We start from the raw sequence: 288,358 nt of genomic DNA, 5'->3' as shown, positions 1-288,358 counted from the left end.
GCAGCAAAACTGTATAATTAAAAATTTCAGTTAATTTTATTTCTAATATCATTAATTGCTTTGTTAAAACATCTAAATTTTTATAACTGGGTATAATGATTAATTTTATCAACTGTCATTCAGCCAGTTATTTAATAATTTTTACACCTTTGTTAAACAAAACATTATTTATTTACTAGAGAGCAAATTAAACAATTGAAGTTTTACTAAATTTAATAATATATTTCAGTTTTTAAATTGGGTAGATTAAAACCTAAAATAGAAATCTAGAAAAAGTTTTTTTATTTTTCCTACAGATGTTTACATGCAAACCTCTTAATTATGCATCCATTTTTCATGTTGGTTTCAAGAGATTAATGTAGAAATACATTAAATTACCAACTTTTATTTTTAATTGAATCAATTCAAACAAAGGGATAGATAATTTGTTCTTTCCTTTCATATTTCCATATTTTCCTGTAACTGTTTTATTAAAATGTGGATTACTAATATGTGTTTGTTTTGATAATTATCTGGGTTTTTCTTTTGATTTTTTTTTTTTTACATTTTTTAAGATGAACTTTTATTGATCACAAATAAATTATTATTGTTAGGTATTTATTATGCCTTTCAATGTAAATAAAGCAATTTATCTTATTGTACCACTGAACTTAGAATATGACTGACTACCAATTTGACATCAGTGCTGTATGTCATAATCTTTTATATAGTATAGCTGAAGACTACTGTATCTTAAAATATACATTTTAGTACAGCAGATGTGCACAAGAAACCTGATAAATGCTACAAATAATTATATAGTAGTGGACAGTTTAATTTTTATTTAGTTTCATTTGGTTTTTGTTTCAGTATTTCCTGTAATCCTAAAAACTATAATATTCAGTATGATTTTGTTAATTTTTAATGTAATTTAATGAACCTCAAGGTTATATAAGATTATTTTCACTCACTATTTATTTTATACATATTTTCCTTATATTTAATACTGTTAAACCAAAACCTGTTAATTGTACACTATTTTTATTGGAGAATTAAACATAGTAAGAATATCTTCAAATACTGGAAAAATAAAATAACTACTATTATATTACAAATTCAGTTTGACCTTAAATATGAATATTTTATTAAAAAAAAAAACACACATTTGCTACTCTAAATTCTGGTTAACAATCTCTAATAGTGGGTATGTGTTACTAAAAATACTGGACATCATGTTTTAAGCAATTATTTCTTTTTAAATATTCCCTCACTTTAAAATAAAAAACTGATCTGAAAACATATGAATTCTCAGTTGGTTAATTTAATTTAAATAAGAAAATTTTGATACATAATAGTAATTAATCATTTGATGACTAATTACTATTTACATTTTAAGACTATAAATTCCAGATGTATCACTAAGTTTTTAATTTTTATTTTAATTTCACAGCAGTTATAAATATACTACATAGTGAAGGAAAAGCATGGTAATTGTGACAAAGTGAATTACTTCTTCCTTTGGTTGTTTTTAGACTCAAAGTTCATGAAATTTCAAAAGATTATATAAAAAAAATGGCGGTAAATCTTGTGCTTTGTTGTAGTTAAACACTATGTGATTCAGTTACATTCGGGTTAATAAGTTGGCATGGCTGAACCAAAACTTTAAATTTGGCATGGTGATAAGCTAATGGTGGAAAATAATTATTTGTATGTTAGCACAACATGCAATACCATGTGTGTTATTTTTTTTTATAATTTAAGCAATTAAGGTGATTTATCAAAATATAAAATAAATTTTTTTAGAAATAAATAACAAAAGATCTCTCTTACTATTAAGTATCATTTACTCAATAATTTTGTTTTAGTTCATCCCCAGACTGACCTTCAACTGTATTAAAAATTATAAATATTGGATTAGGTGTTAAACTCTATATAAAATTGAGTAACCAATGTTTATTATGGAAGCTGCTTTTTAAGTTGACAATTCTGAACAAAAGGCTCTATTGATCATGTTATTTATAAAAATTTCTGTATTAATTTTAATTTTAGAATTGTAAGGAAAAAACTTGATGTTACACTGAATTTGCTCATAATACCAATTTTCTTGAATAAAATACACACATATATTTTATTTCCTGAAGTAAAGAAAACAAAACAGAGACATTTTTTTTTATTTCTTATGTTTTAATTTTTAGAAAAACTTTGGTTAAGTGGTGGAAAATGTTAATACTATTACAGATTATGGTATGTTATATAATACATTACTTTTAGTTCTACTTTGATGTAACTCAACTTTTTTTTTTAATGCATGATATATTTATTGGGTATTTACTTTTAGTTATAGCATTTAAGTATTATTGTAACAAAATATTTATAAAGTAATTATTACAAGTATACCAGTTTTAATTCATATTATATAAAATTACAAAAAACTGTTGAATTATTCTTTGGTTTAAACCCTTGAATTTAAGTTTTTTCTTTATTATTTCATTTGTTTATTGTTTTTATTATTATTATTACTATTATTGTTATTTTGTTAATTGTTCATTATTTTGTTTAATTATTTTATGAATTAGGTTAATTGTTTAATTTTATATTGTAGTTTTTTTACAACATCTTTTAATTTAAATATTGTAATTTAAAATATGTGTGATATTTAATAAAATATGTGGTTGCTATGTACATTCTGTTTTAGTAATTGATCACTGTTTTTATTCCTGGGTTAATGTAAATTATAATTTTTCTTGTAAACTAATTGTTAATGATTAAAAAACTATTATTAGTTATTGCATGTTGAAAATCCTCTAAGTTTTCACGATGATACATTCATTTTGGAAAATGAAACCATTACATGTGTATAGTGTTTGATTTGTTGTATTCATGTTTATGGATTTTATGTGAATAAAATTAAAAATACAATAGAAAGCTATACTAAACAGTTATTGAAATAGATTAGAAAACAAGATATCCAAAAACTGTATACAAAGTTTAAAATCTAAAACTAAATGAACATTTTGATTTCTAAGCAATCATAGTCAGCAGACACTGAGGAAAAAGTATCCATTGTAAATCAACAATACTTACAAAACACTTAAAAATAAAAACTGTTTAGGATAAAAGCAAAAAATGTAACTCTTGTTTTAGCTGATCCCAATAGAAACTTTGTTTTCTAATTTTAAATAATTTGAATTTTTTTCCTCTTCTATAGAGTAAATTCACTTATTCTAAAACTCACTTTACAGTTTAAAAATTGAGTAATTTTTCTCAAACTAATTATATTGTTAAATTTTCTTTTCAGATTTTGAAAATTGAAGCTTGGGATTTATGTAATGCAGAGATTTACAATCGAACATATTAAAATTATCAAATTGTTCTATGAAAGTCAGTGGTCCAATGTTCTCGCATATGCTCTTCTCTCTTAATTTTGTCTAAGAATTACTTCTTTGAGGCCAATGGTGTTGGCCTTCGGTTTAATGTTTCTAAGCCCAAAGATTTTCCACAAACTGAAAAGACTCTGATCAGATGGCAGCCAACCCAATAATCAATATGTTATGAAAAGCATTGTTCAAGAATGAGAATTATTGACTTAGCATTTACAATTGCTCTTAAGAACTTAGGATCAGTCACCTCAATGGTCATATAACCTACCAATAATACTCAAAATTTCTTTTTTATCTTGAATAATTCAGATATGTACAGTTTTGAAGAACATTTTTTTTGTTCACTTGCAATGAGAACTTGTATATAACAAAGATTGTCTGTTCAGAAATTAAAATACATCAAAAGATTTAGAGAAAGGCATTTCACTGTAAGTTAAACAATTAAAAAATGACATAAAATAGCAAATGACAAGTACTAGCAAATTATAAGACGTCAAGTAATAATAGAATGGATTGATTAGTGATAAAGGAAAATGATCATGAATTTTGAAGCTTGTGGATCACTGCCTTAAATGCCTCATTATTGACAAAAAGGTTTTGTAATAAAATTGTTTCCAATTTTCTTCAGTTCTTGTCCTATCTACGATTTTGTTTATTTTTTTATAATCTCAGTAAATAGAAATGTTAACAAAAATTTGCCACAAAATATTATTTCGGGCATCAAATTAGACTTAAAGTTCATAAAATATATACAGAATGATTCTCGAAACATTATTATAACCGGTAGACATATTCTACTGGTGAAAATAAAGTTCATATAAACAGCTTCATTAGAGAGTGTCGGCTGGCAAATGATTTCTGCGCATTCTGTACAATTAAGTAAGATTTTATTTCTTGGGATCTATATTATGGGGTAAAGTCAATGGATTTCTATGAAAGCTGAACTGAAAATTTAAAAAAAATGGTCCCATAGTTGTATTTTTTGTAGTTTTCGAGAAATCTGGGATAAAAGATTGGGATCGGAAAATCTACTATTTTATGTTTGGCCTAATAGTTTTGTTAAATGGGTAATAAACACAAATTTTAAACAAAACTTTTAGAGAATTTGATTTGGAGTAAAGTGATACGAATAAAATCCACAGAAACTAAACACAAATGTAAGAATTTCGAAGTTTATTTAAAACAAAATGTGGTAGATTTTAACTGGGTGTTAAGGAAACAAAATTTTCAATATTGCAAAACAAAAGAATTATAGAATTTTATATTTTTATTGATTTTTGTTTTAAAAAAAAAAATAAATGAAAAATCAAAACAACTCATAAAAACAATATTAGACATCTAATGTCAATGATTCCTCAGAAATCTTTCGCTAACGAAGCGTTTTCGAACCTACATTTACATGAACTTTTTTCTTTATTTTCACCAGTAGACATGACCTTGAAGTTTGTTACGTTCTTCGTGAATTATTCATTGTATAAACATGGTTCGTGTGCAGGTCATTCATATTTCCTGGTTATGTTCTGTATGTGAAATAAAGAAAGTTTATATATAAACATGGGTCCGAATACTTCTTTTACGAGTTATAGTTTGCAAAAAATTTCGCCCTGATTTCTGGTCAGACTAAAATAAAACAATATTGAAATTTTTAAAATAATTTAAGAAATAGTTTGATTAAATCACATGCTTTTTAACCTAAAAAACTGTTTAAAATCTGTCCTAAAATTGAGTCTCCAGTATGAAAATTATGGTAAAACAAACAAAAAAACCGATGTAATGCAGTATCCGGAAGGTGATATAACATATTGAGCCTGATACTATTGCCGGGGAAAATGTTACGGGAATTATTCAAGGCATACAAAGAAAAGGCGTTATTCAAGGCTCATCAAAAGAAAAGGGAATGTTTAATTCTCCTTATTGGAGACTCACTTCGCGAGTCTCCAATAACAAACGGCACACTATCTATTTCCAGCTTAAATCTCATAAACCCAGGAAAGTATGACAATATGAGTGAATCTGACATAAACGAATTTCCAAACATGTTCGCCTTATCAACTGACATGTTGACGAGGATATCGTGGTTTTTCAGTCCAATCGGTAACGGAGATTGTCCTGACCCGCACATGGACCAAACGTTTTTCCATACAACTGATGGTGGAGTTATCCGAGAAATGGTATTCACATAATTAAGCCACGATTTTTTTAGCACACCGAAACACTCGACGGCGAGATAGGTCTCACATTAAGGAAAGCGCAGAACAATTCTGTTGTAGGCCTTCGATTGAAATTACGAAAGCTCTGCGACGATCCCTTATTGCCCTCCTGCACTCGTCGTCCTACCAAAGAACAACAGGCCTCATTGGCTTTCCAGATGTTAGAAGGATAAATTCACGTGCACTATCGAGTATCGGGTCTGTAAATATGGCAAGTTGGTGGATCGCGCTATCACTCCTGTCATATAGGACAAAAAAAATCTTTGTATCCAATCCGCTTTCCCTACAACACACCTGCGTGGCAGATTCTGAGGCAAATTACTATTATCAACTGAGATAAAAGCTGGCCTGTAATCGCTTTCATTGAGGTTTTTGGACACGCACCAAGTAAGGCGTGGAAGTAGGAATTCTGAACAAAAGGGCACGAAGATGTATGTATCTGATGAAATTGACGTAAACGTGTACGACCCATCGTTCAACTAGCAAAGATCAAAGTTGAAATCGATTAAGTTTAATCAATTATTAAGCAGGGTAAAGGAATTTGTGAAAACAGATTGGACAGATCATCCTCACTGAAATTGGAATTAGGGGGTACATACAAGATGCAGATATTAAATTTTAATGGTGCCAATACCATCACTGCTACTGCAGGGACATATTAGCCGCGTGGCTAATATGTCTTGCCTCAGGGAAGCAGTCACATCCCCATGTCCTCTACCATCAGTTTGATGGTCGCATCTTTCGCAGATATAACAGTGAAAAGACACTTCATCCTGTGGACGGAGGTGAGTTTCCTTCAGACACAATACCAATGGACTTTCTTCCTTTAGTAGGATTTTGATATCCTCATGGCGAGAACAGAGGCCGCAAACATTCCACTGAATAATATTTTCACCCATGAATATTACTTTTTCCTCTTATATATAAAGCTCTGCGTATAGATTATTTATTAAAATATTATCCGGTTTTTCTTTTGGGTGCTTATAATTTTTAGGAAGACCTTTACTTCTTCGGACACTTCATCCGCGACCATATCTTCGAAGAGACCTCTAGATGATGGTGGGGACTTGGAAGCCTAGGAGGCTGAAGATAACGTAGCAGGCAAAGATGTTTTAATAGATCCCTTAATTTTTGGTGCAGTGGAAATTTTATTTGGTGGTGTATCGACTGAAGTGCTTTTCGGTAAACCACTGTCTGTATTTCCACCAAAAATACTCTTCTTCTTGCCTGAAATCTTAGCTCTGAAATAGAGGCTGTGAGTTAAGTAACCTGAACAGATAACATTTGAACAGGTTGTTTTAACTCATTACAGAAAGTGGATTCAGGGATTGTCAAAATGGATATTTCTGTTTAAATCTGAAAACAGAAATTTCCTTTACTTTGTACAAGGAAGTAAAAATTACTAAAAAAATTTACGTATTTTTTATTTTTATTCATTAACAATTTAAATTAAATAAACATTATATTTTAATAATTTTTATTTCTAAGACCCCTGTGAACTTCAAAGTTAATGCTCTCCCAGTGATGTATTTTATAAAGTGGATAAAATTTAAATACCTAAGGGAAGATGTAATAAAAATTCTGTAATACAACCAATTGTTTGCAGTATCTGTAAGAGTATTATTATTTTTAAGTATATTCAAACAACACAAATTTTATTATTTTGAATGAAAAAGTTCTCATCATTTATGCTTGCACACAAAGATGGTGTTCACTACTGTAATCAATAGGTAATGTAAGTGCAAGAAAATAAATTCAGAGAATAATATTATATATGGTTCATATTCTTATTATAGGATAAACTGCCCATTAATTGGGCATATACATTGACAATATGGTTATATACCTACTCTATTAACTTAAAAAAAAAATAATTTAATTTTGTATTTATGTATTTCATTTTTATAAATATAATGTGAAAGTAAGTTGGATTTGCATATTAATAAATTCTTTTTTTTTTAATAAATATGTAAATTTTAGTACATTTTATTAGTAATGTCTAATTAATTTTATTTAAATTTTTATTTTGGCAAATTACCAGACATTATTATCAGTTTAAAAACATAAGCAAAAGAATGCTAAAATTTACTGTCCATGAAAACCGTTAAATTTTAACAAAAAGATTTAAATGTAGTGTTTTCTTTCATTTTTATTATAGAAGTGAAAAATCATATAAATTATTATTACTTAAACAATTCAGATTTAAATTGTTATAACTCATGATCAGGTTAACACAACGATTCTCAAAATTTCACGTCTGGATCTTGGTTAAAAATTATAAATGGATAACTCTAACTATTCAACATTATAAAACAATTAGGTTCTATCTAGTAAATAATCCATTTTAATAAAGGGTTAAAATTTGAATTCTCATAAAAGAAATTTAACAGTATTAACTTCAGTAAATAAAACTAATTAAATATGAGCAAGAGATGATTGATGAAAACGTTTTCAAACGTGAACAATAAACAAGACAGTAAATTAAAAAAAAAAATTACTTATGTGAAATAAAGCAGAGTTGAATTTATAAGCTATTTTCAGATAAACTGAATAAATATAAGATACTGGCAGTATTTTTTTTAATTTAGTTTTTTTATTTTTCTATTTTTACATGGGTTAAGAATCAGAATGATTATTGTTGCCCAAACCTTGCAATAATTAATGGTGGTGCACTAATAGTATGCGATATGTTTATTTTTGTAAAAATACTGAAAAAGAGACATAAAAATTATATAGAAAAAATATACAGATAATCCATAAGACAAAAGAACAAGCAGTAGATGGATGAATCATTAACGATACTTAGTCATTTCCTCAGTAAACACACTGTGTTTACTGAAAAAAAATTGTAGGTCAGTTAATTTGGTATTAGGTGGGGAAAAAATTCATCACAGACATACAGTTGCACTTCGGTGGTCATCTTATCTTCAAAAAATATTGGTCAAATAATTCATACACTGATGTAGATGATGTGTAATGGTCCATTCTAAATTCATAGAAAATTTTGGCCAGAATACTTTTCCGTAAATCTTGGTTATTTTAATTGGCACAATATTAATACACAGCCCTACTTTAGAAATATATTGTTCTATTGATTATCACATCTCCTACCTCTAGAACTTATTTAGTAGCTACATATGAAACTCAATACAATAAAACAAACAGTATGCTTAGTAACTATGGAGTAGGTTCAATGATTTTATAAATGAGAAAGAATAGTGTGAAAAGCTGTTAGGAGAGTTGCTTATCTGTCTTTATAGTATCATTAAAATACAAGTAATAAAGGGGCAATTTGATAAGGAAATATTTCAAGAAGTTATTTATATACACATATAGCACACTGTACTTAATGTTCACCAAAGCTGGTAATATAAACATGGATGATGCTTTTTTCCATCTGGTTTTTTAATCTTTTTTTTTCTTTGTAAGAAAATGCAAATAAAATGTTTAATAAATTATTAAAATAAGACCGAAAGGGTCTGATTTAAATTATTAACTTAAAAATTAAAACAAACACTATATATATCTTAATATCTAAGATGTAAACAATAGATACTATGAACACCGTTTTTAAAATTTTATTTTAGTTACATTATGTTAAATATGTTTTTTTTAAATTAAGAATATCTCTACAGAGTTGAACACTGACGCTAAAAACTTGTTACTAAGGAAGAACCTGCTCATAGTTATTTTTGCCTATATACAAAAGGTTCGGATTAACTTCCAACAATTTTTCCTTAGCTCCAGATTTTAATGAAATGGCCAGATATAAATTTCACAACTGTACATTTGCATTAATCATACAGAAATGGAAGAATTGTTAACAAAAGGAACAGCTTTCTTCAGTTTCCTATTTCAAAACCAACTTTTTGGTCTCAGTTTTTTCTGCATTGCCAAAAATGGATAAGACTTGAACAATTTTCACGTGTTTTTTGTTCAGTAAGCTATTCTGGAGAAATGTGATCATTGTTTACAAGTCAAGAAATCCCAAATTTTCAGTGCTTGTCTAATTTTAAATAACTGTATAACTGTCCATTTGACTGTTGTGTACTGATGAACGGAATTTATTTGAAGCTGTTTTGCTCAGACAGTATATAAAATATTATTGTTGATAAATTGTTACGAATAACTTGGGCAATTGATAAGTAGAATTAAATTAGATGATAGTTGGCTACAGTAATTACTGGTATGGAGAGGCAAGTACTACTTATCAGAAAGAAGATTTAAAGTAAGAAAAGTTTTCTTACTTTTAATTCTACATTATACTGATTCATTTATGAATTACAATAAGTTTAATTAATTTAACATATAGTTTTAGGCTTTGGAAAATTAAAATGTTTATTGTTTATTAAAATTAGAATGCTTGTTTATTTTAAAAATAAACAAAACCACAATGAAGTTTGCAGTGGCAAATGTATCATCCAAATTGCTTTGAGTTTTCCATATTATCAATTTCTTTATTATGTACTCTATCTAATGTACTAATTTCCCAGTGCATTCATTTTTTTTGTAGTAAGGCTTTTGATGTTAACTTTAGCAAATTTATTTTAAATATATTTCTTTAAAATTGATAATTTCAAAATTTACATTGCTAATGTCAAAACATTTGTTTCATCGAGGCATACAAACTGACCATTGGCGTTAATTTTTTTAACAAATCCAGGTATTATATTAGTTTAAATCTTATATCGTGCTTCTCAATAAAAAGTTTCCTTTTGTTTACAATTTTCTTTTCCTTTTAAAACCCATTATTTTAATAATTTTCTTAAATCATCTAGCCCTGTGACAGGTTTTCACAATTTGATACTTTCTGGGTGACTTTGTACTTTCTTTATATCAAAATTGATGTCAAATTTTTTTACCTTACTCTCTGAACTTGGGATCGGAATAATTTACATGCAGCTGCTATTTTTCTTCACACTTTTTATTTTATTAATCAATAATATGCTGATTGTCTTTCCTTCATTTTTTTCAAATTTGTCTGCACAATTCTTTTGTTGTTTCACTTGATAGTAAAGTTTATATAGTTATATTTGACTGTGTGTTGGTTTATTATTTCTTAAAAATAGATTTTTTTAGATTTGCTGCATTTGTTTTTTTAAAATACTGGATAATAAATTTGCACTATAAATTTTATTTATTTATAATTTTTCAAGAAATTAAAATTACTGGTTTAAGTGTAATAGTTTAGTACAATTATAATGGTAATAATAATAATAATAATAATAGTAATAGTATTTTAATTGAAATTACACTTGATAATATTCACAGTAACAGTTTCTTGCAAAGAATTGTAAAAAATAAAGTGGATTCTGTTTTGTAAAAAAGGTAAGAAGAAATGTTTTTTGAATGGTTGATATACAGCATAACAGTTATCAAGCAGCAAGTATCTAATTCTGTGTGACATGTAGCACCATAAACCAAGGTTAGCTGAGGGATTAGTAGAATAATAGAAGTTGGTTCTTTCCAGACTTGCTCATCAAAAAAAAATTCAACAATGCAAACGTGTATGTGGGATTGTCATTACTTCATGATAAGAAGGCTGTATATTTAAATCATTCAGATGCTAGGGAATTTATAGATAATATAAATATTGAAAAAATCCTTATGTATGTCACATAAATCAATGAAGTTAACCTTTTTACAACTTAAGATGCCATTTACATGACTTAATTACAATTTTGTCATTAATTTGATTTATATTTTGTTAAGAGTTGAATACCTTGATATGTAAAGGAGCTATCAGATGAAACATTTTGTTTGCTGTTTTTGATTAGTGTGAACCACAAAACTGTGCAATTTAGGAAAATGGGTAAAAACATAATATGATTAGGAAAACAGAATTTTCACAAATTCTGTAGAGCTCATGTGGGCAGGATCACAATCTTGTCTGCAATATTTTGAATATTTCTCTTCAAACACTGATAATGTACATGTTTACAGTTGTAAACTCTGTCATTATAAATGTGAATTTTATTGTACAACTTTCAATGTTAAAGTTATTGTAGTTTCTTGTGTGGTGAAGTTTCTTATCTTACAGAGGTATTTCTTTAAGAGATTTACTAATTCCAGCAAATTTTTGTAGAATGTTCATTCTTTAATAACTTTCAGTCATCAGGTTTAATTCTTTAAGTAATCTAACTCTGAAAATTGATTTCTCTGTGTTAGTTATTTCTGGATCACCTGGACTAATCCATGCAATTAATTCGTTTTTTTATTTTTTTAATATCCTTTCTCTGAAAAACAATGCAAAAATTGACTAACAGTAACAGTATTTCATCCATGATGTAATTCACAAATTAAAAAACAAAACAATATAATAAAACTAAGTGTCTGGACAACTGTATAGTCAAAATATTGTTCAGAACAGGCCTGAAGATTCCAATAAATTAATGTGTATAACTAATTTTCTGATCTGTTCTTAATATCTTAAATTTTGTGAAGGTGTTTTTTTTTTTTTTATGTATACTTAATCTTTCAATTAATTTGAAACTCTAAAACACAAATTTATTTTTCTGAGCCTTAAAACATTTCATTCATATCCCTCTCTATCAAAACTGTCATCTATTTATATAATTTTGGAAACAATGCTACACTATGGTAGTAGTGCAGCAATGTTTCCAAAATTTGTGGATTGTGCAATGTTATTTCAAGGACATTAACCTTTGTTAAAATTTTATTTCATACAAATTAATCTTTTAGGTTTTTGTAAATCTTATTAAGTAAATTGAGGATAATCAAACATCTAAGACTGACTTAAATTTAGATTGCAATAAATATTTATTAATCTTTGTATTAATAAATTGTTTAAAGGTATGTATGTGTAATTTCAGGCAATTATTTTTAGTATAGTAAATCACAACCTAAACTACAAATATAAATTTAATATATAAACAGAAAGTTTAGTATTTTAGAAAAGAAAGTTTAGAACAAGCTGAGTTGTATGTGAAAGCTTAAACAATTTGTATCTGATAAATCAGGTACAGGCTTAATAATTCAGTGTGTAATTTTTCTTTGCTAAAAATGTCATTTCTCATACTTCAACTACAGTTGAGTGATATCCTGTAAAAATAAATAATTTCTTCAAACATAAACTATGCAGTTAACTGTGAAAATATTAAATATTTAAGTGTTAAAATTATAGTTCATAAACACTAAAAACATTGAATATTTCACATGTTTTCCACTAACAAAATGCAAAGCAGTTTAATCAACATTAGGACAATGTTTATGTACACTGTAAAACAAGTTAAGTAGTAATGACTGCATAAATCTAATATATGCTTGGTATACAATGCTGATTTAGTCTTATTTAGAGCACCTTAGCCTCATTACTAATCCACAGTTTTGGTATTTCATAAATTACATTCATTATTGCATCTTAAAGAGTGATATGACATTTTTAATAGGTACATTTTTAAGCACTTTCACCACATTTTCAGTAATTTGATATTCAATAGTGGACCAGATGGTTTTTGTGTTGTAAAAGTTCAAATCTCAGCCAGGCTTACCATTTTACACATAATGCAAAAGTACAAATAAATGAATAGTATATTTTTGTTGAACAACTTATAATTATGTTTAAATTATAATTTAAGGCAGAAAATATTATTTTAAAAAAAAGTTAATGAAAGATTTATTGAAAAAGTCGTGCAAGTTGCATTAATTGCAAAGCCATCATAAGTAACTGGTGTACGAGTTGCGTTCATTTTTCAATTATTTATTTCAGTAACAGCAGTAAACTACTTTACCAACGCACTCTGAGAGAAATAAATGTAAGTTAATTTTTTTTTCGAAAAAGAACTTAAATTATAAATTAAAAATCATACATGTGTAATATTCTTTTTTCCAAACAGATAGATTAAAATGAAAGCTTCGCATCTATAAAGAGGAAGATTACATAAATTTGGTTTTTGTTTTGCATTTACGTTCTTATTTGGTTTTCACATTTTTTCAAACCAGAAATGAACAGATGATTTTTGTATAAAATTTTATCGAACAGAAGTAAATGTAAGATTAACATATTATTTATTAACACCTAGGATAGTTGTATGAAATTATTTCTTGTGTGTTATAGATGTACAATAATATTGAAGTGTTGACTATTATCTATCTAGCTTCACGTTATTCTTCACTAATCACTCTTATGTGTACTACTCAAAAAGCTTTATATCAACTTAAAAAATAAATAAAAATTACCTTGAAGTAAGTAAAGCAAAATTTATGTTTACGTAATGATATATTTTATTATACCAAAGTTTCGTTTTAAAAATCTGCTAATATAATATTAAATTTAAAACCTATTTTTTTCAAATATATTCTTTAAATTCATAAGCTATTTTTATACCTTTGTACTTATTTTTTTTACCTTAAAAATTACAACCTTTTAATTAATTCACCGAATTAATGTTGATGAAAAAACCAAAAACTTATCTTTCTCTTAAGTAATGACGTCACGTTCTCATATGATTGGTCAATATACGGTCTGTCTCTCTTTTCTAGAAGGTTCCATCACAGGTCGGCTATTAGAATCTTTGAGACAACTTATTTTAGTTTAGTATTCGCTGTTCCGTGGAAACGTTAAAACTTGAAAATAATACCTGTCTGAAGCAGAGCGTGTATTTTTAAGGTAAGTTTTAAATATTATTATTTAGTTATTAGTTTTTATTTTATGTTGCATCTACTTGTTTCATGCTGATTATTTCATGTAAATTGACTTTCTTTACCTGTCGTTTTATAACTGTAATTTCCGTATTGGTTACTCAGCACATTGTATTTTTATGGTAGTTAGGTCTGCTAAAAGTTTGATTGTGAACAGTAGTTTGAATTATAAATATTATATACAGTAAACCAATTTTTTACGACTAGATACTTATAACTAAAGTCTTACTGATTGATATTGGCTTTATTATTTGTAGTTATACAGTGCTATAGAATTTCAAATATATTTGTTACAGTGATGTGCCTGTTCTATTATTAGTATATTATATGTTGACTGCAGGTAATGAAAATATTGCGTATTTACTAAATTCGATTTTGTTGCATTCTGCGATCGAATGCTGAGTTTTGACTTTTTTTACGTACAGACCTGTAAAGTATATTTGAATTTAACAATTACAATGGTAATATGCATTGTTTCTGTTATTGCTGTTCTATAATGTTTTAGTTAAGAATTGAAAGTTTCCAAAATGTGTTTTATTTCAATTATATTAAATCAAAACACAAATAAATACTAAAATTACTTAGTATTTTAACTACTTTTGATAGAAAAAAAATTATTGGAAGCTTGGGTAAAACAAGACGAAAAAGTTTTGTTCGTAAAGTGTAACTGGTGTAAAAATGCCAAGCCTGGTTAGTCTGGGCATTAGCCTGTTATTTCTCGATTAATTTTATAATTAATTGTGTAAACTCATTAGTTGGTGTATATATCTATTTTATAAATGATGTGTGCAACATATTTATTACCAATTTTAAGGGTGCAAAATTATTGATTTTTCAAGTTTTTATCTGTTCTATTGGTAGGTTGTTTTCAATCCAAGAAATAGTAACATTTTTGTGTCTCACTTTTGATTTGTATTTATTTATTACATTTTATTTGTGTTTGGTTTATAATTACTTGATTAAACTACACAAATTAGTTATTATTGACACTGAGGTAATTATTTTATTGAAGAGCATGCAAAGGAAGCTCCTATCTTAACTATATCGATTTGTGACATAATTAACATTTTCCAATTTTAGTATTTTACAATAGTAATATATATATGTGTGTGTTATTTTATTCAGCCAAAGTACAGAATAAATATATATATTTATATATGAAATAGACATAATGATGTATTGCAAAACATTTTGATATACTGGTATGAATGCTAATCAAAATACTAGAAACAAGATGCCTTTTTTGCTTTGGAATTAAAAATCTGTATTTGATTAATTCTGTTGTTTTTTATAAGATGTTAGGAATGTTGCTTTTTTATATATATTGCTTTTTTATGACCGTTTAAGTGGTAATATGACTGAATCAAAAATTATAATTTGTTTAAATTAGATTTTTCATAAATTTCTAAACAACTTTTTAAAGTTAGATTTATATTAAAAACTGGACAAAGCATGTACGTTCAAATTGTTATTTTCTATACATTATTTAGTTATTTTCTAACTCATTTATATTCTAAGATAATTAGTTCCTTCCTTCTGCTATGAGCTATTTTTAACTCTTATACAGTTTCTTCACTCTTTTAAGTCTGACATCACTTCAGACACTGGATATTAAGGCAGAAATGCAAAAAAAATTTAAGAAGGAAAACTCTATCCCTCATAAATCAATTTGTTATAACTACACTCTAAAATCGTGCAATGAATATTGGTATTTTTCTTTTTAAAATATATGTACACAATTACATTTGTGAACAAAAGTCATGCTTACAAGGATAGACTTCAGAAATTTTTATTTGCCAAATATAGATTTAGCTATATTGTATTATTCACTGTAAATACATTGAATCAAGCAGATTGATGATATAAAAAAAGCGCATTGTAAACCTTAATGAGGCCTGGACAATGGCCATGGATTGCCACACATGGAAGAGTCTTGTTAATGAAATCAGACAAGCAAAATCATCGGCAACCACAGCAGCATACAGACTTAGGGGTTGATCAAATACAAACATCAGCTAGGGAAAAAAAGAAAGAAATACATTAAAGGATTTTTAGCGGATTTCCAAAGAATTGATCTAGTAATATTGAAGATTTTCAAGGCATAAAATTTTATTCTAGACCTATATATGTAAAAAGAAACCCCAATTTAAGTGAGTGATATTTTCATACTCCTTGTACCATAAAATGTAAAGAAAATTCATTTTCACCTCTTAATTATTAATAAGCCATATAGGCCTCCTCCAAGCTGATTTGGAAATTGTGTCGTCTACTTAAATGTTGCTAAGTTAACGATTTCATTTAGATTCTCTGAAACATCTGTAAACACCAAGATGCCATCACTATTATAAAGTGCTCACAATAAAGAGTGGTTACTGTAATTTTTATTTCAAGAAAATTAATCGTTTTGTGTTATATTAATTAAATGTTTAAAAAAATAACTTTATTCTTTCTTACTAATTTTGTCAATCTCAAATGTTATACTTCAAATATTTCAGAAAAACATTACTAATAATTAGCAGTTCAAGATGTAGCTGCAATAATTTAATATTCAAAATTGTTTTTATTTATTTCATTATGCTTATTGATTTGTTTTACTTATTAGGAAATCTGTGAGTATGAAGAATCAAATGTTCATTTTAGCTTTAGTTGTCCTTGAATCCACCCACTTTTATGATGAGCTATTACATTTTTATTGTACAATTATGTCTTCATTGTGTGGGCACTGGAATTCAGCCATAAACATCTTAAAACCCATTTAAATTTTATAAGTGAATTTGTTTGAAAGTATAAATTGATTCTTTATTCTATCTGTCAGATGGTTAAGATTTATTTTGCATCTTATTGATTTTTGTTTTTGTCCTTTTTGGGAGGATATGGTTGATTAAATAGAATTTATCCAATCTTAAATGTTGAATATGAGGAGGATAATATCTAATTTTCTTTAAACGAATATTCTTGAAGATGTTTTACTTAATATCAAAGTACTTAATAAAGTAATTCAGTTCATTGCCAAGATTTTGTGCTTGTTATTTAATATGAACATTTTTAGTTATACTTTACAGATGTTTTAAATATACCAAATTTTTGATCTCCATTTTTTAATTTTCATTACAATCTTTGAAATGGTATTGACAATAAAAGGGCAACATTATCCAAACAGATTTATTCCACCCTCTTGTTTCTGTAAATATTTTCAAAATCTGTTTTCTAAACCATTGTAATTTTGTTAGGTAGCAATTGTACTTAACCTAAACTTTCAGTGGGGTTTGACATGGTTAGGTACTTGGCAGGTAGACCACCGGATTGGTCTAGTGGTGAACGCGTCTTCCCAAATCAGCTGATTTGGAAGTCGAGAGTTCCAGCGTTCAAGTCCTAGTAAAGCCAGGTATTTTTACACGGATTTGAATACTAGATCGTGGATACCGGTGTTCTTTGGTGGTTGGGTTTCAATTAACCACACATCTCAGGTATGGTCGAACTGAGAATGTACAAGACTACACTTCATTCACACTCATACATATCATCCTCATTCATCCTCTGAAGTATTATCTAAACGGTAGTTACTGGAGGCTAAACAGGAAAAAGAAAAAGAAAAAAGGTACTTGGTAGGTAACCCACCGGGTTGGTCTAGTGGTGAACGCGTCTTCCCAAATCAGCTGATTTGGAAGTCGAGAGTTCCAGTGTTAAAGTCCTAGTAAAGCCAGCTATTTTTACACGGACTTGAATACTAGATCGTGGATACCGGTGTTCTTTGGTGGTTGGGTTTCAATTAACCACACATCTCAGGTATGGTCGAACTGAGAATGTACAAGACTACACTTCATTCACACTCATACATATCATCCTCATTCATCCTCTGAAGTATTATCTAAACGGTAGTTACTGGAGGCTAAACAGGAAAAAGAAAAAGAAAAAAGGTACTTGGTAGGTAACCCACCGGGTTGGTCTAGTGGTGAACGCGTCTTCCCAAATCAGCTGATTTGGAAGTCGAGAGTTCCAGTGTTAAAGTCCTAGTAAAGCCAGCTATTTTTACACGGACTTGAATACTAGATCGTGGATACCGGTGTTCTTTGGTGGTTGGGTTTCAATTAACCACACATCTCGGGTATGGTCAAACTGAGAATGTACAAGACTACACTTCATTCACACTCATACATATCATCCTCTGAAGTATTATCTAAACGGTAGTTACCAGAGGCTAAACAGAAAAAAAGAAAGGTACTTGGCCGGTAACCCATGGATTGGTGTAGCAGTGAATGCGTCTTCCCAAATCAGCTGATTTAGAAGTCGAGAGTTCCAGCATTCAAGTCCTAGTTAAGTCTGTTATTTTCACACAGATTTGAATACTAGATCGTGGATATTTGTGTTCTTTGGTGGTTGGGTTTCAATTAACCACACATCTCAGGAATGATTGAACTGAGACTGTACAAGACTTATACTTCATTTACATTCATACATATCATCCTCATTCATCCTCTGAAGTAATACCTGAACAGTAATTCCCGGAGGCTAAACAGGAAAAAAAAATAAAGGTACCTGGCAGCTATTGTGGTGATGTTCATCAATCCAATTTAGTCCTGTGAAGTCTTTAATTGTTGATTCATAATTTAAGGTTAATTGTGGATGTTCATATAATTTGTGAACAAATTTTCAGTGGTAAAATTATGAGAAAACCTGCTTTTGTTTGGTCAATTTAAAGCATTCATTGTCAAAAGGGAATGGAAAAATTGACATTTTATTATTGACATAATGTTTCAAGTAAATGTAGTTCTAAATTTAACAGAATTGTTTCTGGAGAGTGTAATTAGTGTGATTACATTAAAAGCTTGGTTCTGTAAAACAACTTAATTTGCAAAGGTGTTTTTTTTTTTTTAATAAAACTGCTCCTGATTTTATTGATGATTTATTAAAAAATAATTCATAAACTAATTTGGTGAAGAAGGAACATCTTTCGGAATACGTGATACCTTAATGCTATACATACATCATGTTTTCGCTACTCGTAATTAAAACCAGTGACAAATACTATAATTAATCTAAAGCCTAATAGTTTGATATTTGTCAGGTGTTAAAAAGTATTTAAATGCTTCCCATACTTTGTTCATAATAGATAATTATCACTTTCTAACCTCAAGGTTTGAGCCATCTAATGTAAGCGGCTAGGAAGATGAAAATTAAAATGAGAAAATGGTATAAAAATTGTATCTAAAAAGAAATGTACTTATTATCTTTGTAAAAAAAAAAAATTGGACTGCAGTTGCAGGTGGCCATGAGGGCATGGTCCTCTAGTTTCTTTTATTTAATTTTACGGCTTGCCACTAAGTGAATTTGTATACTATTATGCTAAGGGTAACAATTATAGTATTTTTTTCCTAATATCTTTTCATCTCATGAAATATGCATAATAAATTTTATATCAGGTTTTTTCTTTGTAATCTTTGTTACTAAACAAAATTAAATTTTATAATCTACGAGTATTTTTCAGCTATTTTACTTTGATATCTGCTAAGTAAGTAAACATGGTCAAAGAAACTACATATTATGATATATTGGGTGTTAAACCAAATTGTACAACAGAGGAGTTGAAGAAGGCTTACAGAAAATTGGCATTAAAGTATCACCCAGACAAAAATCCAAATGAAGGAGAAAGAGTAAGTACATAGTTTGATTTATTTAGCTAATTACTGTCTTTTTTTTTTGTTTAGAAAATAAAATTTATAATCAAAAGTTAAATTTCAAGGATATGTCTGTGTCCGTCTGCCTATTAAATGAAGTTTACTTTATCAAAATATATTTATATTGTTATATTAATCAATCTAGCTTAAGACAAATGTAAATGTTGCTCCTTTTAAGTACTAGATTAAACTGCTGTTATTTTCCTGGTTATAGCAATATATGCTTCTGTAGCAGCTGTCATTAAAAAGAAAAAAAATGGGTCTTTTTTTCAAGTTTTGTGCCTCGAGATTTTTAAAATTTTAACAAAAAATATAGATGTAAATAAATTGTAAATCTCAAAAAAAAAAGAATTATTTCAATGCTCCCAAATTAAAAAAAAATGATTTTAGACAGAAACATGTTTGTCCATATGTACTTATTATGTATGTTGGCCTGTATTTGATCTTTATAACCATGGACTTTGTTGACTGATATTCTGAATGTATTAAATTTTTTCAAAAAATGATTTTAGTCAGAAACATGTTTGTCCATATGTACTTATTATGTATGTTGACCTGTATTTGATCTTATAACCATGGACTTTGTTGACTGATATTCTGAATGTATTACATTTTTTCAAAAATTGGAAAAAGGGTTGCATGGTTCCCACAGGCAGAAAATATCACAAACAAATTTTTAGAAAAAATCGCGAAAAATTGCAAACTTTTTCAGAGATTTGCATTTTTGTTACCGAATTAAATCTAATAATGTTTGCTATTAATAAAGTATTTTTAAGTAATGCCAACAGCCATTAACGTCCTGTTCTTACTTATATTTCCTAATTTTTTTTTTTTAAAGGAGTAGTTCAAATTGCAGTTAATTTTTTTGGTGGTGAATTTTAACAAAAAATTACAATTGAAAATTTAAATATAAATTCCTGAAAAACAGGAAATTTCTAGGAATTTCTCTCAAACAATCATTAATTTTATTTTATTGTTTGTTAGGTGTAATTAATTGCTTTTAAATGGCATCTAAAAAGACTCAGTTTAGTGACCAGTGGTTAGATATAAACTTACTCCCAGAATTCAGTTAGTTGAAAAGAGGTAGAGAGGTATATATCATGTTTTTTGTGATGTGTATAGAAAACATTTTGGACTGAGCAATATGGGCTGAAAGAAAGTTACTTTGCACACTAAAGGAATGCAACATGACGAAATAAAATTAAAGAATTCTCAGCCTTCACTGAAAACATTTTTATCTTCCAGTGATACTTCAACGCAGCAGACTAAAACTCTGATCAACAGTTGTGAAAACAGTGTTTGTGATAAATCTGTGTGTTCTTTGCTTGGTTCTTCTGGTCAATGTAATAGCATTTCAGCAGCAAATGACACTTGACTTCATTTACGCAAAATGACAACGCTGTTATTTGTTGTTATGAAGACTGTGTTTCTAAAGCAGAGATTGTGTGGGCTCTCAGTGTTTTACAAAATAAATTATCCTTGAGTTCATGTAAAGATATAATTGGTGCAACTTTTTAAATTGTTTCCTGATAGTTGTATAGTGTCAATATTGTAAAATCAGCTGTATCCTTGTGATGCCTTGTTTTTGATGAAGCATTAAATAAAATTGTACAGAGCAGGTCAGTGGACACATTTGACTTTTTGATGCATATGCAAAGTAAAGTACAAACAAGGTATTATAACTGTATATTTTTGGGAAAGTCCACTATCCAACATCTTCACGATGGTTTTGTAGAAGCTATTTCCTCTTTAGATAAAAACAAACTATTACAAATATCTATGGATGGACCAAATATGAATTTAGGCTTTTTAAAAATGTTTAGTGATCAGCTGATAGAGGAGTGCCGTGAAAGAAAGAAGAAAAGTGTTTCCTGAATATTTGTATTAATGGTTAACATGTTGTAAATGGAGCCGAGAAAACAAGGGATTGAATTTGCCAAATGAAATATTCATACCTTTTTAAGAGATCATTACTTGTTAATTAACGATAGCCCAGCACGGTGTGTTGGGCTATTTACCTCAGCACAGGAAATAATAAATTTCAAGACTTGATTGTTAGTGTGAAATGCTTAGAGTAAGCCTTGCTGATTTTGGATGATGTAAAGAAGTTCATTGATATCAAAGAAACGTCAGTCTAAGTCATAGCCCATTGTAAAGTCAAATTTCTAAAAAAAAAAAAATGAAATTTGTTTGTATTTTGCAGATTATACAGCAGTAGCATAACATTAATGAGAGTCAGGAAATTTTTACTAAATTGGTCAGTAAAAGTCAGAAAAAAGGAATCCTAAAATTCAATGGGAACCCTGGATGGGTGTTTTTGGCCAAAATAAATTTCAAATTTGGGGCACTCAGCAAAAAAAATTTCTTAGAGAAGTTCTTTTTATCAGATAGCCTATTACCAAAAAAATGTTATTCTATATTCAGCCCCTTCCTAAAAAATTACTTATGTATATATATCTTTTTTTTACCTATATCTTGCTTTGGAAAAGAATGGAAGTTTTTGCATCTATATTTTCTACATCAATAGGCCTTCAAAATACCATAACAATTTTTTGCCCGTCTCACTCCAGTGGTCTATGGTAACAAAAGATATTTTAATATAAGAAAAAATTGTTATATTTATTTTTAATTTAAAGTATCTCACAAGATACCCATATTTATTTTAAATGTAAGTCCATCTCACAACATACCTATTGCTTATAAAATTTGTAAAATAAATATTTTTACATAAAAATGTGAAAAAATCATAATCTTGGTTATTTTCAATAAAAAGGGATTTTTTTATCATAAGGTCTAGCTTTAAATGATTGAATTGATAAAAATTGATTCCATAGCTTGACCAATGTAGTCAGAAAAGTTGTGAAAATTCATTCCCAGCTTTTTTCATTGTGGATTTCTCATAAGAAGTTAATTTAAACCTTACTGATAATAAAAAAAAAATTAAAAAAAAAAGGATTTACAATCAATATTATTGTTATGAGTCGCTTTATATACATGTTTATAAAATATTATACTTCTTTTCCAGTTCAAACTAATTTCACAAGCTTATGAAGTTCTTTCAAATCCTGATAAAAGGGCAATTTATGATAGAGGTGGTGAACAAGCCCTGAAAGAAGGAACAGGTGGTGCAGGATTTGCTTCTAATCCAATGGATATTTTTGATATGTTCTTTGGGCCAATTATGGGAGAAGGAAGAGGTAGACCAAGGGAAAGGAGAGGTAAAGATGTTCTTCATCAGTTGTATGTTTCCTTAGAGGATCTATACAAGGGTGCTGTTAGAAAACTGGCTCTTGAGAAGAATGTTATCTGTGAAAAATGTGAAGGTATATTTATTAAATCTCTTTTGAATTTTGTTTTTAGTTGGAGCAATATTAAAATATGATGTTAATACATTCATTTTGTTGTAGTTTTAAATCTTTATTTATGCTAATATGAATTATGAAATTAGTTTCAAAGTATGTAATTCTATAAAATTATGGATTTACCTCCAATTTTTATGAAATTTGGAATATGCCACAGTTAGGATGTAAGTTATTCATTACAATTGAAATTATTTGTATGAAACATCTTTCGCCCTAGTTATGATCACAAGTTATACAGTACACTACCAAAAATTTCATAGTTCAACATTTTACAAGTGGTAATACACATTTTTAGATAATAATTTCAGCAAAATTGGGTTAAGAATGAAATTAGATTCACTTAAGATTGTTAGGTTAAATTTAATATGCGAGCTTTAGTAAATGTGCAGTATACATTATGTATGTAGTAAATAAATATTTAATCAAGTTATCAGGTATAGACACACTTCTTTAAGAGTATTTTAAAACTACTCGATTCTGATTTGTATGATATATCCAGGACCCTCTTTTTTAATTCCGATACAAACTTAAAGCCTGAAAGACTAAATGTTTCAAAAACATTGGGGTACTGCATTGATCACAGTTAGAAACGCTCAGAAATATTGTGACATAAAAAAACTGGTAGTAGTGAAACATAGTTCAAACAAGCTGAACAAAATCTGAACTAGAAATGCTAAAATTTAATACTAGTATGTAAATAAAAAAAAAGTTAATCTAATAAAACAAACTGTTTGATGATTCAGAAGTTCACCTTAAAAATAAAATTAAGCATGCCAAATTAAGACATAAACAATATTATTTATTCTGTAGATGAAAAATTAAACAAAATTTTGTAAACTCAACTGCTAAAGAGTAATTATTCAACACATTTTAGTTTATAGTTACTGTAATTATTATATTGTTTTTTTAGAATAGTATGTACATAATTTTATTTTCATTACCTGTAAAGTAATCTTACCTTTGGTGGTAAAAGGGTATACTTACAAAGACTTTAAATTGAATTGGAATACAATCTTTTATTTTCTAATTTTGTTCGTTAAATAGAATAAATGAATAAGGAAAGTTTGTAGTTGATGCTTTTAAAATATTTTCATTTCATTTATTAAAGTGATTTGTGATGTTTTAGCTCATAAAATGAGTTATTATGCGAGTCAAATCTTTTCTTATGATCACTTTCTTTAAATTACTGATAACAATTTACTTAATTACGAAGATCTTGATAACATTGACCAAATGGATAATTTTAATGGATTTTGTGCAACAGCAGGTTGTGTAATTTTTCACCAAATGGCTAGTGATTTAAAATGTGATTTTTATCTTTTAGATATAAGCTAATTGCAATTTCTGTTCAAATAGGACGTGGAGGCAGAAAGGGTGCTGTCGATACATGCACAACATGCCGTGGAACTGGAATGCAAATTCAGATTAACCAGTTGGGTCCATCAATGATACAACAGGTTCAGTGTAGGTGTAGCGACTGTGAAGGTCAAGGAGAACGTATTAACGCCAAAGATAGATGCAAGCAATGCAATGGGAAAAAGGTATACATCTTTATATATAACAGTTAGTTTGGATCTGAACCATTAAAGCATTTGTATATATATTACTTTTTTCTTCATCAAAAAATGTATATGAGGATTATCAAAAAATATGTGGAATTTTTTAATTTCCTGGACTTTATAAGACCAATTGTTATAATGTTTTTCTTTTCTTTTTTTTGTTATACACTTTTCCTTAACGTATACTTACATTAGTAGCCATATTGGATGCTTAGTTTATTGTTGGCTGTTTAAAAGGTTACACATTGTTATAGTTGTTGATTTTTAATCTGTAGAAAAATGGAACAAACAATTGGCATTAAATTTTGCTTGAAAAGTGGATAAAGTGCACCAGAATGTTGGAAATATTGATTGTAGCTTTTGGCAGTTCTTCTATGAATAAAACACGTGTTTACATATGGTACAACAAACATTTGGAGGGCTGTAAAAACATTGAAGATAAAAGTGCCCTGGACATCCCAGCACCTCGAACAACCTAAAACAGAATTGAGAAAGTGAAGAAAATAGTTATGGACAGCCATTTCACAACAGTGTACTCAATGTTGATCATACATTGTTCTTCCAGACAATTGCAGTAAATTAGATTTTAATTATTCCAAAATACTGTTAGCATCACGTCACACCAGCTGCTGTATAGATTGTAAATTTTTCATGCCAGATGAACTCTACTTCCATTCCATTTAGATTCGCACTCAAAACAATGAATCCCAAGATTCATCACACATTATTAGGCGATCTAAAAAAACATCACTTAAGTTATGCATTCTGCCAAATACTATTTTTTAAAGTTCAATACAAATATGAATTCAGGTTCTATGTGATTTGAATCAACTGTCTTTGAACCCACCTTGAACACATTTGTGGCAATTCATCTTATGGATAATTGAATGGACACTGCCAATACTCGCATTACAAATTTCAGTAATTCAGAAATTTTATGTCTATCCTTGCGGTTAAGATCATTAATCTGAGTAAGTTATTTACGGGTCATTTTACATTGCACACCTATCTATTTGGCTCTTTTCAGCTCTGCTGAGGAGAGCCAAATAGATGGGCATGGGTTAGCTTTGTGTATCCAATCCTCAGCCAAGTTAGGATGACTGTCTTTTCTGTGTCTCGAAGACGTTCTCCTGGATGCCATGTAAGAGTCATGTTCTCATGGATATCGTGGGAGGACTCAGCAGTCAGAAATTATTTCATTGAGTTTGTAGTTTGATATGGACTGTCTTCATGAAATTGCTCTTTCATGTTAATTCTAATTGGATTGCAATTTGTTGCGGCTCTGTTGGCAGCCTCATCCCGTGTGCTCATTCCCGAGGATGCTGCAATGTACTGGGACCTACATGAATACCAAGACAAAGCTGTCTGTATATGTGTATAACTGTTGTGCTTCTTAGGCATCTTTTTAAATTGGTCCTAGCAGAATGGTAATGTGGGTCCTGTTTACGTATCCTCCAGATGGTAAATATTCAATCTCCAGAGATGCACACACCTGCGTTCAGATGTGAAGGGTTTAATCAACCAGAAGAAATACATTAAAAGGCTTGTGGTTGGTTCCTCGGTGATAATGGGATGAAGAATTTAATTTAGTGGTTTTGCTTACTTGAGATCCCTTACTGAATACTGTGTGCGCAGTGAAAAGTCTAGCGGTGGTGTTCCAATATTTGTTACCCATTTGTTATTCATGTTTCAGTTTCTTATCCCGTGTAAGTAGCTAATGACCATTCGTTGATGCGATAAACAAACAATGGGGAAAAAAATCATTAATGTAATTTTCTAAAGCATCGGGTCAACATTTCCACCAGTCTCCACATCCATGAGAGAATTTTGGTCAGTTTTACAACCTCTAAAAATAAAGATCTTATTACTGTATGTTCTTCCAAGGTACATGTTTTTTATAGAGCAGATATTTTAAATTAGTTTATTTTAATAATAATAATAGATTTTTTTTTTTGAATAGGTGACATTTTTCTCTGTTGTAGGTGCCAACTGAACATCAGACAGTTCAGTTTATTCTATTGAATAGTTTTTTCACTGTTGCCATTTGTCTTTAGGTATTGAATAACTCTTAATTTATTACAAATACTCAATAAAAAAATTCTCTATATCCTAAGGATAGGATTTATAGAATTTACATTAATAGGATTTAGTGCATTCACATAATTGGAGAGTCAAGATAATAGTACCATGATTCATTTTGCTATTATTATAAATCAATTGTCATATTACTTCTGATGACTTGTCTGTAGCAAAAAGAAATTTTTAATTTATTGGATTATTTTATTATTGCATTTACTCATTTAATACAGTTTGCATTTTTTTAAATATTTCATTACTACTTAGAAATAATGTTTTTATAATTGCAGAAAAAAAATGCTTTTTAATAGAATAAAAAAAAAGAAGATAATTTGTCCTTGTTAGTAACTAACAAGATATTGTAGCCTAAGACACCTTCATAATATTGGTATACAATAATGTTTAAATATATTACTTTTATAAACATATGTATAATTGTTGTTTATAACATATAAACATATATAACATATATATGTTTTAAACATATATGTATAATGAGGGCTATAATTTTCTCTAGTTATAGTTACTACTGACAGTAAATTTTTACTGTTACTATTGACAGTAAATTTTTTTAAAAATATTATATTAATATTCCATTTAATTATAAATCTGATTTTTAATAAGTTGTGTTCATAATTTTCAAATGGTTTTTTTAATGTTTCCTCTTCTATAGCCCAAGAAATGTTTGTGACTTTTATTTTTTAATACTGTCAATTTAAATTAATGCAGTTTCATTTTAAACCATAGGTTGTTCGAGACAGGAAAATTCTTGAAGTTCACGTCGATCCTGGTATGGTAGATGGTCAGAAGATAGTTTTTAATGGGGAAGGTGATCAGGAACCTGGTTCAAAACCTGGTGATGTAATTATTGTTCTTGATGAAAAGGATCATCCTAGGTTTAAGTAAGTTAATGTTTTTATTTCTTGTCAGATAATCCCATCTGATAAATTAATTTTCCCCCCTCCTATGCAGAATTCATTGATTAATCTGCAATTGCAGTAGGCTGTTAACATAAGTGAAGCATACTTTTATGAAATAAACTTTAAATCTGAGTAATGCAAAAACAAAATTATTAATGCTGTTAGCTTTTATTATTTTGATGGTAATCACACTCCTAGCTTAAGTATTTACACTCAAGTTACAGTGTTGAGAGATGTGACAAAGTTGATTTAGTTCTTATGTATTTGACTAACAGTGAATTAAATGAATCTGTTTATAAGAAAAGACAAATTTTAGGTACAATTAGTTTTGGTAGGAGAAATAGCTGTCACAGTTTGTAGTGTTTTTAAACAGTTGAACTTGTACCACAAACTTTTAATTGATTGTGTTAAAAATAAATTGTTCTTTGAATAAAAAAAGAGAATTTAGTATTTTAGTTCAAAATTGTTTTCTGATATTAGTGAAGAGATAAAAATTCCGGGACTTTCCATAATATCAGAAAAATATATTTTAATAAAATAATGTAAACTGTTACAGAAAGAAGAACAGGATTCTTGTTTCTTTCAGTCTATTGCAAGCATAAAGTTTGTTGCCCTTAATAACTCAGAACTATTATCCTTGTTGATTCTTTAATCCTTCTCTTTAGTCTCATTGTAATAGCAGAGTTTTTAAAATGAGATAAAATGAGTCTAAAAAGTATTGAGCCTTTGGAGGCCAAAATTGAGAATATATTTATTGTTACTGGAAAATAACACTATCAGATCACATGTGCACAGTTGAATGCTGTAGAACGTCTGGTTTCTGGTCAAAAATTAACATGTGTTTTTCACAGGCCTCTAAAACTAACTTAACACCATTCAAAAAGTTTTGCTGAGACTGAAACAATGATATTCTGACAGTGTCAAGTTTAGGCTATATGGTGGATGCATTAAAATTTCAGTCAAATTCTTTCTGACTGGTTTTAATTTTTTTTTATACATATTCAAGGTTTTGTATACTCGTCCTTATAGATACATCATTTTGTTAGATGTATATGGTCTGGCGTCAACATCATATACAACATCTTTCTGCTGACCAGTTCAGGCGGTTCTTTTAAATTGCTAAGTGCAGTAACCGTAATCGCTAATTGTCAACAGGGTACAAGTTTTAAGTCTTATTGTTCTGCCTGGCAGGAGCAGCTGGTGATGCACAATGCCCTTTCAATCCCACTAAACACACAGTATAACTTACTCGGGTGTCAAGATTTTCCAGGAAGAAATCTAGGTGTAAGTGCAGGAAGTGTACTTTTAATGACATATTATAACCCAAATTTTTGAGTAACATTTTTGAATGCTTGCTAAGCTGCTTTCTCCAGTGGATCCAATAGTTTCTCAAACTTTTCATCATGCATACAGATCATACTTGTGGACCCACAAATATTCCTTCTTTAATTTTTTCTTCATTCATTTTAGGAAAACGTCTGTTTTAAGTACATGAAACCAGGAGTATTGCCCATAGCCTTGACAAAATTCTTCATTAATCCTAGTTGGATATGTAACTGAGATAGGTACACATTTTTAGGATTACACAATGGATTGTTTCACATTTTTCTATTCAGGAATGAGTGATTCATGTTTAGGCCGATCTTTTCTAATGTTCAGTCCCTGCTATATCCCATTCACAAAAAAAAGTACTTTTTGTAACTAAGCTCCAGATTAAGAGTAAGTGTGATTACCTTCAAATTATCACAATTATTCCATTCATATTCTGCACATTGAAGCTTTTCCAATATAAATTTAAAGTTTTCATATGTTTCTTTTATACTACCGAAGTGAGCCGCGGGGGAAATTTATTGCCATTATCCAGAAGCAATTAAACTAACTTTAGAGGAATCAATGAACAAGCGCAATTCTGTTGGGTTAAGTTCATTACAAAGAGTCTCCATAAGAGAAGAAATGTCTTATTACAAAACACTAAGCAATTTTCTTCAGAAAAATAGTCTTTAAATTCAGAATGATGATTACGATAAGTACATATCTTTGTATTCTTTTGAAGAAGATTCCATCCTTTTAGCTGGGAAAATTAATTTTTTCCAGCCATTTTAGGCTGTTTTTTGGATAACTTTAAATTTCGTATGAGATCATTAAAGATTTTCTTATGTCAGTAAATGAGGCTCAGATGAACTGCTTTGTTCAAAAGTTGTGTCACCAGAATCTGCTTCTTTTTCTTCCTTACTTTCATCAGACTCTGAGCTCTCTTCGTCTAATGTCACATTTTCTGGAGGCTTTGGTATGGGCAATTCTTTGCAATGTGGAACTGGTCTCATTGTAGATTGTCAGTTAGGGTACACCACTGTATGTTTTGATTTTGACATAATCTCTTTAATGTTTGTTAAGCAGAAATAACAGTTGGATGGGTGAACTTTGGGTTCCTTCCAAATCATAGGGATGGCATGTGGCGTGTGTCATTTTTGTATGCAGTGAGAACCGTAGGACACTATAAACAACAGATATGTGGAGCCCAGGCCCTTGTTTGGTCTTGACCTTACACCCAAATAAAGTTTATAACACTTTTTACTTCTGGAGTAAGGTTTCACCTTTGCCACTTGAGCTTCACTTCACCACATACACAACAAAAATTGTTAGGATGATTTAAACAAACTCTACACATTTTGTAACTAACGACTAATTAAAAGAAAGTTGTAAATATGTAATACTCAATAATTCAGACACACAAAGCACTCACAATGACATGTTTACTGGTTCACTACTACCTCACAACTCGGCATCGTTCTGTTGAATGTGTGCTATACTAGATCACGTTTGTACACGTCTACACATGTCAACCTGCGCATCAGTAGCAATATTACTCTTTTGAGTTAGCTCATTTGGTTACTTCATATTTACAATGCACTAGGAGATTTTACTTGACAATGGACAAAAAATATTTGAAAAAATTAAAATAAAAAACTGTGGGTGATAGATAAATTCTTAATACATATTTGAAAACTGTATAAAAAACTGCATTAAGTATACCTATTGGTACTTGTGAGACAAAAATGATGTTGATGAGTGATAAGTGTGTAAATATTTATATAAACAAGGGATTTATAAAACTACACAATGACTTCTTTAGTGGTCACAGTGTACTTACTGTGCAATATACAAAGAAGCTGTTGCTGTTGTATGTTAGGTTTTGCTTTATGCATTTGTACCAATTGCATTTCATTAAAATTCCCAATATCCACATAATTCAAAAAAGTTAGTTTTGTTTTATTTAACTTTACATATTAAGTGGTAAAATTTCATCTTTTTAAAGAGCATTTAGTGTTTTCTCTGTGTATACGTATGTATCATTTCTAAATGACATGTAGAGATCTATCTTTTTATATATTCCTTTATGTAGTTCAACCTTCTCATTATCTATGTTTACTGCTTTTTAATTTTCAGAGTGAAGTGCAATTGTGCACAATACAACATAGAGTTTATTGTTATGATAATCTTCATTATAGATTTATAAATTTTACATAAGAATCATGTAGTTTAATATTCATTGGTTTTGGTTTTTTTTTACATAACTCATTAATTAGTAGTTAGTATATTTTATATTAATTCCTAATTTATATATATTGTTATGACATTATGATTAACTATAGTTTGTTGAGTAGAAAGGTCAAACTAAAAAATAATTCCAGTTGTTATATACGTTGTTAATTTTTTCCCTATATAATACAATAATGGCTAAATACACCTTATCTGTTAATTAAACGCATCACATTGTCATCTAGATTGTATAATAATTAGTATTCTGGTTACTAATAATTATTAATCACTTTGTTACACAGTATTTTTACTTTTACAGACGATCAGGACATGATTTAATTTTAAGAATGAACATTGAATTGGTTGAAGCATTGTGTGGTTTCCAGAAAGTAATTCATACATTAGATGAAAGGGATCTCCTTGTCACAATATTTCCTGGTACGTATTAATTTCTATTTATTTAAAAATATGATGTTCTACGATCTGTACTTTGATATGACACCCCAATTATGATTCAATCAAGTTATTGACCTTTGTCAAAAACGTTATCGTATTCTTTAGAGAAACAGAATTTTCTGTTGAAATACATAACAAAGGGCACACTGTTATATCTTAATATTTTAATTCTTTGTATGGTTTGATAATTATGTTTTTCAAGTTAATTTGAACTTGGGAAACGAAAAATTTCTTCAGGAAACACCTCAGGATAGTAAGATCAATATAATTTTAATTTTTAACCAACAAGTGGTTCTTATTAACTATGTTTGCCTTTCCCATTCACTAAGATGATTGTACCTTGGTTTTGTCATCAAAGCTATAAACCCATATATCATCTATCATTATTATGTTTCACAGAAAGTTGTTCTACACTGGCCTCTTGAGCAGTTTTTGATTTACATTAATACAGTTCTTTTTCTGATCATTATCAGCAAGCACAGTACTCATGTTTTGCAAAATAGCTTATGTTATGTTTTTTCTCTTAAATGTCATGTGATGTGGTTCTGGTTTCCATCTACGTTCTTAGCAAGACAATTAAATATCTACTTGATGATGAATTTCTATGAACCTGCTGTTGTATGTATTACCTATTAATATGGAAAATTGTCTGAGTCTGGGATCTACATCACCATTTTTTTTTTTTGCACTTCTCATTGTAGCTTGGTGACTGAAGAATTACAATCTGTAACATTTTTATAGAGTTTAACAAAAATATATACATAATTATTAAACATGTTATTAAAATTTTTGATTTTCACAAAATGATTATGATTCTAAAACTTTTCTTTTTTAAAGCTTCATATAGTGTTGTACATGGTAGTCACTATGGACATCTTATGAATCGTAGCATCACTTGTGTTCTGTGGGACTGCCAACTAACTGTACACTACATCCTTGTGGACTGTGTGTTGTGCAGCATTTATCAGAAATTTAAATTAGGGGCTAACATCTGAAATATTTTAGAGAACAATATGACGATGTTATCGAATGTTTTACTATTCCTTTTCCCATCACAATTACCCGTGGTTGATTAGCGCTCTGCGAAAATATGTTGGTATCTGATTGCCTCCCTTCATAGTCTTATGCAACCCTCTTGTGAAAAAAATTGCAGTATATTAAAGAGATTTAATAGATTCTGACAAAAAAAAACCATTATGATTGGATATTTTTTATGCCTGTAACAAAAAAAAATTGTAACAGTAAAAAAATTACGATAATTTAATTGTATAATTTTTTTGCACATTTCTACCGCGTTTTCTATTAGCAAAATTTTTTTTTTGCTTTGTGTTTATGAAACATAGTTTGCTGATTTTAAAAATAATACTTTCAAGCAAATCGGTTGAAAATTGGGCAAAATATGATGAATAACCCGTGTCATAAATCACAGATCAGTAACATATGTTAGTATAAGTGAAAGTAGATTCAGAAAACTACGTTTTATAAAATTCTCCACCACTCAAAAGGCTATTCAGATTGACAAAAAACCATTTTTACTGTATACTGTTCATTATGAATTGAGATGTGTTACATGTTTACCGATATCATTTGTCTGATCACTAATTCTTTTTTTTTTTTTTGTGGCGTATATCATAATTTATTATGTGTTTCAATACATCGATATGTTGCTAGTAAAATAAGCTATTTTTGTAAAAAATAAATAAATCCATAATCCTCATAGCAATTGTAATACACAAGTCACATACACACACAAGCACATTTCTGAGAAAAAAATGGTCATATTCTTTCTAGTCTAAAATTGAACATTTTACATCGTATAAATGTCGTTCAAATTGTGTAATAAAACTGATTCCTTTGTGAATATAAAAAAAATAACCGACTTAGATGCCATGTAAAATGATTTTGTAACAGCATTTTAAAACTGATGCCGTATGTAACCAGTTCCAAGGCTACATGATCTGAAAAGGTTAATGCTATGAATCTGTATTCAAATACTTTATTATTGCTATAATGTGTTTTGTCTGTTTATGCCATCTGGCATATGCTTATTATCTCTTTACAGATGATAATTTTATTGTTTTATATTGTGTTTAATGTACGACGTAGGCACTTACATCAGTGTTGTGTACTGCATGAAGGAATATTTTTCATTACAACATTGCGCATTTTAATTGTTGATGTTATTTGTTTTATATTATTGTAATTTAATTTTTAAGTTTGTTGGTTAGTTTAAATTCTTTGCTATACTAATACTGTGTCCATGCGCTGTTAATGACACTTCATTTGCACCCAGAGAAAAAGTATTTGATAGCAATGTTCTTGTGTATATTAAGATTTTTTTTTTATTGTTGTATGAAAAAAAACAATTTTTAAAAATGTTGCAATTCTTCTTCTTTACTTAATATAGTTGTTGATTAGAACATAGCTCTGTTTATTTGTTTTTAATTATTGACTTATTACTGATTTCAGGTGTAGTAATAAAACATGGAGAAATTAAATGCATTATGGGTGAGGGAATGCCTCAATATAAGAATCCATTTGAAAAAGGTCGTCTTATTATTCAGTTCCTTGTTAATTTCCCCACTTCATTACCTCCAGATGTTATACCACGTCTTGAGGAATGCCTTCCACCAAGGTTTGTTGTATTTTATCTTCAAAAATGACTTATTTTCTTGTAATCCATTATTTCATTATTATGATGAACTGATTTACCATACAGAGGAAATAAACAATTAAATGCTGTTAATTGAAGATTTGAAACGGTTAATTATTTAATTAATAATCTAGAACTGATGTCTTAGCCATTATAGGTGATTGATATATGTTAGCAATTGTGCTATATCAGCAGTCAGTCAAATTATTTTAAATTCCCATTTTTTGTTGTATAAAACAAAATTTTCATTTTCTCTGCCAAACATTAATTTCTTTTTGAAATTAAATTTTCATTCTTTTATTTACAAACTACATGGGACCATATGTGGTCTGCATGAAAATATGGCCTAACGTTATTGTCAAAATCACAATAAGTGTGAAGCACTACAAAAGAATATTTTATTTCAAATCTTTATCGTAATTACAATCTTCACTTAAATCCCAATTACTTTTGAGAGAAACAGCCATACAATATTATCAGTATGATACTAAGATTTGCTGAACAGAGGATGGATGACAGCAATGTGCTGTTGCAGCTACAACCGACTTATGTTACTCTGTAAACTCACTACTCATTGAGCTGAGCTGGTGATTTTATTATGTATAATCTAATTTACTAAAGAATAAATGAAAACTAAATTTTCAGATTTGAAATTAAATAAAATTTGAACCAAAATTACACTACCAATGGTGTTGTCTTAAGTATTGATAATGAAGTTCTCATTAAGTATTAAAACTAACTATAAACTATATATAACTCTTAAAAGATAATAAAGTCACAAAGAATTGTTCTGCTGGGTCATGTGGAAAGAATAACAAGAGATAATGCATGGAAGAATAGACAGGACTAGAAGAAGCAGGCCAACAACACACTGGCTCTAAGGATGTAACAAAGAATCTGACAACAATGGGGAGATGAAAAAATGAAGAGGGCGGCAAGAGACAGGGAAGATTGGAGGTGGATCATGGAGGAGCCCAAAGCCCACACCAGGCTGTTGCACCAGGATAAGATATGTTACTCGTAAACGATAAGAAAGCGTTAGTATACATATTAATTTTACCTGAGTGAGAAGTAATGTATGGCTAATACAGGGTCATTCACGGGAACCTGATGTTTTTAAAATAATCATAAAAAATTGAATATTTAGTTTAAAAAAGTTTTATTGGTACTGAAACACTTGTTGAATCAAAGCATTTGTTACTTACTCATGAACGAAAAATTATGTCCGGCAAGTGATGTCTATTTTAGGCAATACATTGTTGTAGCCTTTCACGGTAACTGGCCTCAATTCTTTGCAGCATGTCCACATCAATCTGGGTGACATGATGACGAATTGCGATCTTTAGGTCCTCCAATGTACACGGTTTATTACTGTACACACGCAATTTCAGAAACCCCCACAGAAAAAAATCACAACTACTCAAGTCGTGGGACCGAGGGGGCCAAGGAATGTCGCCGAATCTGGAAACAATCAGTCCCGGAAACAAGTTACAGAGAACAGCTATCTTTTCCCTCACTGTGTGCGCTGTAGCTCCATCCTGCTGGAATAACACATTTTTGAAAATCGATTCGTAACTCAGGAGTTACGAAACCGGGGAATCGATTTCGAATTTTTTTGCAATTTTTTATTTTTGAGTTTGATTTTTCAACAAAAATTTTTTCGTTATAATAAGATATTTATATTATATCATTCAATTGATTAATTATTATGTTACAAAAAAGAAAAAAGATAGTTATATTATAATATATATATTATATATAGTAATATAATTTATTTAAATATAACTATTTCTCCCTTAATATTTAATCTTATAAAATATAATATTTTAATTCATAAGTGTTATATAAATTAAAAAATTTATTATATAATCTATACTCTTTTATATTTAAATAAAAATAACCTCTAACATTATCCTAATGTTAGGGGTTATTTTTATTTAAATATAAAAGAGTATAGCTTTATCTTATGTTTTTGTGGCTTTAAATTATTAGCTTTTAAGTTTATTTTCATCTATTTTGAATCATTTCTTTTTTTTTGTATAAAATTAGGATAATGTTAGGGGGTAGCTTTATCTTATGTTTTTGTGGCTTTAAATTATTAGCTTTTAAGTTTATTTTCATCTATTTTGAATCATTTCTTTTTTTTTTGTATAAAATTCGGATAATGTTAGGGGTAGCTTTATCTTATGTTTTTGTGGCTTTAAATTATTAGCTTTTAAGTTTATTTTCATCTATTTTGAACCATTTCTTTTTTTTGTATAAAATTAGGATAATGTAGCTTTATCTTATGTTTTTGTGGCTTTAAATTATTAGCTTTTAAGTTTATTTTCATCTATTTTGAACCATTTCTTTTTTTTTGTATAAAATTAGGATAATGTTAGGGGTAGCTTTATCTTATGTTTTTGTGGCTTTAAATTATTAGCTTTTAAGCTTATTTTCATCTATTTTGAATCATTTCTTTTTTTTTATAAAAAAAAAGTTTTTGTTTTTCATCCCTGGATGAAAAACGTATTCAACATCGCAATGTAATGATCAGCTGTTGCAGTTATGGCAGCGTCATTTTCTTCAAAAAAATATGTTCCAATAACACCGACCTTTCCTATTGCACACCAGACAGTCACCTTTGGGCTATGAAGTGGTCTCTCGTGAAGCTGATGTGGGTTTCTTTCTGCCCAATACCGGCAATTCTGTTTGTTGACGAAGCCATTCAGATGAAAATGGGCTTCATCACTCATTAACAATAACAAATTTTCATTCTCTTCAAAAATGGTAAGCATTTGTCGACAAAATTGTAATCGCTGCATGAAATCTTGCTCGTTTAATTGCTGCACGACGGCTATCTTGTAAGGATGGAAATGCAGGTCTGTATGCAGAATTCGTCTTACCGTACTTGTGCTCATTTGAAGCGCTGCTGAATGCCTCTGAAGAGAGCGGCGTGGGCTTCTTACAATGGCTTCCCTTACTCGTTCGATGTTCTCCGGAGTGCTAGCAGTTCGTCGGGGACCCGGTGGTTTTTTCTTCAATATTGAACCACTAGTTCGAAGGTTGTTTACCCATCGCAACATTGTGTTACGAGAAGGGACACTTACATTACGATGGATATTAAACTGACGGCGGAAATCTCGCTGAACAGCAGTTACGAATTCGTCATTTCGAACAAAACTGTCATACGTGTGCAGGCGTTGGTCTAGCGTCAACGGCTCCATCTCAATGACTAAAATGTAAATGCTATGAACAAAGGAAACGTCAGACATCAGCCACGTGCCCCTCTCACCACGAACGCCCGGAGTATAACCCTTCAAAAACATCCGGTTCCCGTGAATGACCCTGTAGTACATTGGAGAGGATAGTATTCTACAACAGTATATCATAGATATCAAGATACCACCAGTCTGTCTAGCAATTCATTCTCACCCTGCACATCTTCTGAACTTTCTAAACTTTGAAAAATATTGTTTATATTGTTCTAAATAATTTTTTTTAATTTAAATATCCTGATGCTGAATCTGTCAGATGAATAGTTGTACTATATTTTAACAGTTAAGTTCATTGACAATGTACCATTAACATGAAAAATTGATAGTGTTTATTTTGCCAGATATTATGTTATGCTCATTAATGTTGTGAAGTTTTGTATGGGCATGCTTTACTTATATAAATGTGGAAGAGTGTAGAAAGTAAGCTAAAAGAAATAACCTAACATAATTAAAATTACTTTTAATTTCACCAGTAGCTAAAATTTAGTGCTTGTCCCCTAAGCTCACATGGAAGTACAGTTTTATAGGAATAATTGCATTTATTCCTATTAAACTTTATTGCATTATAATATCTGTTATAAATCAAAACTTCTGTTGCTGTTTAAAACCTAAAACCATTAATGATTAATAACGTGTGTTTATTTTTAGGTCAGGACAAATGGTTCCAGATAATGCAGAAGAATGCGAATTGGAAGATATGGACCCAGAACAAGAAGCTCGACGGCAGGAATATAGAAATGTGTACGATGAAGATGAACCCGGCTCACATGGACCAAATCGTGTACAATGTGCTACTCACTAACCTGATAATAATTAAATTTAACTATTAAATATTCTATTACTATTGTTATTATACATCCCATTTAAAAAAAATGAAGATATGTCTCAACATAATTGTAACCATTTATTACTGCAGTGAGTTACATTCTGTGTTGCACTCTCTATGCATATATATATATATATATATATATATATATATGCTTATTGTTAATTAAAATAAATTTGTAGCCGTAAGGTCTTCGATATTTGCCATAACCCAGTTCATTTTTTTTCTTCATATATATATATATATATATATATATATATATATGAATTTTTTTTAATTAAGATTTTGTTGAAATTCCATTTATTAGTGTTTTTAAATTCTTATATGTTGTCAGGTTATCTTATTATCGTACTTAAATTATAATCCCTCAACATAACGATGCATTTAATGCAGAAGTAATATTTATTGAAATAAAAATTATGTTCTTTTCTTATTTGTAACGTATAAGAATTTAAAAAAATATTGTTGTATAAGTTGTATTTTTAATATTCTATTTAATTTAATTTAAATTATTGTAAATTAAATTTTGGAATTAAAATACATCTTTATTATATATACATTAATGTGTTTTTATTTTTTGTTTGTTGGTTGGAAAATACTCTAAGTTTTTAAAATGCTTAGTTTTTGTTTTAATTAATTATTTTAGTTGTAAATAAATTAATCTGTGTAATCTGATTGTAATATTGGAAAATATGCTTTACAAACCTGAAAAATTTCAATACACCCAACTAGACAAAAATAAAGTCTAGATTTTTATAGTTATTAATTTTTCATTACCTTTATTTTTAAAGTTGTATCGTTTTAGATATAAAAATTAAATCATACTTGAAAGAAAGTATGTTCTGATTGGTATAGGAAGAAATTCTTTTTACCCAAGAATGATGGATTTATGCAGCATATTTATACTTTTATTAATAATAAAATTTTTGTTATAAATTCACTTGTATTTTGAGTAGAAATCATTTGAGTAAATGTACCTGCACAATACATACACGCGCATGCAACATTGAGTACTAGATGTTGTAAAAAAATATACGTAAATCAATTTTAGCAGGAAAATTTTTTTTGATCTATTTATTATTTTAGTTCTTTTAATATATTTTTTATAGAAAAAAAATCCATAAAAATAAATTATACTAGAGTAAATGAACCAGTATTTTAATAATAGTTGCAAACTATGTCATTTGTTAATATACAAGCTCTTCTTATTCTCTAAGAATTATAAGTTAAATTTTAAAAAAGCTCCAAATTTGTAATATTGTTTATTATGTAGTTGCGACTAAGATAATGGGGATCATTTTCATGTATATTTTGCATACATTTTTTTTTAGAGTGTAAAGACTCTAATATTTATGTTTACATAAAAATGCACTCTATATTGAAAAGGGGATTATTAATAATAAACAAGCTCAGATAAATAAGCTAAATCTAAACTTAAAATAAAAGTCACTTTAAGAAAAAAGGTTTAATCCTTATAATTTTCAGTAGCCAATATCAATGAAATTTTTGAGAATGTGTACATTTTCTACTTGCCTCTAACACACAAAATGAGAAAAGGTAAATGTTTTACCCTAACAATAAATTTTAATGTTAAATTATTTGTTTACAAAAGGTTTTTCTAATAAACAATGTTACTCTATAAAGATATGTAAAATTTAGGTTGTCAAATTTTTCTAGTTTTTTTTTTTTTTTTTTTTTTATTAAGCCTTTGTTAGGGTTCATTATTTATATTTTACTTTTGTATTCAACTGGAAAGATAACGATAAATAGTTTTTCAGAATGTTTTGTTAATTAATTTTTTTATTATTTATAAGTATTCGTGAGTAGCAGATATAGTAGATTGGTGCATTTAATTCATTATTAGCACTCCTTATGTCACACTATTTAACTAATGATTGTATTAGATTCCACCACTTTGTTGTTAATTGGAACTAGATTGCATCACACATTCCTTCCTTGGTAGAACAATATTTTACAATAATTAAAAAGAAATTTTGTTTTTCAGAGAGGTTAACTTTGTCTGATTGTTACTAAGTCTGTAATTTTCTAATTAAGTATTTTAATTGCACTTTGTGTGAACAGAAATTTATTAATAAATATTTGACAGTAATTTGAAAGCTTCTTGTACAGTGCATTATGGCAATAACATCAAGTGAAGCGCCTATATATATATATTTATAATAAAATAAATAAGTTTTGCTTATGGATGGCCATGTAAGTATATGACCTATAAGGTCATAATCCATTTTTTCTAGCAACACAGGTTATATTTGGTTAAATAGATCTTATATAAATTCTTGAATCAAAACAAGGCAGTTGCTTTATCATTGACAGAAAGTCAGTATTGCTATTTTGTAGTCATATAGCCCAGTGATAAATTGTGAGGTTTTATAAACATATTTTAGCAATATCTCTGTTGCTGTGTATTCATTAATTAGAAATCAATCTGTTTATGTTAAATTACTTAAATAGAAAAAAGATTGATTAGTTTAATGCCCTATCAACTTGCATTTTCATTCACCAGTTTTCATGTTATTAGTAGAATGCATTAAATATATAGAGGCTAGAGTAGTATTAATTTTCATTACTATGTTATATTAAATAATATGTTCAGATTGTGGCTGTCTGTACTGAAGGAATTATTGTACTATTATTAATTACTATAAGTAATGAACATTTAGATTAAACTTTTTACTGTGACCTCCCTGAAGTTATCTCTAATCTTGAGTACAAGTTCCTGGTTTGTTACAGTATTAATAAATTAAAAGATTTCAGAGGTTAAAGAAAATTAAATCTTTTTCAGTAAAGGAAAAATTTGTAAAAGTATTACGTCATGATTAAAATTAAAAAAAACTCAAGAGTTCTATATTAAAAGATAAAAATCTACCTTCCCAACAACACTGAAATCATATTTGGTTAAATTTTATTGGATAAATTGCTTGATTCAAAATATGGCAATTGCTTTATCATTGGATCAAAGAAAAGTAAGTATTGATCTAAAGTAAAGTTGGTATTGTTATTTTGTGATCGTATTGTTATATTGCCAATGTGGCAATGATTGCCACAAAATTCAGTATTGAGAAAGCTAATGCTTTTTAAGATCCACATTTTTACCCTACTTACTGCCAAAGGTAATAAAGGTTCTGTTTTAATACATTTTACAACAATATTTATTTTCAGAACTGAAGTAAATTGCTTGTTTTTTGCAGTAAAATTTAAAGTTTAATAAATATTCTTTTTATTGTTACAGGCTAAACTTATACTAGGGTTTAGCACCCTAGCTGATATAAGTTTTATCACTTATGCTAGGGTTTGGCATAAAAAGAAGAAAAGGCTTCAAAAAGATTCTACTTCCCCTAATCAAACTATTAACTTATTAAAAAAAAAAAACATGCCGTTTTACTCAGAATTTAAAATGTTAATTTATAAATCAAGCCTCATAATCAAACAAGGTTCAGATAGCTCAGAATATGTATACAAAAATGGGAGACTGAGCTCCATCACTACCCTACCTACTACTATTAACAACATTAACAAATGTTGTTAATAATTTTTATAATTGTGTTTGTTTAATGTTGAAGAGTAACATTATTCACTTTATAACAAAGAGATAATAATCAGAGATGTAACACAAAGGAAAAATATGTAATTCAATATTTTAGATTCTGATCTTAAAAAAGATAACAGGAAATTATACTAAGCTATATACTTGTCCCAAAATTCTACAGTTAGTTAATTATAATGATTGAGATATTTTAATAAAAAATTTGGTACTGTTAATATTTTTAAAATATGATCTCATTACGTGCTTCAAATGATGTAGGTTAGTCTAAACTGCTGATAAAATTTGTTTCTTTAAAAAAATGTACATTTTATAAATTTGTTATTATTAATATTTTATAATATATTATGAAACGAGTTAACTTTTATGATTTTCTTATTTAAAATTTCAGTGAAGTATTTTGAAAATATTTTTTTTATGAATTTTCTAATAAAGTGCATAATATAGTATTCAGTACAAAGAGGAAGAAAAAAAAAAAAAAAAAATTTAAACAGTGGTATATTAAAGATTTCTCACTAATGTAATGAGAAATAGAAACCTATGTAAAAGTAGCACTTGAAGTTTTAATGCAATCTAATAAATATCTTCATAGACTTAATCATGATAAAATCAATTTGGTTATCAGACACTAATTTATTTTAACACTGATAATCAACAATTTTTTTAAACAGACATTCAATTATTAGTGAGAAAATTAAGAAATTTTCTGAGATGAACAGATTTGTACATAAGATGTCAAGTGTTGAAGAAGATAGATAATATTATAACTTTGAACGGAATTGCATTATCATTATGATTTATTTATACTTTATTTTTATGAAAACTAATTTTTAATAAAATTAGTGTAACACAGAATAATGTACACCGCAGTGATCATTATTCCTTATTTACCATAATTATACATAATGGTTAAAATAAATAGATCTTATAACTTATATCAGCTAGGCTGTGCTTAAAAAATGTATATTTTGATTAAAGCTTATTAGATTTATTGATAAGTAATTTATTATCAATGTTAAGTAATTAGAACTGTTGAAATCGAAATTTTTCCTTTTTATTTTCAGGGTAAATTGATTTAAGTGATATAAATAAGTATAATTATTTCCTTTAATATAATGTATTTCCTCTGTTTAAATAAATGTTGTGCTCTACTCTTTTATAATAATAAATTTATTTTCTTTTATGGAAGTTGTTGACATTCCGTAACTGTAATAATTGTTGTAATATGTAACTCGGCTATTTCAGTATTTAACTGGTTAAGTTCTAGAAGAAATAAATAAAAAAAAAAAAAAACATTTAAGCAATTTGTTGTTTTAAACTGTATACCTTTAATACCAATCCATACATTGCCAAAAAAATGTAAAAACTTATTCCTGAACTCTGTGTTTCAAGTAAATTCTATTAATTATTCTTTTTTTTTTGCTTGTTAAAAAATACTTATTAATGCTTATGAAAAGTTTATATCTGTTGAGTACATTCAATTACACATTTACTCAATACTTTTTACAGCATAATTCATAATGATGAATAGTACAGCTTAATTCATAATGCTGTAATGGAAACTTAAATTAATACAACTAGTAACTACTAACCTGTTAAGAACAAATTAATATTAAATTGCCAGTATTTTATTGCTGTTTTCTTCTTTCAGTTTGGTGTTAGTTTACTGTTATAAACAGAAATATTCTGATTATTAAAAAATAGTATCTGTGATGTTTGACTAGTATCCCTGATCTAAACTTGATTGATTGTTTTGCAGTATTTGGAGGATTTAAATGAGTAGTATCTGGAAAATCGAGTGTGACAAAAGTACATTACTAAGAATAAAATTATATTTCCAATTATTACTCACCCATTTTAAATACTGGGTGAGCAACTTAAAATTAAACCAACCACAACAGACTAAATAATTGTTACATGTTACATTTTATTTATAAAACCAATTAAATTCTGTATTTACATTAACAAAAGTTTACATACTTTTCCAAAAGATGTTCAAGTGAGTACCAAACAAAGTGATGTACTTTTGTGCTATTGAGAGTTACCTGATGCAAAATGTTGATTTCTTGTCAAATGTTTGCCTTCACTTCATTAATAGTATAGGTATTTGATTCATCTATCCTTCAAATAGCATCAAAGTAAAAAATCACAACTGGACAAATCAGGGAACATGGAAGCTATTGCCCTCTGCTGACATTTTGTTCTGCAAAAGATGCATGAATGCATGCTAATGAATTTTTTAATTATGCTATTACACTATCTTGTTAGAAGAAATAGTACTCTTTGTATTTGTTAACTAACTGTAGAATTCTTCGAAAACTGTATGGCACACTTCTGTATTGATAAATCGCACAAAAACCTTACACCAATTTTCTCTTTGTGAAGTGGAATAACAACCGTGTACTGTGGATGCCTAGCATCAGATCTACCTGTACATTGACAACATTTTTGAGAATTCAGTCACAATAATTAAGATATTTTGGTTTGTTTGTTCTGCTAAATTGTAACATGATGTAATTTCAAACTTATGTCGTGAAGATTCTTGTGCATGATCTGTATTTTATGCAATTTAGTTGTAAAAATTGTGTTTGGTTTTTTAGGACCATTAGAAATGTTGATTCACCATATAAGCTTAAAGCTTATGATTGAGAATGTGAAATGGAATTTGTAGCAAATGAAAAATATCATGTCCGACTGGGATTGGGACCTCTAGATGAAAGGCCAAGACTGGAATTTTAACAGAAGGTTGCCTATTTTGTTTTACATTTGAAACAGACCCTTTATATACCATTTTTTTTTTTTTTTTTTTTTTTTTTTTTTTTTTTTTTTTTTAAGTGAATTGTGTAAGAATGAAACCATGCCGTGCTGAAGCATAAACTGTTTACAATTATGTGACATCACTTGTACCAGATGTTCAAGTAACATATTTACTATAATTGCAATTATTATTTGATCTTTAATCACACATCTGAATAAGATTATTCTTAGAAAAATAAACCTGTTTGTATTTTTATCCACAAATTATCAAATTAAACCTGTTTTTAGTTTGTTAATGTTTTTGTATTGCTCATTTCTTGTTATTATTAAAAATTACAGGTTAGAAATATGCCTCAGATGAAAATATGTTACCAGTTTTTTAAAAATTGCTAATGTTGATTGTAAACATTTTTACGTATCATTCAGAAGTCAAGCCTTCTCATAAATTAACATGAATGCCTCAAACTTGCTTGATTGTATGTGGGAAGTCTCTTTACATTGTAATAAATCCAGCTTAATCGGGCTCCTGCCAATTCTCATCTCTGATACCACTCACTGCTTCTGGAAAAGGTGGGAAAAATAAGCCGTAGTGGGAATTGTCCAGTGTGTTCATTCATGGTGTGATGACCTTAGTCGTAGTTGAATGTGGAACGATGGCAGATATGAATGCGTTCAGTGTCAAAGAGCATTTGTTAATATGCGTCCACAAACATCCACACTGGTAAAACATTATGAATGACTTTTTTATGTATTTTGGAAAATCGTCACAATCATGATAAATGTTACTGACATTGGAGAAGAAAGCTTTTTCAGTGGGATGTGTTCTTGATGTACCATCCAGTGTTGAGATCTGAGATGCGTGCTGCTGTGGAGGCATCAATTCAACAATCACTGATGCAATCAACATGCAAATGCTCTGCAGATTTAGGCATTTCAAGATCAACAATGTAAAAGGATTTGAAAGTTAGATGTTCTTGTCCAGCCACAGTCAATAAGTTGAGTGGCAATGATGTCTTTATGCATGTCAGTTAACACTTTGAAGAGCAAATGATAAAATGAACATCATGGTTTTCAGACGAGTGGGAGATTTATCAAAGCTCTCGTAACCGAAATATTTTTCCTGAGTAAAAGACAATCCTCAATTTTTAGAGAAAATCTTACCCTAACACCATCTGCCTCATTTATGATTTCAACTGCGGTAACAGCTAAACATCTTCTTGGTCCTTATTTTTTTTCAATGTTGCAGTTAGTCAACACACTTGTCTGAGAATGATCAATGAGTGGTTGCTTCCACTCATTGATTCAAAATTAATGGCATAAGGCATTCACTGTTATCAATACTTTTCAGCAAAACAGTACTCCAGCGCATTTTACTTGAATGACTGCAGACGCCCCAATGAAATTTTTCCAGATCACAGTCAGAAGAGTTAGCAGCTTCATTACTTGCCTTGGCCAGTAAGAAGCCCTAACCTCACCGCACATGACAATGCACTCTGGGGTTTTGTAAAAGAAGAAATCCAAAAACACAGATATGTTAATTATAAACAGGTACAAGACACTTTACGGTCAGCATTTGAAATGATCATGCTGTTGCAGATGAACAACCTGACATGGAGGCACGTACAGCTTTGCTTTGTGAGTTCCAATCACACAGACGTTTTAGATCCATAAAAGGTAGCTGCTTTATAATATAACTAGTGTAAAAGGACTTCCTCCTCCACTCTGTAGTATTTAGATTTTAGTGGTGATTAATAATAATTCTTATTTCATAATATAAATTTAGTTATAGTTTTCTAGTGTGTAGTTTATTAGAACAGGTAGATCTAATTACAGTATTGACATGTTGTGATAGACTAAAAGTGATTTACTCTAAGTTTGAACAAGAATGCTTTTGTGTGATCAAACACGTAAGCTTAATTATTCCCTTATTTCCCTGACCAGTAGATCCTGCTTTAAGTTTTCAATGATAATGTAATAGAACAGCAGAAGAGTTACTTGCAGCATTTGATATTGAGGAAGAGGAAGCAGCATGTGGTGTTAATGCAGTAATTATGCCACCTGATGTCAGTGAATATACCAACAAAGAAAATATTGATTATAACCAAATTGTTATTAATGATGGGGGTCATCTCATTACTTCTGATATCACTGGTTTCTTTGAAGTCCATCTTTACATTAGTATTGAACCAGCTAAATGTAAAATGACAAAAATAAAAGTAAAGGAACCAAAAACAAGTCCAAATTGGGAAAATTCTCTACCAACTACATAAAAAATTACTGATGATAGTTGGACGATCATAACTAAATGTAAGTGGATTGTATAGGTGTGGTAATTAATCACTGGATGCGTGAATGAACTAATATTTAATTTACAATAACAAGACTATTAATATACATTAAAACATTAATGATAACAAATAATCATATGTAACTATTTATGACCCGCAAGAGGGAATAACCAAGCCAACACAAAACTAATTAAAAGTATGCATTAGAACATGATATGACCCGTTAAAGGGAGAGGCGACGTCCATCCGATGCTTACACACGATCACCTCTATTGCAGAGTGTTTCAACTCGCCAACCGCTTGCATAGAGAGCGCTGAACATCAACCATACCGCCCGCCAAAATATATCGTATTTTCTTTGATGAGAACGACTTCACCATTTCACAGATTTGGGTTGGATGATGACCAATTTCCTCGCTGCTGCAAAGATGTCTAGTATTTGGTAGACCATTTTCGCCACAGTTGTCTAGGGAGTTGCTGGACCAGCTGCCATCTACTTAGTCTATTCACATGCATATCACTCGGGTCAGGATTTGGGAGGATGGTGAGAGGTTCTCCAACCAGGAAATGGCCAGGAGTAAGGTAGGAATGATCTGTAGGATCATCTGATAATTTGGACAATGGCCTAGAATTTAAACAAGCTTCTACTTGCGTAAGTAGTGTCATCATTTCTTCAAACGTTAGACAATTATTACCAGCAATGCGACGGAGATGGTATTTCATTGCCTTGACTGCACTTTCCCACATGCCGCCAAAATGGGGTACGCTAAGAGGGTTAAAATACCATTGACAACAATCCACTGATAGATTCTCCGAAATGGTTGTATTATTATTTTTAGCATGGTATAGTTTTCACGAAGCTCGTTAGAGGCATCGACGAAATTTGAGCCGTTGTCACTATAGATATTTGCACAGATTCCTCGGCGTGACATGAATCGACGAAGAGCTGATAGGAAAGCATCAGAAGTTAAGTCACTTACGAGTTCTAAGTGAACGGCGTGTGTAACAAGGCAAACAAATACTGAAACGTAACATTTAATGCGACGTGTGCCAGATTTTATGAATAATGGGCCAGGAAAGTCCACACCCGTGTTAAGGAAAGGTCGTGCAGGAACAACTCGCTTGCTAGGTAGACTTCCCATGAGCTGGTTATGTGGTTTTGCTGATAACCGAAAACAACGTGTACATTTATGTAGAATGTTTCTTATAATCCTTCTCGCCGAAGGTATCCAATAGTTGGATCGAAGTGAGCTGATCAATAACTGTGGACCAGCATGCATAAGTCGTTTATGCTCTTGCTCAATTAGTAGTCGCGGTGGTAAAATGATTTGATGTGTTTGAAATGGATGTTTGGAATTTTGTAGCCTTCCAGTAAAATTAAATACGATTCTTGGAACATTCCTCCTGACATGGAACTTGCGGACCCAGGATTTAATGTACCACAGCGTATCGACTTGCTGCTTGGGGCACAAGTTTTTATGAAAATATTTTTAATGGAACAACGAATACGTCTGGGTTTATATCCTGTTCTACAAAAAACACAACTCGGCTGGATTGTCAGTGGTGAATTTCGTAATCAAGATGAGAAGGCAACTTCATTCCCACAGCATGGTTTTTTCACTCGACAGTGCAACTCAATCAATGATCAGCTCCAAATGTTTTGGGAACTTGAGGAAATCAATACTCCAGCTTGGTCAACTGAAGAAAGGGAATGTGAAGAACATTTCATTGCTAATACGTCAAGAGACAACCAAGGGCATTTTGTGGTCAAATTACCCCTAAAGCAGGAACTTTCAACTCTCGGGGAATCCAGATCAACAGCTTTTCATCGCCTCCAAAGACTTGAACGTCGTCTCTCTTCAGACAAGCAACTACATGATGAATATCATCATTTTCTCGACGAATACCATAAACTAGGGCACATGCAACCCGTTCCATCAACTGGTCAACCCACATATTTTCTGCCACATCATGCAGTCTTTAAACAAGACAGTACTACTACTAAAACTAGAGTATTTGATGCATCGTGTAAAACATCTAATAACATCTCGTTAAATGATATTTTAAGAGTCGGTCCCGTTGTTCAACAGGATCTTTGTACAATCGTATTACGTTTCCGCACTCGTGAGATAGCATTTATCGCAGACATAAATAAAATGTATCGACAGGTTAGAATACATCCTAACAATTATGATTGCCAACTGATATTGTGGCACGATTCCCCGGCGGATCCAATACAAGAGTACCAACTCAACACAGTTACTTATGGCACATCGTCAGCCCCATATCTTGCAACCAGATATCTACAGAAACTGGCGGATGATGAATAATGTAACTATTCCAAGGGTGCAATAAGTATTTTAAAACATGACTTTTATGTTGATGACTGCATCTCAGGATCAAGTGATTTAGATTCGGCTGTCAAATTAGTCTCTGAACTACAATCTCTCCTCGCCAGTGGTGGCTTTCAGCTTCGTAAATGGGCTTCCAATAGTACTCAACTTCTGGAAACAATTCCTCGTGAAGTCAATGGCAATGCTACAATAAAAGCGTTGGGCCTTCGATGGCAACCTGCACAGGATCACCTCCAAATTGTTAGTGGAATTACTTCATCACATCAACAATTTCGGCCAACTAGTTTTACAAAAAGAATTGTCCTTGCTACCGTTTCGTCCATATTTGATCCACTTGGTCTATTGGCTCCTACAGTAACCGTGGTAACCTTTGGAAGTAGATTGCAGTTGATCTTCATAGAAAAATTTGATTTTAAAGAACGGATTTGTACATTAACATTATATTTGGACTCATATGCCAAGTTATTGAATGATTCTATTGGGACAGTATTCTTGAATCGTCTAAGTTGCAATTTCTGTACTATATCTTCAGTTTTGAAGTTTACCTGTGACCCATTATCCAATATAGCGCGACAAGTAACGTAATTGCCATTTTCATCTTGCACATTAATCAAGGCAGTTGCAAGCAACACTTGTGTTTGATTACCAGGACTAGCATAACAACTTTTTATTGAGTGATCCGATTGATTAGGTGATTTATTTTCAGGGGTTTGTTTACTAGAGCCAGAAGCCTGATCTACCTTTGAGTTGTCAACCCTTTCCCAATGAAGCGATGTATGATGACCCTTGTTACATTTGAAACATAAGGTAACGACGGACAATCTTTAGACATATGACCTGTATTGAGACAATTCAAACATAAACGGAACCTTTTGACTCGATTCAGTCTCTCTGACGGGGTGAGTGAGGTATAATTATAGCATTTGTATAATTTATGAGTACCCTTATATAAATTACAAAGGGATGAACTAGTAGCTACCATTGAATTTGTCTTATGTGATTTGTTATAAGAGTTTTTTTTAACTGAATTGGTTTACTGTAGAAGGAGTTCCCTGATATGTTTCATTATGAAGTACCTGCTCTGGCATTTATGTTCTAAAAAGGTTATGAGAGAATTTAACGTAGCGATCTGCTCTATTTTAAGGGATGATTCGAATTTAGTACGCGTTGAAATATCAACCTTGCTTAATATTAATTGAACCAATAGTAATTCGTCTAAGTTTACCTCTAAATTAAGCGCCTTAATAGCATCACAATTCGTTAGAACTTCATTAATTAATTTACGCAATTGATTAGGATTACTCTTGTTAGCTGAAGGTAAAATCAATAGCGATTTAACGTGACTTGTGACTATAATTCTTTTGTTAATGTATCTCTCACAAATGACGCGATAGGAATTTAAAAAAATTTGCATCAGTAATAGGAATGTTTTTTATTAACCCATGCGCTTCCCCACTAAGTGCAGACAACAAATAGTGAAATTTTTGATTGTCAGATAATCCCTCATTTTTTACTACTAATGATTCGAAGATGTCTCGAAAATGATACCAGTCCTTAAAGTCACCTTGGAATGATGGAATATTTATTGTAGGTAATTTGATCGGTTTGATTTTTCCATCTGAGCTGGATTTGGAACTACCGGAATTAGAAAGAGAAACCTTTTGTTGATCAATCCAATCTAAAAGTTTCACAGATAATTGATCGACCTTGTTTTCAAAATCTTCACGGTAATCGAGCTCGCTTTCAATAGACTCTGAAAGTAATTCAATTTTATTTTGAATTTCACCAAATTCTTGGGAGATTGTAAGCAACCTAGTTTGTTTGAGAGAAAGTAACTCTACCTTTTGTGCACCAGCCTCTAACGGATCTACAGTTGTAGTAAGTTTGGTTAGTCTTGACTTTGAAATGCCCCTTTGACGGACGAGGGTTTTTAGTTCAAAGTTATCACTATCATCCTCACCGGCCATTGTAAGAATAGGTAACGATATCGATCTAATACATGATATGACAAATAACGAACAAGGTAACACCTAATAATGGATATGTAATTACAAAATAGGAAGTATGAATAATATACAGGACAAAATAACGACATAGGACGACGTAAGTATAAAGAGGTAATTATGGAAAACAATGTATAAATGACATGTGAATGATATGGAACAAAGAATAACAAAGGAAAACTCTAGGCAAGTAAATAACGACACAGAGCGATAGCAGCTAATAGACTAAATATCAAATTAAATTACTTATTTACTACTTATCTTGCTTCGTAGACGAATGATGTCATGCTCGCCGAATAGGCCGCCCGCCGTTATCGATAATACTGTATTGAATTGTAACAAGACGAAGGTACGTAATATGCGAACGCACACGTATATTGAACGAAACTAAAGAAAATATTATTTCACCAAAAAACCGCACTTAGAAACGTCTCGCGCACATTGTATATTTTAAAAACACAACGAATATTCACGCATCCGGTACGCGAAAAGGACCAAAAATATGGACGATCATAACATAAATGCTTAAGTGGACTGTGTAGGTGTGGTAATTAATCACTGGATGCGTGAATGAACTAATATTTAATTTACAATAACAAGACTATTAATATACATTAAAACATTATGATAACAAATAATGATATATAACTATTTATGACCCGCAAGAGGGAATAACCAAGCCAACACAAAACTAATTATAAGTATGCATTAGAACATGATATGACCCGTTAAAGGGAGAGGCGACGTCCATCCGATGCTTACACACGACCACCTATTGCCGAGTATTTCAACTCGCCAGCCGCTTGCATAGAGCGCGCTGAACATCAACCAATAGTAAAATAAATAAACTTGTGGAAGACATAAAAAACCAATACGGTGGTCTAACAGTTCTTGAAACATTCAATTTAAATTATGATCAATTTTATTTCCTGTGGCTAAAATATAAAATTTGATTATAACAGTGGCTGTTTTATATAGTCTTCTTTTGTGTCTGATCCACAATTTGTTAATACTGCAACAACTGAATTCCCCGGTATGAGGCTGAATGTACGAGAGTTGTTGCAGAACTCGAGAGAGCGGATTCCTTCTTTGATCTGCGAGTCAACTGGAAGACTCGCAGAGAATGGACTATTGTGGCTGGCTTCCTCCGTTTCCTCGCCCTGAGCAGGACAGCTGAAGGGGTATAGTAAGTTGCACACGGGGTGGCTTGGGACTGCCTGGGCAGTTGATTGGCAGAGGTAGGCGTGTTGCCATTCAGCCATGGTTAGATAGAAATTGTGGTGATTGTTATTGAATGTTAGCTGTCGGCGGAATGGCGAGGGTATGGGTTACCATGCAGTTATGAGGTGTAGCGCTATTTTGATGAGGGTAGTTTTTAAATGAGCAAACATCACTGTTGTCAGGATGGCGACTGCACTGCTAAGGGCATGGATTTCCATGCAACCGTGAGGTGTAGCGGCATCTTGATGATGGTAGTAAATCAAGTAAATGTCATCCAGGACTCTGATGGATCTGAGTGGGAGTAGGAGGTCTGTCCACCACTCCCTTGTAAACCAGACTGGAGTCTGTAAATTAACCAAGTCAGGGGTATGAACTGAAAGTTTGAGTTCACTAAGGGAACTAGAACTAAATTTTTGTTTTTTCGAACAACATTTTTGATGGTATGTTGTTTTTAAATTTACCTCGAATCTATGAGACATTTACAAGGAAGCGGCTCAGTAAAAGTAGAACTAGGCGCCGGGTTTGTGCTTCCACAATCTCAGTTAGGTAGTTAAGAGGGCAACAATGTAGGACATTCAAGATGTCCGGACGAGGCCTACTGCGAAGGTAAAAGCTGAGTTTAAAAATCACTGGTGTAGTCTACTGAGGCATTTACATCGGTGGCATCCCAAATAAGGTCTGGCTTATTACTGTGAGACGTAATAATTTAGAGGGCAAAAGAAAACTCCCGTTAAAGCCCATCAGGACTAGGAATGAGGGGGGTGATGTAGCGACCCAAAAGCGTCACAAGGCAGGTGGGTGTCTTTCCCTACGAGGTTGGGATGTAACAACAGAATTACCACCACCAAACTAGAAAGATACATTCATTTTTATCAAAAGCATATTCATAACTTCCTTTTAGACCTTTAAGAAATTTTTTCACTTACATCAGCAGAATATTATGTAGTCTGTTTTATCTTACTGTTTCAAGCATCTCAGAAATTCATTTTTGTCAGTTTTCTTACTAAACTGTAAGTACTAAAAAAATTACACTGATAAACATAATTTTTGTTTCCTAACATGTAATACATGATTTTAATATGTTTTTGATGATGAAAATGAATATGAACTCAGAATCTTTCCATCACCTACCATTTCTGAAAAATGTTTAAATTTTATTTTAAGGATTTTTTCATTTTTCAATGTATAGTTAGCATTTTAAGTTCCTGTATTGCATTTTGTTGCTCATTTTTATTGTTTTACTTTGTTAACATAATTTGTAAGTTATAAATAAACAATACTAGACAAAGAATTAAATCATATAGTCACATATTATGACGTCATATCTAATACTGAAGAGCGAGTCTTCATGGCCAAGATTAATCATGTTTGTGTAGGTCAAAACATGTAGCTGAAAACACAGCTGTGTTGTTTGCATTAAGCACTGGATTTAGGAATGAATTAATCTTGTTCAGTCTTATTGCTGTCTTAAGTTTGTTAACAGTACAGTGTCATAATGCCTCGAAATTGTATAAATGATGTAGTTGCCTTTTTTTATGTATGTGGTGAGTTTACTGTAAAATCAAATAGAAGTAACATTACACCTTTAATTAAAAAAGCATATCATTTGTACTTTCAGAGTAAAATTGATGACCAGGATAAGACGTGGGATCCTCATATAGTATGCACTAATTGTTCTGTATTTCTAAGAAGATTGGTGAAAGGTACACGGAAGGCTTTGACATTTGGTGTACCTATGGTTTAGCATGAACCAAAGGATCGTGTAACCGATTTTTACTTTTGTTTAACAAGTGTGTCTGGAATACCTAAAAAGTCTATACATACTGTAAAATATCCTTCACTGCAGTCTGCAATCAGGCCTGTACCTCACAGTGAAACTATTCCAATTCCTGGGCCACCTGTGAATGTATGTTTTCAAAGCAGCAATGAAGAATTAGGCAGTACTGAAGAAGACAATAATGATTTTGATTTTGAATCGTCTTCCAATAAGCCACATCTTATATCACAAGGTGAATTAAATGACTTTGTTAGGAATTTAAATTAAAAAAAAAAAATCAAGTTGAACTGTTACGATCAAGACTGCAAGATTGGAATTTACTTCAAAATAATTTGGGCTTTCGAAGCCGACATAAAGAACTTTCTCAGTACTTTATTGATGAAAATAATTTGGTTTATTGCACAAATATTGAAGAGCTTATGTTACTCTTAGGACAAGTTCATATAGGACATGTTACACTTAGATTCGTCCAAGTATAGTTTAAAAGTGGTTATACTACACAACAGTAACTAATATTCTTCGATACCAATCGCTTATGGTTTTAATTTGAAAGAGACATATAATGTGATGAAAGATGTTCTTGAAAAAATTAATTATAAAAAACATAGCTGAAACATATGTGGTGATTTGAAAGTTATAGGTATTTTGTTAGGCATGCAGAAAGGCTATACTATGTACATGTGTTTTCTTTGTGACTGGGACAGCCGAGCTAGGTATAAACATTATTTTATTAAAGAGTGGAAGAATTGAGATAACTTAACTCCAAATAGGAAAAATATTATTCATGAGCCCTTACTTGAACCCAAAAAAATATTTTTACCCCCTCTCCATATCAAGCTAGGACTAATGAAAAGTTCTGTAAAAGCAATGAAGAAGGATAGTCCCAGATTTTTGTACATCAGGCAGAAATTTCTGAATGTAAGTGGAAGAGAATATTTATTGGTCCTCAAATAAGAGAGTTGGTCAAAGATGATATATTTAACTCAGTGTTAAATAATGTAGAAAGTGCCAGCTTGGGCTTCATTTTAAAATATTTGCAAACATTTTCTCGGCAAACAAAAATCCAACAATTATCACGGTATTGTTAATCAACAATATCATGGTTCTTACTTCATACAGAGCTATGAGGTGTAAAATGTCTTTGAAAATACATTTCCTCTACTCACATCTGGATTTTTTCCCGGACAACCTCAGAGAGTGACAAACATGGTGAACATTTCCACCAAGACATTTTGGTGATGGAAAGCCACTATAAAGGGAAATGGAATACTAACATACTAGCTGATTATTGTTGGACATTAATTCAGAATGTACCTGAGACTATTTATAAAAGAAACGCATCAGCAAAATCATTCTACACAGGTATGGCCATGCAAAATTATAGATACTGTATTTTCCCTTAATTTTTTTTTGAAGTGTAATTTATTTAAGATTAAGTGTGATAGAAAAATTGTTTTTACAGATCTGTAATGTACGAAAAGCAATTCAAGAAATAGTATCACACTTAGAGAACATTAAATTTTTTTTTTGTCTATCAGTGTTATTAAAGAAACAACATGATTTTCTGAATCTTTAATTGCTTTTAACAAATTATGGATGACTGTTTCTCCTAGTTCATAGCCATTGTTTATTTCACCATTTTTTCTACCGTATGGCAAAACTGTAGACATTACTATAACAAAAGCAGTGCACCAGATTTTGAAACCAAATCTCACTGGTTTTCCTCTCATGAATATTTTTACTGAATGACATCCAAAATAAGGGACCATTTTCTGGTCAATTAAAATTTTATGAGAAAATTCCCAAAATTGGCTGAATTAACATTCAGTTCATTATAATATGGGTGGAATTTTTTGAAAATTTGTCTGATTTATTTAGTTTTATGAAATCCAAATTAGTTTTGTTGTTACTCTGATCAGCAAAAATTGAAGAAACTGACAAGAGTGACAGAAATTTACTCTTAGGACACTGCAGTAAAACTAGTCGACCAGATGACATACAAAAAGAGAAAATTGACCATATAGCTTAATAAACTGAAATAAAAGTAATGCAAGACAAAGGTTTAAATTGTACCATACTCAAACATTTATATTTGCAAAAAATGTGAAGTGTTTTTACATGTGGACTGTTTCAAAAAATGTAAAAAGTTAGCTGAAAAGTTAAATTATAAATGTGACAGAAGGTATACAGTTACTACAGTTTTTTATAAACACTAGTAATTATAATAATAAATAAATGGTAATAATTGTTGTAAATATTGTTAATATGTTATTTGATGTAATTATCAGTCATATGTTTTCTGTTTGTATAATTCCAATTGCAGCTCGCAAGAGACAACCAATATTGCATGAATGCACCTGCGCATAACTCAAAACTATTAGTATGAGTTTCCCTTTTATATCTTATTTTTTAAATAGTAAAGATGAAATGAAAAAAATTGCAAAAAAATTTGGAAATCGTTCTTCTGGGAGGAAATGGGTTAATGATCATGTTTGTAAAGTGTAATGGCATCAACCAATCAGAATAAATATTTTACATAATTTTCCATTTATTACATCGTATTGTTTATAAAAATATTGATTTAGACTGATAAAGTAAACAATTGAAAAATTTCTTAAAAGCCAACAAAGGCATAAACTGATTGCATTAAGACTATACAGAACCATTGATTAATTTTAAATCATAATCAGTGTGAATTTTGGCAACAAAAAAATTCTTTAATACAAATAAACAAAAATAATAGTTTGAAATACAGTTTTGATTTAATTTATAATATTCTAGTTGCGAATAAATGATAAATTTATATTTGACAAGTTTATATTTTGTTTTTTAGTTTATTTTTTAATAAAATAGATTATTGATATGATTAATTATTTATAATTGTGCCTAATAAATTTTGTTGTATGATACATTTTCTCCTTTGTCTCATTATCTGATCTTCCCACAGGAAGATCCTTTCTCCTTTTTGTAAAAGAAGAAAGTAATATTTTATTAATCCTCTTCCCAAGAATTAAATTTAATTGGATTCATTTGTTTTTAATTCTACCTTATATTTTTATAACTGCTATTAAAAAAAAAATTTTAAAGGAATTGAAACTATTTAAAAAAAACCTAGTTATAAAATTTTATCATTTTATTTATGCTGTAATCAATAATGATAGTAATTTCTTTTTTTATGAACTGTTCCAAATTTGTTTTCTATAAATATGAAGGTTTATTATTTATATAAAAATATTTTTAATACTATTAAGCAGCTTTCATTAGAAGCTTTACTGTTTGTTTATTTTTACAGAAAATAAATACATATAAATATTTTCATACTATTGATGTGATTAGAGGTATGGTGCCCTTTTTTTGTATGTAGATTTTGTTGTTATTGTTAATGAACCTGGACAATAAAAGGTAGTAAATACTCTAATAAGATATTCTTGAATGTTTACTTACTGTTTGAGGGAATAAAATAGTTTGGTAATTACTTGACTGTTGAAGAATTTACTAAAATTTCTAGTAATCATTATACATGTAAAGCTTTAACAAATATTCACAGTAAAACTTTTATGAACGTTGGTGAGGTAGCACCAAATGCAAAGGAGTAACATTCCTATTAGATTAACATTTATTACAGTTTAAACTTAGCGACTTTGAGTTTTATTTTTGACCAGTTTTTAAGTAAAAAGAATGAAACAAGAGGTAGGAAACTTGAAACGGTTCAAAAAGCTGAATGTAAATATATTTCTTCAGTATACTGATCTAAAGATATCAGAAGAGTTTGAAATTACTTCATATCACACTATGTAAGACTTTTGATACCATTTTAAACAAGATTTTTCAGTTTACAAGTAATCATATAAGGTATCCAGCAGCAATATTTAAAAACAACAAATTCAAGGTAAAGAAATACTTCAGATTGCATATATAAAGAATATAACAATTTAATGAAAGATTTTCTTTACTTTTTTTGACAAATGAGAATGGAATTTTAACATGACTATTAACATTATCTAGCAATGGATAGGAGTAAGATTTTAATGTACTTCATGCAAGATAGTTATAAAAAAAGCACTCAGTCAGTTACAAATATTTCCTCATTACAGCAGAATATTTAAATTTTCATTTTCTTCTTCAACCACTTGATTCAGAGAAACGGTATAGAATATGTGTATTTTGAACAAATTTTAATACAGGACAAAAAAACATATTTTGAACAAATTTTAATATAGGACAAAAAACACAGATTAACTGTGGGGAAAAATATTAAATTATTAATTTCTTTAATTATTTTCAGGTCTGATTATTATAAATATTAAAAATCTAATACAAAAGAAATGCAATATTTAATATAAATAAATTATAGTGACTATAAAATAATTAATAATAAAAAAGGATAAATAAATACTGAACTATTTTACTAATTATACTCATTTAGGCCTATGATTTTAGGTCTTATTGACTGTAATTTTTGTACTCTTACTTTCATTTTGAACAAAGTATTGGAAAAAGGAATGTTTTTTTGTTTATTAAATTGAAGATATTATTCAGCTGTTTTTTCTGTTTAATATCTCAAAAATGCTTTTCTTTCTCTAACTGCAGATTAACCACATTTAATAAAATTTATTGCAAACTGCTGTACTTCAAAACACAAATTTTCAGTTTTGTTGGAATAGTGTTGTTCCTGTTTTCATTTTAAATATACCAAAGTAGTAAAAATATAAATTTTATTTATTGGTTCTGTTTCTAAACCAATAACGATTAAACTATCTAATGTGGGAAAAACAGGGTTTTCTTTATAATTAAAACTGAAGAATCATTTTATTAATTTTATAATTTTCTTAGGCTATTTCCAATAATATTTTCATCATTATTCTTGTTTGCTGCTGTTTCATATATTGAGAAGTTTCTTTATTTCAGTTTTTTTAACTTTATTTTGAGAAGTTTTCTATTTATTCTTCTCTGCCTAATCTGAAATTAACATTTTCTTTTAAAGAATTCCATGCTCTTTCCTTATGTGCTATCAATTTTGGTATCTTTGGGTAATGATGGAAATTAAAACCCAAGATAATAGATAAACGTTTCAGGAAAATATCTATTCACGTAAACAGCAAAACATACAGCCATTTTACTCATGTAAAATCTCCAAACACTAACACCCTTATCAGATGATCATTACAATGAACTACTCTATAGATTAAAATAAATAGCTCATGTTCTTTCCCGTGCTGTACTAACATTCATAAATTTAAATTTGTTAATATTTTCAGAAAAGGAAATTACTACATTGTCACTTACAAAATAGATAAAATTATGTAGCAAGCTAACGAAGTGCTCACTGATAATTAAACATTACAACCCACCTACGAAAGATAATTTAAGATGCGCTGGATGGATTAAACATACATTCACACACAAATAGATTAGTTGGCAACGCCAAGTAGCAATTAAGAAATTTGGTGAACTAACCTTGTAAATATTATTTCTTATCCTTGTTGATATGAATCTGACGACTCTAGTGTAGTATCTTGTTATGATAGACAACTGAATTTCTTTGTAGGGGATGTCTTTCAATAGATTTCTATAGCTTTTAATTTATTTATTATGAAATATTTATTATTATTTTCAGCAATACATAAATACTTGATTTATAAAATAAATCAAGTATAATTTATAATTAGGTATTGTTTATTGGTTCTACTTCTAAACCAATAATGATTAAACTGTCTAATGTGGAAAACCAGAGTTTTCTTCATAATTAAAAATGTGAAGAATATCATTCTATTAATTTTTTAATTTTCTTAGGCAATTTCCAATTATGTTCTCATCAGTGTTGGCATTATATCTCTAGAGTTATGCTGCAAGAACCATAACATCACTGACACACTGTTGGACAAAATAAATTAAAACAGAGATAAATAAAACAAAAAATACATACATAAACATGTATAAAAGAAGACTTAGTACAAAGAAATATGATAGATCTAAAAAATCTGGATACAGTGTCTTCTCCTGAACAAAAACTAAACAAATCATTACACAAAGAAAACAATCACCAAACAAAGTGTCTTTGAAGTATATAAACTGAATTGATCTCAGTATAGTATTCATTACATTAGTCAATTGAAAAAAGTTTCAAAAATGTAATGATCACTTGAAAGTCCTCCATAGCAACATAGAGTCAATGATTGCCACCCATCTCATACACACAAATCTGTCAACGTTAACAACAACCTTGATATACTGCATGTACACAAAAAAATCTCACATCTTAACACACTTGAACATTGTGATATATTAAATCAACAAAAGAATTCAGATGCATTACACTTAACAGTTGCACTTTAATTAAACTAAAATTGTCTATTTAACTAAACATAACCACCAGCCTTAAGATGAGTTAGTGTAAGGTTGATAACATCAGTTACTGAAGATGGTCACGTAGGTAACTGTAAGCATAATGAAGTAAACCCACCAGGTTGGTCTAATGGTGAACATGTCTTCGCAAATCAGCTGATTTTGAAGTTGAGAGTACCAACATTCAAATCCTAGTAAAGGCAGTTACTTTTATACGGATTTGTAAACTAGATCATGGATACCAATATTCTTTGGTGGTTGGGTATCAATTAACCACGCATCTCAGAAATGGTCGACCTGAGACTGTACAAGACTACACTTCACTTACACTCATACATATCATGCTCTGAAGTTATACCTGATGGTGATTCCCAAAGGTTAAATAGGGGGAAAAAAAATAAAAAAACATACTGAAGTAAGCTATTAAAAATATTTTATTTATTTGGTTTAAATTAGTTCTGTATTTATTTTATATGTTATTTGCCAAAGTTTACAAAATTTCAGTTGGTACACAGGGTAGAGAAAGGTTGGACTGGTAACTTCTTACTAGGCTTCTTACTAGTTTTAATGTTTTGCCATAGTACAGTATGGCCTCCACCATACTATTAATAGTGCCAAAATTACTTCAGATATGATAAACATGTAATACTGTGCTTATATATGTTTACACTTTCTAAACTTTGATGAATAATACTTGTAGTATGCCAAATAGGTATTATTATAGTCATTTTAAATTAAAGTCAAGTAGTCATTTCAAAAGTTTATATTATTAAATAATAACACAGATTATTTAAATCAAAATATATATATGACAAATAAAGATTTTATATACACAATGATTTTGGTAGTATGCGGTGTAAAATAACTATTGCATACATGCAGGATAAGTAATTATCATTTCTCTAATACTGTCTTCTAACACGACAGCAGGATCCTAGACTTTTTTTTTGTCTTCAGTCATTTGACTGGTTTGATGCAGCTCTCCAAGATTCCCTATCTAGTGCTAGTCGTTTCATTTCAGTATACCCTCTACATCCTACATCACTAACAATTTGTTTTACATATTCCAAACGTGGCCTGCCTACGCAATCTTTCCCTTCTACCTGTCCTTCCAATATTAAAGCGACTATTCCAGGATGCCTTAGTAAGTGGCCTATAAGTCTGTCTCTTCTTTTAACTATATTTTTCCAAATGCTTCTTTCTTCATCTATTTGCCGCAATACCTCTTCATTTGTCACTTTATCCACCCATCTGATTTTTAACATTCTCCTTTAGCACCACATTTCAAAAGCTTCTAATCTTTTCTTCTCAGATACTCCGATTGTCCAAGTTTCACTTTCATATAAAGTGACACTCCAAACATACACTTTCAAAAATCTTTTCCTGACATTTAAATTAATTTTTGATGTAAACAAATTATATTTCTTACTGAAGGCTCGTTTAGCTTGTGCTATTCGGCATTTTATATCGCTCCTGCTTCGTCCATCTTAAGTAATTCTAATTCCCAAATAACAAAATTCTTCTACCTCCATAATCTTTTCTCCTCCTATTTTCACATTCAGCGGTCCATCTTTGTTATTTCTACTACATTTCATTACTTTTGTTTTATTCTTGTTTATTCTCATGCGATAGTTCTTGCGTAGGACTTCATCTATGCCGTTCATTGTTTCTTCTAAATCCTTTTTACTCTCGGCTAGGATTACTATATCATCAGCAAATCGTAGCATCTTTATCTTTTCACCTTGTACTGTTACTCCGAATCTAAATTGTTCTTTAACATCATTAACTGCTAGTTCCATGTAAAGATTAAAAAGTAACGGAGATAGGGAACATCCTTGTCGGACTCCCTTTCTTACTACGGCTTCTTTCTTATGTTCTTCGATTGTTACTGTTGCTGTTTGGTTCCTGTACATGTTAGCAACTGTTCTTCTATCTCTGTATTTGAACCCTAATTTTTTTAAAATGCTGAACATTTTATTCCAGTCTACGTTATCGAATGCCTTTTCTAAGTCTATAAACGCCAAGTATGTTGGTTTGTTTTTTTTAAATCTTCCTTCTACTATTAATCTGAGGCTTAAAATTACTTCCCTTGTCCCTATACATTTCCTGAAACCAAATTGGTCTTCTCCTAACACTTCCTCCACTCTCCTCTCAATTCTTCTGTATAGAATTCTAGTTAAGATTTTTGATGCATGACTAGTTAAACTAATTGTTCTGTATTCTTCACATTTATCTGCCCCTGCTTTCTTTGGTATCATTACTATAACACTTTTTTTGAAGTCTGACGGAAATTCCCCTTTTTCATAAATATTACACACCAGTTTGTATAATCTATCAATTATTCCGGTATTCCGTCTATTCCAGGAGCCTTTCTGCCATTTAAATCTTTTAATGCTCTCTTAAATTCAGATCTCAGTATTTTTTCTCCCATTTCATCTTCTTCAACTTCCTCTTCTTCCTCTATAACACCATTTTCTAATTCATTTCCTCCGTATAACTCTTCAATATATTCCACCCATCTATCGACTTTACCTTTCGTATTATATATTGGTGTACCATCTTTGTTTAACACATTATTAGATTTTAATTTATGTACCCCAAAATTTTCCTTAACTATCCTGTATGCTCCGTCTATTTTACCAATGTTCATTTCTCTTTCCACTTCTGAACACTTCTCTTTAATCCACTCTTCTTTCGCCAGTTTGCACTTCCTGTTTATAGCATTTCTTAATTGCCGATAGTTCCTTTTACTTTCTTCATCACTAGCATTCTTATATTTTCTACGTTCATCCATCAGCTGCAATATATCATCTGAAACCCAAGGTTTTCTACCAGTTCTCTTTATTCCGCCTAAGTTTGCTTCTGCTGATTTAAGAATTTCCTTTTTAATATTCTTCCATTCTTCATCTACATTTTCTACCTTATCCTTTTTACTCAGACCTCTTGCGATGTCCTCCTCAAAAATCTTCTTTACCTCCTCTTCCTCAAGCTTCTCTAAATTCCACCGATTCATCTGACACCTTTTCTTCAGGTTTTTAAACCCCAATCTACATTTCATTATCACCAAATTATGGTCGCTATCAATGTCTGCTCCAGGGTAAGTTTTGCAGTCAACGAGTTGATTTCTAAATCTTTTCTTAACCATGATATAATCTATCTGATACCTTGCAGTATCGCCTGGCTTTTTCCAAGTGTATATTCTTCTATTATGATTTTTAAATTGGGTGTTGGCAATTACTAAATTATACTTCGTGCAAAACTCTATAAGTCGGTCCCCTCTTTCATTCCTTTTGCCCAGCCCGTATTCACCCACTATATTTCCTTCCTTGCCTTTTCCAATGCTTGCATTCCAATCTCCAACTATTATTAAATTTTCATCTCCTTTTACGTGTTTAATTGCTTCATCAATCTCTTCGTACACACACTCTACCTCATCATCATCATCATGGACGCTTGTAGGCATATAGACGTTAAAAATCGTTGTCGGTTTAGGTTTTGATTTTATCCTTTTTACAATGATTCTATCGCTATGCGTCTTGAAATACTCCACTCTCCTCCCTATCTTCTTGTTCATCACAAGCCTACTCCTGCTTGCCCATTATTTGACGCTGAGTTAATTACTCTAAAATTACCTGACCAAAAGTCGCCTTCCTCTTCTCACCAAACCTCACTAATTCCTACTATATCCACCTTCATCCTACCCATTTCCCTTTTTAAATTTTCTAGCCTACCAACTTTTTTCAAGCTTCTAACATTCCACGCTCCGACTCGTAGAATGTTATTTTTTATTTTTATGGTGACCCCTTCCTTAGTAGTCCCCACCCGGAGATCCGAACGGGGGACTATTTTACCTCCGGAATATTTTACCAAGGAAGGCGCCTCCATTATTGTTGTGTGAAAATGCAGAGAGCCACATTTTCTTGGAAAAAAAAAACAAACAGCTGTAGTTTTCCATTGCTTTCAGCTGCGCTGTACTCAGAGGACTGAGTGATGTTGATATGGCCGTTTAAGTCATTGTGACTCACGCCCCTAACAACTAATGAAAGAGCTGCTGCCCTCTTTCAGGAATCATTCCTTAGTCTGGCTCTCAACAGATACCTCTCCGATATGGTTGCACCTTCGGTCCAGCTACTCTGTATCCCTGAGCACTCAAGCCCCCTCACCAATGGCATTATGATTCATAGGGAGGGGATCCTAGACTAGATAAACAATAATGTACTGCATTAGATCTTTTGTGAACTTGTTCACTTTGTAATGGTTTAACATTCCTCATTCCTGATAACATTAAGAAATTAGTGAGCAGAGTTATAGAGAAGTATTTAAAATTTATTTTTTCTTTTAAAAATGTGATGATTTATTGATTTGTGTTTTAATCCTCATCTTGCTAATTTTTAATGATTTAAAAAAAATTAAAGTGTGTGATAGAATGTTAATTCGTACTTTGTTCTGTACAGTATTTATTATTTTAAACTTTAATTAATTTAATTTACAATGTCCTTTCAAAAAAGTAGTAAAATTATTAATTCTGAAAAATATGAAATTATTTTGTTGGTTTTTAAAATGCGCAATGAAAAAATCAATAGAAGGGGCATGTCCCATTAAAAGGGCTACAGAAAGGGTAGCACATTATTTTGGCTTTTCTGTGTCCAACAGTTAAGAGGATTTGGGGAGAAAATAGAAAGCCTTTAAAGTTTTGCTGTGATCAATGTTAAAATACTTTAAGAAAAGGCAGAAAACCAAGACCATTATGCACTGTAGTAAATTTAGATGAATTTGACAACTGTATTAGTAAAATTTCAATTCAACATTTTTATATAGCCCAAACAAAAATCCCCTATTGTAGCAAAATTTTTAATTATTGTGAAGGACAAAGTAGATTTCCTATGGTGCGACTATTCATTAAGAAAATTATTTAAAGAATGAAGATTAAAGCGAAGAGATTCCAAAGTAAAAGAAAGGTACAATTAAAAGACACAAAATTGTTATGCGGCGGCATAGGTACTTACCTAATACAGACAACTTTAAAAAAATAGTACATTTAGGCAAAACCCATAGATAACAATTTAACACATGATAAAGGCTAGAAAAATGAGTGTAGTATTTATGGTAACTGGACAGAATCGAACAAACTAATAATACTGCAAGCTGGGAAAAATAAAATGCTGAGATAAGAAAAGTAAGTGGCCTAGAAATATTTTGTATTTCTTCTGTTATATAAATTTTTCTGTTTGGTACCGTAAACGACCTGCAAATCTAATCTTTCAAAATTCAGAAATTTTATAGTTGTTATTAAAATAATTAATAAAAATAAGTAAATTGATAAGCTTAATAAGAAATAAAAAAATAAATAAGAAAATTGATGGTAAGCTTAATCAGTTTAAGCTTACATTTTTCAGGCGTAATAAACAATACAAATTTAAACTATTTATACTTTAGAATGTTTACGTTTTAAACTCAGCAGTAATCCGAAAAAAACTAAGAATCGAATGAAATACATTAAATCAAAACCCAACTATGTTTCTTCGTCAAAACATAGAAATAATAATGTGATGATATAGAGTAGTCTAAACGTTTTTTAAAGAATTAATATAAACGGAATATTTCAATTTTTCATTTAGAAATGTATGACGTCACACATTCCTTACAGGGCTTAAGAACTGGTGCGGTATAGTATGTATCATTTATCATGTTTTACAGATATATTAGACGAGCAGTACATACAACAGAAAACCATCATTTCATAGAAGTAATATACGATTTCTTGTATCTAATTTGATTAGTGTACTGTTACGAACAATAACAGTAAGATACGGACCATAACTTACAAATTTCAGACTACTGTTACACTAACAGTAAGATATCGACCGAAACATGTAAATATTACATTTTGATACATTAATGGAATTGATTTAATTGGAATCTGAAGTATATTAGCACTATCTGTTCTAAATATTATATTAGAACAGATAAACGATGCATTTAAATAATTACCGCTAAATATTTTTGTTTCTATTTCGATAAGGTTGGTGATAATTAAAATAATTAGATTGATTTTTACCGCTTTTATTGGTTTAGGTACATTTTAAATTTAAATGGGAAATTTTGTTCTACTGTTAAAATGGTAGTGCTGGAACGCGTTAGTCCTGAATGGCGCTGTACTGTTAGTGCACGTTGTATTAGTATTTAATCAGTAATTTTATGGGCCCGTAATCTTTGTAATGTAAGTCTTTATTCCATTTATTGTTTGTTTTATTTTATGTCCTTTACATCTAATAATTACTATGTTTACTGTAGACAGTTTTTAATAGGTTAGGTTTTGCAGACAAACGTGTTCAATATTTTCACCTGAAGTTCTATGTCGTGAATGGTGCAGATCGAAAAATAAAAAAAACTTAGGCTGTGTATTGTATGAGTAAGAAGTTGTTTAATTTGTTTGTTTCATCCTCCAGTTATTTTATGTTATTGCCCTCTCGCTTGTGAGAAAAACCGCTTTTGCAAAGTATGTGTATTTTCTGTCCAGCGTGTTCTGTATTACAAACACATTACGTATTAACTGAATCACCTTTAATAAGATTAAAATGTTTTAATCTTCATTATTCTGTCTTTCATATGGTAGTAACTTAATATTAAATTATTTAATTTTTATACATTTTTTTTTTTGTTTTGAGATATTTCAAAATATATAAATCTACCGGTAACCGGCGTTATTGTTGTAAGTTTTCTGAAATATTTTGCAGAGATTAATTATTGTGGATAAAAAAAATGTATGTGGAACATTAGACATTTTAAAATACTTAAGAAAATTAGTAATGACATCAAAATGTATGAAAAATTGCTAACAGGTATTGTGATAAGAATTTTAACTGTAAGGACAATTGCAATAAATAACCAGTGTACTATTAAATAAGTTGTTGTACATGATAAAAGACCCATTTATTTCGTCTGATTGCTTAAAAAGTAATTATGTACTTTTTTATTTAAATACACATTCCAAATTTGTTTACTTTGATTTTTAAGTTAATTTTCTCCTTTAAAACGGAGAAAAGTTAGAAACTGTTATCTTTAAGGGTAAATAAGGTGTTTAAATTTTAACTTTTGAATCAGATTGACTAAAGCAATAATTTATAAATAATTGAACTGATATAAAATTAAATAATTTCAGAGCATTAAGAACTGTGATATTTTAGAAAAAAACAAGGTAAATAATAGTAATAGTATGTTACATGTAAATGTTTTTTTTGTATGCAATTGTTTAAGTATCTATTATATTGTTGTAAAGCAATACTTGTTCATTTCAATTTATGGTGATTACAATGCTTTGTAATTGTTCATTGATAATGTAAGGCTAGTGTTATTATTTTAAACATACAATATTAAAAATTTGTTTATTACGTGCAATATATATATAATTAACTGATTAGATGCAGTTTAACATTACTTTCTACTAAATGGTAATCTCTTAGCCCCAGAAGCTTTTACATATTGCATCTTCAGTTATGTGTTGTATATATATTTTAATTTTTGGCTTCCTTACTGTCTTTACATTCTACCTTTGGTTGATTGATTAGAACTAGAAGGTGTGGCATTAACCAGTTTGCAACTTAGCTACTATTCGACTTTTGTACAATCTTTTGATAAAACATTTCAATGCTTGAATAGATTCCACAGATATACAGGGTCACTACCCTATTAAGTTTCAGTAAAAATGCAGTTATCCTGCTGTCTACCAGAAGATGTTATCTTGGTGGTGGGGATAGAACCAGGGTGGTGACTTAAAACTCCATTGTTACTTATCTGAGAAGAAATAAATAATGATTAGAAAAGTAAAAGTTTGTAGTACAGCCCATCAGCTTTAATTTGTTTTTACAAGATTGAGTTACAAACTTTTCTCTTTCAATTTACTATTTTAAACTATCATCTTCGCACCTAATTTTTAATATTCTTCTGCCGCATCACATCTCAAAAAACCTATTTGTTTATCTGGCTTTCCCTTTTAAAAATTTTATTTTTAACCAAATGTAGAACTTTAAATAATCTTTTTTGAGTACTTCTGAACCAGTTGAAAATTTAGATTGGAATATCATTTTTTTACTTATCTACTTAGGCATTTTAAAGATAATGCCTATGGATTGGAACTTAACTTTCCATGTGGGATATAAACATGTCAAAGCCTGACTGGATTTTGACCAGTGGTATTGGCCCATCAATAATGACTCCCAGCCATAATTCTTTGTTATAACATGCCGGCCTGGTGATCCAGTGATGTAACACGGGACCAGTGGTATTGGCCCATCAATAATGACTCCCAGCCATAATTCTTTGTTATAACATGCCGGCCTGGTGATCCAGTGATGTAACACAGTACTAATACATTCACTAACCAAATTAGGAAGGAAAAACTACATCCTTTTACATTTTTTTGATGAAAAATGTTACTTTCTACAATGTGGCTATTTCAACAGTGATAGATGTATTCATGGTTTTGTATCATCAAAACCTTCTTACTTGTCTAGTTTACTATTGTAAGGAGTTGTTGTTGCTAAGATCAATGTGGGTTTAGCTGTGAAAGTTCTAGGCAATGTACTCTTGTGTATCATATGCAGTTTATTTAAAGTTATTAGTTGAAGTCAGAATTTTTAAAAATGATAAAAAATATCGTACATATATATCTTATCATATGTATTGATACGCTAAAAATATGATTTATATATATGCTAGAATAGTAAAAATTCTTGATTGAATATTGAAGTGTGGTTATGTGCTGGCCGAGTGGCTGATGCTGTTTAGGTAAACTGGTAATTTTTTTAAACCTTCATCATATTCAATATTTTCTAAACATCAAAGGGAAAGATAGCAAATTACTTTATTATAATTATTAATAGTGGAATTATTGGAAAAAGTAGTGTTGTTTCCATGTTACTTGGGATTGAATGCCCTTTTATTTTAGAGAAGGAACTGTGTATCCTTCTGTTTTAATTACTATTAGAGTTTTTTTATAGCAACTAGCCTGTATTACTGATTTTCCGATTGTATCGTTGCTGGATCATTGCTCAGTGTTTTTTTTTAGGAGGTTCAGTTTTATCCAATAGTCATTTCAACTATTAGCCTTACTGTGTAGACACTAGACTCAAAACAAGGTTCCCAGTTGATACATAGTCTCTTCTATCATTTTTTTGTTAAGAACAGGCTCCTATCAAGATTCGGCATCCTTAAAATAGAGGAACTAGCTAAACTTCATTTTATCTTTGTACTATCCTAATGTAAACAGAGTTACGTCATGAAACATTTTCTTATCGGCTTAAACAGTAGCTAGTGAGTAAGAGCATATGCAGTGTGTTCGTAAACGGCTGCAGTGCGTGTATAAACTGCTGTAGGGTTGTCGTTTATTGTGCGTGTAGTCGTCTATTGTATGTTAATAAGAATGAATCACTTTCAGTACAGGTAGGCTGTACCCCCATGGCCGGTCTCCGTGGCGCGAGTGGTAACGTATCAGCCTTTTATCCCGGCCATGTCTGACCGGGATCGAATCCCGGTCAGACATGGCATTTTCACACGGTACAAAATTGTTATTTCATCCCATCCTCTGAAGCAATACCTAACTCCGGTTTGTTTACCTGAGGATAGAACTAAGAAAAAAGTATAAGAGTGCCAGCTGATCCGATAATTAGGAAGAATGAATAAAGGCTAAGAAAGACGGTCGGGTGTTGCGGGTTAGTTTATCCATCTTGATTACTACCTAAAAGTAGTTACTTATCATTTTTATACTGTTATAAATTGGATTTCCGTTGAGAATTTGGTATTCTTCCATCTATCACATCACATTTCGGCATCATCCTTAAAATATGTGCGTAACATTTTGGAGGTCGTAATAAAAAATAAAATTTGGTACGCTGTTAAATGTTAGACATATTCTTTCTTTCTTCTTTGTTTTTCCTGTTTTCTTGTTTTTTCTCTGGTAATTACTGTTCAGATAATACTTCAGAGGATGAATGAGGATGATATGTGTGAGTGTAAATGAAGTGTAGTCTTGTACAGTCTCAGTTCGACCATTCCTTAGATGTGTGGTTAATTGAAACTCAATCACCATTGAACACCGGTATCCGCAATCTAGTATTCAAATCTGTGTAAAAATAAAAATGTTAGATATGTTGCATATTAGGCAGTAGATCACTCGTATCTGGTAGTCCGTTCGAGTTGCTTCTAGATTGTAAGGATTGCTATGACTGCTGAATGTGATTCGATTAGTGACTAGTAATATAGTTGCCCGTTTATTCCCTCCATCCTTTCGGTGCTTACTTTCATTCACTGAATTTAATACTTGTGCTAAAATAATAGGATATCGTATGCAATGAAATCGTGTAAAAAAGAGGCTGGACCATTTATGGCTGTGGTTTTTGTAAGAAATAATTATTCTTGTTGCCTGTCATCTTGTTTAACTAATTTATATTCGTTGAGCTATTTTTTTTTAATTCTGGAAAATACGCTTTACTGTTTGTTAATATATATATATTTTTTTTTGTTGTTAAAAATGAACATTTTTATGATAGATCTTTATGTTTTACTATAAGGAATGCTTTCACCGCAATATGTATTAAATGTCATTCGACCGTAACAAAATTGGCAGTTATTAATGAAGGAACCCGTTACTTTTACCTTCGGTACATGAGAACGGTACACGTTTTTTAACATACAAAAAAGAATTAACATCATCTTTTTCCCAAATCGGCTTTACAGAATTTCTTTCTTTTTTGTTGTTAAATCTTCTATCCAATTAGTGGAATTTAAACTAGAGAAAGCGTTAACCTATTTTAACAATTGAGAGGTGTATATAATATACACCACTAAATTACAAATTTTATATATATATATATATATATGAAATTACGCTTGCCGGCTGAAACCATGAATTAGTCAATGATTTATGATAATCATTGATTGCTTATACGAATCTAGATTTAAACATTCGTATTAGTACACTTTGGAGAATAAATTGATAATGTAATGACGATTGTAATAGTTACAAAATGTTCGGTATTATGTTCCGCTCTAAGAGCCGAGGATGCTCGATGCTGTGATGAATGATGTAGTTTTAAAGTATAATTTTAAATTCTTTTCTTTTGTATGACGGAATTTAACGGAAATATTCCTTTGATTTGAGCGGAAACGTAACCTTACTAATTAATTTTAAATACGAATCGATATAATAGAATAGTGCTGTGTTAGTTTTTTTTCTAAGCATGACGCTGTTACATCTCCCGTGTACATTTTTATATTCACTTCAGTTTGCTTAATTTTTAGGACGATCATACTTACGAAACCATTATACGTACTAGCGTTGTTGGATAAGTACGTGCAAAAGTAAAGGTACAGAATTTTTGGGAGAACTTTTCAAGTTGTATACTTAGCTCAAAGATGGTCAAGTTGTTCGATACCATCCTTATAGTAATATACATCCAAATCTTTACAATAAGCTGATATTTCGCCAATAACTTTCTCTTACTCTTGTAAATATTTTTCCAGGATGACAGTTCTTTATCTCTTTTTTCTGTTTAGCCTCCGGAAATACCGTCAGGATTACTTCAGGGGATGATATTTGAGTGTAAATGAAGTGTAGTCTTGTACATTCTCAGGTCGACCGTTTCTGAGATGTGTGGTTAATTGAAACCCAACCACCAAAGAACACCGGTATCCGCGATCTAGTATTCAAATCCGTATAAAAGTAACTGTCTTTATTAGGATTTGAACGTTGGAACTTTCGACTTCGAAATCAGCTGATTTGCGAAGACGCGTTCACCACTAGACCAACCCGGAGGCGGGTTCAGTTCTTTATATCTGGAACGAAATAATAGTTCGAAGTGCTGTCTGATGAGTAGGGGGATATGAAAGAATTTTTGTAGGGTGATTCGAATAGTTTTGCTATCCTAAGAGTGAGCTGATGCATAGTTTTTGCGAAAAAAACCTTTTGTGTCAGATGTGGTCGTTTTGTTTTTCCTCATTCAGACGATAAAGCAAAGATGCGTAATATTACCCAGGAACCGTTTTAATTTTCAGAAAGCGAATGAAAGTTATGTCACGAGCATCTAAGGAAAGCGGTCGTAATTTTTTCTATCGATGGATCACTTTTCATATTCTTTGTAGCAAGTTCACCGATGACAACCCGCTGTTTTGGTTTCATGGTTTTAGGTCGGTAGTGGTGTATCAGCTATTATGAAATGGGCAAAAACTCCTCTCTGTTACTTTAAACAGCCCCAAACTTTGTTTAGAATGTTCATTTGTTCACGGTTTTGATCTTTTGTGAGCAAACGCGATACCCGTCCCGCAAACATTTTTCGCACGTGTAAAAAATTGTGCATTTATTCATTTGAGATGCGTGTTGTTTATTGATCTTATATAATTTTAATCTTCTGTCTTCCATCAACGTATTGATTTAAAAAAAATAAAAATATTCTTAGTTGTAATTCTAATAGGCCGCCGGACCGTTCAGTATCCGCTCCGAAAATAACCGAACTATTAAAAAACTGTTTTCATCGATGGAGCTAATTCATTTTAATTAATAATTATAAATCCGTCTTAGCTGTCGTTTCCTGTGCGGTTTTGTTTTTTAAAATGCAATGTTTGATCACAACACAAATTTATAATTTTTTTTTTTACAAACCACAATAAAGATCTATTCAAACGATTGACTACAAGGAGTATAATTGGATTATATATGCTCCTAGCGGAACAAGAATGACCTCGCAATGTTCTTCTAGCGCCATTTCTTGATTTTTATCGGACACCAAATGTGTTAATGTTATTTTTTAGGCAGTGGGTTAGTGTGGCCAGTGGACCGAGAATGAGACGTAAATTTCTATATTCGGAAAATAGATGTGATTTAACGTAAAACTAGGATTATTTATCAGATAAACTGTCTTACGTGATGTTATAATAAATTTTGAAATACGAGTATATTACTGAATAATTTATTAGTATGTGCAACGCGAAAGTGGTTAGGAAGCAGAGTTACTAATAATGTCAGTTTAGCTGAGGTCAGACGAATTTAACTTTAGTAATGGTATTGGTGGTAATTAGTTGTATTATTCAAATTTAATACTAATTAGTATTATGCGATGGGCCATTAAAGCTGACCCCGTCGTTTAAACTACTCCCTACCTTAAAAAAATACGAAAAAAATTTATACATATTAACAGGAAATAAACAGTAATCTGAAATTTGTATAATTGTAAAGATACAGTATACAAAGATACATTTTTATGTGATATTACGAAGTTTCGGCGTGGTTTTTAAATCGCTTTAAAGAGTTTTTTAGTATGCCGATTGTCTCGGAAAGAGTTGGGCAGAATTAAGAGACTGACTCAGGACATCAAATAAACAGAAAAGTCCATACTGATATTAATAAAGGTAAGAACTCAAAATCTGTTAATAATTTACAATTTTGATTAAAAAAGATAAATGTTAAATAAATCGCTTACGGGCTGGATTTCATTTATATGTAATACATATCAAATTTACAGAAATGATACAATTATTATTTGTATTCATTATTTATAATAAATGAAATCGGGCCGGTAAGAGTTTTATTTAACATGTACCTTTTAAACAAAATTCTAAATTAATAACAGATTTTGATAATAGAAATGTTGTGTCTTACATTTTTTGACAGCAGTGTCATTTTGTTAAAAACAGTTTTATTCATATTACACAAATTTTTGTTTTTTTGAGCGGAAGAAATGATATCTGCGAGACTCTTATCGTACGGTTTACAATTTGATGGTATTTTTTTTTGGATATCACTGCGTTTTGTTAGATTATTCTTTTATTTATTATTTTTTTTAATGAATTACTGATTTTTATCTTATGGATTTATTATTAAAATTTATTGCCTTTCTAGAACAAACAAATAGACATTTTTTAATTTCTCGGCCAATTTTTTTTTGATAGTCATTCATTTCATACCATATTTTTCCTTTTTTAATGTCTTGTAAACTAATACTTTGATTATTTTTTAATGAAGTGATGGGAATTAAAAAAATTGTTTCATCTTCATTACTTTCATTTACATAAGAGCATGTACCATTAAACAAGCTGTAGTATATTTTCTTTTAAATTTTATTATTTCGAGCACATTATCAAGTTTTGGTACGCTACCTATTACTATCAAGTACAACCTAGCGGCGTGATTCGTAAACCCACCTTTTTGAGGTAAAGTGACATATTCGAGTCCCACGGTTCATCAAACGGAAGAAAAAACTCTAACAAAATTCGAGGTATTTTTTGAAAGTATTCTTTATTACAAATCTAATTGAACTGAAATATAATATTTTCATGCTTAATTTTTTCCTCATTTTCATCTCACTTTTAGGTTAGGTGATGTTTAGAATTGTAAACATAGTTCGTTGATTTCGCCGTGCCGTCCAGTTTTGCGGACCCTTACCGGCGAAGTTCGAAAGAACTTCTTGATATAGAGAAATATCTCACTTCATTTTCCTCTTTTCCGCCATTTGGGGTTTTCAATAAAAATCTATATATTAAAGGATTGAGATATTTTAATGAAAGTTTCTGTTGTGAACCCAACATCTAAAAAAAATAAATACGTTTGAAAATTTTACCTCTAAAGATTTTAAAATGGCTGCATTTAATTTTTTAATCATTAATATCTCCGTAAATATACATATTTTTTATCGTATACAATTAATATTTACGTTATTTTATTTGATAAATGTTAAACCTTTTATTGTGAACAAGATGACACTCATTTGTTCAAATCCGTTGATGAACAGCTGATGTATGGCTAAATCGTTAGTGTTATGTTAGTTTTTCGTAATTTATACGTTACAATCTGTTCAAGTAGTGAAAAATAAGCAACCTACCTCCCCCACGGCCCAATTAGATGAGTATCATATGTATAATGTAATGATCACGTGTAAATGAGGTGTAGTCTTGCACAGAATCAGGCCTACCATTCTTGAGACATATGGTTAATTGTACCTTAACCACCTTGTATACTGTTATCTGCTGTCTAGTATTCAAATTTGAATAAAAGCAATTAACTTTTTTTCTAGGATTTGAATCTGAAAACCTTCGAGTAAACCGCTAGACTAGCCCGGTGGGCTAATATTATTGTTAAAGCTAAAACATTATTATTTACTGAATAACTAATAATAATAGAAATTATTATTATTTTTAATTCAAATAGAGAAAGAAATTAAATTTGGTACAAAATTGTCAGACCGCATGATTTGTGGGATCCTCTTAAGCAATTATAGCTATATTTCAACTACTTATCAACAGACTTGAACAAAAGAGGGGTCATTCTGTTCACAATAAAAGGCTTAACATTTTATCTGATAAAAGCATATAACTCAATAAAACTTATTTCTGCTATTAATGATTAAAACATTATAATTGCTGCCGATTTAGAATTCTCAGCTAAAACTTTGTTAAATGAATTTCATTAAAATATTTCATCCCGTTATTAAGATATATATTTTTAATTGAAAAAAAAAAATTGTGGATAGAGAAAATGAAGCGAAATAGAAGATATGTCCACATGAACTTTTTTTTTATTTTGATGTCCTGAATCAGTCCATTAAGTTTGGTCAGCACCTTTCATCCTATATGTATTTCGGAACATCCTATATGTTCTTCGAAATATTATAATGTAATGTGGATGCCGTTTATTTCTCTAAGATTACTTTATAATTGTAGAGGATTTTGTGAAAGTGGAAATGATGTACAAGGTGTTTATAGACTCACATTTGTAGTATCGCAGAAGACGACGTAGGAAAGAAAATGGATTTATAACGGATAACTGTTAACGTTTTTCTAAATTATCACTGGAATGGTATATTTCATTTAATGTGCTGTCCCCGAGATTTTTTGTCGAAGAAGAATTATTGACTGGAGTAATTATTTAAGTGATGGGAGTGTTTGTGAAAAATTATGAAACTGTGTGTTATCGAATATTATGTGCTGTAAAAATAAATAACTAGGATATATAATTTAGAGATATTCCAATACATTGGTTTACATTATTAATCTCGCTGATAATAGCCTTATTTAAGTGTAGGTTGTAGAAGACCGTTATCAATTTTATTTATACTAATATGCTTGTGTATGAAATTTATTTTTAAAATTAGGAATATAAAGTTTATTAAGTTGTCTCTGTTTTTAATATATTTTACTGGTATATTTTTAAATTTTAAGTCTTTAATTTCTTTAATCTAGTTTATTTTTGTTTCCCTCTTATTGAAAAAATCAAAACTTTTCTTAGCTAATCTGTTTTTACTCGTTCTGACAAAGTAGACAAAAACATGAGTTTTTTTTTTGTATCGGTTATTTTTTCTACATTTTGATTTATTTCTTCTAAGTTTAAATGTGTTTCTATTTATTATGGGACCTAATATTTTTATAATTGCATTGAGGAACAAAATTAAACGTCTTTTTTTCCTGGCACAAGGAACAAAATATGTGATCCTAATAGAACTTTTCACGGTAAATTCAAAAATATAAATCGATTTTTTCTGTTACTCACCATTTGTTTGTGATACTTAAGTAAATATTAAAGAAATGCAAAATTTTACAAGCATAATCTAAATAAATATTATTATTTAAATAAATTTACAATAATCTGCCAAGATTTTTATACTCCACTGCCGTTTGTACTTGTTTTACATGACTGAGATTTACTAGTGAAAATCTTCTCTATACTCGTCGTTGAAGGCTCCAAGAGTGTCCAGAAATTCAGGTGTGAATCCAAGAAATGAACTTTTATGGACGTATTACACCTCAAGATTGTATGACTAGTAATAATTTATCCACATTGTGAAGGCATTTGGGGGATTTATGATTTCCTAAGATGTTTTTTTTTGCACAACCTTTTAAGTGAGCTCCACGGTGATTTTGCCATAACAATTCTTCCAATTGCCCATCTCTAATCAAATTTTTATTTGGGGGACCCACAAAAATTCCTTTCTTGACTTTAACATCACTAAAACGAGGAAATGTTTCTTTCAAATAATGAAATCTAGCACCCAACTTTATCCATCGCCTTGACAACTCTTGAAAAACCATAATTTTATATGGAGTAGGGGTAAAAAAAATAATTTCTGAGTTGTCCAGTGGAGGATGTACAACATTATTCCTGGCGTATATATTTCACACGTTGGGATTCCTTCCAGATATGATTTTTCATTCCTTCTACCCCATTCGCACAAAATTTATAAAAAGCAACAAAAAACGTTTTTGTAGCCAAGCTGCAAACCCATTAATTACGCAGTAACTTTTAAATCGCAATATGTAATCCAACGTTACTTATATTGTGAATTTTTCTAACAGGATTTTCATATTGCCGTAGGTTTCTTTCATTTTGATTGAATTACTTAACGGTACAGAAGAAAATTTGTTGCCATTGTTCAAAAGGACAACCTTTATACTAGTTTTTGAAGAATCGATGAACAATCTCCGTTCTGTAGGGTTGTGTTCATGATGAAGTGCATCTAAGACAGCACCAATATTGTTACAGAACACTGAACTATTAGTCTTCAGAATATAAATATTAAAACTTTTCTGGATGATTACGATAGAATCACACCGGAGTGTCAATATGGATAAGATTTCAACCTTTCTTTTTCTGTTTACCCTCCGGAACCACCATAAAAGTATTACTTCAGAGGATGAATGAGGATGATATGTGTGAATGTAAATAAATTGTAGACTTGTAGAGTCTCAGGCCGACCATTCCTAACCCACCGGGTTGGTCTAGTGGTGAACGCGTCTTCCCAAATCAGCTGATTTGGAAGTCGAGAGTTCCAGCGTTCAAGTCCTGGTAAAGTCAGTTATTCTTACACGAATTTGAATACTAGATCGTGGATACCGGTGTTCTTTGGTGGTTGGGTTTCAATTAACCACACATCTCAGGAATGGTCGAACTGTGACTGTACAAGACTACACTTCATTTATATTCATACATATCATCCTCTGAAGTATTATTTGAACGGTAATTACCGGAGGCTAAACAGGAAAAAGAAGTTCGACCATTCCTGAGTTGTGTGGTTAATTGAAACTCAACCACCAAAGAACATCAGTATCCACGATCTAGTATTTAACAACCTTTAATTTAGTAGTCAACCTTTCAATCTAGATCCCATAGGCCCGATTTTTTTCGACAAGTTCAAATCTCGATCGGTGTCGTTTAATCCATTTTTAGTTATAAGATGAGGTTCAAGGGAACAGGATTCTGCTTCAAAAGTGTAATCATCATGCCTCTCTTGTCGAACCCTTCAATGATTACTTCGTTCTGATTCATCTTCTAAATTTAGATGTGTTGGAGGATGTGGTACAGTTTCTCCCCACTATGAGTCACTATACTTAAAGCAGACGGTAAATTCGGGTACTGGTTTGTACGTTTGGATTTACTATTTATTCCTTTTTTCTTTTTAATACAGAAATAACAGTTCGACAAATGGTCTGGTCTTGTGGTTCATGCCAGTTCATCGTTATCGCAAAACTCATTTGCCGATTACCCTTAGCCTAGCGGGTCAGACGTTTCACAAAGGTCGGACAGCAGATGTGAGGACCCCAGTTCTTATTTTGATCCTCAAACTTTATTACCAAATTATAGTTCATAACATTTTTTAATAAGTGAAGTTACATTTGATCGTTCTTTATGCGTCAAATCCCCAAATACGTAAAAGGTTATCCGGATCATTCACGCACTTTCGTGGCTAATTATTTACTAACACAACACATTTGACAAAGTTACTGTAAATCATAAAAAAGAGTAAAATCATAGTACATGTATACGCAATGAAGGTTTAAACAATACTGGTGTGCTAATTGTATGACTGCTTTGTGTTTAGAGATCAGAACTAAAGTAAATGATTCATCTTATACATATAGCTGTTGCCTTCATATTGTCATTTTTGTACCATCCTTTGTTAGAAATCATTTAAAATATTCTTTAATGTACATAAATTATCCTTAAGAAATACGTAGAATTCCGCAAAAGCCATAGTCAACTCCCGATTATCCGCTTTAATAACCGGGAAGAGAATCGCGGATTATCCAAAATCATAGGAAAATCGCGGTCGACCCAAAAATAATTTTTAATAGAGTATTATGTATTAAAATGACCTAATACTGTACTGCATACGGCATTTACATGCACTATTATATTAAGGTGCAACGGTAAATAGTAAAATAAAATTCAGTATACTACACTAGTACGTACACTAGTACGTTCAGTACACTATTACGTACTCGGTAAAAGTAATATCCAGAAGTTTATTCAAAATTATTAACATATAACGAATGTTTACTATCACTTATACTGTACGTAAGTAGATCGTACGTGCAATAATGTATGTAATACCTTTTTTTTTAAGAGGTGGAGGAACCCCATTTACGGGCGCCTAAGCAGTGTCGGGCTCGCTAACAGGTTCCGCCAATTATAAACAAGGGCATATGTATACTTGCGCACTACCGACTAAATCTCCACCCCTGGCTTCCCCCTTCCTGGGAATGCTTATAAAAACATTTCATCAGAGGAAGGGGAAATCTCCCACACACACACAGTCACAACAATCCAACAATGTCACACATCACACAAACAACACTACTGGAAACAACACATACAGCACGTCAAATTCATACACCGACGACAACACACAAGAACCTGCAGAAAACAAGACAAGCTACCAATATCCACAACACCCACGTGTTACACACCCACACAGCCGTCAAGACAGAAATTTTAAATAGTCACACACCACTTACTTGTAGCCACCATCAGATGCACGAGCGGAGTATCCCCGGCATCATCGCACCCAGGCAACCCCCACACGTACGGGGGCCCCCAAATGTATGCAATACCTAATGCATTAACAAACACTTATTAACTGTAGTAGCTAACGAGAAAAAATACAGACATTAATGTGCATTTTAGTCGTTCAGATATTTTTTTTTTTTTTTAAAAAGACGCAATTGATTGTTGTTTTAGTGACTGTAAACACTTTATTTTAATTGAACTTCGTAGTTTGCTTATGATAATAGTATAGCACAATGAATTATCGTCCTTTCATATCCACAATGAAGTTACATACAGCATTATATTCATAACAAGTACACATTCAAGTAGCAAATGAATGAATTTTTTTTTCATCCTTCTGTCATAGAAGGATGAAAAAACTAAACTTTTAGCTTCGTTTTTAAAACTTAATTTTTTTCTAGAGGCATCGCGGTTAAGCCGCAAAGCTGTTAAACCGCTCGAGGATAATCGGGAGTTGACTGTACTGTTATCGCACAAAAACTGTAGGTAACGGAAATATTCTGATTTTATTTTTAAATTCAGCATAAAAGTTTACATTAGGAATACAATTCTACTTTCCTGTTACAAAAACTATTTATTAGTGTTCTCATTTTCTCATTTCCTTCCTCATGTGTATTTTCTATATTGGTGTTTATATTTAAGCACTCACACGTATAACTGTCTGGTTTTATTACTGAATTATAATATCTTATTTTCAGGTTTCATATTTCTATATAAGTTCACCTATAAATCTGAATTCTTTTACTATTTCTACTTTTCATATTCTCTTTTGTATATATATTTTTGTCTTTTCAACTGATACTTTAGTTCTCTTTAAATAGTTATTGTATCTAAAATTCTAATTTGTGGTCTTGCGGATTTCTGATCTTACGAGAAAGTTACAGATTCATCTACGGAAGCTAAACGATTCCATTTCTCCTTTCTGAGATTATCGGTTGATATTCTGATTTTCTACTTCTGTTACATAATTTAATTATTTTTTCCAAGATTAAGAGTATTGGTGATAAGGCATCACCCTGTCGGAATTGGGTTTTGATTTCGAAAGTTTCCGATATTACATTAATAAATTCAACTCTTTAAGATATATTTGTGAACTTTCCTTTATTATGTTTTCAGTTTGTGTGTATTCCAAATCCTTCTAACATATTTTTTCTTAAAAATCATTAAAGGATACTGCAATATGTTTCACTGCTGTAGAATGGTACCTGATTATTGAATTTTATATTGAAGATTTGTCCAAACGGGATCTTCCTTTTTTTTAAATCCACCCTGACGCTCAACAGGTTATTTTTCCAAGGTATGTTCATCTTTATTCAACGGTATATTAGATAATATTTTATGAACTACTGGTAGTAGAGAGATTTCTCGTTAGTTGTTAACGGCCTTTTTTTTTCTCTTTATGTAGAAAGGATTTATTAGTGTAGTTTACCATTCCTGTAGTATACTCTTCGCTTTTTCCAGATCTTCAGGAACAATTTGTGCAGATTTTCAGTAATCTTATGTTCCGCCACTTTTAGTAGTTGTACATTTATAAAATCTCCAGTAGCTTTTTTCTTTTTAAGGGATTTAATTTTTAATTTAATTTCTTGTGTGATTGGAGGTCGCATTCTCTTTTAAATTTTCTTTTAGGGTCAATGACTAATTTTTCCTGGGGTTTAGGACAATTTTAACATTTTATCAAAGTATTTGACCAGAATTTCACAGTTTTCTGTGATATTTAATTCTATTTTACCATTTTTCTTTTTAAAACAAAACTGGGTGCTTGATAACCTTTTAGATTATTTTAAAATTTTGATAAAATTTTCTCGTATTAAGTTTTTTTTTTAGAGATAAGTTTTCTTTGTATTTTGAATTTCTCCCAGTGTGATGGTTTTCTGGAAAATTCCCATTTCTTCAGTTTTTATAATCTATTTTTGAGTAATTTATCACACTCTTCATTCCACCATCTCGCTTTTTATTTTTAGCTAATCTTAAGGTTTTTTAGTAGCTTTTTTAAATTATAATGGTGAAAAAAAAACATGTGCTCAGAATTTTTTTTAGAAAGAAAGTTTTTAGGGAATAATTAAAGTAATTAACTCTTTACATCTTATATAGAAAATATTTTTCGGAAGATTTTTAACTTGGGGGGGGGGGGGGGGGTTTCCTGATACTACCTAAAACAGTCGAGCACTTCTAATTCAGCTGATATAAAATAAGTACATTACAAAATACTTTAAAACATCAATAGCAATACAACTTCCACGGTTATTATGGTTTATTATTTTTTATTATTATTATTATTATTATTATTCTTATTGTTGATTGCTGAATAATGTCGTTCAAGGGCATTTTAGTTTAGTATTGTGATGAGAAATACGAAAGTAGTAACGTAACCGATTTTTTTTTACCCTCTTGGTTACCAATTACGTTTGTAGCTTCTTTGTAATAATATTAATATCAATGATACTGCAATAATTCGTACTTAAGTTTTTGTTTTCTCATAATATTTCATTTCTCATTGCTAGCTGTCAATATCTGGTTGTATGTTTATTTTCTTAAACATAAATATAAGGATCTTATTACTGAAATAAAAATTAGAAATCAAGCTTATCATAGGATCGTAGGACATTTCTCGTTTTGAAATTCTCTGGCTCATGAATCGGATAAAAATACAAATTTTCCCCTAAATTGCTTATTAATCTTTAAAAATTGAATTTTAAGTTCCTTCCTCCACAAATACATTCCCGTTATCAAACTCATTTTCTAATTTCGTTTTATATACTTTGTATAACGGACGTTGAAATGTTTTGTTATTTTTAATTTCAAATGTCTCGTGCAAGAAAGTAGTTATAAAAAGCGGTGTTGTATAAGAATTACGATGTATTGTGTTCTTTAATGAAGTTAAATAAGACAATTTTTTGGTGTCCGATATGTCTTTATTTTAATTTTGCGTTTTTCGAGTATGGAAAATATTTGTTTTTTTTTTGAGTTAATGATTTACCTATTGGGTTTTCCAACATTTTTGTTAGGCCCAAATTTTGGTCTCTCGTATCATGTTCACGATAATTGTATATTCTCTTCTATTTCCGACTAAACTTTTGGTTTCTTGATCCTTTTAGATTTATCTATAATTTTTTCTTTTTGAGTCTTCTGCTAATTCTTCTAGTGTTGTTTAATTCAACTCTTTTCTCTTTGCGTGTTTCTAATACAAGTTGAATCGCATGATGTATCTACGACGTCTGGCTCAGCATAACTCTCTCTATTAGGGTTTATTTCCCATTTTGTTCAGGAATAGTTTGAAAAAATTATAAAAAAAGCTGGCAACTGTCGGTTTCTGATGCAAGGGTTTCACACACAACGTAATTTCAAATATTTATAATTTTATTTAAATATAATATTTTTTCGTTTATTTAATTTAATGATTATAACTAAAGCGCGCGCGCATACCGTATTTAATTCGCGCAGGTGTGGCGGTACTAGCGGCGGTGGTCGGCACTAACTAAAGTAATGTAATTTCACAACTTATGTAGAACAAATTTCGCTTGTAAGGTCGGCAGGCTGGTGTAGCCGTGAGGCTTAACGTACCAGGTACCGGGTCAACCGGGCGATCGAGTTCAAGACCCGAGCAGACCGAGTTATTTTTTTCACTTTAAACATTATTTATTTATTTAATTTTACCGCTCCCATGTGACGTCACAATGTAGTAGACGACTATAGCAGTTTTTGGGATGGGGTGCGATTTAAAAAAAAAAGTTAAAAAATTAAAAAAAAGAAAAAAAGTCGTTTAATTGTTTACAAATATGCCTAACAAAAATATAACCATAATTAGGCGAAATGTCTAGATACTGAGGATGACCTTGCTCTACAGCCTCACCTCCACCTTTTAAGTTGAAAATTTAATGGCATCAATGCCCCATATACAGAAGTTATCTGACCAAGTTGGTCAAAATCGGTTAAGGAGTTCTGGAGATATAAGTGATTTAGAGGCCAACACCGAACACGCGTGCATACGAACATTAACATCCGGAAAATCTCTGTCCAGTTTTTTTTTGGTTCCTCAGGTGTCAAAACGTCAAGATCCGGCACAAAATGGACCGATTGCAATACTTTCCCTTCTGCAGCTATGGATCTGCTAGAGCGCTATTTAGACGTGAAAGTAAAAATAAATGTTATGTTATAATTAGCTTAAAAAATATGTAGAATAATTAAAAGTAATTAATCATTGATATTGTGAAATGTTTAAACAAACATTTTTTATAAATAACTTTACCATTAACTGCTGGAGATTGCATGGTGCTATAACTATGTTTTGTTTGTTAATACTATTTAGTATTTTTCACAAAATACTATTAATGCTATTTTGTGCGCTGATGGTCTTTAAGGTAAGGCGTCTGTTAATCATTTTCTTGCTGAAGTTATTGTATAACGTCCGCTTTGTATTACCTCGAAATATTTTATCATATTTTCATATACAATTGCCACTTTTCATCCACGAATGGTGATACTATTCTTACTGAAATAGTTACGTATTGAAAAAAAAATCAATATTTGGAAACTCATCGGTTCAAAAAACGCACGAGTCCATGAAGGAGAGTGAGGAAGTTATTATTAGGTAATTCATCGGGGGGGTTAAAAATTCTGTTCATTGATTTTTTTATACGTTTCACATGATCTTTAAGTTGAATTAATTTAAAAAAATAATCAGAATAGAGTATTAGGTTTTTTCTTCAATCCTTTCTGAAGAAAAATAAATATCAGCAGTGAAATGAAATTCGGTATAATTAACAATTACGTAATCGGGGAGTAAAGTAAGACCAACCTCAAATTTTTATCTTTTGATTTATGTTATTAAGCTTCAAACCCATCAGCAGTGATATAAGTACGTGCTGATCTAAAACCTATTTTACCCAGGTTTGTAAATATAAATCCTTTTACAATGGGAAATTTTGGTTTTTCAGTTGGCAGTAATCAGCTGATATAATTATTAGTTTATTGTTCGTTTTGTTTTTGTATATGTATTAAGAATTATGGCGGTTTAGTACACAAATCAAGAAAGAATTTTTATAATTTACTGTTCGTGGAAAAATAATGATACTGATTACGTCATGAAGAATTCTATACAAAATTTCCTAATACTTTACTACCGACCTGTCATATTGACGCAAATATTTTGCATAAGTTGAACGTAAAATACAGGGTTATCATAAAAGAATGGTGCGGTTTTGAACATGGTTTAAATTAAAACAGAATTACTTACAGTTTATGTTTTTTATTTTTCAAATTTGTCGTCTCAAACATTTTTTTACATAATTAATAAATTTCAATATGTGCGCTCTTAGTTGCTCGACAAATGTCCAAACGATACTCAACTTCTCTCCAAACATTGGTTAACATTTCTTCGTTAGTGGTTGTCATTGCTTTATTAATCCTGTTTTTTAAGTGGTTTAGTTCGCGAATTTTTTGTGTATAAACAACGCTTTTGATGTACCCCCACAAGAAAAAGTCGCAAGGTGTCAGGTCTGGACTCCTTGGAGGCGAAAGTATGGGTCCTTGCCGGCCTATCCATCGATCTCCAAATTTTTCGTTCAAAGCGTCCGTGACCAATGCATTGAAGAGCGGGGGAGCACCATCTATCTTGTTGGAAATGAAGTCGATGAATGTTTTCGAGTTTATCCAGCTGAGGAAAGCAATAATCGGTTAACATGTCAAGATACACAACTCCGTTAATTGTTTTTTCAGCGAAGAAGAAAGGCCCTATTACACGATTTTTCATCACACCACACCAAACATTAACTTTAGGTGAATCGCGTTGTTTCTCAATAATTGCGTGTGGGTTTTCAGAGCCCCATATTCGTGAATTGTGTCTGTTAACGCATCCATTCACATGGAATGTAGCTTCGTCTGTAAAAATTATATCGTCTAAAAATGATTCGTTTTCACTTATTCTGTCCAACATTTCAACAGCGAAATTGTAACGTTTTACACCATCATCGGGTTTCAATTCCTGCAGTATCTGGATTTTATAAGCGTGTAATTTCAGTTTTTTATGTAAAACTTTGTGAACTGTTGATTTAGGAATACCTAATTCGACGGGAGATGGACTTCCCAGGACTTCTAATTGCCGATCGTCGAATTAGTTCAACCGTTTCGTCTGATACACTTGGTCTGCCTTCATTTCTGTTTCTTAACTGATCCAGTTTCTTCGAATTGTTTGAACCAACGTGTTATGTTATTTTTGTGTGGTGGATCTCTTCCGAATTCACGTCGGAACGCACGTTGAACTAAAATTATGGATTTTAATTCAGATATCAATAAAACATACTTTGCTTTGTCTTTATCCGAGAACATAGTAACTCACTAAACTCACGGCAACAACAATACAAGAACTGACGTTGTGGTTACAACTGTTGATAAACAAACCTTTGGGTTGGAGGCTTTCAGGGATACCAATATAACACCTAGAAATTTCCCTAAAATCTTCCTATGAATTACTGAAACCGCACCATTCTTTTATGATAACCCTGTATTAAAATACGTTAGAAACTATGATTAGGTTAATCTAAAAGTAGTTGCACTCAAGAAAAAAAAAACATTTTTCGGAGACATTGGTAAAAAAAACCCTTGTACGTCAACTAAAAAGGTTTCCGTTACGCAGAAAACATCCAGAGTGAGTTAACGAAAGATTCTAAAAGAACTATTTGCCAAAATTACTTTATGAATTGAGTGAAGATGATTTTGATATAAACATGAAATTTTGAAGTAATTTTATTCGTTACATCCTTATTTCTTTAGCTCACTAATGTGGTCTGATGAAGGATACCTCAAATCGAATTATTTAATGAACCGTCATATCTGTGCCTAAGTAGTCTGAGAGAAATCTTCGTGTAAGTATGGAGAAGGCACCTGATGCACTAGGAATACATGTTGCTTAGGGGAGCACTAAATAGTTGTGTCGACGGAATATTTTTTCGACGGAAGTGTTATAGGCGATTCATATCTAGAGATGTTACAAAATTTTATTCCCAAGCTAACAAACTGCCTTGTTTTTGGAATTGGTGTGTCTGAATTCGGTAACAAGAATGGACACCTCACTGCACCTCTCAAGTTATAATTCAAACTTTTCCTAAACGGATAGGACACCAAGGAACGATATAACAGCTACCCCATTTCTTACGTTTTGCGATTTTTCGTTCTGGGAATTCATCAAATTTTATCTGAATCTCCTCGGGCTGGTCGATTGAATACTTTTTATTTTATAAATCGTGACGCAACTTCATGGGAAAAAATGTATACTTTAGTGGAGTACTCGCCGGTACTCTGTACTCACCGGTGAACTCTTCATCGACAAATGTGTTGCCCGCCCCATATAATAAAAATAAAATGATTCATAATAAACACTTATACCTAAAGAATGGTTAATTTTAACTATATGACATTTTAAACGAAAATAATTATACGTATAAACATGTATTCTCAGAGTTGCATATTGTAAGAATTAACTGCGGGTGATAACTATGGTGGCAATAAAGTTCTTATTAGTTAATGTTATCATTTAACATTAAAATGAGTGATATTTTTAAGACTGTATTTTATGTTTGCATATTCTGTATATATTATATATATATATATATATATATATATATTACCTACTTATGTTTCGCCTTTGTGCATAACCAAAAATACCAGTAATTATGTTCGTTTGACTTGAAAAAGATTAATAAAAAGGTCTTAACAGTGTTTTGAAAGAGATCTTATTGGTAGACGAAAGTCTTTTTAGTAAAGTTCGCCAATATTAAACATCTGCAACATGACCTGTTTTTGCTGCAGATCATAAGTAACCTTTTTCGAGAAGGCAAATTAATGGTAGTCTATAACTGGTCATTACCAGTTGTAATGTGAACGAGTTTTAATTCAAAAAAGAACCATTAAAAAAAGTAATTAGTTTGTTTATATTACCGCGGTGTAGAGTTGATTTTAATTAGGTGTAAATGCAATCGTCAGTTACTACGCCTTTTCAATTTGGTCTATATTGAAAGTTATTAATCTTTCTCTCAGTCACGTATATCTCTTGTTATAATTAACGATCTTTCGTGTTAATGTCTTTCCCGATGAGTTTGAAACTTAAATCCCTCGTTTCATTATAATGAGTGTTAAATGTTCAGTTTTTATAATTCAGTTGATTCTGCAATTAATAGCTATTTAAAAAAGTATGGTTATTTTTTCTCGAAACTCAAAATAATAGTCCAGATGTTGTCAAACCTATATTCTATATTACTGTGGCAGTAAAGAAAATTTCAAACAAAATTAAGTGAACGTTAAGGATTTCTTTAATAGTACGAGTAATGATGAGAAGAGTTGCAAAACAGTTTTTTCCTTTGGAAAAAAATATTTGGAATTGTATCTCTAGATTCCTTTCCGGGAATAGATAAAAATTGACAAGTGGACGAAGCTAATGCAGCTGGTACTGTATTGTATTATTTTACATTATGTTATTTATTTATTTTAAAATATTTCTGTTGATTTTAAATGACATGTTATTTTTTGTGAGAGAATTTAAAGGACAACAATTTTGATTGTTATTATTAACCGAAAATCAAAAAGCAATGAAGACTTTAAGTTAAGTAAAACAAATATCCACTTTCACTTGAACATCAAAAACAACAGTAAAAAATTATAAATTATTTTAACATTTAAATTATTAACAGTTAAATTATTTTTTAACATTGTACTTTTTTTATAATTATGAATTTTCACGTTGAATATATATATATATATATATATATATATATATACACACACACACACACACACACACACATACATATTCATTGTGACGATTACAGAAGTTGGAAAGTACTAGAAATGGAATACGAAAACAAGAAAGTACGAGAGAATTTAGGAAGAATGTAAACAGAGAAACATCAAGAAACAACAACAAAGAGGATCAATGGATAGAATTTTTAAAATAGCGCAGGAAGTTTGAAATCAAGAGAATTCTGGAAATTAAAGTAGGTGTTGGGACAGTGGCTGCGTCTCTTATTCATAAGCTTGAATGAATAAGAGGATATTTAGCTGCTGTTACGTAAGGATAATGTCTAGAACTAGGATGTAAATGCTGTCGAGGGCTAGCGAGTGCCAAAACAACTGAGAGGCAATCGACCACCGACCACCACATACATCTCTCACCGTTAAGAAAGCGTGTAACTACCTCCACAAACTTAAGGTGCATTATTTTTAGACTATCCAAAGGTTCTGATACCGAAATGGCTTTAAGTGGATGAACGAAAGGATAATGCCGCTGGAGGAGTTAGGTAACTCTGGAACTCTCCCAAGGACCCAAAACTATTACTTTCAATGATCTATAAAAGGATCGAAACGCAACTCCACCATCGATCCAATTAAAGTTTATCCCCGTAACTATCATATAACTGTGACTAATTTAGAATCATCCAGCAGCAAAAGATAGTTGTCTAAGAATTATGATACATAATGGGGTAACGGACTCCTCGAGACACCTTTATTTCGTTTTGTTCCTAGCTCCGAGTGGAAGATTGTGCATTCAGAGCGTATAAGCGTAGAATACCTTATGTATGGTTCAATTTTGAGATAAAAGTGCGACAGTGTTCTTTTGGTGATGGGAGGCAAGATTCGTTATTCGTTGTTAAAGTACAAGTTAGTTTCCTTTTATAAATTATAAAAGCAAGTAATTTTTGATTAAAGTTTATTATTGCTTTTGTAATTATATTCTTACTAGCATCATTTCTTCTTAATATGTATTTATTTGAATAGTTATTTTAAATATTTTTAGCAGAACCAGAATTATTGATTTTTATTTATAATTTATTTATTTTGTAAATAATAAGATATTAAAGAGTAATAAAATAATTATAATAATTTTTATGTTTAATCTCTCAATATCCTTTGTCGAACTGCGAGTATCTAAGCGACAATATACAAATGTTCCAAAAGTTCTGTACCATAGGGGTATATACAATATATTTGCAATCTGTTCAATATAGTTTCCGTATAAGTCGAAACATAATTGAAAACGGTCTCCCGTGTTCCGCAGAATGTTGATCACCAAGTCAGTCGTTACAGATTTGTATACAGTTGTGATACGCTCTCGCAGATGGTTTTTGTCCCTGATCTTGACTATGTAAGCTTAGGATTTTACATAACCCCACACGACACTGGGTTTGAATCATTGGGTTTAAATCCGGAGATCGTGGAGCCCATTCCACTCGTTCCCTACGACCGATACACTGGGGGAAGTGTTCGTCTAGCCAATCACGAGCTTGTGTACCATAGTGCGGGGTTGCACCGTCCTGCATAAATCATTCTGGTTTTCCAGAACCCAGCAAATGCAAGTCAGGCAGTAATTCATTTTTTAACATAGCCAAGTTTCGCTGTTAACTGTTCCGTCAAAGAATCGGGGAACAACGATCCGGTCTTTCCACAACTACATCAAACCACTACGCGATCCAGCTCCTTGTTCTTTACTGTCGATAAACCAGTGAGGGCTACTGTCGGACCAATACCGTAAGTTATGTCGGTTCACCTCACCATTTACGTAAAAGCTGGCTTCGTCAGAGAACATAACTTTAGACAAAAACTCTGGGTCCTCCTCCAACTGGGTCAAAAACCAATTGCACATTTCCATATAACGATCAGCATCGTCTTATGATATGTAGTGTAACACTTGTAACTTGTGCGGGTGATCCTTGTTTTTTTGCAAGAAATTCCATATTGTTGAACGAGAAACGTCCACTTCCAAATTCGTTTGGAGAATTGATTTTTTCGGACTTGCAGATACCTTCGCCAAAACCCCTTTCACAACCTCTTCTGAAGTGCTCGGACGTTCAGATCTTTTAGCATCGGTAATACTACTTATAACCTTGAACTTTGTTAGCAGTCTGCCAACCGTTGTATGCGACACTGGCTCTCGTTGAGGATGCCTCATATTAAATTCATCTTCAACTTTCTATGAGAGAATCCTTCTCTTCCACGAAGGAGGATAATTACCTGCTCTTCAGTGGTCAACATCTTTCAGTCCTGCAACTAGATTACAGCAAAGTTAGTAAAATCCGTATGGCGCGGGACTTTTGGGACACTGTATTTGGATGTATGTGTGCATATGTTTGAAATAGTATTTCCTGAGGGTCACGTAAAATTCATAAACCACCGAACAGATTTATATAATTCTTTATCACTGTTTTTACTTTTATTGATTATCTTTTAGACATATTTAGTTAAACATAGTGAATAGTAAAGTTTAAGCAGCTAGGGTGTCGTATTCCACAGATAATCGTTTATCATATGAATTAGCTTGAGCTCCTGACTTAACATATTCTGTAAGAAATAGAGGAAACCTGTTTAGTCGTTGTGAATGAAATTTAGAAAATTGGATGAATCTTATTTTGATATTTCATTTATAAAAATCGTGTGTGCTGTTCTACAGATATCAAGGATTTAATAAAACAGATTTTTTTTTTCAATTTTTCTAAGTAAGTGAGTGACATAATCTTTTGTAGCGAGATCTGTCCTTATATACCGAATATGTAATTATTATTATGGTTTAGATTGCTAAAAGTTTTTTGATTTTTTGTTTGTTGTACTTGTATCCATTATCTGGATCTGTGTGTATTTTTCTGGTTGTACGCGATTACACATGGACGACGTAATTTGTTTTAACGAAACTTGACGAATGAATCTAATTAAATAATTAATCGATGGAAACATTATGTGTTTGTTATTAATAAAATCTGATTATTTAACATCGGTCCGGCTGCTCTTGACAAAAATATTCAATTTCTTTTTTTGCATTATTTTAATTTGGATTCATTGTTAAAAAACGTAATGGGACAAAAAAAGTTGCCTTCTCCGAAGGCAAGTATAGGTTTTTTATTTTAACTACACGCTCAGGATGTATTTTAACAAAGTATTTTCAATGAAATAAAAGTTGGAGAAGTATTTTTCCGAGGGCGTTTTCTTTTTATTTAAAAAGAGAATGTGGGAGGTTCCTTCCTCTTAATAACGTAACTGGTTCTTTTAATGATTTACTAACCGACTTATTTTAATGAAAAATTTAAAAAATGGATTTGTAAATAACTTTCGTAGAAAAGCTTTTGAAAATTCACACAGAAGAAAACTCCAGACGGGGATTGTAATTTTCCTCAGAACTATAAAATGAAAGTTGGTGCAAAAATTCTATTACTTGAAAAATTTTATAAAGAAATTAATTATTACATTATCAACATTAATGTAAAAAATAAAAATGTAAGCCCATTCATTCTTCTTAACCATTAAAAAGTGTACAGAGCAAATTACATTAATGAATAACGCAATTAATAAATAAATTGGTAATATGCAATTGGTTTTCAAACGAGATATCAGTATTTTTACAGTATAGGTTTATCTATACGTATAGATAAACCTATAGTATATTATATACAGGCTTACCTATTGGTATAACTTTTATCTATACGTTTACGTATTAATTTACACGTTTTAGTATACAAAATAGAAACAAAATTTAGAATAGCAGTGGAAGTAGCAATACTCTTACTTAGGATACAAGGAAGTAGCTGTACTCGTGGAGTAGCAATACTTAAGAAGTATAAACAGAAAGAAAGATTATTATGTAGTATAATAGAATAAACTTGAAGAAGAGTGTTATGAAATGATGTGTATGAATGTGATCTGTAAGAACGTGAAATGAGAAAGATGGCATTTGAAATACGCCATAGAGGAGATAGGAGAAAATTAAATAGACAGAGAGTAAACAATGAAGTGATCATGAAAATTAGCTAGAGTAGAAGCTTAATCACAATAGGAAAGCTGACACGATGGGATATGTCATCAGAAGGAAATGTTGCGTAAAACAGTGTTATAAGGATCAATACACGGTAAAAAAAAGAAAAAAATTACAGAAGATCTAAACTTGTCGAAATGGCCTCTGCTTGTTAGTTATATATATATAAACCGGACTTTTGTTTTTAATATTTATTAATACAGAATAAAAATACCTATTACTTTTCTGTGTAGGCTCGTTGAAGTCCTACACATTTGCCCTAACTTGCGGGTGGCTTGTGGATCCCTTTTTCATAAAAGTATCTTGAGATAGTTGCGCACGAACTCTTCTACTTAATTATTCTGGATTAGATGTCATCCCAGAGTTTTCTTCAGTGGTCGAATCAAAAAAAATCGCAGGCGAATAACTATGCAATGTAAGGAAGATGTTCTTAGGTTTTTCAGTAAATTTCGACCGGTTTATCCCGAATGCGTACAACTGTAGACGTATCGTTTTCGTGAAAAAAATCAACTTCTGATTGATTGATGGTACCTTTTGTTCCTGTAGGCGGCTTTCATTGTCAAGCAGTAGTAAGCACCAGAATTCGCAGGATGACGTTCATGGAGAAAATCGACGAGCAATATGCCTTTCCCGTCTCAAAAGACTGCTGCGAGATTTTACCCAGTTAACGGACGCGTTTGCGCCTTCGTAGGGCATAATTCTCCACTCCTTCACCACTTTATATTCGCCGATTCCACTCGGGAGTGTAATGGTGGACCCATGTCTCATCGCAAGTGATTGTTCGATACAAAAATTATTTCTATCGTCAAAGCAGTTTCAGGATGCTTTGACAAATTTCCTGTAGAGCCTGTTCTTAATTTTGGGTCAAATTCTTAGAACTCATCTCGCACGGACTTTGCGGGAACCAAGGGGCTTTGTGATAATGGAATTTGAATTTTCATGACTGATACCAGTTTCCGAAGTCATTTCACATTTCATCAACCTTAAGGTACCGATCGGTCTTCAGTGAAGCACAGATCGATCGAATGTTATCATCCGTCACGCATCCTTGAACGTCTACTGTGACTCATTATAGCCTCACATTCTCCTTTAAATTTGCTTTTTCAGTCGACGACTTGGGTAATTGCCAATATCATATCCTCAGACTGCGCACGCACTACTTAAAACATTTGGGAGGGTTTGACTCCCTATTCATGGGGCTTCAACTTTACGATAACATGTTGCGCAACTGACGTTGGAATCGCTTACTCTGACATAACGCTAGTGACCAGAGATACGCAAATGCCGAGGTTGCTGAAACGTTCATTTCTTTCCCTATCTCGACCGTAAATATCACTCCGCGCCAGCCCACTCATGTTCTTACACGACCGTGAAGACAAGATCGGTTTGACCCTTTTATCAGAATTCAAAAGACATAGCTGGGAATAGAAGAAAATAAAGATGGGTGTGATACGAGGGACCTGCCTAGGACTGATAATCATATGATTTTGTTATTAAGAATATTAAAAAGTGTATACAACAAATTGCGATCTACTATGAAAGTTTCTTTGAAGAAGAATTTTCACATCAGTTTACCTTTAAGATATTTTCTCGTTGATTTACTTGCGGTCTAGTCCGTACTTTAATACTTGAATGTATTTTTTTCATTTTTGCTTTATTCATTTGCTTTATATAATGTATTTTTTTGAGCTGCGCAATAAGTTGTTTGTCCTGCTACAAAGGTTTCATCAGAATGGCTGACGGTCGTCCTGGATGTCTCTGCGGGTCAGTAAGCTGTGTCTTTTTCTCCGAGTTGTTTATCTCATCAACAAATGTAATCGACTAAAACTTCGTAATCCACTATCATTCACACTGAATCTTCCGTTTTACCGTAATCATGATGACTAATGACCTTACTTTAGCGGCTAATCACCTTTCACGAGTAGTTACAACACAGCGCGCATATGCTGGTACTAGATGTTGTCAGTGTATCGAAAATTTGGGTAATTTATCTTCGGTTTGATGTATACTTCATGTCAGGCTTTGTTTCAAAACTAGTCTGTGAAATCCATTATTTTACGGGAAAACTGTATAATGGTAGCATTACATTGTTAATCAGATTTTATATCCGGGACAAAAACGAACATAATTTTATTAGACAGATAAAATATACAGGGTGAGCAACTCAAAATGGTCACCATTGGGATCTCAAAAACTATTAGTTTTATGAGAAACTTTAAACGGAGAATCTTCCCTAGCTTTTTCTTTTCATTAATAATACAGCTTTACAATTTTTGAAATCTTCGCCGTTTGCCAATATGGCGGCTACTTCATTATTTCAAATACAAACTTTATGGTTTTATTGCATTTTTTTATAGAAATCAGTATTTTAAGACATTTTTATTGTTGAATATTTTTCTCTAAACGTAGCCGTTACGGACCTACGGGCTAACAATTGTAAAATCAAATATGGCGGACAAGTTAATTATTTCTTATGGAAACCTCGTGTTTTTATTGTATTTTTGCAATAAAGGTTTTATATATACAGGGCATAGATGGCATTAAAATTTAGACAAAATTAAAAAAGGTGGGAGGTAGTTTTCGCCATTTTTTGTTATTTTACTTTTTGCAGTGGTCGTTGAAACTTAAGTTTTAGAAAGATGAAAGTACTTATTAAGTTATTTAAAAATCCAAATTTTTCAGTAGTTCAGAATTAGGGGTGAGGGAATATTCAACATTATTTCCTAACAGTTTTTGCCTCATATCTCTTTCGCCAAAAACTTGCTAAAACTCGAACAAAGTAATTGAAATTCGGCCCAAAGATTTGGGCCGAAAATATATGTAAATAGATTTATATATATTAGCCGATCAGGGCTCGCTTCGCTTGCCTAATCGTCTAGCCAGGATGCTCCGCACTCAGATCCCCGACGCTTTCGTTATCCTCATGGTTAGAAACCTTCCCTCTTATATACTCGTTCATCCTCCTGGTTCTGATGGACCTGCGTCGGCCATGTGCACCCCTTAGGGTGCTACCAGTTTCCTCCTAACTGCCTAACTCAGGACCGAATTGTTTTTTGAGCACAAGTTTTCCGCTGGCAAAAATAATTTTTGGAAGGCCGAGAACACGTTGAAGATGTACTTCGCTCAGGGAGATCTTCAACTTCAAAATCTGATGAAAACTTTGAGCGTGTGAGGGTTCTTGTGAGATCAGACCGTCGTTTAACAATAAGGATTATGAGTGAACAGTTAAATTTAAACACTTTCACCGTTAATCAAATTTTGACAGACGATTTGGACATGCAAAAGGTTTGTGCGAAATTGGTGTCGAAAAAACTCACAACGGAACAGAAGGACAATCGAAGAAACGTGTGCGTTGATCTTGAGAGGATTGACAATGACCAAGAATTCTTCAATCGTGTGATCACAGGTGATGAATCCTGGATATCTGAGTACGATCCTGAAACAAAGCGGCAAAGCGAAGAGTGGCACACTCCGTCATCTCCTCGACCGAAAAAATGTCGAATGAGCAAATCAAAGATCAAAACCATGCTGATTTGTTTTGACAGTAGGGGTATCGTGCGTAAAGAATTTGTTCCTCCAGGACAAACTGTCAACCAAGTGTTTTACAAAGGTGTCCTTGAAAGCCTTAGGAAAAGAGTGATTCGCGTGAGACCAGACATTGCAGACAAGTGGATGCTTCATCATGACAATGCCCCGTGTCACACGGCCATTTCCATCAGGGAATTGGACCATTTTAACCGACCAGTTAAAAGCCCTACTAGTTGAAGCCTTCCAGCGCTGCTACCAGGAGTGGGAACGACTCCGCCGGTGTGTAGATGCCCAAGGGAACAACTTTGAAGGGGATAATATTTTTCTTTGAAAAAAATAAAAACTTTGGTAAGTAAAATTTCAGTCTCATTACTTTTCTCACACACCTCGTAAGTAAAAAGAATTTGAATTGTTTATAATTTCTGATACTTTATTAGTTTTTGGCAAGAGTAATTTTGTACTTTCTATATCCCAGAAGGAGTGTTTTCGTACATTTTTCACTTATATTGCACCAAAAAATAATTTTTGTCCAAATTGTGTGAAAGATAGGCAACGTTTAAATTCGTTCAGCATCTCTTGAGCACTGGGTTATTCAGTACGAAAACGTTGAGTTCTTTTTTGATCTAATTGTGACTAAAACTAACAAGTTATCCTAGGGAAGCATAAAATTTATGGATTTTGTTAATCACCTTTTGTCTCAATGACCTAATGACAAACTGAATGATTTTCCCTCTCTTTAATATTTCTATAATTTATAGTAATTGCTAAATTTCTACTCAGCCACTTCTGTTCTCATTTATATATCTTTGCTGGATTTTTATAAGCGATTTAATTAAAGCGTGAAACAGAGTTTAATTAAAGATTAGTATATGTACATACACACTACTGAAATTACATGTAGAACTCTGAAATCGTTGTAGAAGAAAGTGCATGTTTTTGAGGAGATATATTACGAATCTCTTAACAGAAAAGAATTTCATTTTTATGTCGTATTACATCTTGTTCTGTTCTAGTAAAAAAAAGTACGCGGAAATATCTCTGAAGTAAAACATTTTTTATGTTGATATCAAAAACCAACCTTTAGGAAAAAAAATTGGATCCGCTTTTCCTTTATTAATAAACTAGCTGTACCGCCACGCTTCGCTGTGGCACATTGTGGTTGCATGGATGAGAAATGAGAAACAAAACAAAGCATAAGTTTGATAGAAGTTTAATTTTGCAGTACTTGTGGATATACAATATTTTTTGTTTTTCCACTGTCTGCGTAAATATAAAAGCTATCTGGTTTGCCGACTCGAGAACACGCACATACAGTTGTCCATGTGAGAAGCAATCCGCATCTAAATCTAAACCACACAATTCTAAAGTTGACTTTGCGCTTTATTGATTGTGATTGCAAATGCCAATCGAATTGGGAATTGCAATCTTTTAAATTGAAATGGTGTATCGGTTGGAATCATGGGTATTCGAGGAATGTGGACATCTTCACCTTTGAAAGGCCCCGTTAAAATCGTTGCTTCCACTACGTTATTCATCAATTTCTTAACTGCAAGTCGCGTGCCATTGCAGAGTTTTGCCTGATTAATATTCCGCAACAGGATAATTGGCACACCTATTTTCAATTTTAATATGTCTGGTGGCATCCCTTGCAGATAAAGTGAGTTTAAAAATTCGGTTGGATAATTAACTACTTCATCTGCTTCCACAACGGTGTCTATCGACTTATATGTAATTTCCTCACTTTGAATGCTGGATTGAATAACATTATTAAGTTGATAGACATCTTTATTCTTTGCGGTAAGGATAGCTCGTTCACTGAGCCAATCGTGATTTCTATGATTAATTTGAATATCAGGAAATACTTTTTCGATCAGTTCTTCTTTCGATGTTACTAAATCACAAAAATTATCAGGAAATAATGTACGTCTAGACGTCTCATCGACTGGCAGCTGTCTGTTTCCAATGTCCAGTAACTGTCGTGAGAATACCTCAGCTGATGGATCACTCTGCAACTGGACACGCATATTCGTAGTCAACTGCAATGTACGTACGTGTCGCCACAGTGTTGAATATTTCAGGCAAGCATTTATTTCGTTGCTGGTGTCGATCGAGAAATTACAGGCAATGTTTGTCTAAAATCTCCTGCGAGCAATATCAAAGCATTCCCGAATGGTTGAACGTTTCCACGCAAATCTCGTAACGATCGATCAAGAGCTTTAAGCGATTTTTTATGTGCCATCGTGCATTCATCCCAAACAATGGTTTACATTTTTGTAATACTTTTCCCATACAGGATGCTTTGGAAATATTGCACGTGGGAGTCTCGATGATTTGCATGTTTAATGGCAACTTCAGAGCTGAATGCGCAGTCCTTCCACCTGGTAACAATGTCGCAGCTATTCCAGACGAAGCAAGAGCTAAGTCATTTTTTGATCGAACCGTTGCTAGAATCAATCTAATGATGAATGTTTCCCCAGTTCCTCCTGGCGCATCCAAGAAGAAGGTCCCCCCAACTTCGTCATTTATCATTTGCATTATGCGATCATAAATGCCTTTCTGTTCACGCGTTAATTTGGGAATGTTTGATTGGCCATATGACTGAAGATCACCAATGTTGTAACTCTGTTCACGGCGTAAATCCACATCAGATGAAGCAATCGCAGCTCGGGTGGGTGCTGGCATTCCCTATTGACTAAGAACTTTATTTGCATTAGCTCTTGTCTTCAATATTTATCAATGCTTCGTTGTAAATGCCGTCTGTAAATTCAGACAAAAGTGAATATTTAACCTAACAAAGGATTTTTTGGTCATTATGTAGGGATATTATTTTCTGTGTATTTGGTTATTTCGACTTTTTTTGTTTGCATTGTCTTAAGTCTATCTGGGCTATAAGAAAGTTGGGTGTTTTAATTTATTTACTCTAAGTCATCCTTCTTGGTGGCATTTCTTTTTGTTTTGGTGTATTTTAAAAAAAATTAAAATACACCAATGTTTTAGCTGTTAAATATAATTCAAAGAAATTTGTTACTTAATCAGTTGTGATTTTGTTTACTATGAGTCTGTATACCGTTTCGAATTTAAAACTATAAAATTGTTCTATTTATAATTTTTATTAAAACATTAATTGCGGAAAAAGGGGATTAATTAATTATATAATAATTATGGAATAATCAAAATATAAATGGTTAATTACTTTCATTTAGGAAAGCCTTTTCTATAATCATTGACTAATTAGAGCGGAATTGATCGTATACTACATAAACGTGTCATCATTACAATAATTTATTACAGAGCGTCTTAATTAACAGGAAACGTTACTGCTCAGTTTTTTACATTATGTTTGCTATGTTATGCATTGATTTGATTTTATTAATTATAATTAAATCAATCATTTAAATCAATTATCAGTAGTAAAATGTAATTATTTATACGAGTATTTTATTTTAAATTCATTTAAAACATACGCAATGTACGTTATCCTCATGGTTGTGAGAATAATACTGATAAATAATAATTACAGTATTCGGTTTTATAGAAACTTGAAAAAGAAACTAAATTACAAAAGATAGGATAATAGTAAGTATGGTAATAAAATACACACATCTTTGATGACGAAAAATTCATTTGTTTCTTTGGCATGGTGGCAGAAATATAATAATGAAGTAAAAGGATTAATCTATTTTATCCTTAATGAATATCTCTAATTCACAACTTCACCCTCCTTGGGGGCGAAGAAATAATGAATATATTTAATACCTTAATCTTCAAATGAGCTAGGGCCTAGGTCGATGACTTAAAACTTTCTCTGGGACAACACGAATGTATCCGGCAACTTTGAAAGTAATCGGTCGGTTGGTTCTCGCGTGATGAGATAACAAACAACTTTACATATATATTCGAATAACCGTGATCTGTTAGATCGAGAGTGTACCTGATGCGTTGCAAAAGTTAGCCTTCAACCTACTAACAAATACCCTGTTTGAACATTGAAAATCGGACGATTGTTTGCAGAGAGCACTCCCATTGCACCTCCCAAAACTGCGCCCCAGGAGCACCCCGTTTGTTACCGGTTGATTGGGATGGTCCATCTAGCCTAACACTAGGTGCTCACATTCCACACTACTCTAGCGTCACACGCAGTCCTCACGGGAAGCCCATTATTGTCAAACAGAAATTTTTTCAAAATTTATTTAATATTTTATTTAACGTAAATTTAATTGTATTATTTTTGTAATCATTCGATTGATGCAAATCATTCAGTTCAAACCCAGCTCACACAATGATAGAGACTCGTACTTTTCACAGTTCATTAGTTTAATTCATTAAAGTTTGTGCGTCAACCGGCAAATATCTACTACTACTACTACACAAACACACACACACACACACACACACACACACACACACACACACACACACACACACACACACACACACACACACATATATATATATATATATATCTATATACATATAGTAAAACCTCCCAAGAACGGAATCTGACGGGACCGATTAAGAATTCCGTTTTGAAGAGGTTTCCTTCTTGCAGAGTTTTTAAAAATAGAGCTGATTTATTGTGTGGTCCTGTGCTATGAATTATGCAGATGTAAAATGAAATTAGACAAGGATAAACGTTTGGAATAATCCGGAAATTATGCTGCATATAGAGAACATTAACCGCTAATTTTCAAAATTTGTTCAGTTACACAAAAAGAGGGTGCTTTTTATTTTTACAAGTTAGTAATTTTCCATTTAAAAGTTACGTTTAATTAGAAGGAATATACGTAGGCTAAAATACAACATGATTTAACATTAATTCTAAAATAGAATCGTTTTCTAAAATAGTCAAGTATAGTTTTCTGTTTCAATAATTACTCTTAGAACTTTCGTTTTCAATAATATTTCTAGCGGTTAACATATTCTGTCGCAAATCATTGCTGTTTATACGAAACGCGAATTCTTTCGGCTGTGTGTTCATATCCAGTGCTTCTACGAAACTGTTAATTTTGTATTCCGTGTCATCTCTTTGCCCTTCTTCTTCTGAACCTGCTAGCTAGGTTAAACTTGCTAGCTCAGACAAAATAATTTCATCTACCGTCTGAAATCCTTCTTCGGTTACCAAATCGTTATCAATACCCACGTAGTCTTCAGCATGGACCAATGTTTGACCACTTTCTTACACCATAAATTCAACTTCACGCGATATTGTTGTATTACGCAAAGTACATGTATAGGGAACATAATAATTATCTGTTTTTGTGCAAAAACCAACTTCTTTAAACGCACTTTTAACACAGTTATTTGTAGTTGGTTCGATGAAGAGAGCCACCTTAGTGTATCCAGTACAGTAATTTTATGCGTCAGTTCTTGAACAGACGAATATGAATCGATATTGCTGACTAGCGACTGCAGAATGTGTTTCCGATAATGAATCTTTATGTTTTTAATAACCCTCTTATCCATTGGTTGAGTTACACTAGTTGTGTTTAGAGAAAAGAACACAAGTTTTTTGTTAGAATAATTTCCATGAAGGTGTGACATGATGCATTGTCTTCAGGCAATGAAATATTTTTTTACTGTTTTTAAATATTTTTATTTTCACTAACCATTTTTTTTTTTTTCATTTAAATTGTATAGTCATTTTTCCATTATGTTAAACGTCATCCAAGACTTTTTATTTGCCTACCATTCCAGTGGTAACTCTTTTTTTCTTTTTTTTTCCCGTTTAGCCTCCGGTAACTACCGTTTAGATAATACTTCAGAGGATATGTATGACTGTAAATGAAGTGTAGTCTTGTAGATTCTCAGTTCGACCATTCCTGAGATGTGTGGTTAATTAAACCCAACCACCAAAGAGCACCGGTATCCACGATCTAGTATTCAAATCCGCGTAAAAACAACTGGCTTTACTAGGACTTGAACGCATTCCAGTGGTAACTAAATGACATTTTTGAAACGGTGAGGCTTCCAAAATTTATCTACCACCAGTGTTGTAAGTAACGTGCCAGCCTCAAAACCGCACACCAAACACTCAGTCTTCCTTTGGATTGTTTACCTTCAACACACTTTTCATTTTTGAAACTGTTTTTTTTTTTTGTTCGGTAAAGCTCGAAAATAATAAACCTGTTTCATCACAATTACCGGTATTTTTTGATTCGTAACCTGCGGTTATTTCTTTAATTTTATTTTTCTAGTCTATAACTATTTCTTTGTCTACATCTTTAGCCTCACCTGAAATTTGATTGTAAGAAATGGAATGTCTCACATGAAATTTTTGTAGCCATTAGAAGCTGTAAATGTAGATGCAACTTCTTTCGCCTGTTGTTGCAGGATAAGCCCCGAAATTGGAAGATTTTTTGAGCTTGTATATGTGTGAACCATTTAAATAAAATTGAATTTATTTCTTCATTTTTACTTTTAGTCTGCCGTCTACAATTAGCATTCCTTCCATCCTTCAACCATTCTTCCTTGATTTTATCTTTATTTTTTAAAGTGTGTTTTTCCACAATTAAACTTTTCACTAAGTTCTTTAACGTTCCTTTTAGAAATTAAATTAAAAACCACTACTTTGTTCTTTATACATAAAGTATTTTATCTCGACATAATTCTAAGCAAAATGTTAAAACAAGAAAAACGCACGTAACTAAAACAAGTTACAGATTTTAAAGTGTTGATTAAACCAAAAATAGAGACACGTGTGTACTGTATTTAAACTCTCAACAGATAACAAACAAACAGAACGCGAAACTATAACAATTTACTTCAATTAAATGAAAACTATACTGCTGCGTACCACGTTATTCAAGGCAGTGACCAAAAATGTTATTAATGACCGTCGGCTTATATACCGGAAGTTTGAAGCCAAAAATATGACGGCGTATGATTAGATAAATATCAGGTACAATACTGTATTATAATGATAATAATCATCTTTTGGATTTATAATTTACAAATCGTGGACTGTATAATCTTTTTTTTTTTAATTTCCTTTCCATCTTATGGGACAAGATTAATACGTAAAATTAAAAGTAAAATCTGTTTCCTTTCCTTTTCCGTATTGCAAAGTTTTCCGTCTTGATGAGATTAATTTTTTAAAAAATATATCGGGACTTGCGTAACTGTGCGTTTTGAGAAGGTTTCGTTGTGTAGAGGTTTCACTATATATATTATTTTTTTTGTTGAAATTTTTCGAGATGAAATATATCTAAAAACCTTCTCAGTTATGCCAAGAAACATAGGTAAAAATTTGGTTGCGATTGATAGATTTGTTTTTTTGTTTATCTCGAACAAAGGAAAACCCTCTTCCTCTTTATATAATAGTATAGATAATAATAGACTTTTTCTTCAGTTTGTGTTTTTATCTAATATCTTAGAACATTATTATAAGGGATAATCAATGCCTAATTACGTGACATTTAAAAAAAAGTTTTGTTCTCCAACTTAATCCATTTATGGCATCTTAGTCAAATTCTTTAAAACGGTCGTTATGTAGTAACAAATCTATCCTTGTGTGTTCTACTTTTGGAATTTTTTCTCATTTTAAACTGTTGCTATTAGAGCGTGGATTTTAAATTCGTGTGAATAATAAAAGTAAACAGCCTTAAAAAATCGAATAAAAAAAAAAAAATTACCGATTATTTTTTTTACAATTAAAAAAATATATTTTTGCAAATATTTTTTTTTATTATACTACGGTATCTTCTGAATGAATAATGACACTAAAATTATAACTTAAACTTAATGATAATTAAAAACTGTTAATTAATTTATGAATATATAATATTTATGTTTATAGAAACATAGATTATATATCTGGACCGTGTGGAGTGTGACATCTTTCAGAGAATTTCAGACAACCCTTCCTTCCTTAGAACATTCGCAGATGATGAGTAAGCAGAAAACCTTCCAGCCGGATGTACTGTATAAAAAATTTCTGTAGTAGTTTTTTAACTCTTCTTTCGTGTGAAGTTTATACTTAACTTATAGCCTGTGAAAAATTATTCAGTAATTTTTTGACAGTAAGCTGTAATCTATTACTAAACTGATGTAATATTTAGACCGAAACACAGAGCTAAAGAAGCGGTTTACGAAATGTATTTGCACTGAAATCACTATCTTGTTCATTGAATACTGAATGTGTATTCCTTGTTTCTGAATAAAACTCCTTTGTTTCTGGGGTTTATGATACATAAAATGTAGTAAGTTATGGAAGACTAAACCAAACAAATGTTTTTTTTTCTGAAAGGTAATACCTTAAATTGGAAAGATGGGCATTTTAAAAAGCCCAAATAATTAAAATTAAACCTATTCAAATTTAAATACATATGCGCACGGTGTTGTTTACATAGATTTATTTTAATTCGCATTATTTACATACAATCCTATTTGTCGTTAGTAACGAGTAAAGGTTACATGTTAATGTAACTTTTACTCGTAATGTATGACGTAATTTTATGTTAAATGTTAATTTAACATAAAATTACGTCATTTACGTGTTTAATCATTAGTATAAATTAACGTCTTTGTATATATAATTAATTGTTAATTTTTACTTTATTTTATATACTAGGGGAAGACCAGTTGAGTTCCAACACGTGCATAGATATAAGGCAATCCACTATGACCCTTAGACTAATCTTAGAAGGTAAAGTTAAAAAGTATAAAGCTACCAATTATATGATAATTGTAGAGTACAAGAATTTATTTAGTGCTGTAGAATGGAACAGATTGCGTAAAATGTAATTGGTCTCAAATGTAAGGAAAAAAATTATATACAATCTACAAAGAAAATTTGGGACTGATTAGAGTAGATCTAGTTCAGAAAGAAGTGCCCTCGATTGTTTTAAAACTTGCACATAATAAACAACAATACGGAAGTTGAACAAATTTAAGATTGGAGTAATTATCCAACTAGCCGAAATACAAATTTTAAGAGTTAAATATTAAGATATGAGAATATGATGTACCAAAAGTTGCCGAATTTACTATTTAGGATGTAAAATTACAAAAAATGGACGAAGTAATCTGGTAAAATGCAAATGGTAATACTTAAGAAGAGTTTTTGCTTAAAAATTAATCTGTTAATATCAGATTATAGATCTAAAAATGAGTTATTTTTACAAATTATTTGCCAATCTACGGCGGAGTAATAGCATCTTAGGCTTTCATCCGGAAGGACTGGTTTCGAATCCTGTCAGTAGTGGTATTTTCATACGCTACAAAATTCCCATGTACTAGGTTCGAGCTTAAGTGGTGAATTAATTATTAGAAGAAAAAAGTATTGTGAGTACTAGAAAAGTTTCTTGGAATGTAAAGTGTGACTGTTTAGATTCATTTGTTTTCTTTATCCTCTTGCTTAATGTACACATTTCCTGTCATCTTTTTTCTTATTTGTAATTGAACCAGCTGGTCTTAATTATTGTTAGAATTATTAGTAGTATGAATTTTACTTTTCTTTATAATGTGAACGAATTAACATGAACATGTATATCTGTCAGCCAGAATGTTTAATATTCTATAAAATGTGTAATTAACCTAAATGTCGTAATTTAATATAATGTTTAACTAATCTAATGTAAATTAAAAAGTAAATAAAGGAAGTGATTATTAATAATAGGTTATCCGGCATTGCTTTTACTGTATACAGTTTACACAACCAACGAATTACTCCGCGGCTGGAAATGTTGTATTGTACAGCGACAACAAAACAGAGAAAATAAAGAATATAGAGACAAGTAAATTTAAAAAGAGAAAAATCAAGAAAAAACACAAAGAGGAACAATGGAAAGAAATTTTAGAAAGAATATTGTAGAAGATTCGAAATCAAAGAATTCTGTAAAATAAAATAAATTAATTCTTAGAACAGTAGATTTAATTTTGAAGAGAAGCCCTAGGTTGAATTTTGAATTTTGTCAAGACACCCTTGGTCCAAAAGTACAAATACTGCCGATGGCTAATGAGTCTGTGGTAACAATTAGAGCTTACGAGCGAAGAGTGCGTAACTAGTACATTTTGTTTAGCGATAAAAGTAATTCAGCATTCTGCTCTGCGGTTAACTGCGAGGAGCTATTCGGTGAGTTCGTTATGAGCAGGAGACAAAGCATCCATTATTCATAGTTAAAAGTATAAGCTATTTTTCTTTGTAAATAGTAAAAGTAAATAATCTTTATATAAACTTTATTAATGTTTTTACGATTGTAACCTCATTGCAATACCCACTTCTTAATTTTGTTTAAAGTTTTTTTTAGTCATTTTAAACCTCTTACAGATTTTTGACGAAACATGCGCTCTATATATATAATTTTTTTTTGTTGCCACATTGTGTACTTACTATCGGCGAGCGCGACGACGCTAGCCGGTAGATATCGGGAGAACTTGCTTCCACCTACGCGCCTGCACACGTGCACCTCCCATCAAGCCAATTGCAGAAGGAAAACCCCTGGCCGGCCCAATGTGGTAGCTTTCGGCGGATGCTAGCATTCCCGCCGGAGCAACAGGCTTGGTTGGCCCGGCACGAAACCCACTAGCGCCAGGAGGCGTATCGATGGAGACTAGCCGAACGAGCACTGCCTCTACCACACGCAAACGGAAGACGATTGGCCCCGAGCCAACATTATGGGGTTCTGAGAGCCACTACAGAGGACGACGCTGTAGGGAGGACCCACCTACTTCTGAGGTGAAGCTCGGACCGATTCCAATGGACGAGCCGCAACTTCCCGACTATAACCTGTCGAGCCGAGCCGGAGACCAGCGACAAAATTTAACACAACCCCTTATCAGGGATACCTCATCAAACACACAAACGGCCCTTTTCAGGACCACCTCTTAAAAAAAAATCTCTCCAGGGGTATCACAATGTTCTATGGTTCCACGTGTCGTCGGAGCAATTTGCTGACAAGATTTTATGTATATATATATATATGAAGTATAACCATTTACGATATAGCAAACACAAAGAGAAAGTATAAAAGCCTTTGAAGTGTAGTGTTGATAATTTATTTTAGAATTAGACGAGTTGATAAATTGCGAAATGAGGAAGTTAAAATTGGACGGGAGAAGATGGTAGATTGTGATAGAATCTTATAGAGACGAACTAAATAGGTCGGCAATGTATTAAGACATTTAAATTTAATTCGGTTATAAAGGAGTGTGTTAAAGGTAAAAGTTGTAGAGGAAGAGAAAAAGTTTGGAGTGTATAAAGTTGATAACCGAGTGTAATCTAATTATGAATCGGTTAACTGAAATGAACTACGAGTTGAGATGGGTTCAATGATTATAGGTTAAGACATTAACACATTGGAATAAAGAATAACATCAAACCAAACAAATAATTACTTAGAAGAAAAAAATTAGTAACGTTTTAACGTATTTACCAGCTTTTTACCGTGAATACTTTTGTCTATTAAGAAATAAAATTTAAATAATGAGCATTAGTATGTCGGGTTATTAAAAAAAAAAATTTGTCTGTTTTAGTAAAGGGTGGATAGTGATTGGTCGAGTAGGTTACCCTTTAAAGAAATAGGTCGCTCGTATGATGCCACGGTTTTATTCAGTATAATATGATATCACTGTTACATCATGTACTTAAGAATATATTTCATTATTGATTTTTAAAAATGTCTTGGAACATTCATTACCATGAAAACGCAGCTAACAGGGATAGATATATTTTAATTATTGTATGTACTGATGGTGATAACATTTAATAAATAAATTACACACAAAAACAAACTATAGTGGGGTACCGATGATCCGAACTTCGATTTTCTGGATGCTAAGCTATTCGGGGAAAAAATTGCTGCTTACATCCGCGATAGGCAATTAAAAAAAAAAAATGAATACCCTAACAAATCTAAAATACTATATTTAATGAAGTTTTGCTTCAACAATAAATTTATTTTCATCGATCTTTGTTTTCACAGTTTTTTAATTTTCTTTTTTGTAATTCGTAGAGCACAAAACATGTGTATATGTAAATTTACATCTGTGATAAACTAATTGTAAAGTTAATTTCTGAAAGGATTGATAGAAACATTGGTCAAGCATGAACTATGATGTAATGAGTTGCTTGTACGGCCGTCACGCGACAAAGCTCATGAATGTTTGTCTATCGACATGGGCTGGTTGGAGCGACAAAATAATGCGATTCTACACAGATTCTTCGTTTAAAACAATTTCATGATCTTGCAACTCATAAACGAGGATCAACATTAAAGCAAGCACATAGATTTTTTTTTATGAAGTAGTGTTTTTAAAGATATAATTTAATTATTGACTATTGTTTTATTTTATTAAATATACAGAAATTTTTTTCGATTTTTAAAAATGACAATTTTTTATTACACTCAGTAACTGAACTGGGTTTCTCTTAAATACGTTTTTGTCGTATAAAGTTTTTTAAATGGCATTTTTTACGAAAGAGTAGGGTGGTAAATTTAAATTTCTTTTTTCGTATAATTTTTGTAAATTCTGATTCTTTTAGTAGTAAATTTTTATTCATTGGATTTTTTGTAACGTATTAGTGTATTAACGTTTATTTTTTCTTACATTGTACTTATGTTCTGAATATTTTTATTTTTTCTAAAATAGATTAATCTTTTGTAAATTTTCGTCTTTTTTTAAGTGTTATTACCCGTTAAAAATTAGTACGTTATTTCAAGTACGTATGATAAACGTTTTATTCGGATTCAGCCTGGCCACTCCGGATAATCGGCTTTCCGCTGTATATTAAAAGCATAGCAGTACAAGTTATGGTAGATCCCATAATTCTTACCCAACTTCTTGGAATTACCAAAAACACAAAATATTTGTTTTTAAATTAACGTAAAATAAATATTTTATTTTTATTGAATAAAATTTAACAAAAATGTTTCATAATAGAACATAATAATTATATAAATATATATGTAAATGTTAAGTTCGTTTGTGTACGGCTTCAAAAACTCAAAATGTTCTGCACCGATTGAGCTCAAATTTTAGCACGATATATAACCCGCATCAAAGATTGTTTTCATTTATTTTTAATAAATCTATCTATCTATTTTTAATTTGGAAATGTAAACAAAGGAAAACCAATCAGATCAATGCAAGATGGCCGCTGTCAAACACAACGACCAAATTTCTTCGAATTATATTTAACAGTTAAAACATCTGTATTTTATTAAAAAAAAAAAACACGATAAAAAAATTTTAGCACGATATATAACCCGCATCAAAGATTGTTTTCATCTATTTTTAATAAATCTATCTACTATTTTTAATTTGTACAGTTTTTTAATAAATAAGAGGCTAATAAATCAGATGGAAATGTAAACAAAGGAAAATTAATCAGATCAATGCAAGATGGCCGCTGTCAAACACAACGACTAATCACAAAGAGCCCGTATGGCCGTTGCAAATGTAAACAAAATCACAACTGATTAAGTAACAAATTTCTTTGAATTATATTTAACAGCTAAAACATCTCTATTTTGTTTTTAAAAAATACACTAAAACAATAAGAAAAGCCACCAAGAAGGATGACTTAGAGTAAATAAATTAAAACACCCAACTTTCTTATAGCCCAGATAGACTTAAGACTATGCAAACAAAAAAAGTCGAAATAACCAAATACACAGAAAATAATATCCCTACATAATGACCAAAAAATCCTTTGTTAGGTTATTTTTTTACGTATATATGACCAAACAATCGTTTTTTGGTCATTTAGCGTTCTTTGCTATGTAAAAGCAAAGAACAAAATTTACAAATAGTAACACTGAAACCACACAACTAAGTATTCGTTTTTTTTTTTGTTTTCTCTAACCTCCGAAACCACCGTTATGCATTGCTTCAGATGATGATATGAATGATTTATAGCGTATGAAAATGCCATGCCTGACCGGGATTCCAACTCGGAACCACCGGATTAAAGTCCGAGACGTTACCACTCGCGCCACGGAGGCCGGCAAACATATTCGTTAGGAGCCGAATAAAAACACTACTTACCAATATGGCGTTGTGTGTCAAACCAATTTTGTACGGACTATAATTACTTTTAATACGCGAAACCCTTTGCAGTGATTGAACATTAACTTAAACCTCTTCAAAAACTATTCCTTTTGAACTAAGCCACATTTTGATATCATTGTTTTTCTATAACACGGCTGGAATTATTTTCGTTTAATGATAAGAAGCTTTGTCGAAGACAATAACCGAATTCTCTTCCAACGGACATAATACACCGCTAAACTATTTCTAAATAATTTAAATTCGTGTAATTTTTTTACGAATCGCGTTTTTATCAAAATTTCACCTTTTTCTCAATTGACCTGCGGGGTTTTTGTTTTCCTTGGAGACCGTAATTCATTAGTAGATTCATACTCGAGAATCACGTTGTACACTGAAGCAGCACAACTTCTGCTTACGTTAGCAGTTTATTAACATCTGAAATCAACGCCGTTTGATTATTCTGTAATTTGTAAGGATTACTCTGCTTTTGTAAGCATTTAAAATTATGTGTTTTTTCGCACGACTTAAGGGCTTTTTTCGCAGCCCACAAATCTTTATATATAAAAATGTTAAGTTCGTTTGTGTACGCTTCAAAAACTCAAAATGTTCTGCATCGATTGAGCTCAAATTTTAGCACGATATATAACCCGCATCAAAGATTGTTTTTATCTATTTTTCGCATCAGTCACATATCCGCGACCGCGAGAAAACAGTTTTTTTAACGGTCAGTTGTGTACCAGTGACCGCGCCATCTGCCGGAAGCGAGGGTAACACTCTCCATACTAGCTAACGACAACCGCAGTCACATGTGAAACAATACCTGTTCCCAATTACATTGTTTTTTAACTAAAAAAAAAAACGTATCCACTTGCATCTGATCAGATTATTATACAATCTGAATTAAATATTCACTTTAATCGAGGTACTTTTGTGTGATCGTGTCGTGATTGAGCTGCGCCTTTCACCAAGCTCTGAATTTATTAGAAAACGACCAACAGTGAGATATATGTATTAATGACGCGTGCAACACTGCACATCCAAACCAAATTCCCGCATTATTCGCAAATATATTGATCGCTTGCTTCCCTTCATCTCCCACAGAGTTATGGGAAAGATATCGATCGCATATGGCTGAGGATATTTTGCATAGAATACGCCTAGAAAATACCAATATGACCATGGAATTTACAGAAGGTATTTACATCGAAGCATTGATAAATATTGAAGACAAGTGCTTAGCTATTGCAAATAAAGTTTTTAGACAATTGGAAATGCCAGCACCCACCCGAGCTGCGATTGCTTCATTTGATGTGGATTTACGCCGTGAACAGAGTTACAACATTGGTGATCTTCAGTCATATGGCCAATCAAACATTCCCAAATTAACGCGTGAACAGAAAGGCATTTATGATCGCATAATGCAAATGATAAATGACGAAGTTCGGGGGACCTTCTTCTTGGATGCGCCAGGAGGAACTGGGGAAACATTCATCATTAGATTGATTCTAGAAACGGTTCGATCAAAAAATGACAATTATCCTGCAAAGTTAAACTTCTATGAAACGTATACTTTGTTTTGTTTCTCATTTCTCATCCATGCAACCACAATGTGCCACAGCGAAGCGTGGCGGGTGGAGCTAGTGTACACACACACACACACACACACACACATACACGACATGTATGTGAGTTCTAGTACTTTGTACAGACCCAGGCTAATCATTATTGACCCATCGGGTTGGTCTAGTGGTTAACGCATCTTCCCAAATCAGCTGATTTGGAAAGTTGAGAGTTACAGCGTTCAAGTCCTATTAAAGCCAGTTATTTTTACACGGATTTGAATACTAGATCGTGGATACCGGTGTTCTTTGGTGGTGGTTGGGTTTCAATTAACCGCACATCTCAGGAATGGTCGAACTGAGAATGTACAAGACTACACTTCATTTACACTCATACATATCATCCTCTGAAGAATTATCTAAACGGTAGTTACCGGAGGCTAAACAGGAAAAAGAAAGAGGCTAATCATTATTACTGAGACGTGTGGTTAATTGAACACCAACCACCAAAGTCATCCGAAGGTCCAGGGTTCGAATCCAGGTTAGGCATGGCATTTTCACATACACTACAAATCATTCATCTCATCCTCTAAACAATACCTAACGGTGGACCCGGAGGTAAAAAAAAAAACCACCGGTATCCACTGTCTAGTATTTAAATCCGTATAAAAGCAAGTAACTTTTACTAGATTCGAGCTTCAGAAACTACGACTTCGAAAATCAGCTATTTACCGATTTTAACCGCGATCACGAGTTAACACCAGTCTACTGAGTCTATCGCGATTGTTTAATCGCGATTGACCAGTCCACTGAGCTGTTGGGTTGTTATATATTAAAATACATGACTTGCGATTTTTAAAAAATAAGAATAGCTTATAAATAAAATAAGTTAAAAAAGATCTTAGAAAAAAAAATATTTTAGTTTTAGTAAATAAATGAATATTGTAAACAAAACTTGATCAAAAATTTCACCGGCATGAACGTTATCAGTTTGCTTACGTTGTATTACATATATCTTGAAATAAGCTGAATTAATAAATAATCAGCTGTATGAAATTTATATAGTCGCTCTTTGCCGAAGAGTTTATTATGTATGGTAAGATTCATATTAATAATTTAATAAATTATTATTATACATGAAATTCAACTTTTCTTTCAGCCTATTCAATTTCATTTCATTATTAAAATTTTGATTAAAAAACTGAAAGAAAACTGCACATATTAAAATCTTTTTCGCTACTTTTTAACTTAATTCGACTTTATGGACGCGTAAAACGCAGTTAAGTTGTTAAATTTACCTTAACTAATCTTTTATCGTTTTTCTCGTTCTATGGGAGTGTTTATGGACCAAACATTTTCTGGTTATCGGCCATTTATGATCTTATCAATAGTTATTTAAGTCAGAAGTGGTTACTTGGGAACGGGGCGAATTGTTGATATGTTCGTTTTGATCGGTTAAATAAGAGAATGTCGGTTTTAGTTAAAAAGAAACTGTAATATTTCTTTTAAAAAATTACTTTTTTGAGTGTATGTATATATATATATATATATATATATATATATATATATATATATATATATAACTTTTCAGCAGTCAAACATAGAAAAATTTAATAAAACGAAACGATTTTTCAAATGAGACCACCATACTCCAAGCACCAAATAAGAATAAGTCAAAAACGTTTAATGAGAAGGGTAGGGTAAGATTATTACATAATTTTAATAGGCATTAAAACAATTTGACAAAAACTTCGGGTTAAAACAGCCCAGAATAGCGGCCATTTAATGTTTTTCACAGCTAATTATAAAAGTGATCTTCAGTATCTCTTAAATAGTTGCTATAATATCATTATATCTTTAATAATTACTGAAATACTGAAAAAAATAAAATTCAGCAAACGCTGTTATCTCGATCTATATATTTTTCGGTATGAAACTACTACTTGTATATTATTGCCCACTTTTGTAATAATTATAAAAAATATTAAATGGGCGTTATTTTGATTACGATTATTGTAATCCAGAATTTTTACGCTAAACATTTTATTTTTAATTACTTTAAAATAATCTGTACCAAACCTACTCAACTAAGGCAACTCAAGATTTTAAATCATTGAGTTGCCTAAAAATAATCGCGATTCGTGGTAACATTTGCTCAATTTCATTTTTCTGTATTTAACTATTGAAAAGTTATTTAAGATTAAATAATTTTCTCTCTCTCTCTCCATACAGACGCACGCATATGCACTCGCGCGCGGTAAAAAAATAGGTGTTTCATTTTAATGGTCCCAGGCGATTTTCTCGTAAACTACAGAAAAAATAACGAAAACAAAAGTTACTCAGATCGAAGGGGATACCTCATGGTGACCTTGACCTTATTTAAAGGTTAACACAATTTTTTCAAACTGAATGAGACCAACTTTTGAGCCCACCAATGAAAGGAGACAGTTTTGCATTAAAGTATGTGGTTGTTCGGACTTAGGTTTGTTTAATTTTTAAATACCGTTTACATATTTTTATTTTATTATTATCGTTTAAATGCTGGAGCTTTAATGTATTTAATAGGATTTTTAAATTTAAATATCTTCGACTTCGGTCAGATTCATTCGGATATTTACAGTACACTCGGTTCCTTTTGTATGCATTCGGCTGCTGACGATTCGGCTGCTCCTTATTCGTCACTCGGCTCTTTTCGGAGCACTCGACTCCTGACGACATCACTTGTCTCCTGACAGTTCACACGGCTCTTTTCGGATACACTCGGTTCCTGACAAAGCAGCTGCTCCAGCAACATTATTAATGTTTTATACATCTATAGTTTTCCCGCCCCCCGGGAGCTGGTCACACAATTAAGCATAAACTCAGCTCCAGGGGGGTGTATTCACCTCAAACAACCTCGAAAGGACGCACGACCCCGCCAGGCAGCAGGGACTCGATCTTTTCGCATGCCATGTCTCAAATGAGTTTCTAAAAGGGAACTCTCAACCGGGACTACGGTCTTACATTCCCCCTAATGGCATCTCAAAGGAGTCTTCACCCGATCATTAAGGTGGAAGACCGAAGCCTCTCCCCCCTCCCGGGGGGAGCTATGTCTTAAAGACAACATGATGTTACTGTGAAGCAGGTGGACCCGTCTTGCATCCTTAACCTCCGGCCGCATGATCGTACAACATGCAGGATGTACATTGAGGCTCCTGCTTACAATCTTTACGTATATGGCCGGCCTTATTACACGTAAAACAATGGGCACTTCTATCTGCGTCATTATAGAACTTCGCCCCGTAGCCTAGACTGCAGCATCTAAAGCAGAGTTCGTCGGAGGCACGCCGCGTTACCGGACAGGCCACCACCCAATGCGAACACGTCCAGCAACATTATTTAAGCAATTCCATCGTCGCTCTTGTAGTCATTCATTATTCGTTCTTCAGTCGTCACTCTTGTTCAGTTCTAGCCAGTCGCCTACAAATGGCAATTGTATTAATCTTGTGGAATCGCATTCAGTAACAGTTCCAGTTCATAATTCAATTATAATAAACATTTAATAATATATAAATAATTCATTTAATGTTTCAAGTATATTAAACATTCAGTTTATACATACAAAGGTATCTTCAAATATAATAAAGAATTGATTATAACATCAACTTATGACTTTAATTATTTAAGAATCAGCGCCGAAGTTCATCTGTTCGTACATACAGTGATCACGCATACGATCGTTTACTTTTTTGAAGGTGATACGACTAACCATCAGAGATAGTGTTATACTACAGTATAAAACCATTCTTACGCTCTTTTCCATAGTTTGTGAGATAAATAATCTGAAATAAAAATATTCCAGGATATTGTATGACCTTCAAAAACGTGTAACTCGTATAACACTTTCTCTGATAGTTAGCCTATGACCTTCAGAAAAGGTCCAATAAGGGTCCAGATAAGGTCATATCTGTGACCACATATTTCATGTCAAATTTTCTCATTTTTTCACTGGTGGGGTGAAAAATAGGCCATTCCGTTAAAAAAGTGTTAACCTTTAAATAAGGTCAAGGTCAAATTCAAGGTCACAACGAGATGTCCCTCTTTGATCTGAGTAACTATATTTAGGTCATTTTTATTGTATTGTGCGTAGTTTACGAGAAAATCGCCTGGGGCTGGGGCGATTAAAATGAAACTATATATATATATATATATATATATATATATATATATATGTCACTATTATTATTTTTTCCAAGGAGTTTTAAATATTTACAATTTTTTTTGTGTCTGTAAGTAAAATGTAATGTAAGTATGTCATGTAAGTAAAATGAAATCTTTTTTGAAAAAATATCTGTGAATAATTAAATGAAATATTACGAAATAACACGTAGAACGTGCTTTTGTAAATTAATTTATAATTGCAAGAGTTTTGAAGAATGTGTGACAATATTTTATTTTGTGCAACAACAGCGTTATATTTACGAATGAATACAAATAAGGTGTAACGTAAGACACGAACACAATATTGTTGTATGCAATAAGAAAGGGAAAACTGTTTAATCTTCCGAAATATTAGAAAAAATCAGTTTTTTATTCTATTCTTTTTATCAGTTTTTCTTTTCATCATATTTTCTTGAGATTTATTAAGAGAAAAATTATAAGAATAAAGCAAATTATAAATGAAAATATATACTCCAGTTTTCACATGATTTTGCGGTAATATAATTTCAAGTTTTCGTAAGTTCATTATGTATTTGTGTATTAGGTATCATAACGGTTGGCGCGACATCACGTGACAAAAAACCGGGTTTACCGAGGAATTTATTTCACTTGGAGTTCTTTGCTGTGCCAAACATAGATCGGCATATCAAATCAATCAAAATGTAGAAGATGTTTAACTGTACAAATCATACTTCTACTCTTACCACCACAGGGACTTGGTTTTGTAATGAACATCATTACTTTCACAGAATGTATTTTCAGTTCTGTCACTTGTACCTTCGATGCTTTACAAGAGTCAGTCGTAAGAAAGGCTGAGGCGGAGAGTGTATAACAAAAAAAAAATTAATGTTCAGTTTTTCTCAAGAAACAGAATATTACATAAATTACTTTTAACAGGATAAAGTTTCATTAATAGACTATAAAACTATTTTCTTTTAAGCGATTATTATTATTAGCGATTTTTTTTTACAGCCTTTACGGCCATTTCCCGCATCCTACGCTCCAGGCTTTCCTATCCTTTATCGCTTCGTCCAGAAAACCACGCCCCTCCATACTCTTTACCACATTATGCTCCTACATCCTCCTGGCTTTCCTCTCTTTCAGTCGTCAGTCTCTGTTTCATCATTTCGTGTTTCATAGCTCAGATCCATCCGCCACACTATTTTCAATTAAAGTTTTAAAAATATTATGTTTATTTTTCATTGAGATATGGTTATTCCACAAAATCTAACGCAACCTTCTTACAAGTCCCTTCCCCTTTTTGATCTTATTCATAATAACCGTAGTATTTTCTCTATCAGATGTTACTGTTATTCCAAGATATATAAGCCATCAGAATACTTCACAGTTCCTAACGACGTTTCTAAATCCTCCCTTTTCCTCCAACCAACATGTACTGTGTCTTTTCTACATTAATTTCCAGTCCCATTTCCTGTATTCAGTAATTAAGCTCTCCATCATATACAAAATATCATCTCTGTCGTCTGCCAAAATGACCTGATCATCTGCAAACAATATCAAAAACGTATATTTAATTTCTTTTATATATAACATTTAAGAATTTTATGTTTTTAAGGTTTTTCTAATGGTCGACCTTTTTAAAAAATTGTTATTTCGTTTAATTAAGATTTATTTTTTTTACTCTGAATTTTACATTTTATTAACTGTACCCACATAGTTCCATAATTCCAAATAAATAAGAGATTGAAATAACTAAATTGAAATAAACTTGTAAAAGAAAAAATATTTTCATTAAAATTAATAATAAACTTGATTGGCTATCTATTAAGAAAAATATAATTATTTTACATTGTGACACAGCTGTTCAGACATTACATGCACTGCGTTGTACGCTTACATAAGAAATCTGATGTGGGCACCGCATGAATTCCTTGTACGCCTATTAAATTGCATATATACGTTTTTAAAAGTACATAAAATTTTATTTCATTAATAACTTCTGATATTTTTTCATTTTTTTAATTATTATTTAACGTAAACGTTTTTTTACAATCGGAGAGTAATAATCAATAAATCAATATATTTAAATTAAAAAAAAAATTAAAGAAAAAAGGAGGGTAAGTCTGATTCGAACCGATATGCCTTCCTCTTCTAAGATCCAAATATTTCAGTAATTAAAATTTCATTTGGCTATAACTCTGGAACCAATGAAAATAAGTACCACTTATGATATGTCACTGGAAAGCTCTCAATGAGGGCTTGTTACCGCAATTAAAAAAGGTCCAAAAAAAGTGGGCTTTTCTTGAACACTTTTGTTTCAGTCGATTGGAATCAAAAAGGGAGGTGCCGAGCTAGATGTTACAAAAGTCCTAAATCCAAAATTTCAACATCCTACGACTAATCGTTTTTCGGTTATGAAAAATACATACATACGTACGTACAGACGTCACGCCGAAACTAGTCAGAATGGATTCAGATATGGTCAAAATTGGTATTTCCGTTGAAATCTGAAAAAACTGAAATTTTTCACGATTACAATACTTTCTTTACTTCGTACAAGGAAGTAAAAAATATTTCCTATAAATGTTATTTCAAATGGCACGTGTTTGAAATCTTATTTTATCACTTGAAATGTTTATTTTCCAGCTGTAGTAATATGTGCTGGTATAGAAACTACAGTTAAAACGGGAAAGGATGTAGATCAGTAAAATAAAAAAGTCTAAAAAGTGGTATTTTTTAAGTTTATTGCGTTCAGGAAACTAAAAAAAAAAATTAACAAAAAAAGAATTAAATTTAAATGAATTATAAATAATCTGCGAAAAAGTTTTTTTTGTGCACTGTTTTCAAGCCAAAAAATCTATTTTTGTCAGACGGACGTTTGTGCGTATGTACGTACGCATGTGTTGGCTTATATTTGGTCTTATTACTCTGGACCCCGTTGACCGATTTTCTTCAAACGTGATAGACAAATATTACTTTTGAGGGAGAAAAATGTGTTAGATTTTTGCAAAAATTGGAGAAAGAGGTGGTGGTGTTTTAGCCGAAATAAAATTTCAAATCTACTGGAGCGTTAGAAAATTTCTAACAAAAGTTGAAGTTTTTTTTATCACGTTCACAAATAACCAAAAATGTTTGTTTTATACTCACCCCATTCCCAAGAAATAACTTTAATATATATTTATTTTTTTAACCTATATATTTTATCAGAAAAGGAGTTAATGCGTATATCATTATTGTAAACAGAAAAGGCGTTTTTTCAGCTACGTTTTCTACCTCATTAGCCTTCAAACTACTTTTGTCCATCCAGCTCCAATGGTCTGTGGTAACAAAAAAATGTTCTTTTTAAATTAAATCCATCTCGCTAGTTGCCCATTACATTTAAAATGTAAAAATCTTAATTAATTGGTAGCCCTTTCAGTTTAGTATTTAAAAAAAAATTTCACCTCTTCTACAAAATTACAGCTTTGTTTGCTTAGAATTATGGCTGTATCTTTGTATTTTTAAACAATTTTTAAAATTGTTTTGCAACTTAGGGATTATTTTATAAAAATTAATTTATCTGAACGTTTCCCCTTTAGTACTCAGGCCCCCATACTGAAAAAAAAAACTTTTGACAATTTCTAATTTTTAATGCTCAAAATGTGTATATTTTTAAACAAGTCAATGAGATAACTTAATGTTACCCTGGTGGAGAAGCTTCCAAATTTAAAAAAAATCGAAAATTTAAAAAAAAAAAATTAATATTTTAATTTATTTAAAATCAATTTTAATGAATATTTTAATAACTATTTTAAAAAACCCAAATTTTCAAAAAGTTGAAAACATATTTTTCGAAATTGTGGTGCTAATATACTAATATTAAAAACTTTTTAAATATTAAACAGGGTGTCCCACGAAGAAACTGAGAAACTCTTAGGACCTGTTCTACTAATGAAAATAATGAAAAAAGTTCTTATAAACATATGTCTGGAAACGGTTTGTTTTCGAGTTACGGCTAATGAAAGATTTCGCCCGGATTTCAACTCTTGTAATAAAAAGAAGTCCTACTGTAATTTTTGGGACCCAGATTAAGGAGAAAAGTTGATGATTTCTTATGCAATTTGAGCTGGGAAATATGATAAAACAGGTCCTAGAACTCCAGTACGTTTTAAGCTGTCCGACGTAAAACACAAAATTCGGTGTCGATAAACAAGTTTTTTTTTTAGGTTTCTAATAAAATTGTTTTGTTAAATGACCAATAAATGCGGAAATTAAGTAACAAAAGTTGTAAAGAATTTAATTCTGAGAAAAATTAATGTAAATACAGCCATTAAAAGTAAATAAATTTTTAAAAATCTGTTTCTATTGAAACAAAACAGATGAAAAATAGACAGAAAATCGTATTATCCCTTTTTTCCCTATATCTGGAATGGAATCGAATGCAAAGTTGGCGGGAGTTTATTTCTCCCTACAAATCGCAGAACTTGGACAGAGTCCCTTGCTGCTGGATTATTCTAATCGGGCGTGTGTTTTTTTAAAAGGTTTATTTTAAATGGCGGGTCTAATTTTTCAAGTTTTGTCTTTTTTAGTATTTTGTGTTTTAAGGACGGATTTAATTGCATTCCAATCCGTTGTTAAACCAGCGTTATCGAACCCATTTTATGGGCCGACCGCGGAAGGCTAGGCTTATGAAACCTGTACCCTATATCTAATAAACATTCATTTTAAAAACAAAAATCTATTACTGAAATTAATTTTAAAAGAAATACAAGATTTATAAAACATTATTTTAACTTTGTATATTCGATAATTTACACAGATAAAACAAAATAATTATGTAAAAAAATGAAAATGAAATGTATATTACTTTAGAAATATTTTTAAAAAAAATTATTTTATAGGTTGGCAATACTAACAGCTGGTCATCAATGAAAATTATGTACTTCGTTTGAATCTGTTGTGATAAATAATGTGTTGTCATAATAATCCGTAATCTGTTGACATAAAGGAAGTGCAATGTTATCACATCGTAGTGTAAAAATGCAGTTTCAATTTTCTAACAAGGAATGTGGAGATTTAATTTTTGTTTATGAATTTTATAACGGAAATTACAAAATTCATTTTGTTCATAAACAAATAAAAATAAAAAATAAAATTTTGTTCATAAACAAAAATTTGCGCTGCTCGACGTCCATATCAAGAGGTATTTCCTGGAAGGTGGATTCCAAATAGGAAAACGTTTTCTTATCAGATACGTTAACGTATCAGCATTTACAAACGAAAGAGTCACTTCCAACGTGTTCGTTGTCTGTTGAAAGCCAAGTAAATCATTTTGTTAATAATGAACATCGTGTGTGATTCAGTATTCAACGTAGCCCAGGCACTAGTACAAGGCGAATTTCATGTCGCAGTGGTTTGTTAAGAGTGTGGCGCATCCTACGGAAAGAAAAATCTTTATCCTTTTCGCCTGCAGAAGGTTCAAAACAGATTATCCGTAACGGTTAAACTTGTGTCATTGACTTCTTCTGATTATGTAAATTCAATTTTATTTACTGATGAAACTAATTTTACGAGAAACAGAGTCTAATTCTAAAAATAGTCATTTATAGAGCTAATACAATCCACATGGTACTGTGGAGACTAGTTTCGAACATAAATTTTACATTAAAGTTTGGTGAGGCAGTATTTATGACAAAATTCTGGGACCATTTGTTTTCAATGAAAACCTTACGAGAGATAACATGTTTATTTCTTGAAAAATAATTCGCCGCCTCTTTTGGAGGATATACTTTTACGTACTGAAAATGATTTTCCAGCGTGATGGTGAGCTACATTTTTCTCCGGTAGCTAGAAATCACTTGAATGATAATTTCCTAAACTGGATTGGAGGTGGTAGACTAATCGATTGCCCACCACGATCACCTGACTCAACGCCACTAGATTACTTCATTTGGGACCATACGAAAACTATAGTATACCGACAAAAAATTAATACTAAATAAGTGCTACCCATTAAAATACGAAATGATATTGAATTTATATGAAGGATCTTTAGATGGTACGGAAATATTTTACGTCGGCAGAATGCGGTGTATATTGTGAAGGAGGAGATTTCGAACATTATTATTATTCTGTTACCATTTATCATATCATGTATTTTTTTTTTGTTTTGTTTTGCCATATTAAGAATAATGTTTATTAGGTACAGAAAGAATAATTCGATTTTCTGTCTATTTTCCTCTGTTTTGCTTCAATAAAAAAACGATTTTTTAAAAAGTTTTTGTTTACTTTTTGTTGGCTGTATTTACATTAATTTTCTCAGAATTAAATTCTTTACAAGTTTTATTACTTAATTTTCTGCTCTTATAAGTCATTTAACAAAGTTATTTTAGTAGAATTATAAAAAAACTTGTTTTTCGACACCGAATTTTGTATTTTACGTCGGATATCTTAAGACCTACTGGAGTTACAGTTATGGTACCTGTTTTATTCTATTTCGAAGCTAAAATTACATAAGAAACTATCAACTGTACTCCTTAATTTGTGTTCCCAAAAAATACAGTAGGGCTTCATTTTATTACAAGTGCTGAAATCCGGGTGAAATCTTTTGCTAGCCGTAACTCGAAAATAAAGCGTTTACAGACCTATGTTTTTACGAACCTTTTTCATTATTTTAACCAATAGAACGTGTCCTGAAAGTTTCAACATTTCTTCATGGTATATTCTGTATAATTTTAATAAAATATATTATTTTGAGTTAGTAAGCGAAGGTGCAGAAGGGTAAAATATTTCAAAAATCATTGACACCATTTTTTTATCTCTTATTTATCCTTTAAAATAGTACGTGCTTTTTTAAAGATTAGACTATACAGTATATACGATCTACTCTTGTATATATATAATTTTTTTTTTTGGGTGTCGAATTAAGGTTAAGATATCTGGGCTGGCAGCACCGAATTGCATTCAAAGTACCTGGTATATGACATTACACTAACAGCGCACTGCGTTGTAGATTTAGGAAATTTTATAACAGACGAACTGCGGACCGTTTAACTGACATAAATAAAAAAAATAAATATAATGTAAGTAATGTTTGTAGTATTACTACTGCACTAATTAAAAGATTAACGCAAATTTGTTTAATATTAAATTTTAAGAATACTAATGATAAAGTTTAACTTATAAAACTTAGCCGGCCTCCGTGGCGCTAGCGGTAACGTCTCGGCCTTTCATCCGGAGGTTCCGGGTTCGAATCCCGATCAGTGTGGCATTGTCACACGCTACAAAATTGCCATTTCATTTCGTCCTCTGAAACAATACCTAACACTGGGTTAGGTATTTAATTGTGTTATATCTAATACCGTAATTTCATTCGCGTTACACTAGCGCTCCTTGGAATGATAGGCGGTACTGTTGACGCAGTATACCCACTTAGCCACTAGATTAGAGAATTTTTTTGGGTTGGGGGTGTGATTTTGAAAAAAATATTTTTACATATATTATTATTTTTTAATTGTTAACAAATATGCCTAAGAAAAATAAGACCTTAATTAGGCGAAATATCGAGATACTGAGGGTGAACAGCAAGGTCACCCCGTGATCTTTTAAGTTGAAATTTTAATGGCATCAATGCTCCATATACAGAAGTAATCTGACCTAGTTTGGTCAAAATCGGTCCAGTAGTTCTGAGATAGGTGTGATAAGGGTGATAGGGGATAAGGTGTGAGACATTGAATACACACACGTACATAGAACATCCGGAAAATTTCCATCCGGTTTTTGGGTTCCAAACGTCAGAACGTGAAGATCAAAACTTGAAGAAACGTCAAGATCCGGCGGTTTATATGCCCAAATTGAACCGATTACAATACTTTCCGTTCTACAGCTATAGCTCCGCTTTAGCGCTAGACGGTAGAATAAAAACTTAAGATATAAATTTAAGTCGTATCTTTTAAGTCATTGCTTATTAAAATACCTCGAACTTTTCACTTACTTGCATTTCATGATATTTATTTATTCCGTTTTTAAAGAAGTCATTTCGATATCTGGTTATCGGATCCTTAATTCTTAATATACCTTATTTTCAATTAGGTAAAATGTCTACTTAAAGAATATTTACGAAATTATTTAAACACCGGTGAGCTTTTTAAAATCTTCCATTATATTCCGAGTGAAACTATTCATCACAGTTCTATGTTCTTTCTAAACTGTGTGTGAAACTGACCTATATCGTTGATGGAAATACTTCATTTTCCGATATGAATGCATCAGTGAAATATTCTTTAGCTAAATTATAAATATTTTCAGGTATTAATGGGTTAATGACCAGTACTAGGTTTGCTGCGCTATTCGTGTTGTTCTCTACAGGTGAATCCAGCAGAAGGTAAAAAAAAAGGATTAAACGAGAGTGCAATTCGTGAACGCTCCACAGGGCAAGGTAGCGTAAATTGCATGGCATGCTGAAGTTTTTTTTTATCGAACCCCCAGAAATACAGGATCACCTGTATTTCTGGTAAAATTAACTAACTTATGTGAGTTTTATTATATTTCAAATGCATATTAGAATATTTCGATGAACAGATAACAAGTTGCAACCTAATTTCTATTTATTTTTTTGTAAGGTATTTTGTTAAAAACCTTTTAAAACAAATGCAATTGTTAGTCACTATATAACTATTCAGTATTAAGGTTATGGGTAGGTGACCTTTTATTCGGAAATTTTTGAATTCGAATTCCCAATCAGGCTTGGCATTTTTCAAACGCAACAAATCACTTCTCGTCATAAACGAGAATTAACGTGAGTCCAGTTGGGGTGAGTGTATTGTTTGTTTTATATAAATTAAAAAATTAAGTATCCAATTTTTTTGTTTATCTTTATTTGCTGTATATTAACCTAATTCTCATTATTTATAATTTTCTCTCTCTCACTCTCTCTCTCTCTCTCTCTCTCGCTCTCGCACAAAAAACAAAATTACTTGTATGTTTCATATTCCTCGTCTAGTGTCTGTAAAGATATAAGGAAAATTTATTTTAAAACACGTTCCATGCTACAGAGCCATTCATGCTCGTACAACATGATTAAGTAGAATTGTACAGTTAACATTTTGTCTCAGAATGTTCTCACTGTCCCGTCCGATAAATATGCCCAATATTTCTATGCCCAATAGCTGAATTTGGAGATATAAAGGTCACTATAATCGTTTTATACGTAGTGAACCCAAAACTATCTTTTTTTAAATACAAAGCACTTGTTACAGAAAATTTTGAGGTGTTCTTAGTATATTTTTAAAACAAATATTTTACATTTTTTGTTTAAAAGTGTAAATGTCTCTTAAGATCGGAATGAGTTTTTAGGAGGGTTATAAATTACCCGGAACCAGCTTTGATGTATAGTCTTTTATGTATAGCGACCGTGTAACTACTTGGAGTAATTTGTGCGAAATATTTTCTTAATGATATACGTATGTAAACTGAAGGGTATGACCTATATATGAGAATTGGATTTTTAACTTTTCAACACGATGTAATATGTTGAAGTAATATGAATGGCCAGTCATGACCGTTACAAAGTACTGATAGTTCCCGCCATAAATTCGACGCCACGTATATGATAATCATCAGAGCGAATTAAACCAATTGCTGTAACATGATATTGTATTTCATTCATTTGTTCATTCTACGTTATTATTTAGCGTAAAAAGAAATTATAATAAATATTATAGTTACCATATTTTCAGTATGAAATTTACACAGATTGCAAAAGCAGAAGTTAAAAACTACAGAATTAAATTTTTCTTCTGGCCGTTGTACATTATATTTACTGTACGAAATGTTTTTCTTGTAAAAAGTCATGTTTTCAACATTCAGTAATTTTGGATGTGTGCACCAAATATTGTCATGGATTTTCAAAAAAATAATCCTTAAGCCTTGAAATTACTCATAATGAAATCATCCTAATGATAAGAAAAGTCAGAGGAAAAATTTCTCGATTTTGTTCTTTTTGGTAGCGTGTTTTTATTTTTATTTTTTTTGTATTAAAATTATATTACGTTGAGTAAAATTGACTTATGTGCTTTGATTTTGGTCTTGGTTAAGCCTAACCCTTAATCTATCTATTGGGCCTAACCTTAATCTGTCTACTGAGCCTAACCCTTAATTTTTGTTAGAAAATACTTTTTTAGTTCCTTAAGTTCTGCGTAGGCTTTTTATAGCTGCTGGTGGTAGCAATGAATAGATCAAATCAGCGTTTGATCTGATCACCATATAATATATATATATACATTCAGTCCATTTTTCAATTTAATGTTCCCCCTTAACTGCCTTTATAAGATTTACATGGCATATAATTGAGGTTTTACGTCTTTTGTTGAAATATTTGCAAGAAGGGCTGTTGTTTTGTGTGAGATGATCATATAAAGTAGTGCACCAGTTTTAGTTGTATTTATGAAAATGATTCGTGGCGTATTGTACATTAATTATGTTAATGTACAATAAGATTAACAATCTCAACATTTATTGAAATATTACTTGTATATTATTCTTGAATTTTATATTTCAATCTTAGTCCCACTGGATAGGAAACAAGAGTTTCCAAGTCGGTCCACAGGAATTTTCCCTCTAGATTACATTTAGAATGCCTGATTTAATGGTACTTCATTCCCAGCATGGATCTGATCTAATAGAATACAGTCTACACTTACATGAACCCTAAAAAAGAGATGAATAGATCTTTAGGAATTATGTGGGTAGTGAAAAGAATGGTCTATTCAAGAAAAAAACACAGTATATGAGACATTTAACTTATTCTAAGGGAAAGTTCTGAAGCTTTCCTCTAGGACCCCTGAAGGTAGTTTGTGCACAATTCCTGTGGAGATGGGTCATTTCTATCCACTTGTGAGTATCTTATGAAGGATTAATGATTTATATCAGGATTAGTGATTTTGGTTGATCAGGTTAAATACACACTGCAGCTAAATAAATTTTTCCTCTAGACTAAGGAGAGAACAGCTTCAGAATTTCTTAATCAATTACAACTTTTCCTCGTCTGGAGTGTTGTAGTTGTGTATCGAAGTATCTGATTATATGAACCATTTAGCTAACTATAAGTATAAATTTGCCAGTCTCGATGGTGTGAGTGGAAGCATCTCAGACTTTCATCCGGAGGTCCTGGGTTTGAATCCTGGTCAGGCATGGCATTTTTCATACGCTACATTTCCATATCCCATGCACAAGCTTGAAGCTTATATAGCAAAAAAAAAAAAAAAAAAAAAAAAATAGCCAAATAAGTGGTAAATAATGGTAGTAGCATTGGATTTTTGTTTGTAATTTCAGTTTATGTTTTTTTATCTTTTTTTTCAAAAGTTTTCAGGGTTTAAGCTCAACTATGTTTTAAGAGTTAATCTTGACTAGTCTGAGATTAGCAGATCCTCCAACTGTTAATTGGATCTCAGAGGCTGAACAATACCAGTAAACTAGTAATCAAGAATTCAGTTATAAGTAATTCTACTATTGTGTAGATTGAACATTAGTTGTTCAGGATTATTGAACATCTTTAATAACAGCTGATAGGCCGTTTTGTTTTTGATGCTTTTATCGTCATTTACTGAAATCTATGAATGCAGCATTTGTAGATTTTGTAATTGTAAGTTGTTTGTTAAAGAAGTGTGATATAAGTTATCAAAATATTTGATTTTAAAAATATACTTTTTTTAGAATATATAGGTCAGCTATTTTGCTGAAAATGATGACTTAGAAATACAAGGAAGTTGATTCATTCTTTCTTCTTTCACTTCTAACATGCGTGTGATATTACTTTCAATAATTTTACACAGCTTATATTACACTTTTATTAGTGTTTTGATGGCAAAGTGCAAGAAGTTTAGCTGTAGTTAAACTATGTTAAATTTAGTCTTGCCTTTTAGCAAAATAACAGCTGTAACAAAATTCATCTTTTTTTGTTTCAAATGACTTGTAAATTTATTTTTAGAATGCATTGTGGTCTTACGTGCTGAAGGTCATTAAATAAAATTTATAATCTGACATGGCATTTCAAAACAAAAGACTAAAGAATAATAAAATTCATAAATTTAGTTGAGTGTAAGTGATGATTTCTAAGAAGATTTATAAACAGTGAAACTGGGAAGAAGCAAAAATAACAATATTATATTTTCAAGCAATGGTAGATTATATTGCTTTAAAATAAGCTTTTGTTGAATTAGTAACAATTAGGAGTTTAAAGTTTTATTTAAATATAGAATATATATTAATCTATTAAGTAAATGTTAAATTAAAAACTTAACTATGTTTTACCCATAACGCACACAATACTTAATGTGGATGCCAATTTTAAAGACCAAATAAAAACTAGTGAGATAAAAATCTCAAGTTGGTTTATGTGGATCTAAAATCTGTAAGTAATTAAGAAACTATCTTTTTTTTTCACTTATTTATTATTTTGAAATTTTTAACATTTTCATATAATTTAAAATTCGTAAACAGGAAGACATTACTACACATATTACAGGAAGAGATTACTACATATATATTATTACTATGAACAAACCATTTTTTTTTTTTTTTTGTGGTATTTTGCTAATTAGTATATTTGTGATGGTATATAACATTTAAGTTGTCTAATTTTGGCTGATGTTTTGTTACTGAATGCAGTAGAAGCACATTCTTTTCCTTTTTTTAATATTAAAGTTAAAATTGATATAATAATACAATCATTGCAGTTTTAGTATCTGTTATAATGGGATTCTTTTTATGTTTATTTAATCTTTCTTGTGAAATTCCATGGTAAATAATTTTATTTAAAAAAAGTGATAAAGATATATGTATGTTGGTTGTTTTAACCAAAACTTTTGTAGGGGGATCTGATATGAGATATAAGTTACTCATGAAAAAGGTTATAGCTATTCTTAAGAAGCAAACATTTTATTCCTTACTTTTGCTTTCTTCATTGAATCAATCATACTATTGCCCATCTTTCCATTTAAATTCAAGAGATGTTCAGCACTACAGGTGTCACCTTCATTCTGTTTACTGCAAGGGCTAGTTGTTTAATAAATATAGTAATCTTAGTGAAAGGAATCTCATGAGTAATGCTTTTTGAACCTTATTGCTTTACATATTTTATTATAAAATCGAACATAAAAAAGTTGCAAAATTATATATTTATCTAACCAAATTATTTGAAAGTTTTTTCTTTAATTTGCCAAAATTGAAACTCTGGTAAAGTAACTAGAAATATTGACTGACAATGAAAACAAATTTGCATGTTCAGTTTACATCGTATGATTTTTTTTTGCACATGTCCCATCTACAAATAACAACTTATAATGTTAAAATCACAAAAATTTGAACTTTCTTGCAAATTGTCAGTCTTTAAAAAAAAAGTAGTTCCTGTTTATTCAGAACTTCTTTGGGTCTGAATAGACTCATGTGTATGGATTTGTGTGTAAATGAAACAGTTTATTTGGATGGATTTTTTTTTAATATAGCTTGTAATAAGAACTGACATTTCATTAATATAAAGTCAATCAAGCAATATTTCTGAAATGTTTATTAACAATTTAACAAATTATATTTATGCCAAATCTACAAAAGTATGCTTTTTGATTGCTGTTTTTTTTTTTAGTTTGACAACAATTTTCTCAGAAACTAATTGATAGTGCTGGGATCACTCCCAGGACTTAAAAAAATCTTTTATATAAGATAAATCCATTCATTTTGTTTAATAATTTGTGTCTCTTAAGCTTTAATGTACCATTATTTTACCTTTAGAGTAGAATAAGGGGCAAAATCATTTGCTAGACATAGCTTAAAAATGAAGTGTTTTGAGTCCTATTTTTATATGAACTTTTTTCATTCTTTTGATGAAAGGTATGTGTTTATAGAATTTGGCAGAAATTTCCTGAAATACTGTATGAGGGCACATGTATATTTAATTGATTCAATAATAGAATGGCTGTCAAGATGTATGTAAAGGTGTTATAAAGATACAGTTGTTATATATAAGTATGAAGGTTAGTAAAAAGTTATCTATACTTTCGCCGTAACACATCTTCAAGGTTGTATTGCCTTCTTCACATGCCTGCTTGAAGTAGGTATGAAAAAAATTTGTATGAAGATGTGTAAAATTTGATTTCAATCATGTCATTTGCCTTCTTCCGACTATTACAGTGTAAACATGTTCGTTTCACTAGCAGTTTGCACTAAAGAGGAATAATCAGCAGTGATTCAATTTCTCTATTCAGAAACTGGGAAAGAGACTAAAATTCATTGTATGCTTTTATCATAATATAAGGATAGTGTTTTATCATGTAAAAGTTGTTTTTTGTGGATTGAGAAGTTTAAAAGTGGCTGGATAAGTGTAACGCACGAAAAGGGAGCAGGACATCCATCAACCTCTACCATAGATGACAACATTCAGCATGTTTGATAGATGGTTCTGGTGAATAGGCAAGTTACCATCGATGAGGTAACATCTTCTTTGAGTATCAGTCATAGTTCTACCCATCAAATCATCCACAACAAGCTGTAAAGTCTGCATGATTGTACCAAGACAGCTTACTGAAGAACACAAACTAAAATGTGTTGCCATACTGTTAAAACCATCAACAAATTGAATTTTGAGGTACTGGAACATCCTCCCTACAGTCCAGATCTTACTCCTTCCAATTTTTATCTGTTTGGGGTGCTCAAGGATGCTTTGTGAGGTTATTGATTTTCCACAGAATTAGATGAGCAGGAAGCAGGGCAAAAGTGGCTTCGCTATCAACCAAAAACCTTCTTGAAAGGATTACGCAAGCTTGTGGACCACTGGACCAAGTGTATTGACAAGGGAGCTGACTATGTAGAAAAATGATGTACCTTGAACCCTGTTGTGTAAATAAATTATAGAATGAAAAGTGAGATAATTTTTGTCTTACCCTTGTACAAAGGAAATCTTATATATATTAAAACCTTGATTAATAATAATCAATATAATAATATTCTTTATTTATTCTTAAAGGCTTATATATTAAACCTTTATTTATTCTTTGAAATAAAGAATGAAAGAATAAATAAACACATCAAAGCCACAATAAAAACACAAAACATCTATAACAAAAAATGCATGTCCATAAACACAAAGTCAGTTATCCAACCAGAAATATTTTATGGATGCGAAACCATATTTGGACCGTACCAGACAAGGTTTACCGACAAACTGGAAAAGATTGAAAGACAGATTCTACGACGATGTATCGGGAAAAACATTAAAAAAGACGGGATTTTGAGAATTATTCCAAATGAAGAGATTTACATAACGATCATCCCGATAACTATTAAATTTAGAAAGAAGAGAATTTCCTTTCTAGGACATATTTTCAGAATGGAAGAGAACAGACTTATCAGACGGATAATCAAACTTTTCTGGAACAAGAACAGCAGACTGAACTGGTCTGCTTTGAAAATGAAAACCAGAAACTATGAGAATTTAAAAAATAAAGAAACAAGATTCCTATCAAAACCCAAGAAAACAATAAGCCGGGTGTACTCTGAACAAGAAAGGGCAAGAAGATCTGAAACCCTTAGAAATTACTGCCAAAAAAGAAAAGCTGAAAAATAACAAATCAGCAAGAAAAGAAAGAACTTGCTAAAAAAAATGAACTAAAATGATCCATTATGGTCTTAAAAGTAAAAAAAAAAAACAAAAAAACCTTGATTAAAAAGTGTTAAATGTAATATTCTGTTCAGTAATGACTTATAACTAAATTGCTTTTGGTTTCATTATATAGCAAGTTCTGTTTTTTTTCATCAATTTGTTTCCTTATAAAAATTCTCCTTTAATGTTAATATAGAACATTTTATGTGAGATTATAAATATTGCAAATAAAACAAAAGGAGTTGAATTTGTGTAGTATTTTGCTTAATAATTAACGATCAATTAATTTAAAAAAAAACAAGTCTATAAAAAAGTAGAAGTAGTGTAGATCTTATCAGATTTTATTCAAATGTTGCATTCAATGAAATGATAATGTCTTTTTATTATCTAAATATAGTCATAATTTTATTAGCTCATGGCTGTTCAATTTTGTTTGATAACAGAATTGTTATAAATAAATGTTATTAATAATTAATTGTAACATTTCTTTCTTTTTTTTTTTTAAGTAAATGAGTCATATTTTAACAGTGTTAAGATTAAAATAACATGAAATAATGATAACACAATAGTAAGGTTATAACTGTAATGACATTTTTATAATTATATTTAATAATAATTATTATTTTATGATTCAAATTATTTTCTAACTTTTAGTAAAAAAAAAAAAAGAAAGTATTGGTTTTGTAATGATTAATGTAATTTTTTTGAACTGAGATTATACTTCTTTATATCCTGTTATGTTGGTTTTGCTCTGTCTCAGACCAAGCAGTTCTTAGTTAGTGATTAATGTATGTTGAAATACATATGAGTAAAACAGAAATTCAAGAAAAGTAAAAATGAAGCAGTAGTATAGTATATTTCATAATGATTGTAAGATTATTTGTTTACATGAATTCGTAACATAGACTCTATTCTTTAACTTTTATTTTAGAAGTTTTTATTTTGATGATGTTTTCGAAAGGTGTAAGGATACATTTGCCCATCTGCTGCAGAGAGATGTGTAATAAAATAACTTAGCTTTCTTTGACAAGAGTTCTGATTTGGATATCAGAATAAACTGTCATTTGTTTCTATACGTGTTTCAAATGATATTATTTTTTTCTTAGTTTGTATTTTCTTATTTATGATTGAAGTTGAGTTTTAATTTTCATAACTTGATTGTGGTATTAAGCGACATATAAATTAATTTATTGATATAAATTAAAATATCTTGAGGTTGATCTATCCGTAAGCAATTATGGGTGGTTTGCATCCACTGAGCTGTATTTCAGTTGTGCTGTTCCACTTATGCTAGTTTACACTTGACCATCATGGTTTTCATAATAAATTTTGTTCGGACCTGGATCCACTTTTGTTGAAGACCCCCTGAGGCTTCCTTAACTTTATGATAGATAGTTGAAGGAAGCAACTCTACTGAAGAACTTGACCAACCCACAACATTCAACTCGCACATTCCTGTAGTGTGGATCATGCTAAGAAGCCTTGCATAACGTTTACGCAGCAAAACGTTTATTCGACATTATTTCATCAATCTTAAGTCACATAAAATACTTTTACTTCAAAGTGCCCTCATTGCAGTTTTCACATCATGGAAAACATGCACATCAAATACTTACATGTACATCAAATTTGGTGGGAGAGCTTCTCTAAATGGGTGGTAGTAGCCTCAAATAAATATTATTTTGTTTAATACCTCAGTGCAGATTGTAAGGGCTGTATACAGAGCACTGCAAATTCAGAATAAGGCCTTCGATTGTGATAAGTATTTTAATAGAATAGATGATAGTGTTGTTTACAAATTTGTATAGACCATTTATTGACATGAAATTCACTGATAGATATTTGCAAATGGTTGGTTTCATACGCTTTATTTTGAGTGATAATATCAGTATTACAATTACAACCTTTTATTTATCTGTGTAGGTTTTCAATTTGGTGATTGGCTAGCAATAGTGGCTAACTTACATGCTTCTCTGTTTTCTGCCGTCATTTTATTACAGTGAGACCCTCTGATCTCTATAAATATCTACAATCTGCTGCATATACTTTTTTCTTGGTCTGCCTGGTAAATATTTCCTTCAGCTATTCTTTCTACAGTGGCATTTAAAAGTTTTAAGATTATCCTGCACTATCATCTCATATATCATGGATAGAGTTGGCCCTGTGTTCTATGTATTTCGCATCCATATAATAAAATGTTCTACTTGAAGATGTTGAACAAAAATTCTTCCTCAATTTTAAACTAATCTTGTTTATAATAAAGAGCTCTGCTTTATAATAATAATAATGATGTTTATAATAAAAAGTTCTGCTCTTCTTACAGATCAAAGTGTAGTTTCTAATGTTAGGATGAATTTTTTTTTTTTTAAATTAAGTTGACAATTGCAAAACCTTATGTTGTTTATATCACCCATAAGGATATTAGGTCTCCTAAGGGATTGGGAGTAGCATAGGAACTGGCACCTACAGGAAATATTGAAAGTAATCTCATTATTTAATTCCTTTCTCTTATCGCTAGTTACATTTCTCTTGGTTTAGTTTCTGTGAATCTGGCTTGATTTCATTTAGGAATGATTGATTTCTGGAAGTATAATTGTAGCCTGTAGATCTGTCTGGGGACTGCTCGTTGTACATTGGATAAATTTGGGGCTCATAATCAACAGTTAACCATTACACAGTAAATAGACTATGACAAATACAAGTGATTGCTGTGTATTTTAATAAAGATCTTTTTTTTTGCGGAGCCATAAGTAAGATTCCTGAAAAAAAGCACGTGATAAGAAGGTCCTTAAGGAATCCCTAAAATAAATAATACACAATAAATAGTTGCAAGTAAACTTAAAGTCCAATATGAAATTTCAAGCTCAGTCATAAATCACAAACCATTAATTTTAGCACCATATAGTCCATAAAACAAAAAATGATAATAAATAAAAAAGAAAGAGAGTAACAAGAAATTAGATACGACACCACTTAACTTGACGGTGTTAGATTCCAAACTGTTACCCAGACCCTAAGTCGAGTACATGGACACTTTTCAACCGTCGGACGTCTCTGCTGTTATCGAGTAGATTAATTACAAAATGGTTTACATGATTCTCAAGCCTCTGCAGGTATTTGACATTGCGCTGTTGTGCAATCTCACGAACCGACGGGAGCTCCAGATAATCGTAAATTTCATCATTCCGCGTGAACCACGGGGTTTCGGCAATTACTCTCGCTACTTTGTTCTGAAATCGTTGTATAATTTCCACATTACTAGTACTAGCCATTCCCCATAATTCTACACCGTACATCCAGATTGGGCGCAGGATAGCCTTATAAATTAAGTTCTTGGATAACGCGAGGCCTGAGTTCCTCCGTAACAGCCAATGAAGTTCTCTGTACCTTGTGTTTAGCGGTTTCCTCTTAATCCTCACGTGACACTTCCAGGTCAAGCGCCGATCCAGGTGAAGTCCCAAATACCGCAGACTCCGTTTGCAGAGGATCAAAACAGCATCGAAGTATTCACCGGGACAGTCACCCCTCCGCATGGAAAATGTGACTTGCTTCGACTTACCTTGATTAACCTTAATCCTCCACTTTTTCTGCCACACACAGACACGATCTAGCGCCATTTGTAGGTTCTGCGAGGCTAGGCCAGAGTAGCAGTGTCATCAGCGAACGTGGCGACGATGCAATCATCCAGGACCGGAATGTCCGCAGCGAATATGGCCTTCCTTAATCGTCTTCCTTGGTTGACTAATTTCAGTATCTCCCTTGCAGAGATCGGTTTGATCGGGAAGCTGATTGGCATCGGGCTCTCAAGGAAGTCGTTAACATCCACATCACCGGGGCCCTCTGCATCGTGGGGTCGGAACGTCACCTCTGGGTGTGAAGCAAGTAGATCGGCCTTTTCTTTGTCAGTCCTCACTCTTGATCCAGTACGCCTCTGTAGGGCGGGGAGTGTTCCTGATGATCGTTGGGGTCCCTTTTTAGCCTTCCATAAGAGCATCCGTCTCCATTCAGGTGAAAGATTTCCTATGTACTCCTTGAATGTCTCGTCCCTGATAGTCCTCAACAACCTCCTCAGCCTCCGCGCCGTTCTATTAAGAAGAGTCCTCCTATCTTCTGGCCGAAGAGGCGCCGAAGACGCCTCTTCGAGACAATTATTTCTTTCTCTTCCCTCGGATAGGTATTGTCTCTGGCTGAGTGCAAATCATCAGGCGTAGACCGCTATGCTCCCTCCTGCATGACCGACGTCAAATCCGTTCGTCTCGTATGAAAAATAGGCCTTTCTTTCCTCCTTAGCACGGTCGTGCTCAATGTAAGTATAACGGGCGAGTGGTCCGACGATGAATCATAGTTGTTCTCCACCAGAGTGTATGCAGACGATATACCCGAGGTAACAAAATAGTCAAGCAAATCTTCGCCCTCCCATCTGGGGAATTCGTCACATACACAGAATAACCTTGAAGCCTAAGGTAGTTCTGGTCAGTAAAGTGCGTTTCCGATATCAAAATGACGTCCAGGGAACTGGAAACTCCCATAACCACTAGCTCCTCACGCCTAGAAAGTAGGCCGTTAATGTTCCATGCAGCGATTCGTAGAAATCTGGATATCAACAGATTTTGTAGAGCACCTGGGTGAGCAAGGCTATCAAGACTCCCAATCTGTTGAACCAGGAAGTCTATATTTTGAAAGTCTGTCCAGCTTCTCCACACTGCCCTCACTAGCACGTCCAGCTGCCGCATCATACGTTTTATGGAGATATTCAGGCTCCGCGTTAGCTGTCCTCGGCACCCCACGACCCACCGAAGGGAAGTTCTTATCATCAAGTGCGGGGCCGGCCACCTTCCGGCTATCGGGTTCGATTCTCGGAGCAAGTTGCGAGTTCCAATTCGCCTTCCGCCTACCCTTCCTCCAATATCTCTTGATATACTCTGCAGCCTCGGTAATTTGGATGGTCGGACTGACACAAGGCGCAGGTTGCAGTTGTCCTCCCGTCTTTTCTGGGACATTCAGCTGTCCGATGGCCCTCCCCACATTTCACGCAGCGGAAAGGTCTCATACAATTGTTCTTAATGTGCCCATATTGCTGACACCTCATGCATTGTACGAGGCCTGAAGGCTTCCGTGGGGTCTCGAATGACACTCTGCAATTGGCAATATACTCCAATTCAAAAATAGTCTTATTGCTCTCCTGTGGCTCCAGGTTCACGAAGAAAGTTGATGTAGGCTCCTTAGTTATCCTGTAGCGTGCATTTATCAAGTCCTTCACCCGATGCCCGTGGCCTTCGGTTTCGTCCTTTATCATCTTCAGTGGAATAGATTGGTGCAGGTTTCTGATTACAACACGAAAGGCTCGTTGATCCTTCCTTGTGAAAGTATGACCTATCAGACCGTGCTGTCGAACAACATGTATAATCTTCTTGTCCCTAGAAATTATTCTCAGCTGCTTACCTCCAACCAGTCGAATGCTGTAATCACTCTTGCACACGGCCGCTTCCAGCAGCTCGTACAACTTCAGCACGTCGTTTATTCTGTGAAGCACAATCGGAGGAGGCTTGACTGGCTCAGGTTGGTTCACAACTTCCTTATCCTCTAGTGGAAGGCCACTAAACTTATTCGATAATGGTAAGTCGCCATTGCTAGGACTTACGATTTACTGCTTTCCTCCTTGGCACAGGTTTCGTCCTCCACTGATTAGTAGTAGGCTGGGACTCCATGGTTACACTCTCGTTATCACTCGACGCACCTGAAAGATTGTTCACCAAGTCGTCTCTAATAAGCTTCCTGCGCACAGCCCTCCTCGGGTCCCTAACCAGCGACGGTAGCGGACCACGTTTCCTGAACGGTACATGACAACCTACAATATCAGATGACCTCGTCTACCATATTTGCCGAAGGCAGCTGATCCATATCGTACAAGAACTAAGCGTACATAAGCATAAACGAAACTAGAAACCATAAAAGGTAAACAAAGAAGTAAGCAAAAAAGTAAACAAACAATGAACACTCCTTAGCAACGGAGCGGTGGAACGAAATGATCCTCTAAGATTTTAATTGGAAAGAAAAAAAAAAATAAAACTTATACTTAATGATAATTAACTTCCAAAACACAACCGCATTTATAAAACAGAACGGGACATAACTCAATATAACACAAAAACAAATTTTAGGCAGAATAGATTTTAATAAAGATGTATTTGATTTTTATGAAGAACCTTTTAAAATATTCTGAAAATAATATTTATGTAAATGTGGTATTTCTTGTGATGTATAAAACAGTTCACCTAAATATATAAAAAAATTATTTATTTATTCTGCGCACACCAACTACGTCTATATATGTTTGAGTTTTTTCGTAAATATTAAGTAAACGTTTTTCTGTTTTTTTTTAAAATAATTAAAAAAAAAAGTAAAATAATTACCAGCTATTATCGGTTATTTTTATTATTATAACAATAACAATTATTCATTAAATGACAGACTAATTTTTGTTTGTTTTATTGTAATATATTGTTTTAATATATTTTTGTTAGATGTTCAATTTTGTTAGTTGATGTTATTTTTATAGTGTTCATAAAATTGTTTATTACATTCTAGTGTGTGATTGAATATTTTATTGTTTGCCAGATTTATTTCTTGTTTACTGTCTTATTATTCTGGTTTAATTAGCTTTGTTGTGCTTATTTTTATGTACTGTAGAATGATAGAATACGCAAATGTTTATTGAGTTTAAATAGCTAGAAGTGTTCAAGTACTATTGGTAAAAATAAATTTAATTAGAGAAGCAGAAATAAATAAAATAAAAACGAATGAATAAAAAAAAAACAATATATTTAAAGGTCTAACAAAATGTTTGTTATATAATAAAACAAAAGATCTTTTTTGGCACGCCGGAAGGCGGAGGTAGATTTCACCGATGCTAAGTAGAGGATAAGAAAGATTTCCACCTTAAAATTAAGAAAAATTTATAATTTACTCAATACGACAGTGGTTGCATGTGAAAAAAGTTTCACATGTTTAGCAAACGACAAGCCCAGCTTCTTACAATTCTAGCAAAATTTTGGTCATCCCTTGCCGTAAGGGTTGGTCATATCACAAAAGTTGTTTCAGACAAAGGTTTTAGGTAATGTTTGGAGGACTAACGACAACTTTAAACCGTTTCGATACTGTGCTTATTAAGGGAGGTATGATGTTTTTTGTCTTCAAAACTCCATTTTTCTACTCCCCCCCCCCCATGGGCCAATGGTTGGTGATATCAAAAGTTTTACTGAAATAATTGTAAGGCCCTTATCCAAAAAAACTGTAAATGAATTCGATATTTTACTTAATAAGAAAGTTGTAGATATATATATATATATATATATTTTTTTAAAAAGCCCCCCCCCCATTTCCATTCTTATGATCCGTTTTTAGCCGTTAACGAACTCGACCCAAGACTTTCGGAAAAGTTATTTTTAAGGAACAATTTGAAAGTGATTGGCGCAAAATTACGGCAGTTATCGTGTCCACAAGAAAGTAAAATATATATAGATATAGTAGATATATATATATATATATATATATATATATATATATATATATATAATGTATGTATAAACTTTTGAGCTGACGGTGGCTTTGGGGTCTGGGGGATGTGAAACGCGAAGATATGTCGAAACTTTCCGGAAGTCGAATCATGGTACCCATTAAAATATAAAGTGATGCGTTGATATTATTAAGCTGCCCTATCCTATTCGTATTGTATTATAATATAATATTAAATTTAAATTTGTTTTTCATATTATAATTTATTATAAGCGTTTATCATTTACATGTGCGTTATTCATATTTTTATTTTATAAGATAGGCATTTTTAATATTATTACATCTATTAAATTATCGCTAATTTTTAAATAGCAAATTAATAATATTTTTTATTACTTTAGACCGGAACGCTTGTTTATGGTTCTATTGTGTAATAAGTGGACATTAGAATATAAAACAACAAATATATATATAAATTTATATGTACTTATATATACTTATATATATTATGTACTTATATGTAATGTATATATATATATATATATATGTTTTACTTCAGGGTTATTATCTTTTTTTCTGCTTAGCTTCCGGAACTACCGTAAGGTATTACTTCAGAGAATGAATGAGGATGATATGTATGAATGTAAATGAAGTGTAGCCTTGTACAGTGTCAGGTCGACCATTCCTGAGATGTGTGGTTAATTGAATTCCAACCACCAAATAACACTGGTATCCACTATCTAGTATTCAAATCCGTAAAAAGTTATTCTTGCCTTTGCTAGGATTTGAACCTTTGAACTCTCGACTTCAAAATCAGCTGATTTGCGATGACGAGTTAACCACTAGACCTACCCGTTGGTTTACCACTTAAGCCTGCTACTCTTCCAGATCTGCGAAATCGAATTGTTACAGCAGTGAATTCAATAACCAGGGACCAGTTACCAATAAAATTAATTTGGGACCAATTAAAATAATTAACTGGTATTTATAAATCTCGATTTTTACATCACTGTACGAAGTAAAGGAAGGAAGTATTTTGATCGTAAAAAATTCCGGGTTTCAGATTTCAACGGAAATTTCCATTGTTTTCCAAGTGGTACTTATTTTCATTGGTTCCAGAGTTATAGCTAAATAAAATTTTAATTAATGAATTATTTGGATCTTACAAGGGGAAGGTACATCAGTTCGAATTCGACTTTATTTACTTAATTTTTTTTTAATGAAAAGTACATAAAATTTTATTTCACTACAACGTCTGATTTTTTTTCATATTTTTTTTTATTGTTATTATTGAATTATTATTTATTGTAAAATTTGTTTATAATCAGAGGTTAATAATTATTAATAAATCAATATAATTTAAAAAAAGTTGAAAAAAGATTTCACTTGTACTGGAGTGGATAAAAAAATTTCCACCTTAAAGTTCAGAAAAACTTCAAATTTACTCAATACAGCATTGGTTGCTTGTGAAAAAAAGTTTCACATGTTTAGCATACAAGTCCCATCTTACAATTCGAACAACATCTTGGTCATCCCTTGCCGTAAGGGTTGGACATATCAAGATAAATATGAATATTTATAGATAGATATTCATATTCAGATAAAAGTTTTAGGTAATGTTTAGAAGACTAACGACCACCTTAAACCGATTTGATACTGTACCTATTAAGGTAGGTATTTTTTTTTGTCTTCGAAACCCCATTTTTCCACCCCTTTAGCCAGTGGTTGGTTATATCAAAAAACTTTACTTAGATAAGTTTTAGAACTTTATCTAAAGAATAGTAAGAACTTTAATTGAATTCGATATTTTACTTGATAAGAAAGTTATAGTGATATTTTGTTTTTTCTTTTGTATTTTTATTTTGGTCATCTCTTACCGTAAGGGCTTATCATATCAAAAATTGGTTCAGACAAAGGTTTTAGGTAATGTTTAGAGGACTAATGATCACTTTAAACCGATACGATACTGTGCCTATTAAGGGAGATATGATTTTTTTTTCAAAACCCCATTTTTTCCTCCCCGAGCCAATGGTTGATGTCAAAAAACTTTACGTACATAAGTTTTAGGCCCTTATCCAAATAATAGTAGAATCTTTAAACGAATTCTATATTTTACATAATAAAAATGTTATAGCAATATTTTGTTTTTTTGAAGAAGTCACCCCATTTCCACCCCTATGATTCGATTGTAGCCGTTAACGAACTCGACCGAGATTTTGGGTCGAGTTTATTTTTATGGAACAATTTTAAAGTTATTGGCGCAAATTAGTTATCGTGCCCACAATAAAGTGAAATATATATATATATATATATATATATTGTCGCCGAATGGCTTCGATGGCACCTGGCACTTCCTCATGGTTTATTGCGTTATAAACGCAGTTATTGCGTTTATGCTCTGAAAAGAGCTGTTGGGTCCGGAAGCTGGTCTCCGGTGAGTTGCGGCTCGTCCATTGAAGTCCGACCGGGCTTCCCTCAACGGGAGTTGGGTCCCCACTACAGCGTGGCAATGGTGGCCCACAGAGTCGGGTCGGCGTCGGTCGTCCTTCGCCGGCGCGGCCGAGGCGGTACTTTCCGAGCGATCCGACGCTGGGCCGGCCAGGGCGATTGAAGCTCGGCGAGCTGGAGCTGGAGCGGGAAGGTAGCGTCCGCATCCAGCGACTCCCTCGGTGGGCTGGCCAGGCCTGCTGCTCCGGCGGGGATGTTGCATCCGTCGGAGGTCTCACGTTGAGCCGGCTACGGAACTTCTGTCTTCTTCCATCTTCTTGGTCTTTTCCAGGTGGTGGTCGACGATGAATAGCTTATTCACTTTCGTGCACGCTCTTTTATTGGTGTCTGAGAGTGGTAGGGCTGCAGCGCCGCTAAGGTGGGAGAACTGCGCGGTGGGAGGGATGCTTGTATCGGCGCGTCCGTATACTGTGCGCCGCACAGTATACGGGCATCGTTACTACCGTTATCGCCTGCCGATATTAAATTAGACATATGTATTAACAATATATATATATATATAAAATTTTGAGTTGACAGTGATTTTGGAGTCTGGGGGATTTGAAACTTGAAGATATGTTGAAATTTTCCAGAAGTCGAATCATGGTAATCATTATAATAGGTAGCTTTCTTATGAATTCTACCTAAAAAGTGAAGGAAGAAAAATATATTGAAAGCTATAAATTTTGTTCCTGCTTTTTTATTTGTAAATAATAAGTTTTTGAGTTTCTAATATTTTGGCGTTTTGTTTATGTTTATTTTTTGCTGTTTTAGAGATTGTGTATTTTTTAAATGTTTTTTTCAGGATTTCTCTTTATTATCTTATATTTGGCATGTAATTATTCATATTATCTTATTTACTATAAGACTAAACTATAAACTTATTCTATTTCCATGTTTGTAAGTTCTTATCTACATCTATATATATATATTTTTTTTTTTGAGCATATGAACATGAAAATACTGAATGGAAATAATAAATGTATACAAAATATCATTGCACTTTCATACGAAAACATTCACTTTGTATATTTTGCTATCTGTTTAATACAAAAAAGATAATTTGAGATCATTGTGGATTAAAAACAATTCATTTATAACAAAATTAAAAAAAATTGTTAACAATTTCTAGTATCAAGACAAAAGGATTAGTTTATTTTGATGAAGATGCTGGATTTTGTTGATAGTGGATTTTTTTTCAATTATCTAGTTAAGAGTAGAAGTGTACAAAAAATTGTTGAAAGTGCCTATGGGATGATATCGCAGTAGTTTTAACAATGTTCTAAACTAAATTCTGCTAGTCCTGGGCAAGATGTAAACTATTCTGATCAAAGGAAGTTTTTCTGCTGCTTACATCAGTAAATATAAATATGGTAATTATTTAAATAAATCAGCTAATCAGATAATTGGCTTGGGCAAAGCCAATTTATTTACCTGTTATTATGTGTAAAAGTTTGTAAAGACAACAGTTTATACTACTACTAATAGAAGTTTAGTACTACAGTTAAACTACAAATAGAATAGTACAGTTATTATAAAGAGTTTATAAATTGAGGTTATATTTACCTTATAACTGTCTGCAAACCCACTTATTATATAGACAGACTTACTCAAATGAGTGAACAATTTCTTAAATACTACTCTTTTCTTAGATTGAACTCTAGTAATTGAAGAACAGATAACATGAATATTTCAGTTTAACAAATCCAGTGTAAAATAACTGTATCATTAATTTTTTTTAATTTTTATAAATTTGGTATACACCCACTAAACTGCCTTGGCAAAAATAGTTAATTGCATACTGATCCCTTGGTTCTATAACACCCTGAATGTGTAGAGATTAGAATTTAAAAAAAAAGTAGAATCTTTTGATAAAAAGATAAATGTTAAACAATTGAAGCCACATTTAATAACCAATCTTTATTGATCATCAAAGTTAAAAACTGTAATGCAGCAGTTTCAGGTCTAAATTTTATCTGTTCAAGAATATAACTGGAGGCTTTTGTCCATTATTATTAGGTCATACATGGTGCCTCATTCTGTTTGTAGATGGTTTATGACTGGGTTATGTCTCTGTAGCCAAATACTCATTGCGAGAGCTAATTAATGAGTTGGTGCCAATTAACTGCACCAAGGCAGGGTTAGTAATATCAAAAACCTGTTTAGGTCTGAACCAGGGTGTACCTCAATAAAACCCTATTTGGTAATAGCTCAACTGAAGCAAAAATTCTCATGTTCCTTAAGCAAGCATAAAGAGTATATACTGTTAATATTATTCTTTAAGGCACAATGAGGTGTTTACAGGGGGAGGATGGTCTACGGTCTGTTTAAGTGGAAGCCAACATTATTTATGAAAGTCTTATGTGAATAAAGGTTGCAGATAATTACACTCGATTGAAGATAATTGTAATTTTGTATTTAAAGCTTAATAGATTGTAATATATGACCTTTTAAATCTCACCAAAATAAGGTGAGATTAAATTTTGTCTGTATTGATGCACTTATGTTGTGAAAATTGAACAATTGTCGTTTGGGACGCACTGCAGTAGATGGAACAAATGTCTACATTAAGCAAATGAACAGTTTTGGGGAAACAAATTATTGATAAATTATATGTGAAGTTTTATACTCTAAAGAAAAAAATAAATAATAAAGTAAATTTTCCCTATTTAAAAATTCTGTTGCATTATTTTAATCTTTATCCTTTAATTTTTTATTTATTTATTTTTAATTAGATAAAATAAATTTTGAGTTTATGTGGAACATACTTGGAAGTTTTAATTAAATATGATCATTGTTGATGAATGAATATGGTATAATATTACATTTCTGTTACCACTGTTACTACTACCACTACTACTATGAGTTTTGTTAGTCTTTTAAATGTAAAGTTAACTTTTATTCATATCCTTTCAAATTAAGCTCAATGAGTTTATTTCTGATTATATTTGATTTTTTATTGAATTTATTTAATTAAGGATGTTTTTTAAATACTGAAGTATTAATTATTAGGGTGTGGTTTTCCTGTTTAGTAAGACTTATTGTATTAGTTTCCTGTTCAGTTTGTAAATTGTTTGCATCTATTTTGCATGCAGGACTTTTTCTCTTAGTTGAACATAAGTGTTTTTATTTTTACTGGGAATACTCGATTTTCAGTTTATTGCGTTGTTTCGTAATAAATATTTATTTTACTATTCACTTTTGTATGGTTTTCATTGTTTATAAGCCGGGGAAAAGTCTTAAAAATGTTTTTTTTTTGCATTTCAAAATTTGCTTTTAACCTGTCTAAAAGAATGTATTTTTTCTGATGAAATTTTAGAAGGATGGCCTATGAAATTTTATTGACTGGATTTACTCCTTAAAGTAGTTGTGGTGAACAGTTAAATATTTTGTTTTGTGTTTTTATATGTTTTTTAAGTCCTTACTCATAGAAAAAATATACTTATAGGGGAAGGCTACAGTGGGTGTGTCTAATTAATTGGGTGTAGGAAAATGGTTTAAATGGAACATTGTTCAATACACACTGGTAACATAACAAACAAGAAATCAACCATGAAATTGTAATGAATTTGAATGTTGTCAGCTGTACTCTCTTTTGATGAAAAATATATCGTTTATTGTGATTTTCTATTCAATTTCAGCAGTTAATTGCTGTTCTATTTTGCATCATTCATTTTCAGCAGTGCCATTTAGCATTATTTTGATTTTGATTTCCTTTTAACTACCATTTGTTCTGTTAAATATATTTTTTAAATGCTGTAATTTTTCATTTACTTGAAAATTTAATTTTTGACACTATGGAAAATTGCTGATATAGGATTGACCAAATTTTAAGGACAAAGGAAAAATTATTAAAGTATGGGTGACTTCTTGAAATATTTTCATGGTTAATTGTTGGACTGATAATGAATAAAGTAAACCTGGTATATTTAATTTAGATTTATAAAAATGAAGTAAGTAATATGAATATTGTTGCACATGTGACTTATAAAGAAGAAATAGCCAAATATCCAAGTTTGCCTTACTGATTTTGAGAATTATCTGTTGAAATATGAAAAATATTTTAACTCTTTTGCTAGGGTGCTGTATTTTATTATTATTACTAATTTTTATTAATGTTTATTACTGTCTATTTTATTAACTACCTTGGATGTTGTTATACTTCCTCCCATCTATTTAATGCAGACAAATTTGTTAAAATGTAGTATGTGGTTTTAAAAAGTTTTTTTTTTGCAAATTGACTTACTGATTTTAAGAATTTTTTTAACATTTTATCATAAATAAATGATATTTGTCTTTACATTTTTGTTTTGTTCTAGTGACATCATGTCGTTAAAAAGGAGAGATGATTATGTAAAGTCACCTACATCGGATACTATGCTAATGACACCAGTTTCTGAAACTTTACCGGAAAATGATGAAAAAGTTCGAATGAAAAAACAACTTGGTTTACTTGAAGGTGTTGCTATTATACTAGGAATTATATTTGGTTCAGGTATGGTTTTTTGTTGTTTGTTTTTTGTTTAATTTATAAGTAGTGATGTTGCATGTTTTCAAATTACATAAATCACTCATGGGAAGGATGAATTCTGCAATGAGTACATAATTGACAAGGATCCACTGGATCAGTTGCATAATGACAAGGTCTTTAATTTTTACAGCAAATGTGTTGACATGCCATTCTAATAATATTTGCATGTAGAGGTTCATGTATTATTATTTTTCATACAATTTTTTACTGAAATTGTTCAACTAAAGGAAACAAAAAGTGAAAAGAAGTAAAAAAGCAATGTAATTATAAATAGAATGGAAGATACTGTCTTAATAATGGATCTTACAAAGTATTTTATGAAAAAGAAAATAGAAATACTTAATTTATTGTGAGGAAATATTTGTATGATTAACTGTTTATGTAAGTGCCTGAATGGTCGTGAGAGTTATGAAGCTGTATTTACAATATATCATATGATCAGCCAAACAAAGTAATCGAGAAAGTTTTAAAATGGGATATTATTTGTGAAATAAATCCTAATTGTATAAGAAAAATGTTAAGGTTCTCGGTTGCTTAAGTATGTGAGAAAATAATATAAAATTTCTCCTATTCTTGTTACTTTTAATAAACCTATCATTTATTAGTGTTACGTATTTGCAGGTTCTGTGATGCTATCAACACGAAGCAGAACTTCTTCCTTGGTTGTTCTTATGAATGTATATTCTTGATAATCTTTAATCTTCATTTACTGAGACCTATCATTCTCCTCGCATTCAGTAAGAATGTATAGAGGATTTCTACTTCCCTTGAATATCTGTCACACTGTTGTCACTCTTCAGTGACAAGATAACCTACTGAATTTTGCATTCAAGTACAATCCATGCATATTTTTATTGATATTGAATTTATAAGTGCATATTTATATTGTTTGTTTTACAGTTTCTTACTTGCTTTGCCTTCCCTCTAGGCATCCAGCCACTCACTTCTGTATACTTATTTTTTTGGTGCTCTGGGCCGGATTTAATCTAGCGACCTGTAGATACAAGTCACATCTATGGATTTAGTAATAGAGTAGGGATATAGAAAGCGACCTACGAATATAGTAATGATTTGCACCTTTATTGGTATTCACTACAGTTATATTTATACAAGATTTAGGTTGTGTAATTGGTATCTGATCACATCTTTTGTTTCCTAGTATTCCAGTATGGCTTGGAATACATTGGATATGAATTTTCTAATCATAAGCAGAATAAGAGAGGTTCTGTTATTGCCCAAAATGTTAATTAACATTGAATGTCAAAATGGATTGTTCTATTTCCTTTTAGTTTTCTGTTATATTGAAGGCTGAATATATTTCCAAAATTCTGGTTTCCGCGATAGACGTAGCAGCAGAAAGAAGATAGAATTCAAATTTAGCTGTGGAATGAAGTTGAAAGTTGAATTATATTTTTACCTTATAATTTTACCCTACCTGTAGTAGGGAGTTTCTGTAGTGATGCTTAATCAGGATAAGTGCTTTAAATATTTAGTTTGGTTTCTGGATTCCTTTCATGATAAATGCATTGTAGATTATGATAAAATATAAAACTTACTTAATAAAAAATGTAGGCAGTAAATATTGCATATTGCAGATCTTCATGACAGTGATAGCATCTTTTCCTTTTACCCTGAAGTTTAAATCTTGGCCATGCTTGGCATTTTTCACACACGAAACAAAAATCATCTCTCATCCTCCGTAATACCAGAAATTGTAATTAGGTCTTAGGTTATTGTTAAAGAGAATAAGTAAATATTAAAACAGATGAAAGGAGATTGTAAAAATTTTATTTACTCGTATATATTTAAAAATTTCCAGATATTGGAAGCATCTTAAAAGAAAAGTTTCTTTAGATGATAGTGTATTGTAAAAATAGTAGTACATTTATTTAATTAGTGATAATTATTATAATTTAATATTCAACTGCTGATTGCTGCATGATGAAAGTATAATCATCATTGTTATTATTAATTTATTAAATAAAATAATTAAGTTTATTTATCCTTAACTAAATGTTAGATATTATTTTTTTTTATTCGATGTGTATAAAGTGTAACCTTGAATCAAATTTATTGCACTAGTAATGAGCAGTTGTTTGGGAAAGAAGTGAATAAAGGTCATTATCGGTCATTTAATTTATATTATATTTATGTAATTTTGCATAACTGCTGTCCATCTTAATAATGATAACGCATTTAACAATTTATATACTTTCCTACTTATTTTTAATTCTAGTTTATGCTTAAGTTTATTGACCTTTTTAAAGGGATCATGTTTTATGCTATTTATTACATTTGTTTTGTTATAATTATTATCATTTCACTATATTTAGTTTTAATTTGCATTTAAATTATTAAATTTAAGAATAAAATTAAGGAACTATTTATAATTTTTTTTTTATTAAATTTTTGGTATATTTGTGGTTATAACATTTAGCTCTTTTAAAATATGTTATTGTTAAAGGTTATATTTGGTAATTGTTGTACCTTTGTCAATTTTTAATTAATCTAAAAAAAAAATATATATAAAATAGTTACATTGACCAAACTTTGATTATTTTGTTTGAATCCTAAATATACATTGTTATTATCTTTTTAAGAGAAGGAATTAATATATCTGATTTTGAGTTACTTTGTAATAATAGGTTATGTGGTTTAAATATACGAGGGTAAGTCAATTATTATCCGCAATGTAGTTATAAATTTTATTGCAGTACAAATAGGAAACTTACATGTACATTATTTTTCAACATAGCCCCTTGCATTTCAATGCACTTGGTTCATTGTTGCATAAGCTTCCTGATGCCCTCATAAAAGAAGGTTTTCGGTTGAGCTGCGAGCCAGGAATGCACCGCTTCTTTCACCATTTCATCCGAGGTAAATCGACGCTTAATGCCCCTTAATGCCTCTTTTTGAGTGGACCAAGTGGTAGTCAGAAGGGGCAAGGTCAGGACTATATGGAGGATGAGCCAGTAGTTCAAAGTTGAGTTTCTGGAACGTTTCAGCAGTGTGGACAGCAGTATGTGGACGGGCATTGTCATACAACAACACCTTTCGACAGCAGTCCTCGACATTTGCTTCAAATTGCAGGCTTCAGCTTGGCAGTAAGCATCTCACTGTAATGCGCACTGTTTATTGTCGTGCCCCATTCCTCATAATGTTCCAGTACTGGGCCTTGTGAGTCCCAAAAAAACCGTAAGCATGAGTTTTCCTGGGGATGTTTGGGTCTTGAACTTTTTTTTGCAGGGCGAATTTGGATGTTTCCATTCCATACTCTGTCATTTACTCTCTGGCTTGTAATGATGGATCCATGTTTCGTCACCAGTGATGATTCTGTCTAAGAAGATATCCTGTTTGTTACCATAGCGATCCAAATGTTTTTGGCAGATGTCCAAGCGCGTTTGTTTATGCAGCTGTGTGAGTTGTTTTGGGACCCATCTTGCACAGACTTTATGAAACCCAAGTTTGTTGTGGATGATTTCGTAGGCAGAATCGTGACTAATTTGCAGACGATTTGCCACCTCATCAATAGTTACTCATCTGTCTAAGAAAACCATTTCACCTGCATGCTCAATGATTTCCTCATTTGTGGCAGTAAACGGTCGTCCGGCTCCTACGTCATGCGTAAGACTTGTGCGACCATTTCTGAATTTTTCAATCCATTCGTAGACACTCTGTTGTGGCAGCACACTGTTCCCGTACTGTACCAAAAGTCTTCAATGAATTTTGGCTCCTGATACACCTTCCAACCACAAAAAACGGATCACTGAATGTTGCTCTTCTTTGGTGCAAACAGAAAGCGAAGCAGCCATGGTTAATGGCAGGGCAGCGATAATGGAACTAACCTAGCAGCATCAAACCTGCACAGACATAACAATTAAACCAAGCATGCGTCATCTACGCAACACGACAGTACTATCAACATAAATAAAAATATAATTAAATTGCGGATAATTGACTTACCCTCATATTATAATTTTACTGTACCACCGTATTCTCTTAATTGTTAAAAATATTGATTTTAATCGTTTTTAAATTCTTTTAAATAAATTATTCATTTTAATTCTATAAAAATTAATTATGAAATATACATAAATCATATAATTCTAGAAACCTTTTTAATTTAAGTCTAATTGATTGAGTAAATACACATCAAAGAAAAAACAATTAAGACAAATAAAAATTAGTTGAAAAGCATTTCTATGCATCTGTGTCATTAATAAATCTTCCACTGTGTAATAGAAAGTTCTAATAAGCAAATGTTATTTCAGCTGATTTCTAAAAGAATGAATGTATACTATAATTTTTAATTTAATAATAATCATTCTATAGTGTTCATAAAAGTAAGTTTATCATCATTTATACAAGTTGTTTATTGTCATCAAGTTGTAAAATTAATTTTTATTTAATATAAACTATACGAGATCTTTTCAGAAAATAATTGAATTTTATTTTTTTAATCATTTTAATTTTACTAATTATTGGTCCTTGTCCCCTTCAAAGTACTCCCCTCTCATATTCACACACTTCCCAGTGGTGTTTCCACTTCGCAAAGCAGTCCTGGTTGCATTTTCAGTTAGTTTCATTTGAAATAGCCTTTAAGGTCCATGATAAATTTGCTTTAATGTCATCAATAAACATTAAAATTAAAATCATTGGTGCAAGGAGCCTGGTCTGGCTAGTAGGGGGCTGAAGGAGAGGACAGTCATCTGATTTTTGGCATAAAACTGATGAATTGACAATATTGAATACGCATTGTCATGGTGAAAGAACCATGAGTTGTCTCTCCACAACTCTGGTCTCTTTTTGTGGATTTTTTTCACATAGCTCTTGTAAAACGCCTTGATAGTACACATGATTCACTATTTCACCTTGAGGCAAGAATTCAAAATCCACAATTCCATTACAATCGAAAAAAAAAAACACAGAGCATCATTCTGACATAGGATTTAGATTGATGTGCTTTCTTGGGGCATGGAGAACCTTTGCCGATCCATTGTGATGATTGAACTTTTGTCTTTATGTCGTAGCCATAAATCCAGCTTTCATCTCCAGTTATGATCCTTTGTGTGAATGTTTCATCATCATTGGGGCTTGTTCAAGAAGTTGTCAAGGAACGTCCACGTGATATTCTTTCTACTGTTCGGTCATCAAATGAGGAATAAACTTTGCTGCGACTCGAAGCAAACTGAAATGTTCAGTTTTTCAGTCAAAATGATATGGCATGATCTATTCAAGATGTTAACATCTTCTAAAATTTCTCTGACAGTCAATCGACGATTTGCACAACCAGACTATTGATTTTCTGAACATAGGTGTCATCAGTTGAAGACGTCTTCAAACACCTTTCCAGTCGAGGGTTATCTTTGATTGACTGATGACCACTTTTAAATTGTGAAAACCATCATTACATTGTGTATGACCTAGATCATCATCTCTGTAAGCTTGTTTCAAAAGTGGAAATGCTTTTGTGAAAGTTTTCCCTGGTTTCACGCAAAATTTTATGTTGTATTGTTGCTCAAAAAAATTGCTACTAACACTTAAACATGTTGCATTCAAATAACAATAACATGAAAACTAAATGAGATATTAACAGTTCAAGAACATGTGGTCACAGAGAAGGTTATATGGAACACAATGCTGCCAACTGCACATCACTAAATATCTCTGTTGGCACATAATTAATAATATTCAGTTATTTTCTTAACAGACATTGAATTTACTAAAAAATTTTCTAATTTACATTGGTATTTAAAAAGCTATTTTAATTAAAAATATTATTTATTTTATTGATAAATATTTTCACAGAATAAACTGCTGTAGGATATAATGTATAGGTGATTTTTTTTTTTCAAACTGTTAACATATTTCAGAAAGGGTGTATTTTATCAAAAAGATATCAGAGAAAAAAGTTAAGTTTCAACAATCTTTCTTTAAAAAAAATTTATTATTGATAACTTCATGGATTTGAATTTTTGTTCGTATAAAGATTTTGTAAATGTTAGATATTAGATATCAAATAATCAATCATCCCATTGTACTTGAAGTGGAAGAATGGTGCAGGAAACCCAAACTAAAAACCTTCTTGTGTTTTTACGGATGAAATGTTGCACAGTTTTATGAACTTTGATCTCTAAAAGTGACTCCTAAGTGGATATTGACCTAAGCAACATATAGTAGTTGCTGAAGAATTTTGAATTGTTAAAGGAGGAGGGTTTAGTGATTGTAGAAGCATATGATGAAATGAAATTATACCAGTGATGAAAGATATAACTGTAAAGTCACTGCTCTCTAGTTCAAATGTGGTAGAGGTTTGCAAACAGAAATAAATTAATTTAGTGACTGAAAGGATGATTGAAGTTGCAGAATTTTGGAAGAAAGGTTATACCTGATAGTTTTTTCCACAAAATGTGAAATAAGTATAAAGATTTTCATAAAATTTAACATAACTAATTATTTTTCATATAAATAGGAATGGATTTCAACAATCAGATCAACAAATATATTAGATGAAAGTTGTTGAAAAATATGTTGGAATTTTTGCTACTACTCGATTTATATTATAGTGCTACGTAAACAATAAAGTAGAAAAACATCAGGAGAAAATTACGTAAAAACTGGTGTATTAGAAAAACATCAGTTACAAAATTTCTAAAATTCCTATTAAAAGTTTTTCAAGCAATTTGTTAGGCAAAGATTTTTCAAATTGTCCATTTTTTTTATAAAGAAAGCAAAATAAGCAATATGACAGTAAATTTCCTAATAAGAGGTCAGGTAAAATGAACAATAAAGACAACAATGAAAAGGATCTATTTTTTAAAGAAAATGTATTTTTATTTTAAACTAATGTATTAATATATACTGTATAATGTATAATATATAATGTATTTATATTTACATTTATCATCTACTTAGATGAATAAAAAAAATAATAAATTTGATAGGAATAGGTAATTTGTAGTTTTATATATGATGACAAATTCAAATTTGCCATGATTTTTTTATGTTCTAAGTTTTTTCAATATTGTACTTGAATAATTTTTTTTTTTCTGTGAAGGTATTTTTGTATCTCCTAAAGGAGTAATAGAAGCAGTTAATTCGGTTGGAACATCTCTTGTTGTCTGGGCATTGTGTGGTGTACTTTCAATGATTGGTGCTTTATGTTATGCTGAATTGGGTACATCAATACCAAAATCTGGTGGAGATTATGCTTATATATATGAGGCCTTTGGACCACTACTTGCTTTTTTATATCTATGGGATGCTATGCTAATATTTGTGTAAGTATTTGTGTTCAGATATCTCGCAATATTGTTAAATAAAGGTTTGTATTTTATAAAATATGTTAAATATATTTATGAGTTGGTAGGTTCTTAGTTGTTTATGGTTATACATTGCTTAATGTACAACCATAATCTTTCATTAAAATTAATTATTTTCACTTATTGGTTTTTTTTTAGCTCCATCAAGCGCTTTTATAAAGTAGTTCAGTTTACTTGAGTTGACTGATAATAAATAGATACCTGATGTTTTTAATTATAATTTGAAAAATAAATCCCTTCTTATGAAGTTGAGATCTATTTAAAAGCACTAAACTGAAAAAAACAGTAAGTGAAAAAAAAACAAAATAATTTTATTCTGCTGCTAGAATTCAGTTTGTTGTTTTTTGGTTAATTATATGATATATATGTGACATCTGTTATAAAAAATTTATAATTTCAATTTTCAGGAGCATAAGTATCTGTAAAAAAAAAATATTAAATGAGAAAATAATGAAAATTCAATTTAAACAAATAATATAATTTTAAAAAATTTATCTTGATTTTGCATTTATTAAAATTAATCTATAACACACTATTGTAACAAAATATTGATATGTAGTGTTTATTTATTATTGTACTTAGAAACATATGAAAATTATTATTATAATAGGCAATATTATTAAATAAACATTAAAATTACTTTAAACTAAATCTAAATTAAAAAAAAATCCATAAAATATTTCATTGGAAGGTTTATATCAAACAAAAGTATAATACAGATATATACATACAGTTCACAGGCTACTTAAACAGTAGTGTACCAAAAATTAGTGACATTAAGTGCACTCTTTTCACCTCAAACATTTCTTCTGTTTGCAATTCCTTCTATATGGACTTGATTGGGCAAAGATGACACTTAAGCAGATGAGCTATAATCTTTGTATCGCCACAGTTGCAGGCAACAGAGTCCACAACCCCCTGCTTCTGAAAGTTTGTCCTGCATCTTGTCATGCCTGAAGCAGCCTATTCAGAAGCCTCCAGTCCTCTTTTTGTCTAGGGAAAAGTTCTTTACTGGGTGTTTACCACCCTTTGAGATAAACCCCTTGCATGTCACAAGATGTCTTGCTTATGTTGGGTGTTTCTGCAAGATCCTGAATGCCACCAGGAGACTTTCTTGAGCTAAGCCATGACTGTGCTGGTTCATAATCTTACAAAGGATGAGCTTGGGATGTTAAAGTCTTGAACTTCTCCTTTTGAGCTACTACTTCGCCTCTGTTATTAGGTGGTGCAATGTCAGACAAACTACAGCTTCTCCAGAAGTATAGTTGCTTAAACAGCCCATGATGATGTGGCGTGTTTCGTTCAATGTCACAACTACTTCTTTTGTATGTCAAGATCTGTACCATATTGGACAGGTGTACTCTGCTGCCGAGTGGGATAGCATGAGGGCTGAAGTTGTCACTATCTGGCTGTGCTCTCCAGGTTTGTGTGTTCCCTGGAATTCCATGAAGAACCTCCAGTTTTGGAAAAGGTTCCTGATCATGCATGTGTGGTGTTGAAGGTACATCGATTATAAGTATCTTTGTATGGTTTTTTACAATGTATATTTTTAATATTCTATATGGTATAATTAAGATAAGAAGTTACTTTAAAAATATTGTAAAATGTTTTTATTTTTTTTTGTTTTCGTGTATCGCTTAAAACTTTACAAATGATTCAAGTTATAATTCATGGTGCTTCACTTTAGGTGATTTGTGTAATTATAATTTTTTATTAAGTATTATAAATCATTTTGAAATTGTATTATTTATGTTTACAATTACAAATATCTCTATGCTCTCTTTCTGCACAGACATACTTGCAAGTAGCTCATTAAAGTTGGTGATTTTAAAAATGTTCTCATTAAATTTATTGTTTTCTTTATTGGATTCAAACTAAATTTTATAAATCTTTTGTCAAAATTTTTCACTTATTGGTTTTTTATAACTCCATTAAGCGCTTTCGTAAAGTAATTCAGTTTACTTGAGTTGACAGATAATAAATATATACATGATGTTTTTAATTACAGTTTAAAAAAATAAATAAATATTCTTATGAAGCTTAGATCTATTTAAAAGCACTTAACTGAAAAAGTAGTAACTGAAAACAATTTTAACAAAATAATTTTATTCTGCTGCTAGAATTCAGTTTGTTAAGCTTAATTTGAAAATATATAAATAACATTTACTTTTGTAAATGTTATACTGTTACAACAGATCAACTTATAAAAATTATTCAATGAAATAGTAAATTTTGTAGTTATGCATTTTTCTGTCTGCTTTTGTTTCAGTTGTAAAACACTATATGTCATTTGGATTAATTTTTATTAGATTAATTTTATTTATTTTTTATTTTAAATGAATTTTTATTAATTTTAATAAAATTAATATTTTTATTAATAAGCTTGCAGAAAGAAGTATTGTGAGCTATATACAATTATTAACTTTTATATGTAGTATTTAAAGGATTATATATTTGAAACGAAAAAACATATCTAATATATAAATGCAAAAGTTTTCTGTTTGCAACAGCATTGTGTGAGAACCAACTGATCAAGTGCTTTCAAATTTTCAGGATACATTTGTGTTATCCCAGGAAAAGTTTTTAAGCCATAGTTCAAGGCCCTAGTTTCCTTGGGAGTGAAATTTATGAATTAAAGATATTCATTAAAGAAAAAAATTAATCCTTTTACTTAATTAAATTACTGTCTTCAGCAGAAGAAATATAATGAAGTAAAATGACGTATTCTTTTTTCTTTAATGGATATCTGTAAAATATTTAATATTCTCACATGAGGATAACAAATGCATTGGGGGCCAGGGTGCGGAGACACCTGGCTAGATGGTCTGGTGAGTGAAGCAAGCCCTGATCAGCTAATTTATAATAAAAGCTATTCGTAATTAATATATATGGTTACAATTTTATGAAAAAGCTCCACAAGAAAATCTTGTTTACATAAGGCATGGCTTTAAAATTGTGCATTTACCAAGTGCAGTTATTCAGTTTTTATACAAGCTTTTTTATTTTTAATAACTAATCATTCACAATATGTTTTATAAAAGTTACTGGAGTATCAGTTGATGAATGAAAATTAGCTATCAAGGCAGCTGTGATAAATATGCAGTCTGTTAAACATGAATGTATTATAGTTTTAAATTATATTGCATTATGATTTTTTTGTGGAGTCAGTCTGTTGACTGGTTTATGCAATTCTCTAGAACTTTATTTTAAGTGTTTATTTGTTTCAACCTTAACTTATAACTAGATCATGTGTCTTCAGTTATCTATTTTATAATTCTAATCACTGCGCAGTTTTTACTCAAGATAATATTTGGCCCATCGACTTCATTTCTTTACAAGATTCAGCTAGAAATTTTTCTCTTTTTCTTTTCATCTTAAGAACTTTTCATTTGATCTGTTGTTATTTGTTATTATGAGGGTCAGATAAATTATAAACAGACTTTTGTTTTGGCATTTTTTAATAAGCTTTGTGTTTTTATTTAAGAGATTCCCTCTGCAGATCCCTTTATAAAAAGTTTGAGAACTTGTCCCTAGCCATTTGCTCATTAAATCAACTAATTTATTCTTGCTTTGGAATTAATTTACTCCTAAGTATCCTTCAGTTGTTCAAAAGCAATCGCAGATACCAAATTGTTACTATATGGGAGATGTTCTAACATTTAACATTAAAGTATGTCCATTTATCTCTAGTGCTAAGGACTGTATTAGACTTTTAGGTGGCTTTATTTAAGAACTGACAGTAGCATGTTGCATTCTTAGTGTGATTAAAGGAGAAAATCTGTGAACAATGCAGCTTTCCTCCCAAAAGACAGTTGTTAAATTTTTCCAACTAACTTCATGATTTTGCCTTTACATGGCAAGACTCACTACTGCTACATCATTTCTTGAAGGCGATTTCAATCAGGTGCATAGTCCGTGTTCATCACATGTAACTATTTGATGGAAAAGATTATTTCCCTCTCATTGAAATTGATTCAGGAGCTTTAAGAAAATTTCTTGTCAGGCCCGTTCTTGATTTTCGGTCAGAAGACATTGAAACCATCTTGAACAGACTTTGGAACCAAAGGTGTTTTGATAAAGGAATGAGTACTTCCATGGCTGATACCCACTTCTGAAGTAGTTGAATCAGCTTTAAGGTGCTGATTGTCTTCAGTGAGGTCATGGAATAATTGAACGTTGTCATCCATTACACTTGGTCTTGAATGCCTTTTGTGATTAATTATATACAGTTTCATTCCTTTCTTTAAGTTTGTTGGTCTAGTTGTAGATTTGGGCATGTGACAATGTCATATCCCCAAACTGAACATACAGTCCAGTCAAAATTTTGGAGTGTTTGATGTCCTGTTTGAAAAAATTTGTGATAATACATTGCACAACTGATAATGGAACCTGTTGCATTGACATGTTTTTTATTGACTGAATGCCGAAGGACCAAGTGTCCATCCCCCTCTTACATCTCTGCTATCAATATCCCTCCGTGTCAGCCAACTCATATTTGTATGCAATCCTTGAAGACAAAAGTCTGGTTTATATTTGACTGATTTGTATATTATTTAGTTACTTTACAGGCTATTTAATATAAGTTATTTATTAATATTACTTTTGAGTATAAAGATTCTTTCAGTTTTCAGAAGTGGTCCCTTTCTATCATTTAATAAACTATCAAATCATTTTTTAAATTTAATAATTTTATCCCAAATTTTTAATGAAAAATATGTACAAAGTGCGGAAGAGTAGATAGTCTATTCAATCTTTTTGCTGTTAGGTTTGACTTTTAAAATTTCTCAAATTATTAGAAATAATAAACCTAGTCTGCTGACTATTGACTATTGTTTTTAGTATGATATGGTTAACTAATATTAATCTAAAGAAGTTGTTTTTCAAATAGTTGGTAAGGATTGGGTTTGTACTTCAATTTACAGGACAACCAAATATTATTTGTTAGTGTTTTTTAGAAAAAAGGGTTTAATAATTTAGGCACGGTTGCCATTAGAGTTTGTAAGTTGCTGTTTAAAGCAAAAAATTTTCATTTATCGTTGGAAGAAATAATTTTTATTAAATTAAATCTTGACCACTATTTTGTGGGTTCTAACAGCACTTCCTGATTTTTATTAATCCGGGGAATAACAAAGTACCATTAAAACTCCTGCATGCATCAGGGAAAAATTTTACACTTGCTCTCTCTGCTCTACATATCTGGAGATTTCTGGAATACCATGTGAATCAATCAGCCAGTTCTTGTAATTATTATAATAAAAGAAAGTTTATTTTTTTGTTTACTTTTTTAAATGTTTAATTATTTTCAGGCCTACAACAAATGCTATTATGGGATTAACATTTGCTAAATATGTGATTCAACCATTTTTCCCTGACTGTGAACTTCCTGATGTATCTGTAAGATGCATTGCTGCTGTTGTTATCTGTAAGTTTGTATTTCTTTTAAGTATTGTAACTGAAAATATTAGTTACCAATTTACGTTTATTAATATCTATAAATCCATTTTGATCAGTTATCTAAAAACTGTACAAGAAAATTGCTAATAGGTTTTTTGTAAGAAAGTTTTTCAACAGTTTATGATTGTAAGCTTGACTCTGTTTTTATTGTAGTTTAAAAAAAAAATGAAGCTACATGACATTGAACTGATAAGTTTATTAATTAAATTAATTTTATAATGAAACTAATAAAACCAACAATAACAGGTTCACTTTATCATTGTAATTTACAATATATCTCTAATCTTTCACCACATATTAATTTTATGTAGAATAATGTTTCACAGACAAATCAATCCACCTATTTGGAAATAATAATTAAGTAGTAAATACTATAAAACACTTATCACTTACAGATGTATAAAAACACTCTCGTTATCTAACAATAGACAAAATAATCAAAACAAAAAATATACAACACTAATGTTCATAAAGAGAGACACCAAAAAAATAGTTTATGCTTAAAAAAGTTGATTTATAGTATAATTTACAACATAAAAATCAAATTAGGTTAAACCATTACACACAAAACATTCCTTTAATACAGCGTTCCAGCAGTAAATAGTCTTAATTACTATGCAGTATATATAACCTGTATTATACAGATTACTTACAAATAAATAGATTATTATATAATAATAGGTTAAGTAGATAAGTAAATTAATTTTATTATTGCAGGTTACAGATTTTTTCATTGGCAACTTGGATACAACTTCAGATAAAAATAAGTACACATTTTAAGTTCATTACTTTGTTACATAAAAGCCAACATTTGCCAACCGCTGTAATTTAAACAACACACTTATATTAACAACAACCTAGGCATTCTTCATTTATATAAAGCACTATTACTACTCTTAACATGTTTGTTATATTTCAATAGGAAAATAAATTCATCACTGGCATTTCACGTAAACATATTTTCATTATCTAGCATTGTGAAATGACCATACTCTTTTCAAGCATTGACTGAAATTCTGTGCAGTTTTTTTAAGAAAATATTTTATTTCCTTCACAGCCTCATTTAGATCCTGTTGGTAATTAAAATTATGCTCCTGATCCTCTTTTTTTTAAAAACTATGCCTTTACCTGACCCTCCCACCCAATAAAGAAAAGACTCCCTTGTGACAATTTTGGTTGTACATCACCTTTTCTGTTCCTTGTCCTGAAGGGCTTTACTAGAGACTATATATATATAGTCTCTACGTAGTTATAGTTAATTTTATATATGTACACCTTGTCCTGGAACACTTTGTTTATATAATTATATATATTAGCATTGGCGGATTGTAGCAAAAATTAGTGGGGGTGCTGCTTCAGAAAACCTTTTTCTGAGCCTTTTCAAGACCAGGTTAAAGTTTACTGTAAAATAAAAGAACCGAAAAAAAAATGAATCAAATAGAATAGCTGGAAACAGGATAATAATCTAATTCTACACTTTATCACATTCAAAAATATGGTACACGGTTTTTAAACACATTGTGCTTAAAAACTGTATTTGGTTTAACCGAATAAGTAATAAAATGTCAATACAGATAATATTTTTTAGTATTATTAGATAATAAATTAATAAAATGGGCGCTTAAAAACACTGTACTCCAACGGTGCTTAATTTAAATTTCTATGTACTCAGAAACAAATAAATAATTAGTTTTTACTAATTACCTTCTCTTTTGTCCTTCCAGCATGTTTTTGGACAGATTTGGCAATCAAAGATCTCTTGATTAGCAGCAGGGGTTGGTTTCATGATTGATTAGAAGTGTTATGTAATTTCTGTAACATTTTCATATAGAATACATTACATTGTGAACTAGAAAATTCACGTAGACATCTTGGCGGCACAATGTGTAATATACAAATTAGTTTGTATGTATAATAATATGCAAACATTTTAACAATGATAAACATGGATCTTTAAACCTTTTTGTTTAATTAAGTTGAAAGATGTAGTCAAATTAGAGTGATTCCAATAAGTTTCTTTTGCCCAAACAGAGAAAAAAGTTTCTCATTCTCTGGCAGGAGATGAAAGTAAAATAAGCATTGCAACAGATAGATAATTTAATAATCTTTTTATTATTATCAGTTATTCTACCAGCAAAAGGTAATTTTCTCTGAACTGTGTAAATAAAAATCATTAACTATAAGCTAGTAAAATATGAGATAGTTGCTTTTATTTTTGGTGATGACTTGAATATAATTATACATTTTTTCAGGTTTCTTTACTTTTATGAACTGTTATGATGTGAAACTAACATCAAATATCCAGAATTCTTTTATGTTTGGTAAAATAGCTGCATTAGTTATTATAATAATTACTGGAATTGGATATTTATTTATTAGTGAGTATTAATTTTCTGTTTATGAAAAATATTAAACTTTATTAGTGATTACATTAGTAAGAGTTATTTTTATGTTATATTCCTCATCTTAACTAATTTAAAAACAGTTAAAATGCATTTAGATCAGGAATTAATTGGTGTTGTATATCTGTTTTCATATCATTCAGCTGTGGAATAGTATTTGGGGATTCTATTTATTAGGGAAGGGAGTAGCCACGACAAGATATTGAGTAGAGTAACGGAGGGTAGAATGGAATATTTGTTCAAGTCTCAATTCTGTTTCATCAGATAAGAAAGGAGATGAAAAACAATACTACAGAACTTTGATTCAGTGTTGATGTTATATGGAGCAAAGCATGAAATTTAAAAAAAAAAAGATGCAGTCAATATATCTTTTTATTTACTTGATGAATTAGTTGGCACAGAAGCTTGTACATGGGAGTATAGAAATGGAATTTTGAAGGATTTGAAAATTGCCTTGTCTAACCAGGATTTGATCCCGGAATTCCAGATGAAAGACCAAGATGCTACTACTCCATCATGAAGATCGACAATCTTTAACAATAGTTATGTCCTCAGTAGAAGCATGAGAAAAAATACAATGCTGGATGGAGTTACAAATGAAGAATTCGTATGAAACATTGTACATTTGAATGAAGATATTGTATATGATGTTCAACAGAAGCAGTAAGGTGGTTTGGCTATGCAGATTGGATTGATGGTTCAAGACTTCTTAAGTCCATTAACTGACTTTATATTTTTGAAAGCACACACATTGTAAACAATTACAGCTAACACAAAAAATTCAAGTAGGAACAAAGTAAATTATGGTTTACAAATTATAAAAAATTGAAAATTAAACAAAAGAATTATAATCATTTTTATTACTCTTTTATCACATTTGTTTCGAGATCACTGATAGGAAGAAAGAATGAATTATTTTAAGCTTTTTATCTAATTAATTTATGTGTAAGTTGCAATAGCCAATTTGATCTTTCTTTTTATTGTACTAGCATGTTCTGTATCCAGATCGATTTCTATGATTTTAATGGTTCCATTATCTACTAACTTATGCCTTCATTTGCAGTTTTTTTCAGTGTGAATTTCAATGATGTCCTTACTTTTTTTTTTAATGAAAAAAGTCCTGATCTCATCCTAATTTTAAACTTAATGTCTTCATTATTTAAATCAGTATCTGTTTAATTAAAATTATTTAGTATGACATTACTATATCCTTTTCGTTCACTTTTGTATATAAAGTTATTAATTAAAAAATTTTATGAAAGTTTGTAAACATCCTTTACACATGCGTGCTGGATCACGCAGATCCTTATGGTCCAGCTAGTATATCTATCTGTTACCCACCTGGCTGGTCTAGTGGTGAACGCATCTTCCCAAATTAGCTAATTTGGAAGTTGAGAGTTTCAGCGTTCAAGTCCTAGTAAAGGCAGTTACTTTTATACAGGGATTAGAATATTAGATCATGGATGCCGGTGTTCTTTGGTGGTTGGATTTCAGTTAACCACACATCTCAGGAGTGGTCATCCTGAGACTGTACAAAACTACAGTTCATTCGCATTCATGATCGAATGCGAATCCTCTGAAGCAATACCTCATCCTCTGAAGTAAGATCTCATTCATCCTCTGAAGTAATACCTTATGGTGGTTCCGGAGGCTAAGCAGAAAAAAAAGAAGAGTGTAGCTATCAGTTAGTATACCTAATATTGACAGGTACTTTTTGGTTCAAACGGTCAGTTTAGGTAAGTTTTTGGTCTAGATTTTTATTAAGGTTGTATAATATATCATACAACAGTTAATTTTTAGTTTCTTCAGTTATTTATTTATTTATTTTTTTTTGTTAAATAAAATAATATATATACGAGGTCTGTAAATAAAGTAATGAGACTAGTTTTTTTTTTTTGGCAGCCAAAGTGGCAACACTGTAAAGTTACTAGACTAGTAAACATATGTTTATATGAACAGCTGATTTGTATTAGGTATTAATATTTTTAGTCTATTGTTGCCATGTGAGACGTAAACAAACTTTTCATGAAACGATTTTTTGTTTGTGTTATAAAACTGAGTGATACTAACTAATTATGAGCAACATTGTGCAATCTAGTTTTGTGTTAAACTCAGTGAGAATGCTACTGAAACTTTTTCAAAAATGAAAAGCTCATATGGAGATGACCCTCTGTCATGAGCCCAAGTTTTTAGGTTGTTTAAAGCATTTTCAGATGGTCAGGAATCAGTTGCAGATGATCCATGCTCTGGAAGACCATTATGTCAAAAAGTAACAGAAATTTAATTTAAATAATAATAGTAAAAGTTTGGACATTTTGGGGAGATTTTATATTTATAGATACAAAAGAATTTCCAACTTGATCAACTTTCAGACAGAGTATGAAGATGGCACTCTTATAAAAGCAGCAAGAGATAGCAGCACATTTTTGATAAAAATAGATATAATTGTAATGTATATAAATAATTTAATTCAAATCCACTCAGTAATGTAACACTGGCTGGCCAGGTTACATAGTATAAATTCTCTATATTTATTTATTTTAAACTTAATTTTAATTTTTAACATTTTTAATTATGATATCATATATATATATATATGTAGTTATTATATTTAATTGACTTTATATGTTTTTGTATATATTTTAATATTACAGCTACTAATTTCTTTCATGGAGTGGATTAAGCAAATCTTTATGATGCCCTTTGTTGGGGGCATTGTTCAAATTCTTAAAAAAATTATCTAGGTTTTATTTAAATGATTTGAAAAACTGGCATGCAGATATTAACTACCAGTTATTACATAGAAGTTAAAGTTGATGTGGTATAGTGGTAAAATTAATAATATAATCAGGATTATTGGTTATTGGATGGATAACAACTTAAAACAGTTTTCTGTACAATATTCGTAGTAAAACAATTATGAAGTAATAATAATAGTTGTACAAAACTACCACTAATAGTAGTAGTAGTAATATAATTACTCTGATATCATGAATATAATATTCGTAATAGCTCTTCAGTGATATTAGCTGTAATAGGTAGTTTTCACCTTCAGTGGTGAAGAATAATTACAGCATCATGTGTATGTAATCCTAATTTAAGAAATAAGATTCCAACTTTTCTCCATTTACATCCATCTATTGGATAAGTTTGTGGATGTCCAGTTTTTTTTAAAAATAAACGTATTGAAATTAAATATAGTAATTTATTAATTTTATTGTTATAATAATGTATTTACAGATGATGATACATCTAATTTTACAAATTCCTTTGAAGGCGGTACAACAGATCCTGGAAAAATAGCAGTTGCTTTTTACAGTGGAATTTTTTCATATTCTGGCTGGTAAGTAGGTAGTATTTTAGAGAATAAATATTTTTGGTAAGTTTTTCTGTTTTTGTATTCAAATGGTCAGTAAAACTATTTTATAGATTAATTCTGGCAATTAGTGTTATAAATTGAAATATTTTGTGAGGTTGTTTTGACTTTTACATTTTTTTTATTATTTTATCATATATAAATATGATGACAAACAAAAGCTCAAGCACCAAACTTTGTTTAATACAATCTCATTAAACTATTTTTTCTGTGCTTAATAAAAAGAGTTTAGGTCACTCACAGAGATATATCAATGTCAGGGTGAGTTCCCCACAGTCTGAAAGGTTTTGTACATTCCGTTTCTTGTCCTGGAAAAGTGCAGGTTGCTAAAAACCATAAATCACTAAAAAAGTGATTTTCGAACATACCAGGTCCAGTTGGGGACCTTTTCATCTGGAGGTCCTGGGTTCAAATCTTGGTCAGGCATGGCATTTTCACACACACTACAAATCATTCATTTCATCTTCTGAAGCAATACCTAACGGTGGTCATGGAGGTTAAACAAGAGACAAAGATCCAGTTGGGGAACTGCCATCTGCCTGAGACTAAATTAGTTTAAGTAAAGATTTAGTTAGATCTGTGATTATTCTTCAGTGAGAAACCTGTTGAGTTTGGTTAATGGTTAGGTTCTTCATTGTTTATTTACTTCCCCAGAGACTCAGTATTTTCATACCTCTCTTTTTTTTGTTTAGCTTCCGGAATCACTGTAAGGTATTACTTCAGAGGATGAATATATGAATGAATTATATGTATGAATAAATGAAGAATGATGCAGTCTCAGGTCGACCATTCCTGAGATGTGTGGTTAATTTAAACACGATCACCAAAGAATACCATCGGTATCCATGGTGTAATATTCAAAATCCATATAAAGTAACTGCCTTTTTGGGATCTAAACCTTAGAACTCTCAACTTTGAAATTAGCTGATTTTGATGACGAGTTCACCACTAGACCAACACGGTGGGGTTCAGTATTTTCATACCTATTTTTCCTGTTTAGCCTCCAGGAATTACCAATCAGGCATTACTTAAGAGGATGAATGAAAATGATTTGTATGAGTGTAAATGAAGTGTAGTCTTGTACAGTCTCAGTTTAACCATTCCTGAGATGTGTGGTTAATTGAAACCCAACCACCAAAGAACACTGATATCCACGATCTAGTATTCAAATCCATATAAAAGTAACTGCATTTACTAGGATGAACGCTGGAACTCTCGACTTCCAAATCAGAAGATTTGGGAAGACGCGTTCACCACTAGACCAACCCAGTGGGTCCAGTATTTTCTTACCTGTATCAGAATTACTTTCTGTATGTAGTTAGGCTTTATAAAAATCATACTTTTGTATTATGTTTTATTTATTCTTTCCATTGTAAAATAATAATTGCTCTGGTTATTTGCCCATCAGAAACTAAGAAAAAACGTTTTTCTATATGTGTCTATGAAACCATTCCATAAGTTAGCACGTGTTATTTTGCAGTAGAGTAAAAATTAACAAGCAATGTTAAAAAAAATTGACTTTTAGGTTTTAACGGCATCTGTTGAATGAATTCAATAACTAAATTTTCAAATAAATTCAAATGTTGCCAACAGCTTTTAAAATTGAAAATGGATTTTGAAATACACACTGTGTATTTTAGGGACCATGCCATAAGTCGGTAATATTAAAACTCCATTGTAACTTATTGCATGGTTTCTTCAGAGCTTGTTGTGATGAAAGTACCGTAATATTTATTATGTTAATCCATTTTTACAAGACTTACGAAGTTATTTTTTAAATAAAAAAATATTAATTACAAGTTTCAGTCGGCTATTTTGCACAAATTTTCGTAAAGTTGGTAATGACAACCAGATGTCTCTATTTCTTGTTTATGTTGTGTATACCGATGTTCGTGATTTTCTAAGTAATTTTTTATAAGTTGTGTGGTTTTGTTATTCATTCACTGTACTCATAGCAGTGCTTTCACTTTGTATTATTAGTAATTTTTTTTTTGGTTTCTTTGGGTTCAGTAAATGAACTGCCAATGAAACTGGAATTTCTAGAAAATTCTGAAATTCTTGATGTGAGAATAATGTAATCTTCAGTACTTCCTACAATTTTTCTGTATTAGAAAATGTTAAAATGATTCTGTTTATTTTTTTTAGAATATATAACATAATTCTGAAAATTTTAATAAAATATTCTCATTGAAACATTCTTTCCTTCCTCGGCTATTGAATTTTATTTCTCAAAAACATTGAATGCATTTTCCCAAAAGTCAGCATTTCACAAAAACAGATTTGAAAAATCAATTAAAAATCCCATATTTGTGATAGAAGGTTGATTTTTAATATCAAAATTTTCAGACTTTTGTGTTCTATTAGAAACAGTGAAAACCAGAAAAATGATTTTTCCTATTGATGGCATGGTTTCATAGACTGCATCACATACATCACACACACACACACACACACACACACACACACACACACACACACACATATACATACACACATATATATATATACACACACACAGCCACATACATATATATATATATATATATATAAAATGAACAGTTTGGTGTTTACATTCCACAGTACTGTTTATAGATTATAATAACAAAGTAAAAGTCATTTCATAAAAAGAAAATGTGCCTGCAAAAACATCAAGTGTACTATTGAGTTTTTTAAATGGATGATAGTTAAGTAGCATGCAAAAGTGGCTCATATGTAATATATTTAAAGTACTTTTACCTAAAATCTATACAAATAGGCTGATAAAAATATATGCTAATTTTGGTCTTGTAGAATGACCCAAAGAGTTTGTAATATGTGGGTCTATTTGACTTATTTGGCAATAAATGCCAGTTTGTTTACTCTAATTATTTTGCAAAACTTGCATAACAGTAAAACAGTGCTATACCTTATAATTACATATCACATCTGTCTGTAGTTACAATACACAGTTTTTATCACCATGAAATTGACCAGTTTTATTACGCAGAATTATAAATTGTAATAAAACGTTATAAATTTCCAATGACATATAAATGAAGTTGTAAGTTATTGCTTTTCTGAGTACATATTATTCATTCAGAAATGTTATGGAATATTTATAACAATGAAATTTATTTATAGATTCAATAAATAAGGTACAGTGTCCTTTCTTGTATGGTAAATAGTCTTGTAATGATAAATGTGACCTCTGTTTAATAATGTATTTGTAAGTTAAATTTTATTTCTCTAAATAAGATAAAACTGCTTGTTGCTTTGTGGATTAATGCTTTACCACTTATCTGACTGTGTACCATCTTTCCTGAGGTGCATAAACTGACAGTTATTTTCAAGATGTTAGATCATTCTAAAAAAATTTCAGATATAGCAAACTTAATTATCCAAGAGTTTTTTATTACTGGCTTCTAATAAAAAAAAACAGCTCTTTTGCTGTGCCAATAATGGTCCTTCCTAAATTATGCTAATCACTGTTGAGAGATTATCATAGATGGTTGGGCAGGAAGTTTTATTTTGGATATTTTGATAGTTCTATTCCTATAAATGTTTCTGTATTTCTTACTATTCAGAGGAAAATTTGCTAAATCAATCATTTCTCTTTTACTTCTAATACTTTTCTGTAATTTCATTTAGTTTAGGGATTTGATATATTTACATGTAATTTTTTGTGCCAATAACTATCAGATATATCCTGTTATAGGACATTAAGAATGCTGTTAACAGGATACTTGAAGATGACCAACTGATAAACAACTTCTTACTGCTAGTTACCATATAATCCTAATAAATCAGCCTTGCATTCCTCAAGATTTTGGACAAACAAAAAAAACACATACAAACTGCTATTGTGGTTTTCAATCATGATGCAAACATCTCATTTTTTTTGAGGTGATTATGCATATAATCATAATTTTATTCAAAATCTCTTTCATTCTTCATGACCTTCCGTGGTTTGTTCTATTATCTGATTTAAATTAGGAACAAGTAACAAAGATTCTATCATTTGGAATTCTGAGAATTCCAAATTCTCCAATTCTGAGAATAGATAAATTTAATCAAAACCCTAACTGTATGACACTTTCTACTATTTATTCTTACTTATAAAGCTGAGTATTGGAGTTTGATGATAAAAAAAAGAACGGTTGGATGCTGGTAGTATTTTAAAATATACATTTAAATTTAAAATGTATTCCTTTAAAGCAAATTTAGATTAGTGGGTTTCTTTAATATTTTATCTGGTAAAATTACTTATTGATAAATTTTTATTAGCTCTTCTTTTATTATCTTAATTGATTAATATTTAATTTTATTACAGGAACTATCTGAATTTCATGACAGAAGAGCTCAAGAATCCTTATGTGTTAGTATGTGTTCAGTGATTTTTATTTAAGTATATTACAGGTTTTTTTATGTGTATCTGTAAACTTATCCATCAAGTTTTATATAAAATGAAAAGATTACAACTACTGTAAATTTTAAATTTCATAACACCTAGTTATAGTTAACCATGTTATTTTCCACAAAATATTTTTTAATTTACAACTGAAATAACATAAAAGATATTGGTTTTAAATGTACAAGTAGTATTAATATATATATATATATATATATATATATATATAGTGAGTTTTTGTTAAAATATTCATATTATTAGGAAACTAAATTGTATGGAAAATGTTTTCTGAGACTAGATTCTTGCAATATTGCATTTCCAGTCAGCCACAGTAACTGTACTTAATGTCAGATTGTAACCTACTATTTGCAAGTTTCAACTGTGTTAGTGTAATTTACAGCTACTGATTACTGTGTGTTTTTTACAATTCATAGTGTTAGTCAGCAAGCTTATGCTGGTGAAAATCAGATTTAAAGATAGGTATTTTTATAAATTAAAGACTACAATTAAAAAAATTCCTTCCAATGAAATTAGATAATAAATTAACACAGTAAAAACTTAAGTTTAATTGTAGTGCATGCAAAATTACTTTGCAAGTGTGATATAATACTGGATTTAAAATGGTAGAAATTCATTTCTAGTAAAAAAAAAAACTGTATGTGTTTATACATTTTTTGGAATAGATGTTTATAAATTTTTGTAAAATAAAAGAAAGAAAATTACTACACATCTACTGGTTAGTGAAAATTCACTAAGAAAAGAATATGGTTAAGTTTACGGTAGAAGGGATTCTCATTGGTCAAAACTAATATACTAATTAGTAATTCATACTTAAATATAATTAACACTCTTACTGGTTTTACAATAAATATTATGTTTTTTTTTTTTTTTTTTGTATAATATGTTAAATAAAAGTTTTTAAAAATCTTATTCAAATTTTTTTTTAGTTGTCTTTGCAATCATCTTCAGTGACTGACATTTGAACATACAAATGGTACAGAAAAACACGCAGATACTAAAAAAAAAAGTTATGTCTACACAAAGATTTAATATATTATACACAAATATAATTAGTCTAAAATTTAAACTATAATTTTATTTTATTGACAAACTGCAAAAAATTTTATGATAAAACATTTTAAAAAAATTATTTCAGTCAGTTTTGTGGCTATCCTAACCTAATTAGTGGTTTTTTTTTTCAAATTTGCAAGATAGTTATTAAGAGTAAGAATATGGTCAAAAAGTGTGTGATTTGAATTATATATATTCATTCATTATATCATTATGTGTTATTTGCACAGTGTTTGGGATGGTTGGTATTTGTCATTCACTGGGATGGTTGCAAAGACAACTGTAAAACATTTTGAATTAAATTTTTTAAAAACATTTTATCACAATTGGTTCTGTTTGAACAGACGCAATAAAAAATTTCTTAAGTAATTTTATCACTTAACCATGATAGTCAAAAGTGTGTGAATAATTATTATTCACATTTATTTTGACTTTGACTTAGCATTATTTTGAATTTTAGTTGTATTTGGATTATTGGTAGTTCAGTTCATCAAAATTGAATTATAGTGAGCCCTAATTTTTTCAAAGGATTTCTGTTTGCTCAGAGAATCATAAAAGTTATTGGTTACCATATTATTGATAATACTTATACTTGTATAAAATGTTCTGTCATAGATGTTATTCAGTTGAATGCTTTAAATCTTGGGTTTAAAAAATAATATAAAATAAGTAATTGTTATAAAATAAATAATAATAATAATTTAATCGTAATAAAAGAATTAATCTGTGAAATGATAATGTGAGTAGATTAATTTTCAGAAATTTAAAAAAGTATGGTACCTTTTGTTACAGAAGTTAATGACTTATGAAGTATAAAATTTCTAGGTAAAATGAAACCAAATTTAGTTTTTCATTCTGAATAATATTGTTTAATTAATCATTTACTTATGTGAACAAGAGCATACAGTGATTATTTACTATATGGAAAATACATTTTGTTTCATTAATTTGTTTTATCTATTATGAGATTTATTTCAAACAGACTTATTCCTATTTTTAAAACAATTGTGCAGAATGCATTCATTTATCATACATTTAAATACTTTTTTAATTCTAAAATAAAAAAAAAAGTAACAAATAGAAGATAAATAGAAGATACTACAATATTCAGTCAAAAAATGATTGGGAAAAATATTAAATTTATATTGGAACTCCCTATGACGGTTGATTGGAGGACAAGAATATTGCTCTATAATTGATCTGTTTTAATCATGGGGAAAAGACTAATGAAGAATATTATTTTTATTATCTTCAATAGCTCAATAATATTTCAATTTCAAACAATTTAAGAAAGATATGTTATCTCGCATTACAGTAAGTTATTAATTGATGTATTTCAGCAATCTTAAGTTGAAATTTCATTGTAATGAAATTTGAGTTGTTGGCAATTTAACTGGCAGCTAATATATTAATTGACCCTTAGTATAATATTCTTATAATAAATTAATTTTTAATAAAATAAATATCTATCATTCTTGTATTCTACTTTTAATTTATTCCTTTTATAAATAAATTTGACTAAATAAGTTTTGTTGCCTGAAGCATTTTCTACAATATTTACCATTCTTTTTTTATAATCAGTCCAATGACTTCTAAAATTTCCTGATTATATAAAAATCTTAAAGGAGAGGTGAACCTAATGAAAACTGATAATGCTGCATAAATTTTAAAACTATATCTTTCTTAGCATGGCAATTTTAAATTGACAAATATTTTATAGAAAATAATAGATGAAAAATGAACTAATTTTTTTTTTTTAATATAAATATTTGATTTTGCTGTATAACCTTCTAAATGTATCTGATTATTTTAGTTAATTTTCATTAAAATTGAAGTTTTAGATTAGTAAAGATTTATTTAAAAAAAAAAGTAAGCATGTATTATTTGTTGATGTAATTTTTTTGGACTCTTTATAGATAATGTAGACAATAAATATTGTCTAATATTTTTATGTATGTAATTTGGGGTAGTTTGTAATTCTTATCAACAATTTTAATTAACCATCATAAAGATAATAATTTTTTTTCCATTAAAAGCTTTGTCCAGATTTGTTTCATTGAATATGTTTTAAAACAATTATTAATAGAAATAGTAAACTAAATGTAGAATTATCAGTAATTTTATTTCAGGTATAAAAATGTAGTTTATCGAAAACTACCTTGTTTGTGAACAGGGATAAAATCTGAATATATAATGAATGAGCCAATTAAGCAGTTGGTTTTAAAAATATAGTAATTTTTCCATGTATTTAAAAAATAAATTTTACTACATGTGGCAGTTTATTTAATAGCATTTAACTGTGCCTTAATACATTCCTTAGGACAAGGCTAGAGTAGCAAGTTTGCCTATATTGAATGTATGCTGGTCCTTGTACCATCCAGTATATTAATATTTGCTTGTCGTGTTAAACAATAAATCTGTTTTCTTTATAAGCAGTAGCATTATTCATCTATCATTTTATAACGTATTTTAAATACTCTTGAGTACATTTATTAATTTTTGTCATAATTTTTATAATTTATGTTAAATGTTATTTCATTGAAATGAAATTGCAGTATTGCTATTTTTCTATAATTATATAATGGATAATGCATGGTAAAAAGATAAAATTATTGTATTAAAAACTGCTAACTTTAACACTGTCATGTGTAAATACAGATGGATTCACAATTCCTCTGAAATCTGATGTAGAATGTTGACAGTTAGTGGTTAATAAACGTAGCCATTAATGATAGAGTAGATCTGTTTTGATGACAAAATTGTGTGATTCAAGGTTTACTTGAGCAGTATTTGCAGTGAAGTTCCTTTATGTTTAAGAATTTTGTGATAGAAACCAAATATTTAAAATTTTTTAACATTAAGAATAGCTAATAAAATAAAATAATTTTCCAGGTTGTAATAAATAAGTCACTGAGGCTTTGCAAAATAAATTGTATTACTTTAATTGATCATAAATTTTCTAGATAATGTTTTTTTCCTTAGAAAATGATTAAGATATGTAACTTAGATTGTGTCATGTGTGGATGTCATTGCTGTTCATTACATTTGATATCTCCAGATTATAATAGTAATTTCAGTTTGAGGTTCAGAATGTTGATTATCCTTGCAGATAAAATATAGCACAGTAGATTTATATTGTCAGGATTGTCTGTCTGTATGAAGCATAATAATGATTTGGATGTTTGAATTGCTATAAAATCTGTTGTGATTAAGTTTCTAATTTTGAGAAATTTATGTTTCAGAAATCTTCCTAGAGCAATTTATATTTCATTGCCTCTAGTTACACTCATATATGTTCTTGCTAATATTGCTTATCTTGCTGTTTTGTCTCCGGCAGAAATGTTTGCTTCAAATGCAATTGCTGTGGTATGATTTTTTTATTATTAAATCATGTATACGTTGTTTTCGGTCTATGTACTATATTTATTGTATGTATGTTAGGTACTAAAAAAATATTTATTTTAATTTTTCTCTTAGTATTTTTCTTTTTATTCTTGATCTATCATAAAAAAATTGGATAAGAGTGTCTATTAATTTGAAAACATATGAAATAAATATTCTCAGTATTTAACACTTTTAGGCTAATTTATTATTTTTTTACTGCATTGGACTGAAAATGATGAAAGTTTAAATCCTAAGAAGCATTTATTTGCTTCATTTAGTTTTCCATTCACTCAACTCTACCTACATTTTAATTTGCATTGAGTCATTACTATCTGCAATTGTTTAATGTTAAAGAGTATTCAGATTTTTTAATGCGAAGGTCAGTAGAATGTATCCTATTATCATTCCATATGTACAGCACTCGTCTTCAACGGGATGAAAACAGCCCTGACAGTGAACCATAAGTCATACTCTCAAAGCTCCCAAAACATTTCCAAATACTGGCAGAATAGTTTGCATTCTTTCTTAAGGATTTGAAAAAAATTGGATCAGTAGTTCTTCCTACCAACACTTCAGAGTCTTCATAATTTGTGACCATAAAAGAAGTAAATTTGACTCTGAAATTGTGTTTTATTGATTTTTTTAAAATTATTGTTTTAATTAAAACCAATTTAATAATTTTTCTTAAATATATGTAATAGGTTAGGTACATGTACAATACTAGTCAATATATTTTAGGTAAAAATGACCTAAAAGTAGCTACAGAAATTAAACTAAAATTAAAATTTATTTATTTATTGATCTCTTCAGTTGGGTCTTCCTTTTATGCAGGAGTCCAAACTTTGAATCGAAAAATTTCTCTCAGAGCTGCAGAGATGTTTTAACCATACTTTTATTGTTACTGTTTGCTACAACAGTTTTGGCACTTAACTTTGTTCATACGTCCAAAAGTATTCTAATGAAGTATTCATGCATCGTGAAAGGATATGAAGAAAAAGAATGCAGCAAAAATATGTGTGTGAGGTATACATTTTCAGAAAAAAAAAGAAAAGTTAAAATACGAATATAAATGCAGAAGAATGAATTTTATCAGCAAGAGATCATGTGTACATACACATACATATACATAGCACCACAGAGGTTAAATATTTAATCTTCATTATGTGATTGTAATTTAGTAGCCAGTACCTTAAAGGTCGTGTATAAGAAATTGATCAATTATTATTTATCGTTAATTATTGTTTATTATTATTTTTTCTTAATAGTTTTAACAGTTATTTATTGTACTATATATACTTTATATATGAATTGTGCATTGTTTAACAGACTTTTGGTAATAGAGTACTTGGAATTTTTGCATGGATAATGCCGTTGATGGTTGCCATGTCTGCACTTGGTGGGCTCAGTGTACATATTATGACTTCTTCAAGGTAAAATAAAATAAAAATGCATGTAGAATGTTTGTTAGGCTGTAGAGTATTATTATGAAAATAATGTCATCTGTTAAAAAAATCTATGAAATTTTTTGTTTCATTTCAGTTTCAATATTCAGAATTCTTTTCATGTTGAAACCCATTGGTCATAAAAGCATTTAAAACTTTGTTAGTTATAGCTGTAAACATTGTACACATTTTGAATATACGAAGCATAGTTCAAAAGTAAGAGCCAATCAGTAATAAAATGAGAACAGTTGAAAAAATTAAAGATTTATTGATGGTTTCAAATATTTAACATATTTACTTTATTTTTCTACGTAATCACAATTTCATTCTGTACACTTAAAATATTGTGAGCTTTTTCAAATCCTCTGAGTAAAATTCCACTACCTGGGATTGTAGCCACTTTTGCACTGAGATTTCCAACTTCAGTTTCCTCAAATCATTCAGATACAAGCCAGTTTTTGAGATGGTAAGAGCTACTGAGCGCAGAATCAGGACGGTAAGGGATGATAAAAAATCTCCTACCGAATTTTTGAATTATTTCTTTTGTGCATGCAGCTGTGTGTGGACTGCGTTATCGTGAAGAACTTCCTGATCTCAGCATTCCCTTTTTTGTTTGCACAATGCAGTTTAGAAAGTGTTTCACAATAGAATTGTGATGTGACATATGTTCCAGATTTCATGAAATCAATTAAAAGCACAAAATACAATTGGCCATGATTTTACATCAGTACTGAGTTTGTTTGAATTTTTTCAGTTTATATGAAGTGGAATGACACCACTGCACGAATTGTTGTTTCATTTCAGTACTGACGTACAAAATTCATGTTGTGTGACCAGTGATGATATGGGAAAAAGATTTTGTCTTACGGCCTTCCCTAAACTCATGACACCACTGACTCACTTTTCCTTCATTCATTGTAGTAGGCCCATATATTTCATACATTTGACAGTGAATTTCATCAGCATTATGTTCTCTTGTGTTTAGAAATCTAATTTCTGATCGAACTTTACATCTGGTAGGATTTGTTATCATATTCATTTTAACACTGTCTCGCAAAGGCAAGCAACAATGAACTGATGGTAGTGTTGCAGTTACATGCTCAACAGCCCACTTAAAGCTAGTATACATGCGCAAACCAATCAGTGTTGCCAATCGCTGTTTATAATTCATTGACCCTTGCTTTTGAGCTGCACCTCATATAACTCAAAAATTCTCTCAAATTTGTAAGTCATAAGGTTCTTTATATACTTATATCAATAAATTTCCTTGAAATTTTTAAATGCAACAATATATTTTTTCTCTTCAAATATGTTGACATTCAAGTTTTCTTATTTCACAATTTTCATAACTTCCAATTCTTGTGTATCTGACCCAGAACACTGATTACTCTATTTATCAAGTAATTTAAGTTATGTAAATTATAATGTACAATTGTAAGATATGTATTATAGTAGATTGTTTCAACTACAGTAGGTCTTCTTTTACATGACCCACCGGGTTGGTCTAGTGGTAACGTGTCTTCCCAAATCAGCTGATTTGGAAGTTGAGAGTTCAGTGTTCAAGTCCTAGTAAAGTCAGTTATTTTTATATGGATTTAAATGCTAGATCGTGGATACCGATTTTCTTTGGTGGTTGGGTTTCAATTAACCATACATCTCAAGAATGGTCGAATTGAGATTGTACTTCATTTACACTCATACATATAATCCTCATTCATCCTCTGAAGTAATACCTGAACAGTAATTTCTGGAAGCTGAACAGGAAAGAGAAAGAAAGTTCTTCTTTTACAAAAATTCCTTACCGTTTCATCAGTTTTAATGCTCAGGTGGGCCTTTTTTTCAGACATTATGAGTAATTTGGTATGTTGTGATTTTTAATGAATTATTAATATTAGTAGTATTTAACTATCAAAAAATTATATTTTTCTTGTTTATATTAAAATGATTTTATTTTATCATTTACATTGCCTCTTTTCTATCTGGAACAGATTTAAACTAACACAGCTTATCGACATATGATTGTCTGCTCTGAGGCAATTCCCTTATACAATGTCTGTCTCTATTTTCATTTACTTTCAGCTAAAGAGTCTTGATAGTCCATTTTCTTTTACTGTCAGTGCAGAAATTATATGCTCTAGAGCTTAAAGACTCGTATTAAACAAACTATTCACTTGATTTCAAAACAAGTCACTTCAAAATTTACATAATTTTATTCTGCTTTGGTGTGATGTTCAGCTTTTATCATTTAATAATTTTTTAAGGTATGTTTTGCTGGGTGAATGGAAAAAGACAATTTTTTGAGTCTTTGTTGTGAGTTTGATTTTGATTGTGTGCCATCAAAAAATGGCTGCATCAATGGCTTGTCACATTTTTACACTGGCAGCTGATTCTATAAACTTATGATCCCTTAAATCTCAGATCTGTGCTTTTAATCATTTATGAGCTGTTATTCAATTATTTATAAAACCATTTCATCTTTGGAACTATATGACAGAAACACAGGTTAAGGTTCTATGTCTGTCATAATTATAAATTTATTTTTTTCAGCTGTACATTTTTCCAAGGAATAAAAACAAGTGTTATATTTATTGTAGAGACTTATTTTATGCATAAATCTTTCAAATTTATGAAATTTGAGACTGGGAGTATGTTGAAATAAACGACCTCAGGCCAACCATTACTGTTAACTGAAGAAGTTCATAATTATATGAAAGTTTTTAACTTGCTCACAGAAAAATCTTCTTAAGAAGTTACTTTAACTATTTGAGTTGTCAAAAGCTACTGATTTCAGGGGTACTAATGAAATGGTAAGCCTTGTTGAAGTAATATTTTGCCATCACTTCCCAAATGAATTTAACTGCCATCAAGATCTTTTGATCTTGTATCATCAGGTTCATTTCTTTTGGGAATAAAGTGTAGTTTTTTAGACCAATCTTCATACACTTAACAAACAAAAAACTATTATTGTAAGAGAGATTAATACATTAATGAATAAACATTATAAAAAGTGGCTGTGAATGTTATGAAATGGGCTTGATACTACATTTGAGTTAAAGAAAATCTCTTTTAACGTGTATTTTTAAATTAAAGGTGTGTATAATCTGATTATTTTTGTAATTAGAATATTTTGAATATGTTATCAAAATTTGGGTTGTATTCCTTTTGAAATATGTCCTGTATTAGTAATGGTCTTTTATAAGAAAATAATTATTGAAGTGATTTCTAGATAAAAAAGACATCAAAAGAGAAATTTAATTGTTAGTATATGAAAACTTAATTTAGCATGTTGGTGAAGGAGGTTGCACATGTTAGTCAGAATTTATTCAGAAGTTATAACGGTTAAATTAATATTACCAAAGTGATAATACCCATTTATAATGAAATGTAACCTAAGTGGAGTTTAACATGATTGCAGTTTCATTCTGTACATATTTATGATAGTAAACATTACTTCTCAGGTAAGCAGATTATATAAGTGTACGAAAAACTATGTAGGAGTTTTAAAGCTGTTTAATATCTCTTAACTTTGACTTACAGTAATGAATCAAGAAAAAAATGGAAAGAGTAACTTTTACAGTTTTTCCCTACAACTCTCCCAACTCTTCAATATGAGCACCTTTCGTTGTGCTTCAGTGAAAAAGAACAGCCTGTAAATTTGCTGTCAGGTTATTGCACAGAAAGCATTTAATTTTGGAGAGTCGCTTTTGCATTGTAAGACCTCATGGGGATTTTCTGACTTCCATATGTGGACATTATGTGTGTTAACTTTTCTACCAAGATAATAACTGATTCTTCACTAAACACATATGATGAAGAAAGTTGTCATCTTCACACTGCAACATTTTGACCACAAAGTCAGCATGCACAGCTGTTGTGAATGCATATATAAGTATTTCCTCTAAACATTTGATAGTCATCATTGGCATTGTGAGTCCATCAACAGCCTTCAAATTTTTTAAGACTGTGCAGAAAAGACTCTCTTACACGTTCAACATTTTCTTCAGTCATCCCATACTCTTTCCTTTACGTAGACATCTGCTTGTTTCAAATTGATTCTGCCATTGATAAATGTTATTGTTATTCAGAGGATCACAATTAATATATAATCATGGTGCAACTAAAACTGTCTTTTTTGCTCTTTGATTCTAGCTTTAAATCAATACTACACTTCATTCAAGAGATATAACAAATTAAAACTTCCGATATTCTTTTTTGTACATCCATTATTATATTTAAGGTAGAGACTTATATAACAAACAAGTGACTTTAGAACTATAAATTTGTGTGTTTTCATTATTATTTAGTAATTAAAATACTTATAAATGTAGTTAAAATCTTTTTTGTTATATTTCAGAATGTGTTTTGTTGGTGCACGTTATGGTCATTTTCCAACAATGTTATCTCATATAAATATTAATCGATTTACACCAACACCTTCTCTTGTTTTCTTGGTAAGTTATTCAGAATACTTAATTACTAATTGCCTGTTAACCTAGAGACTTTTATTACTATTTATTTATATGTACAAAATTTGTTTTGTCTTCTGAATTACTATTCATTATATTGTGATATTTAATTATTTGTTTTTCCTTTTCTTTTAGAATATTCTATCATTGATAATGTTATGTACGAGTGATATATATTTATTAATAACATACTCCAGTTTTGTTGAATCATTTTTTATAATGCTCTCTGTAAGTGGATTGCTATGGCTTCGATATAAAAAACCTGATATGCACCGGCCTATTAAAGTAAGTAAAAAGGTTTTTAAAATTAAAACTTAGATTATTATTATTATTATTATTACTATTGATGTATGTTTAAAAAAAATTATTTATGAACATAATATTAGAAATTGTGTTAAAAAATTTGTATACAGTATAAGGTATTTGTATACAATTTTAAATATTGCAGTTATGTTGATTTACTTTTATTTAGCAGTAAGGCAAGTGTTCATTTGATTTGCATTTTTTAAATATAAATTACCTTTTTTTTATCTGTGTGTACCAAATGGCTTTTTCCATAAAAATTAATTGATAATTTATTTAATTCTTGGAGATTTTTATATATTATGGTCTCTTACTTCTCAAATACAACTTACTGTGAGAGATATTTTATAACGCTTTACTCTTTTAAGCGGTTTTAAATTTTAATTATGATTTATTGAAAATATTGATGTAAAATGCTGACTTCCTTGGAATAGATTGTATTTCGAAGGGGCTTTGGGTTTTTCAGATTTGGTAGTTTTCTTTCCATTCCATACCTTCACATATAAGCTTCAAGCTTCTTATATGGTTTATTAATGATTTTAGAAAATCACACTGAGATCCTATTGCGCTGTTGCTAGTGGCTTCAGTGCTTTAAAGTGAATTAAATTCATACTTTGTTTCTTACTGCTTTATTAATTTTGCTTTTTTTTTAGTTTTCATATAGGAAAATATGATGTATTACAATATATTGAATCTTTTTATTTTTCAAAAGACTTCTTTTGTTATATTATTAGTTTGCAATTTATTTTTTTTAATGATGTACTTTTTCTTTAAATTTAGTGAAAATTATTGCTTGAATTAATTTAAATTTTATTATAACAGTAACAAGTAATGAACAAATATAAAAATTAAACTATGCATCAATTTCTGTGTATACTGTTTTGTATTAAAAATTTTAAATAATATATTGCATGAGAACTTAGAAAGAAAAACTATTCAAGTAATGATTAAAATGATAAATCTATATGTTTATTATGTAATCCACTTTCTATTATTCTTGATTGCTTTTGCTGAAAATGTTAAAAATACAAGATTAATACCAGTATGTTATTTGGTACAATGATAACTGTTGTAGTGAAGTTTAATTTTTAATAATCTCTAAGAAAAATCCCCATTTCAAAGATGACGAAGATCTATGCTGCCAGAACAACCCCTATATGACCTTTCTTATTCTTGTAAAAAATGGAAAATAACTTAAGAACCATTAAATAATTATGAATTAAATTACATACAGAGATAATAATATTGCCAAAGATTATCAAAACAAAATACTTTAAAAAAACATTAGGACTAGAAAAATAAAGTGCATAAAAAGTAAAGTGTGTACATTGATGATGATATAAACATAAATGAATTTTTTTTATATCACTTCTGTTGAATCATGTTGGAAGTACTATAAATTAATTTCTAGTGGTACAAATTTTTTAAGTTGTGGCACTGTCTGTGAGTCTTGCATTTTAGTTATGACAATTTGCTAACAAGTTGTTCTTTTACCACTCCTTATTGGACTATATGTGTTCCAAATGTAACCTGTGCTAAAAGTGTAAGGAACACTATACCAAGAAACTTTACGATTTTTTTTTGTCTTTAATACTTTAAAAAATTTAATTTAATCTTTGGAAGAAATACGTAACTTTTTCGCTTATAAGAAATATAATAATTACCAGATTATTGTTTACTTCTTGAATGTTAGGCTTGGATTTTTTCTCGCTTATAAGATAAGAGATTTTTATCTTATAGAAGATATTGGCCACTGTTATCTGTAAAGAGCTTTTTTGTGATGAAATCAAAATATTAATAAAAAATTATTCTTTAGTTTTTCTATAGTTATTTTTAACTATAGAAAACCTAAGAATAACTATAGTTATAGTTTAGTTATTCTTTAGTTTTTCATTTTAAAATGCACTTTTTAAGTTCACTGATGAATTAAAAAAAAAAAGACTAGCCATTCCACAAAAAGCTCTTGAAATCAATAGTTAAATTCATGTCATGTAAAGGTGCTTTGAGAAAAATGAATTTGATACAAATGACGTAGTTCATGTAAAGCTCTATAAATACTTAAATTTTTTAATAGTTTATTTATGTATGCTTAGCTTAATTTACTGTGAAACAGTATTTTATGTAAATAATTTTTTTAACATGAAATAAAATACAGATCCCAAGGAACAAATAATTTAACACAAATTTTAAGAAAATCATGATTTAATATATACATATATAAATATGTAGGCTCCTGAATATGAAACAGTTCTGGAAATAAGATCATACCGGGATAAACTATCTCGAGTATTATTATTACTTGTGTCCTTTTGTCATTACCATTTTTTTGAATTTTCTGTTCCATAAAATTTTTTAGATTGACAATAAATGTAAATGTAGATTGACAGTAAATGTAAATGAAGAAATTCTAAAAAAAAAAAAAAACAATATAAACAAAGTAGGTATTTTTATTAATACAGTTCATCGAAATTAATTCTACAAAATTTTTGATATGATATGTAGATACGATTTAATTATTCCATTTTTAAATGTATTTAATCTTAATAGATTGTACAGGAATAATATTGTCATTATTTTAAGGAAATACCATGTATTTGTGAACTTATGTTGTAAATTTATAATTTTTTATCCATACAAATATTTGTTTTAATAGCAATTACACATACATATTCAGTTACGCAGTTTTATGTAAAAAAATTGTTATCATCTACATTTATCTTTATTTGTATTATTACCAGTAATCTTAATAATGTTCTGTATCAGTAAACATTTTGAAGAACTTTTCGGTTTGAAAAATTTGTCGTCCATCTCCACAAAAAAAATGTTTCTGATCTAGTTGTCTGTGCATGCAATTTTATCATGTGTGTTCATATGAATGTTCTAAACGTGAAGTTAGATTATGCAGTATTGTGTGGAAAGAAGTTCTGAGGGTAAACACAAATATTAAAATGAAATAAGCAGTTGAATCTAGCATCTAATTTTTGATACTAATACAGTTAATATACACTCTGAAGTAGAATTTGTATATATATAGATAGCTAAATGAATTATCTTTCACTGCTGTGTTGTAAGCAGTTGTAAAGAGCAATGTTACATCAGTTATCTTTTTTCTTTTAATATAATTATTTATTAAAATAAGGGCCTTCGCAAAGGAATTCATTCGATTGTTTTATTTTTCAGGTATCAATATGGATTCCTGTTTTATTTGTTATAATTTGTATATTCCTCGTAGTATTACCGGTTTATGTTGCACCTTTGGAAGTTGGTATGGGAATAGTTATTACTCTGACTGGTGTACCAGCTTACTGCTGTGGTGTTTTATGGAATAAAAAACCTGCTTGGTTTACAAATTCTTTAGGTTTGTATAAGGTTTTTTTTAATGTCTATATAATACTTTTTTCCTTAAAAAAAGTATTAAGACATATTAGGTTAAGGTATATTAATATTAAGGCATATAAGGTCAATTACAATTTGGCACTTGGTCTGATACAATTTTTTAGCTGACATTACATTAATGCTGGGAATGGCATTAGAATCATCTGAATATGTTTTATGGGTAATATTTATTTAAAAATGTTGAATGGCGTATTTTGTCTTATAATAAAAGGTATATCCAGAAAATAAGTGCAGTTTCCTTCTACCAATGCCGTAGTACTACTACAGTCAGAGCTTTGAGCATGTAGCCTGCATTCTGTCATTTGTTGGCTTCTGATAGACACCATTACAAGTACAGTGACATTTATTTATAGTTGATTAAACATCATTTAAAATGTTCAAGTAGATCAAGAATTTTCTGATTGTGAAATTAGGTCAGTTATCTGATTTTTAAATGCCAGAACAAAGAAGTGGGTACCCTTATGTTATGAATACGACTTACCGCCACGGACTAGAGTCTAGTAGAAGAGCTCAGCAGAGAAACAGCACGAAGGGCAGCCACAAAAGCAGATGAAGATCTACAATCCTCTTACCCACCATCCTCAAAACATACAATTTAATTGAGTCAGCACATGCAACTCCCTCCAGAGAAGGGGGCGCATTGCTCCCACCAAATAACTAGGGCTCTGGTAGGCATATTCATGCTAGCCCATAAGGTGCTAGTACTGAAAAGACTTCAGCAGATGGACTGAAGGGGAATCATGCTGGGAGTACAAGGCTCAAAAGCTTAGTCTCCCACGGTCAGTTAATAATATTCATGCTGTTCCATAGAGATAGGAATGCAAATTACCAAATCCTTCCATAAATAAAATTTAAAATTAATAACCGCCACTAAATAACACCCAATAACCCGCCCGATAATAGAAAGATACAACAGCAAGGGACATTATCCAGGCTCTGCAGTCTGTAGGGAGAAATAATGAAACTTCTGCCATTCTTGCGTTCCGTTCTGCTATGTTATGAATAACAATTTGGTTACATAAGCAAATTAAAAAACTTTTTATATATGGAGTTCCTTGAACTTACATGAACAGTTATGTATGAAGTTGTTACAAAACCTAGGCATCACAAACTCTGCTCTTGTCTGCACTGAAAATGTTGATGGAGATCCACAATACCAAGGGATTAGACTCTGCTCAGTCTTTTCCTACCTGATATGAAAATACGATGATAATGTTTTACCCAAATAGTGACTGGTGATGAGATTTGGGTTTTACATCACCACAGAATCCAACAGCAGTCTGTAAAATGGTTGGCACAACATTTCTGAAAAAAAAAAACAAGTTCAAAACTACCATTTCAACATGAAAATTCATATCCACTGTCTTCTGGGATGTTGTTGGTTGACTTCTTGCCAACAAGTGTCACTATGAATGGTTCATTTTATTTGGTACTCTCAAAAAACTACACCTTGCAATCCAAAACAAGAAAAGGCGCATGCTCAGTCATGGTAGTTTGATTCTTCACAATCCCTATAGATGGTGCTATACCAGTGATACTGTCATGAAAAATGTACAACAGCCTTCTTCACTGGCAGCACTGTTCTTTAAGGAAGAAATGAAAGAACTGATTACAAGATATGAATAGTGCCTTAATGCTGGAAATAATTTTTAAAAAAGTAGTGTAAGGTATGTTCTTTCATGTAATAAAATTATTCTGTTGAAAGTAGTATGTATTCATTAATAAAAAAACTGTACATATTTTCTGGATACATCTTGTAATCTATTTGAAAAAATACCATTTTGATCCATAAAACCTGGAAATAAAATTTTCTATTATATGACTTAAGCAGCTGCAAAATGTCCTGAATTGTTTGAGAAATTTTGAACACAGTTGTCTATTATTAAAGTTTTTCTCTCAAAATAATTATGAATGAATATTCTAATAATTCTCTTAATAGATTGTGGTAGGCGATATGTAAACTTAATATGTGACCAATAAAAAAAAAAACGTTAAATTCATTAAAGTCAAGTTGTGATGCTAATTTTTTTTTTTCTATAAACTTGCATACTTTTACAAAAATATGAATTAATTATGTCAAAATGTTTTGATTATAAACAAATTTTTGTTGTGTAAATGTCATTACAAAAATTTGGAAATAAATTTAAGTAGAGTTTACTTTTAAGTTTGATATTAGCTGATCAAGTAAACTTTAATAACTTTTTCCATACCTTTTTAATTTTTCTGATCTAGTTTAAGATTTATTGAGCTGTAATGTTTCATAGAAAAATACATTTATTTTTTCTGCACTTATGTGCAGTAAAAACACAATTAAGTTTTCCAGCTAACAAAGATTTAAAATATTGAAAATATTAAAAAAATTTCATAAAAGTAAATTCTGATTGTTATGATGTAGATGTAAGGATTGTATTGTATTATGTGATGTAGATATAAGATATTTGTATCGGAATGCCATGAACTATTAATCCTTGTCCTCCTGTTTAAAAGGTAAGCACAAAGTTGGACCAGTAGTATTTTAACAGTAATGGCTCTTCAATCTCTTTTTCCAGACAACATTATTCTGTTCTTGGGATCTAATTAACATTACATGCTAGATATATAATAAGCCACAAGTACATTGATTACACAAACAAAGAAAACAGCTGCCTGTTAGTGATGGAATAATTAAAACATTATTTACTTCTGAAATATCATATAAAATAGATTAATCAATTATAGTGTATGTAAAATCTTAAGGCGGGTTGTCCTCCCTATCTGCCTCTACTTGCCTCTTCTGCTACAAAAGTAAGAATTAAGACCTCCAAATGATATTGCTTGCATTTATTATTATTATTTCTACTTTTTTATAATTGTTTATTCTACCTTATTCATTTATTTTTGCTATTATTTATTTAAATTTGTTGTTTAATTATTTATTTATTCTACAGTATTAATTTATTTATTTAAAAAAAGCTACTATTTAAATTATTTTGAATGAAATCATTTTATGTTTATAAAATATAGAATGAATTAACGTTTTAATTAATTTTATATTTATTATAATACAACCTTAATATCTGTAGTATTCATATTTTTTTATAATAAATGTAATAATGATTATAATTATACATTTCTTTAACACTTTATTTATTTATGTATTATTTTTTTGCGAGGGTTATTTTTTTTCAAAGTCTGATCGGTCGCAAAATAAAAACCCGTGCAAAAATTGGATAAACCTTTGCGCATATGTGTTCTGCAGCGTCTCTAGTATGGCCTTCAATCATGCCGTGTCACTTCGTTTAGTTCTGAACACGCAGCTAGCACAATGTCTACAACAATAGCATCTCTCGCCAAGTGTGAACTGCGTGCCGTAATTAGATTTCTTCAGGCTGAGGGGTGTAATACAGCTGAAATTCATCAACAAATAAGTAATGTGTACGGTGAAACTTCAATGAGTGACAGCAAAGTGCGACAATGGTGCAGGAACTTTAAAGCAGGACGTACAGATGCTCATGATGCAGACGGTCAGGGAAGGAAGCGAGTGTCAACTCGCTTCCTTCCTTCCTGGTGAATGTTGTCACCAGGCATTGTCTTTCTCCATGACAATGCTCGGCCGCACACTGCAGCTGTAAAAAAGAAGCTCCTGCAGCGTTTTTGTTGGGTAGTGTTTGATCACCCACCATACAAGACTTGGGTCCATCCGATTTTCACATCTTTGCTCACGTGAAACGCTGGCTAGGACAACATTTTGGCACAGACATTGAGCTGCAGACCAGCGTAGAAACATGGCTGAAAACATAGGCGGCTCCATTCTATGACGAGGGTATTGGAAAGTTCGTACCACACTACGACAAATGTCTAAATCGGAGTGGCGACTATGTAGAGAAATAGCGTAACTATGTAAGTACTTGTTGCAAATAAAATGTTTTTTATTTTCACTGTGGTTTTAATTTCGTGACCAATCGGACCTTGAAAAAAAACTCTTGTACAATTTAATGTTTTTATTTTGTAGGCCAACAAAGCTCAAAAGAATATAAGTTATTGTTGTGCACGTGCTACTTAAAAATAATTCCCATAAATAATTACACCACATCAAAGAAAATCATAACATTATAGCATACAATAAATAAACAACTCATTTCATATCCGTTTGTATTAGGTCATTGTTTTAGTTTATTTTGCTATAAACTAACCTTAGTTTAACATACTTGAAAAAAAAAAAACATATACTTTCAAGAAATAAATAAATTCATATATGTCTTGAACAAAATATTAGGCAAAAGTAATTTTACTTGTAATAACAAATTACCAGAACATATTTTGTTACTATAATAGTAACGTCATAATTGGATATGTTACAAGTCATTGCAGTTAATGGTTATGACTTTTGGAATACACTACTTTGGCTGCTGGTGTGAGGAGAAGTCGCTGAATGGTGTTAAGAGCAGTGTAGGGGATGCCACAGCGCACTACTGACCTGCCTTCAGATATTATATATACTATAACATTCTGTCTTTTAGTCTAATGCCGTTTGTTAATTTTTTTTAGAAACTATTTCATCATTGCTTACTAATAATTTTCATATCAATTCAGAAGTGTTATAAAGATTATTTTTGGTAAAATTTATCCATCTATAATGTGTGTATAATGGTAAATAAATCAATTAGTGACTTACATAAAAACAATTTTGATAAACGAAATTATTATTTATAAATTGTGCCAATTTCCATGGCAGAGTGGTAGCATCTCGGCCTTTTATCCGGAGGTTCTGGGTTCAAATCCCAGACAGACATGGCACTTTCATATGCTACAAAATTTCATTACCTTATCTCACACACAAGCTTCAAACTTATGTTGTGAAATCATCAAACCTAAAGAAAAAAACAAAAAAAATGCCATTATGTTTGAAGCACTCTTATACTTAATTATTTTTCAGAAATAAAGAATTAAGTAATTATATTATGATGTCATGAGTAATTTTTTTTTTTTAGCTAATCCATACTTGAATGAGAGTGGGAAATCCTCAGGAAATTACATGAATTGCGTAAATTAAAATAATTATAAACAGGCTGCTTTGAAGTGGTTGCCAAGTACCTAATTTCGTTTAAATTATAATATAAAATATTGCTATAGTATCTACAGAAAATAATGTTTAGTAATCTTTGTTCATGAGTGTTTTCTGTCATTTTTTTATTCTTATGTAATTTTTTTTTTTAGATCTATTCAACTTATTAAGATTATTTTTTATCGGTATTAGTGAGGTAATATTCTTTTAAAATGTAGCAATTAGATTGGGGGAAAATGATTTAAAAATTTATTAAAGTGCGAGGCTGTTTTTCTGGCAAAGTTACATGATTGCAATCGATAAACAAATTTATCTCTTGCTTTTTGATTGTCCATCCCTCCAACAACATGATTAATAATGAATCTGTTGAAATATTGCAAGAAATAAGTTGTCTCAATGTAGCATTTCAGTTGATTTTATTTTTCATCGCAATATTCTTTTTGTTCTAGCTCAAAAAATGTTTGATTTTGACAAACATTTGTCGTTTCTGTTTGTCATTATTAGAAAGAGTGAAATGATTTTTTTCTTTTTTTTAGCTGACTTCTGTTGATCTTAAATTTCACAGAGCTTGTTTTTTATGTTCACCTGAAAACTCTGTTTTAGTTATTATGCTATCTGTGTATTGTTTGTCATATTTCTTTTGGATGAACCTGCTCATTGTTCATTGCAGGACCTACTTCGTGCTCATTGGACCTGTTGTTATCTGTCTAATAACTACCCTTTAATGCTGGCAATATATTATTGCATACTATTAAAAAGTGAAAATTTCTTTACCCCAGCAATCATGTTATTTTGGTTTAGTTAGAATCTGTTCCTTTAGATGTAGTGTATTATTTGTTAAATAATTAGGTTTTACGTCTAAGTTGTAATATAATAGAAAAAAAAAACATATATTAAAATTTCTGGTTCAAATATTTTGACCATAGGAGTTATCTGGAAGATAACTGCTATGGTTTAAATCCTGCTTTGACTTTTCATATTTTAAAAAGTTTGTGCTCAGTGGGTGTTTTAAGCTGCTGTTGATAATAAAAATTGGTGTCTTTACAATAGCTTATTTTTCTTCTTGATTACCATTGTTTTCTTCTTTTTTTTTCATAACAGAAAATTACTTTTTTTTAGTTCTATGTTGAAGTTGTTCTAAATTTGTGTTAGATCAGCATTGATATTATCAATTCTTCATTGTTCTTGAATTTTTTTACAAATAAGCCTTTTTTTTTAAGAGAAAGAAAGATGTGAAAGTCATTACATATGAATTCTGGCTGTAAACTCTGATGAAATGTTTTCAACAGAATTGCTGAATCTTTGAATAGTATGTTCAGCAGTATGTGGATGTTTATTTTCATAAATTAGAAGAACTATGATGGTAGTATCCATGTTACTGGTCCTGAATTACATGTCTAAATTTTAAAAGTGTTTTACAATAAACTTCTACTTTGATTTTTCCTATGAAGTTCTTAGAAAGAATTTTTTTACTAATTTCTTAAGAAAATTTTAATCGTAATAATTTATGCTGAATCGCTTTGCTTGAATCTATTTGTCTTCGGTGAATTTGTATGATGTCACTGTATGAATTGTTATTTTGATTTTTCATTGGTGTTATAAATTCATGTCTCATCATTAGTTATGATAAAGCAAAAGACCTGTTTTTCTTTGTTGTAGTTATTCAAAAAAATGCAAGAGCCACCATTTGAATATTGTGTATGTCAGTATTGGTCCCAGTTTTTAACATAATTTTTTTTAGCAAATTTTCTACATTGAATCTTGCAAAATGTCTGAAAATTCCATGGCTTGAGTATCCCTGATTAGAAGGTTATCCATGTGATTATAGCTGAATAATTCTTGTTGTAGGAAGGGCAAATAACAACTGACTGCTTAAAAATATGGCTCATGTATAATTCTAGTTGCACATTTACAATCTAGATTGATGTCCACTTTTCAGGTTTTTTCTTTTTCTCATATACCCCTGATAATTCTGTTGTGAACAAAAATATGACTGGAAGAATGAACGAGAATATTATGTGATCACTATCCTTAAGATCACTATTTGTTTCTATATTTATTTCTTTTACTTAATTATTTTTAAGAATCATTTTATGAAAATTTGTCATGTTTCCATAATAAATTCTGTTCAAAATATGTATATACCTTGAAAAACTTAATTATAGAAATAAAATCTAAATACTATCTACATTACTGTTAAACAAATTAGAACTAAGACTGACAATTCATTTTCTTTTTTTCATAAATAATTTTATATTTTGTACATTATATATAATCAATAGTGTAACAATCGATACTTATCTTTTATGATGCCATTAAAAAGATGCTTAATGTACAATCTGAATTACAATTTCCTTATTTTTTTTAACATTATTGTAACAAAGAATTGTCTGATTATAAAACTGAACACACAGTAAGTAGATTATCTAGCCTCCAAATAACTGTTATGCCTTATTTAGAGCAACGTATTAGTAGACCAGTGTCATAGTATTTCATTGCAAGAATTACCTAACTTTCAAAGAATTTCAAATAAATCTTTTAACTTATGGTTGTATAATTAAATTTGACCTGGAGAGTTTAAGTTTAAGTTTAAGTTTTGAAAGTCATGGTTGTTTTATTACATCCAGTGAGATTTCCTGTATCAACAATGGCATTTCCTCACAATAACTGTTGTTAATTACTTTTTTTTAAATATTTTATTCACTTTACTGTGTTACTTTGCAATCCTTCTTTCTTTTTCTTGTTTAGCCTCTAGAACCACCATAAGTTATTTCTTCAGAGGATGAATGAGTATGATATGTATGAATGTAAATGAAGTCTAGTGTACAGTCTCAAGTCGACCATTCCTTAGATGTGTGGTTAATTGTAACCACCAAAGAACACTGGTATCCACGCTCTAGTATTCAAATTCGTGTTAAAGTAACTGCCTTTACCTCTATTTGAACCTTTGAATTCTTTGAAATCAGCTGTTTTGCGAAGACGAGTTCACCACTAGACCAACCTGGTGGGTTAGCTACTTCCCAACCCAGTCTTCTTCTACATTCATAAGATTATTGTTTTTTATTGAAATTGATATGAAAAACGTTTTTTTCTGTGATTTAGTACTGACTGCTACTAAATGTCAGTAACATGTGTTTTACCTTATCTGTCTTTTGGGATTTTTCAATTTTTTACATTTCTTTATCAGCCTTCAGCCTTCCTTCATTTTCTCTTTTTCATTCTATTGACAATAGAAGTTACTCTACTCGGACACAATATAATAAACATGATTCAGAACATTATGATATCTTTTTTAAAAATTTTTATTCATTTAATAATATCATGTCCACATTTGTTACAGTATTTAAATTAGAAGGCAAGAGCATACCAGTCCTCTTTTCTCTACACAGTGATAAGAGGAGAAATTGATAGTTTTACTTTGTTACTAAGAAAATTAATATTTCTATTCTAGTTTTTTCAGGCTCTCAATATTGTATATCAGCATACAAAGCCCTATAAATTTCAGGTGATATTTATCCCCGCAGCAGAAGATTGACTCTTTAAGAAGATAATTGCTGTTTAATGATTATTATTTTAAGAGAAAAGTACTCTCAGTATTACCACTTGCATGTCATGCTTTACATTCATGCTGTAAAAAAAATTAAAACAGTTTGTGTAAAGCAACCGATTGTGTGGAAAAATACTCATGTTACATTTAAAAAATAATAATTTTAAACATAATTTGTGTCCGATCAAAAACTTCTATGACTTACGGTTTATCCAGAACATTATGAATATGATATGCTACATTTATTAATTATTTTGTGTTTAAATATTTATAATTAATGTAAAATTATTATGTTTTATTATTTATTATTTACAGAATCACTGACATTTGCTGTTCAAAAATTATTCATGTCAGCAAAAGAAGAAGGTGTTGAAGGATTTGATTAGCAGTAGTGAAACATCTACAAATGCTGTTATTTTTGTTTTAGTTTTTTATTATGTTGATGACAAATGGTGAGATTTGGATATTGTTCATATTATGTCAATTGATTTTTTATTTTTTGTATGATCACATCATACTTGACATTTTTATTTATTAATTTTAGATTATTTTATATTTTAATAGGATGTAATTATTCTTAATTATTATAAATAATAATTCAAAGTAAGTTAATAGTTTTTTTTTTCTATAAGTTTTTATTAACTTTATTTTTTCAGAAAATAATTTATACTTATAATTTTTTTTTTAATTATTTAAATTTTATTCTCTTTTACGTGGTAGGTACAATATGAGGCATATTAATAAAGTAAGGGTTATTTGATCATTAAAAAAAAACTAACTGTGCAAAAAGGGTTTTACTTCCAGTTTTAATTTACTACATATCTACTTCACTTTTCCACATAATCGCCATTTAGTTGCAAGCACTTTTTGTAACACTGTACCAGTTTCTTTAACCTCTCTGCTAGAAGTTCGCTGCCTGGGAATTGAACCAGTTGACAGTGGCAGTCTTGAGTTCCTAGTTGTTTTCAAACCGTTGTCCACCAAAGTCACTTTTTCAAATGCAAGAAGAGGAAGTAGTCGCTAGGTGCAAGGTCGGGGCTACATGGAGGGTGATCAAAAAGTTCCTAATGAAATCCTTGAATCTTCTTCTTGGTTAAGGTAGCGGTGTGAGGACGCGCGTTGTGAAGGATTACGCTGGATGACAGTTTCCTGCGTCATCAATTTTGGATCATATGTCTCAGTTTGGTGAGCGTTTCACAGTACACATCAGCATAATTGTTGATCCACATTCCAAAAAATCAACCAAAAACACCCTTTTCGTCCCAAAAAACAGTAGCCAACATTTTTTGACTCGAGTACGGAGATTGCTTAAACTTTCGGTTTTGTGGAATGGCACCACTGCATTGACTTGTTTCGATTCTGCATTGGTGTGGAATATCCACTTCTTGACGTCCGTAACAATGTGAGAAAACAAATCTTGTCGGTAGTGGTCCAAAAATGTTCGTCGTGGTTCTTTGGTCTTTGTGTTGGTCGGTGAGCATTTTTGGTATCATCTAGCACACAGTTTGTGATATCAGAGCTTTTCTGTGATCGTGTAGATAGAAGTGCATCCAAAATGCAGAAATTCATCAATTAGAGAACTAATTAGCAATTGTTGATCATATCGCAGTTTTCAATTCACTTGTTCAATGATTTCGTCGTTTTGAATTTTTTGACACCATTGTCTAACCTTTCCTTCACTCATTACTATAGATCCATACACTAGGCACAACTCCCAGTGAATTTCAGCAGTTGAAGAGACTTCCGCACACCAAAATTGAATCACAGTGTACACTTCACAACTGGCGGGAGAAACGATTGTCACAGACATTGCAATCTGCATTCACCAACTGGCAAACGACTACTAAATCAAAACAACAACTGCAGTGGCTTTGTAAATAGCTAATAGATGGCCCTGCATGCGTGAAACTGTGTTCAGACCCGCTAATATTTAAAAATAAGCAGACAGCCCTTACTTTATAAATACGCTTCGTATTTAATAATTATTTTATTGTTAGGAATAACAGAAGTAATAGTGCTAATTTCATGTCTAGATGCCTTTAATTTCCTTAATCCAATATCAGGTTATGGACTTGCATGACATTAGGAGACATTAAGAAAAAGATTCTACAGCATTAAATTTTGCCTTTAACTAAAATTTAAGACAAGAATTTTATTTACTTTATATTATTGTAATACTTGGATTATTTTTACCTAAATAGATTCAGATGCTTCATTGTTGTAATTTGACATATAAAAGTAGTTAATAGGTAATAGTTAATGCTTGTAACCTGAAATATTACAATTTATTCATGAAGAATAGCAATGGTGGTTGTGTTGCTCTGCATTCATCAGTATTACTTCAACCTTTTAACAATAAAAAAGAGAATGAATAAACTTTTGTAACTAAAGTATAAAACAGTTTCAATTTTATCTTTACTCTTCTATCTTTAATACAAGAACACAGAATGACAGTCAAACATCTTAAAATAAGAATGTTGTTGTAAATATTTTTTACTTTCTAAATCACCTGCTTAAAATTAGTTAAACATTAACGTGACAAATTTGTAATATTGTTTGGTTTGTATGTATAGATGTGTGTATCTATTTATAGGGAAATTTTAAGGCATTTTGAATTAATACTGTCAAGATTAAGGCCTGAATATAATTGATTGATGTGATAAAAAGCATCTGCAGCACAGTTAATGTTATGGAATTAAGTATTTAATACAAGGTCTTTCAGTTATGAAATTAAGTTTTTAGTTGCATGATTATTTACTTCAGTTTTACTTTTCTTTTTCTAAAATGATGGGGTTTTTACCCCATTTAAGAATAATTTTGTATAATGTTATTAATATTTATGGCCACTATCTAATATAATTATGGTTTTCTATGCAATATAAAACTGTGATAGATAATTGGAAAATTTTATAATTAAACTATAAATTTTTGAAACAACAATAAAAAAATCAGATGATAACTTAATAAATGTTTTTATACTTATTTCAAAACAATAAAGTTTTAAATCTGATAGGTAGTGCTATTGTTTTGCCCATTGGATTTATTTACATTCTGACCTTTATTTAGTGAATGATTAAATTTTGTGTAGTTCATAATTCATTTAAAAACCCTTGCAATCATCAGAATGGTGTTATTGATAAAGTGATTAAATGTAATCGAGTCATAATATTTCGTTTGGTTTGTCATTTCTAAAATTAATAGTTTCAAATATAATTTTCTTGCTGACCATCTTGGACAAAAACTTAGCAAATTTTTTAATTACTGTTAGGATTCTCATTAACACCTTATTTCACAAGATAATATATTTAATTTTGATTTTCATAAATTTTTATTTCTTGTCCTTAATTATTTAAGTTACTTGGAAATATACATTCAAGACATAAAAATAGTAAAATTTAATCATTAAAGCTGTTTCCTTTCAGAGATTGTGATTCAAATTTGGTTTTTAACAACTGTTTATTGCAGCATAATTTAACTTTTTGTATTCGGTTATTATAAAGATATTTTTTTCTTCTTCCATATCATTCATTTATTATAAATGCACTTTGGAATTTTAATGTCAGGTCAAGTAATGCTAATTGTGCGCGTGCATGTGTGTGTGAGAATCTATCTTTGTGTTCTGTTTCTCTCATTAATTTAGTTCAGTTTCATTGCAATACCAATCTGTAAATAACTAATTGCTTATATTTTGTTGTAAAGTACAGTAAATCTGCTATAACAAATTTTGTTAGTGTGAAGCAGAAGATTTTGTGAACCTATTGTCATATCAGATGTTTCTTGGTTTCTTAAACCAAAGAATTTTAAAATTATTCCAAAGGATCTTACAATTATTTTACATTCTCCTTAGCTTTCAAAAAGTAATATTAAAGCAAAATGATTGGACTTGCTTGCATTTGGATCATATTTTACCTTCAATAATCAATAATTACCTTTATTAGTGTTAAAAAGTTACTGCAAACAGTTTAATTTTTTTTACTTGGGATAAATGTAGTTATTTTAATTATATAGTATTTTTTATTTTATTGTAGTTAACTGAAAGTGCAGCGTTTCATAAAATCACTTCATTATGGATTTTTCAGTAGATTATTAATTAGTTTTATTGGATATTTTCATTCAAGAGTGAGCATAGATTACACAAGGTTAGGACTACTTGATTGTCTACAATTACATAAACTTTTTGTTGTCTAATTAATTGTTTTCATTGGTACACATAATATGTGTAAAATTAAAAATTTAAAGATATGAGTAAAATAATAATTCCTTGTAATGTAAAAACCCTTGTTAAGATTGTCTATAGTAATTAAAACATTTATAACAGCTGCAATGTGTTAGCTGATTTAAAAAAATATTTTCCTTATGAGATAGCCTCAGTGATGAAAAACATTCACAGTCTTCAAACTTGACTGCATGATTATATTATATGATAATCCAGCCCTTATAATTTTGTTTTTCAGGAATTACAATGTCCATTAAAGTAATGATTTTTCTTAAATGTCTGGAATGACATATTTTCATCAAAAAAATCATTGTAAATTGCCAATCAAATCCAATTTGCTATGTAAACAGTAAAGTACATTTTTTTAAAAATTATGAGTTGCTTTCACAGTTTGAATTTTTTTTTTTTGAAAGACTAGTATATGAGAGTTGTTGAACTAGTGAAATATGATAAAATATGCATGAAACCATAATTAAAATTTTATAGTTATACTATAAAATAAGTTATATAAGTACATATTGTACTTATATAACTGCAACATTACTGATTTTCATTTATGAATAAAATTCTGCACTATGAAAATTATTGCATGTTGTAACATTAAAGTGATTTTGTGTATTGAGATTATTACAGCAACATTTTTGTAAAGAAGTGTGCAATGTTAAAGAAATACTTAAGTGATTTTAAGGCATATTTTTTTAAAAATAGAATCACTTGTTATATTTTGAACGTTCGATTGACTCTTAGATGTATAAATCACTTTTTTGATTTTTACTTTGTTTGTTTTTTTTAAAATTAAAATAAACAAATTATTTAATATACATTTAAAATTTTTAAATAATATTTTAGAAAAATAATTCTGGAGTAATATTATTTTGGAATTAAATTTTACTGTTCATACCTTAATTATTTCTAATAACAATAACAATGTTATTAATAATGATATTTATTTTAAGAAAATACAAGTTGATACTTTAAAGCACTTTGTGTATATGTATATATATATACTTTTTTTTAAACTGATAAGTTGAGATACTTGATATATAATTTTTATAAAGTTTGAGGGGTTTGGCACTTTTAACAGAGGATTAAAAATTGCCTTGTAATCATTATTATTTTTAGCATTAAACTTAGATAAAAATTTGTATGTGAAGTATTTTTAATTTTGTAAAGTGAAATGTGAAACTTGGCTTTTAAATCATGTATTTCATCAATGATAAGTCACAAAAATTGGTTTGACAGTCCATTATAAAGGTTGTTTTTTCTTAATTTTTTATTGCACTATCATAATGAAAATAATCCGATTGTTTTTCGCTTAATAATAAACACTTTGACTGTGTTTTTCATATGTTAATTTTGAGAATTTATTTTGTACAATTAATAACAAAAAAGATTTCTTCAGTTGAGATATTCTTGCACATGTTTTTAGAATAAACAAAGTTTCAACTCTGTTTGTAAGGGTAATAATAATTTATTTATTTATTTGTATATTTTTGCAATAGGACAGCTACCTAAAGCCTTTGTGTATTACACAATAGTACATAAAAAATATATGCAATAAATATAAATTAACAATTTCACTATAAATTAAAAATACAAAATTAGAAATTTATACAATAAATAATTTTGTAATCATTATTTCATAAAAATGATAGTAATATTGGTGTTTTAATTATGTTACACAATTTATATTATTATATGTCTTTGAATATACACAAAATTACAGATAAACATGTACACATAATTCAGAAAACAAATTTAAATAATACAGTTTAATAATAATTATAAATTCAAAAACAACAAAAGTAAAAATTATAGTTTTCATTTTGGTAATTATTGAGTGATAACTTTAATAATAATTTTATTTATATCTATGTAGTAGTACATCACATTTTCACGTTTACATCTTATCTCCTTCATCCAGTTACATTTGTATTATAATTTAATTAGAATTGCTGATACTTAAACAACAATATCAATATATAAATATATGTGCAGGTAGAAATAATTACAAAAAAAATTTATATCACTATCATACAATATTAACTGTTGTTAATTATTAAAATATTTATTTATTTATTAATAGAAAATGGTTTTAATTTACATTACTTAACTATGGACAAGCAGAATAGGGTCTGTGTAGTTCTGTAGTAATCCAGTTATATAGCTTTATATGTTTTTAATATCGTTTATCATACCAGAGTGTAACCTACTCAGTTCAAAAACAAAATTCTTCCTTGGTTGAAAAAAGTCTGTTTTATTGTATTTGTTTACAGCAGTTAAAGCACATCTCTCTATGGGTGAAATATCTTGTACAGAGTAAACAAGAGGACAAAAGTTTCTAATATTGCATCCAGGTATTCGTAGATGTATTTCGCTTTCCGTAGGATTACACCCGTGTAATGCTTTATGGAAAAACAGTAAATCAAAGTATTCCCTTCGACATACAAGAGATGGTAAATTATGAAGTGACTTAAGCTGTTGTTTGCCAAGATGCTGAAGCTTAAATTTGTGAGAAAGTCAAGATAGAAAGTTGTTCTGAATGGATTCGATGTATAGTCTCTTTGAAAATTTCAGGTTGAGGTGGAATATTCAAGCTGGCTTCGAACAAGTGACTTGAAGAGTAAGACGCAAGTGCGAGGATCAATAAAAGGTCTCACAATCCATTTCAACAAACCAAGATTTCTCTTTGCTCTGCTCACAATCATGTCTATGTGTTTAGAAAGGTACAGCTTGGAGTCAAGGAGTATGCCTAGATTGGTGATGGAGTTTACAGTAGTAGTAGTAGTAGGAAGAGAATTTATTGTATAATTAAAGCAAGCAATATTAGTCTTATGGGAGAACAGGATATGTTTTATTTTTGTGAAATGTAGCGGCATGTGATTTCTCATTGCCCATTGGTAAATAAGTTAATATTATGTTATAATAGTAGGTGATCATGTATGCTTTTAATCTGGAGAAATATTTTATGGTCTTCGGCATACATACTCAGACCAGTGGAGATGGATTCAGTAATATCATTTATAAAAAGTAGAAACAGCAAAGGGCCAAGGTTGGAACCCTGTGGAACTCCAGATATTGCAGAGAATTCACGATGGGAAGTACATCCAGCATACGTAACAGCAAAAGTTCTGTTATTCAAGTATGAAGAGGTCCACTTTACAAGACGCTCACTGAACCCAAATACAGCCAATTTCTTTTGGAGCAGGTAATGTGGCATTTTGTCAAATGCTTTTTGAAAGTCAAAATAGATAGCGTTCACCTGGCCTTGAGATTCAACAATAGGACCAATTTGATCAAGGAAATAATTAAGGTCTGAGGTAGTGGAACGGGACTGCATGAAGCAGTGCCATTCCACTTGAAGCTTGAGAAGTGGAGATCTTATGTTGGATATTTTGAGATATATGAGAAGATAGGATTGATTGAAAAATGTTAGAAAAGGAGGATAGGATTGGAAATTAGAAATATGGGGGACACCAGGTTTGGGAATCGGTAACAAATGCCTTTTTCTAGGGAAGGTACTGGATTTTAAGGTTCAGTTACATAATGAGGCCAGAATAGGAGCGATCACGCTGATGATACCTTTAATGATAAATGGTGGTATGCCATCAAGTCCAATGGCTGCCTTGTGATTAACTTCATTAATGGTGGTTAATACTAAATCGATGCTGACATAGGGTATATCAATCTCAGCACAGTTCATCCAATCTTTGGATGTTGAAGAGCATGCAATTGTATATCCTCTGAAAAAGATGTGGTATATGAAGAGATGAATGTAGAACCTGTGATACAGTCATAATATTCCTGGGATCTCGCTTCATTAATTCCAGATAAATCTGTTACTGATTGTAAAAAATTTTCTTGATTTGGTACTTTGTCGTCAGTAGAACTATTGTTCAAGCAATTGTCGCTTTTAAAATTGTGTGTTTGATAATTTTGAGTTTCATCTTTAGAAATCTTCAGACATGTCACATGGTAACGGAAACAGCAACTGACACATCAAAGATTCTTCTGCTTGCCATAAAACGGATGTTTTCAGAGAGTAGAAGAATCCAAACTGCCCGGCATGACGTGCACCTTAACAGTAACCAAGGTGATAAATTGAAATTGAAACTAAAAGATGGTTATCTGAAAATACCTGCCTTACAACAAGAGTTTTATAAAATTACAAATTAACTTAATAATAAAAAAAATATTTAAAAAATGAAAAAATTATAATTTTGATTTGAATAGTAAATTGTACTTCTAATATTAATCAGAAAATTTGAAAATCAATCACTGAATTAATTTACAATAAATCAGCTTTATAAGAGGAAAAAAATTTCATATCAATAATGTTCATACATTAGATTTTCAATTAATAATAATTATATAATTAATCAAGCAAAATTAAAAACAGGAAAAGTAAGTGCTTCTGCTAGCATAAGCACTTACTTAAAACGTAAAACGTACAATTGTAATAACAATAATCTTAATTACAACCATAATATTAAAATACTAACTATAAAACAACAACAGCAGTGTTGGTAAAATAACAGGAGTTTAATTCGGTCGGAATACGTGTTAAAAAAATAATAATAAATAAATAAAGAACTAAATAAAATAGAAGTAGGAGATGCGGAGCAGGGGTTAGAAGCCTGTCTAACGAAAGGAATAAGGAATTCTTCATGAAGGGAAGTCTAACCTTCAAACACATGGTAGATTTGTAGGTTAGACACGTTGCCACATGAAGCAAAGAGACGGAAATAAGAGACTCACTTCCAAGGGAAGGCTAGTGCTGTTTAACCTATAATTACCACGTAGTGAAAAAAAAAATTTGACAGCAAAAGAAAACTGTGAAAAAATAAATAACCCAAATGAAATGACTATTATTGATAGTATGATTGGAAGAAGGTGCAAGAGTGGCAATAAGAAGGAACCTATTAAATAAAGAAAAGAGGAAGCCATGTGGGACATTGACATTGCAATTAAAATACATAAATCGCAAAATACAACACATATTACAATACCAAATATTACTTACAAATTCTAACAAAACTTATTCACAAGCACTAACCACTGAAAAAAAACCCACACTAAGTAGATAAATTTCCGGGAGCATCTCAAAGAGCTGTCTCATCACCGCAATAAGAATAATAAATTATTGTTTTTTTAAATAAGTAAACTTTAATTGTCGTTATTAATTACCCTTACACTTAATGAAGAGATTTCATAATATCACAAATTTAGGTAAGTTTAAGTTATATGTACAATATATATCTAAGTACTAAGGATTTTTGTTATGTATTGTAATAAAAGTAACAAGAATATTATTAAAAGTAATAAATTAGAAGTAATGTATTGTTCACAATTTTGCAAAACTATTTTTTGATCTATTTTTTAATATTATAATATGAAAATGATCTTGTATGTATGATCTTAACTAATGCTTATCAAACCTACCACCATGCATGCATGAGTCCTTTGAATCTGAATATTCTCTGGCTATATTCTTTTTCACAGTTAGAAAATTAATTTTTTGCTTTTTAACTTCTTTCATCCTTTATGAAAAAAACCTCTTTATTTATTATTATATCTTTTGTATAAAGATAACTTTTTTTATTTGCATTGAGAACAAAAATACAATTTTAAAAATCTTAAATTCTTCACAAAAACCCTAGCCAAAAATTACTAACATACAAAAAAAATTTGCTTTACATACAAAAATATTTGTTCCTTTTTGTCAAACATAAATTGCATAAGCAGAATACTTTCAAAGTTGATTTATGTAAAAATTGTGGAAAAATAGAGTACATCTTTATTAATAAGTGGAAAGTAATCTGATAATTTTCATTTCATGTGTTAGATATTAATTAATTAAGAAAATTTATGAAACCAATTTTTAGGACTCTTAACTGATGAGATTATGTGGCTAATTAATTTTTGTTTTTGTTTTATTTTTATTGTGTTTGTTTAAAAAGCAAACTGTTGTCTAAGTTATTCAAAATGTTTTGTAGTCATATATGTGCTAAGTTGCAACAAATCTGATTAATGTACAGTGCAAAGATGTATTCTGAAATATGTTTTGTTTATTTTTTTTTAAGTGTTTTTTTGTATTAATAGTATATATATACATATATCCTACTGAAAATGATCTCTGTGTTCAGATATGTGTAAATTGTTCGTTTTACTAGTCATTTTAATTATTTGTGATGAGAAAAAATTGTGATTGTTATTTTAGTAGTATTTTTAATTTTTTTTTCTATGAATTTTTAATGAGAAATTTAATTATTTTAATTGGTTGTAGATGTAACTGTAAAGGTGTTTTGTTCCAATTTTTAATTCATAACAAAAAATTCAAGTGTATATCTTATTTTAACAAGAAAAGAACCCTGAATCTCATATTTATACTGCTGGTTGTAGTCTGAGTTATGTGAAAATAATTTTAGTGTATCAGTTATTTTATTTGTATTAGTACAAATAACAAGAGATATATTGAAGCTAACTTGATGTGAAGCTTACCCTACTATTTTAAAGAAGACTTATTTTTTAGACACTGAAAAATTTAATGAAAACTTAAGAAAACTTAAGATTTAATGAAAAGTCGACTTTTTCGTCTTAATTTTCAACACAAATCAATTTTTAACCTATTTAGAACCTCCAAAATTTCTAAAAAAAATTTAACCACATATTAACCATTCTTATTTATGTTGCGCTTTACCTTGTTTTTCTTTTTTTCAGATTTACATAAATATACATTTTAATATTTTAGACCCAATATTTCTAAAAATAAAATAATACCTGAATTAAATTAATTTGTAACTGTTATTCTTCTGGATTGACAATAATTATTTAACAATTTGAGACTCAAAATATATTATTATAAATGTTCAGGGAATGTAATGTATGATTAATTGTTATTGGAGGTAGAATGTGAAATTGCACTAGTTCATTAATTCTTATTCAAGCTTTTGTGTTAAGTTTTTTTTTGTTTTATTTTATTTAAAAGCTATATATATATATATATATATATATATATATATATATATATATATATAAAATATTAATTTTAAATCCTTATTCTTTTCATAAATTTTTTATATTGTATATTATTATATTCTTTATTTTTAATATTGATCTAATCAGTTAAATGATATAATTTAAGTTTGTTATTTGTATTTATGTATGTATTACTTAGTATTCTTCATATCTTCTATTTATATCTTTGCATTGCTGATTTATTATTTATTGGGTACAAAGTTGAAAAAAAAGTTATATTTTTTATTTTATTTAAAATTTTTTTTAAATATAATTTTAATTGTTATTTAAATATTGTGAATTAAATTTATAAAATGCTTTCCTCTACTGCTTAATCTAGAATCTACTTTTCAATTTTTTATACATGGTTAAAAACTTTCCTTTTTTAATTTATATTGTTTATTTATGTATAATTTTTTATTATATTATTAATACTATTTTTTGCAGCTATTTTTAAAATTGAGATTATAGTATGTGTCAAATAGAATTAATAATTGTTAAGTCGGTCTTAGCTAAACTTTATTCAGAAAAGTTTATTCTGAAAAAAGTCAGTTATGGTGTTTTACTTTAAAATAAATTTTTACTGCTATACAGTTGAAATTGATTTTTTTTTTTTAATTCTTTAAATCAGAACTACATGTAGGACATATTTGACAAAGAATTTTCAAAGTACATTTATTTATAGATACTAGATTCAGATCACAAATAAATTATAGATTACATAGATCATGTCATGGTATGTTTATGGGTAATAAAATGGAACTGCTCCAGTATTGCATGGAATGATTAAGGAAAATTGATTAGAGCAATATTATTAAATACCTTCAGTATAATATTATTAATATTTATTACTTATAAAAAGTAATAACGAAAAAAAAATAAAAGATCTCTCTTTAAAAGATAGCTGGATTAAGGACACAGATTACAAGATAACAGGATTTTTAACTCCTTTTTATTCTGTGATTCCTATCAAATTGAATGATCTTTCTTTATATAATTTTAACCAGATCTCTTATTTTATTAGTGTTAAAGTTATAAGTAACAAAAACCATGTTTCATTTGCAAAAGGTTCCATCAATAGCAATAAAAAAAACACAAGAAATTAATAAAGGCTCCAAAGTTCTTTTTAAACACATTTCTTCAAATTTTGCAACTACATTGTTTACTTAGTTCTTTTTTTTTCAAAAGGTTGGCACATTTCATTACGCATAAAATAATAAGTTGAAATTAATGTATAAAAGTTTACAAATATTTAAAAATAAAATTCTTAATGTGATTTGACTTTAGTATTCTTGATAAAAAAATCCTTTTTCTTTATATATACATATTGTATATCAGCTACCTTTTTTCTGAAAGATTTTGAAAATTTGCTTTACTTTTTTTTTTTTACCGAATACTTTGAATGTTACAAACTTTTATTAAAATTTCAATCTCAATTTAAAATTATGTCAACTTATAAAAACTAATTTTCCTATGAAATAAAATTGTTTTCTTAAATAAATTTTCTTCATTTAAAATCATCAGTTTTATCTCTGATGATTTGATTATGGTTACTGTGGAAGAAAAACAGAAAACATTGATTATCCTCTTCTTTTTTTTTCAAAATATAATTTGTCAACTCTTAATATTGACTGATTGCATTTGTATTATTTTTATTCCTTATAATTAGAAATTATGATTTTGGTAGCAATTATACTTTAATTATTTTATTAAACTCTTAGTGTTAGATTATATATATATATTTTTTTTTTTAATTAGATTATTATTCTAGCCAAAGTACCCATTGGGTTGAACTATAGTGAACTCATCATCACAATCAGCAGATTTCAATGTCAAGAGTTCTAAGGCTCAAATAAAGGCTTTTATAAAGATTTAAATTACAGATCATGGATACCGGTGCTCTTTGGTGTTTGGATTTCAGTTAACCACTTATCTCAGGTATGGTTGACCTGAGACTGTACAAGACTATACTTCATTTACATTCATACATATCCTCTGAATTAATACCTTTTGCTGGTTCCGGAGGTTAAACAGAAAAAGAGTCTAGCCAAAGTCTGTGTAGGATTAATAAATGGTACCATATTTATGAAAATTTTTTACAAAAAGTTCAGCTTTTTTTTTTTTTTTAGCATTAATACTGAATTTTATTTTTTTTAAATGTGACTATTAAAAAAAAATTATAGAATATAATATTAAATTTTGACTGTGTTGCATCAGTATAATAAATGTTAGCAAAACTTTCTTGCTTCTAATATGAAATGAAAAATGATCACACCCTTGTAATAGGATTGTAGTGGGTTTAGTTGTCAGTTTATCATTATAATTAGGTTTGAAATAAAAATGTAATTTTTAAAAACTGACGCATTGGTAAAGTGAAGTACGAGTATAATCAGGAACTGAGATATGAGTCCAACATGAGCACTCGGTAGTGGGGTAATGTTAGGCGTTAGAACTAGTTATGCAAAGATGTAACTAGTTAGAAGGAAGTAACCAAACTTATTTGTCGTAATAAATAATATGGTATAAACCATATCATATGATATGATTATAGAAAAATTTTGGCCCGTTCTGGTCTCAGCCAAACCATATCAGTTAAATCTTATCCTTGCATATCTTTATATGTTTCATATTAAAGAGCTTTCCTAGAGGAAAACTCGATCTACATTTAATATTTTAAAGGTTCACAGGCATGGTTTTTAATAGTAGTTATATTTATTTTTTATTGCCAAAGCTTCTTTTAAATAGCATAAAAATTTATTTTTTATTATCTTAATAGTTAATCAAACTGGATCAAAATCAGTATTTTTTTGTCTTCAGAAAATTCATATGCTTTTTATAATGTTATGTCAATTTTTGATTTAATTGTATATGAAAAGTACTTTTATTTTTTTGTTATCAATTTTGATAGTTTTTAAAACAAGCTAAAAAATTGGTGAAATTTTTATCTTATAAAAATATGATATAGAATTAATATGGAAAATGTATTAGTAATAAAAATATTGTCTTATTGACTTCATGTTACAATGTAATTCTGGCTTCTTAATCCGGCTCACATAAAAAGTTATAATGTATATTTTATGTACTAATATACTATTAATTTAACTAATTTATAGTAACTTTATTTATGTAACTAATATACAGTTTATCAAGATTGTAATAAGAATACTCTGCATGTAAAGATTTACATAAAATATTGTAAAATCAATATTTTACATAGGTTCTGTTTCATATTATATTAGTTCGAAGCAGTTTATATTTTATACATCTCATATGCATACTTTATTATATTTATTTATTGAGATGTGTTAAAGATTTATTTGTGATCTGAGGAAATAGTTTTGTTTACAGTTGCAATTTTGCAAATAGTTCTCGTAAAAAAAAAATTAAAGGTTACTACTCATTTGTCTTCCTAATAAATTTGTATTATATATGAGTATTTTATTAATGAATATAATGTTATACATATATTGATGTGAATTAAGATTTAGTAACATGTATTAATTAACAGTAATTTTAAATTTATTAATTAGAACACTACTGTATAGTTTTTAAAATTAGTTATGATTAGAAGTTCAGTAATTTGTAAACCTGTCTTCTCTCTGTTACTACTTATCTTATTGTGTTCCCCTCTTCATAACACCCCCTGTTTGATTCATTTCGTAATTTCTTACTTTTATTCAAAACAAATTAGGTTCTAATTTTTATGACTGTGTTTAAAATTGTTGTAAATTTTTGGACCTAAAAATCTATTCTTTTTGTTTTGATTTATAAAAGAAAGTGATCGCAGTATGTAATTTGTTGAGTTCCAGTTTATTTGATGTACAAAAACAAAGAAACAGAGTTATGGATGCTTAGTTGTCAAATATCCTGGAAGTTCATGAAAGATTTTTAAGCTTACCTGTATGACTTTCTCATAGAATTTTTTTGCATGTATATTACCTAAGGTTTTTTTGTGTTTTCAAACTTGTGTTAAAAAATTTATATATATATATATATATATACACACACACTTTATTTAAATAATAGGAATCAGATTTTCTTCTTTTTTCTTTTGTGTTTTTTTTTTTTTAGCATGGCTAACAACCTAGCTACTGTATCAGTCATATACCAGTAAATCCCTGTTATAGTAAAACCATTTAATATGGGAGTTTTTTTTTTCAATTCTTTGTTCTCATAACCTTTTTTTATATCTCCTGAATTTTGGACTCAGTTTTTTACAGTTAAAAAGAAATTTTATATCAAAAGATCAGATAGATATGATTGCTGTGAAACATGCTAAATCTTATAGAATGAATGATAAGCTTTCATTATGTATCCCTTCAGAGGATGTACATGTATCATAATCTGTAAAACAAAATGCCTGCGTAAAATTTGGCCACATTTCAGCTTAGTATTAGATTAATTTTATATTATTTTTTCAGTATGAACAATTTATTTATGTTAAATTCTCTGAGTATCTCTGTAACATATTGCTGAAGGTTCAGCAAGACTTTTGATTTTTATAAAATAAGTTTCTTAATAGTTTTGAGTTTGTAAAAGAATTTATTTGTATAACTGGTGTGGTATATGACTTTGTACGTATATGGGAAAGATTTCCAGCCTTTCACTGCAAAGTTTGCATTTTTTTTCTTCATTTATAATTTCTAGCAGATGTGTGGTAATATTGTATTGTTTTGATATAACCGTTTTTTTTTGTTTGTTTTTTTTATATAAATAGGATTCTATAAGGTACATCTTTTTCTGTAATCCTTACATTTAATTACTCTCTTCTTTATAATCCTTATCTGAATTATTTAAAAAATCATCCAGTTTATTTTCTTTCTCTTAAATTTTCTGAAATTTTATTAATGTCACTAGGTTACGTTGAATCCACTGGTGTTTTGTAAAAAGAGATAAATAATAATACCTATGGCATTCATATCACATCCCATGGGTGTCATGATATCAGTACAATTTGTTCAATGAGATTTTCTTTTTGATAATTTTATCTGTCTTATAGAACCTCTGCTGTACTATATGCAGGATAGCACTTCCACCCACTGATCTTTATATAATTACTCATCTTCAGAAATAATATAATAGAATTAATATTTAATTAATAAAAATAATATTAAATATTAATTACTACATGTGCATGGAAAACTCTGGTATTTCATGCACATGAAATACCAGAGTATTCCATGCACATGTAGTAATTATAATTAACAAGGTACTATTTATGTCTAGTGGTTCAGAAGACAAGATATGGTGTTAAATTCAGAAATTTAGTTCTTTGACCTTGTATGTTTTTAAGTAAGAGTTTTGGAATACAGAATGATTAAACAAAGACCATCAAATTTATGATGAAATATATTATTTTAAAAACTTAATGTAAATTATTTTTATGTTAGCATTATAGTTATCCAATATTGTTCTGATAACCTGTGTATTTTATTCATCTGAATTAGAGATCTGATTATATTTTTCATCCAAGAGTTAAAATAATTTTTTTTTTCTAAATTTGTTTATATATCCATGAATTTACCTTTTTTCTAACTGATTTTTAATATGTGCTGATTTTCATTTTCAAGAGCAAACAGTTTTGAAGTAAATTTGTTTTAAAAGAATTTTTTTAAATCTTTAGGTTTTCATTTTATCTGTAAGTGGAAATATAACTACAGTAATAACAATACAATTTAAATAAGTAGAAAAGAAGAGTGTAAATAAATATTCAATAATTAAAAAACTTATATAATTTTGTTTAAAAATATTATAGATATTTATTTTTGTATGTATACTAAAAATTGTTAAGTTGTTCTCTTAGTTATAGCAATATATGTGTTTTAGATTAATGTTGTGTATCTTGGCAATACATGTAATATATCATTTAAATATTTATAAAATTTGTTATTTTAAAATATCCCTTTATTTTATCAAATTAACAAAAAAAAATTAAATTTTTTGATATCTGTGTTACAGAACATTTCTTGTGTATCTCTGTATACACTTTGTGTTATAATTCCATCAATTTGTAATTTTTTTTTAGCTGTGAGCCTTATTGGGGAAACATAAAAATGATAAGTTATATTTTAAAAAACTATAAATTTTCCATTTCATGGCAAAAATAAATTAATGAGAGCAGTTATAATTGGAACAGTTTTCTATAAATCTTTCCAGATAATGTAATGATGTGATACATCACCGTGGAGTGCTGTTCATAGTTTTCAAGTTTCACCTGCAGATCTGTAACTTTTTTTTACAAGATTAATTTTTCAGCTTACAGACTTTAGAGAATTTTATTCTGCTGCTCAATTATTTTTTGCTGTTTATTCAAAATGTTATACTTGTCATCTATCTTATTATGACACAGTTCAAGAGAATTACCCAAATCCTGTTACATTTTCCTTTAAGACCCAATCAGTCTTCCTTCAAATTCACCAAGGAGTAGTTTCATTGTTTTGTAGACTTATATTTTTGACGTTTCACCCTCACTAACTACCATTACTGATTCTGATTTAGAGCCAGTGGGGCTATAATTGCCCATACGTTCACATTTGCACTTACTACAAAACCAACAAGCCCAATCACTGGAGATAAAAATTTTAATATCCTTATCAGTGAGAAAAACTATTTTGAATTATAATAATGTTGATAAATTTCATACTGAACTTTACCCTTCGAATTGTGATAGCTGACTTTAAACACTTATTGCAGTTATTCATGATTTTACTTGTAGCATACACTCTGTGACTAGTATTAACCAGGAACTCACCTGCACCACGACCAAACACACAAACTGCTTAGTATGTAGATAACCTTGTCTCCAGTAGATAAGCAATAATACAAAAATAAAAATGTATCTTAACAAGCCTTTTCCTTGTAACAAAAAATTGACTTGATGCAATTATTTGAAAAAGTTTAAAATTCAATTACAGAAAAAAGAGAATGGTCAAATTAATCCAAGTACAATGGAATTAAAATAATAATCATCGGTCCACTAATTTTTTAGTTTTCAATTCTGAAAAAATCTTAATCTCATAAACAGCATTTACAAATAGCTATAACTGAAATCATATGATAGTAACATACTTTTACCATGAGAAAGTAGTAATTAAATAAATTAACTTTGTTCCAGTACAAAAAATTAAAATCTTTAAAACTGATAGATTCTTAAATTTAACCACAAGTAAAAGCAAACTTGAATTAAAAAAATCGATCCATTGGTTCTAAAGTTATAAACATTTCAAAATTTTTATAGAACAAAAGAATTATTTGATGTAATTTTGTAAAATAAGATGTTATTGACATATATAAAGCACTTTCAAAAAGTAGCTGTACACCTGTCTTACAAAAATATGCAATATCAATTTATCTTACAGTAGTTGACAAGAAATGGTCACCATGAATATCCAGACATATGTGCATACATTTCTTTTTCTTAAAGAGTCGCACAAGTTGTTCCTGTGGAATGTTCTTGGTGAAATCATGAATAGCAGTTTGAAGTTCCTGGAGACTGTGGGGTTTTTCTCAATTATCATTAGGTTTTGGATAACTCCAGAAGTAAAAATCTGGTGGTTTTAAGTCTGTACAATGATAATTCTACATAAATCCTTATAAATTATTCATTCTTCAAAAAATATTGCGGTAACTTTATGGACTTCCTGACTGTAAGCGCAGTCACGTCATCTTGTTGAATCCAAGTATTATTACTTTTATCTTAAGTTAGCTCTCCCATGAACTGGTAAATGATTTTATAATAACGAGCTGAATTTATTTCTAGGAAGAATATAGGCTGACTATTCTTCCCAAGACATTGCAATGCACACCCCAATCTTCTGGTCGTGTAGAGGAATTTAAATATAACATGTAAGTTATTGATTGGTCATTAACAAGAGGCTTCTTGTACTTCTTATGAACTCCCTTTTTTACAGTTAGAGTGCTGATGATTTTCTGTTCCACCAATGATCACATATACTTATTGGGATTACATTGCATAGCAGCTGAAATCTCATATGCAATTTTTCTTTATTGAGTACTAATGGTCTGCCATTTTGTTCACAGTACTTTACTGATCCCATTCCATAAATTTCTTGATTAGCACTCTTACACTCATGATTAGGAACTGGTGTACATCGAAATCTAATAGAAAAGTGGTCTGTCACTGCCTGTGTGCACTCACCATGCTCATGGAGGCATGTTCAGTGAGAAGTATTCACTATTTTAAAGTTAATACTTTCTGAGTTTATATGGAAAGACATAGTCTCAATTATTCAAAGGTGATAAACGCACAAAGAACCAGACACACCTTGTCTCAAGATCACCAACCTGATTGGCTTGTGTAAGCAAATTACAGATAGGATTACCAACCTCTGCAGTAAACATTACTCATAGCAACAGAATACAATCCCTCAACATATAATCAGATTTATATAAGGATGTAATTATTTTTTGAATACACTGTACATAATGGTTGAAAATTTAATTAAAACAAAAATAAAATGTAAGTAAAATTATTAAATAACCAGTCAGCTAATAAAAAATAAGATGCTATATTATGGGACATTAAAATTGCATTAGAAGTAAAGAAAGCTGTTGTTAATACCATTTATTTTATGCATAATCTCATTAATCCTTAATTTATTCTTCAAATTAATTAAAATTCATAATTTTTCAACAGGTGAGAATAAATTTTAGTATGGTATAAAATTTTTTTCTGTGAAATGGTTTGCAAGATATAACTTTTGTCCTGCTTTTTTTTTTACATGACACTTACTTTAACTTTATCGCAATGCACTTGTATAAATACTACATATTTTAAAGTAATGTTCAGAACTATAAAAAAAACTGTGAAAGAAAGAAGCAAGTAGGAATACTTTTGGACAGTTTTTAGAGTTAGAGTTATTCCAGTTTGTCTGCTATTATTTACTATTAAAACAAAATCTATCAATAACTAATTTTTATTTTAAATAATAAAAATATACTGTTGAATGGGGAAGAATGAATATAATTTTTAATTACATCTAAGAAATCATCCTAAACATTGAAATCCATAAACAACATGTAGGATTATCTAGTTAACTTGAGTTTTTCATTTCACTGCTTTATAATTGGGATTCCTCATATTAATAAACTTACTTTTGTCACTTTGATGGAGCACAAAATTGAATACAGTGCATTTTCAGTTTTTTATTTTTTATTTTTAATATCTGTTATGTAAATTACTACTTCTAATAATTATAAACTTGAGTAATATTAATATTTTGTAAGTTATTTATATATATCATTTTTTTTATGGGAGCATCTTTTTACGAATAATTTAACCAGCTATAAATATTTTTTCTCTACAAGATGTACATAAAATTATTTTACTTCTTAAAATTTTGTAATGTTTAGAGTTCAACAAATTTTGCTTTGCAGAAGTGTGTTATGAACTGTTGTTTTATAATAAATAAATGCTTACATTTTTTTAAAATAGTATATTTGGAATTTTTATGCTTTCTTTGTTACCTTTATTTTACAATTAAATGTAAATTTTGGTCTTATCACTTTTATTTTTACATAAGTAAATTATACAATTGCTAATTCAACTGGTTATATATAGCTTATTATAACAGATGAATAAATGTATTCAAATTGCTAAGATTTTTTCTTGTTGATTTATGTTATATTATATATTGAGTTTTTTCTTTTAGAATTGAAAGTTGTTTATCTTTCACCAAAATTTATTCATTGTAGTTATGAGGTAGTACATCATGTGTACTGTTTCAACTGGTGTATAACTTCACAGTGTTGCAAATTCACACTATCATTTTAATTGATATACTGTGTTTATTTAATTTATCTAAAAATTTTAGAAAAAAATATTGTGCATTGTTTTTATCCATTCAAATTTTAATGTAAGTCTTAATTAAAATAATTTTTGATAATTTATTAAAATACCATTCATTTTCTTGATTCTGTGAAAAAAACTTAAAATTTTTTTGTTTCATTTGTTCAACTTCTGAACCAATTATTTTGGTAACAATAAAATTTTTTGTGTGCACTAGTGATCCATGAAAACAGTAATAATACTATCCATTTCTCTGATATGTGAGAAATTACACTCATTAAAAAACATATTTAATAGAATTTTTTGAAAATTCATAATAATATACTGAATTCTCAAAAATGCATTAGAGTAAGAGAACTCTTCTCTTTGTGTTGAATAGCGCAATCATCCTATGAAAGAGAGTTTTGTAAGACTTGTTTATGTCTTACTTATCATCAATACTGCAACACTAAATCCTCTTTAAAGCTTAAAATTTTTTTAAAATTTAGAATGGGTACTGTTCATTAAAATTATAATATGTACGTTTATATGTATTAGTTTATAAATATTTAAAAAATTGCATGTTGCAGCAGTCTTTATTGATTAAAATTAATTAAAAAATCACTTTATCACTTTCTGCTATTTCTCTTTCATCCCCTTCTTTCATAAATAAAATATTGGTTCATCAGAACAGTTTTTTTTAATTTGATTAAATTACTAAAAAAAATCTCATTTTAAAATTATTGTTGTTAATTGTCTCAATAAGTCCAAGGTAGTATAATTGTTCTTTCTACAGATTTAAAATTTAAGTGACTTTTTTTTTATTGTATTAAAAAAAATTCAAAACAAGCTGAGAACTCTATGTGGACAAGTGAGAAAAGTAGTAAATGATAAATTTACTACAGTTTTCTGTTCAAGTATGTGCAGTAGGATAATATAATGAAGATAACTGTTTACATTATTGTAATTGAGTTAGACTCTTGCACTGAAATTCTGTGTTGATATAGCACAATAAAAGCTATATAACATCCATTCTTTATTTAAGTTCTTTTTACGTATTTATGAATTCATCTTGGTTGTTAAATACATTTTTTAAGAAGATACGTTATGTTAGTAATAAAAAAATTACAGAGTTGTGTAGAAGAGAAATCTTTTCAATTCAGGAAAAGTTGGATATATTGAATCAAGCTGATGAAAGTGGTTAGGATTTTTTTTGATAATTCAAGATCACCATATTGCTGTTGAGAACAATGCTGTGAAGCTAAAAGTTAACAAAATTAATAAAATTATATTAAAAAAAATATAAAATGATATTAAAAAATATGATATGATATTAAAAAATAAAATTATATTAAAATGATAAATAAAATGATATTGTTAGATTATGTGTCTAACAAATAAATACAATTTGTCATTGCCACTTCTGATACATACCTCTTAATTATTCAATTAATCTCGTATTATATAAAAAAGTTGTATTAAATACATTTTTTCATGAGTGCAATTTCTCATACACCAGAGAAATGGGTTGTGATAATTGCTAACAATCTACTGTAAAAGAACATTATAGTACAAATTATGTGTAGACTAGTTGCAGTTAATTTTTTACTCAGAAAGGGGGAATGTACAAAAAACATAAAAATGAAATTCTAGACATTTCCAAGTCAGAAAATTTTGACTTTATGAAATTTTGAATTTTCATGAAAAGTATCAGATACAGGTTACTTGTAGTGTCAGTTGGAAAATTAAAAGTATTTGGTAAATATATGAAGCCCTTAAAAATGCTTCCAGTTTATAGAAATTGGTTCAAATGTTCATTATGTAGAGTCTACATAATAGACTCTAAAAATGCATTTATTGTTCTATAAAATCAAAAAACATTTCAAACCTGTTTGAAATCTGAATAATATAAATTAAATACTTTAGTTAATAAGTAAATGTTACAAATAAATGAAATTGAAATTATATTTTTTATTTTTGGAAGCTTTATTCAATATTCTTATGTTCCCAAAGTAGTTATCAATATTGGTGAATGACAACTAAAGCAGTTATTAAATTGTTATTTAATTCATAATTACAAACTTTTTTGCAGTTGATTTTTCAAGGTTCTTATAAGTACCATCTATAAAAAAGATTTTCCTTGTGTAGCCAAAAACAAAAAGAATTAGAATTTATCCCTAATGCAAATTAAACGTAAGCTTTTTTTCTCAGGTCCGAATTGAAATTTCCATTCAAAATAATTGGAATTTTTCCATAATGTATTTTTCTGAACTCTTCAAATAAATTAGTGAATTAGCTACTTTTTTTTATATACAGAGAAAAATTTATTATTCTTTTTATTAATTTAGAAAAAATATTTTAATAAATATGTTGGAAAAAAAATAAAAATATAAAAGTGATGCAGTGTGTTTTGAAAATGAACACAATACTTTTCTACCCATCAAAGGAAAGCAGAAACTTCACTGAGGAATGCAAAATTAGACCTTTATTACCATCTCAAATAACAGAAAAACATTTCCTTGATTGCTTGCTGATTTTTTTTTTTTTAGTTTATGAATGAAATTACACTGAGTAGCATTTACTTGTACTAGTTTTATATCAGATTAATTTTGATAAAACCAATAACAATCTGATTAAAAAATTTAATCCCCCTAACTTATATCAATAAAGAAATGTCAAGGTCATTCTCAGTTCACTTTTTATTATCTTCTTCAACAGCAAAGAAAAAATAAAGAAAAAGATGTGTTTATAAAGAAATAAAACTTATTATTTTTGAGAAAATTTTGAATTTTCATGAAAGGTATCAGATACAGGTTACTTGTAATGTCAGTGGAAAATTCTTTTAAAGTATTTGGTAAATATATGAAGCCTCTAAAAATGCTTCCAGTTTATAGAAATTGTTCAAATAAGTTAAGTACTGATTTTATTGTGGATTTTATTTTATAGGTGGGTCTTTTTTATGTGAAAAGTCCAACTTAGGACCATGTAAATATTACTTCTTTCTAACTTTCTTTTCTCTTCTTCCATGTGTTTCTCTTTTTTTGGCACAGCATTGTTTTTGCTTGTATGTCTATTTTCTTTCTGTCCATTCTTTGCCACAATAACTTCATATTGTAAGTTATTCTTCAGATATTATCTACCTTAACAGTCCTCTCTTCTTTTAAGCCTATCCTTTGGAGATCCTTCTCTATCTGTTTCAGGTAATTTGATTTACTTTTCACAATCTTTTCAAAGATTTGTTTATTTAATCTGATGGGTTCATCCTGATCATATGCTGCAGGAAATTTAACCTTCTTTACCTTATCTCTGTTTCTAGATCTTTGTTGTATCTCTTTGTTAGATTTCATTATCTGCATCCTTTCTCTGTTACCTTAGGACCATGGATTATCTGTAGTAAGCTTTTTTTGATCTTTAGCAATCTTTCGTGGTCGATTAGATGTAATAATTTAGAACCATGTAAGATTACTGATCTTACTATAGTTGTGTAATGTCAATTTAACAATCTTGGAGAGATTCTTCTTATTGTAGATGTCTGTGCTAATAAGTCTTAAGGTTCTCCACTTTTATATTCTATTTTTAATTGATGCTTTATCTATTCCTGATCTTATTATCTCTCCTTATACTTAAAGTGTTTTGTGATATTTATCATTCTGTATTTAGCCCTTTTTAATCGTCTTTTGTATGAATGATTTGATGTTCATCATGATTTCTGTCTTTGTAAAAACTAATAATACCTTATTTTACCAAGTACAGGTATTCTGCTTTGTGCAAGATACCTGTTAACTCTTGAATTTGTGCTATTGTGTCTTCCTTCGATTCAGCTAAAAGAGCCAGGTCATCAGAAAAGGTAGGCATCCTATTTTGAGATTTAAATTTTTGGATACGATCTTCACAACTGTATCATTTATCTGCCAAAAGGTTTTCATTATTTTATTAAATAAAATAATGTGGATTTTTATTAACTCTAATGTCATGTTAGTTTAACTTCTTAATTGAGCCAAATCATGACATCAATTTGATTTTGAAAGATCTATACGATTGCTTGATGAAGTGCAGGTGAATGAATGGTACTTTAGTTTTAATCAACATTCCATTCTGCTGATAGGAGATTATTATTGTAATAAAACAGTTAATTAAGCAATACAGTTAACATAAATAATGGGACATACTGTTCTTTATAAATGCCAATACCAGTTATACTTAATTTAAAGTTTTTTGTCTGTATGCTGATATATTAATAATTAATATAAGGGTTTTTAAAAAAATATTTTTACAAGAATGAATGCTAAAAAATAAGTTTGTTACTTATGTTAATGTTACTTAATAATGTTTGATTAAAAAAGGGGAATAAATAAATCAATACAGGTAATTAAAAAACATTTAAACATAAGAGCAATGAGTAATATTAGTTAAAAGCTAATGCGGTAGATAAATAATTTTATCTATAAGGATTGTAATGCATATTTTCTTTCCTTCAATTATAAAGTAAAAAATGAATTAAAAAAAAAGTTTATTGACTTACTTTTTCATCATTAAAATTGAGTACATTATGATATGTTTTATCTTCATTTTTTGTGCAGTTAGAAATAAAAAGATAAGCTTAAAAAAATACTTGTTTTAGATAAGTTAATTTAATCGTCAGCTTTAGAGCAGTTAGTTATGTTGTTAACTTAGTTTATTAATAGGTTTCATAATATGATATATGTATTCTTATGAAAGAGAAGATTATTTTTGCACATTAATACAGATTCTAGTTTGTTATATTTAACATATAAGATTATGAAAAGAAGTTTTGCATTTTGTTATCTCTTTATTATTCTATTAATACCTGGTTTCATAGAAATTGGATACAGCGTAAAAATAGATAGTATGAACATTTTAAGTGATGAATTCATTAGGGAAATAAATGATCAGCAAAAATATTGGAAAGCAGGTAAAAATTTTCATTTTTATTCTGAATTAAAAAATTTACTTAGTATTAAATTGAAGGAAGTACAGAAATTAGAACGTAAAGAAACAGAAATATATTATAATATTTCTAAAAATTTTGATTCACGAACCAACTGGCCACAGTGTAATTCTATAAGACTTGTCAATACACAAGGAAACTGTGCATCAAGTTATGCAATAGTACCTGCTGCAGTGTTCCAAGATAGACTGTGCATTCAAAAAAATATTCATCGTACGGGTTCATCTGATCAGCTTTTAACATGTTGCAAAGTGTGTGGTGGTGGTTGTTTTGGAGGCCATGTTGAAAAAAGTTTCACATATATAAACAAAGTTGGTTTAGTAACTGGAGGTACATATAGATCAAATATAGGTTGTCGACCTTATAGAATAGAAAATTGTGAAACTATAAAAGGTTTACCCGCATGTAAAACAATAAGAAGATTAACACCATCATGTTATGTATTAAAATGTACCAATAATCGTTACATAACTGCATCTTATGACAAAGATAAAATGAAAATGAAACAAGTATATGCAGTCCCTTCAAAAGTTGTGGCAATAAAATCAGAAATAATTAAAAATGGACCAGTTAGTGCTTCATTAATCATTTATGAAGATTTTTTCAATTATAAACGTGGAGTTTATTATCATACATCTGGGTTAGAAGTTGGTCAGCACACTGTAAAACTGATCGGATGGGGTGTAACAAAAAAATCAAAAAGACCATATTGGTTAGCAATTAATTCTTGGGGTGGTAACTGGGGCGATCAAGGAACATTTAAAATTAAGCTTGGTGTTAATGAGTGTAATATAGAAAGCAATGTATTGACAGGATCATTTATATAAAAAAAATAATATTAGTTTTTTAGAGTGTTGTTAGTTTCATCAATAGAATTAGAGTATCGTAATTTAATAATACTAAATTATTATAATCAAAAATTCATTTTCTGATTGTGTACAAAGATTCTTAACATGACTCTTTTATAAAAGAAATTTGTTTACTAGAATATTCTAGGTCATAAGATTTTTTTTTTTTATTAGTGCTGAGAGTAATTTAAGTAAGTATTAGGTTGTGTAAAAACTAGATTGTGTTTTTTTTTTAAATGGAATTTCAGTTAGGAAATATTAAATAGTTAAACACGTGGAAAATATTATAATAAATTGGACAATTTTCACAAAGTGATTTTTTTTTTATAAACAAGATCAAGATCTGAATCGATACCGAATAACGTTAATTACTAATTAATCTCTTCTTTTAAACTATATTATTTGTTCTTTTAAATATATTAAAATGAAGTTGACATGTCTACTGATATTTATTTTAATTTGCATACATTTAAAATAAAACACTTGAAAAAAGTAAATTAAAAAGTATTTAATGCTTTTTTCAATATTATATAACAAACAATAAGTTCAAAGTTAAATTTAATTTTTTACACATGTTTTAAAATATTACAAGTTCTATTACAGTTCCTTATTGTAGAAAAAATAATAAATAAAATAGTTTAGTGTTGGAGATGTTTCCTTGATGATAAAAAAATGGTATTTGTGGTCATATAATTTGCTAGATGTTATGAAGAATTACATTTTTGATAACATACAGACAGAGAGTTTGTTCTAATTTTATCAAAAGATTAATTGAAATAAAACATTAAGTAACATAAAAATAATAGTAAAAAGCAGAACTATAAAAATGTTAACCATCTTAATGTAATGGTCAACTTAATAAAAATAAAAATTAGAAAAGCATTAAATTAAATTCAAGTACATAGAGTTAAAAGACAGTATTTTACATGGTAAATTGTCGCAGTCTTCTGTATAGACAGTAGTAGACTTTTCAATTGACCCAAACTTAATTTTGTCTTTGTATAATAATATCTCTTCTTATGCAAATTACATTTCATACATTTGTCCTGGAACGCAATTCCAATCTTTTTTTTTTTTTTACTAGTTGCTCCATTACAGTCATAATTAAAAGTTCTGATATTGAGTTATTTTATGTATTAAATTAATAATATAACAGAAATTTATTGTTTTATGTAAACATCATGATAACATTTCAAAAATACAACAAAGAAAAGTAAGGAAAAAAATCTGAAAACAAGAATTTTTAACTGATAATTCATTTCAGTTTTTTTGTGATGAATATTTGTAAAAGAATGTTGTAAAAAAATTATTTATTTAATTGATAACAAACATAACAAAGAAATTATGTTTACTTTCTCTGTTGTTAATATTCTACATTAATAGATGATGCTAACCAATGTGTTAAAATTTGTTTTATTTATTTAGTTGTCTTTGTATTTTGTTTCTTTTTTAATACTATCTGGTTTATCAATGTACTTGTATTTATTTCAATGAAATTGTACGTTTCATTTTCTGTTATATATAATTTTTGTTAAATTTATATGGTTTATGAAGGTGTGCTTTTAATCTTAATACTTTTGTTTATGTTGTAAAAAAACATCACCGTCATTTTTTTGTAGTAAGCAGAAAATGTTAGTAGTATATTGAAGCATTTATCCTACTATTATAGTTTCAACAATAAATTTATAAGAGATTATATAAAAAAATTAGTAATTAATAACTGTGTTTAAGAATTGAGTTTTATCTATTGTTTAAATATTTATAAAAAAATCTCTAAATGCCAGTTTCAGTATGGTTTCATTTTTTTAGAATTACTATTTTAGCTTTCAATGGAAAAAATATCAGCGTAAAAATCTTGTATAAAAAATAAATGTCCAAGTATATTTTAGAACAAATTCTTAAAAAGATATCAAATATTGCTATTTACCACCGAGTAAAAGGTCATAAACAAGTTACTTTTAAGTATTGTTTTCTGTTATTCTACAATCTATCTTAAATTATGTTGAAAGTCATAAAAATAACACAGAAAAAGTTTTAATATGGATCAATATCTACGTTCGTAAAAAATAACAATTCAAAGATAGACTTTTCTTTAATGATGATCTAAATTTATAATTTTTAAGATATTCAATTTTGACAATTCAGTTCCTTTTATTTTTAATTGCACAACTCAAGACCTTTTTTTATAGATCACCCAATCATTACCAACTTATTTGTAAATTTGACACATTTTTCTGTAATTTTTTATTCCATTCTATTCATAATCAATTTTTTTATTTGTTTGAAAGACCAATGATACCAATCATTTGAATTCTTTTTTTTTAGATGCTGTAGTCAAAAACTGACTTACATCATTAAGTAAAGATCTGTATAAGATTTGCACAAAATGTTCATTATAATTTTTTATAAGCAAATTAGCTGCTTCCCTTCACTCATCTGACATGTTCGTTATTCTCACAGTTGTGAGAATATTAAATATTTTACATTTAATCTTCATTAAATAAATAAGAATTAGTTATTTTACTTCCTTATATTTCTGTTACCATGTTGATAGAAATATAATAAAGGATTCTTTTTTTTCTTTAATGAATATCTTAACTCCCAAGGGGGCTTGGGCCTCAATCTGTGGCTTAAAATCTATCCTGAGATAACATGAATTATCCTGAAATTGGTTTTTGCATGATATGTTGCAAACAATAAACAAATGTACAAACTTTCTCATTATATATAAGAGTAAATAAAATATTGTATGAATATATTTAAAACTAAGTTCTTAATGTAAATAAATTTTGTTGGAAATGATGTTTTGATATCCAAGCCTATTGCAGAAAACACTTTTAAGTCTTTTAAAGTGATGGTACAAAATATGGTTTTTCTAGAATTTTGTCAACTATAGATTGATGCTTGGTAACTATTTATGGTCAAAGCACGAACCTTTTGCATTAAGCATAAATAAATAAATATTTCATTATTCATAGTTTCATTTTATAACACAAATTATTTGCTTGCTATTCAAGAATTGGATCCATTTATGTTGCAAAGAACTTCTGTAGTTGATTAATTGACACAAGTGAACAGCTATATGGTATACAGCTATATGGTATATGGTAAACAGGTATATGGTAAACAGCTAAAATCAATATAACTTCACAGTATTCAGACATATTCAACTAAATTAATTTTTTTATTTTACTGTTATGGGACTGACTTATAGTGGTTAAATGATTAAATTTCTTTTGCATAAATTTTCATTTTTAATTTTAAATTATTATAACTTTCTCTCATTGTCGGGTATGTTTCTTCTTAGGAACATGATCTAAATTAATTTTTTCTAACTAAGCTCTCTAGATACCAACATAACCATTGTGAAATAAAGAATTGAAACATTTTACAAGAATAATATATAAGTAAATTGTATTATTAATCTTTAATAAAATTTGTAACAAAAAAAAAGTTTTATTTTTATTTTAATTCCTTTCAAATTCTTACCTCATTTTCAAATTAAATAAGCTTAAATGAAGTGCAGCAAAAATGTGTATATCTAATTTAATAGACGTCCAAGGAAGTCATGGGGGTATCCACATCAGATTTTTATTTTATACATTTAATTCTTGTTATTTATTAAGATTCTGGAGGTTCTAAGTAAACAGCGTGGTCTATACTGTTTGGGGAAAAGGAGGTAAATTTTTTTTATGATTATCTCAAAAACTATTGATTACAGTCAGAAATTTTATAAGGCCCCCTTCACATGGAGCCAGTGAAGTAGCCGGGCAGTAGGCTTACACACAAGGACAATAATGGCTTCCATTTTAAATGTTGTAGTGGCAGCCAGTAACTAGTTTGTGTGAACGTGGTGAGTGTAACATTATCAGAGGATGTGTGAGAACATGGAGGAGGTTGATGAAGAGTACGGGAAGCTGTTGATGAGGTTGTAATTGATATTATAGATTGTTTAAGTGAAGAGCTTCAAGAAATATTAACCAAAAATAGAGCGTGATGGGACCGAGTGTGTCATAGATATCAGATGGGAGCTTTGTCTAGAATACTTTGGGAACTTGCCGAAGAGGATCCTCTGGAATACAACAGAATTATGAGATTGAGTGTGGGGCAATTCAGTGAACTGATTAATTTAATTGAACATAAAATATTAAAAACAGATACACTAATGAGAGACGCAGTTCCTGCCTGTCCAAAACTAGAGGTTGCCGTACAATTTTTAGCTAGTGGTGACAGTTACCAAACTCTAGCAGTCCTGTTTCAAATACTTCACTTCTAGTTTTGTGCCAGAAGTACTTACAGTAATAACTACAGCATTGCAAGAATTTATGAAGGTAAGATCTCACAAGTCATTGCTTGCTAACTTGTTAATTTACAGTATAAGGTAGTAGAAAAATCAAGACTAGGCCTGCCTTTTGTATCATTTAGTAATCATTTGTAAAAAGAGTAGCAAATTCTTAGTAATACTGGTGAGTTCAAAGTAAATAAGCGCAGAAATGTGCATATCTTTCTTAGGGGTTGTCACTCCCAACAACTATGCTAACCATAAAAGAAATGATTAAACAAAGAATATCAATTTTCTTTAGTACAATTTATTATTAAATGTAATATTAAATATAATGATTTGTAAAGTACACAAAACAAAGTTTTTTTGTCACATAATGTCATTTAAATGTAAATTTCTGTAAACAAAATCTCCTTCGGCTATAAATTCGTTTTGAATACTAGTGTTGTCATCATAATCACCGGCATAGGATGAGGTTCCAAATAACATCAGAGAAGGTGAAGGTCATGGGAATTCCAACAATTTCAATCTCCCTTTAATTAACACAGACTGAGTTTTGTCCTGGCAAATAAGTTGGTACCTCATGGGAAGGTCCCAAACTGAGCTGCAACATATTTTCCAAATACATCAACCTCGTCGGGCTGGACTTTGAAGTTGATGGGCGACTCCAGTTATTTCAATTGTACCCTCAACTTTAGATAACTTGCATATGCCTTTTTTTTATTAGGTGTTTGAAAAGTAGACACAATTGGGGGTTGTAATGTGTCCTTTTCAATCCATTTATTGACATTCTGTTCACTTTCAACAATTTGATTAACAGGTTCACCAATTTTTTCATCCATTCCATCATATTTAGCGCTGGTAGCTGTTGTAATCTGAAATTAAAAGACAACCAATAATTTATCGAACTCACAATTCTCTATGTTTGTACGCACTTGTAAATTTTAGTTTGTAATTAATATTTTTTTTAGTTCTGCAAACTAATTTGGTTTCAGAAAAAGTATAGGGTAAGGGAAGAAATTTTAGGGCTCAGATTAATAGTAGAAGGAAGATTAAAGAAAAACAAACAAAAACCATTTATAGACCTGGAAAAGGCATTTGATAATGTAGACTGGAATAAAATGTTCAACATTTAAAAAAAATTAGGGTTCAAACACAGAGATAGAATTACAATTGCTAACATGTACAGGAACCAAACAGCAACAGTAATAATTGAAGAACATAAGAAAGAAGCCGTAATAAAAAAGGGAGTCTGACAAGGGTGTTCCCTATCCCCGTTACTTTTTAATCTTTACATGGAACTAACAGTTAATGATGTTAAATATCTTACATTTTTGCAGAGTGGTTACAGGAAATGTGGGACTGTTTTGTTAATGTACTTGAGGAAGACCTTCATGGTAGGCCATCATTAAGGTTATGAAAAATTTTGATAAATCACAGAAGGATTCTTTAGTATTCAATGGAATTGAAGATAGAGCTCAGATTGATGAATTATCAATAGAGGACATTACAAACATGATGTGTTCCATTAGGAATCAAAAGCCTACTGGGGCGGATGGATAATATGGAATTATTCAAATATGGTGGGTTTGTTTTTAAACAGACTATGTAACAGATTTTACAGATTTTTGATAACAGATTTTTGAATCAGTGTTAAGAACAATCTATTAGACCAAAGCCATCATAAAGAAAAAATTTTAAGAAAGTTACAAAAATGACAAGAGGAATTAGTATATTGAATAGTAAGTAGATATCTCATTTATTCTAGAACTTTAAGCAAAAAATTAACAAGTATTGCTGATGCAGTTTTGGGTGAACATCAAAGTGGTTTTAGGCCTGGGATTTTTCCCATAGATGATATTCCCAACTTGATCACCTTAGAAATGCGAATATTCAAAATGAACTGGGAGTAACTAGTATCCATGACAGAATATCAAGACACCAAGAGAGGTGGATAAATCATGTTCAAAGGATAGGAAGCGGTAGAATTCCATAACAGATCATGAATTATAAATCATTAGGCAGATTAAGTGTGCATTGACCAATGAAAAGATTGGAGGAGAATTAGCAATGTCCCGGAACAGGGCTAAGGTCAAAACCGTGAAAGGCAGAAGAAGAAGAAGAAATGATAGAAAAAAATAAGAGTTCAATGGAATGGAATGGAATGCAAAGTTGACGGGAGCTTATTTCTCCCTACAAATCACAGAACCTGGACAGAGTCCCTTGCTGCTGGATGATTCTAATCGGGCGTGTTTTTTTTAAAAGGTTTATTTTTAAATGGCGGGTCTAATTTTTCAAGTTTTGTTTATTATTATTTAGTATTTAAAGACGGATTTAATTGCATTCCAATCCGTTGTTAAACCAGCGTTATCAAACCCATTTTATGGGCCGACCGCGGATGGCTAGGCTTATGAAACCTGTCCTCCCGACGTAATTCCCCTTCAGACCGTCCACTGAAGTCCAGAAGAGTTCAACCACATTATTAATTCTTTTTTATAGATACAATAAAGCCTTTAATATAGTGCTAAGGAATGAGCTTTGAGAAGTTATATCTAAAAGAGATATTTCTGTACAGTTAAGTGAAATGTTAAAGCCTTTGTACAAAGACACTAGAATATATATTACTACTGCTAATAGGAAAGTAGCCCAAAAACGATGAAAATTAATTCATACAAAGTTGCAATTTGACCTTGGATAGATCAGATCACTTAATAGATTTAAGATGTTTCAGTTGTACACTTTCTCATTTTGCAGAAGATAATAATAATAAGATTGACTGATTTTGTTACTTGTATCGAATGACATACAGATCCTTAAAAAACAAAGTGAGGAAGGAGAAAATGCTTGGGATTTACAAGATATTTGTTGCCCTGTGGGAAAATATAATTCTGAGACTTGGATGATGAATCTGAAAGAAAAACAGAACTTCCAAACTACAGAAATGAGGTTTTGTAGATATGCTTTAGGTGTGAGCAGAAAGGATGTACTCCATAATGATGAAATTACAAATCAATTAAAATAATCTTCCTGATTGTTTAAAAAATCAGGAAATACTGGCAACAGTGTTTTAAAGAAGTCAACAATTAGCAATTCAAAAAAAATATATATTAACCCAAACAGAAAAAATAACTATGTAAAATCAAAAACAAAAATTTATGTGATTAACTGGCAAATAAATAAGAGTGAGATAATGCAAAGAGATGTGATTTTTCCTGTTAGATTTATCTGCAAGTTAGATCTTGCAGATATAACTTAATAAAAATTATGCAAACATACAAATGCACATATACATAGACAGACTTTACTATTCCAAAATAAACTAACACCTTATCAAAAATTAAATAAATTTTGAAATTATTTAACGTCATAGATAAAACAAGTAACAATTAAAATAACTTAACTGAAGTATCTACTTCAAATGTCATTCAATCGGAAGTAGTAACTCATGTATTTACTAAGTAATTTTCCCGATATCAGTCCTTTCTGTTATCGGCTGATTTAAAAACAGAATATGAGATTTTTACCATATTTACATGAAAATTTACTAGAACGTTATTTATTAGAAAATAATTTCAAGTTGTTAAACCTTGTAAAGTTTAACAACCTTACGTTCATTTGTAAGGAACGTTTAACAAATAGTTTTTTTTTATTCTGTTACATATAAAATGTTAGTCTTCATACCTTAGTCCTTTTTGAGTTATTTAACTATAAACTAGGGAAAAATGTAAGTAATTTCAAAGCCTTACTTTAGAGCAGATGTATGTGTTTTAATGAAACAACACATCATCATATCTAATATTATTTATTATATAATTATTTTACAAAAATTAATCCTTTTAATATTCAGGTTATTCCTTATACGGTTAAATTTTATTTTAAATACTATACTATAAACCAACTGGTACAGAATATTGAGATAAGACATATCTTACCTAAATTTATCATGAAAATACTTTCGCAGGATCCCAAATCCTCACTCATAATTGAATTATTTAATTAAATTGCTTATTGACTATACACATGGTGTAATGTTTGTTACATTTCTGTAATATTAAAATGAAAGTTGCATAATTATTTATTTCATGATTGCTGCTACCTGTAAAATATTGCAACAATATCAGTATCAAAACTGCACTTTTATCAGTGCTGCTTACAGACAGCAATAGTCATGTAATAAATTAATTAAAATTTTCATTTTAATATTACAGTAATGTAACAAACATTACAACATGTACACAGTTTATTTCAGTATTTTCAATTTTTAATATGCAATTTAATTAAATAGTTCAATCATGACTGAGGATGCAGTATCCCACAAAATTATTTTCATGATAAAGTTAAGACAAATACATCTTAGTTCAATCTTCTGTACTAGGTGGTTTATATCATAGAATTTTAAATATAATACATAATTATGTACTACAGAACTTTCTCAGTTAAAATGTTTTATCTAATTAAAATGGTACCTTAAAATACAAGTTGTAAAGAGAAGCACAGGTACTTGCATAACATCAGTGTTTATTAGTTCACAGGCACCATTTTATTTTTATTTTTTCTTAGCTGTGATAAACCATATTATTGGTGGTGATAAACATTAACTGAAGATATTTTTCTGATTTATGATATAGATTTTTTTTTTTAAATGGTGCTGCAACTATTTCACCTCGTTATTTTATGAAATGATTCCATCTTTATAAAAGAAACCTTCACTATTATCATACAGTATTTTAAGAGGTATACTAAAACAAGATTTGAAAAATATAAACAGTTCCTAGATACGTTACACAAAAGTTAACCAGCTTTTTTTCAAAGTAATTTTTTTCATGTTAGATGGCATCAAAATATTTTGCACAAAAACTATATGTAACACTGAAGGAAAACTTATGTTAAATTTTTTGCACAAAAACTATATGTAACACTGAAGGAAAACTTATGTTAAATTAAAGGTGAAAATCATGAGTTTAAGTATAAACTCAAGTAAAATTTTATTACTTGTTCACTAAATTATTAAACCATTACTTGAAACTAGATGCAGACTTTTTCTTTTATCATTTCTTCTGTAGTTTCAATAGTTTACAAAACAGTACAGCTGAATTTTCTTACAATATGTCACAAAACATGTTTTTCATAAAAAATAATTTTTCTTCATTTATTAAAAAATAATCTTAGTCTAAGAAGTTAAAAATAATTTATAGTCTAATAAGTTATATGAGGAGTATTAAAATTGTAGTATTTTTTATATTATTCCATTTTAATGACATTTTCAAAAATTCTTAAATTTATTGTTAAGTAAAATAATTGTTTTTAATTTTTAATTTGTTTTTTCATCAGAAAATATGTTGCATGCCTTGTAATTCTAAAGTAGAAACATATTTTACAGATCACGAATATAATAAGGATTTAGTTTTTAATGCCTACGAACTTACAATGTGAACAATTCTATTTAATATTTTTTTAAGTGTATTATTAACATATCATTAAAATCACTGGAGATGAAATAACAGAAATTGGTGTCATTACAAACAGAAAATGACCACTGGAAATAACATAAGCATTTTCCATGATTATAGGCATAAATGCTAATCAACAAAACATACATCTAAAAAAATTTACGTGTAAATTTCAACTAACACAACAAATTTATAAAAATTGACATTATACATATACTACATATACATGGTACCTTTATATAAAAAACCATTTTTAAAAAACCTGGGCAAAAATGTTGACAACTAGTTCAGAATAACCATAAAAAATACTGCAGGCTAAATAAAATGAAGTTATGAGTTTGGTGTTATAAAAATGAAACTTCACAGTATAGTAAATATATTAGCACAATCTTTTTTCTTCATAACTACAATAGATGATGTAGTTAGATGTAACTAACAGATATTGTACCAACATCAAGTCATTAAACTGTACAATATGTTCAAAACATAAGCAAGAAAACACAATTTACATAACATATTTCATGCACCCTTTCCATCCTCACTTTATTCATTCATTCAATAAAATTACAATGAAAAGTATTGCTCATTTTGCATAATTTCTTAGAAATTAGTAGGTGAAATTCTTAAAATGTAGTCAGTAAATAATTAAGAATTTGTTATAGAAACGATAACAGTAATCAAAGGCTTATTATTATAAGTGAAGTATTTTTTCCTAGTATATGGATGATTGAGGTTTGGCAAAAATGATAAGATTATTTGTGATCAGATCAAATTGAGTCAATTTAAATTAGCTGCCTTATTTAACAACATATTTAGTCATTTATAATTTCCAGGTCACCAAATCCAAAGATGTTTTTAGTTTTACACTCTCCTATACCGGCAAAATCTAAAAATATTTACAATAGAGTAGACTTATTAAAATAAAAAAATATGTATGTAATATATATTTAACCTATGCCTAGAGAGCAGTGATAATGGGTAAATTTCATGTTTAACTGTTGGTCTTGTACAAGCTGGAAAAAAATTAATATTAATTATTTTAAATAAAATTAAATAAGTTGATTAATTTTATTACAGTTTTGGGCAACATAACATGTAAAACAAGTTATTCCTTAATATGGCATGTGCCATTCTAAAGAAAAATATTCCATCCCAGTTAGTAATACATAATAAAAATGACCTAGTATAGAGGAAATGGTTTCCTTTTTCTATCTTTTTTTCACTAAATAGTACTGTTTTATATAAAAGTGCATATCAGGATATCATGCCCAGCCCATTGAAATTAAATTGGTTTATTGCTATAAGTGATTATATTTTTCATAATTATAGAAAATACTGCATAGTCCTGACCTCCTTAGTTGGGAGAACAAGACCTTGTTGCTGATGGTGAAACTTGTGTGCTCTCAAAATCAAGGGATCTATGCCATTGTAGCTTAGCATCCCAAGCCAGACGCTCATAAGTTAGGATCCAGACAAAGAAGTACTTCACAGAAACAAAATCCCATTTTATGGGCAGCTTTAGAGAAACACAGTTCTCTAGATTAGGGGAGAGTTGATGCTTGGGGAGAAGGCAAAAATACAAAAATATACCATTGCCAAATGATTTTACCCTCTACCCTTTGAACCTCAGGTACTTTACATTATCACATCTATAAGAAATTCTGAAAATTGCAGAATGAGAAAACTGTTCAAATAACCCTAAGTTAAATACATCCACAAATATACACAATACAGTGGTACGAATCTAATTCTTTCTGTGATCATCGTCGATACGAATCTAATTCTTTCTGTGATCATCGTCGTATGGCAAAAAAATCGTATCTCAAAGCAATTTTTCCCATTTAAAATAATGTAATATATATTAATGCGTTCTAGCGATATGAAACTAACCCAAAACACAGTTAAATTACATATAATATACACAATTTGTATATAAATAAACGAGTAATAACACACATAATGTTTATTAATTAATTTATTAATATATTAATAACACACAATGTTTATTAATCATCACTTTAACGTCGGGCCTTTTTGGCCTCTCTTTCCTGACTTTCACTGCGTGAGACCTTCACAAGGTAACGATCAAGAGAGGTCTGTTTCTGCCTTCTTTTTAAAATGTTACGAAAGAATGTGAGACACCTATCATCAAATAAGGCACTCGCTCTCCCTGTAGACAATTTCTCTGGGTGTCTTTTTTCCACAAAATCAGACACCTCCTGCCACTTGCCAAGGATATCACTAATTTCACATGAAGTAAGTTTCTCCTCCGGCTCGACCTCCTCCTCACTGCTGAGTTCCATTATTACCCCCGAGTGGGAAATCTTCTGTAACTCCTTCTGCTCCTCCGTCGTGAATTCTTCAGCATACTCCTCAATGAGATCAGCAACATCTGTGCCTCGTCTACCTCTAGGCCCATGGAGCGACCAATGGATACGATCTCCTCCTCAATAGGTTCGAATCCCTCAACTCCCTCTTGTTTTAAAACAACATCTGGCCATAATTTTCTCCAAGCTGAGTTCAATGTTCTTTTGGTAACACCTTGCCAGGCAATATCTATAAGCTTAAGACAGATCACAATGTTGTAATGATTCTTCCAAAACTCCCTCAATGTTAGGTTCGTATTTTTGGTAACTTCGAAGCAACGCTTGAAAAGATGCTTCGTGAAAAGTTTCTTAAAATTGGAGATAACTTGTTAATCCATGGGCTGAAGGGTAGATATTGTATTGGGTGGCAGATAGACAATTTTAATAAATTTAAATTCATCTAAAAGGTCATCCTCAAGGCCAGGAGGGTGAGCGGGAGCATTATCCAACAGAAGGACACACTTAAGCGGTAGACCATTATCGATTAAGTATTTTTTCACTGAAGGCCCAAAAACTATGTTCATCCACTCAATAAAAAACTGACGGGTCACCCATGCTTTACTTTGCACGCCACAGAACTTATAATTTTTCTTTCATAACTTAATAAGCTTTGAAGGCCCTTGGGTTTTCCGAGTGGTAGACTAGCAACAGTTTTATTTTGAAGTCCCCAAAAGCGTTAGCACAAAGGGCAACCGTTAGCCTATCTTTCATAGCCTTGTGGCCGGGTAGACTCTTTTCTTCAGCCGTGATAAACGTGCGCCTAGGCATGTTAACAGGGTTATTTTTCCAAAATAACCCTGTTTCGTCACAATTGAACACTTCTTGCGCTAGGTATCCTTCTTCACTAATGAGTTTTTCAAAAACCTTAATGAAATTTTCAGCCGCCTTAATATCTGCACTAGATGCTTCTCCATGACGAATAACTGAATGAATGCCACTTTGTTTCTTAAAATTGTCAAACCAGCCACGACTAACTTTGAACCCCCTCACCGCCTTGCGATGATTCTCCCTCCGTCTCGGTTACATCACGCTCGAGGTCTTGGAAGATGGCGCCAGCCTTCTCACAAATAATCGCTTCAGAAACAGAGTCACCTGCCAATTGCTTCTCCTTAATCCATAATAAAAGTAGCTGTTCCATCTCATCATGTATATTAGTTCATAGCTTTGAAATAATGGTGACGCCTTTGGAAGGTTGCAGCTTCTTTATCGCTTCCTTCTGCTTGATGATCGTGGATATTGTAGAAGGATTCCGGCCATACTCATTTGCCAAGTCGATGATACGAACGCCACGCTCATGCTTTGCAATAATTTCATGTTTCGCTTCCATTGCGGTAATTTTCTTAGGCTTTTTCTTTTCAGCAGTTTTGTCTTTAACTTTGGGATCCATGGTTAAAATAAAATATGCAGAGTACAGTATATATACTATCCAAAATGACACGAAAAACAGGCACAAACAAAGCGAATAACACGTCATGGCGGCCATGCAGAGGACTGTGGTCTCAACAACCAAACAGAGCAACATAGCGGGCAGAAGCGGCTCTGCCATCTAGGGATCACCTATGCAATTATCGCACATTGCAAATTCGTATCTCAAATTTTTCGTTGTATGTCGAGGTATAAATTTTAGAATATTTCATGTTGTATCTCAAAACATTCGTATGTTAGGACATTCGTATCTCAAGGTACCACTGTAACCCATTATTTGATTCCTTACAACTACAAATGACAGTTTTCCTCCTGTAGGTATATTGTAAATCAAGACTCCTCTACCATGTTTATAATTTTCAAATTGTTATCAATGCTAAACAACAAAAAAATAATAACAATGAAAATTAGAAACATTAAAAATCCTTAAACAAAAATAAAAAAAATATTTATAAATAAGCTTAAATATCAGGGCAAAGTTCATATTCGTAGAGGAGAGTGCACTGTTGTTTTGCTTGGCTATAGACAGAGATGGAGATATAACATAACAGTACAGTCTGGGCTTAGTCCTACTGAACAGTGACGTGCTTGTCAATCCGTTCTAAACATTGCCCGTTTATAATAAGGTTGTATTTTTTTGAACCTGCTTCTCTTCTGATTATGGTAGTAACACAATTAATAATATTAATTTACATTACTGTATACATAAATGAAATAAATTTAGTGTGCAATTAATTACAATAATTTAATTAAGTAAACGTTTTCACTAAAACGGTATCATAGTTCACAGCATTGTATTTAAAGTTTATAGTAATAATTTGAACATATAGGCCTCTAGAATCGCAGCAAGTTGGATATAGCTACAGAATAAAAAAAATAATATTTTTATATTAATTTAATAAATAATTAAATAATCAATACTACCTTAACACAGTCCTTAACTAGTTTTGTCTGCAGTTTCCCTAAAACTATCTTCTTTGATAGGCCAACAACCTTTGATTTCTGAGTTTGACTCAGAATTTCCAAGTCGTCTTCGCTACCTGATGTCTCATCATCATCCTCCCTGTATTTATAATTATGCTTTCACTGGCATCTTCTACTAACATGTGTTTTTTTGTTGATGAAATTGCATTTAATGTAATGGCTCTAAATTCTGTTCATGACATGTGGGACATATTGCAGTCTTGATTTTTTTAAACTAGATTCAAGTAAATTTAAATGGGTTAAAATCTGGGTGGTAAGATGGCAGTCTACGCACTGTAATTTCTTTGTTATTTATTATTTTGTTTAATTCATAGTAAGGTTCTGGGCAGTGTAGTCAATTTGTGATGCATTATAGTCATAAAATTGCTAAATTTTACAAAAAAATTAACATAACACAAGCTTATTCAACAAATAATAAATTAATTAAATATATTAATAACGATTACAGTAAAACATTAAATAATAGTAATTGTAACTTTAATAAACAGGGAGTTTACGTCTGAATTGTGAAGATTGTAATATGAAATATATTGGCATGACCAACCGTAAATTTTCTATATATCTAAAAGAACATATTGGTAGTATTAAAAATAATAAACGTGAAAATTCTAATTATGCTTGACATATCTTGGATAATAAAATCATACATACAATCCAAATGCATTTTGAACATTTTAGATATTTCTTATAATTATTTTAATACATGTAATTTAGAAAAAATTCCATATTAATAATATTAATATTGAATATTCCATAGTAATCATAAAAATCTTATTAATGAACAAAATTTTTTTTAAGAGGATATATTATTTAAAACGTGTCTTAAATATAAACATAAAGAGATAATGGAATAAATAATTAAAGTATCATTAAACCTTAAAACAGTTTCTGTTAATTTAATTTTATTCCACCATAGTAGATTTTACATTCTAATCTATAATATCCATACAGTCATGACTGTTATTTTATTTTAATCCTGACTTTATTTTGTAATATTTTAATTCTCCTGATGATGGTTTAAGAACTGAAAGATCTTGAGATTTTATATTTTAATTGCTGGTAAGGTGGATTTATTAATTTCATTTATTTTATTAGATCATATCAGCAGCAGAAACCATGTTTAAGAAATTCATATTTACTAACACTTAGAAAGAAAGACTGAGTGTAGATTATGTCAAGAAGTTAATCTAATGATTAGTAGGTTTGATTATTTACAAGAAGATTATACAATTCAATAATTAAATTACATAATTAAACAGTATTGGTAAATTATTATTATGGTAATTAAAAGAAGTTACTGATCAGACAATTATTTCAATAGTATTTGTTTCTATGATTGTCACGTTAAATATGCATAAAATGTAATAATGTTAACGTACATCGTGAATCTTCATTGTTGTGCTTCCTGGCAGGTTTTCTTCCTGCTCCTGGCTCCAGGCAGTGGAAAAGCTTTGCATGATTGATGTGCAGGTGGACAAGTCGGAAATTTTGATTTCAGTAATGGTGTACATTGTTTAAATAATAAAAAAGACTTTGAAAAATTTTGTTGAATAATGTTGTCTTGGAGTAATTTATAAAAGTAATTTTAGAAATGAAAGAAACAAAAAGACAATTATGTTTAAATATATTTCAAACCAATAGTATGTTTTTCTTTAACTTTGTTCATTTTTAAATAATGTATTAAACTTTGTGCAGGATTTAAAAACATTCAGTTATTACTTTTTTTGATTAATTTATTTTAGTTAATTTATAATTTAGTGTTAGTCTGCTGATGTAATTATAATACTTCTTGATAATAAGCCTACATTTTTTAACATTTAAAAATATATCAGATTTCTTTTTATGGAAAAATACTTAATCATTTATAAAGTCTAAACAGTAGAATTAAAAAAAAATTTAAAGTAATGCGTAATACCATTCAGTAACATAAAATAAAAATGTAGAAATATTAATGAAAATAAAATGTCCCATGGACCCCCTTTAAATATCTCATGGCCCCTGGGGTCCATAGATTACAGTTGGGAAAACTGCTGCAAATTGAAGTATATGAAATATTCAAGTGCCAATCGCTGAATCCAAGTTTAATAAATTGGCTCCTTTATGAAACCAACATCATGTTTATCAATGTCATTTAAAATAAAAAAAATTCATGTTTATTTTATGTAGTTTTAAATTTAACGCTTAAACAAAACAAATGAAAAATGTTTTCTTACTCTCTTTTTTAAAATATCAATTTAAAATAATAAACTCTTTAATGTTCAATTTGCACCTTTCCAGTTACTAGTTATGGTAGCTTGGAAGTGCTAATCCATTTTATTTACCAATTCTAATAGTAAATTTAAAATAAAGATACACACAAATTAAAATAAACCAGATAAATAATAAAAAATAAATATTACACAATTCTAACAGTTCAAAATTTATTTGTGATAAAAAAAATGATACATTTATCTATAATTTTTATTTCATAAATATAGAAGTAACCACTCAAAATGCTAAATGATCGTGTAACAAATAAATACGTATGTACCATGTTATAGCTCTTTTTCCTCAATATTTTTGGTTTCACTTATTAATGCAATCATCTCTTTACTATCACATTTTTTTAATTCAGTAATATCTTTAGTTTCATGTGAACTTAAATTTCCTATAACAAAAATAATAATTTCCTTTCATATTTAAAGATAAATGTTAATATTATTGGCAATTATTATAAATAAAATGATAAAAATATTTTCTGTTCTGTTTTATTTTACCTTTTTTTTTAAATATTTCTGAAGAAAAAAAAAGTTTTATTACAAACATCACTACTTTTTTTATAAAATAATATTGAAATTAATGAAACAGTAAAATACCATAAAGGTGTTAATTTTGTATTTTTATGGTAGCAGTGGGTAATATTTTTTAACAAACACATTTTGAATTAAAAATATATATCAAGAGAATAAGCGATGATGTAGTAATCTACCAATTCTACCAATTGAGAAAGGCATATTTTTATTTTTCTCTCATCCTCTCCCTCCCTCTCGCTTAGCTCTCTCTTTCTCAAGTTGTGTGAATTGATAAAACTCGAGCCCCTACACAAACATATATGAGCATGTATTATTTTTATATGTAAAATTTTTTTTTGGGATTAATTATGCCATTTTTAAACTTTGATACCCTCTAGAGAGCCCCCCTTTATTTCAATCAAAATTTCCCAACTTCTTTTGGGAAATTTCAGTTGAAAAAGTGCTCACTAATTTTTGATGTAGAACCTGAATCAGGTATTAAAACCCAGAAGGTGAATGAATAATTTGAATTCACTCAAACTGAATTTGTAGATTACTCTGAATATATGTGTGTATGTGTGTGTGCATATAATATATATATATATATATATATATATATATATATATATATTGTAACAGGAACAGTATAACAGACCAGGGTAACAGATTTCTTCAAATTAAGAAGAAAAAATGAGAAAATAATATGAAAAGAAGAATCTAGAAGGAACTAATAGGAATTCTTTTCTCAGACTCACAAGTCTGTTTAACAATCTGTTCTTTGTATTACAGACAAAGTCACCAAAAATTGTTTGACCTTATCGCAGATGATGATGAAAATTATTACGCTTCAATAGTTAAGGGATGAGGCGGGTGCTGTTTCTGCAGGCCAGGGGATATAAATACTGCTAGGAACCAGCAGAGAGTCGGTAGTTTTCTGAATAGTTCTGCAAGGCTGTGTTTGGTATAGTCATGGTAACGAGTGATAGCAGTGAGTAGTTTCGCAAGCCCAAGTTCAACACAGTTGTGGTGACAGCAATATCAATAAGCGTGTGAAAACTACAAATGAAAAGTACATCACAAGCATTCCTCTGTGAACAGTGAGTGAATGCAGGAAGTTGTTCGGTGAGTTATTGGTAAAGAGTTGAGAAAGTGACAGTATTATATCCATTTCATAAAGTGTAGGGTAGTTCTATTGTACAGTAAAAATAATATTTGCAAAAATTAAACTGTATGAACTTTAGACTTTTCTAGTGTTATCTTCTTATTAATGCAGTGTTAAGTATTAATATTAATGATCATTATAACGTTTTTAGTAAACTGGTCTGTATTCTGAATTTTATAATTTAACTGTCTTTTAATAAATCTGTCCTTAATTATATTATTATTCTTATTACTTGTACATTTTAATTGTGGTATTATAATTGTTTGTTACATCTACTTATTATTATTACTTATTCTATTTTCTTTAAATGGAAGAAAAGTAAGAATTGCTAGGTGTGAGGTCGACAGTGGAAGTTCAATCATTTCTCAATGAAGCTGGTTTAATTCTTGAACTGCTTTTGTTATAGTGTGATCAAATGTCATCATGCAAAGACAGAATCCCTCTTTTGTTCTGAATAGCATGTCAAAGTTTTCTAAGAATTTCACAAATGTATAAGCGTATTTATCATATCTCCACGATTAAGGAACTTAATCAACTGTATTAATTAACTGTAGTTAATTAAGGAACTTAATTAACTGTATTCAATATTACCCCAAAAATCAACAGCCATAACTTTATATGTGAATTGTCTTGCTTAAATTTTTTGTTGGATTCGTATGATAATTGTGAAATTTTTTTTTTTGTCTTCAGTCATTTGACTGGTTTGATGCAGCTCTCCAAGATTCCCTATCTAGTGCTAGTCATTTCATTTCAGTCCAGTCATTTCCCTCTACATCCTACATCCCTAACAATTTGTTTTACATATTCCAAACGTAACTAAGACAGGTAGAAGGGAAAAAAAAAAAACGTAACTAGGACAGGTAGAAGGGAAAAATTGTGTAGGCAGGCCACGTTTGGAATATGTAAAACAAATTGTTAGGGATGTAGGATGTAGAGGGTATACTGAAATGAAACGACTAGCACTAGATAGGGAATCTTGGAGAGCTGCATCAAACCAGTCAAATGACTGAAGACAAAAAAAAAATTCCAAACGTGGCCTGCCTACACAATTTTTTCCTTCTACCTGTCCTTCCAATATTAAAGCGACTATTCCAGGATGCCTTAGTATGTGGCCTATAAGTCTGTCTCTTCTTTTAACTATATTTTTCCAAATGCTTCTTCTATTTGTCGCAATACCTCTTCATTTCTCACTTTATCCACCCATCTGATTTTTAACATTCTATTATAGCACCACATTTCAAAAGCTTCTAATCTTTTCTTCTCAGATACTCCGATCGTCCAAGTTTCACTTCCATATAAAGCGACACTCCAAACATATACTTTCAAAAATCTTTTCCTGACATTTAAATTCATTTTTGATGTAAACAAATTATATTTCTTACTGAAGGCTCGTTTCGCTTGTGCTATTCGGCATTTTATATCGCTCCTGCTTCGTCCATCTTTAGTAATTCTACTTCCCATTTAAAAAATTCTTCTACCTCCATAATCTTTTCTCCTCCTATTTTCACATTCAGTGGTCCATCTTTGTTATTTCTACTACATTTCATTACTTTTGTTTTCTTCTTGTTTATTTTCATGCGATAGTTCTTGCGTAGGACTTCATTTATGCCGTTCATTGTTTCTTCTGATTCCTTTTTATTCTCGGCTAGAATTACTATATCATCAGCAAATCGTAGCATCTTTATCTTTTCACCTTGTACTGTTACTCCGAATCTAAATTGTTCTGTGAAATTGTAAATTGTCTACTTTTAGAAATTTTTTCATTCACCTTTTCTAACAAATCATTCATAATCACTGAAGGGCAACTGCTACATTTGTCTTGCCTTTTTGAAACAAAAGATACCAGTTTTGAACTTTATTCATAAAATGTATTTCACAAACATCTCAAATTTCTTTGTGGATTTCAACGGTGATTTGTTTCTTGACCTTATAAAATAAATTACTGCTCAAATTTCACTCTTCACAGAATTATTCATTTTAGACTCATTTCACTCAGGTTATGCATAACAATTAATATGAATATAACTGGACTGTTGTTATCAATTAATTATGTACACACATAAAACCAAGAATTTACTTTTATAAATCTTTTCCGTTCAATTAAAGAATGGATTACATAATTTTTTACTTCACTATCTCTATGAATGTTTTTGCAACATCCTTCACTGTTTGAATTTTTTTAAATTAAATTAATTGGCTAAATATGGTTTAAATATTAATTGCAAACTGTGTGTTTATTAGATTCCCTAGTGTTTATATTTATGCATGTGTGTAATATATAATATTTTTCTAGTATATTAATTTCTGAACTTTTTTCTTTTTATGTTTTTTCTGTTTTATTTCTGGGATTAGGCAAGAGTAATTTGACTGGGGTTCTATAATTAGATGGTCTTCCTGATGCTAATCGACCAGAGGGAATCAAGTGTAGAAATTTGATGCAAGTGAAAAAATGTGAAGCCTAACTGAAATTTGAACCGAGACTTATTTTAGAAGAAAGGAAAGAGATTTACTACTCTACAACATAAGTTTGTGAAGTGATAGTATAATTTCTGCATTATTTTTTAATAATTAAAAATTATTGTTGGTTGTAATTTGGAACGGGTTGTTTACCTATATAACCATAATATATCAGCGACACTAGAAAAACTGTGTACAAGAAAGAGTATTTTGTTGAAATATATTATGATTTAGTTGCAACACGTAATTTAAATATAAACAGAAGAGGAATTTAATGAACTGCAAGACTGCATTTGAAAAAGATAATGATATTAACTGGACTGAACTGTTATTAACAAATAATATACAAATGGAATGGCTATTAATAATTATACTGTACGTATACATAGATGGAGTGACAAGTGCAAAATATCACAGCTATTCTTTTTTATTTGATAATGGTAAAAAGAAAATAAAAATAAATTTTAGTTTTATAGTGTAGATGCACTATCTAAGGAAATACAGTTGTAAAAATATTACAGAAAGACACAAATCTGCCATGGATGAATTAAACAAATAACATAACAGCATAACCAATAAAAAAATTAAACACATTTTTTGTTTTTATTGAAGTACATGTATGTGTTTGCATGTTAAATACTAACAGTTAATATTATTAAACTTTTTTTTAAAGCTTTAATTAATTTCACCTAAACTGATTGATAATATTAGTACTGTCACTCACCAAAAAGAATTTTATCAATATCACAATTTGCACTGCAAAATGGTAACAAACTATTTGGTTGGTTAAATGTATTCACAGCATTCCATTTTCTTTTGAGCTTGGTGTTCACATTTATCAAAACTATTTTCTGTCCTTTCTCATTAAAATTTGTTACTAATGAATACACTTCCTAAAAAAAAAAAAAACATTAATTTTGTTTTATATTACAAAACTCAATATCAATGCTATGATCATTTAAATAATTTGAAATTGAGGTGAGGTCAGATTTCAATTAATATTTGGAAAAAGAGGGAAAATGATACTACATAAAGTTCTCATTTCAGATGTTTGTGAACTGAGAACTTTTATTTTGATGCAAAACTTTTTGAACTGGGCAATAATACCAATACAGAAACTAAGCATAACTGACCTGGCAGTCTAATACGTTTTTGAGGAAATTATTATTTTGGTTTTGAATACACTGTCCATTAAATTCATTTAAATTTATCAAACGACATGATGAAAATAAATGCTATAAGAATTAGAAATGGCTCTCAAATTAATGGAAATTTTTTTCCCAAGGCTTTTTAGAAGTAATCCTTCCTCTGCAGTTTCTGGTACCACAGTTAATAATGTTAACCTCCATGATTAGAAACCATATTAAGTGTGTAATCAAATGTATTTTATATCTAGTTTGTGCTTGTTCATTTAATAGTTTCTTTGTTAAGTTAGTATGTTTGTAATATCATATACATCTAAAGTGTGTTGAGATCTTTGTTTTAATATGCTACGTATATCATTTTCATGATGAGGATAATGTTTTTATAAATGTGTCCTACTGCAAAGACAATAAACTACAAAGTATAAATTTTAGAGTAATATGTTAAAAAGATTAATCATTTGGACTGAAAAACTTAAGGTACAAAATAGGTCAATTGTTACATATACAAATAGGAAAAAATTTTGGATGGAAGAAAAATGCTCTAATACATGCAGAAGATGCTTGATCTACGAGGTCTGTTCAGAAAATAACCGAATTTTTAATTACACGCCAACAGATATTTAGCGACAAGCAATTGTGTTCTACATTACCTCTTCTGTAACCACATGTTCTTGGATTGTTGATATCTCATTTAGTTTTCATGTTATTGTTACTTGAGTTTGACTTGTTAGTAAGTGTTAGTAGTGATTTTTGTAATGTGCAATTTTCTGGAGCAACGATACTATGTAGAATTTAGCATGAAACTGAGGAAAACTTTCACAGAAACATTTCAACTTTTGAAACAAGCTTACAGAGATCTGTGTCGTACGCAATGTTACGAATGGTTTTCACGATTTAAAAGTTATCAGTCAATTGAAGGTGACCCTCGGCTAGGAAGGCCTTTGACTTCAACTGATGACACCCACATTCAGAAAATCAATGATATGGTGCATGTAAATCGCCAATTAACTGTCAGAGAACTTGCAGAAGAGGTTAGCATCTCGATTGGATCATGCTACAACATTTTGACTGAAAAACTGAACATGAATCGAGTTGCAGCAAAGTTTGTTTCTCCTCATTTGATGACCAAACAGCAGAAAGAACATCAAGCGGACATTTGTGGCAACTTCTTGAAGAAACCAATTACAATGAAATATGGATATAAAGGATCATAAGGGAGATGAAAGCTGGGATTGCAGCTACAACATTGTGACAAAAGTTCAATCATCAGAATTGATTAGCAAAGGATCTTCATGTCCCAAAAAAGTATGTCATTCTTGATGCAATGTCAAAGGGATGCTCTCTATTTTTTCTGATTTTAATGGGATTGTGCATTCTGAATTCTTACTTCAAGTTGAAACAGTTATCAAGGCGTTTTACAACAGTTAGTATGAAAAAATCCACAAAAAGAGACCAGAGTTGTGGCGAGACAACTTATGGTTCCTTTACCATGAAAATGCGCTCGCACACTCAGCTATGTCAATTCATCAGTTTTATGCCAAAAATCAGATGACTGTCCTCTCGCCAGACTACTGTGCCTTCCTACTCGTCAGACTTGGATCCTTGCGTTTTTTTCTTATTTCAATAAATTAAAATCAGTGATGAAAGAACTATTAATTACATTGAAGCAAATTCATCACAGACCTGAAAGGCCACTTCAAATGAAGCTATCCAGGACTGCTTTGCAAAGTGGAAACACACTGGGAAAAGTGTATAAATAGGGTGGGAAGTACTTTGAAGGAGACAAGGACCAATAATCTGTAAAATTAATAAAGATTAAAAAAATAAAGTTCAGTTATTTTCTGAACAGACCATGTGAATTCTGTAAAACTAGCAGAATTATGAATAAATTCCAGAAATCAGGCCAAATAAGATATGATCACATTGCAAACATTCACTTAGAAATATCAGAATCAGAATCTTTAATTTGAAAAATATCTTGTAAATATTGAAAGAAGTAGATTTCATTAAATTAAATCCAATGCAACTGGATTAATCTGTAAAGTTACATGAGGATGGGCCTATCCTTATAAGATGTTATGTAAAATTCTACAAAAAATTCATTATTTTGCATACAAAGTATGTTGGATGTTAAGGAAGAATGTTCTGAAGCCTTCTAAAACTTAATTAAAAATGTTGCAACATTTCAGAAGAAGAAAAGCAATTTAATAAGCTCACAGAATGAAGAAAACATTTTTACAGCTAATGAGTTTTGTCTAATGTATTTCTGAAATTTAAACTGAGTTTGTCCTTCAAGTAATGGAAGCAGCTGATAAATATGCAGTCTGTAATAAAATTAAAGGTTTAGTCAGAAAAATTGTTTTATGGAAAATTATGATTAGTATGAAACACTTGTAATCTTTACAACAAAAAAATAATTTAAAATGATGGCAATACTATGGCCTAAATCTCTGAACTGAATACTGAAAAAGAATCTAGATTTTTATTTTCTTGATGAAATAGAAAAATCTTTTACTAGCTCTAAAATCTAGTTCTTAAGCTGATATTTTTTAGGCAATCTCAGGATTCAAAACTGAACAATGAAATAGGCTACATAAAGAAAACTAAAACTAACTCGAGACTGACATGTCTAGGTGCTGTTATAACAGGAACTATAAAGAAGTCATAAAAGATTGTGTGTATTATAAAATTATATTTATTTGAAAAAGCATTTTGCTTCCTTAAGTATCATTTTTCATAACACTTTTCACATTAGAAATCCATTAATAAAAAGAAAAAATCTGTGTTGGTTGGGTAGATTACCATTTTGAAAGATTGATCACATAGGCAAGAGAGTTTAAGACTGCTGGAGTGGAGTGCAAACATTATCTGCTGTCATCATATGGAGGATTATCTGCATGTTATTGCATTATTGTATGTATGTTCAGTACTGGAGTACTACATGTGGCTAAATATACTTGTGACAAATCCCATCACAGATATTTTACTTTAAAAAAATGAAAAACTTAATATTAATAATTCTAAATAATAAATAAAAAACAAACTTATTATTATTCATATGAAATTTAACTCAAGAAAAGTGTTTAATCAAATATGATTTAATTTAAGTATTAAGAGTAAGTTTATTTTAATACTACACCATACCTCAAGAGCAGTGAAATCAAGTCCTGATAGGTTTTTACAGTTTACTATTATTGGCATATTCTTACGTTGCTTTGAAATAATTGTCTGTAAATTTTTCATAGCTGGAAAGTATAGTCCTTTATCTAGGACTATCTCAACATACTTCTGCCCTGAAACTGTCTGAATATAAAATTAATAGTAAGAGAATATTATGTTACATAAAAAATTATACTTACTGATATAAAATAAATATAACAATACACAAAGAAAATAACATATTTAATAATGACCCTGTTGAATTCTGTCGAATAATCAATTTGTGTTGATAATAGTATAGAATAGAAAGTAAAACGGTTAATAAAACTAATATATATGCAGATTTATAGAGTAAATTATTTAACATAGTTCTTTATATATATATATATATATATTAAATCAAAATAAATTTATAAATGTAATAATTTTGAAAATATTAGCTACTGAGATGATCAAAATTTAAAAACATTGTGTTCTATGATCCAATACTAATATGACAATACATCTTAAGAAGGCTCATTCGCTGTTAGGTAATAAAGCATGTTATGGTAAAAGGATAGAAGAATGATTTCAAATTGTAGCTGTAGGTGTCAGGGCATCGAGCATCAAGATTACAAACTTATAACTTCAGCTATTGACTGTTTTTTTACAAAGAAATAATACAGTATTTGTATTATTAAGTTTTATTATTATTATATTTATATTACATACTATTGAATGAGGTTAATAATAAAGCAGATTACAAAAAAAAAATCATGAAATTTTAGTTAAGTAACATATTGTTTTAACAGTAGTGCACTTTTATCAAATACATTATCAACATTGATTTAATAAATTAATTCATTATTTATTTGCAGAACCACCAAATAAGTAAAATAACCACTGATAATGTTTTCACTCTTGCAGTGCACCTTTCCCAAAATACAATTAAAAATTTATATACTACATAAAAAAATAATTGGAGCTTATTACAAGTTGCTGTTTTAAAATAAAGTTTGTATGGAATACATTACATTAGTTCTACTGAAGATAGCACTACTATTCTGTAGCCTTTTAGTCAAGCTATAGTTTCAAACAATTCATGCCCATCAAATATTGTCTGAGATGCATTTTGGTTGCATTTATGAGGGTATAATACTCGTTTATAATATTTTAATAATTGTATTTTTGTGTTCTATTATTGTTATATTGTAAAATTGCAATACTGTTTTGAATGTTAGTTAAATGAGTGTTTAAAATTTATAAATTTCTAACTACATTTGATAACTTGAGTTTATATTTAATGAATGCATTAAAGTTTTCATTAAATTTATTATAAATGTTTTATGAATGTATATAAAATCACAGTTGTTATGCTAAATTTTATTGTGCCATTATCATGTTTATCAGTTTTATTTTAAAAGATTTTGTAAAATTTATTTTCAGACTTAATATTAGTATTGATATTTATGATTACTGAATGATTATTTTTCAGTATTATCATAATTAATGATGTGTTAATAAATTCTTTTATTATAATACAATGCTAATGACAGTGGTAGGTAAGTAGGATTTGCATTAAAACAAGAAAACTTTTTAGATTTAGTAAAATGTTTTGAGATGATGTCGGTTTATCCTTAAAGATTAGAAGATGATTCAGCTATGCTAGTTATGTGGAATTTATATCATGATTTCTGGTAAACATTTTTAATCTTAATAATTGTTTTTTCTCATATTTAGACTAACTCTTTACATTAACCTTTTTAAACTCAACTTTATATTAGAGAGATTAATTGTAATTTAAAGATTTAATTTTTTTACAGATCCTGGTATTCATACAATCAGTTTTTTTATTTTTTTAACTTTAAATGTACCACTGACATTATTATACATCTGATAAGGAGGCTAACAGAATGATTTATAGTTTAGTTGAAATAGTTCAACACAACACACACACACACACACCCATATATATATATTTTCTATGTTTTTGTTAATGAGTGAGGTGTTTCTTTAGGAACCCTGCAGTCTTAAGTTGTTCTTTAATTTCTGAAGGAAAAGTAATTTTTTCCAGAATATATTTAAGCCATTCAATACAAAATAATTAATAATGAGCTTCTTTCAAGTTCCTAATTTCCTGATGGGTTATGGATAGTATGGGCAAACCTTGCCTGTAGAGGGCTTTGGGCTATTCTCAGGATAAGTTATTTATTTGATGCTTTGATTCCTTCACAGTAGAATGTTCATTCTCAGCTTAGGTTCCTGTAATATGTTATTAAAATTTTGATCTATATTACCATTCTTCATTTTTTCAGATATAATGGTTATTCCAAAATTAACTAACGCAAAATTTAAATTGTGTACCAAGTTTGCCCCCACAAGTTGGCAGTGTTCTGACTAAATAGTGTTCTAAGGTTCTGGTTCAAGTCCTTGAAAAAGGTAGTTGCTTTAGATGGGTTTGAATGCTAGACTGTGGATACCGGTGTTCTTTAGTAGTTGGATTTCAATTAACCACACATCTCAGGAGTAGTTGGCCTGATTCTGTTCAAGACTACACATTTATCGTGGTATCTTTACACTTTCATGTCAGACTGTGAATATGTTGGCATCTCTATAGAGTACTGTTGACAAGATGCCATTGTGCTGTTACTCTGTAACCTGGTATTACATAAATAAATAAAACACATTGAGAATGTGCACAAATTTTGTTGCACTTTTGATAGGAGAAATGGTGCAAATGAGAAATATTGCAAATAGTCTTTTCACAAAACGATTAATTGAGGAATTTGAATGAACAAATCAGTTGGAAGTAACAAAAACCTAGGTTTTTTTTTATTTAACCTCCGGGTCCACCATTAGGTAGTGTTTCAAAGGGTGAGATGAATGATTTGTAGCATGTGTGAAAATGTCATGTCTGACTGGGATTGAAACCCGGGACCTCCAGATGAAAGACCAAGATGCTACCACTCATGCCACAGAGGCCGGCTACCTAACCTAACCTTCCTTTTTCTAGTTTAGCCTCTAGGAATCACTGTCAGGTATTACTTCAGAGGATGAATGAGGATGATATGAATGAGTGTAAATAAAGTGTAGTCTTGTACAGTCTCAGGTTAACTATTTCTGAGATGTGTGATTAATTGAAACTCAACCACCAAAGAACACCTGTATCCACAATCTAGTATTCAAATTCACATAAAAGTAACTTTTATTAGAACGTGAATGCTGGAACTCTACCTTTCTTTCTTTTTCCTGCTTAGCCTCCAGCAATTACCGTTCAGATAATACTTCAGAGGATGAATGAGGATGATATTGTATGAGTGTAAATGAAGTGTAGTCTTGTACAGTCTCAATTCGACCATTTCTGAGATGTGTGGTTAATTGAAACACAATCACCACAGAACACTGGTATCCACGATTTAGTATTCAAATCCATGTTAAAATAACTGAATTAACTATGACTAGAACACTGGAACTCTCGACTTCCAAATCAGCTGATTTGGGAAACATGTTCACCACTAGACCAACCTGGTGGGTTGCTGGAACTCTACCTAACCTAACCTAACCTAATTTGGACTAATCTAATCTAACTGATGCAGATGTACAACCCCCATCCATGCAGGCTGGCCTCCATCCTATTCCCCAGTTCCCTTCCCACAATGATGTTCCTCACTACCTTGGAGACCGCATTCCCACTTCTCCTATGCTAGCAAGCATGATACTAATTATGATGTTATTAGTCTAGCAAGCTCATTACCTTCAGGTAGAGGAGACAGTTCTGTAGCTCAAGCAGACTCACAGAAACATTCTTCTTTGGACCCATTCAAGGGTCAGCCTGTTATGCTGTGTATATATTAACTATTCACTTGTCCATTACCTGAAATTATTTCCTTTATTGATCTGCATGAGATATGGTAACACTTTTTAAAAATTATTAATCAATTTCAAAATTATATGAATACTGTACTTCAGTAAGATCTTTTCAGAGCTAATTACTTGACTCCTTCAATGGAGTTAACAATGTCATCTTCAAGTAGCTGCTTAATTAAGACTGAAAAGATTTTCTTCAAGTAAATATAATTCCCACATAATTTTTGAAAGTGATTAATTAATCATTTTTAATGTTTTTGAATTATTTGTTAAGTGACGGTCCTGTTTGTGGAAGACCACTTAAGTTTAAAAAAATCATCAAAATCATTTTTAGAAATTATTCATAAACTTATTGATTGAGAATATTAAAATAATGCAAATAAAAAAATAATCTACTTACCAGACATGCAGTAACTTCAGTTTCTGGATAGGACCACAGATAAAAAAGCCGTATCATACTAACTGCTACAGAAAGAAAAAGTCCATTTGCCAATCCAAAAGACAAGCAGAAAATCATCGTTAAAATCATTACCATCAAATCTTTTCCTGAAAGTGATAAACTATTATTTAAATTTAGAGAAAAAATTTACTGGATAGTATATTTAGGTAAATAAAAATTATTGGGATTGTAATTTTAATTCTGTTTATTTATTTTCAACAAATTAATTACAAACTGGAATATTACATTAGGAAAATAATTTAAAAAAAAAATATGATTACAATAATGTTGTTTGTCCCATCAAAGATTACTCTTCTGCGTTGGGGAGGAGTCATAAATCCTCATTTATTGTTTAAAACCATGAATAGTTAGAAAATTAAATTTTTTTTCTAATTTAGAAACTATAACAATTTTTGCTTTAAAGTCCTTTTTTGTTAAACGTTTATTTTCACTCAATGAAACACATAAAATTCTTTCCTTTTACAACTCCCTTACAATCATCAGCAGCTTTTTGTTTCAGGATGTTAGGTGATGATTTATAAAAATGGGCAGATTAGCAACCCACCGGGTTGGTCTAGTGGTGAACGCGTCTTCCCAAATCAGCTGATTTGGAAGTCGAGAGTTCCAGCATTCAAATCCTAGTAAAGCCAGTTATTTTTACACGGATTTGAATACTAGATCATGGATATCGGTGTTCTTTGGTGGTTGGGTTTCAATTAACCATATATCTCAGGAATGGTCGAACTGAGAATGTACAAGACTACACTTCATTTACATTCATACATATCATCCTCATTCATCCTCTGAAGAATTATCTAAACGGTAGTTACCGGAGGCTAAACAGGAAAAAGAAAGGGCAGATTAGCAGGATGCTCTAGAGCTAGTAGATTTACTGTCAATTGAATTTTCTTTAGTTGCTTGAATGCATTATACATTTAATTTCAGTCTCAAAAGATAAAAAAACAAACTATTATAGGTGGTGAGTTGTTTTCATTGAAACTAACTCTTCTGTGAGCCCTTTACAAAATCAATATTTAAAAAAACTTTACACAGAATATCACTAATATATTCACTACTTGAGTTGGGAATTCCTTAAAGTTTAATATATTCTTCTTTGGTCCAAATTTGGAATCTGGTCACAATCTTTCTGATTAGATTGATTCCTAAAGATCTTTTATTTTAGACTCAAAATATCATGTTTACATAAGCAATTGTGTTTTCTTTCAACTAAGTGTTTTTAAGACACTATCAAACTGTGAACTTAAAAGATCAACAGATTTTTTTAATATTCTTATATAATTTTGGCCTATTCGTAATTAATTTATTGTAATCTAAATATTAAAGAAACAACATTAACGTAAGAATAAAAAGTAATTATTTTTTTTATAAATAAAAAAAAAAAAACATTTTCTAACCACATATTTTGTATACATTTTATTGCAAAATATTAATTAGGTTCAGTGTTTTCTTTCAAAACAGTAGGAAATCATCCAGAACAATATTTAAACAAAATAACTTTAAAAAAACTTAAATATCTTTATTACAATCTTAAAAAAAACTTACTGTCTGATTTCCACATTGGTACCATGATAGGCCAGTCAATAAGAAATACAACACAGGATATTAAAACAGCTGAAAGTGTTGCTCTTGGTATCAGATTAAAGTATGGTGTGAAAATAGAGAGGACAAGGACTGATCCAATTCCTGTAAAAAAAATTACTTAGTATATCAGCATAACAGTGTATCTGTTATAGAATATAGCTAAATTTTACGATATAGAAAACATAACAACAAATAGGTCAAGGAGAAAATTGAAAAAACTGTCCTTTTGGACAAATCATTTTGCAAAGTCTGGAGCGCTTAAGGAAGTTGGATACTGAAAAATGAAAGTGTGAAGTAAAAATAAAATTACAATTGCTGAAGCAACAGCTTCAGCAATCAGTTTATAAACTGATTCTTGTAGATCACTGAAGTTTGTTGAAGATCATGCTGAATGTAGTTTCATTGCACACTGTATTTAGCATTTATTTATGACTATAGCAGTAAATTCTGTTTAAAATTTATAAAAAGGAGAATTTCAGCTAATGACAATTAGTTATTCAAATAATTTTCATAAGGAGAATAAAATAAAATAAAAAAAAATGTTAAAAAAATTATTCAGTGATTTTTTTTAAACTTGATTCTCTGAAAAGAATTAGCTGTTTGTTTACTGACTGAAACAGCTATAAGTGTTGATTAGAATATGGATGCAGTTTAAACTTTCAAACCGTTCAATATTATGCAAGCATCTTACTGGGAAGGAGTAAAAGCATGCCTTACTTTTCTGACAAGTGACAGGGAACTCATTTAATTAAGATAAAACAGAGGCAGCAAAACTAGCAAAACTATACTCTCAATAAAAATTTTATTATGTCTAGAATGTTTGATGATCATTTTAGACTTTACACAAGCATTTTATTATTTTAATGATTCAAAGAAAAATGAAACAGTTATGGTATATCAGGGTAATATCAATTTAAGCTCATGAAATTAATTTAAAATAAATATATCTTATAAAAAATGTATTTTTGTTTGAAATGTGAAAAGCAAAACCAAAGATTTCTAAAGGGTTTACTTATAAATAATATTAATGAAAATATTTTTAATCTATAGGAAAATAAAAAAAATAACTAAACATAAAGATTTTATGCAAGTAAAGGCTAAAGCAAGCTCTTTCTCACATATAACATATATGTAACTTACATTCTCAGATTATGTAAGAATTTTATTTGATGGATTTTTAATCATTGTTCCTGATTCAGAAATAGTTATTACAAATGTAGTAAATGAACATACCTGCATCAATTCCTAGGCCTCTTGATAATCATTTTTTTTATTTTTAACTATTAAGGGTCTAGCTTATAAAAAATAAAATATGCAATAAGACATTACAAAGAAACTACACACTTTCCACTTCAAGAAGAGCTTGCTGCATACCATAATAAGTTTGAGGGGTTCATGATTAACATAGGAGAAGGAAGGAAGAGCAAAGTAGAAGAGATGCAGGAAGTACTATACCACATACGAACACTGATCTGAATTGGTGCTACTTACCAAATCATATCATAATATTTCCATTCCTAATAACTCATCGCTGCTTATATCGTCACCACTAATATTTAAATCGCAATTGTCACTTAAATCGCTTCCATCGCTAACATCATTTATGCTAATAACATTTTCAATGGAATTATAAATTAAAGGTTCCCAAGACAAATAAGATGTTTCTATTTTCTAGACATGGTAGTACCTCAATTTCCATTTGGTATTCGTAACTGAATTTCTCGTTCTTCAATTAATGCAATAGGTAATAGTTAATTTTAAATTTAATTTAAAATTAACATTAACATTTTTTCGTGACGTACTCTTTTAAAACCACCCAAATTTTTTTCAATCGGATTTAATTCCTGAGAATAAGGAACAATCGCAAAACACTGTGAACTTTCTTGGCTAAATTGATTTAAATAATGTAACACGTGACTTACACAGTTTTATTAAACTATACAATTCTAGTTTCAACATTATGCTCATAAATGACATGTTATTTTGTATAAACCAATCAATTATGTCTGCTTTTTTGCGTGTTAGAATTTGGAGTGATGTTCAGATGCACATTATGGTTTTTTTTTTGTCTTCAGTCATTTGACTGGTTTGATGCAGCTCTCCAAGATTCCCTATCTAGTGCTAGTCATTTCATTTCAGTCCAGTCATTTCCCTCTACATCCTACATCCCTAACAATTTGTTTTACATATTCCAAACGTGGCCTGCCTACACAATTTTTTCCTTCTACCTGTCTTTCCAATATTAAAGCGACTATTCCAGGATGTCTTAGTATGTGGCCTATAAGTCTGTCTCTTCTTTTAACTATATTTTTCCAAATGCTTCTTTCTTCATCTATTTGTCGCAATACCTCTTCATATGTCACTTTATCCACCCATCTGATTTTTAACATTCTATTATAGCACCACATTTCAAAAGCTTCTAATCTTTTCTTCTCAGATACTCCGATCGTCCAAGTTTCATTTCCATATAAAGCGACACTCCAAACATATACTTTCAAAAATCTTTTCCTGACATTTAAATTCATTTTTGATGTAAACAAATTATATTTCTTACTGAAGGCTCGTTTCGCTTGTGCTATTCGGCATTTTATATCGCTCCTGCTTCGTCCATCTTTAGTAATTCTACTTCCCAAATAACAAAATTCTTCTACCTCCATAATCTTTTCTCCTCCTATTTTCACATTCAGTGGTCCATCTTTGTTATTTCTACTACATTTCATTACTTTTGTTTTCTTCTTGTTTATTTTCATGCGATAGTTCTTGCGTAGGACTTCATTTATGCCGTTCATTGTTTCTTCTAAATCCTTTTTATTCTCGGCTAGAATTACTATATCATCAGCAAATCGTAGCATCTCTATCTTTTCACCTTGTACTGTTACTCCGAATCTAAATTGTTCTTTAACATCATTAACTGGTAGATCCATGTAAAGATTAAAAAGCAACTATTAACTAATTAAAAAGCAACGCAGTAGGGAACATCCTTGTTGGACTCCCTTTCTTATTACGGCTTCTTTCTTATGTTCTTCAATTATTACTGTTGCTGTTTGGTTCCTGTACATGTTAGCAATTGTTTTTCTATCTCTGTATTTGAACCCTAACTTTTTTAAAATGCTGAACATTTTATTCCAGTCTACGTTATCGAATGCCTTTTCTAGGTCTATAAACGCCAAGTATGTTGGTTTGTTTTTCTTTAATCTTCCTTCTACTATTAATCTGAGGCCTAAAATTGCTTCCCTTGTCACTATACTTTTCCTGAAACCAAATTGTTCTTCTCCTAACACTTCTTCCACTCTCCTCTCAATTCTTCTGTATAGAATTCTAGTTAAGATTTTTGATGCATGACTAGTTAAACTAATTGTTCTGTATTCTTCACATTTATCTGCTCCTGCTTTCTTTGGTATCATGACTATAACACTTTTTTTGAAGTCTGATGGAAATTCCCCTTTTTCATAAATATTACACACCAGTTTTTATAATCTATCAATCGCTTCCTCACCTGCACTGCGCAGTAATTCTACAGGTATTCCGTCTATTCCAGGAGCCTTTCTGCCATTTAAATCTTTTAATGCTCTCTTAAATTCAGATCTCAGTATTGTTTCTCCCATTTTATCCTCCTCAACTTCCTCTTCTTCCTCTATAACACCATTTTCTAATTAATTTCCTCCGCATAACTCTTCAATATATTCCACCCATATATCGACTTTACCTTTCGTATTATATATTGGTGTACCATCTTTGTTTAACACATTATTAGATTTTAATTTATGTACCCCAAAATTTTCCTTAACTTTCCTGTATGCTCCGTCTTTTTTACCAATGTTCATTTCTCTTTCCACTTCTGAACACTTTTCTTTAATTCACTCTTCTTTCACCAGTTTGCACTTCCTGTTTATAGCATTTCTTAATTGCCGATAGTTCCTTTTACTTTCTTCATCACTAGCATTCTTATATTTTCTACGTTCATCCATCAGCTGCAATATATCGTCTGAAACCCAACGTTTTCTACTAGTTCTCTTTATTCCGCCTAAGTTTGCTTCTGCTGATTTAAGAATTTCCTTTTTAACATTCTCCCATTCTTCTTCTACATTTTCTACCTTATCTTTTTTACTCAGACCTCTTGCGATGTCCTCCTCAAAAATCTTCTTTACCTTCTCTTCCTCAAGCTTCTCTAAATTCCACCGATTCATCTGACACCTTTTCTTCAGGTTTTTAAACCCCAATCTACATTTCATTATCACCAAATTATGGTCGCTATCAATGTCTGCTCCAGGGTAAGTTTTGCAGTCAACGAGTTGATTTCTAAATCTTTGCTTAACCATGATATAATCTATCTGATACCTTGCAGTATCGCCTGGCTTTTTCCAAGTGTATATTCTTCTATTATGATTTTTAAATTGGGTGTTGGCAATTACTAAATTATACTTTGTGCAAAACTCTATAAGTCAGTCCCCTCTTTCATTCCTTTTGCCCAGCCCGTATTCACCCACTATATTTCCTTCCTTGCCTTTTCCAATGCTTGCATTCCAATCTCCAACTATTATTAAATTTTCATCTCCTTTTACGTGTTTAATTGCTTCATCAATCTCTTCGTATACACACTCTACCTCATCATCATCATGGGCGCTTGTAGGCATATAGACGTTAACAATCGTTGTCGGTTTAGGTTTTGATTTTATCCTTATTACAATGATTCTATCGCTATGCGTTTTGAAATACTCTACTCTCTTCCCTATCTTCTTGTTCATTATGAAACCTACTCTTGCCTGCCCATTATTTGAAGCTGAGTTAATTAATCTAAAATCACCTGACCAAAAGTCGCCTTCCTCTTTCCACCGAACCTCACTAATTCCTACTACATCCACATTTATCCTATCCGTTTCCCTTTTTAAATTTTCTAGCCTACCAACATTCCACGCTCTGACTCGTAGAATGTTATTTTTTAATTTTCTGGTGACCCCTTCCTTAGTAGTCCCCACCCAGAGATCCGAACGGGGACTATTTTACCTCCGGAATATTTTACCAAGGAAGGCGCCTCCATTATTGCTATGTGAAAATGTAGAGAGCCACATTTTCTTGGAAAAAAAAACAGCTGTAGTTTTCCATTGCTTTCAGCTGCGCAGTACTCAGAGGACTGAGCGATGTTGATATGGCCGTTTAAATCATTGTGACTCACGCTCCTAACAACTACTGAAAGAGCTTCTGCCCTCTTTCAGGAATCATTCCTTAGTCTGGCTCTCAACAGATACCTCTCCGATATGGTTGCACCTTCGGTCCAGCTACTCTGTATCCCTGAGCACTCAAGCCCCCTCACCAACGGCAAGGTCTCATGATTCATAGAGGAGGCACATTATGGTATGGAGCAATATCTATAATGATGACTAAGTTATAGGGTATATTAGGAATTAATTGTTTATCCACAACTCATAATTAACATAATTCATATTGTCTTGGTAATTTCCTGTTTTGGAATAGATTTAAATATAAGAAGCACGTTCTTGACAAAAGCATTTTTGGAATCGGCATGAACAATGTAAGCATGCTAGCTTTTAGAAATTGCAAGCAGAAGAAAACAATATTCTTGCCTTTAGAAATCAAAATAGCAGCAAGGTTGCAGTTGGAGCTGTCATTTCATGGTATTGATTAGTTGTGACTGGCATATACTTAGGACCAGTTCGTGTAAATTATAGGCCTATTTTGGTTACACTTTTAAGTAACATAGTCTCAGTTCCAGATTTTCTCATTTTTTTATTAAAATGCTTCGTATCTATAGATTTTTTCCATTTGAACCTCGAATCTTTGATAATGCGCCATAAAGACCAAAGGATTCCTTGAAAATTAATCTTCATTTTACAACCGGTATTAGCAGTCGAAGAGTAATATGTTCACCTTTATCTATGTGAAATTTATAAATTGTTTCATGAATGACACTTTAATCGAACTATGGTTGTTTAGGTTTTTAGTGTTAAGAATTTTTTTTAGAAGTGTTAAAGCCTTTATCGGGATTAGTGTTTGCTTTCTTTGAAACCTTCTGAACACTACTGAGTGAAATTTTCGTAGCAGGATGATTTCTAAACCTGTTTAAGAAGCATGGAACCATCTCGTGCCTATCTTATGATAAAGTTACAAACATTAAACATGACTTCTCTCATCTGCTTATCCATAAGCAGAAAATGTAAAGATTAAAAAATTATAGCAAATCTGATATTTTTCATAAACAAAACACAACACAATGTTTTTACAAAACTAATATAATACACACACTCATACAGACACAGTAACAAGCAGTTAAGTCAGCAAAGAAGCAACTGAACGAATGCATATCCCCATCGCCAAAAATGTCTCTTTGGAAATGCTTCAAAGGCAAACTTATTTTAATTTGCAACAAGCTCTACATTTCTGTAAACTGTTTTCCAGGTTTTAATAATATTAAGATATTTGAAAATAAATATGTATTAATTAAATGCTAATTTCATTAGCATTAGTGTGAATCTAACTGTTAAAACCTAAAACGATTGTAAAGATATTTTACATGAAAAAACATTTTTTTTCCAGGATTCTAGCCCTTTAAATACTTAAATTGACCCAAAAGTTATAGCAGACTAATGCAAATTTGTGCATGTACTTCCACAAATTACTGAAATTTAAGAATTATAAGAAAATGTTTTTAATTAGATCAAGTTCGTTTATTTTTAAATGTACCTCTCAATAAAATCTAAAAGAATGTATGATCATTATGTAAAAAAATCTGTTTAAAAATTATTTGTTTACAAAATAATAATACTCAATATTACTTTTTTTGTACAATTTTACACAAAAAGTCAACTAAGTCTTGCGAAAATATTAGTACTGATTTTCTTGGATTTGACAGTAAATTTAACAAATAATCCCCTTAAACAAAAATTCATCACAATTCCATTACATAACAAAATCATGTTTCTAATGATATTAATTTTGTCAAATAAAACATTGTAATTTCAATTATATCATCCTTACATTTATCTGTACTGACATTATCACTAATACTGGTTGTAAATATCTATGAGATTAGAAGTTCCTTAGTTGTTAAACTATACTAACTATGTTAACTATTTTCTTCTGTTTTATTATTCTTAGTACAAAACAATAATAAAGAATTTCACTGTGGTTAAAGGGTTATGCAGATTTTGAAGTTGAATATCATGCTCAATCTTGATTTTGAATTTTAATGATTTCACTAGATCCTAATTAGAACATATAAGTATAAGATGCAAATCAACTGACTTAATTTTCTTGCAAGAGTAAATAGAAATACAAACTTTACTGATAAATAAAAAAAGTATAACTTATATGTTGTAACTGTTTCTGATTAATTGATTACCAGTAAATATGCCAGCAATGGGCGACTGAATATTACTTGCGCTTCCGATGGCACTTCTTGTTATAGCACCACTAACTGGCATGGAACCAACAAAACTTGAAAATAAATTACAAAAGCCTAATGCAAATAATTCTTTGTTTGATTCAACTACTTCCCCATGATCTAGAAAAAAAAATCAAAAAAATTATGAAATAAAATATCATTAAAACAAATTTAAAAATTACACCATCTATGTAATTTATTAAAATAATAAAAATGGTAGTAAGATGACTTTTAGAAATATTCTGTTTTCTTTTATCCCAATCCTTTTATTTAGTATATGTATTACAATGTTAAATCTGAACTAAATGAGGGATATCTTGAATATAACAGGTAAAGTAATTCTTACAGAGTTTGCTATACTTATGAGACTCAAGACCAACTAGTTTGTAGCCTATCACTTGCTACAAGATCATAGAAAGGAGAGCATGCACCTTTTTAGGGTCATATACATTACATACAGATTATACATCTTTATCATGGATAAAGTAATCACTGATTGTTAAATGTGGGCTATGAAATATTTCCAGCCCTTTAAAAAAAAAAATACACTGAACTTCATAGTTGACTGCTTGCTGTTAATGATTACCATGAAGAGTGAAGTATAAAAATCATAGTGTTTTTGAATGGTAGAATGAACGTATATGATAAACAATGTTCTAAATAACCCTGTCATCAAAAACAACTTGAAGAAGTGAATTTATAATGAAATTAAAAAAAAGAATACATCACTGCCACTATCTTTGATTTAGAACTGATTTTTTGGATGATTTTTGGGTTGTTTTTGATAAAATCATCTTAGATCTAGGTTATAAGATTAGTACATTGAGTACTGTGAATATTAACCACAAACAAAACAAATAAGGATGGGTTTGGGATTTTTTACATGCTATACAAAAGTTAATGAAATTTTTAATTCAACTGTTAATGGTAATGAGTTATATAGCATTCTGAAAATAAAATGCTTCTGTTTCTGAAAATATTATGAAAGTGTAAGCAAACTCTGTTTGCTGTGTAAATTGATCGACATGATACTTTGATCAATTATTGCCACAAGGAACAACAATTATTGGTCTACTTTTAAAAACGTTTTGGAAATTGTGCTGTACTATTCAATTTCAGCAAGGGAAAGGGCATCATGCTGTGAACAGTTCACTTTATGTAAGTGTAAGGTATAATTTGCTAAGAGAATTTGAATGGAATGTTTTCAACTACCCTCCAAATAGTTAGGAATTATTTTGAGAACTTCCATCAGTTCAAAATTGAAGCAATTTTTGGGTGGTAGGCAATTTACTAAAGAAGAAGCTGTGAAGCAGTGATTGAATGGGCTAATAGCAAGGAAGTAAGAAAAGGATATTTTGAAGTTTATGGACCAGCAAGATAAATGCCTCAATGTTAGTGGCAATTATATAGAGATTATATGTACAATTATATAGGCTTTGTCTATTACTATTTTTAACACATAATGCATTAAAAAATGATTTAATATGACGAAAGTAAAAATTAGTAAAATTTGTATAATCTTTGTGCCAAGCATTTTATGAAATGCTGTTTCGGAAAAATGTTATATGTAATAAAAATATGGGTGTCCGAGAATTATCTGAACAAGTTTGATGTCTTATTAGAAAAAAAGTAATAGTGTTGTTAATGAATGGTTGGGATTTCTTCAACAGGTAACTCATAAAGTTTCCCTCAGAAAATACTAGACAGCATTGTGATTGCATATGTAATCACATATGTCAGTTGCCACAAATGAATTCACAGAAGAAAGCACAATGTGTACAGGTTGAAACAAAATCAGACACAGTTTGACACAATTTTAGCACTATGATTGATTTAAAGAAACTGGCAGTGTTGAATATAAGAAGGGTGCGAGCAGGTCTAGAACATTAGATGAAAAAATAGAGATCATTTGTCAGTCTTTTGTTCAGAGCCCTGAGAAGTCAATTCGGAGTGCAGCGCGCAAGTTATATCTTCTGTGATCTACCATTCATGATGTTTTGAAGAAACAAAATTGCGTCCTTATAAATTACAAATATTGCAGCACATTACACCACAAGATCACACTGCTAGAAAGGAATTTGCTGTGGAAATGACTGAAAGAATTGAAAATGATGATTGTTACCTTAAAAAAGTTACGTCTCAGATGAGGCTACATTTTACGTGTCTGGAAAAGTGAACACTCAGAACGTTTGAATATGGGATCAGTGAACCCACATGTTATGCTTGACCTTATTAGAGATAGCCCAAAAATAAAATTAATGTTTGGACTGCTTCATGATTGAGTGATTGGGCTGTTTTTCTTTGTGGAAACGGCAGTTAATGCAAATATCTATCTTGACTTGTTAGAAGGGTTTTTTTACCTTCAGCTTGAAGAGTTACAGCCTGAAATCATATATCATATTCCAACAAGATGGAATGCCACCCCATTGGGGTTTACCATTACATGAATTCCTCAACAATATATTCCCAAATTCCTAGATTGGACATGATGGACCAATCACTTGGTCACCTCAAACACCAGTTATATTCCATGTGATTTTTTCCTATGGGTTTCATGAAGGATAATATATACAAAACTCATGTAGTGACTATTGATGACCTTAAAGAGAGGATTGTTAACGCATTCGAACTTATCGATGAGAATATGTTACAATAGACATGGCATGAAAATGATTAACGGTTGGATATTTTGCGAATTACTAATGGTGCACACATTGAAAAACCTTTTATAAAAAACTTTCAGTTTTAATATTTCTAAATTCATACAACCCATTTTTGTATCTTAACAAATAAATAATTTACTCAATATCAAAGTTATTCAAATAATTTTCGGGCATACGATATTTTATAATTTTCTTAATTAAAATATATGTTAATAAAAATAAACAAGAATAAAAATAGTATTTTTATTCTCTTAAATCTTCTTCTAATCAAGATTCTGCATCTTTCTCAGAGAATAATGGTTTTTTTAAAAATTTATCTTATGATTTACAATTAATTTTGAATTAAAAAAAAATTTCAAGAGAAAGCAATTACCATAACTTTTTCATTACTTAAACAATAGTCTGCGTAATGCAGCAATTCTGATGGAGTAGCCGTATCTGATAAAATAAATACATAATATAGTACTAAAGCAAGGTCTTTATTCATTACACAAAAGCTAAATTATTTGCATAATGGATTCAAAAAGGAGATTATCAAAAATTCTAGCATAAGTTTACTTAACCAAAAATAAAAAAAATAATAATAATAACTTACGATATGCTTTAGCAATAAAGATATTTGTAAAAAGAGACAAAACAGATATAGTTATGATTGAAAGATTAAGTTCTTTAACCATATCAATAAATGAATAATATTGATTTCCAACTCTGGCATAAGTTGGTGCAAACTGTACAGGTGGCAAGCCATGCTTTACTTTTCCTGCAGAAAGAATAAATACATATAGAGTAATTTTAAATAATATATTACATTTTTGTAATTTGATTTCAAAGCTGATGACTAATGATCATGGAAAAGTGATTATGATAACTCAATCACAGAAATTTCTTAGATGTAAAATCTTTAAAAGATTTTAAATACAAGATGTGTTCAAAAAGTAATGAGAACTTTGAAATTTCACAGGTTGTATTAGCCCAATTCTCGGGAGTTTTTCATTGTTGTATTTGTAAACAAGTCTGAAAAATATCTGAATATTTTTAGCCATACTGGATGTTTAGTGTGTTTCAGCTGTCAAAAGGATAACACATGTTTTGGTACGATCAGTGATTTTTTATTTGTATAAATAATGGATCAGAGAATTTGTATTAAATTTTGTTGTAAAAATGGAATAAAGTGTAGTAATGTTTTAAAAATGTTAAATATTGCTTTTGGTGAGTCTGCTATGAGTAAAGCAAGGATTTATGAGTGGTATAAGCGTTTCCAAGAAGGCCGTGAAGACGTTGAAGATGATGAGTGCTCCGGACACCCCAGCACATCAACAACCAATGAAAACATGGAAAAAGTGAAAAAAATGATTATGAATGATCACTGAATCACCATCAGAGAAGTTACTGCTGATGTTGGAATATCAATAGGCTCATGCCATGAAGCAAAACATTTTTTTCAAATGTTTTGGGTATGAAATGTGTAACAGTAAAATTTGTTCCAAAATTGTTGAATTTCTAACAAAAACAGCGGCGAATGGAAGTTGCTCAGGAATTGCTAAATGAAGTCAACAATGAGCAAAACTACTGAAATGTGTCATAACAGGTGATGAAATATGGGTTTACGGATATGATGTCAAAACTAAGCCTCAATCGTCCCAGTGGAGGCATTCTCGATCACCAAGACTGATAAAAGCTTAACAAGTACAGTTGAATATGAAGGTTATGCTCACCATGTTCTTCGATTTTAATGGCATAGTGCATCATGAGTTCTTGCCACAAGGTCAAACAATTAATAAGGAGTACTACCTAAAAGTTCAACGTCATTTGCGTGAAACAATCCGGAAAAAACACCCAGATATGAGGCGAAACATTCAAGGCCTTTGCATCACAATAATGCGCCTGCTCACACTTCATTTCCTGTTCGTCAATTTTTAGCTGGTATAGTCAAAGCATAGCTGGCTTTAGTCAAAAGCGTTGGCATAAGTGTATAATATCTAATGGGGACTATTTTGAAGGGGATAACATTAATGTAGAAGAATAAATAAAATTGTTTCAAAAAAACAAAAATTCTTATTACCTTTGGAACATACCTTGTATATTTTATTTTATTTTACAAAAAAAGCAAATATACTGTGCATAAAAATGGTTTACATTGTAGTTTGTGGCTACCCATTTTTGCCAACTTTCATTGTTTTTGGAAACATTCCTGTAGTCCAAACTTAGAAATGTATACGTACCGCATTGAATCTTTAAGCTTGGACTACGATGGCTAGTATGGTCCCTGTTATCCAAACTGAAAACATTCAGTTCAGTTTTCACATGCAGAAGCAAACTGCTGTCATGTAAATCAAATTATTATATGTTACTGGATGATTACTTTTAAATATCTTCTAATTCTTCTGTTTATACTTTATAAATGATTACGTATTTTTCTATAAAAAGAAATGTTATGATATACTATTAAATGTTATAAAAATGTAGCCCTATTCTCAACTAGTGTTATAATTACATCATCAGACAAAAGCTAAATGATAAATGAACTATTATTATAATTTCTAACATATATAAACATAGTTTACAGTCTATTGTGATTTTATTTATTGTAAAAAAAAAAAAACATGAACAAGCCAAGTATTACAACTCAAGAAATGAATCACCTTTCTTCTAATCATATCAAGAAAAAAAAATTGCTCTACTATTTGCTATGTGCTCATAGTTTTCAAATACTGTCAGGCCAATCTAAAAATAAATAATTAACCACCTATGTTATTGAGTATAATTCAATTAACTAGTGGTTGGTCCTATGTTTGTTGATCCTGTACGAGCATTTCTTTTAAGTGCAATTTCCATTTTTTTTTATTAGAATTTTAATTGACAAAAGTAATCAAGTTTTATAATCGGTTGTATATTTTTCATGTTTTATAATTATGATAGAAGTTATGTCTACTGTAAAAAACAACAAATTAAAATGACAAGAAAAATAAATAGTATGAATGAGTTTATGAAAGAAGGTGATCAATTTCTGAAATTGAAAAAAGGAAGATGAATACCTGATTCACATTAAAAAATGTGAAAACAGAACAGTAGCTACAATTAGGGTGTTATGATATTAAGTCCTAACTGTGAAAAAAGAGAAAAAGTGGTTGCTAGAAAAATTAACCGAAAATCTGGCGGAGACTTCTTTCTCTATTCCAATAAAATATAAATCCCATGAAAAGCCTGTAACAGGACTAGATGACTTTGACAAATGTGTGTGGTGAGATGTACTATAAATGAAATTCATAAACAACTACCAACGATGAAAAAGAAAATTTTAGCACTTAAAGATGTCATTTGTTATTTAGAAAAGAGACGAGTTTGAGAAAAATAATAAAAGAATTGGGCTTTAGGTGAAGGAAAACTGAAAATAGCAGGAAGGTTCTCACTGAGCAACATGATATGAGGTTTAAGCATATTCATTATTTGACTGTTGTAAAAAAAAATGTAGAACCGAAAATAGGTCGGCGGATAGTCACCCTATCTTGACTAATCATATATATTATCTTTTCACACTACAAATAAATTTTGGTGTTGTGATTCAGATGAGGGTTGAAAGTTACTATTTCAAAAAGCAACAGACTTATTATAAATGCACACCAGAGGAGAAAAGGGTTTTATATCAAACACTTTACTAACTTTGCAAGCAAGTTTAAAAAGTGGTGATTACAAAAGTCAAATGAAAGCAGAAAATTACTAAAAATGGACAAAAAACAACTTAATTCCAAACCTTCCCGATAATTCTGTTGTAATTTCTGACAATACATCCTAACACAATGGCATTTTAGAAAAATTTTCAATTCAAGAAAAGAAGATAAGAGAAAGTGGTTGCAAGAAGTATTCTTCCTCTATGCTAAATCCTTAATTGTAAGATTTTGCAAAAGCAAACAGGGCAACGTCTACTGTCTATGTGTTTGATAAACTTTTACAAAAAAAAGGGCACGATGTTCTTTGACTACCTCATCTGGATTTAAATCATATCAAGATGATACGGTTAAAAGTTAAAGGATACGTAGCAAGTCATAACATTAACATTTGATATAAAAGATGTTAAAGGACAATGTGAATATGAATTGGCTGATATGAATGAAAAAAATTGGAAGGTGTATTGTGATAAAGTTGAAGAAACAGAAGCTGAATATATGGAACAAGAACAAATTATTAACAATATTTTGGAATCATAGTGAAAGTGGTAGTGATGATTTTGATGATATTAACCTTGGAAATTTTAATATTTCTTGCGAAGTGGTTGGAATTCACCCCCTTTAATCAAAATAGTTTTACTTTGTTCTAACATTTAAAAATAATTAGTTTCTCCTGTAATTTCTAGTTATATTATTTAGCGTATTTAATCATTTTCTTCCATTAATTTTGAATATCTGTTTGAAAATAAAATGGAACACCAACAATCAATGAAGGTAATACATTTTGATTCTCATGTTATACCATTTTATATATAGGCGTACTATTGTACGATTCCCAGATTCACATAAGCACTTCTGTAATTCTTGTCACATTTACAATTTCGAAAAATGAATAACATATTTTTTTTTGCAGAAATTGGTCAGAATTAGTTAAAAAATTTTCAATGGACCAATTGAACTTGACATAACTTATGATACATATATTAAATCAAATTAAATTTAAAAATGTAATGCTCAAAATATTAGCTATATGTTGAGGTGATTAAAATTTCAACAAATTGTGTTCTGTGATCCAATGCTAACACCAAAATACATCTTAGAAGACCCATTCACTGTTAGGTAATGAAGCAAATGTTATGCTAAAAAGATAGTAGAATGATTCGAAATGTGGCTGTCGCTGCTGTGGAACCAAGAATTAAGATTGGTTGCAGTACTTGTACTTCAGTCATGTCATATCAGCCTTGTTATATCTTTACGGTTTTTCTTTTGCAATCAATTTTAAGTGAGGAAATAAATAAAAATCAGTCAGTACCAAGTTGTGAATGTGATAAATGTAACAGAGATGTCAGCTTGTTATCACGCAAAATACTTTTTTGGCCATCATAGATTATTGTAATGGCAACATCTTTGGAACAGTGCAGTGACAAACACAATAAACTTTCACTATATAGAATTTTGTACAAGTCTCCCTGACATTACTAGGCTAATGTTCCTGAGATGTAACATTAACTGAATCCCAACTACCAAAGTACACTGTTATCCATTGTCTAGAATTCAAATCTATATAAAAGTACCTTACTTATACTAGGATTTGACCTTAGAACTTGACTTTGAAAATCAGCTGTTAAACAGCTGATGTGCAACAACTATATAAAATACTATGGCAATTTACTACTAGTATCCAAAACTTGACATTATTTTTTTTGAAAAGATTTTTGTCTATCATTTTGCACCTAGTTAATATTTTCATCACGTGTCATGGTATACAAGTTACTGGTAAAATTTAATTTTATTCAACTAATGAACTGATTAATCATGATTAATTCAGTCAGATTAATAAAATCATTTATTTATTTTCAAAGAAATGACTGAAGAAAGTAAGACAACATTGCCATTATGATTTTTTTTGCTGTAACTAATTGATGATTTTTTTTATATTGAGATCATACAGACGTAACTAAAGTTTTGAAACTGGTCCTGAATAGCATCAAGCCAGAACCATCAAGCATTTCAATAATGTCGGTATTTAGTTTTATTTGAAAGTGATTATATCTTAAGTAAAATTTAAATTGGAACACATTACATCACCAAATAAAGGTCTTAATATTTGATGAGGTTTTCCCTGACTGACCTACAGAATAAAACTGGAAAAATTACAAAGCTAAAAGATAAAAGCATTAGATTTAAACAAAAGACAGACAAATGACAAAATACAACGAAGAGGGTGTTTACGGATGAAGAAAAGAAAACAAGATCTGAACGGATGAAGAAATACTGGGCAGCTCGGAAGAGTAAAATAACACGCTTTTCTCAGAAAAGATCCAACTAAAATTGACTTAAGTGGTCCCATGTTGGCCGTAAAAGCATAATAATAATAATTTGATGAGGTATGGTAGTAACAATTTATTTAAAAAAGAGTTAATTTTATACAAAAAGTATTATAAGTCTGGCTTTAATAAAAAAAATTTTGTTAATAGTTTACTTCATAATAAAATCTATCTTAAAATACTTTTGTAAACTAATCGCCTGCTCATTACATATTGTGCTCTAAAAATGATTTAATAAACTGAAAATTAAAATAAATTGAAAGACTAAATTGTTGAAAGTAAATGCTTGTGGAAGGTATAGCAGTGACAAAAATAATCTTACTGTATTTATAAATGTCATTTCCAGGATGCAGGACATAAATGATTGATGATGGTGAGGAAGTACTTCCCACATATTCCCATTCTTTTGTTGTATTTTTCAAATTTGTTTTGTAAATTAGTTATCCAAGAGAAAACAATGAAAAATAAGTTTATTGAAAACCAGCATAAGAATTAGTATTTAATATAATAATGAGAAAGGGTCAATGCTGTATAGTCGTAGGAGATGGTCTCTGAAATGTACTTCTATGTAAGGCTCCTGGTGAACTTCTACACCAGGAGGGGAAGGGGAGACCACATATTCAGCTATGGCAGCAGTGGGCTTATGACAGAAACTCCTCTCCACCAAACCTTTGGCACATCTATATTGAAAAGATAGCAGCTACCATTCTGAAATTGATAATTTTATGAATAATTATTATGTACTTTTAATAACAAATCACCTAACTGCAAAATTTCATAAAAATTCATTTGGCTGTAGCTGTTTCACATACCTATAGGTAAAAAATTGATTGAAGCATAACCCCTATTCATTTTATCAATAAAATATCAAAATTAATGAACAAATAAATTAAAATTAAAATCATTCATTCTATTTTGAAGAGAAAATAAAACACTGACATGGCTGCTTATTAGGTATTCATTTTACTTCTCAGTTAACTATTCTTTAATAGTTATTCCACTTTCTTTATTTGGGTATCCGCCTGTTTGTCCTCCACCCCTCTTCTAGTTGATACAGCAGAATAACTAATTATTCATTAAAATAAAATATTAAAAGTATATAAAAATAATATTATATACATACCTATTATATGATACGGTATTTTGTTGTAGGAGTTCTTCAAAAAAGAAGTAAAGCATATAGCTGATATCACAACAATAGCATTTCGAGCAGTTGATAAAAACCAAAATAGTTTTTTAATAGTAATAAAGATTTTTGATTTTTTTTCTATTTTTATTAATCCCAAAAACTGAAAAAAAATTGTCATTTAGGTTAAAACTAATCAGATATAAATTGTTGATATAGGAAAAAACGTAATGTTAAATTCTCATCCTAATGTTAAACATCTTTTGAGCAGAAGAATACATTTTCAAATAAATCTCTTTATATAAAAAATATTAATTTTTAAAAATTACACAAGTCAAATTAATAAAAGTTTAAAATTTAAAATAACCATTCTTTTGTTTACATGTAACTAATATGTAAACTTACTCAACCACATATAAGCTATTGAATTAACAAATTAACACAAATATTTTAACTTTTAAAATAGAATTTTAAAAATTCTAAATATCTGTGTTATTTAGATAACACAACAGATAAATCCTATTTATCTATTTAGATAAAATAGATTAATAGAATTTATTTATTTTATCTAAATTCAGTTTATCTCCCCAGTCAGTTATATTAATCTAACACATTTTTTTCAACAGGCTGTGATGGGGGTTAGGAAATATTTTTCTTTTGCAGTGCCAGATATTTATTACTTAATGATTTTATTATATTGATTAATGTGATTTTTAATAATTATACTTTTTATGTAATAATATTACTACACAGAATGTTTATAAAAACCGTTTCAACAAGTCAAGGGATGGTTCCCCACATCAATGTAAAGAAAAAAACTTTATATCAACATGTGACCAGAAACACCTTAGTTTACTACTGGCTATCCACAATTTTGTATTTTTAACATAAAAATTTATTTCTCAGGTATTGTTAAATTTATCAAGCTGATATTTTGTATACTGCTAGGGTACCTAGAGGTTTGTTTGTATAAAAATAATGAACCTGATCTCTCAATACATTATAAGTATAATTTGTTGCAAGAATTTCACTTTAATCTTAAAGAAAAGTCAGAGAAAATTTTGTTAGCTGTTTCGAAGTGTTCCTTGAGCTATACATTCACAAATTAACATATTCTGAAATTATTTTCATTTCCTTTTTGAGATTATGCATTTTATTTTCACACTTCCCCTACTGAGTGGAGACAGTATACTGTATTTCATATGGAAGAAGGGTACATTAATTTGTAGTTTTATACTATCTATCTTTCTTACAAGTGTGTTGCAAGTAAAACATCTGGGCTATAAATCCGTAGACAGAGTTGCTTTCCCTGAAAGTAATGCTGTTAATTAATTATCCATTCCATAAGGTTAATAATTACCAATTAATGCTGAACTGGCAAGAGCAGTAAACTATTAAAATATCACAATTAATTATAAAAGTACATCTTTTTGAGAGTATGATTAATTAATTATTATATATATAAATTTAAAGCTATGTATGGGAATGAATTAAAGTATTTGCCACTTTGCTACAAATGAAACATACTATACTGACCAGAATGAAATGTTACACAAATTAATGAAAAAATGGTAAGCTTATAAAAAATGGAATTATAAATTAGAGTGTGCGGAGAGGGTTGTAACTGGTATAATAAAAAAAATTAAAACTATATAATACAGTAATATTTAACAGTTTCAAATTCTGCTTCACAATAGATTTTTACACTACTGATTGGTCGGTTTGGGGCATTACCTTATCTCTCAGTTATATTAATCTGACAGTTTTTTTCAATAGGCTGTGATGGAGGTTAGAATTTTTTTTTGCAGTGACATATTTATTACTCAAATTACAACACTATATTGAACTTTAATTATTCAAATCATATTCATTCTTTTTTAAGTAGGGCATGTAGTAGTCAAAAAAGGCTGGACATTTATGTCACTATCTCATTTTTTACTTTCAACTGAAGGTCAAAATGAAGCAGTTGTTTAATATCTGTTAATAAATAATTTATCACAACTGAAGTATATTTTACAACAGGGCAGTTATATAACATGATAATATGCAGAGTTTATAATTTCCTCTGGAAGATATCACTCTGTTAAACAGAATCAATAAGGTGAGTGTAGATAGCAGTATTTTATATGAATTAAGCAGTAATTGACTGGCAAATTTAAGACATTAAAATTATCAAACTTGTATATACTGCAGTATTTCAGTATTGGGCAATTTTTACTAGATTATGGTTAGTGGTGGGCTACAAAAAATACTTATTATGTGTATTTAATAAAACATTGGGCACAGTTCATATAATGAGTGAGCTGAGTCCTTCTTAGCTATTTCCCTACTTGACTATATAGGGATATCCTGGAAATCTGGAGAGGGGTTGTCAACAATTTGTCTCCATATTTGTTGAGCTGACTGGTCTTATTCCTACAGTATTCTTTTATTCCACAATGATTCTGTTCTTTTTAACACATCTCTATACAATTCAAATAAATAACAAAAAAAAGGTGTAATAAAATAAAGCTAATTTAAAAGGTTGTTTTGATTTCTGTTAACTATTTACCATCTTTTTAATGGTATCTTAAAATTCAGATTTAAGAAATAGAGCATACAATTGATGGCTTATCTCCACATACATTTCAGTTTATTGATTGTTTAAGTGAATATTAACACAAAGAAAAATATTGATTTTTGAATAAAAAAAAGTTTTTTAGTAATTTCAGGTGGTCTATTACACTGAAGCACCCTATGAAAAATTTCCACTGGCTAAATATTTGTATGAGGTTGGAAAAAAAACAAGTACATTCTTATGCAACACAGTACCACTATTGTTTACAATCCAATAGTTTTGCAAAACTTGAAATATCTTAAGAAGTAGTGGCTTCCAAATAAAATCATACAATTTAATAAATAAGAACCTGAAAATATCTTATATTTAAATTATTATTAGATATTAATATTAATAATATATTAATATTAATTAGATATATATTAGATATTAGATATATATATATATATATATATATATATATATAGATATATATATATATATATATAGATATATATTAGATATTAATATTAAATTATTAATATATTATATTATAATTATTATTAGATGCTGTTTACATTTAATTTTTTAAGTTTATGTTTAGCTAGCTAGATAATGTTTATTAGCTATTTTATAATATAACTAGCTGTACCCGCCACGCTTCCCTGTAGCACATTGTGGTTGCATGGATGAGAAATGAGAAACAAAACAAAGCATACGTTTCATAGAAGTTTAATTTTGCAATATTGTGGATATACAATATTTTTTGTTTTTCCACTGTCTGCGTAGATATAAAGGCTATCTGGTTTGCCGACTCGGAAACATTTAGGAACTCAGGATTTAGATGCGGATTGCTTCTCACATACAGTTGTCCATGTGAGAAGCAATCCGCATCTAAATCTAAACCACACAATTCTAAAGATTGACCTTGAGCTTTATTGATTGTGATCACAAATGCCAATCGAATTGGGAATTGCAATCTTTTAAATTGAAATGGTGTCGGTCGGGATCATGGGTATTCGAGGAATTAGGACATCTTCACCTTTGAAAGGCCCCATTAAAATCGTTGCTTCCACTACGTTATTCATCAATTTCTTAACTGCAAGTCGCGTGCCGTTGCAGAGTTTTGGCTGATTAATATTCCGCAACAGGATAATTGGCACACCTATTTTCAATTTTAATATGTGTGGTGGCATCCCTGGCAGATCAAGTGAGTTTAAAAATTCCGTTGGATAATTAACTACTTCATCTGCTTCCACAAAGGTGTCTATCGACTTATATGTAATTTCCTCACTTTGAATGCTGGATTGAATAACATTATTAAGTTGATAGACATCTTTATTCTTTGCGCCAAGGGCAGCTCGTTCACTGAGCCAATCGTGATTTCTATGATTAATTTGAATATCAGGAAATACTTTTTCGATCAGTTCTTCTTTCGATGTTACTAAATTACAAAAATTATCAGGAAATAATATACGTCTAGACGTCTCATCGACTGGCAGCTGTCCGTTTCCAATGTCCAGTAACTGTCGTGAGAATACCTCAGCTGATGGATCATTCTGCAACTGGACACGCATATTCGTAGTCAACTGCAATGTACGTACGTGTCGCCACAGTGTTGAATATTTCAGGCAAGCATTTATTTCGTCTGCTGGTGTCGATCGAGAAATTACAGGCAATATTTGTCTAAAATCTCTTGCGAGCAATATCAAAGTATTCCCGAATGGTTGAACGTTTCAAATCTGGTAACGATCGATCAAGAGCTTCAAGCGATTTTTTATGTGCCATCGTGCATTCATCCCAAACAATGGTTTACATTTTTGTAATACTTTTCCCATACAGAATGCTTTGGAAATATTGGACGTGGGAGACTCGATGATTTGCATGTTTAATGGCAACTTCAGAGCTGAATGCGCAGTCCTTCCACCTGGTAACAATGTCGCAGCTATTCCAGACGAAGCAAGAGCTAAGGCTATGTCATTTTTTGATCGAACCGTTGCTAGAATCAATCTAATGAGGATCCTTTCCCAGTTCCTCCTGGCGCATTCAAGAAGAAGGTCCCCCCAACTCCGTCATTTATCATTTGCATTATGCGATCATAAATGCCTTTCTGTTCACGCGTTAATTTGGGAATGTTTGATTGGACATATGACTGAAGATCACCAATGTTGTAACTCTGTTCACGGCGTAAATCCACATCAAATGAAGCAATCGCAGCTCGGGTGGGTGTTGGCATTCCCAATTGACTAAGAACTTTATTTGCATTAGCTAAGCACTTGTCTTCAATATTTATCAATGCTTCGTTGTAAATGCCTTCTGTAAATTCAGACAAAAGTGAATATTTAATTTATCAAAGGATTTTTTGGTCATTATGTAAGGATATTATTTTCTGTGTATTTGGTTATTTCGACTTTTTTTGTTTGCATAGTCTTAAGTCTATCTGGGCTATAAGAAAGTTTGGTGTTTTAATTTATTTACTGTAAGTCATCCTTCTTGGTAGATTTTTTTTTTGCTTTGGTGTTTTTTGTGGGTTTTTTTTTTAATAAAATACAGATGTTTTAGCTGTTAAATATAATTCAAAGAAATTTGGTCGTTGTGTTTGACAGCGGCCATCTTGCATTGATCTGATTGGTTTTCCTTTGTTTACATTTCCAAATTAAAAATGTAAAAATTAAAAATAGATAGATAGATTTATTAAAAATAGATGAAAACAATCTTTGATGCGGGTTATATATCGTGCTAAAATTTGAGCTCAATCGGTGCAGAACATTTTGAGTTTTTGAAGCGTACACAAACGAACTTAACATTTATATATATATATATATATAGATATATATATAGATTTATTGACATTAGTATTAAATAAAATAAAATATATATATATATACCTTAAAAAAAAGCAAGAACATAATGCAAAATATTCCAACTAGTACATCATTTAGTTTAGTATTTGATGCACAACTAATAAGGTTATAAATGGTACTAGTAAAACGTTTTGATTTAAACTGCACTCCCATAATACCTTTCAACTGAGAACAAGCAATAATAATTGCTAAAGCTGAAATATATCCACTCCTTACAGGTAAAGATATGTAGTCTACAATAAAACCTGAAAACAATCAAGATCTAAATAAAGAGTGAGTCATTAAAATAGGGGCTAGTAAACAATATTTTAAGTGGTAAAATTTGGATAAGATACTAACTATTAAATAATCTTATTATAAAATAAGGTAAGTAGATACTTATTTCATGGCATTTAGCTATGATGGAATGTTGATGGGTGTACAGCATTTTCTGACTAAAGCATTCTAGAAAATGTTTGATAATTTTTGGCTATACAAAGTGATTTTGACACCACTTCATTTTTATTGTGATGTTATGGTATATTGTCTGTCCAGCCATTAAAGTCTGAGTGCAAACTTTTAACTAAACTGGATTAAAGTTGAACAGCCTCTTCTACTAATGGGGTATGGCATTTAATAATAAAATAACGTTAATCATTGACTTTTTGCTGCCAACTTTTAAATCACATAAATTACAACAATAATGTTATTCACATGCTAATGAATAATCAATCACATTACCACTCATGTGGATATACAAATAAACAAAATATCACTGCAGTATGTGTAAATTCATCAAGAATCACTGTACATTTTACAGTAAACCAAATTAATTAAATTTTATTTCCTAATACACATCTAACTGGTGTAGTTATTCTATTTACAGGATTCTGCCACATATTTCTTTATTTTTGTTTACTAAATAAGGGTGAATCATTTTGTAATTTGAACAAAAAAAAATTCATCTATAATTTTCAACATTCTCTTGTTATCATATTATATTAAAAGTCCCGCAATTATTTTCTTTCCTTTCTACTTTTTAATATTGTCCAGATTTTTCTACCATAAAGCACTACAACTGTGTATAAATATTTTTAATATCTTCCTAATTATTAAATCCATATTTGGTACTTTTAGACTTCTTTTCTGGATGAAATCTCTCTTTGTTTGTACCAATCTTCTTTTGATCTCTACCTTATTTGCTCATCCTTAAAAATCTTAATATCTAATTCTCATAAATCTTTTTTCCGTCACATTTCATTATCTTTGTTTTATTCTTATTTTTCAAATTCAATTTTTCTTCTAGCAATAAACATATTTTCACTTATTTTTAATTTCTACCAAAACAATAATTTTATTAGTCAATTATTTTTATCTTATTTCCTTGAATAGTTCACAAACATAAATTCACCAACAACCAGCCATCCTTCTTTCCTCCAACTTACAATTTTGGTCTATCATTAGCACATGCAACTCTCTCTAGCAAAGGGAGTGCATTGCATACTCCAATAACTAGGGTCTCATCAAGTGCACTAGCATTAACAGGCCTTCACTGAATGGATTGAAGGGGGAATTGTGCTGGGAGAAAGGCACAGATATATTGCTAGTCTCCCAAGTATAGCCTAAGTTCTGATATTTCAAAATGATGTGTAAAGTTCAGACCACAATCCATAATTCCATCCATAAACAAAATAAATATATAACTGACACTAAATAAATAAATGTCTGCCCGATAATAAGAAAGACCCAGCAGCAAGGAACTATTGTCCAGGTTCTCCAATAAATAGGGGGTTATGTATCCTCCATTCTTACATTCCATTCTGTACTCCATTCAAGTTTTTCTTTCAATTTCTGTACTGCTTCTGGAACAGACAGTTGAATTGCAATGGAGACAGTCTACATCCTTCAGTGTCTCATTCTTTTCTTTATCATCAACTCTTATCACAGCTTCCTCATACTAGTATAAATTGCATGTATGTATTAACAAGTTCATACCATATTTGTGTAAACATATACATAACAGTACCAGTCATGTTTCTTATATTAAACTAATATAAATGGGAAATGAAGAAGTATTTTCAAAACATTATGAAAAAACCTTACACAATAGGGCACATAACTAAAATATGTGACAAACTTACAAACTTCTACAAAAATGAATAGTGTAAAATTCTATAGTAAAATATTATAATAAACAAATATCTTTTTTTATTGACAATCCTATATACTCATTTTTAAAACAAAATTTTGAATCACTTCTATATAAAAAACAAAGAAACACTGAAGTTTAGAATTTTTGAAGGCTAACTTTAGAGGCCCATCTTCTTTTCTTTATGCTTTAATAAATGCATATAAAAAGTAATTTTTAAATGAATTTCTTTTTAGAGATAAAAATCTCTCATCAGATAATTTCTTACCAGATAATTAGCAATCTATAGCTATTGTTATTCAATGTTTATTATATAAATTTTTCTGTTAGAGTTGAGAAGAATTAACGTGAACATGAATTAACATATCTGTAACATGAACATATTCACATTGTTTGAAATATTAATATACAGAAGTATGTAGAAGAAAGTATAGAAAAATAGAATAATTTGGGGATTATCTAAAAAACCTAAGATGGTAATTATTTAGTTGAGGTGTCTCACCCTGAAATCACAAAAAACATAACAAATTAATTCAAGATTTATATTTATCCATAAATATTAATAAATATTAATTTTGAACGAATTTGAAATGTTTTTTTGTGATTTCGGGGTGAGGCACCTCAACTAAATAATACCCCTAAGATTTTCAACATTAAAAAAAATTGCTATTATAAAGCACTACATAACTACTGTTTTCTTAAAAACAGTCTATTAAGCAGTATCATTAATTTTAACACAACATTATAACGTCTAGCCAGGGGACTCTGCCTCCTGAACCCTCAACGCATTCATATCCTCATGTTTGTGAGAATATTAAGTATTTTAGAAAAATATTTTAAGAAAAGTTGTAGAACATATTTTGGTGTTTTTGTATTTAAAATAGCTTCAAGGAGCAAGTAGATAAAGAATTTAATAATTTTTAATAATACAATGTTTAATGCTAGAGAAATTGATCATTTCTTGAGTATGTTCGTGTTAGTTGCCAGCTGCTGCTATTAGTGCAGAGTGGGCCAATGATACACCGGCCGAATGCGCACCAATGACTCTCTTCTCCTAAATAAAGAATCTTTTTTTGCTGCAAAATATTAACTAATATTCCCTTTCTTTTATTAAAAAATTAACAAACAATAATAAGTAAATAAAAATTACCTACATTTAGAAATTAAATTAAATAATCTGTAAATTAATTGACAATGGATTGCTTCTAGCGAGGGAGAGTCATGGAGGAAGCCGTGTGCAGCCGCCTGTACATACAAACAAATAAAAAAGCCCATGCACCATCCTTTTTATGAGAAAGAAAAAACAGCTAATATAAAGCCCTAGATCACTACTGTATTTTTATAAACAGTCTATTAAGCAGTATCATTAATTTAACAAATGTTTGTTCTTCCTTTGACACACTTAATATATTATGATCATCTCCTGTTTATAGCACTAAAAATAATAAACTGACTTTTTTTAAATTTTGTGAAGGTTTAAATCATTTCCTCCACTGAATAGAAACAGTGCATAAAATGCATAATATCCTACAGAAAGCCGTGAATATTAATTTTTTGCTTATACTATCTGTCCTAATCTTTGTTATTGCTGTAAATGTAAAACATTTAAAGTACAAGAAGTCAAACTGACCTTCTCAGAGAGCTATGATATTCACTATACTCATTCTCTATAGCAAACAGTTAGATGTTCCTTGTAAGGGTGAATGGGCTGAAAGTCATGTATATTTCAGTTTTCTTGTCATATTGACAAACAATCATACACAATCAGCTCAGTGAAGAAGGAAACAGGAAACAGCTTCACTTCCAATTTCCCTAAATAAGCCTGTGATTTTGTTATTAATGAAAATGGTTATATTAGTTTCAGGTTTTCCTGACTGTCAAAATGCCTATAACTAGCTCATATAATTATGGGAAACAACCAAAAAATTATAAATTTGTTTGGATATCATATCTATTATCACAAGGAACGAAAACAAATAAATCTGGATCCTGTACATGATGACTTTACAAATCTACTGGATTTCATCATGGAATGATGCATATATTTTCAAGAGTATGTATTGTGTAAGTTTTATACACAATATTCTGTGAATCAGCATATAAATTTGGAAAATTTCACATATGATAGATCATAAACATTATTTTCTTGTAGGTATAAAATAGTTCTAAAAATAAGATAAAATCACACTAACCTAATTGCAAAAAACTCATTAATATTTCTGTACAGGCAACTAAAAATGTTGAAAGGATCACAAAATCACCATTTAAGTCATACACGTATTCCATTAATACTATAGAAATTACTGAATCAGGTCCAATACTAACTTCTTTAGTAGATCCAAACAAACTGTACAAAATGCAACCAATAAAAGTTGAGTTTAATCCATACTGTGAAAAAATTAATAGAAATATTAAAATATGTAACATAAAAATAAAACTAAATTACTAAACAAAAGAAATTAAGTAGGCCAAAAAAGAGCACTGTCAACTTGGAGTAAAGGATCAAACCTCAGCTGAAAATATTTCTAATTAACTGGCTAATTTAAGGATCAGATTTGCATACCAGCTCAAATCCACTTTAGAATACTGAATTCTATATAACAACAATCACCAATTCGAAACATTTTTAATTAACTAAGAAAAGTTAGAAATTTAAATCTGTTTAAAAAATTAGATTATTAGTAATTCACAACATCTAATAAACTTGATAATTATTTTATTGAAATGTATCCTTGCAGCTGAAAAGTTTAATATACAAGATGTGATATAAAATTAACAAAATTTTTTAATTCCATGCATTGTATATTTGACTTTTTCCCCATGTGTTGGTAGCACTGTATGGCATATTAGATGCATAGTACAAATTTTGTAGCCGTGTAATTAGGACATACTTTGTTACAAGTGGCAATTTATTTTGCTTGAAAATGATGGAACAAAAAATCTGCATTAAAAATGGAATAAATGCACTGAAGTGGCGAAGATTTAAAAAGGCTTTTGGTAATGATATTATGTCAACATCAAGGGTTTATGATTTGTACAACCAGTTTCAAGAAGGCCATGAAGACACTGAAGATGGTTGAAGGGTTGAACATCCTAACACAACAACCGATGAAAATTTTGACAAAATAAAGGACATTGTAAACCATAATCGTTGAATAAAGAGTAGAGAAGTTGTTAAAGAGGCGGGAATCTCTTATGTCTCAAGTGAAAAAAATTTGACTGACATCTTGGGTATAAAACAAGTACTAGCAAAATTTGTTCAAAATCTGTTGCATTTTCAACCAAAGCAACATCGCAGAGCAATTGTTGGTTGGCATCACTGATAACTAAGAATTACCCAAATGTATCATAACAGGTGATAAAAAATGGGGTGTATTTAATTTTATTTTATTTATTAAATCAGGTTATAAATATATAAAAGAGAGGAGGAAATTAATGCATACATATTTATCTTGTGGAGATGCACTTGGGCATTTATGCATAGCCTCATATAAAAAAAAAAAACAAAAAACATAACTCATAAACAGTACTAGTAACTTTTAACAAAATAAAGACTTAGACTAACAATTAATCTACATAATGTGTAACGAATTCAACAAAATTCAATTTTCAAGTTCATTACATAGTTGTATGAGAGAATTATCTAGTACCAATAAATAAAATATAACTCTTCTTCTTCTTTATTCTCAACCAATTCTTTATTTTTTTTTAACACTTCTCGATATCAAAGTTTTATACGTATTCAGAAGTTTATTAAGATATATAACGGATGTTGTGTATGCATGGTATTTTTTTTTTTTTTTTTGCTTTTTCATTAGAAACTTTAGGTAATTGTAAAGATTTATGTCTTTTAATCAAAAGATTAAAAGATGTAAGTCTTAAAATTAAATTAAAGATGTAAATCTTAAGATTAAGATTTGACATCTCACACACCTCGTATTTGTCCCTTTATTTTGTATTTTTAAACCCTTTATTTATTATCTAAATCCCTTTACTTTGTATTTTAACAACTTTTTAACACACTTCTACAAACCACATCTCATATTTCAATTTTCTGCTTTTTCCTATTGTCCATAATTGACTATTATAAAGTGCTGCACACTATATAAAATGTTTAACAATGCTCTCAATTCTTAAATATATATTTTACACTATGAATTCTTTTTTTCTTAGAAATACTCCTTGATTACAAAAGTCTGATTTTGATTTCTGTCCTAGTTTGACCATCCTATGTAATATTTTTAAGTAAAATGTGGAGGATACTGAACAATTAATATTAAATTTTATCTTTGTTTGTTTTTTAATGAGATTAATTAAAAGAATCTTTCTTTATCATTAAAAATACATTTTAATATATTAATGAATTAATTTTCATTTTAAATCGCATTGAACTGTCAAAGCACCTTTGTCCAAAGGGACAAAGAAATGAGTAACATTTTAATATACATTATATGCTTAAGGATTTTCATTTAGATTTAACTGAAGTAAATGAATATGAAAATTATTAAAATTACAGTATATTTGATAAAAATACATCCAAAGACTTTTTTCATAAAAAATATGTTTTGCAGAACAGCTCTATTCAAAATTTATTATAGAAATTTATCTTAATTCCAATTATTACTTTTCTGGTAAATAAAGCTAAAGTAACTAAATTAAAGGGAGGGGGGAAATAGTGATCATGTTAAAAATGGAGTATCAAGTTTTTTGCAAATCTTTACTTTTTAGGGTCCAACTAGTTCATCTACACCAAAAAAAAAAAATATGTATGTGTGTATAAACATATATGTCACACTGCTTTTGGCCTTATGTCTCAGGAGTTTTTTCAAATTTCACTCAAATATTTCTATATATAGGGCATTGATCATATTAATATTATTATTAAATTTGTTGAGTGACTGGGGGATATTGTGAAGAAATCAATTTTAATTTTCTTCAGAGCATTTGAAAAACTTTATTAAAGCAAATTTATTTCCTACAGTACATATATAAATAATCTAAAAAAAGATTTTAAAAATCAATCTCCACCTCTTAAAATTGTAATACTTATTTTTTGGTCTTTGCTACATCACTCTTTGTTTTAAATATTTTTAAAATTCTTTGATATTTTATACTTCATATACAGAACCTATCAAGGAATGTCACCAGTAATTGTAGACCCTGGACCTAAAATGCAGAAAAGTTTTTAAATTTTCTTTTCTTATTTTAGCATTTATAGAGTGGGGTGTTTAATTTAGAGAAAACATTTTTCTTAAGTAAACTTTAGCTACATACATATGAATGTGTTTATGGAATCTTTTCTTAAAATTTATTTCCCACCTCTAAAATTTGGTGTTTTTTTTTTTGTTTTTAGTGCTTAGTTTTTTAATTTTTATTATCAATAATCAGGAAAAACATGTAAAACTTTGCCAGCTTTTTCTTTATTCATTAACTTATTTTACTTTTCATTACAATAAAATTAGAAGAAATAAACTTACAATAAATAGTTCTAAATAATAAAATTAATAAACAGATTAATAAAAATACCCATTAATCAATCATAAGATAATTAAGCCAAATATTCTAAATTTTATTGCAACAATTTTAAATTAACGAATAAATTAAAATGTCTTCAAGTAATTCATCAATTCTGAAAAAGACCTTTGACAAACACCTATGACAAAAAAAAATCTGATTCTAATAATTACCTCAGGAGTGAGATCAATAATTGCTGCATATGCAATACTTTGTGGAATCATAGTAAAAGCAATAGAAATTCCAGAAATTAGATCACAAAACAACTCAAATTTTCCATAATTTTTTAACCATTTTAAAACTGAAATGTACTGCAAAAGCTTATGATTCCAACTGGTACCATTTTTTATACTATCTGCATCAGCCACTGTAAGAAATTAAAATACAATCAATATTAAAAATATAAGAAAGAAATCGTATCTCTTACTTATCTGTAGTTACTGAACAACTTTTGAATTGGCATACTCATGTGTTGCTGTTTATTAAAATGCGATTAATTGTTAAAGAATATATATTCATGATGGAAACTTATTTTGAGATGAAATCTCATGTTGCGTGATGGTGAAAGTTCAGGGAGAAATTTGAAAAGAAAGTTAACCAGTGAAAAGTATTGTTCAGAAGTTTGTTAAAAAATTTTGTGGAACAAGTTTGGCGTTAGACCAGAAATTTGCCCAACACAGGCTAGTTTTAATGATGCAGGTTATTGACGACATTAAAGTGGCAGTTACAAGATCTTCTCATAAATATTTACAGAGACTAAGCCGGGAAAAGAACATTTCACTGGGTTTAGCCTACACTGTAGTGAGGAGAATGCAGGTTTTCCATGAGCTAAATAATGCTGAATATTCGGAAAGGGTTCACTACTGTCAATGGTTCAAAACTTCATTAGAGGCTACACTAGTATTTTAGATCAAGTGCTTTTCACAGATGAAGCGTGATTTCAGCTTGGTGGGTATGTTAATAGTCAGAACTACCAGACCTGGGCTACTGAAAACCTACAAATTTTTTTAAAATTTCCTCTACATCCACAAAAAATAACTATTTGGTGTGTGGTTTTAAGGCGCTTAATAGGACCCTTGTTTTTCAAAAAACTGTGGATGCTGCCATCTATCAAGAAATTATCTAGTTATTCATAACCTTACTGCAAGAGGATAAGCATGACTGCAGGTTGCAACTGAACAGCACCACTTGCCATACAGTTTGCTCTACTATGGAGATGGTACAGGATTTTTTCGGTTGAAGAATCATTTGTTGATTGTGGCAGACTGTCCCCTGATCTGACTATTCCAGACTTCTTTCTGTGGAGTTACTTAAAAGAAATTGTTCATAGGAGCACTCCATATAACCTTCAGGAATTGAAGAGAAACATTACCAATGCCATCCGGAAATAGCTAAAAGAAAACAGCTAACAAGAGAGTCAGGAAAATGGTCTAACGTGTTGTCAAGGGTATATAAGTGAATGGACATTTTCAACACGTTCTGTAAGTTATTATGTAAGTGTTTGCCAATAGACTGGTATTTATTGACTAAACTAAGTTATGAGGCTTCTCGTAAGTTGAACACTGTATAATGTGGCTGAATAATTTTCATTAACACCTATTAATTTTGAACTGACTTTATTCATACTTTCAGATCTTTGTTTTTCTATTATTTCATATATCTATATCTTTTGTGTATTTCTTCTATAAACTTTAACCTCTTCTACATTTATATGTTTATTCTACGTTTATAAATTCATTTTACATTTTATGGCACTCTTCTGACCAAGGTTTGCTACAGTTTTCCCCTGATCCATCAAGGCAAATGTTGAGGCAATTTGGTTTTTTTTTTTTTAAATATGGAACAGACTTACTTATTTCTGGTGTAATCTATATAATTTTACATTAATCTCAATATAATATTTATTTACCTTTTTTTTCCAATTTTTTTTTTTATATAATAAAATAATAAATTTTCATAAACGAATTTTAACAAGTTAATAAAAATTATAAATTTATACATAAATATAAATAAAGAGCTATAGTAAATGATTCTTGAAATAAATTGGAAAACAAGATTACGATAAAAAAACCATGCACATTTAAAAAACTTTAATTAAATCTAAAAAAATAGGAAGCCATCTATTTTTAAATAAATAATATAAACTGTTACACAAAAATATTTTTATAAAAAACTACAAAGTGGAAATAAATATTTAAACAATGAATAAGAGAGTAGACAGATATAGATAATTTATAAATGATAGCTATGCTAACAAAATGTAGAAGCTAATGCTAAAATAATTTTTCATAAATTTATCATTACTTACTTTGATGTTGAAAAAATTATAATATAAAATAGAAAAATAATAAACTTTAAACAAGAAGAAACCAATAACATCAGAATCTCACACACAGCAGCAAATTTAAAAGAAAAATTAAAAATGCTAACTTTAATCTGTAATCAATAACCGATAATTGATTTTTAAATACAAAAATCAATTATCACATATCGTATACCAGATCTACAATAAAAGTATTTAAAAGTTTATGCTTCTTTATATATATTATCACCTTCTAAGAAGGAAAATGGATGCTATAATTGATCTTAAAATTAGAAATGATTTAGTACAAAGACGATAATTAGTTACAAAAATAATCAGCTGAAAATATCTGTAGACAGAAAAAGTTACATAAAAAAAATCAATATACTGGGTGATCATTTGAAAAGTTACCACATTTATTATTCAACAGCTATAAGTCCCATTGTATTTCTGTTTGCAGGGTGTATACCACTCTTGATAGGAAACCTTTTTAAAATTATTTTTAAAGGGGTGGAACCCCTACACCTACCTCAACTCAAAAATCTTAAATAGCAATGGTAACATTTAATTACATTAATTGACAACCCGATTTTGGTGAAAAGAAAATTAAAATCCGCCCACTCCTTCACTCGGTAGGTGCGAAAAACCATTTGGGGTAGTACTTTTTCTAAATTTCAGTCAAACAAAAATAAGTATAAAATTATGTGTATCACTTTTTAAACCATTTGAAATAATCATAATCTGTGGATTGAAAATGTGAAAATTATTTTTTAAATTAACGATACAAAATTTCGCCCTTAAATGTTTTCTAAATTTTCAAGGGTTGAAAACTTATCTTTTTTTTTTAAATGAGACGATGTAGGTTGTGATACGGCATAATCGGCGGTAATAAACTACTATTATATTGATACTAGCTTTTACCCACGGCTTCGCTCGCAGTGATCCTTTAAACGAAATACGCGAGCAACTATGTCATGTCGATCATTGGCTATTTGCCCGGGCATTAGCTCTTTAGTTACATCCTGCCACGAAGGATTACAGGTAAAATTTACAAAGAGGTTAGGCCTGCCGTAAGTTCGTACATAAGAGAAAGCGTCTTGAGTGTATTCATGCAGATAACGGGGCCTGTTCACAAAAGTAGAAGGCAGAATAACCATCTTGTCTATGTCGTTAGGTCTAATATTACTATCGCCAAAATTACATTCATCTATAAGATGCGATTGGCGCATCTTATAGATGAATGCAATTTTCAGCTCGTAATTTCGTCTGGTTTATAGAAATGTAACGAAGACGTTCGCTCTCTACTTTAATATACATATCTACCAAGAATTGATGAAAGAATTGCCTTGACCGCGAAAGGAGATTGAAGTCGAAGCATCATGTGGTACGCATAAAAATCCATGCAGGAAACTTTTTCATTGGGAACTAGCTGTCTTGTTGGATTAATGACTGGAATATTAAAATGATATCCTGGCTCACCTTTACTGAAAATTAACGGGTACTGCAAAGCATTATAGAATTTATGAGTATCGGCGACGCGTTTCAGCGTATTATCATGTGCCCGTAACACTATGTCTCGTAGAGAGCATGGGTCACCAGTAACCAAAATAGCAACCTCATTGATCATCGGCGCATTATAACGCCTCTCATGTTCGCCACGTGGAGTCCGATCAGCATGAATGACCACTATGTAATTATCTGGAGGCCAGTTTTCTATTGCACTCTTAAAGGTATTTACCAACAAATTGGGGCTGTGTAACAATCGTTGAATTTTCAATACTGTATCTCTTTCGACTCCTTCAATATACTGACAACGACGGTTTACTTCATTTTCTTCATCACCCATAAAATACACATGCAAAAATTTATGCTGCTCATTATCTGCTGGAAAAAGTGATCCAATTTGATGATATATCTGTTCTTGTACAGTAAAAGTCGATGAAAATCCGGGCATTCTTATCACTTTATCTACTCCAAAGGATGTCATTTGGAAGCAAGAGTTATACTTTCTGATTTTACTTAAAAATTGCTTCGACTCATCTGTAACACTTAATAGAGTTTTCAAAGGCTCCTCTGGTTCACCAAGTAAAGGAAGCGAAACTTTACCACTGGAACAGCACATTCCAGCAGTGTCATCTTTCCATTTCAAAGCATCGCAATGCTGACATTTTCTATTCATTGAAGCAATACCAATTAAAGAATGCTTATGGTATTCAAGTGAAGGATCATATTGAAATCCAGAATTATTAAATACAGACCAATTGTTACGCATGAAATTTTGACGGCGCGCGATTTGCATTTCTGCATGAACGATTCTTCTCGCCTGCGATTGTTCTGGAGTTTCTCTCGCTCTTATAGCTGCCTGCTGTTCAGCTTGTCTTTCTAAACGAATTTGTGTTTGAATTGGCGTTTCAGCTGCTCTTAAGGTAGCTTGGCTTTCAGCTTGCTCATCTAACCTTTCTTGTCTCTGAAAAGTTGTTTCACCAGCTCTCAAAGCACATAGTCGCCTCGCTTGTTGTTGTCTTAGTTCTGCATGAGCGGAAGATTCTTGAGTTCGAGCAACTTTTGCCGCCCGGGCCCGTGATGAATCCCTGGACAGATTAGATTTGCGCTTCCGAGGCATTTTTGAAAAAAAAAACATAGTAAAAACTGAAAATAGCGTTAGAAGTAAAACAATAAACAGGCACCTAACCACAAAAATTGGAAAATTTTTAGTATTACTTAGAAGTGACAGAAGAATAACAATAAATATAGAAGGATTCGAAACAGCAGAATCACTATGCCCAATCGAATAGTGACATGACCGTCGGTATTACAGTGTTCGATCGGCACTTTATTTCATTTACTTACTGGAACGCCAGATGGCGTTGAATTTGGTCAAATTTTTTGTAGGACGATCATACCTACCAGCATAAATTTTTTTACCCTCCCGAAAAAATATTGTTTTTTTTTTTTACTAAAAAGTGTCCTATGTCCTTCGCAATACCTTTGAAAATATGTGTACGATGTTTCATGATGATCGGTTGAGTAGTTTATGCATGAAAGCGTAACAAATAAACTCACATTCACATTTATAATATTAGTAAGGATAACTCGTGCGATCTTTTAAATCGATTCTAGTTTTTGAGCTAGCATCAAATTGTATAATGCAGAAATTTTTAATACCGTGACCAATCGTGGTATTAAACTTTTTTAAAGAGGGGAAAAGGGTTTCATTGGTTTTAAAACACGTACTTGCGGTCTATATTCATATAATAACGGTGGGTTGGCGTTACCATTTCTTAGATATTTCATTATTTCAGGTAATGTATCTTCGCCGCTATCATTATAGTAATGCTGTACATAAAGTTGTTTTGGCGGCTATTGATTACTGAAACTGGTGGGTACAGCATTATAATCAATAGTAGATGCTGTTGCCTTACCACCGACCACTCGGATACATCATCGCAAGGATTATTGAAGTGTATTTGTATAGGAATCATTGGATTATCTGAAATGTATTGATATTTACAATTAACACCCTGGTATTTATTACATAAACCGTACGCTGTCCCTAGTAAGGCGAAATGTTCACTATTTTCATTAGTTATTTGAGCACTATTTGTTACAAAAGGTAATCTAAAACCAACCGGTGTCACTGAACACTGTACACGTTTCACTTAACTGCCAAACGGTAAGTTGTCGAATCCGGCCGGAGAGAGATACCATAGTATGATGTCCATTAGAACGTAGGATAAAGGAGTGGTCATGTAGCCGATATTCTTGTATGTTGCCGCTACAGCTGGTTTTCCTTCGGCCGTCGGCATAGCTTTCGTCCAATGCACTTTCTCGTTCAGATGCTGGAACTAGTAACTGCAGGTCCACATAAATCTATTGTGGTTAAAACGTAGTTTTCTTGTCTTATAAGCGCCGGCTTTCGGCCGATGAATGAATGATGTCGCCTCTGTGCCGGAACTCGCCGATGTTTTATCTAATTTAGCCACTTTTGTTTGAGGTTCGTCGCTCATCTCCGTATCTGATGTACGGGTTCGTGACATTTTTGGATAAAGGACTCCGGTGACTGATTCAATGACATACTTTTTCGCAAGACCTTTAGCCCCGCCAGGCTATGCCAATTTCCAGTCCGAAGGAAATCCCTAGTAAATCGGCGGTTAGGGAATGCAAAGTTGGCAGGAGTCTATCTCCCTACTTTATCGCAGAACCTGGACAGAGTCCCTTGCTGCTGGATCTTTCTAATCGGGCTTGTTTTTTTAAAAGGTTATTTTTTAATCTCGGATCTAATTTTTCAATTTTTGTCTATTATTATTTTAGTGAATTTAAGACGGATTTAATTGCATTCCAATCCGTTGTTGAACCAGCGTTATCGAACCCATTTCATGGGCCGACCGCGGAAGGCTAGGCTTATGAAGCCTGTCCTCCCGACGTAATTCCCCTTCAGACCGTCCACTGAAGTCCTTTCGGTGCTAACTCTTTAATAGGCTAGCAGGAATACGCCACAACGGGGCACTACCTGTAAGGAGGGAGCAATGCGTCCCCTTTTCCGGAGGAGTCGCAATTGCTGGGTTATTTTGTCTGATTGTAAGTTTGAAATAGGAGAGGTTGCGGCGGTTAGCGTCTCGATCGGCCGAATATATATGATAATGTTCTGTGGCTGACTTGTATGCTCTGTTGTGCCAAGGGTGATCTGATCATCTATATTGACTGGCAGTTAGTTATCGATAGGATTACCAGGACCGAGATAATTATGTCCAGGAAAATTCATACTGATTCGTCTATAGCTTGTACGGGTCCACTTATATATGTAACCCCTACTCCGAAAAATACAAAGTACAACCAGGCCTCGCAGCTCGAGTAACAAAGCCGGCTGGATACCTGAATCTATCGGAGATAGATCTAGCCTCACACCTCGCATACGACACGGCAGCGAGCAATATCGATAGAAGGAGCACCCGGATTGGTGGAATCGGCCGCTGGAGACTAACGGGGCACAGAGACGTTAGGCCTGCTGCCGGAGTCGCACGGCGGTACGGAAAATAAAACCCGTCAAAACAACAACAGAACACCTTTTTCTCTTTATTCACCCTCTAACCTTTTTCCGCCGTTTGGTTTTTTATATGTTTTGTTTTGTAGTAAACCGTTAGCTCCGAAACAGTAGATAAACACTATAGTAGTGCGAACGGCGAGGATGCAAGAGGAGGCTGGATGTGTCTCTGACAGATCTGGGCAAGTATACAGCCAGCTTTGTTGTTCAGGCTGCGAGGCCTGGTTATACATTGTAGTTGTTTATTATTAATGAGCTGTGAGGCTGTGCATGCAGTGATTAGTTTGTCAGATACAATGTACTCACTTTCAATTGACCTATGAATTTATAGCACCGATACCAACGTAACGTAACAAATCGGATACGTATCGCGCTACCATGTGTGGTGTGTGCA

General features: G+C 30.2%; 5 protein-coding genes across 5 annotated transcripts; 4 read left to right on the top strand and 1 right to left on the bottom strand.

The window, feature by feature from the left end:
* The first annotated feature begins 14,039 nt into the window (after window positions 1–14,039).
* Droj2 (DnaJ heat shock protein family (Hsp40) member A4-like) lies at window positions 14,040–43,416 on the top strand. Its single transcript, XM_075375549.1, has 8 exons — window positions 14,040–14,198; window positions 19,716–19,881; window positions 22,931–23,228; window positions 24,624–24,808; window positions 27,650–27,804; window positions 31,682–31,800; window positions 34,288–34,453; window positions 38,377–43,416. The coding sequence occupies exons 2-8, from the start codon at window positions 19,750–19,752 to the stop codon at window positions 38,528–38,530; spliced, it is 1,209 nt and encodes a 402-aa protein (XP_075231664.1). The 5' UTR covers window positions 14,040–14,198; window positions 19,716–19,749; the 3' UTR covers window positions 38,531–43,416.
* A 5,154-nt stretch (window positions 43,417–48,570) lies between these two features.
* Window positions 48,571–49,491, top strand: LOC142330664 (uncharacterized). Its single transcript, XM_075376108.1, has one exon. The coding sequence runs from the start codon at window positions 48,571–48,573 to the stop codon at window positions 49,489–49,491; it is 921 nt and encodes a 306-aa protein (XP_075232223.1).
* Window positions 49,492–67,009: 17,518 nt separating this feature from the next.
* Window positions 67,010–192,979, top strand: gb (solute carrier family 7 member genderblind). The gene is made up of 13 exons (XM_075375125.1): window positions 67,010–67,081; window positions 146,669–146,844; window positions 153,938–154,160; window positions 159,509–159,624; window positions 161,909–162,034; window positions 165,299–165,401; window positions 169,744–169,788; window positions 174,135–174,258; window positions 175,603–175,706; window positions 180,073–180,169; window positions 180,320–180,469; window positions 183,668–183,845; window positions 192,790–192,979. The coding sequence occupies exons 2-13, from the start codon at window positions 146,676–146,678 to the stop codon at window positions 192,858–192,860; spliced, it is 1,506 nt and encodes a 501-aa protein (XP_075231240.1). The 5' UTR covers window positions 67,010–67,081; window positions 146,669–146,675; the 3' UTR covers window positions 192,861–192,979.
* Window positions 192,980–218,097: 25,118 nt separating this feature from the next.
* LOC142330384 (cathepsin B-like cysteine proteinase 3) lies at window positions 218,098–220,658 on the top strand. Its single transcript, XM_075375610.1, has one exon. The coding sequence runs from the start codon at window positions 218,274–218,276 to the stop codon at window positions 219,288–219,290; it is 1,017 nt and encodes a 338-aa protein (XP_075231725.1). The 5' UTR covers window positions 218,098–218,273; the 3' UTR covers window positions 219,291–220,658.
* Window positions 220,659–236,305: 15,647 nt separating this feature from the next.
* Window positions 236,306–283,109, bottom strand: LOC142330338 (sodium-independent sulfate anion transporter-like). The gene is made up of 12 exons (XM_075375566.1): window positions 282,930–283,109; window positions 280,795–280,988; window positions 277,300–277,495; window positions 273,004–273,224; window positions 267,577–267,742; window positions 261,057–261,221; window positions 257,757–257,918; window positions 250,361–250,501; window positions 248,759–248,904; window positions 244,498–244,656; window positions 240,933–241,101; window positions 236,306–236,465 (listed from the first exon to the last, which is right to left on the bottom strand). Coding segments are annotated over exons 1-12 (1,833 nt in total). The 5' UTR covers window positions 282,931–283,109; the 3' UTR covers window positions 236,306–236,352.
* Window positions 283,110–288,358: the final 5,249 nt, after the last annotated feature.

This window comes from Lycorma delicatula, chromosome 9, assembly GCF_047948215.1.
Source record: "Lycorma delicatula isolate Av1 chromosome 9, ASM4794821v1, whole genome shotgun sequence".
Classification (NCBI taxonomy): Eukaryota; Metazoa; Arthropoda; class Insecta; order Hemiptera; family Fulgoridae; genus Lycorma; species Lycorma delicatula.
Note: the sequence above shows the minus strand (reverse complement) of the source record. Positions and strands in the feature narration are given on the sequence as shown.

Bases quoted from the DNA above. Each gene is read 5' to 3' on its own strand.
- LOC142330338 (XM_075375566.1), bottom strand. The intron at 273,225-277,299 runs GTTAGTGTGATT...GATTGTTTTCAG, and splicing joins AATGAGTTTTTTGCAATTAG to GTTTTATTGTAGACTACATA. The intron at 236,466-240,932 runs GTGAGTGACAGT...TTTTTGTTATAG, and splicing joins TATTGATAAAATTCTTTTTG to GAAATTTAAGTTCACATGAA.
- LOC142330664 (XM_075376108.1), top strand. From the start codon at position 48,571: ATGGAACTTGCGGACCCAGGATTTAATGTACCACAGCGTATCGACTTG.
- gb (XM_075375125.1), top strand. From the start codon at position 146,676: ATGTCGTTAAAAAGGAGAGATGATTATGTAAAGTCACCTACATCGGAT. The intron at 146,845-153,937 runs GTATGGTTTTTT...TTTTCTGTGAAG, and splicing joins AGGAATTATATTTGGTTCAG to GTATTTTTGTATCTCCTAAA. The intron at 165,402-169,743 runs GTAAGTAGGTAG...ATTTTATTACAG, and splicing joins ATTTTTTCATATTCTGGCTG to GAACTATCTGAATTTCATGA.
- Droj2 (XM_075375549.1), top strand. From the start codon at position 19,750: ATGGTCAAAGAAACTACATATTATGATATATTGGGTGTTAAACCAAAT. The intron at 23,229-24,623 runs GTATATTTATTA...CTGTTCAAATAG, and splicing joins TATCTGTGAAAAATGTGAAG to GACGTGGAGGCAGAAAGGGT. The intron at 34,454-38,376 runs GTTTGTTGTATT...GTTTATTTTTAG, and splicing joins GAGGAATGCCTTCCACCAAG to GTCAGGACAAATGGTTCCAG.
- LOC142330384 (XM_075375610.1), top strand. From the start codon at position 218,274: ATGAAAAGAAGTTTTGCATTTTGTTATCTCTTTATTATTCTATTAATA.